General features: G+C 36.8%; 2 protein-coding genes across 2 annotated transcripts; one reads left to right on the top strand and one right to left on the bottom strand.

Moving 5' to 3' along the window:
• The first annotated feature begins 57,186 nt into the window (after window positions 1-57,186).
• Window positions 57,187-177,385, top strand: CCDC73 (coiled-coil domain containing 73). Its single transcript, XM_061201548.1, has 17 exons — window positions 57,187-57,258; window positions 90,815-90,886; window positions 100,873-100,944; window positions 102,599-102,634; window positions 103,573-103,647; window positions 117,328-117,366; window positions 123,064-123,199; window positions 123,725-123,804; window positions 136,489-136,620; window positions 137,141-137,200; window positions 138,591-138,692; window positions 153,633-153,746; window positions 158,110-158,244; window positions 165,945-166,131; window positions 167,214-168,719; window positions 171,795-171,928; window positions 176,768-177,385. The coding sequence occupies exons 1-17, from the start codon at window positions 57,250-57,252 to the stop codon at window positions 176,984-176,986; spliced, it is 3,108 nt and encodes a 1,035-aa protein (XP_061057531.1). The 5' UTR covers window positions 57,187-57,249; the 3' UTR covers window positions 176,987-177,385.
• An 11-nt stretch (window positions 177,386-177,396) lies between these two features.
• Window positions 177,397-193,683, bottom strand: EIF3M (eukaryotic translation initiation factor 3 subunit M). The gene is made up of 11 exons (XM_061201549.1): window positions 193,547-193,683; window positions 190,976-191,108; window positions 190,026-190,164; window positions 189,623-189,746; window positions 189,373-189,467; window positions 184,493-184,576; window positions 183,253-183,352; window positions 182,543-182,624; window positions 178,882-179,025; window positions 178,040-178,100; window positions 177,397-177,590 (listed from the first exon to the last, which is right to left on the bottom strand). The coding sequence occupies exons 1-11, from the start codon at window positions 193,586-193,588 to the stop codon at window positions 177,470-177,472; spliced, it is 1,125 nt and encodes a 374-aa protein (XP_061057532.1). The 5' UTR covers window positions 193,589-193,683; the 3' UTR covers window positions 177,397-177,469.
• Window positions 193,684-260,412: the final 66,729 nt, after the last annotated feature.

Genomic DNA, 260,412 nt, shown 5'->3' with positions numbered 1-260,412 from the left:
ATATTTACATTTATGCCAATTATATTAAGTTTGAAAGCATGCACAAACTAAATAGTGTATTGATTAGGGGAACATTCACATGTAGTAAAACTATAAAGAAAAGCAAAGAAATGGTAGAAAAGAAGTGACAGTTACTTCTGAGCATGGGAGAAAAGATGCAATCGAGAAGGGATAAAGAAGAAGTGGTATACAAATGGGGTGTGTGTGTGTGTGTACACACATACTGTTTATGTATGAAGTAGTATAATAAAATCTCAGAGGAGTTTTCATGAAGAAGGGTAGTGGAGAGAGGAATGGGTTAATTGGGAACCTGGGTTTGTGTAGGAGTATAAAATGGGGAAGGGAGGTATTGAAGAAAGTCTTCACTTCACAGTTTTGCCTAAGGTTGGCCTTTTCCAAGATAGGGATTCTACTTCTTTACACCTTAATGTCACAAAGAATTGGGAAAATGTACATTTTTAAAAATTATTTTGCATAAGAGATGACTACCCCTCAGGGCATAGGAACTGCAAACATTACATACATTAACAATGTGAAAAGTACAATAAAGGAATTTCCTTTTTTCCCCTTTAAATGGCTTGGTAAATTTGAAAGAGCCCTGGATTAAGAGTCAGAGAACCAAGTTTCTAGTTTTGCTCTGTCCTAATTAATTGTGTGACCTAGGGTAACTAATTTTGTCTCACTGAATCTCAGTTTCCTTAGCAAGATTATTTCTAAGGCTCAGCTTTAACTTCAGTCATTCTGTGAGTTAGAGAGCCTCTCAACCAAAAAGAAAGTAGGCATGTTCATCTTTTTAATTCATTAAAATTCATCATTTTAATAAAGATATATTCTATTAATTTGGAAAAGCAGAAGAGAGTATTAATTTTCCTCCCACAGTCTTAATGAAGAAATAAAGAAACTAATTTTCCATTACCATTCAAGGGGCAATCCACTCCTTCAGATTGTGAAATTAATGTAACAGATTCAACCAACTAAACGGTCTATGCATCTTTCTTCCCCTCTCCCATTCCAAGCCTGGGAACTATATTTTATATAAACAAAGTTTAAATAGTTAACTAAAAATGAATGCCGTTTTAAAACTTAAGTTTATATATAGCACTGTAGTTAGAGCAAAATACCTGCAGACAGTTTCCAGTATCTTTGACTTTATAACATTTATTATCTTCTGTGTCTGAAGCACAGCAGATATTATGATCTTTACTAATTATAATTTTCCTAATTAAAGTAACTTGTATCTATAATGTCTTATTTTCCTAAGGTGTTCAGTGTAGTTAGCAGATATTAAATCATTTATCTTTATAACATATCAGTGAAGCTAGTAGGAGAAGTATTGTTCTCATAATTTAGAGGAGAATATGAAAGGTCAATGATCATAGGTCATGATCATACAGTAATTTTTGTCATGAACATTAAGATTAGATCTCTCTCTCTCTCTCTCTCTCTCTATTTTCCTCCCCCACCCACTTCCTATTTAGGGGAAATTCCCTACCATGCACAACCCTAGTGGGATGCAGGGATCTGCCTTCCACTACTGAAACCAAAGGGCAGTGATATCCCCTCTCCCTGGCTTGGGGCAGCCAGAGTAAGGGCACATTATCCAGAATATAGGATTTGGACATTCTAGTTCAGGGCCTTGAATTTTTTTCTTTTTTTTAAATAATTTATTTATTTTTTGACTGCGTTGGGTCTTCGTTTTTGCGCGCGTACTTTCTCTAGTTGCGGCGAGCGGGGGCTGCTCTTTGTTGCGGTGCACGGGCTTCTCATTGCAGTGGCTTCTCTTGTTGTGGAGCACAGGCTCTAGGCACGCGGTCTGCAGTAGTTGTGGCACGAGGGCTCAGTAGTTGTGGTTCGTGGGCTCCAGAGCACAGGCTTAGTAGTTGTGGCACACAGGCTTAGTTGCTCTGCAGCATGTTGGATCTTCCCGGACCAGGGCTTGAACCCGTGTCCCCTGCATTGGCAGGTGGATTCTTAACTACTGAGCCACCAGGGAAGTCCCCTTGAATCTTTTCTTAATTTTTATTTTATATTAGAGTATAGTTGATTTACAATGTTGTGTTAGTTTCAGGTGTACAGCAAAGTGATTCAGTTATACATATATATATATATTTTTTTCAGATTCTTTTCCCATATAGGTTATTACAGAATACTGAGTAGAGTTCTCTGTGCTGTACAGTAGGCCCTTGTTGATTATCTATTTTACATATAATAGCGTATATATGTTAATCCCAACCTCCTAATTTATCCCTCCCTCCACCTTTCCCCTTTGGTAACCATAAATTTGTTTTCTTTTTTTTTTTCAGCATCTTTATTGGAGTATAATTGCTTTACAATGTTGTGTTAGTTTCTGCTGTATAACAAAGTGAATCAGCTATATGTATACATATATCTCCATATCCCTTCCCTCTGTGTCTCCCTCCCACCCTCCCTATCCCACCCCTCTGGGTGGTCACAAAACACCGAGCTGATATCCAAAAATTTGTTTTCTAAGTCTGTGAGTCTGTTTCTGCTTTGTAAATAAGTTCATTTGTATCATTTTTTTAGATTCCACATATAAATGATATCATCTGATATTTGTCATTCTCTGTCTGGCTTACTTCACTTAGTATGATACTCTCTAGGTCCATCCATGTTGCTGCAAATGGCATTATTTCATTCTTTTTTATAGCTGAGTAATATTGCATTGTATGTATGTACCACATCTTCCTTATCCATTCATCTATCGATGGACATTTAGGTTACTTCCATGTCCTGGCTATTGTAAATATTGCTGCAATGAACATTGGGGTACATGTACCTTTTCGAATTATGGTTTTCTCTGGATATATGCCCAGGAGTGGGATTGCAGGATCATAGGGTAGCTCTGCTTTTAGTTATTTAGAGAACCTCCTTACTGTTCTCCATAGTGGCTGTACCAATTTACAGTCCCACCAACAGTGTAGGAGGGTTCCCTTTTCTCCACACCTCCTCCAGCATTTATTATTTGTAGACTTTTTGATGATGGCCATTCTGACTGTTGTGAGGTGATACCTCATTTTAGTTTTGATTTGCATTTCTCTAATAATTAGCGATGTTGAGCATCTTTTCATGTACTTTTTGGTCAGGGCCTTGAATCTTGAGGGAGTAACGCACAGATGCAGAAACAATTAAGAATTACTTGTACATACTAGCAAAGACAGCCAGAACCTACAATGGTGTTATGTGTCTGCTGTCAATCGTGTCCTGTGGTGTGACCTCTCCCAGCGTCCTAGCCAGATGATTCCTCTGGTGTTATCTGGGTTCTGGTTCCTGATGATCAAGCTTCCTTGGCTTCTGTCCATTTTCTGAATCTCCTCCTCCAGGTTTCTCATTGATTTTGTGAGCTGCCCAATGCCCTTCCAAGAAATTCCTCTTCTGCTTATGTTAGTCAGAGTTGATTTCAATTACTTGCACACAAGAGCACAGATTCCCTTAATCCATCTGCTTTTGAAGGCATGATTTTTTTTTTTGGCTGCGCCGCGCAGCATGCAGGATCTTAGTTCCCCAACCAGGGGTCAAACCTGCAGTGGAAGCACAGAGTCTTAACCACTGGACAGCCGGGAAGTCCCAAAGGGATCATATTTTAATCACTAAGTTGTCCTGTATACTTAGGATAGTTAAGTTTCGCACTAAATTAAAAAAATTCTCTGCTATATTAGTTGAAGTCTAGCTGCAAAATCATAAGCCTTTGCATATAGCCTTTAGGATAATGTCAACCACGTATTTTTTATTGGACCTAATCAATAAAGTTATAATGGAATTATAGATTGAAAATATTTCCATTATATTGAGCAAGGAAAAGCAAGATACAAAGCAGAATGTATAAAATATTCTCAATTTTATACACATATTGGTGAATAGAAAAAAGTACTAGAAGAATAGGTAATAAAAACACTCAGACTTCCCTGGTGGCTCAGTGGTTGAGAATCTGCCTGCCAATGCAGGGGACACGGGTTCGAGCCCTGGTCTGGGAGGATCCCACATGCCGCGGAGCAACTAGGCCCGTGAACCACAACTACTGAGCCTGCGCGTCTGGAGCCTGTACTCCGCAACAAGAGAGGCCGCTACAGTGAGAGGCCCGTGCACCGCGATGAAGAGTGGCCCCCGCTCACCACAACTAGAGAAAGCCCTCGCACAGAAACGAAGACCCAACACAGCCAAAAATAAATAAATAAATAAATAAATAAAATAAAATAAGGTACCGCTTACTCTACAAAAAAAAAAAAAAAAAAAAGAATCCACCTGCCAATGCAGGGGACGTGGGTTCAATCCCTGGTCTGGGAAGATCCCACATGCCACGGAGAAAGTAAGCCCGTGCGCCACAACTACTGAGCCCATGTGCCGCAACTACCGAAGCTCACGTGCCTAGAGCACGTGCCCCGCAACAAGAGAAGCCACCACAATGAGAAACCCGCACACCACAGCGAAGAGCAGCCCCAGCTCGCCGCAACTAGGGAAAGCCTGCGTGCAGCAACGAAGACCCAAAAACAGAAAAGAACCCCCAAAACCCCCAAAACACTAAGTGTAGTGGGAATATAAGTGATTTCTTTGTGCTTTATTTTGACATTAAAAAAATTGACATGTATTATTTCATAATTAAGAAAAACCCATAATAACTTAAATTTCTGGGTTTTTTAAAGTGGAAATTTACTGTTAAAAGAAACATTTCCACAGACTATTTACTGATTTAGTAGGCTTTTAGTCAACGATTCATGAATCAGTCAGCATTCAAACTAACAGATAGAGAGGAGCTCTGAATAACTGCACAAGATGAGAGATTTTTATAGACTAAAGTGAGGAGAACAAGGAAGTTATACTGGGCATTTGCTGGTTGATTAAAGCAAAGTTACTTTCCTAATATGGAGCAAAAGAGCATCTTGGAGCAGGTCGGGTAACTTGTGCTGAGCAGGCAAGTACTGATTGGTTGACCTAGGACTTCCTTTCTTGGGAGAGCCAAGCATAGAAACATAGTGAAGTTTTGTTTTGCTGACATGGGGCTTAGCATGAGCGACTCCAGCTTGGGCCTCATCTGGTTACTTTATACCATTACAAAAATAGAAAAAACTAGATATCATTTTGCAAACATAGAAAGAAAATTAGTCATAATTTGGCTTCAACAATTACCAACACATGGCCTTTCTTGTTTCATCTGATATATGCTTTACTCCCACTAATGCTAAATTATCAGCTCAGAAAGATTTTTTTCATTTAATTGATTATTCCTTCTTTTGCATATGTTACTCTCCCTTTTAGGAATTCTTAATCAACATCTGTTTCTTTCACTTCTTTAAACCTTATTCTCGTATTTTTCTTTCCTTTATCCTTTATCTCTTTATTTTGGTTAAATTTCTAAGTTTGCCTCCTGCTTTACTAATTCGGCTTCTAACTTTGTTGTGTACTGTCTTCAGTGCAATTTTAAATCCAATCTTTTCTATTCTCAAAGTGTTTCATTTTTATGAATGCTTATTTTGTTCTCATAAACAATCAATTCTTCGATCATATTGAGAAAAAGAATCAGAAAATTTTCTAGACTTTTCTTGCTTTTGTATTAAATTTATTTTAGAGGGATCCATTCCTCTGATCATTCTAGATCAGGGGTGGTCAAACTACAGCTCTCAGGTGCCTGTTTTTGAAAACAGTTTTATTGTAATACAGCCTCGCCCCTCTATTTACATAGTGTCTAGGGCTGCTGTTGCATTATAAAGGCTACAATAGCTGCTTTCCTGCTACAATACCACTCTGTCTAGTTGCCACAGACTGTATGGCCTGCAGAAGCTAAGATATTTACTATCTGGCCCTTTATAGAAAACGTTTGTTGACCATTTTCCTAGGTGGTATCTTACTTTTGAATTGCAGAGTATTTTCATAATTCCAGAGATTTTTCTTTATTTGCCTATCAACAAGAATTATGAACAAAGGGTTAGTACCAGAATCAAAAGGGGGCCCTTTCAAATTTTGCCTGCCTGGGACCCACATTAGACCTACCAAATCGGAATTCTCTGTTGTGCCAACCTTCTTTCTCTCACTACCCTGGCTCCACTGTCAAGAAGATGCTCTGACCGTCTGCTTTTATGACCAGCTGTGTAATTTGTACCTGGGGAGGCTAACTTCCTGGACGTAGTCTACTTGGAAGACTAGCTTTTTTCTCCATGCTTTTTCCAGTTTATCCACTATGTTAATACAAACCAATAGGAATCAAAGTGTTATTTTAAGCTGCTTTGGCTTGACATAAACAGCTATAATAAGTAACCAAAATAAACTTGCATTTTTAACCTCCTTTAACTGGTTTCTTACTCAGAGTATAGATTATACACACATACGCATGTTAACTGACACAGGGCAATGTTAGTTAAACACCATTATTATCTCAGGTCAGATTAGTTTGCTACTTCAGAACCAGAAAAGAGGACTTTCCAAAAGGAGTCTTAGACCCTGAGTAGGAAAAAATGAACCATAGATTTGGTATTAGTGTTAGCTTATTTGTGATTTCTGGAAAAATCTTTGAATTTTCTGTCCTCTGGTTATTCAAGCTTCAGAATTGTAGTTGGAATTGAGACTTTTATCTCCTTCCACCTCTAAAATTCTTTACTATAACAATACTTGAGTATAGTCCTGGAGCCTGTACTAGTGCTAAGCTCCAACGAGTCTGCATAGAGGAGCCCTGGTTCATCAGAGGGCCGGCTAGGAGGCAGGGGAAAGGCATAATGATGTAGAAAATAATTGAAAAGTAATACCATGGTTTTTCCCAAGACCGGTCCAGATCTCTCTTACTTGGTCTTGTGAAATTGTTTTTAACTGACTTAATAGGGATGTTTCAAGCCACATTTGGCCAGAATATAAATTTATTAGATAAATCTGATCTTCAGAAAATTATCTCAAGTTGGCCTTGTGTTTTATATCTTTATTTAACTTAGATCCACATTTTGGATACAGTTTTTTACTGAACTCTGTGAATAAAGGAGCCCAACAAGCAGTGTCTTTTATAGCAGTATAAGTTTTAAGAGCTCTTTCATCCTTTCCCTACTTATGTGGAATTCCTGTTAATGTCAGCGGGATTTACTATGATTGAAATGAAGGGAGTCTGTGTCCTTGAGAAGTTTGTAAGCAGTCTTTAGATATATAAATGATATTACATACTTATGAACAACATATAAAAGTTTACATAGCATTAACATGAACAGAATAAAATAAGATAAAGCTATGTCTGTATTAGCAATTGAAGAGAATTGGAGAGGAAATTGAATTAATTATCTGGGTAATTGCCTTGTTTTTTCACTTTAAGTTTGGGACAGAGTATTGGGAGAGGCTCACTACTCAGGTTGAGTGATGAAGTGCCTTCTTTCAGATATAAGGTTCTGTATATTTGCGTTAGTAAATCAAGGACTGCAAGGATAGAACCCCTTTCTTCCAGATGAATTTTTTTTTTCTTTCTTCTCTGTTCTCTTAAGATGGTTTGTCTCTGCATCCATTCCTTTATCCCAAAGTTTGAGTCAGGGAAAAATAGGTGGGTGTTTTATCTATATTCTACAACTAATTTTGGAGGAAGAAGGGGGTGGAGGTTGAACATTCCATTATACATTCTGGCATAAGTGGGTCTCTCTTTTTTTTTTTTAATAGATTTATTTAATTAATTAATTTATTTATTTTTTGGCTGTGTTGGGTCTTCGTTGCGGTGCGAGGGCTTCTCATTGCGATGGCGTCTCTCATTGCAGAGCACAGGCTCTAGGTGCGCAGGCTTCAGTAGTTGTGGCATGCGGGCTTCAGTAGTTGTGGCATGCGGGCTTCAGTATTTGTGGCATGCAGGCTTCAGTAGTTGTGGCTCATGGGCTCTAGAGCGCAGGCTCAGTAGTTGTGGCACACGGGCTTAGCTGCTCCGAGGCATGTGGGATCTTCCCAGACCAGGGCTCGAACCCATGTCCCCTGCATTGGCAGGCGGATTCTTAACCACTGCGCCACCAGGGAAGCCCCAAGTGGGTCTCTTTTTTATCTCAATGTAAATACTCAGTGAAGAATATCCCAGCTTCATTCATCAAAGGTATACAGACAGGGCTTAAGTAAACCTTTGTTTTGAGGTTATGGACTAAATCTTTATCTAGTAAAAAAGAAAGAGAGGAAAGAAGAGTGTGGAAGGCTCAGAGCAGCCCATCCACACTATTTTAGAAAAATACTTGGCCTGGTGAACAGAGGAATAGTTCGGTATTTGAAGCCCTAGGCAAAATCCATCAGTAAGTCCTAAAACTTGGAGTAAAGGAATAAGAGACAGGAAAAGACAAGAATACTGTTACTCTGAAGTCTTTACCTTGATTAGGAGAATAATGCCAGCAATGGCATAATACAAGTAAAGGGGTCAGAAAGAGGATCTGGTTGAGGGGGCAAATAAGATAAATTTTATAAACTTGCTGGATTTGCCTCATTGCTTTTCATTAAGATTTGGATTGGAAGTTAAAAGAAAAACCCAGTATATTAAGAAAAAAAATAAAAGTCTTAGGAAGAATATGTTTAATGCAAATTTTCTGATATGAGGATTTTTTTTTTTTTTTTTGCTGCGGGGCTTGCGGGATCTTAGTTCCCCTAGTTTCTCCAACCAGGGGTTGAACCCGGGCCCTCGGCAGTGAAAGGGCAGAGTCCTAATCACTGGACTGCCAGGGAATTCCCAAGGAATTTTTGATTTGTTCTCCTGTGTAGTATACATACAGCATAAGGTTAAATAAAGTCAAGTAATCATAAGCTCCAAAAAAAAAAAAAACCCACCAAATCATAAGCTCACAATAAAACCTCTCCCGTAGTATATGTAGTACATATAGTAAATGTTTTGTAGTTGATTAATCTATTGTCCTGATATTGACACCTAAAATTCAATGGCTAATTGACATGTTACATTGTTATATATGTCAAATTGAAAAGCCAGAGTGAAGACCCAATATGTACCGCAAATTTTAGAGAGATTTCGACTACAATTTGTGACACTACCAACATGAAATTCTTTAAGTTATATGCAAATTTGACTTTAAATTTAAGTATATATCCATAAGTATTTATTAAATGTGTATCATGTGCTGAGCACTGCGCTGAGGCTGCAGATACAAAGATGAATAAGACACAATCCTTTCCTACAAACATGGAAACAAATAACTATGATGAAGTGTGATAAACGCTGACTAACAAGTTACAAGCACTTGTTTTCACTATAGCATTTTGATATAAGCTATAGAAACCTGTTCATTTACTTTGTGCATATAACATTTTTCTTTGATGTACATATTATCTCCTGTTATTCTCCTAGGGAGTCATTGTGCTTATTCATGACGAACTCTTAAGTAGCTCCAGGCCTATTAATACAGGATGTGAAAACTGTGATTATAGAGAACCTAGTTTGGGAGACATGTAAATATGCTCACGCGCTTTACGACACCAGGTAAAAATGACATACTTTCATTCTCTGACAATTATGGTTAAGGTTGGATTAAGACATTCTGAAGCCTTAATCTGTGTCAAGTGTAAAAGTGATTCTACATTATAATAAAGATTCACAATCTATTTATAAAAGAACGCACACTTTGTAGTGAAGAAAGCTTTTACTTTGCATATATGTAAAGTTACATCAGATTAGTTGAGAGGAGGAAATGAGGACAGAGAGCTAAAAGGGAAAAAAGAGAGAGCACAGAAGAAAGAGGAAGAACTTCCCATCAACTGGGCTTGGACTTAGATGCCTGATAGCCACTTAATCAATTAATACTTATTCATTCATTAATTCACTTAATTAATACTTATTGAGTCCTTAAAAATAACAGGCATAATAACAATAGTAATACATAATAGTGATAATAATAATAATAACAGTTATCAGGTATGAAGTGCTTACTACTTACCAGGCACAGTACTGGGCCCTTTATGCACCTTACCTACCATAGTTATATCTTATAGGTGGATACTATCATTATTCCCATTTTACTGATGTGGATTTTGAGGCACAAAGAGATTGAATTACCTTGCCCAAGGTCATCAGCTAGTAAATGACAGTCAGAATTTGTATCAAGCCATCTGCTCTTAACCACTAGGAATGTGCCATCCACTGTGCTAGCCTTTGGGGATTTAAAAGTAAATATGACCAGATTCCCTGTCCTGAAGGAGTTCACAGTCTTACTGGAGAAAGAAAGTGCAAATAATTGCCCTGCAGTGTGATAAACACTACAATAAACATATGTAGAATCCAGTGATTATACAAAGGAGGGAATGGTTAATTCTGCTTAGATGGGAGTAAAGGGTTGATGAAATTTCAAAGAGGCAAACTGTGAGCGGGAATTTAAAGAATGAGAAGGTGATTTTTAGGCAGGCAGGGTAATAGTGAAAGTAGAAGGAGCAGCATATGTAAAAGTTAAGGGAACTTCAAGTTGGGGCGAGGTACTGGGGAGGGAGAGCCTGGAAAGGAGGACTCCAAGGATATGCCAGGCAAGTGGAAGAAGTGTATGGAATTCTAAACAGTTTTATTATGTTTATTAACTTTTAGATAAGGCATGTCTGTATTAGCAATTTATTCAAAGATAAGATAGCCATCCATTAAATAGAATTAATTATAAAATGTAACAATTTTGATAAAAACTTTAAAAAGTAAAAGACTTTCCCAACAGTTATTTTCACCTCGAGGGTATCACTTTCACTTTGGGGATATCACTTCTGGGTGATATCCATTGTACACACAGACATTTCAAAAAACAAAGTTCCATCTTATTATACTGTATTAAAATACCTCTTAGATATTTTGACATAGATATCTGGAGCAGGTAGTTTCCATCTGGCTACCAGCATCAAAAGTCTGGTGTTCAGAGACAGAAAAAACAAGGTCGGCAACATAACTTACAGAATGAAGTCCTAAGGCTTCTGTTTGTGAGGTACGAGAGAGAAAATCTCAACTTGGGGAATGGTGTCTAGCTTGAGTCCTCACTTAGGTCCTCTGAGTTTTACAGGCCCTTTCATAAAGAATCTGGGGCTGGGGTCAAAGAATCCTAAAGCCCTCTTTAGGATTTTTCACTTTTAGTCTTTAGACTGACTCTTCCTTTCACCTCTTCCCCACACAATTGACTAATACCATGAATTAGATCTCTGACAGATACAGAGGGGCAGGTAGCACTGTTTCTAGTATGAGTCCATTAAATAATCATGTGATAATTATGTAATTAAGTATTACGGTAATCATATGATAGTTACATACAGTAAAAATGTTATGATTATAATAGAAAGGTGTTTATTCCCTCACAACAATTTCCCTATTATTTTCTGTGTAATCTTCAATTTTAGTGTACTATAATTTACTCAATCATTCTTTAATATGATATTTAGGTTATTTTCAATTGCATGCCATTATAGATAATGCTGCAATAAAGAACACTGTGTACATATTTTTTCCCACATGTTATTTCCTTAGTATAAGTTCCCAGGAGTGGGAGAAAAAAATAATATTTTCGTAGCTTTTCTGTGTATTACCATATTGCTTTCCAAAAAGGGTATGCCATTTATAAAGGTACCAAAGGTATGAGTGACCAATTTAATCACGTACTTCACTGGCATCAAGTGTTACAATTCAACAACAAAAATTGCTGATATGATAAGAGTAAAAAAAATCTCAAGTTTATTTTGACCTGCAACTCTTTGAGGAACTACAAGGATGGTCATTTCATGGGTTCTCTTATTGTATGTAAAAGAAAATTCCAATTTTAGCTTAAGGCAAGTCTACATAGTTATAACTTAAAAGAATAAGGTGTTAGAATTTACCAGGTTTTGTTAAACATTTTAATAATTTAAAAAATTCCATAAGTTTACACTTAAACTTGGCAAGTTACACTGTGCTAAAGTTTTCTCTTATCCTTCTCAGAATTCAAAGACATATTTGTAGTTTTAATCAGTGTACCCATTGCTGTGTTCTTTGAGATTACTTATATTTTTATGCACTGAAACAGTATACTTATTTTTTAAAGGTTATGAAGGGTTTGAATATATTAATATACTATGTAATTTTCTAAATATCCAACATTTCAGAATAATTATTTCAAAGTTTTCATTACTATAAATAGCACTGCTATGAACATCTTTGTACAATTGTTATTCTCCTTTCTCCTGTCTCCATTTGATTATTCCCCTTGGAATGTTATCTCAAGAATGGGATTACGGGGTCAAAGGATGTGCCTAATTTTAATTGTTATTTGTTGTTAACATAATGATGGGTTATTTTTAAGTGATTAACTACTCTTGTTTTAAAATAGACACTTCAATTGGAACCAAGGTGTTTTCCATTGAACCAGACATCTATCATGAATATTTTAGAAAAGGAGAAGTGGCAAAAAGTTCTGAAAACTACTTTAAATATTTCTTCTAGGGACAAGTTATATTTTATATTTACCAACCATTGGGACATATGCATAGAATTATAAGGGGATCAGAGGTCATTAAGTTCAATTCCTTAACCTCTGAACACCTTAGTTTCTTTTGTTTTTTTAGCATCTTTATTGGAGTTTAATTGTTTTACAGTGTTGTGTTAGTTTCTGCTGTATAGCAAAGTGAATCAGCTATATGCATACATATATCCCCATATTCCCTCCCTCTTACATCTCCCTCCCACCCTCCTTATCCCAGGTGGTTGCAAAGCACGGAGCTGATCTCCCTGTGCCATGCAGTTGCTTCCCACTAGCTATCTATTTTACATTTGGTAGTGTATATATGTCAATGCTACTCTCTTACTTCATCCCAGCTTATCCTTCCCCCCTCCCCGTGTCCTCAAGTCCATTCTCTATGTCTGTGTCTCTATTCTTGTCCTGCCCCTAGGTTCATCAGAACCATTTTATTTTTAGATTCTGTATACATGTGTTAGCATACGGTATTTGTTTTTCTCTTTCTGACTTACTTCACTCTGTATGACAGACTCTAGGTCCATCCACCTCACTACAAATAACTCAATTTCGTTTATTTTTTTATGGCCGAGTGATATTCCATTGTATATATGTGCCACATCTTCTTTATCCATTCATCTGTGGATGGACACTTAGGTTGCTTCCATGTCCTGGCTATTGTAAACAGTGCTGCAATGAACATTGTGGTACATGACTCTTTTTGAATTATGGTTTTCTCAGGGTATATACCCAGTAGTGGGATTGCTGGGTCATATGGTAGTTCTATTTTTAGTTTTTTAAGGAACCTCCATACTGTTCTCCATAGTGGCTGTACCAATTTACATTCCCATCAACAGTGCAGGAGGGTTCGCTTTTCTCCACACCCTCTCCAGCATTTATTGTTTGTAGATTTTTTGATGATGGCCATTCTGACCAGTGTGAGGTGGTTTTGATTTGCATTTCTCTAATGATTAGTGATGTTGAGCATCTTTTCATGTGTTTGTTGGCAATCTGTATATCTTCTTCGGAGCAATGTCTATTTAGGTCTTCTGCCCATTTTTGGATTGGGTTGTTTGTTTTTTTGATATTGAGCTGCATGAGCTGCTTGTATATTTTGGAGATTAATCCTTTGTCAGTTGCTTCATTTGCAAATATTTTCTCCCATTCTGAGGGTTGTCTTTTGGTCTTGTTTGTAGTTTCCTTTGTTGTGCAAAAGCTTTTAAGTTTCATTAGGTCCCATTTGTTTATTTTTGGTTCTATTTCCATTTCTCTAGGAGGTGGGTCAAAAAGGATCTTGCTGTGATTTATGTCATAGAGTGTTCTTCCTATGTTTTCCTCTTAAGAGTTTTATAGTGTCTGGCCTTACATTTAGGTCTTTAATCCATTTTGAGTTTATTTTTGTGTATGGTTGAACACCTTAGTTTCTTAATGTGCAAAAAGTATATAATAATAGTGCTGTTGTGGAGACTAAAACAAGATAATGCATGTAAAACACTTATCTCTTTGTATGACACATAGTAAATTATCAGTAAATATTAGTCATTATCAGAGTATAGCTGCTATAGTTAGCATATACCATATTGAAAGGTCATATTCTATCCATTCATTTGTCATACGTGCGAGGCATTTTTTGAGAATTTGGTGTGTAAAAGTGAACAAAGCTACACAGCAAAGGAAACCACTGACAAAATGAAAAGGCAACTTACTGAATGGGAGAAAAAATTTACAAATGATATGACTGATAAGGGGTTAACATTCCAAAGTACAACTCAACATTGAAAAAACAAACAATCCGATTAAAAAATGGACACAAGGGCTTCCCTGGTGGCGCAGTGGTTAAGAATCTGCCTGCCAATGCAGGGGACACCGGTTCGAGCCCTGGTCTGGGAAGATCCCACATGCCGCGGAGCAACTAAGCCCGTGAGCCACAACTACTGAGCCTGCGCGTCTGGAGCCTGTGCTCCGCAACGGGAGAGGCCGCGACAGTGAGAGGCCCGCGCACCGCGATGAAGAGTGGCCCCCGCTCGCAGCAACTGCAGAAAGCCCTTGCACAGAAACGAAGACCCAACACAGTCAAAAATAAATTAATTAATTAATTTAAAAAAAAAAAAAAAAAAAAAAGGACAGAAGACCTGAATAGACATTTTTCTAAAGAGGACATGCAGATGACTAACAGGCATATGAAAAGATGCTCAACATTGCTAATCATCAGGAAAATGCAAATCAAAACCACAATGAGATATCACCTCACATCTGTCAGAATGGCTATCATCAAAAAGAAGACAAATAACAAATGTTGATGAGGATGTGGAGAAAAGGGAACCCTCATACACTGTTGGTGGGAGTGTAAATTGGTGCAGCCACTTTGGAAAACAGTATGAAGGTTTCGCAGAAAACTAAAAACAGAACTACCATATAGAGTAATTCCACTCCGGGGTATATATCCACGAAAAACCAAAGCACTAGTTTGAACAGATACATGAATCCCAGTGTTCATAGCATTGTTATTTACAATTCTCAAGGTATGGAAGCATCCTAAATGTCCATCAATAGATGAATGGATAAAGAAGTTGTGGTATATATACACAATGGAATACTACTCACGCATAAAAAAGAATGAAATTTTGCCACTTGCAGCAACATGGATGGACTTGAAGGGTGTTATGCTTAGTGAAATAAGTCAGACAGAGAAAGACAAATACTGTATATCATTTATATATGGAATCTAAAAAATACAACAAACTACTGAATATAACAAAAAGAAACAGACTCACAGATATAGAGAACAAACTAGTGGTTACCACTGGGGAGAGGGAAGCGGGGAGAAGCAAGAGAGGGGTAAGGGATTAAGAGGTACAAACTATTATGTATAAAATAAATAAGATACAAGGATATATTGTAAAACACAGGGAATATAGCCAATATTTTATAATAACTATAAATGGAGTATAACCTTTAAAAATTGTGAATCACTATGTTGTACACCCGTAACATATAATATCATACGTCAACTATACTTCAGTTTAAAAAAAAAAAGACAAAAGAAAGTGAAAAAACTAGTCTCTGACTACATGGAGCTTATGTTTTAGGATATAGACAATAAACAAATATACCATGTTAGATGGTAATTGTGTTCTAGAGAATAAAGTGTTGGGGGGGAGAGGGTGGAATTCCCTGGCAGTCCAGCGCTTAGGACTCCACCTTTCACTGCAGTGGCCTGGGTTTCCTTGTGGGGGAACTAAGATCCTGCAAGCCAGCCGCATGGCTCCGCCAGCAAAACAAAACAAACTCAAGACCTTGCAGAAGCGCAAGAGGTACCATTTAGTACAGTCTATTGTGAAGTTTCATCTCAGGGGCACTGTTTATATAAAAAAGCAAGGGAGGGGGTAGTAGAATATGTGTATGTGTGTTACTGTTTTATTTAGGGTAGTCAGGGATAATATGGTGACATTTGGGCAAACACCTGAAGGAAGTGAGGGAGTTAAAAGAGAGTTCCAGATAGACTTTTACTTGCAAATATGGTTAAAATTTTGAGGACAGGGACCATTTCTTTCAGATTTTGGTAGCAGAGCAAAAACTATGTAGGAGGCCTGAAACATATTGCATTCTATATTAGTTAGGTGCCAGAATAGGTGTGATCATCAGTGTGATTAGATGTACAGTTTTTCTCTTTATTATTTCATTTAAAAAAAATCAGCGTTTAATTTTTTTTTTAAATGTTAATATTTAGTTTCTTTTTTTTTAAACGTTTCTTTAATTAATTTATTTATTTTATATTTATTTTTGGCTGTGTTGGGTCTTCGTTTCTGTGCAAGGGCTTTCTGCAGTTGCTGCGAGCGGGGGCCACTCTTCATCGCGGTGCGCGGGCCTCTCACTGTCGCGGCCTCTCCCGTTGCGGAGCACAGGCTCCAGACGCGCAGGCTCAGTAGTTGTGGCTCACGGGCTTAGTTGCTCCGCGGCATGTGGGATCTTCCCAGACCAGGGCTCGAACCGGTGTCCCCTGCATTGGCAGGCAGATTCTTAACCACTGCGCCACCAGGGAAGCCCTCAACGTTTAATTTTTTGCATGCATAACACTTTCATACGATTCAAACATAAAAATACAAAAAGATATTCAGTGAGGTCTCCCTCTCTCTCCTGTCCCCATTTGCAGTTCCTATTGCTCCTATTTTCTTTATCCTTCCAAAGTTTGTTTGTTTTTCCTACTTAGGAGGTCTCTTTGAAAACTTGAGATCATGTAGCCATGGCTGCCGCTCATCAATCTCCTGTACAGCTGGTTCTGTTGGATACTTGTCAGCTGTGAACCGTTCACTCTCAGAAACACACACTCTGAAGAATCCGAAGGATTTTTATTTTTAACATGGATATATAAACCAATACTGAAAGTAAACAGAGAAAAGCATCGAACATCCAGAGACAACTTTCCAGGAGCTTTATTGTGAAAAAAAAAAAAAAAACAAAAAAGCAAAAAACAAAAAAAACCACAATCATATTGCCCCAGGTGCTCAAGATTCCCCACCCAATCTCGACTAGGGTCCCAAAGGCCTGAAAACCGGAAGTGCCCTAGGGTTGGGAAAGGTGAACCGGAAGCGCTGGGGCAGCGGGGCTCCAGAGCTCTCTGGCTGAGGTAACTCAGAGCAGTCACTAGCTTGCGGGTGACCGTTTAGAAGCAGTCCAGATTGTTTTCATCCAGGGTCCGTTTAAGAGTTTGACCTGCATCTCTGGCTGCTCAGGGGCTGACTTGCCCCTTCGTCCCCTGACTGTGCGTTGGTGGCGTCTAAAATCTTCCACTCACCGGATCAGGGAGAGGCTGGCACCCTCGGACCTCCCCCTCTTTGGGCTTCTCGTGACTTTTCCTGAAAACGATGTCAAGGCTGCGGTTAGTAATGTGTGTCTCGTCTGTTCATCATAGGGAAGCGCAGACGCGTCCATCCTATACTTGTGCTTTAGGGTTGTTTTGTTTTTAAACCTCGCATTCGCGTTTTGAATAAATGTAATCATGTTGGTCATTCTTGTGAAAAATTTCGAATGAGTCTGGTGCTCAAAGTTTCTAACATTTCAGACTGTGACTGGTGAGTCTCGATTTTCTTTGGTGGATGTTACGTGGCGGAACGTTTGAAGTTTAGTGCAAAAATCCTTCTAGGGCTATGAGCAGTTACCGAAGTGTGTACATTCTCAAGGAAAGTTTCTTTTTTCTTTATTCTTAGGGTTATTTTATTCTGAAGTGCCTTGCACAAGCAAACTGGAATGGAATCTCCCTGGTTATGAAATGACTGACTTCATCCTGATAATGCTGAATTGTAGATTTAAATTACTCATGTTATTGTCTTAATCTGCCACTTAGCTTTGCTTTTGGACATAGTGATGACTCTCAAGGCGTTTATGGGAACCTTTATAATCAGTATAGTTCATTTAGGGGACTGCCCTGGCGGTCCAGTGGTTAAGACTCCGTGCTTAGAATGTAGAGGGGCATGGGTTCGATCCCTGGTCGGGGAATGAAGATCCTGCATGCCGCCTGGTGTGGCCAGAAAAAAAAAAAAGAGCAGTATAGTTCATTTAGAAAGAAAATGTGAATATTCCACTAACAATCTTCCCCTTAGATTAGTGAAATCCTTTAATTTTGATTGTTTGCTATTTTGTCTTGGTTGTGATAAATGTCTATGGCTGTTTTTGTTTTGTACCTTGAAGGAAAAGCCCTTGCTGAAATATTCCAACCTGAAAATCAGCAAATGCTATGTAGGTGGAATTTATTCTGCAGGCCTTCACAGTTTTCTTCGCTAGCCATTTCTTTAGCCAATTTGAGTGTTTATTATAACCTTCCCTGGTTTCAGGGTTGGTTTGGAGTAGTTAGTGAATTTTTAAAAATTATATTCCCCACTTGATGATTTATAAAGTGTGCTAATGTAACTTGAGAGAATATTTTAAATTTTATACTGCTTCATACCATATTACCAGGAACTAGTATCAGTTTTTAAGTTTTTTCAAATTAAAAAAATTTTTTAACATCTTTATTGGAGTATAATTACTTTACAGTGGTGTTTTAGTTTCTGCTTTATAACAAAGTGAACCAGCTATACCTATACATATACATATACTAGCATCAGTTTTTATATCATAGTGCCCACTGGGTGGCAGCATGGTGTTTTTCAGTTTCTTTAGCTTTGACTATGGATTTCATACTTCCTCTTGCTATAATAGTGATATTCTGACTGTAGTAGATACCTATCATATGCTGAATGCCAGGCACTGGACTAAGTACTTTATGCATATTATTTCATTTAATCCTCAAAAACAAATCCCAAACCCTCTGACATAAGTATTTCCATTATTCTTATATCATATGAGGAAGCTGTGGGAAAGAGATTAAATAATAATGCAAGGCTGATAAACTACAAGGCTGATAAACTACACAGCCAATAAGTGGTAGAGCCAGAATTGGAATACAGGTGTTTAACTGCTACTTCTTGCTAGTCAAATTAAAGTTATTGTTAAGTTTGACCAAATAGTGAAGAACCAACAGTTAAAATGAGAAATCTGGATATTCTGAAAGAGGTGAGAACTGAACATTGGTTTTATATAATGTGCCTCAAGACAGTTGGGGGTGCATGGTTTCCAAAAGGCAGTATTTCCTAAATTGTGTTCCAAGGAGCACCACCAGTCTTGGGAGATGCTTCAATAAAAAAAGGTTCCTGTGACCAGAAATGCTCTTGGAGATTCATTAAAGGCTCTCAAAAATCCTGCAGTAAAGGAACCTGTTTAACCCAACTTCTTTGGAACTGATAGCGTTCTTAAATTTTCTGATTATATCCCACATTAAAAATTACATTTTATATGCAGGCCAGTATAATCATATGTATATACACCTGAAATAAAATACTAAAATAAATACACATGAGGCAATACTTACCTTTAGTATGAGCAATATACTCTTATATTTTCTATTTTATTTTTTTCTAGTCTTTTTTAAAATGGTAAATATCTTTGTTGATATTTATTCTTTTATTAGTCCTGGTAATAGTTGAATGAACACAGTGTTTCTTGTTGGGAAATTATCCTATATAATCAATTCAGGCCACTGGCAAAGTAAGAACACAGGAACAATTTTATTGTTAGAATTCTCCAAAATACATTCTTTGGCACACATGTTCCCCAGAATATTAGTTGGCATTGTGAATTCTCAAAAAAGTGTTCCACAGTCAAGATAAACTTGGGAAATTTGGTTTAAAGTTAAACAGGTTCTACCTATGCTAATGGTATTGTTAATCTCTGAGATGGGGAGTTAGTATGCAGTGTTTCCCAGATTTATTTGACCATGAAGCCTATTTTTAGATCTTGTGGCTCTTGTGCCTGTTAGAATACACTTTGGGAAATGATCATATTGATAATTAGGGCAAAAATGTTTTTGTTGTAATGTATGCATTTCAGTTGAAAATTTTTATTGTAAATTATTCACCTAATTTTTGTAAGTCATTTATCCTATTTGCTAATATTGACATGGCAGAGAAATATGTCAGAAAGCCTTTTAGCTTCTTAGTTTTCTTCTGACCTATGGAAACTTTCTGTTAATAATAAGAAAAGTCTTTATGAAATTCTCTGGCACTGATTAATTTCATATAAACTAAAACTTTTATTTTCAGTTTAAATTCAATGAGCAGTAAATTTCCAGGTGTGTTAGAATCAACCGTATTAAGACATTTGGGCAATTTGTGTTTCATATTTGGAAACATTTGGAGTTTAGTTAAAGGTTATAAGTGTTTAAGAAATGTTTAAAGGATTTTCCTACATTTTATTTATAAGCTGGACAAAATCAGCGCTTATATATTTGATCCAGAGATCTCTGTTGTGTTGCTTTAGATTAGTTGAATTTATGGTACCATTAATAGTTTATTTCATGTTTGCTTCCATAATGATCCCTAGGGAGAGAATTTCCAATTCTCTCATTTCCTTCACACATCTCAGACCATTCAATTTTAGAATTTAGGTATTTCTAACTTTCTAAAATTTGTATATGAAATCCCTACTCCTTTTCTTAAATCAAGGAGAAATTTGTCAAAAATTTTACCAAATGTGAATAGAGAATGTTTTACTCATAATACTGTAAAACATTTTCTGTGAGAAACTCAGTGTTTTAGTAATTACACATAATTTATAGAAAATTTAAAGAAATACTTGTCAAGTGTTTCCACAGTGCATTTCCCACTGGAGCTTAAGAAACCTATAAACTAGGGACTTCCCTGGTGGAGCAGTGGTTAAGAATATGCCTGCTGATGCAGGGGACATGGGTTTGATCCTTGGTCTGGGGAGATCCCACATGCCGCGGAGCAACTAAGCCCGCGAGCCACAACTGCTGAGCCCGTGCACCACAGCTACTGACACCCACGCACCTAGAGCCCGTGCTCCTCAACAAGAGAAGCCACTGCAACGAGAAGCCCGCGCACTGCAACGAAGAGTAGCCCCTGCTCACCGCAGCTAGAGAAAGCTCATGCGCAACAAGCAAGACCCAATGCAGCCAAAAAATAAATAAATAAAAATTTAAAAAAATTAACTTAAAAAATAAAGAAACCTATAAACTAAAACAGTTAATGAAAAATAACTTTTATGGCAGCATTATCAGTTGATGTAATAAAGTACAAGATTACGTGAACTAGACAATAAGAACAGGGAGTATACACAATAAGGTACTAATCATATGATATGGGCAGCAAGTACAGTTCAGAAAAGGAGCAGTTGGTGTCAGATGGATTCATAAGAAAGTTTCATGGAGGATATGGAATTTGATCTGATTTTTAAATATGTTTAAACAGAAAAGGTAGAGGAAGGCATTCTGTATGAGAGAGCAGAATGTGTGAAGGTATTAATCAGTTCAAGCTCCTTAACATGGCATGAAAGATCCTCAAGATGTGCCTGCTTCTCAAGCCTCATCCCAATCATCTCCTAGCTTTACATGTTAGACTCTAATCTCCTTAAACTGTTTTTAGTTCCTTATATAAAATGATGTTTCATCCATCTGTCTTTGCTTATGCTGTTTTTCCCCTCTAAAATGCCCTTGCCTCATTTTCCACTTTGCTAATTTCTTAACTTTTAAGATTTTTAAGTCTCAGCCTAGAACTCACCTCCCTTAGGAAGTCTCTGACCTCAAGCCTTCCTTGATCTTCCCTTTCTGCTTTAGAAGCCCCTTCTTCCTGATACCATAATACTCTGTAGGAGAGATCTCTACCATTACACGTAACCACATTGTATTATAAGTATCTGTATATATCTGTATATTTCCACCAGAGTTAGTTCCTTGAGGACAAGGTCTCTATTTTTTTTTTAATCATTACATTTTGAATATAGAAGAGGCTCAACAAATGTTTGTTTAATGAATGAATTTTTTTTTGTTTCCTTTATTTATTTACATTAATATTTTCGGGCTTTAAGATTCTCCTTAGTTCTGGTATTTTGAAATTTAGTGAACAAGATCAGGTCTACAATGTTATAATGTCCTATTCCTCTCTGGAATCTCAAAAATCTTTGTATCTTGGCCCTTGATCTTATTCTTCACTCTAATTTCTAAGAAAGAAAGGAGTGTTGTTCCCTTTTTTTCTGAAGGCTAATCATTTTCCCAGACCTCACTTCTTCAAATCCCTCTCTTTTCATATTTAATCACATGATCTTTACTGGCTTTCTTCTATAAAATGTAAAATGTTTGAATTTCTTTTCTTCTGTCCCCTACTTTTCCTTGATCACTTATGACCTTAAACTACTACCTTATATCTCACTTAACATATCATTTTGTGAAAACTGCTCATCAACAACCTCCTACTTTCCAAATCAGTTTGTGTCAGTAAGAACTACCCTCCTATCCTTCAGCCAAATTTGATTTCCCCTTGCTCAGGGTGTATCTCAGAATCCTCCTCCATGAACTATTTCTTGAATTCCTCAATAGCCTAAATCTCTTCTCCGAAGGTTAATTAAATCAGAAATTTACTGCTAGAACTAGCACTAGACACCATCTGCTTCAATTTGCTATTGCACTTATAACTATTTGGGTATGAGACAGGATATTTACAAATTAACAATCAAATTAAAATTTAGTTTAGCATCCTTATTTTATAGGTGAACAAATGAGGCTTGGTCACTGTGTGCTTTGAACTCTGAACCCTTAGAGAACCCTTTTTTATCTATCATGTCTTTTTTATCATGCCTAGTGTTATCATGTCTGGGATTACACTTATTTGAATAAATGCTTTACATTTCTAGACTTTGAAGGTAAAGACCATTAACTCACATTTGTATCACTTGCAGTTTCTTGAACAGAGAGATGTACTGATATTTAATTATATCACTCTACTATATATAAGAAATCTAATTTTAAAAATCTATATGTGGGGCACTTTTTCCATTTTTTCTTCATTACATAATTGTTCTTCCCTAGGTCTTCCTAGTGTTACAGAATCTTTCTTAAGATACCTTATTATAAAATGCAGTCATCTTAATATATCTTAAGATATAAGCACAGTTACAAGAAACACTTTCAGTGCAAATGCAATGCAACACAACAAAAATTAATTGACTGCCTGACTTTAGTAAACTATTGTATGAGGCAGTATGGACCTGAGCGGGGAGGTGGTCACTCAGGCCCATGTTCAGTCATATGACCTGTACCTGTCAACTTTTGCCCCCTATCTGTTAAATATATGCTATGTCATTAAATGCTTTTAAATCTAAAAAAAAAAAAAAGAATGAGACTTGGCCACTAGTCTCACTGCTTAAAATGTAACAGCTAACACATAACTATTGCTAATACAAGATAGAATGTGAGTGCAAATTTAATCAGTGCCCGTTTGGCACTGTGCTACGTGGAATATAGAAAACCCTTTGGGGGCTTTCCTGGTGGCACAGTGGTAAAGAATCTGCCTGCCAATGCAGGGAACATGGGTTCGATCCCTGGTCCAGGAAGATCCTGCATGCCGCGGGGCAACTAAGCCCGTGCACCACAACTACTGAAGCCCGCATGCCTAGAGCCCGTGCTCCGCAACAAGAGAAGCCACTGCCATGAGAAGCCTAAGCGCCGCAATGAAGAGTAGCCCCCGCTTGCCGCAACTAAAGAAAGCCCGCGCGCAGCAACGAGGACCCAACACAGCCAAAAATAAATAAATTAATAATTAAAAAAAAAAAAAAACCTTTGGTTCTTCACTTTTAGAGGGGATACACTCTAGGAAATGTTTGTAATGTTTATCATACTGTTATAAACGGTCCTGATGGCGTTAAGGTGATTTTCCAATGAATCTTATAGCAATCCAAGATCAGATAATTAAATAGTGATTATATATGTTTAAATCCTGCTTTGGTAATTTTTTCTCAATGTTTTTCAATCTACACATACACCAGCTTGTGTGTGATTAATGAATACAATTTTTTACATAAGTGTTCACTTTTTGTGACATATGTCATCCATATTTTACACTCAAATATATTAATAATTACTTTTGAAGGAGACATGCTTATAAAACTGATTTAGCATTGAGTTCAAGTCATAAGAGTATTTCCAAGAATAAAAAGCAATATGAAAAACTACCTTTGGGCTATTTAAGAAAAAAAAAAAGGAAACTTGGAACTTAGAGCTCTTTAACAAAGAATTTTGGGGGAAAAATTCTTGAGAAGTTCTAGTAACTGAAAAATCAAATTTTTGTTGTATATGTAAAACTATTTTTGATGATTTTGTTTATACTCTGAATGTTTTAGCTAATGTCAAAGCCTACCAATTGTTATTATGTGAAATGATAGTGTGAAATTGATGCAGTTATAGTATAACTATAAGGACGTGACTCATGTATTTTATGTACACATTCATTCAACTGTAGTGACAAATGGCTTCATGCTGTGTGATTAAATGCATATTAGCGTTTGCCCTAGGCATTTGATTATTACCATCTTTACTTCATTACATTACCACACTGTATGGCCATATAATTTATAAGATAATACACACATCACTTTGTTGCTGATAGGAATTATTCTGTTTTATGGATGGTGTCCTTTAATTTTGCCTTTCATGGATTATAAAATTGGTTAATATCTGCTGAAGTGAATCACTGGAGAAGCAAATAAAGATGTTGGCCTCAGGTCACAGTGTCATTTGTGATACTGGCAAAATCTTACAGGCTCATTTATCCCTGTACATGATTGATAACGGCATGGGTTAAATGGAGAAAGCTTTGCTTCTATTAAAGGATCATCATGAATGAAGACCTCCCACTTAAAAGTCAGGCATGATGAGAAGACAAGAGACTATCTACAGGTCAAATTAAATAACTTAAATAATTTAAGTAGAATGACAGTGTAATTTGTCCATTTTGTGTTATTACTCTGACCCCTATCAGGACTATAGGCTAACTTACTTTCTTCTGTAGAGTATTTAAAATGTAATTTTTAATAAATACGTTCAAAGATAAAAAAGGCTTTAGAGCTCTTAAATTGTGGTAAAATATAGATTTTTTATTATGTGCTTCTGAAAAAAAATCTCTTTTTTAAAAAAAGCTGCAGTACTTGTAAAATTCTGAATTATATGGTGAATGCTGAGGTAATGCTTTAAGCATTTTATAATATTATATTGACTTTATTTAAACATATGTTAATAATGAAATATAAATAATATAAATGTCATAACTATGTTTTATAAGTATATTTATTATAAGTATAAATATTATAAATAATAAATTTATTATTATAAATTACTATAAATGAACTATTTACAAGAGTTTGTTAGTAACACTTTGATGCCAAACATTAAAAATAAAGATACAGTCAGCATTTTTTAATGACTGCTTTCCTATATGGAATCATTGTTTGAGTTTAACTATTCAAATTGTGGTTCAAAATAGGGAAGCCATATGCATTTTTGGATAATAAAAGCAGTATTGAAATGTGAGAGTGTTTTGATCTGTTAAGAGTAAAATACGGTAAAGCAACTGTACTCCAATAAAAAAAAAAATGAAAAAAGAGTAAAATGTGGATGAAATCTCAAATTAAATATTACCTGTCTCCTTTAACTGACCAGAAAGGTATGTTTTGTACATAAAAGCATTCTCATTTCTTGTTCATTGGCTATTGAACCCTTACTATATGCCAGGACTTTAATATATTACCTCATTTAATCCTCACATCCTGTGAAATAATTATCCCTGTTTATAGATGAGGAAACTGAAACTCAGAGGAGTCACACAGTAGGTAAGAGGAGACAGAATTTGAACCCACATCTGTTGGGGATTCTTAGAGGAATGTGCAAAGATGGATATGTCATTTTCAAAATACATAATAAAAATCTACATTTTATCACAGATCTTCAAAACTGTGCATTTCTCACTTTATCAAGCTGACTATATTCATATTGTGAAAACTTTTTCTGGACTCTCAGTAAAAAATACATTTCACATCATGATCCAGTATACATACATGTGTTTACATTTACATATAAGTAAAACAAAAGTTTTATGAAATTTCCCACATGTGAAGATTGCTGATATATTCTAATCTAATCTATTCTGTTCTTTTCTATTCTCTTTCATGATAAGAATTGCTGCTTGCAACTAAACTGATTTTATATCTCTGTAAGGATTCTCAACTGACGTAATTCTGTACCAACTTAAAACATACACAGTAAAGTTTTTTCCTTCATTATAGAAGTTATGTATACTCTTCGTAGAAAGCAGAATGAAGGGGAAAACATCACTCATACCTTGATAACTGAAAGACAACTGCAGTTAACATTTTGATGTATTTTCTTTCAATATTTTTTCCAATGGTATTTATATTAGTATTGTTTTAACTGTGATATTATGTAATTTTGAATCCAAATTTAAAAAATTTAGTGTTTACTTTTATCAAAGTTATGTGTGCATGTAATGGAAAGAATCAAAAATTTTTTACAAGGTTTGTTCAGAAAAACAGTAATCTCCCCTGCCATTTCCAACTCTCCAGAGCAACTACTTTAAACTATTTTAGCTGATTCTTTATACGTTTACTTCCACAGCTCTAAATAATATACTTATCACTACTATTTCTTCATTTTCCGGTTAGGCATTATTAAATGACTTTCCATAATGGAAGATGAGGATTTAACTTTCTTTCATCTTTTGCCCCAACCCTTCCCCCTTCACATACTATCCATACTCCCCATATAGTTACATCACGATCTTGATTATTTCTGTACTTAGAGTTATATTATTATGACTGCATAAATGCTTTTCACAGCTGAACCATTGTAGTATGCTATGATTATTTTTCCTTTCTTATACAACATTCTTCCCAACTCCATTGTCTTGTTTTTCCCCATTCCTTAATTTTTAATGTATTCATCACTAATTCCAAACTTTTCTCAGTTATATAAAATTGTTATTAATGACTTAAAAACAGTTGGTAAACTGTTAATTTCATCCTATTGAGGAGCTTTCTACCAAAGCTTACTATCTCCCTTCATTACTACTATCTCCCTAAAGTTTTAAAATTTGGATTCAAATTTACATAATATCATAGTTAAAACAATACTAATATAAATACCATCGGAAAAAATATTGAAAGAGAATACATCAAAATGTTAACTGCAGTTGTCTTTCAGTTATCAAGGTATGAGTGATGTTTTCCCCTTCATTCTGCTTTCTATGAAGAGTATACGTAACTTCTATAATGAAGCTATGCTGCTACTTCCCTTCACCATCCCTGGAGTTCCTTTCCTCTTTTTCTTTTGTATAGGATACCCTGTTTCCTGCATCCCATACCTTTCTCTTTCTCGGAGAAATCCTTAAGTAGCTACCTGAGAAAGGATACATGGAAGGAAATTGTTTTGGACACTGCATGTCAGAAAATATCTTTTACTTTCACACTTGGCATGGCTGGTGAAATTCCAATTTTGTAGTGATTTCCTGTTAATTTTGAAGGCTTAGCTTCTTTATTCTAGCTTTCATTGTAGTTTTTTTTTTTTTTTTTTTTTAATATTTATTTAGGGGCTTCCCTGGTGGCGCAGTGGTTGAGAATCTGCCTGCCAATGCAGGGGACACGGGTTCGAGCCCTGGTCTGGGAAGATCCCACATGCCGCGGAGCGACTAGGCCCGTGAGCCACAATTGCTGAGCCTGCGCGTCTGGAGCCTGTGCTCCGCAACAGGAGAGGCCGCAATAGTGAGAGGCCCGTGCACCACGATGAAGAGTGGCCCCCACTTGCTGCAACTAGAGAAAGCCCTCGCACAGAAACGAAGACCCAACACAGCCATAAATAAATAAAATAAATAAATAATTTAAAAAAGAAAAAGAAAAAAATTTATTTAGTCTGTGCTGGGTCTTAGTTGCGGCCCACGGGATCTTTAGTTGTGGCATGCAGGCTCATAGTGGCGGCATGCAGACTTCTTAGTTGTGGCATGCATGTGGGATCTAGTTCCCCGACCAGGGATCGAACCCCGGGCCCCCTGCATTGGGGGTGCGGAGTCTTACCCACTGGACCACCAGGGAAGTCCCTCATTGTAGATATTGAGGAATTCTAATGTAATTTTTCATCCTTTGTATGGAAAAAAATGTTTTCCCTTTCTGGAAGCTTATAGGATCTTTCCATTTTCTCCAGTGTTTTATTATTTCACCATGTTGTGTCTTGGTGCCAGCTCTTAATGAGCTCTTTGCAAACTCCTATTTTCTAGTTCTGAGAAAATTGATTTTGAAAATTTTTGATGATTTGATTTATTCTCCTCCAGTTTCTCTCTTTGCTTATTTTGGACTTCTAGGGTACAGTTGTTGGACCTTCTGAATTATCTAATCCTTTTTTCGCTTCAATTCTGTATTTCTTTGACTTTCTGCTCTTCTTTTTATAATATTTCTTCAGTTTTGTCTTCCAATCCTTCTACTGAAGTTTTCATTTCTACTATCTTAATTTTTAAAAGAACTGTTTCTTTCTGTGAATCTTCCTTTTACGTTAACATCTTCCTTTTTTTCCATAAATGCAGTGTATACTCTTATTTTTTAATAAGAATATTAATGATGTTTCTCTGCTTAATCTTTGCTTCCTCTAAATTGCTTTAAAATTTTTTCTATTAGATTTTGTCTGTCTTTGAAATTAGACACTTTCCCTCAAAGTCAGTTGGTCTTTAGCTCTCTGCTCTGTATTTAAGAATGGGGCACCAAAAAAGTGGATTGGAAGCTCTAGCTATATGGATAAGGCTTATTGACTGCGGTCTTCATTTTAGGGTAATCTGACCAGAACATTTTGTGAGGAAACTCCCAGTGTTTTTTCTCTTGGCCAGTCAGATCCTTGAAAACACACTTCCAGTCTCCTGCTTTGAGTGCTATCTGCCTGTCAGCAGGTGTGGGAGCCCTGTAGAGGAAGAAGGCTTGTGGGCCAGGGGTGTCTCAAAATTTGTTAGATAAACTTTTCAGAATAGTAGCCACTCCCCCCAGCCCCACCCCCACCCTTCTCAGCTGTGCCTGTTATCTCCTGTTTTAGAGACCCTGTTTTATCATCTTCAAAACAACTTCTAATTTGTCCAGGTAAGGGAAGAGTAGTCATTTGGCTACCCAGAAAGAGAGAGGGAATCTGTGGGTCTAGCCTCTTCTTAAATAGACTTTCAAGCAATTGTCCTGTTTTTGGCTTCACATTACCTTCACCTTTACTTTAGAAGCCCTTGGTATCACCAGACCATTTGTTTGCAAGGGTGGGGAAGGAGGGACCAGGGAAGGGGTTGGGGAAGTGGGGCAAGTGATGTAAATCAAATCGCTTCTTAGTTTTCCCTGTTACTGGCTTTGCTTTTTCAGGTCTTGCAAATATTATTACTCCCCTATCTGCCTGCCAAAAACCGAAATTTTGTTGGTTTTGTCTCATCTCTCATTCTCTTGGTCAAAGGTTTATGCCTTAAATCATGCACTGTCATTTATTGGTGCCAAACTAAATGCCTGTGTTCAACCCACTATCTTTAAGTGGAAGACTCTGAGTCCTGTTGTTGTTGTTGATATTTTAACAAAACATTATAACATAAATATTTTCTGTCACTATGAACTATACAAACACATTTTTGAGAGGCACTATAATGTAGTGGTTAGGAGAGTGAAGCCTAGAATCTAGTTACTGGGTTCATATCGTGGTTCCACCCCTTACTGTGTAACCTTGGGCAAGGTACTTAATCTCTTTTTGCCCTGTTTTTTTTTTTTTTTCATTTCTGAAATGGAAATACTAATAGTAAATAGCTCTTAAAGTTGTTTGGAGAACTAAATATAGTGTTAAATCTTGCATATAGTAAGTGCTCAATAAATTAAAAAAAAAATTTTTTTTTTAATTTATTTATTTTTTATTTTATTTATTTTTTTGGCTGCATTGGGTCTTCGTTGCTGCGTGTGGGCTTTCTCTAGTTGCGGCGAGTGGGGACTACTCTTCATTGTGGTGCATGGGCTTCTCATTGCGGTGGCTTCTCTTGTTGCGGAGCACGGGCTCTAGGCACGTGGGCTTCAGTAGTTGTGGCACGTGGGCTCAGTAGTTGTGGCTCGCGGGCTCTAGAGCGCAGGCTCAGTAGCTGTGGCACATGGGCTTAGTTGATCCGCGGCATGTGGGATCTTCCCGGACCAGGACTCGAACCCGTGTCCCCTGCATCGGCAGGCGGATTCTTAACCACTGCACCACCAGAGAAGTCCCTCAGTAAATATTAATTATTATATTTTCATTTTAAGTGGCTGCATATATTTCATCAGGTAGTGATAACTTAATTGACTAATTTCTTATTACTGGACGCTTAGGTTGTTTCCAATTTTTCTTTCTTGTTTTTATTAACAAATATTTAGTAGTAAACATATGTTAACATGAAATTTTTCCTGCATTTAGGATTTTTTCTTTTGAATAGATTCTTAGAAGTGGAGTCAGTGTCTATCTGTATAGTTTATGACTCTTGGGATATTTTTAATTGTTTTCCAAAGGATTGTTTCTGCTTACATTTCTACCAGAACTGTTTGAATGTTTGTTTTACTGTCCTTTTACCAGTACTAAGTATTATTTTTTTAAAAAACCTTTGCTAACTTGGTAGGTAAAAATGTGTCATTTTAACATACATTTTTTAGATTACTAGTATAACACTTTTCAAGAAGAAAAGCAGTCAGTTTTATCTTCTATTTTAGCTCATTTAGAGATGTGTGGTAAGCTATCATGGAAAGTTGTTTTATTGATCCACATATATTCTTCCTCTTTTTTTTTTTTTTTTTTTTTGGCCGCGCCATATGGCTTGTGGGATCTTAATTCCCAGACCAGGGATCGAACCCAGGCCCTCGGCAGTGAAAGCAGGGAGTCCTAACCACTGTACCGCCAGGGAATTCCCGCTTCGTCTTTCTTGATGACAGTACCTGACGTTTCCCTAAGTAGTCCTCTTCACTTTCTCGGGCATGTGATGTTTGTGAGAATTACCTGGATTGACTTCATCTCCAGCTGCAAAGGATGAGCTTGTTGAACTGTGTTTCCATTAATCCTGAGCTCAGTAATTGGTTCAGGGATGGAAAGGTAACCCAAGCAGGCCCAAATAGGTAACCTTAGGACTTTCATTGGGACACAGGCTCTCTTTTTTCTTGCTGAAAGAAGGAACAAGGAAGTGTCTAGCCTTGGTAGCTGCTTGCAGCCGTTTTGGCATTATGAAATGATAGCCTAAGGAGAATGTAGCCAACATCAAGGGAGCATAATCAAAAATTAAAAGAATAACAATCCAGGTGCTGGTCACATTGGTTGCCTGAAGCCAGATCTAATTCTAGTCTTTAAATCAGACAAGCCAATAAGTTTTCTTTTCTTTTTAAGCCAGTTTGAGTTGGGTTTTCTATATTTGCAGCTGAAGGTATCCCACTCACTGAGTTAGCAGTGATAGTTGGAACAGTGCTTCCTATTTTTTTACATCTCACATCATGGCACAATTGAAAAATGATATTGGTACAGTGCAGAGAGGCATGTGGACAAAGTTACTCCTGACCAATTGCAAACAGCCCTGGGTGTTTGGCTTTCCCAGGCTGTGCCTGCCTTTGCATGACTGAGAGGACTAATGAGTCTCAAACCTGTAACTTATTCGTAGTATACTGTCTTAGCACACCAGTTGGAAATCTCTGGGTTAGAACAAAATACTTATGAACTTAAGACCATGGGATTGATTCCCATAGCCTTTGCTTATTTTGCTCCTTCTATAACACTCTAACTCTGGTTATGAATTTAAAAAGTGTACCAAATGGGGAAACAATTAAATCTTCCTAATCATTTGCCCTGGTTCAGATTTTGGGAATATTTGCAAATTTGTGGGTACTTAGCATTAATTTTCTCTGATTCTTAATACAAAAGATAGAGTTGTCACCAAGTTTCTCATTTCTACTGTTGAGGCTTGAGTATAGTCCTCATAGTTTCATTTAGTCCTTTAAATCAGCATTTGGTAAACTAAAACAAGGAAACAAATCCTTTCCTAGATGGGATCTAAAATCTACATTTTCTATATATTTAAAAAAAATTCAATGACCAAATAAGTATCCCGTGCTTAGGTTAATTTGTATCTGTGTTTTTCCACACTTGAGTGGACTTGTTAAAACAGGATTGTTGGACCCCGTGCTCAGTTCTTGATTCATTGGATCTGACTTAAGCCCTAGAATTTGCATTTCTAGCAAGTCCTTAGGTGTTGCTGATATTGTTGGTCCAGGGACTACATTTTGAGAACCACTGATTTATTTCATTGCTTTTGTTGTTTGCTTAACACTATTGATTATTAAAGTTAACAGATAGGTAATATGATTTTCTACTTTAACATAAAGATACTGTTCTCAAATTTTGCAGATATTTGGCTAATGATTTAGAGCTTTGAGCATTTAGGACAAGCAGTGCTGTATGTAGCAAGAAGCAAATACCAGGTCACTAAATAAATGCAGTTTAAAGTGTATTTCTGATAAATGAATAATACTTGACATTGACTTCCCATATAAAATAGAAGGAGCATTCTGATGGAAATAATTTAGCCTTCTGTAGTAATAAAAATCACAAATAAAAATGTAGCAAGCTTCTTAAAGTGATCACTAAGTAAAATCACTTTTGGGATATGTTGGGATATAAGTAATAGATAATATCTATTTAAAGAAATACAGCTTTCTGATAAAATATTAATAATACTTAAACATTACCATTATTTTGTGTATTACTTTTAAAGGTGTCAATAGTATAGCAAGTGAAATCAGACATAGTTGTCAATTTTTCCTGTATTCTTTTCACAATTATTTATTATTAATTTAACTGGTTGGAGTTGTTAATTCATCTAAAAATATGTTTCAAGCCTTTAACAGTGCTGATCTTTTAAAATATGAGCCTGTTTTTTGGAGGTTAAACTTGAAATTTATTGTCAGATTAGGGAACTGAGTCTTTTCCCTCCAAGGTTACACAGTTGATAGAACAGTCAAGTTTTTACTCAAGTTTAGGCCTCTGACTTTTAGTGATTTTTTTTTTTTTAATATACCATACAGGAAATAATAGCCTACAAACCTCAGAGAAGCAATTTAAGGATCAAAGGAAAAATATAGGTGAAATTGCTCTGTAATATGTAAGAAGTTGTATAAAAACAAGCTATTCTAATTGCCTGTTAATTCATTGAGTACTTTGTACCTAGAAATGCTGAGGGGAGTAAATGAAAGCATGTAGAACAGTTCTTGCCTTTAAGAAACATCCAATTTGGAGAGGCAGTTGGAACACACATAGAACAACTGGTAAATTATCGTTAAACTTTGTAGTGCTGAATTTAACCACTCAATAGAAATTTAGAAAATGGAAGGGTCAGAGTGGTTTAGAGTGGTCAGGGAAGGATTCCTGGAGAAAAGAGGCCTTTAATCGGGCATAAAAGATGGATAGAATTTAAATGGGGGGGGAGTTGAAAAATTATTCTAGGTACTGAGGTGGTAATGAGCATGGATTAGGTAGGAGACAGTAAGGAAACTATAATAGAGGATGTCTTGGTCTTCTATTGGGACCTCTGTTTGGTGTAGAAGAAGATTAAATTTGAATCAGAGGATGAAACTAGAGAGTGGGGAAGCTTTGAAAACCAGGCAGATGCATTTGGACTTGACTTGTAGACAAGAGGAGCCCTCTTGAATTTGGAGATTGATGAGATTTAAGTGGTATTTTGAAAAATAATTCTGGAGAAAATATGCAGGATAAATTGAAGTGGGGGAGAAGATTAAATGAAGGGATAACAGGAAAATGTGATTATAATTCATGTCTGAGGTAATGAGAGTCTGACTAGATTGATAGCAGTAGGAGTAGTGATGCAGAATGAATCCAAGGGCCAATTAGAAGGAAGAACAAACAGGTCCATTTAGAGGTTAGATTTAGGGGATAGAGGGGAGTGAAAATGAGACTGAGAGAGGGGGGTGGGGATAGAGAGAGAGAGGGAGAGAGAAAGAGATCAAAGATTTTGTGAATGTTCATTGGAGATTTAAATAAAATATATCACATATTTTTAAAAGTTTAAAAGATTTGAGGGAGAAATGCAAATTTTGATTTGTTAAATCTGGAGTGAGAAAGTGCAGTGAGAACTTTTGAGATAACTGAAGATACATTGGGAATCATTCACAAGGTAGTCACAAGATAGAACTTTGGAACTGGAAGTAAATTTAGAGATAAAGTAAGAAAGTAGATTTAGAAAAGTCAAGCATGCTTGTTTGTCTGAAATCACATGACTACCTATTAACAGATTTGTTAATATCAACTGATTCAGGTCTGTTGCTCTTTGAATGATTATTTATGTGCCTAGGGCAGGGGTCACTAACTAAATACCTTTAAGGAGTAGGAAAGTGAGGTAAATTCATTGAATAGTTAACAAATATTTATTTAATCTCTGATATTACTTTATATCAGGCCCTGTCCTAGGTGCTGAAGACACAGCATGGCCGAGAGAGATGAGATTTTGCTCTCACAAAGCTCATTTTTTTTTTATAGTTAATTTTTTTTTAATAAATTTATTTATTTTTATTTATTTATTTTTGGCTGTGTTGGGTCTTCGTTTCTGTGCGAGGGCTTTCTCTGGTTGCGGCAAGTGGGGGCCACTCTTCATCGCGGTGCGCGGGCCTCTCACTATCACGGCCTCTCTTGTTGCGGAGCACAGGCTCCAGACGCGCAGGCTCAGTAATTGTGGCTCACGGGCCCAGTTGCTCCGCGGCATGTGGGATCTTCCCAGACCAGGGCTCGAACCCGTGTCCCCTTCATTGGCACTTGTATATGCATCTATTTTAGTGCTTTTCACACTGTTGGTTTCCATGTCTGTCTCTCCAACCAGCTTGTGAGCTCATATCCTGGGAAACTTGCATAGTGCTCTGCATGTGCTAGCATGTGCTCTGCATATGCTAACCTAATAAAAGTTTCTTTAATCAACTGCTCTGTGCACTTCATCATGTATTTTTTTGAGGACTAACATTGTTCAAGGTGTTCTATGCACAGCAGTTTCTCTAATTAAATAGGATGTGGGTTTTGCAATCCTGTTTGAGGCTTTTGGTTAAACATGATGGATTGACCACAAAAATTTATTTTTCTCATTCTCATTAAAATGCATAAAAGGAATATTAACTCAGACAAGAGAGAGCAAGAGATGATTCAGTAGCGTCTCTCAGAAAGCAAATAGAGGAGTGGTGACTGACTTAAAAGTTTGGAAGTATGCTTGGCACTTGGAAAAACCAAATGCTAAAGACAGGAATAAGGCTTGGGCATAAAAATGGAGACTTGTTGAAAATCTTGGTGTAGAATACTTGAACCTTCCCAGTCTCCTTCCCCACAGGAGATGGGAAATTTATGCTCTGAAAAAATTAAACCATGGCAGTTCTAGTCAGGAGTACACCAGACACAGTGGAGGACAGGGTTGAGGCATAGGACTGGAAATGAAAATTGAGTAAAAATCTGTCCACTGAATTGTGGAACCCCTACCTCCTGTCTATCACACTTCTATTACAGTGCACCGTCAGATAAAATCCTCTTCCTCTCCTCTTGCGTTCCAAGACAGAAGAATGGAGTTTTTCTCTGGAGAAAATAAAGTCCTGAGAGAAACGATGTCTACATATTGATGTTGGGGAGGTGGTCCCCTAAGGAAAAGACTGTCTTGCTACCCAATCGACCAGTATTGGAGGCTGTTAGTCAGTAAGCCCTCCCCAGAACTTCCATTCAGCTTTTTAGTATATTATTCCATTTAAAAAAATAATAGCTTTATTTAGATATAGTTTACATACCGTACAATTCATTCATTCAACGTGTACAATTCAGTGGTTTTTAGTATAGTCACAGAGTTGTGCAGCCGTTACTACAATCAATTTTAGAACATTTTTATCACCTGAAAAAGAAATCCCAAGCTCATTAGCAGTCTCTCTTTTTTAAATAATTAATTAATTAATTAAGTAATTTGGTTGCACCAGGTCTTAGTTGCAGCAGGTGGGCTCCTTAGTTGCAGCTCCCAGGCTCCTTTGTTGAGGCTTGTCAGCTCCTTAGTTGCGGCATGCGGCCTCCTTAGTTGTGGCATGCGAGCTCTTAGTTGCGGCATGCATGTGGGATCTAGTTCCCAGACCAGGGATTGGACCCAGGCCCCCTGCATTGGGAGTGCAGAGTCTTATCCACTGCGCCACCAGGGAAGTCCCAGCATTCTCTCTTTATTCCCCTCTAATTTTCCCAACCCCCAGCCCTAAGCAACCACCAGTCTACTTTCTGTCTGTGTGGGTTTACCTATTCTGGACATTTCACATAAATGGAATCATACAATATGTGGCCCTTTGTGACTGGCTTGTTTCCCTTAGTATAATGTTTTCAAGGTTCATCCGTATTGTAGCATGTATCAGTACTTCATTCTGTTTTATGCTGACTGACATTCCATTTTATGGATATGCCACATTTTATTTATCCATTCATCAGTTGGTGGACATTTGGGTTGTTTCCACTTTTTGACTATTATGAATAATGCTCTTATGAACATTCATGTACAATGTTCTCTTGAGTACCTAGAGGTAGAATTGCTGGGTCATGTGGTAACTCTATGTTTAAACCTTTAAGGAACTGTAAACTTTTTTTGTTATTCATAACAAGCCTCTTTTTTTTTTTTTTTTTTTTTATAACAAGCCTCTTTTAAGCACACCTAAGTTTATGTTAAGGAGGTAATTTTTGTTTTTAGCCTTATTTATTTATTTATTATTAAAGTATAGTTGATTTACAATGTTGTGTTAATTACTGCTGTACAGCAAAGTGATTCAGTTATACATATATATATTACTTTAAAAAATTCTTTTCCATTATGGTTTATCATAGGATATTGAATATAGTTCTCTGTGCTATACAGTAGGACCTTGTTGTTTATCCATTCTCTATATAAAAGCTTACATCTGCTAACCCCAACCTCCCACTCCATCCCTTCCCCAACCCCCTCCCCCTTGGCAACCACCAGTCTGTTTTCTGTATCCGTGACTCTGTTTCTTTTTCATAGATAGGTTTATTTGTGTCATATTTTAGATTCCACATGTAAGTGATATACAGTATTTGTCTTTCTCTTTCTGACTTACTTCACTTAGTATGATAATCTCTAGTTGCATCCATGTTGCTGCAAATGGCATTACTTCATTCATTTTTATGGCTGAGTCCTATTTCATTGCATATATGTACCACATCTTTATCCATTCATCTGTTGATGGACATTTAGGTTGTTTCCATGTCTTGACTATTGTGAATAGTGTTGCTATGAACATAAGGGTGCATATATCTTTCTGAATTATAGTTTTGTCTGGATATATGCCCAGGAGTGGGATTGCTAGATCATATGGTAATTCTATTTTTAGTTTTCTGTGGAACCTCCATACTGTTTTCCACAGTGGCTGTACCAACTTACATTCCCACCAACAGTGTGGGAGGGTTCCCTTTCCTCCACACCCTCTCCAGCATTTGTTATTTGTAGGATTTTTGATGATGGCCATTCTGACCAGTGTGAGGTGGTACTCACTGTAGTTTTGATTTGCATTTCTCTAATAATTAGCGATGTTGAGCATCTTTTCATGTGCCTGTTGGCCATAAGGAGATGATTTTTGGAAAGCCCCAAAGGATGGGAACTGGTTGCCAGGGGAACCAACCACATCATTAGAGGATTGGAACTTTCAGCCTCCCCACCCCTAACTAGACCTTGTGGTAGGGAAGAGGGGCTAGAGAATGACTTGGTCACTAATGGCCAATCAATCATGTCTATGTAATGAAGCCTCCATAAAATTCCCTGAACTATAGGGGTTTGGAGAGTTTCTGGATTGATGAACAAGGATGCATCTATGTGCTAAGAGGGTGACACACTCCAAACTCTATAGGGACAGATGCTCCTGTGCTTGGGACCCTTTTGGGTCTCTCCCTGTGTATCTCTTCATCTGGCTGTTCATTCACACCTTTTAATGTCCTTTGTAATAAACTGATAATCTAGTAAGTAAACTGTTTTTCCTGAGTTCTGTGAGCTGTTCTAGCAAATTAATCAAACCTGCAGAGGGGGGTCATGGAAACCTCTGATTTACATGATTTACAGCCAGTTGGTCGGAGGTACAGGTGACAACCCGGACTTGTGATTGGCATCTGAAGTGGTGGTGGGGGGCAGTCTTGTAGGACTGAGCCCTTAACCTGTGGGATCTGACTCTATCTCTAGGTAGATAGTGTCAGAATTGAGTTAAATTGTAGGATACCCAGCTAGTGTTGCAGAAATGCTTGGTGTGTGGAAAACCCCTACACATTTGGTGACCAGAAGTGTCAGAAGTGAAGTATTGTATATGAAGGAAAACAGTAGAGTTTTTCTTTATAGTCTCCATTCTGCTCCCTGGATGTGTTCCTCTAGTCTGTTGGTTTCTTCTTGGCTCTACCTCTGGATTCTTGGCTCAGTTCTTTGAAAGCCTTTTCATTTTCCATGAGAAATGGTCTCTGTTTGCAACTGAGTAACTGTTTCAGTCTTGTTTCCCACCTGTAGAACTTTGGTGGCCCAGAGGCTCCTTCACTTTGAGCTGTCTCAGTCCTTTTTAGTCCAAGCTGGCAGTGTTCCTACCAGTACTATTAAACAAACAAACAAAAAAACCAAAACCAAAACCAAAAAAACACACCAAAACCAAAAAACCCATAAACTAACTCAAAGCAAAAAACATAACACTTTCTGAGTTTCCTATGAATTTTTTCTCCAAAGCCACACCCATAATTCTTTTCAAGATGGATCTCTGTCTGCTTTGGACATATCAGGCTGCTCTGAGATAATGCCCTTGAGATTCTTATATAGTAACATTGCCTTGCGTTTTCTGAGGCATTAAAGGGTCTTGCTTTGATATTTATTTTGAGCTCTTTCTTACTGTGAAAATTTTTGTTGATTAGAGACTGGAAGTGTGAAATGGTTTTAATTTTCCAAGCCAGCACATCTTGGGCCCTTTATATTTCCTACAAATTTGACTTAATGAACCTAAACAATTCCTTCTTTAATTTGTCTGTCTTTACATACCTTTAATATTCAGCTAGGAAAAAAAAGACTAGTTGACACTTCCAACATTCTGCCTGGTAATCTCCTTAGTCAGATTCACATTTTAATTAGGTACATTTTTTATCTTCCAAGTTACCTTAGTACTTTGGCCAGTTATTTTGTGCCATCTTTACAGACTCTAGTAACACTTCCTCATGGCTCTTCCAGTTTCCATAGTCTTTTTGCCACTCTTCCAGCCTCTGCTTACCATGCAGTCACCGCATCAGTGCTACATATTTTAGGTTTTTGTATGGCATCATTTCATATCCAATATTCATTTCTGTATCAGTTACCTGTTGCAGAAAATAACAAACCACTCAAAACTTAGTGTCTAAAACAACAATAACTTATTATTTCTCATAACTTTGTGGATTGACTGGGATGTTTATCTGTTGACTTTATGTAAGCTGTTTCATACAAGTTTATTTAATTGATGGGTTTGCCTGGGGCTGAGTTCAGATAGAAAAGATAGAACTCCTGGGTCACTTTCTTTGTATGTTTTTTCACCCCAGATTGCTTAATAGCATGGTGATCTCTGGGGAGCATTCCAAGAGTTCAAAGGCAGAAACTACAAGACTTCTTGAAACCTAAACTCTGGTACTCAGACAGCGTCAATTCTCTCACATTCTATTGATCAAAGAATGTAATACAGCTAGCCTAGATTCAGAAGGGTTAAGAAATATATTCCATTTCTGGATGAGAGGAGCAAGAAAGCTCATACTGCAAAGAGGTGTGAATATTGAATGGGAGGAATTTGTGGCTGTTAAACATGTATGTAAGAATATACACAATATATAAATAATCACCAGATGAGAGAGGTTTTTATGTTCATAAAACAAAAACAGGATGCTATGAAAAAAATACAATTCTATAACACAAAAGAACTTTTGGACATTTAAAAAGTAAAAAAAATTCAACAGAATGATTGGAAGATAAAGGGGAGGAAATCTCTCAGAAAGTGGAACAAAAGTACAATAAGATAGAAATAGGAGAGAAAAGAAAATTAGATGATCAACATGTATGATCCAACATCCTACTAAAGGAGTTCCAGAAAGAGAACAAAGAATGCGGGGAGGATATTATTAAAGAAATAGTATAGGCATACTATTCTACAATGGAGGCCAAACTGTCAATTAAGTATGAGATTGGAATAGTGTAATTTTCAGACATTTTTATATTAAAAAAGTTTAGCTCCCATTCACCCTTCCATAGGAAATTACTGGGGGCTACTCTTTATCAAGACCAGGAAAAAACAAAAAAGAAGAAGGCATAGACCTTTTTCCAATCACATTTCCTGAGATCCTCACACCACACTGCTTCTTTATTCTTTATGCCACAAATACCTTGGCTTCAGGGAGGTGGATTCGAGATTTGTTCTCCCATTTCATCCCCTGCCTGTCTTGCGAATAAACCCTCTCTTTGCTGCAAACCTCTACATCTCAGCATTTTGGCTTGAGGGATGTCAGGCAGGGGCAACCTGGTTTGGTAACAGGTTCGGAGATCTCCTTGTCTTTTGGCTGCCCAAGACGAGCCTGGCAGGGAATCAGATCCAGAGAAGAGACTTGGTTGAATTGCAAAACTGCTGTGTGGCTGACAGGGTCTTGGTGCTCCGGCTGGATGTCAGGCCTGAGCCTCTGAGGTGGGAGAGCCGAGTTCAAGACATTGGACCACCAGAAACTTCCCGGCCCCATGTAATATCAGTCGGCGAGAGTTCTCCCAGAGATCTCTGTTTCAACGCTAAGACCCAGCTCCACTCAACGACCAGCAAGCTCCAGTGCTGGACACCCCACGCCAAACAACTAGCAAGACAGGAACACAACCCCACCCATTAGCAGAGAGGCTGCCTAAAATCATAATAAGTTCACAGACACCCCAAAACACATCACCAGACACAGTCCAGCCCACCAGAAAGACGAGATCCAGCCTCATACACCAGAACGCAGGCACCAGTACCCTCCACCAGGAAGCCTACACAATCCACTGAAACAACCTTACCCACTGGGAGAAGACACCAAAAACAACGGGAACTACAAACCTGCAGCCTGTGAAAAGGAGACCCCAAACACAGTAAGTTAAGCAAAATGAGAAGACAGAGAAACACACAGCAGATGAAGGAGCAAGGTAAAAACCCACCAGACCAAACAAATGAAGAGGAAATAGGCAGTCTACCTGAAAAAGAATTCAGAATAATGATAGTAAAGATGATCCAAAATCTTGGAAACAGAATGGAGAAAATACAAGAAACATTTAACAAGGACCTAGAAGAAATAAAGAGCAAACAAACAATGATGAACAACACAATAAATGAAAATAAAATTCTCTAGAAGGAATCAATAGCAGAACAGCTGAGGCAGAAGAACGGATAAGTGACCTGGAAGATAAAATAGTGGAAATAACTACCACAGAGCAGAATAAAGAAAAAAGAATGAAAAGAACTGAGGACAGTCTCAGAGACCTCTGGCACAACATTAAACACACCAACATTCGAATTATAGGGGTCCCAGAAGAAGAAGAGAAAAAGAAAGGGACTGAGAAAATATTTGAAGAGACTATAGATAAAAACTTCCCTAATATGGGAAAGGAAATAGTCAATCAAGCCCAGGAAGCACAGAGAGTCCCATACAGGATAAATCCAAGGAGGAACACGCCAAGACACATATTAATCAAACTATCAAAAATTAAATACAAAGAAAAGATATCAAAAGCAGCAAGGGAAGGACTTCTCTGGTGGCACAGTGGTTAAGAATCCACCTGCCAGTGCAGGGGGCACGAATTCGAGCCATGGTCCGGGAAGATCCCACATGCCACGGAGCATCTAAGCCCGTGCGCCACAACTACTGATCCTGCGCTCTAGAGTCCACGAGCCACAACTACTGAGCCCCTGCGTGCCTCAACTACTGAAGCCCACACGCCTAGAGCCCGTGCTCCACAACAAGAGAAGCCATCACAAGAGAAGCCACCGCAATGAGAAGCACGCGTACCGCAATGAAGAGTAGCCCTCACTTGCTGCAACTAGAGAAAGCCTGTGCTCAGCAACGAAGACCCAATGCAGCCAAAAAAAAAAAAGCAGCAAAGGAAAACAAATAACATACATGGGAATCCCCATAAGGTTAACAGCTGATCTTTCAGCAGAAACTCTGCAAGCCAGAAGGGAGTGGCAGGACATATTTAAAGTGATGAAGGGAAAAACCTACAACCAAGATTACTCTACCCAGCAAGGATCTCATTCAGATTCGACGGAGAAGTTAAAACTTTTACAGACAAGCAAAAGCTAAGAGAATTCAGCACCACCAAACCAGCTTTACAACAAATGCTAAAGGAACTTCTCTAGGCAGGAAACACAAGAGAAGGAAAAGACCTACAATAACAAACCCAAAACAATTCAGAAAATGGTAATAGGAACATAGATATCAATAATTACCTTAAATGTAATGGATTAAATGCTCCAACCAAAAGACATAGACTGGCTGAATGGATACAAAAACAAGACCCATATATCTGCTGTCTACAAGAGACCCACTTCAGACCTAGGGACCCATACAGACTGAAAGTGAGGGGATGCAAAAAGATATTCCATGCAAATGGATATCAAAAGAAAGCTGGAGTAGCAATTCTCATATCAGACAAAATGGACTTTAAAATAAAGACTACTACAAGAGACAAGGAAGGACACTACATAATGATCAAGAGACCAATCCAAGAAGAAGATATAGCAATTGTAAATATTTATGCACCCAACATAGGAGCACCTCAATACATAAGGCAAATGCTAACAGCCGTAAAAGGGGAAATCGACAGTAACACAACAATAGTAGGGGACTTTAACACCTCATTTTCACCAATGGACAGAACATCCAAAATGAAAATAAATAAGGAAACACAAGCTTTAAATGATACATTAAACAAGATGGACTTAATTGATATTTATAGGACACTCCATCCAAAAACAACAGAATACAATTTCTTCTCAAGTACTCATGGAGCATTCTCCAGGATAGATCATATCTTGGGTCACAAATCAAGCCTTGGTAAATTTAAGAAAATTGCAATCTTATCAAGTATCTTTTCTGACCACAACGCTATGAGACTAGATATGAATTACAGGAAAAAATCTGTAAAAAATATAAACACATGGAGGCTAAACAACACACTACTAAATAACCAAGAGATCACTGAAGAAATCAAAGAGGAAATCAAAAAATACCTAGAATCAAATGACAATGAAAACACGGTGACCCAAAATCTATGGGATGCAGCAAAAGCAGTTCTAAGAGGGAAGTTTATAGCAATACAATCCTACCTCAAGAAACAAGAAACATCTCAAATAAACAACCTAACCTTACACCTAAAGCAATTAGACAAAGAAGAACCCAAAAAACCCAAAGTTAGCATAAGGAAAGAAATCATAAAGATCAGATCAGAAATAAATGAAAAAGAAATGAAGGAAACAATAGCAAAGATCAATTAAACTAAAAGCTGGTTCGTTGAGAAGATAAACAAAATTGATAAACCATTAGCCAGACTCATCAAGAAAAAAAAGGAGAAGACTCAAATCAGTAGAATTAGAAATGAAAAAGGAGAAGGAACGACTGACACTGCAGAAATACAAAGGATCATGAGAGATTACTACAAGCAACTATATGCCAATAAAATGGACAACCTGGAAGAAATGGACAAATTCTTAGAAAAGCACAACCTTCTGAGACTGAACCAGGAAGAAACAGAAAATATGAACAGACCAATCACAAGCACTGAAATTGAAAGTGTGATTAAAAATCTTCCAACTAACAAAAGCCCAGGACCAGATGGCTTCACAGGTGAATTCTTTTTTTTTTTTTTTTCACACACACTGTATTTTATTTTTACAAGAGATAAATAGACTGACACCAAGCATTGTACATGGATGACCACAACAAAGGCAACAATGATTGCAATTACCAAACATGAAACACACTCATACTATGTCATAATATTGACAGGTGAATTCACAGGTGAATTCTGTCAAACATTTAGAGAAGAGCTAACACCTGTCCTTCTCAAACTCTTCCAAAATACAGCAGAGGGAGGAACACTCCCAAACTCATTCTACGAGGCCACCGTCACCCTGATTCCAAAACCAGTTAAAGATGTCACAAAAAAAGAAAACTACAGGCCAATATCACTGATGAACATAGATGCAAAAATCCTCAACAAAATACTAGCAAACAGAATCCAACAGCACATTAAAAGGCTCATACACCATGATCAAGTGGGGTTTATCCCATGAATACAAGGATTCTTCAATATATGCAAATCAATCAATGTGATACACCATATTAACAAATTGACAGATAAAAACCGTATGATCATCTTAATAGATGCAGAAAAAGCTTTCGACAAAATTCAACACCCATTTATGATAAAAACCCTCCAGAAAGTAGCATAGAGGGAACTTACCTCAACATAATAAAGGCCATATATGACAAACCCACAGCCAACATCGTTCTCAATGGTGAAAAACTGAAACCATTTCCTCTAAGATCAGGTACAAGACAAGGTTGCCCACTCTCACCGCTATTATTCAACACAGTTTTGGAAGTTTTAGCCACAGTAATCAGAGAAGTAACAGAAATAAAAGGAATCCAAATCAGAAAAGAAGAAGTAGAATTGTCACTGTTTGCAGATGACATGATACTATACATACAGAATCCTAAAGATGCTACCAGAAAACTACTAGAGCTAATCAATGAATTTGGTAAAGTAGCAGGATACAAAAGTAATGCACAGAAATCTCTTGCATTCCTATACACTAACGATGAAAAATCTGAAAGAGAAATTAAGGAAACACTCCATTTACCATTGCAACAAATAGAATAAAATACTTAGGAATAAACCTACCTAAGGAGACAAAAGACCTATATGCCGAAAACTATAAGACTCTGATGAAAGAAATGAAAGATGATACAAACAGATAGAGAGATATACCATGTTCTTGGATTGGAAGATTCAACATTGTGAAAATGACTATACTACCCAAAGCAATCTACAGATTCAGTGCAATCCCTGTCAAACTACCAATGGCATTTTTCACAGAACTAGAACAAAAAATTTCACAATTTGTATGGAAACACAAAAGACCCCAAATAGCCAAAGCAGTCTTGAGAAAGAAAAACAGAGCTGGAGGAATCAGTCTCCCTGACTTCAGACTATACTACAAAGCTACAGTAATCAAGACAATATGGTACTGTGACAAAAACAGAAATATAGATCAATGGAACAGGATAGAAAGCCCAGAGATAAACCCATGCACCTATGGTCACCGTATCTTTTTTTTTTAATTTATTTTTTTACTTATTATTTATTTTTGAATGCATTGGGTCTTGTTGCTGTGTGCGGGCTTTCTCTAGTTGCGGCGAACGGGGGCTACTCTTCATTGTGGTGCGCGGGCTTCTCATTGCGGTGGCCTCCCTTGTTATGGAGCATGGGCTCTAGGTGTGCGGGCTTTAGTAGTTCTGGCACACGGGCTCAGTAGTTGTGGCTGGTGGGCTCTAGAGTGCAGGCTTAGTTGCTCCGCGGCATGTGAGATCTTCCCGGACCAGGGCTCGAACCCGTGTCCCCTACATTGGCAGGCAGGTTCTTAACCACTGTGCCACCAGGGAAACCCTGGTCACCTTATCTTTGATAAAGGAGGCAAGAATATACAGTGGAGAAAAGACAGCCTCTTCAGTAAGTGGTGCTGGGAAAACTGGATAGCTACATGTAAAACAATGAAATTAGAACACTCCCTAACACCATACACAAAAATAAACTCAAAATGGATTAAAGACGTAAATGTAAGGCCAGACAGTATAAAACTCTAAAAGGAAAACATAGGAAGAACACTCTGGCATAAATCACAGCAAGATCCTTTTTGACCCACCTCCTAGAGAAGTGGAAATAAAAACAAAAATAAACAGGACCTAATGAAACTTAAAAGCTTTTGCACAGCAAAGGAAACCATTAACAAGACAAAAAGACAACCCTTAGAATGGGAGAAAATATTTGCAAATGAAGCAACTGACAAAGGATTAATCTCCAAAATTTACAAGCAGCTCATGCAGCTCAATATCAAAAAAACAAACAACCCAATCCAAAAATGGGCAGAAGACCTAAATAGACCTAAACATTTCTCCAAAGAAGATATACAGATTGCCAACAAACACATGAAAGGATGCTCAACATCACTAATCATTAGAGAAATGCAAATCAAAACTACAGTGAGGTATCACTTCACACCCGTCAGAATGGCCATCATCAAAAAATCTACAAACAATGAATGCTGAAGAGGGTGTGGAGAAAAGGGAACCCTCTTGCATTGTTGGTGGGAATGTAAATTGGTACAGCCACTATGGAGAACAGTATGGCGGTTCCTTAAAAAACTAAAAATAGAACTACCATATGACCCAGCAATCCCACTAGTTGGTATATACCCTGAGAAAACCATAATTCAAAAAGAGTCATGTACCACAATGGTCATTGCAGCTGTATTTACAATAGCCAGGACATGGAAGCAACCTAAGTGTCCATCGACAGATGAATGGATAAAGAAGCTGTGGCACATATATAATGGAATATTACTAAGCCATAAAAAGAAACAAAATTGAGTTATTTGTAGTGAGGTGGATGGATCTAGAGTCAGTCATACAGAGTGAAATAGGTCAGAAAGAGAAAAACAAATACTGTATGCTAACACATATACATGGAATCTAAAAAAAAAAAAGGTTCTGAAGAACGTAGGTGCAGGACAGGAATAAAGACGCAGATGTAGAGAATGGACTTGAGGACACGGGGAGGGGGAAGGGTAAGCTGGGAAGAAGTGAGAGACTGGCATTGACATATATACACTACCAAATTGAAAACAGATAGCTAGTGGGAAGCAGCCGCCTAACATAGGGAGATCAGCTCAGTGCCTTGTGACTACCTAGAGGGGTGGGATAGGGAGGGTGGGAGGGAGACGCACGAGGGAGGGGATATGGGGTTATATGTATACGTATAGCTGATTCACTTTGTTAAACAGCAGAAACTAACACAACATTGTAAAGCAATTATACTCCAATAAAGATGTTAAAAAATTAAAATTAAAATTAAAAGAAAAAAAAGAAGAAGGCATAGGAGACAGGAAACAGCAGTTCCAACATAAGAAAATGTCAGTGGAAAACTGGAAAACAATGGTTGGACATCTGAACCAGGCTAGGTTGGAGCAACAGAATGGAAGGATGTGGGAGAGTCGTGACTAGAATCATTTGATGTTTTTGAAAACATAGAAAAATTATTGACTGACATTTTTGGGAGCATTTGGAGAAAGTAAGTGGCAGGTACAAAGCAAAATAAGAAATGGAAAAAAGTCTCAACAGTTATTAAACTTGAGGACAACTCAAAAGGACATATAATAATATTTTACTTGGCTTGGCAGTAAACAATATTTACATAGTTTTAATAATTTAAACCAGTAGTTCTCAAAGGTTTGAGACCTTTTTATACTTCTAAAAATTATTAAAGACCTTAAAAAGAGCTTTTATTTATATGGGATACATCTTTTGCTCTTTTCTGTATGAGATGAGAAATTAAAACTGAGAAAAATTTAAAATGTTTATTCAAATAAAAATAACAAATCGAGAAATGGAAATAAAAACACAAATAAACAAATGGGACCTAATGAAACTTAAAAGCTTTTGCACAGCAAAGGAAACCATTAACAAGACCAAAAGACAACCCTCAGAATGGGAGAAAATATTTGCAAATGAAGCAACTGACAAAGGATTAATCTCCAAGATTTACAAGCAGCTCATGCAGCTCAATAACAAAAAAACAAACAACCCAATCCAAAAATGGGCAGAAGACCTAAATAGACATTTCTCCAAAGAAGAGATACAGATTGCCAACAGACACATGAAAGAATGCTCAACATCATTAATCATTAGAGAAATGCAAATCAAAACTACAATGAGGTATCATCTCACACCGGTCAGAATGGCCATCATCAAAAAATCTACAAACAATAAATGCTGGAGAGGGTGTGGAGAAAAGGGAACCCTCTTGCACTGTTGGTGGGAATGTAAATTGATACAGCCACTATGGAGAACAGTATGGAGGTTCCTTAAAAAACTAAAAATAGAACTACCGTACGACCCAGCAATCCCACTACTGGGCATATACCCTGAGAAAACCATAATTCAGAAAGAGTCATGTACCAAAATATTCATTGCAGCTCTGTTTACAATAGCCAGGACATGGAAGCAACCTAGGTGTCCATCATCGGATGAATGGATAAAGAAGATGTGGCACATATATACAATGGAATATTACTCAGCCATAAAAAGAAATGAAATGGAGGTGTTTGTAATGAGGTGGATGGAGTTAGAGTCTGTCATACAGAGTGAAGTAAGTCAGAAAGAGAAAAAGAAATACAGTATGCTAACACATATATATGGAATCTAAGGAAAAAAAAAAAAAAGGTCATGAAGAACCTAGTGGCAAGATGGGAAATAAAGACACAGACCTACTAGAGAATGGACTTGAGGATATGGGGAGGGGGAGGGGTGAGATGTGACAGGGTGAGAGAGTGTCATGGACATATATACACTACCAAATGTAAAATAGATAGCTAGTGGGAAGCAGCCGCATAGCACAGGGAGATCAACTCGGTGCTTTGTGACCACCTAGAGGGGTGGGATAGGGAGGGTGGGAGGGAGGGAGATGCAAGAGGGAAGAGATATGGGAACATATGTATATGTATAACTGATTCACTTTGTTATAAAGCAGAAGCTAACACACCATTGTAAAGCAATTATACTTCAATAAAGGTGTTTAAAAAAAAAATAACAAATCATGAAATTGTAACATGAAATAACATTTTTATAAAAAATAACATTTCCTTAAGCAAAAAAGTTTAGTGATTAAAAATGGCATTGTTTTCTATTTGCAAATCTTCATATCTGGTTTAAAAGGAAACAACTGGATTCTCATATCTGCTTCTGCATTCTTTTGCAGTATCATATTATGTAGCTTATGGAAAATTCCACTGTACACTAATGAGAAAATAAAAATAAAGAAGGCAAATAACACTGTAGTATTATAGTGAAAATATTTTTAACCTTGCAGACCCCCCTTCCCACAGTTTTAGAACTACTGATGTAAGGTGACCTTTGAGTCAATCAAAAACTGAAGATGGATGAAGGGAAAGTGGTGGTGATTGTGTGTGATGTAAGTGAGCTAAATCAATTACTATAACAGGACGTAAAAAGTACAGTAAAATGGGTATATCAAGAAATAGAGTTACATTATTTAGAAATATAAAGGTATATATCAGAAGAAACGGCCAAAATTATTGAAAGTAGCTGACTCTGGGAAGTGGGAATGGGGAAATGTAGGCCAGATGATCACTGTTTTCCAGTGTTTGCTTATCAGCTCTTTTCTTTTTAACCAAATGCAAATATTACTTTGGTTAAAATTAAAAATTAACGAAACAAAGCAAAGAAAGAAAATTAAATAAGACATGACCCTGCCCTTAGGGGTCATCTAATGTAAGAGTTGTCTTATATAACAATAATTACTTGTAAATATATGTAGATATACATAGTTATAATAGATTCTCAATGATATAGTAGCATGATAGATTAGAATTCCTTTGCAGCAGATAATATAAAATTTGACTGAAACTGCCTTAAACAAGAAGAACATTTATTATCTAACATTATGCAAGCGTAGAGGTTGAGTAGATTCCTGGTATGGTATAGTTGGTGCCTGAGCAGTGTTGTCAAGGACCAAGGTTCTTTCTTTATTACTACTCTGTCATCCTCACTGCTCTCAAGCTGACTTACCTTATGGTCAAATGTGGCTTCAGCAATTCCAGGTGTTAAGACTAGAGAAAACAATATCCAGCATAAGAAAAGGCTCATTTCTTCCTGTGACTCCTAGGAGCAAAGAGAGCTTTCTCAGAAGCCTCCCTTCAGAATACACTTTCCTTCTGAACTCTTTGGCCAAGATTGAGTTGCTTGCTATTTATAAATCAGTCAATGGCAGGAGTAATGGGATTATGTAATTGGTTTAGTTTAATCTTCTATGGTGAAGAAGATGTTTGGGAATTAGTTACTGTGACTCCAGATATAAGATGTATTTTAAGATAGTTACATATTATTATAGCTGCTCAGCAAAAGGAGAGAACCACTCTAATTAATGAGACCAAAATGACTTCTTGGGGGAAGAGACATTTTAGTGGAGCCTTGAAGTATGGTAAGATTTATATAGATCAAAGTGGGAGTAGGGATATATACAGAAGAAAGTAATTCCTAGGTCATAGGGGTGTCTGGTGTATTGCATAAATGGACACCATTTCTACCCTCTCTGTATATACACCCTTTGCAATGTGACTTTGCATAGCTGTACGTTAAGAAATGGAGTGTATTTTTTCACCTCTTGAATCTTGGCTGGCTTTGTGCTTTGCTTTGGCTAATGGAATATGACAGAAAAAATATTACACGATATATGAGCCTTGGCCTCAAGAAGCCTTGTATGCTCTGCTTTTTTCCTCTTGGAACCCAGTCCAGCCACTATAAAAACAAACTTAGACCACCTTAATAAATAATGATAGGTATGTGGCCCAATTGTTCTTGTACTCCAGCTGACAGTGATTCCCCTAAAGCAGGGTCATCTGACAGGCAGCTGATCACAAACTCATAAATAACCCTAGCAGAGAACAGAGAAACTACCTAGATGAGCCTAGCGCAAATTGCCAGTCCTCAGAATCTTGAGTTAAATAAATGTTTTGTTTCTTTTTAAAAATTGAGGTATGACTGACACGCAATGTTATATTAGTTTCAGGTGTACAACATAATGATTCAGTATTTGTTATGTATTGCAAAATGATCACCACAATAAGTCAACATCTGTCACCATACATAGAAATTATTTTCCTTGTGATAAAACTTTTAAGATTTACTCTCTTAGCAACTTTCAAATATACAATACAATATTATTAACTGTAGTCACCATGCTGTACATTACATGCCCATGACTTATTTATTTTAGAACTGGAAGTTTGTACCTTTTGATTACCTTCATCCAATTTCACCCCCACCCCCATATCTGGCAACCACTAATCTGTTCTTTGTATCTATGAGGTTTTTTATTTTTAGTTTTTGGGTTTTTTTTTTTTAGGTTCCACATATAAGTGAGATTGTACAGTATTTGTCTTTCTGTGTCTGACTTATTTCACTTAGCATAATGCCCTCAAGGTCCATCCATGTTGTTGCAAATGGCAAGATTTCCTTCTTTTTTTACTGTTGAATAATATTCCATTATATACATATGTATATACCACATCTTCTTTATCCATTCATCCATTAATGGACACTCAGGTTGTTACCATATGTTGGATAGTGTAAATAATGCTGCAGTGAACCTAGGGGTATATATATCTTTTCAAGTTAGTGTTTTCATTTTCTTTGGATAAATGTCCTGAAGTGCAATTGCTGGATAATATGGTTGTTTTATTTTTAATTTTTCGAGGAACCTCCCTACTGTTTTCCATAATGGCTGCACCAATTTACTTTCCCACCAACAGGGCACAACAGGGTTCACTTTTCTCCACATGTTCTTTCTTGTCTTTTTGATAATAGCCATTCTAACAGGTGTGGAGTGTTATCTCATTGTGGTTTCTATTTGCCTTACCCTGATGATTAGCGATGTTGAGCACATTTTCATGTACCTGTTGGCCATCTGTTTGTCTTCTTTGGAAAAATGTCTATTCAGAGCTTTTGCCTTTTTTAATTGGATTGTTTTCTTTTTTTGCTAGTGAATTGTATGAGTTCTTTATGTATTTTGGATATTAGCCCCTCATCAGATATATGATTTGCAAATATTTTCTCCCATTTGGTAGTTTGCCTTTTCATTTCTTGATTTTTTTTGTTTGTTTTTTTATTGTTGTTTTTGTTTTTGTTTTTGTTTGCTGTGCAGAAGCTTTTTAGTTTGATGTAGTCTCATGTGTTTATTTTTGCTTTTGGTGTCAACTCCAAAAAATCATCATCAAGACTGTTGTCAAGGAGCTTAACTCCTGTTTTCTTCAAGGAGTTTTATGGTTTCAGGTCTTTTGTTCAAGTCTTTAATCCATTTTGAGTGAATTTTTGTGTACAGTGTGAGTTAATGATCCAGTTTCATTCTTTTGCATGTGGCTGTCCAGTTTTCCCAACACCGTTTAACAAAGAGACTGTTCCTTTCCTATTGACTTTATTTCTTTAAACATACTAAGCATATATTTTTAAAAATATTTATTTATTTATTTTGGCTACGCTGGGTCTTAGGCATGCAGGATCTTACAGTACCCAGATACTTGGTCAAACACCTGTCTAGATATTGCTGTGAAGATAATTTTTAGATGAGATCAACATTTAAGTCAGTTGACTTTGAGTAAAGCAGATTACCCTTTATAATGTGGATGGACCTCATCTAATCAGTTGAAGGATGTAAGAGAAAAAGACTGAGGTTTCCCAAGGAAGAAGGAATTCTGCTTCCAGACTGCCTCTGGACTTGAGTTGCAATATTACCTCTTCACTGGGTCTCCAGCCTTTTGGCCTGCCCAAAAGATCTTAGACTTGCCAGACCCCACAATCACATGAGCCAATTCCTTAAAATAAATCTCTTTCTATATATACACATTCTGTTGGTTCTGTTTCTGTGAAGAACACTTACTAATATAATACCTATCAGAATGGCAAAAAAAAAATAGTGATAACACCAAATGCTGATGGGGCTTTGGAGAAACTGGATCACTTGTACAGAACCAAACGGAATGTAAAATGGTATGACCACTCTGAAAAATAGGCAGTTTCTTTTAAAATGGAAAATTGACTCAATATTTATTCAGCCCGGCAGGTGCACTCTTGGACACTTATCACTAAAAAATGAAAACATGTGTTCATGTTAGAAACTTGTACATGAATGTTCATAGCAGCTTTATTCATAAGAGCCAAAAACAGAATAACTCAGATGTCTTTCAATGAGTGCATAGTTAACAAACCATAGTATGTCCACACCATGGAATGTTGCTCAGCAATAGAAAGGAATGAACTATTGATACACACAACAACTTGGACAAATCTCAAAGTAATTATTATGAGTGAAAAGAATCCAATCTCAATGGGTTGCATGATATATGATTCCAATTTATAATATTCTTGAAATAACAAAATTAGAGAGATAGAGAAAAGATCAGTGTAGTGAGTATGGAGACAAAGAACCTGCATGAGGGAGCCTGTGTTAATGGTACAGTTCTGTATCTTGATTGTAGTGGTATAGCTATACAAATTATAAACTTGCACAGAATTATAAACACACAAAGACACATACACAAACTAGTGTATGTATAATTGGTAGGATCATTATAAGCTCTGTGAGTTGTACCAATGTCAAATACACAGTTTTATATTGTTCTATTATTATATAAGATGTTAACATAAGGAGAGGCTGAGTGAATGGTGCATAGGACTCCTTGTACATTTCTTTGCAACCACCTGTGAATCAATTATTAAAATGGAAAGTTAAAAAGAAGAGCTTCTTGCAGCCTGATTCATACATTTTCTGGGTTGAGAAAGACATTGAAATGCCTTGGTTTTTAGTAAAAGGCAGTTATCCCAGTCCTTCTTTTTTAACTTTCTTGGGTTTAAGGATTGCATTGCTGTTAATTAGTATTCACACCACCCTTACAAAATGCTTTATATAAAAGCAAAGTTTAGGAAGCACAGTATCCATCTCAGCCGTGGTATGAAGGGATTAGTGATGGGTCAAGCCTTGTCTGTAATATTAGGAACCCAGCCTTTGGGTGTTAAAGGGCAGAAAATTTGGTCTCAAGGGTACTAAGGTAACAGAAAAAGCCTCAGCCACAGAGAAATAGAATAGGATCATTGTTGCTGTTTTGTGTATGAAGATCAGAATAGCAGTGATGACAAAACTGTTATTCAGTGTTAAACCTGGAGGGTTATGGGATACAGGTTGTTATATTTTTATGGTAACTGTGCTTCTACTTGAAAAACCTAAGTAAGTTTTTTTTAGTTAAAACTGAGAATGGGCAGTCCATGTGGAGGCAGAGAATTTCGACACAGTTTTAGGTTCTGTGGTTTGGAGACAAAAGAGGAGCAAGTTTGGAGTGGGAATGGAGACAGTAGCATGAGCTCAAATGGGCAGCCAGGGCAGGAGTCCTCTCGAGACCATCCTGTCAGAGGGAAGGCTTGTGAGGCTTTGGGAAATAGGCCAAGGAGAATGGGGTAAAGTAGTAGTGTTTCTCTTCACTTATAGATTTTTATCCTGTAGGCAATAAGGGGCTAATCCAGATTGAGTAGAGAAATGAGACAAATGTGCTGTAGGAATTTCAATCAGCAGTATTTTATAGGAGAAATTAGAGTGGATGGAGAGTACCTATATGGCTGAAAACCAGTTTGTTTTGTTTTAATTTTATTTTTTGGCTGTGTGGCATGTGGGATCTTGGTTCCCCGACCAGGGATTGAACCTGGGCCCCCTGCATTGGAAGGTGGACTCTTGGCCACTGGACTGCCAGGGAAGTCCCCCAAAACCAGTTTTATTCAACAAAAAGTGTTGTATTGGGTTGGCCAAAAAGTACCGTAATAACATCGTACAGAAAACCCGAACGAACTTTGTGGCCAACCCAATAATTCAACAAAGTGGTGAGGGTCCTGACTCATATGGGAGTATAAGATAGAGACATGTACTTATGAAAATGATTCTGTACTCTAGTAAATCTTTTTCGGCGTGGGCTAATTTGTATCTCTTCCTAGTCATACTCTGCACGATCTGTATATAGTGCATCAAACTTAGAGGTGTGACCTTAAATTTAAATTTTGTTTAAAAAACCAGGAGGTCAATAAAATTTAAACTGCTTAACAACTATGTATACAAAGAAAAAAGATAGAGACATGTGAGAGGACTAACACAACTGAATCTTTAAAAAAAGGGCTGGAGTTTGAACTTGAGTACGTAGAAAAAAATGGTAACATCCATGGAAAAGAGTTAACTTGGGAAGAGAAGTTGTTTTGCTTTGCTGTGTGGGTTATGGTGGGAGGGGCATAAAATGGTGAGATTGAGGCACTGGACTAGCAGCCCTCCCACAGCTGGTTGAAGCTTGAGTTTTGACCATCCTATGACTGGCGGGCCACAGCTGACAGGAGTGGGGAGGGAGGGAGGGCCCAAAGGAGAGCTTTGGGAAATGATTACCTCTGGGGTGCAAAGAATGAAGCAAAGCAGGTTAAGTGAAAAATGGGATGTATAAGGGCCACAGCGAAGTTTAAATAAGTTCCAGTCTTAGTCCCAAAACCTTTAGACTCGACATATTTATGCCTACCACTTCCATTTAAAAGTTGGGGTATTGTCACATCTTAACACTGGACTGTTGTCATGACAATTAATTCGATTAATTAATTAATGCTCAGTAATTTGGAAGGGGTTTTTAAAAATATGGTGACTTTACAATATGAGCAGAGTTGTTTGGCTTTGGTATGTTTAGTCCCTGCTTATAAAAGACGGCAAGAGAGACTGTTCTGGACCACTGTGCTTAGAGACCCCTCATGCATAAGAAAGAAGCACTGTGTAAGCTCCATAATGAATGGGACCATTCCAGATGTGTGTGAGCCCTAGATCACGATGTCTAACATTGTAAAATACATAAACTAAAACACCGGCAGCTTTACCTTTAGCCTTCTCAAAGTCTTATCTGCTTCTGAATTCCCATGTCACTTCCCATGAGAGCATGTATGAATCTTTTTCTATTTTGGGTAATAACATTGGTTATAAATTTACTCCCTCTCCCCCTTCTTAATACTGTAGTTTACTAGTTTTTAGCACTTTCTCCTTTGGCCATGTCTGAAAGAAAGTCTGGGGAATTCCCTGGTGGTCCAGTGGTTGGGACTCCTTGCTTTCACTGTCGAGGGCCCGGGTTCGATCCCTGATCAGGGAACTAAGATCCTGCAAGCTGCACGGTGCAGCTGGAAAAAAAAAAAGTGTGACTGAGTCATCCTGTGAAGAAGATAATGGGAACTTCGGTTTACTCCAGGTTACACAGTCAAGATTTTAATTTCCAATTTCTATAAATTGTCTGTTATTATTTTTGCCAATGATACTTTTTGCTGCCAAGAACTATAGAATGATATAGAATAGTCTCATGAAAAACAGGTCAATTTCTTGAAAGATGTGTTTTTGATTTATTTTTTCCTTTTGGTTTTTAAGCAATTTGGATTATTTAATGTATGAATCGCTTCTTCCCTCAGGTAACTGTGAGAGATAAAAAACCAACTTCCCCTACAAAGTAACATAGATTCGAGGCAGATGTTATAAAGTTTAGGAAATACCCAGCAGCTCTAGAGGTTGGTATCTATCCTGTGTCCAGTTCGTCTTATGGTTTGCTTTTTGGACTTTATTTGTTTGGGGTTTCCTACTTGGTGCCTGGTCTGCCCTTCAAAGCTAACACTGCTTATGGGCAATGACAAACGGCCGAGTTCTACCCAGGTAACAGACATACCTTGTAAAGAAGGCCCTACCTTACAAGATTAGAGCCAAAGCCTTTCAATTCTGTGGAATGTTATTTTTAAGCTGGCTTTCACACTTAACTCCCGATATGTTAGTGGGTTAAAATGGGATTTTGTAAGTGATCCTGGCAGTTTCACTCCTAGTGTCCCAGCTTAGAGCTGGGTGCTGGAAACTTAGCATCTCCCTTAAGGGGCAGTAGCTTGACAGGCTTCGCTACACAGAGTGTTGGCATTGGGTAACCCTGCCTCACCTCAACCCCTGGTCCTGGAGCAGTGGCTTGATGGCCCCTTAAAGGCCATTTCTGCCCTGCAGTGGTCATAAAGGGAAGACTGATAACTAAGCTCAGGCAAAATGTCAAGACCTTTGGCTTTATCCTAAAAATGGAAACTAAAGATATTGGTAATGATTCTCTGTATAACATCTTGAGTCTGTTACACAACCAATTTAAGGAAATGTATTCCATTGTTATTTCATAGGAAATAAACTGCTGAGTTCCAGCTTCAAGGAAGAGCTAAATATTACATCATATGATATCTCTCTTGATTGAACTATTAAAGCATTGTATCAAAAAACAAGAAAATGTGACATTGTAAAGCCTTTGGAAATATAAGTTGTAAAACAGCAGATAAATTGAATTGCAAAAGAAAAAAAACCTTTTTATATTACAGGAAATAAATGTTAACATGGAGAATGATTTTAAGACTGAGTCAGCATCATCTGTCTTCACTCTTCAAAGTTCTTCAGAGACATTGTTGTCTATTCAGCTATTGGATTTCAAAACAAGTTTACTGGAAGCATTAGAAGAATTACGTATGAGAAGGGTAAGTTTCTTTTTAAAATGCTTTTTTAAATCAGAGAACTTGATTTTGTCCAATTTTTTGTCTTAAGGGGAAAAAAAAGAGACAATGAAATAACCTCTTACTTAGAAAGAAGAAATACAGCCCAGATAATGGAGTAAAAGAGAAAAGGTCAGATTTAGTCAACATCAGGAGATGGAAAAGAAGAAGTTATAAACTAAAGTGAAAAATAAAACAGAGATTTGGTAAGTCAGCTAGTACTGAGTGCCTTGGAATGCATAGATAGCATTACAGTTGGATACTATGGCTGATAAAAAAAAGAACTGCTCTTTCAGGAGGTTATAGTTTTGTTACGGCTGTAAGATGGGTGCCAGTGAAATGATTAAATATGAAACAAGTAACATGATTAAGTGACAGAATAAGTGTATGTAGTAAGTATTCTGAGTTCAAATAATAAAATATCCTTATTTTTGGAAGTGATAACCTTGAGATTTTTAGAAAGGAGATATCTAGTATAAAATTGTAAAAGATGTTTGGTTTTAGCAGGAGATCTGTATTGGACAAAAACCCTTAAAAGCATTTCATTTCTGAGATTCTATGGGTCTGAATTTGCAGAGTATGTTGTCAGCTCTCTATTAGATAGGTTGGAGTTGGTAAGATTCTGAAAAGAAGAAAACAAACTCTAAAACACTGTAATAATGATCTAGGGATGTGGTCACTAGGACTTATGTGTAGCTGAAGATAGAACAAAAGAGACAGAAAGGAGAATCAATAGAATTTGCTAACTTCCTGAAAATAAGGTATAAGTGAGAGAAAAAGAGGTCTGAAACAACATTTTTATTATATGAACCCTGTTCTAGGATTTAAAAATATTGAGATTTGTTGTCATAATAAGAAAATTTAATTACCACAATGTTCATCGTGTATAAAGCTACTTACTATCAGTATCACAAAACTCTATTATACAAAGAAGAAATCCCGCTAAAAAAAGGTATCTTAGATAAGCATTGAAAATAACTATTATAAAATTAGCTTAAGATGTTATCTTTTCTAAGTAAAGCAAGTTTAGGTAACTATGTAAAGCTTTATATTCTGTTTTATTATGTTTTAAACATTATATTTTTGTCTGTTTATATTTCTTGCTTGAAAAATAAGCTTCCCTTAAAAATCTTCTGAAAAATTTCAGGGTAACAATAGGAACAGTGTTTTTTAGTAATCAAATGCAGGAATGTATACTACGTTTTCTTAATATTTATTTATTTATTTTAGTTTTATTTTTGGCTGCATCGGGTCTTAGTTGCAGCATGAGGGATCTTTGTCATGGCATGCGGGATCTTTCGTTGTGGTGCATGGGCTCTTTGTTGCGGCGCTTGGACTTCTCCCTAGTTGTGGTGCACAGGCTCCAGAGTGCATGCGCTCTGTAGTTGTGGCACGCAGGGCTCTCTAGTTGTGGCTCGCGTGCTTAGTAGTTGCAGTGCATGGGCTTAGTTGCACTGTGGCATGTGGGATCTTAGTTCCCCGACCACGGATCAAACCCACGTCCCCTGCACTGGAAGGTGGATTCTTAACCACCGGACCACCAGGGAAGTCCCGAATGTATACTACTTTTAATAACATTCCCCACTGAAAGGAGAACTTTATTCTTAAAAAGGGGGAAATTCCTCCTTTCATTGGAAAATGACAGTTATGATTTTCACATTTACCATAATGGCAACACTTTATCCATATTGCTGGATTTTATTTTTCATCCATATTTTAATAGGAAAATTTCAAAAATGCATAATAGTTGAAAGAATTTCACAGTGAACACCCATATACCCACCAAGATAGGCAGAATAATGGCCACCCCAATGATGTCCACATTCTAACTCTCAAAACCTGTAAATATGTTACCTAACATGGCAAAAGGGGCTTTACAGATGTGATAAAGTTACATATTTTGAGATGGAGGGATTATGCTGAATTATTCAGATGGGCCTAATTTGTTCACAAGGGTTCTTATAAGAGGAAAGCAGGATAATCAGAATCAGAGCAAAAGATGTGATGACAGAAGTAGAGGGTGTGGTCAAAGAGAGATTTGAAGATGTTATACTGCTGGCTTTGAAGATGGAGGGTAGAAGCCACAAGTCAAAGTGTGCAGGTGGAAGCTGGAAGAGGCAAGGAGTTCCCCCATAGAGACTTCATGAAGGTGTACAGCTCAGCCAACACCTTGATTTTAGCTCAGTACGAACATTTTAGATTTCTTTCTTTTTTAATTTATTTTTTTATTGAAGTATAGTTGATTTACAATGTGTGTTAGGTTCAGGTGTACAGCAAAGTGATTCAGTTATAGGTGTGTGTATGTATATATATATGTGTATGTGTGTGAGTATATATGTACGTGTGTGTGTATATACATATATATATATATATATATATATATATATATATATATATATATATTCTTTTTCAGATTCTTTTCCCACATAGGTTATTACAAAATATTGAGTATAGTTCCCTGTGGTATACAGTAGGTCCTTGTTGGTTATCTATTTTATATACAGTAGTGTGTATATGTTACTCCCAAATTCCTAATTTATCCGTCCCCACTACCTTTCCCCTTTGGTAGCCATAAATTTGTTTTCTATGTCTGTGAGTCTGTTTCTGTTTTGTAAGTATGATTTTTTAAGATTCCACATGTAAGTGATATCATCTGATATTTGTCTTTCTCTGACTTACTTCACTTAGTATGATAATCTCTAGGTCCATCCATGTTGCTGCAAATGGCATTATTTCATTCTTTTTATGGCTGAGTAATATTCCATTGTGTATATATCTATATGTCGATATCTATATCACATCTTCTTTATCCATTCATCTGTTGATGGACATTTAAGTTGCTTCCATGTCTTGGCCATTGTAAATAGTGCAGCAATGAACATTGAGATGCATTTATCTTTTTGAATTATGGCTTTCTCCGGATATATGCCCAGGAGTGGGATTGCAGAATCATAGGGTAGCTCTATTTTTAGTTTTTTAAGGAACCTCCGTACTGTTCTCCATAGTGGCTGTAACAATTTACAGTCCTACCAACAGTGTAGGAGGATTTCCTTTTCTCCACACCCTCTCCAGCATTTATTATTTGTAGAATTTTTGATGATGGCTATTCTGACTGGTGTGAGGTGATACCTCATTGTAGTTTTTGATTTGCATTTCTCTAATAATTAGGGATGTTGAACATCTTTTCATGTGCCTTTTGGCCACCTGTATGTCTTCTCTGGAGAAATGTCTATTTAGATCTTCTACCCAGTTTTTGAATGGGTTTTTTTTTTGTTTTTTGATATTGAGCTGTATGAGCTGTTTATATATTTTGGAGATTAATCCCTTATCAGTTGCATCATTTGCAAACATTTTCTTCCCTTCTGTAGCTTGTTTTGTTTATGGATTTTTTTGTTGTGCAAAAGCTTTTAAGTTTAATTAGATCCCATTTGTTTATTTTTGTTTTTATTTCCTTTACTCTAGGAGACGGATCCAAAAAGATGTTGCTGCAATTTATGTCAAAGACTGTCCTGCCTATGTTTTCCTCTAGAAGTTTTCTAGTATCTGGTTTTACATTTAGATATTTAATCGATTTTGAGTTTATTTTTGTGTATGGTGTTAGGGAGTGTTCTAATTTCATTCTTTCACATGTAGCTGTCCAGTTTTCCCAGCACCACTTATTGAAGTGACTGTCTTTTTTCCATTGTATATTCTTCCTCCTTTGTTGTAGGTAAATTTACCATAGGTGCATGGGTTTACTTCTGGTCTTTCTATCCTGTTCCATTGATCTATATTTCTGGTTTTGTGCCAGTACCATACTGTTTTGATGACTATAGCTTTATAGTATAGTCTGAAGTCAGGGAGCCTATTTCCTCCAGCTCTGTTTTTCTTTCTCAAGATTGCTTTGGCTATTTGGGGTCTTTTGTGTTTCCATACAAATTAAAAATTTTTTTGTTCTATTTCTGTGAAAAATGTCGTCGGTAATTTGATAGGGATTGCATTGAATCTGTAGATTGCCTTGTGTAGTAAAGTCATTTTGACAATATCAGTTCTTCCAATCAAAGAACATGGTATATCTTCCCATCTGTGTCATCTTTGATTTCTTTCATCAGTGTCTTATAGTTTTCGGAGTACAGGTTTTTTGTCTCCTTGGGTTGGTTTTTTCCTAGGTATTTTATACTTTTAAAAAAATTTATTTTATTTCATTTATTTGGCTGCATTGGGTCTTAGTTGCGGCATGTGGGATCCTCATTGCAGCATGCGGGATCTTTTGTTGCGGTGCACAGGCTCTTTGTTGCGGTGCATGGTCTTCTCTCTAGTTGTGGCACGTGGGCTTAGTAGTTGTAGCACGTGGACTCTCTAGTTGTGGCGCAGGGATCAAACCTGTATCCCTTGCATTGGAAGGTGGATTCTTAACCACTGGACCACCAGGGAAGTCCCTGTATTTTATTCTTTTTGATGCTATGGTAAATGGGATTGTTTCCTCAATTTCCCTTTCTAACCTTTCGTTGTTAGTGTATAGAAATGCAGCAGATTTCTGTGTATTAATTTTGTACCCTGCAACTTTACCAAATTCATTGATGAGCTCTAGTAGTTTTCTGGTAGTCTTTAGGATTTTCTATGTATAGTATCATGTCATCTGCGAACAGTGGCAGTTTTACTTCTTTTTTCCAATTTGGATCCCTTTTATTTCTTTTTCTTCTTTGTTTGCTGTGGCTAGTACTTCCAAAACTATGTTGAATAAAAGTGGCGAGAGTGAACATCCTTGTCTTGTTACTGATCTTAGAGGAAATGCTTTCAGCTTTTCACCATTGAGTATGATGTTAGCTGTGGGTTTGTCATATATAGCCTTTATTATGTTTAGGTAGGTTCCCTCTATGCCCACTTTCTGGAGAGTTTTTAATCTTAAATGGATGTTGAATTTTGTCAAAAGCTTTTTCTGCATCTATTGAGATGATCATATGGTTTTTGTTCTTCAATTTGTTAATGTGGTGTATCACACTGATTGACTTGTGGATATTGAAAAATCCTTGCATCCCTGGGATAAATCCCACTTGATCATGGTGTATGATCCTTTTAATGTACTGTTGGCTTCGATTTGCTAGTATTTTGTTGAGGAGTTTTGCATCTATGTTCATCAGTGATATTGGCCTGTAATTTTCTTTTTTGTGTGGTAACTTTGTCTGATTTTGATATCAGGGTGATGGTGGCCTCATAGAATGAGTTTGGAAATGTTCCTTCCTCTGCAATTTTTTGGAATAGTTTCAGAAGGATAGGTGTTAACTCTTGTATAAATGTTTGGTAGAATTTGCCTGTGAGGCCATCTGGTTCTGGACTTTTGTTTGTTGGGAGTTTTTACATTACTGATTCAATTTCATTACTGGTAATTGGTCTGTTCATATTTTCTATTTCTTCCTGGTTCAGTCTTGGGAGATTGTACCTTTCCAAGAATTTGTCCATTTCTTCTAGGTTGTCCATTTTATTGGCATAGAGTTGCTTGTAGTAGTCTCTTAGGATGCTTTGTATTTCTGCGGTGTCTGTTGTAACTTCTCCTTTTTCATTTCTAATTTTATTGATTTGAGTCCTCTCCCTCTTTATTGTGATGAGTCTGGCTAATGGCTTATCAATTTTGTTTATCTTCTCAAAGAACCAGCTTTTAGTTTTATTGATCTTTGCTATTGTTTTCTTTGTTTCTATTTCATTTATTTCTGCCGTGATCTTTATGATTTCTTTCCTTCTGCTAACTTTGGGTTTTGTTTGTTCTTCTTTCTCTAGTTCCTTTAGGTGTAAGGTTAGATTGTTTATTTGAGACTTTTCTTGTTTCTTGAGGTAGGCTTGTATAGCTATAAACTTCCCTCTTAGAACCGCTTTTGCCGCATCCCATAGGTTTTGGATCGTCGTGTTTTCATTGTCATTTGTCTCTAGGTATTTTTTGATTTCCTCTTTGATTTCTTCAGTTATCTCTTGGTTATTTAGTAACGTATTGTTTAGCCTCAATGTGTTTGTGTTTTTTACGTTTTTCTCCCTGTAATTGATTTCTAATCTCATAGCGTTGTCAGAAGATGCTTGATATGATTTCAATTTTCTTAAATTTACTGAGGCTTGATTTGTGACCCAGGATGTGATCTATCCTGGAGAATGTTCCGTGCGCACTTGAGAAGAAAGTGTAATCTGCTGTTTTTGGATGGAATGTCCTATAAATATCAATTAAATCTATCTGGTCTATTGTGTCACTTAAAGCTTGTGTTTCCTTATTAATTTTCTGTTTGGATGATCTGTCCATTGGTGTAAGCGAGGTGTTAAAGTCCCCCACTATTATTGTGTTACTGTCGATTTCCTCTTTTAGAGCTGTTAGCAGTTGCCTTATGTATCGAGGTGCTCCTATGTTGGGTGCATATATATTTATAATTGTTATATCTTCTTGGATTGATCCCTTGATCATTATGTAGTGTCCTTCCTTGTCTCTTGTAACATTTTTTATTTTAAAGTCTATTTTATTTGATATGAGTATTGCTACTCCAGCTTTCTTTTGATTTCCATTTGCATGGAATATCTTTTTCCATCCCCTCACTTTCAGTTTGTATGTGTCCCTAGGTCTGAAGTGGGTCTCTTGTAGACAGCATATATATGGGTCTTGTTTTTGTATCCATTCAGCAAGCCTGTGTCTTTTGGTTGGAGCATTTAATCCATTCATGTTTAAGGTAATTATCGATATGTATGTTCCTATGACCATTTTCTGAATTGTTTTGGGTTTGTTTTTGTAGGTCCTTTTCTTCTCTTGTGTTTCCCACTTAGAGGAGTTCCTTTAGCATTTGTTGTAGAGCTGGTTTGGTGGTGCTGAATTCTCTTAGCTTTTGCTTGTCTGTAAAGCTTTTGATTTCTCCATCGAATCTGAATGAGATCCTTGCCGGGTAGAGTAACCTTGGTTGTAGGTTCTTCCCTTTCATCACTTTAAGTATATCATGCCAGTCCCTTGTGGCTTGTAGAGTTTCTGCTGATAAATCAGCTGTTATCCTAATGGAGTTCCCTTGTATGTTATTTGTCATTTTTCCCTTGCTGCTTTCAATAATTTTCTTTGTCTTTAATTTCTGCCAGTTTGATTACTGTGTGTCTCAGCGTGTTTCTCCTTGGGTTTATCCTGTATGGGACTCTCCGTGCTTCCTGGACTTGGGTGGCTATTTCCTTTCCCATGTTAGGGAAGTTTTCGACTATAATCTCTTCAAATATTTTCTCTGGTCCTTTCTCTCTCTCTTCTCCTTCTGGGACCCCTATAATGCGAATGTTGTTGCATTTAATGTTGTTCCAGAGGTTTCTTAGGCTGTCTTCATTTTTTTTCATTCTTTTTTCTTATTTTGTTCTGCAGCAGTGAATTCCACCATTCTGTCTTCCAGGTCACTTATCCGTTCTTCTGCCTCAGTTATTCTGCTATTGATTCCTTCTAGTGTAGTTTTCATTTCAGTTATTGTATTGTTCATCTCTGTTTGTTTGTTCTTTAATTCCTGTAGGTCTTTGTTTAACATTTCGTGCATCTTCTCGATCTTTGGCTCCATTCTTTTTCCGAGGTCCTGGATCATCCTCACTATCATTATTGTGAATTCTTTTTCTGGAAGGTTGCCTATCTCCACTTCATTTAGTTGTTTTTCTGGGGTTTTATCTTGTTCCTTCATCTGGTACATAGCCCTCTGCCTTTCGTCTTGTCTCCCTTTCTGTGAATGTGGTTTTTGTTCCACAGGCTGCAGGATTGTAGTTCTTCTTGCTTCTGCTGTCTGCCCTCTGGTGGATGAGGCTGTCTAAGAGGCTTGTGCAAGTTTCCTGATGGGAGCGACTGGTGGTGGGTAGAGCTGACTGTTTCTCTGGTGGGCAGAGCTCAGTAAAACTTTAATCTGCTTGACTGCTGATGGGTGGGGCTGGGTTCCCTCCCTGTTGGTTGTTTGGCCTGAGGCAACCCAACACTGGAGCCTACCTGGGTTCTTTGGTGGGGCTAATGGCAGACTCTGGGAGGGCTCACGCCAAGGAGTACTTCCCAGAACTTCTGCTGCCAGTGTCCTTGTCCCCACGGTGAGCCACAGCTGCCCCCCGCCTCTGCAGGAGATCCTCCAACACTAGCAGGTAGGTCTGGTTCAGTCTCCCCTGGGGTCACTGCTCCTTCCCCTGGGTCCCGATGGGCACACTACTTTGTGTGTGCCCTCCAAGAGTGGAGCCTCTGTTTCCCCCAGTCCTGTCGAAGTCCTGCAATCAAATCCCACTAGCCTTCAAAGTCTGATTCTCTAGGAATTCCTCCTCCTGTTGCCAGACCCTCAGGTTGGGAAGCCTGACGTGGGGCTCAGAACCTTCACTCCAGTGGGTGGACTTCTGTGGTATAAGTGTTCTCCAGTCTGTGAGTCACCCACCCAGCAGTTACAGGATTTGATTTTACTGTGATTGCGCCCCTCCTACCGTCTCACTGTGGCTTCTTCTTTGTCTTTGGATGTGGAGTATCTTTTTTGGTGAGTTCCAGTGTCTTCCTGTTGATGATTGTCCAGCAGCTAGTTGTGATTCTGGTGTTCTCACAAGAGGGAGTGAGAGCACGTCCTTCTACTCTGCCATCTTGGTTCAGGCCCCTTATGATCCTTTGTATTTCTGTGGTGTTGGATATAACTTCTCCTTTTTCATTTGTGTTTTTATTGATTTGGGCCCTCTCCCTTTCTTTCTTGATAAGTCTGGCTAAAGCTTTATTGGTTTTGTTTATCTTCTCAAAGAACCAGCTTTTAGTTTTATTGATCTTTGCTACTGTTTTCTTCATTTCTCTTTCATTTATTTCTGCTCTGATCTTTATGATTTCTTGCCTTCTACTAACTTTGGGTTTTGTTTGTTCTTCTTTCTGTAGTTCCTTAGGCATGAAGTTAGTTTGTTTGAGATTTTTCTTGTTTCCTGAGGCAAGCTTTTATTGCTATAAACTTTCCTCTTATAACTGCTTTTGCTGATTCCACAGTTTTTAGATCATTGTGTTTTCATTTTCATTTGTCTGTAGGTATTTTTTGATTTCCTCTTTGATTTCTTCAGCGATTCATTGGTTGTTTAGTAGCATATTGTTTATCCTCCACATGTTTGTGTTTTTTGCAGTTTTTTTCTTGTAGTTGATTTCTAGTCTCATAGAGTTTTGTTTGGAAAAGATGTTTGATATGATTTAAGTTTTCTTAAATTTACTGAGGCTTGTTTTGTGGCCTAGCATGTGATCTATCCTGGAGAATGTTCCATGTGCACTTGAAAAGAATGTGTATTCTGCTGCTTTTGGATGGAATGCCCTGTAGATATCAATTAAGTCCATCTGGTCTAATGTGTCATTTAAGGCCAGTGTTTCCTTATTGATTTTCTGCCTGAATGATCTGTCCATTGATGTAAGTGGGGTGTTAAAGTCCCCTACTGTTATTGTGTTGCCATTGATTCCTTCTTTTATGTCTGTTAATATTTGTCGTATCTACTGAGGTGCTTCTATTTTGGTGCATATATATTTACAATTGTTATATCTTCTTCTTTGATCCCTTGGTCATTATGTAGTGTCCTTCTTTGTCTCTTGTAACAGTCTTTATTTTAAAGCCTATTTTGTCTGATATAAGTATTGCTACTCTGTCTTTCTTTTGATTTCCATTTGCATGAGACATCTTTTTCCGTTCCCTCACTTTCAGTCTGTGTGTATGTTTAGATCTGAAGTGAGTCTGTTGTAGGAAGCATATATATGTGGGTCTTGTTTTTGTATCCATTCAGCCACTCCGTGTCTTTTGGTTGGAGCATTTAGTCCATTTGCATTTAAGGTAATCACCAATATGTATGTTCTTATTGCCATTTTGTTAATTGTTTTTATTTGGTTTTGTAAGCTTTTTTTCCCTTTCTTCTTTTCTTCTCTTCTCTTGTGATTTGATGACTATCTTTAGTGTTATTTTTGGATTTCTTTTTCTTTTCTTTTTTTTTTTAAAATAAATTTATTTATTTATTTATTTTTGGCTGTGTTGGGTCTTTGTTTCTGTGCGAGGGCTTTCTCTAGTTGTGGCAAGCGGGGGCCACTCTTCATCGTGGTGTGCGGGCCTTTCACTGTCGCAGCCTCTCTTGTTGTGGGGCACAGCCTCCAGATGCGCAGGCTCAGTAGTTGTGGCTCACGGGCTTAGCTGCTCCGTGGCATGTGGGATCTTCCCAGACCAGGGCTCGAACCGGTGTCCCCTGCATTGGCAGGCAGATTCTCAACCACTGCGCCACCAGGGAAGCCCCTCTTTTTCTTTTCTTGAGTGTATTTCTATTACAGATTTTTGGTTTGTGGTTACCATGAGGTTTTTGTATAGCAGTCTATATATATTCATGACTGTCTTATGTTGCTGATCTCTTAATTTCAAATGCATTTAAAAAACCCTGCGTTTGTACTCTCCTTCCCTCGTGATTACTGTTTTTGATATCCTATTTTTCATCTAACTGTTTTGTATATCCCTTAACTGCTTATTGTGGCTATAGATGATTTTACTAGTTTTATCTTTTAACCTCCCTACTAGCTTTGTGTGTGGATGATTTCCTACCTTTACTGTATGTTTGAGTTCACCGGTGAGCTTTTTCATTTCCTAATTTTCTTGTTTCCAGTTGTTTCTTGTTTCAGTTGTGACCTCTTCTTTTTTCTCCTAGAGAAGTTCCTTTAACATTTGTTGTAAAGGAGAAAATATTTGCAAATGATATGACTGATAAGGGGTTAATATCCAAAATATATAAATAGCTCATACAGCTCAACATCAAAAAAAAATCTGATTAAAAATGGGAAGGAGAACTGAATAGGCATTTTTCCAAAGAGGGTATGCAGAGAGCCAACAGGCACATGAAAAGATGATCAACATCACTAATCATCAGAGAAATGCAAATCCAAACCACAATGAAATATCACTTCACTCCTGTCAGAATGGCTATCATCAAATAGAACACAAATAACAAATGCTGGTGAGGGTGTGGAGAAAAGGGAACCCTGATATGCTGTTGGTGGGAATGTAAATTGGTGCAGCCACTGGAAAACAGTATGGAGGTTTCTCAAAGAACTAAATATAGAACTACCATATGACCCGGCAATTCCACTCCTTGGTATATATTTTAAAAAAACCTAAACACTAATTCAAACAGATACATGTACCCCAGTGTTCATAGCAGCATTAATTAGTTGCTGAGGTATGGAGGCAACCTAAGTGTCCATCAACAGACGAATGGATAAAGAAGATGTGGTATGTATGTGTGTGTGTGTGTGTGTGTGTATATATACATACACACATATATATACATACATATATACACAATGGAATACTACTCATCCATAAAAAAGAATGAAATTTTGCTATTTGCAGCAACATGGATGGACTTGGAAGGCATTATGCTAAATGAAATAAGTTAGAGAAAGTCAAATACTGTATGATACTTATATGTGGAATCTAAAAAAATACAACAAACTAGTGAATAAAACAAAAAAGAATCTGACTCACAGATATAGAGAGCAAACTAGTGGTTACTAGTGGGGAGAGGGAAGGGAGGAGGGATAATACAGGGGTAGATGAAAAAAAGGTTTACTATGAGATTATATGAAATCATGTGTGTGAAACTTTTGAGAATTGTAGTGCTATAGAATTTAAAGAATCTTTCATTCAGTATTAAAAAAAAAAAAACCCAAACGGAAAATCTTAAAAGCATCCAGAAGTGGAAAAACATCCATTTATTTTCAAAGGAACAGTAATGCTATTGATAGTGGGCTTCTCAATAATAATTATTCAGTCCAGAAGACAATGGGATGATACTTTAAAGTGCTTAAAAGAATAACTATCAACCTAGAATTCTATTCTCCCAAAAAATAGCCTCAAAAATGATGTCATGAATATTCAATGAATTTTTCTAAGTGAAAGAAGTAATATCTAAGTCTACAAACTATACAATGCATTTATATGACATTCTGGAAGAGACAAGACTATAGGGAAGGAAAACAAATCACTAGTTGCCAGGTATTGACAGATGGAATAGGGATTGTCTATAAATGGAATGCATAAGAGAATTTTTGGGAGTGATGTACTCTTCTGTATGGTATAGTGGTGGTGGAAACATTACTCCATGCTTCTGTCAAAACCCATAAAACTGTACACCACAAACAGTGAACTATACTGTATGCAACCTTTATAAAAATTCAACCAGGATGTCAGGAGAATTCCAGGATGGAATGCAGACTGTGAAAATGTATGTAACTGTTTCACCAATGTATGACATTACTTCAGTGAATGAAGTGGGTGGGAAAAGAAGCTGATTTAAGTCACTTTGGAGAGTATATGTTGACTTGATACTGTAAGGCTAAAGACAAAAAGCTTAAAAGTTTACATTAAACACTATCTCTAGTTGGTAAATTTGTTTCTCATGGGAGTAATACTGAAACTACTTTACATGTATTCTAGGGTTGAACAAATAAGCAAATTGTAGATTACGAGAGCTAGGAAGAATTTTTTTTTCTCTGTTGAAGGAAGAAGTTACAAATAAGCAAGGGGGGAAGACTAGAATGAGTTCTGTGGTGCTGGATTAAAGTTGAAGAGAACAGTATGAACTCATTTAATTATATACAGATAGAAAGATACAGAAATATAAACATGTGTACACATGGGTTAGAATACATACATGCATTTTCTAGCTCTGCTGAAAGGGCCTAGTGGCAGCAACACTCCAGCAGCAGGAACAGAGTGCCCAGATCTTGGTTCTGAAAGTCATTATCTAACAAAAGGAACCAGGACTCCTTGGAGAAGTGGCTTATTCTAGGGTTGGACATCTTGTAGTGCTGGAAGGTACTTAAAGAAGGTACTTAAAACAACAATGTCAAAAGAGTACAGAAGCCAACCTGGAAGAGCTCCCATGAACAGAGCTGGAAGAATTTGAGCAACAAAATAAATAATGATAGTATTGGATTGTAACCCAAAGAATAAAATAAATATATATTTTGCTACTAACATAAATAAATGATAAATAAATGGGGGAGATGGGAAAAATCTTTTTTTTTTTGAATTTTTGAATTTTATTTTATTTATTTTTTATACAGCAGGTTCTTATTAGTCATCCATTTTATACACATCAGTGTATACATGTCAATCCCAATCTCCCAATTCATCACACCACCACCACCCCCCCGGCCACTTTCCCCCCTTGGTGTCCATACATTTGTTCTCTACATCTGTGTCTCAATTTCTGCCCTGCAAACAGGTTCATCTGTACCATTTTTCTAGGTTCCACATATATGCGTTAATATATGATATTTGTTTTTCTCTTTCTGACTTACTTTACTCTGTATGACAGTCTCTAGATCCATCCACGTCTCTACAAATGACCCAATTTTGTTCCTTTTTATGGCTGAGTAATATTCCATTGTATATATGTACCACATCTTCTTTAGCCATTCGTCTGTTGATGGGCATTTAGGTTGCTTCCATGACCTGGCTATTGTAAATAGTGCTGCAATGAACATTGGGGTGCATGTGTCTTTTTGAATTATGGTTTTCTCAGGGTATATGCCCAGTAGTGGGATTGCTGGGCCATATGGTAATTCTGTTTTTGGTTTTTTAAGGAACCTCCATACTGTTCTCCATAGTGGCTGTATCAATTTACATTCCCACCAACAGTGCAAGAGGGTTCCCTTTTCTCCTCACCCTCTCCAGCATTTGTTGTTTGTAGATTTTCTGATGATGCCCATTCTAACTGGTGTGAGGTGATACCTCATTGTAGTTTTGATTTGCATTTCTCTAATAATTAGTGATGTTGAGCAGCTTTTCATGTGCTTCTTGGCCATCTGTATGTCTTCTTTGGAGAAATGTCTATTTAGGTCTTCTGCCCATTTTTGGACTGGGTTCTTTGTTTTTTTAATATTGAGCTGCATGAGCTGTTTATATATTTTGGAGATTAATCCTTTGTCTGTTGATTCGTTTGCAAATATTTTCTCCCATTCTGAGGGTTGTCCTTTTGTCTTGTGTATGGTTTCCTTTGCTGTGCAAAAGCTTTTAAGTTTCATTAGGTCCCATTTGTTTATTTTTGGTATTTTTTCCATTACCCTAGGAGGCGGATCAAAAACGATCTTGCTGTGATTTATGTCAAAGAGTGTTCTTCCTATGTTTTCCTCTAAGAGTTTTATAGTGTCTGGTCTTACATTTAGGTCTTTAATCCATTTTGAGTTTATTTTTGTGTATGGTGTTAGGGAGTGTTCTAATTTCATTCTTTTACATGTAGCTGTCCAGTTCTCCCAGCACCACTTATTGAAGAGACTGTCTTTTCTCCATTGTATATCCTTGCCTCCTTTGTCATAGATTAGTTGACCATAGGTTCGTGGGTTTATCTCTGGGCTTTCTATCTTGTTCCATTGATCTATATTTCTGTTTTTGTGCCAGTACCATATTGTCTTGATTACTGTAGCTTTGTAGTATAGTTTGAAGTCAGGGAGTCTGATTCCTCCAGCTCTGTTTTTTTCCCTCAAGACTGCTTTGGCTATTCGGGGTCTTTGTTGTCTCCATACAAATTTTACGATTTTTTTCTTCTAATTCTGTAAAAAGTGCCATTGGTAATTTGATAGGGATTGCATTGAATCTGTAGATTGCTTTGGATAGTATAGTCATTTTCACAATATTGAGTCTTCCAATCCAACAACACGGTATATCTCTCCATCTGTTGGTATCATCTTTAATTTCTTTCATCAGTATCTTGTAGTTTTCTACATACAGGTCTTTTGTCTCCTTAGGTAGGTTTATTCCTAGGTATTTTCTTCTTTTTGCTGCAGTGGTAAATGGGAGTGTTTCCTTAATTTCTCTTTCAGATTTTTCATCATTAGTATATAGGAATGCAAGAGATTTCTGTGCATTAGTTTTGTATCCTGCAACTTTACCAAATTCATTGATTAGCTCTAGTAGTTTTCTGGTGGCATCTTTAGGATTCTGTATGTATAGTATCATGTCATCTGCAAACAATGACAGTTTTACTTCTTCTTTTCCGATTTCTATTCCTTTTATTTCTTTTTCTTCTCTGACTGCCGTGGCTAGGACTTCCAAAACTATGTTGAATAATAGTGTTGAGAGTGGACATCCTTGTCTTGTTCCTGATCTTAGAGGAAATGCTTTCAGTTTTTCACCATTGAGAATGATGTTTGCTGTGGGTTTGTCATAATATGGCCTTTATTATGTTGAGGTAGGTTCCCTCTATGCCCACTTTCTGGAGAGTTTTTATCCTAAATGGGTGTTGAATTTTGTCAAAAGCTTTTTCTGCAGCTATTGAGATGATCATATGGTTTTTATTCTTCAATTTGTTAATATGGTGTATCACATTGATTGATTTGCGTATATTGAAGAATCCTTGCATCCCTGGGATAAATCCCACTTGATCTTGGTGTATGATCCTTTTAATATGTTGTAGGATTCTGTTTGCTAGTATTTTGTTGAGGATTTTTGCATGTATATTCATCAGTGGTATTGGTCTGTAATTTTCTTTTTTTGTGGTATCTTTGTCTGGTTTTGGTATCAGGGTGATGGTGGCCTCATAGGATGAGTTTGGGAGTGTTCCTTCCTCTGCAATTTTTTGGAAGAGTTTGAGAAGGATGGGTGTTAGGTCTTCTCTAAATGTTTGATAGAATTCACCTGTGAAGCCATCTGGTCCTGGACTTTTTGTTTGTTGGAAGATTTTTAATCACAGTTTCAATTTCATTACTTGTGATTGGTCTGTTCGTATTTTCTATTTCTTCCTGGTTCAGTCTTGGAAGGTTATACCTTTCTAAGAATTTGTCCATTTCTTCCAGGTTGTCCATTTTATTGGCATAGAGTTGCCTGTAGTAGTCTCCTAGGAGGCTTTGTATTTCTGCGGTGTCTGTTGTAACTTCTCCTTTTTCATTTCTAATTTTATTGATTTGAGTCCTCTCCCTCTTTATTGTGATGAGTCTGGCTAATGGCTTATCAATTTTGTTTATCTTCTCAAAGAACCAGCTTTTAGTTTTATTGATCTTTGCTATTGTTTTCTTTGTTTCTATTTCATTTATTTCTGCCGTGATCTTTATGATTTCTTTCCTTCTGCTAACTTTGGGTTTTGTTTGTTCTTCTTTCTCTAGTTCCTTTAGGTGTAAGGTTAGATTGTTTATTTGAGATTTTTCTTGTTTCTTGAGGTAGGCTTGTATAGCTATAAACTTCCCTCTTACAACTGCTTTTGCCGCATCCCATAGGTTTTGGATCGTCGTGTTTTCATTGTCATTTGTCTCTAGGTATTTTTTGATTTCCTCTTTGATTTCTTCAGTTATCTCTTGGTTATTTGGTAACATATTGTTTAGCCTACATGTGTTTGTGTTTTTTACGTCTTTTTCCCTGTAATTGATTTCTAATCTCATAACATTGTGGTCAGAAAAGATGCTTGATAAGATTTCAATTTTCTTAAATTTACTGAGGCTTGATTTCTGACCCAAGATGTGATCTATCCTGGAGAATGTTCCGTGTGCACTTGGGAAGAAAGTGTAATCTGCTGTTTTTGGATGGAATGTCCTATAAATATCAATTAAATCTATCTGGTCTATTGTGTCACTTAAAGCTTGTGTTTCCTTATTAATTTTCTGTTTGGATGATCTGTCCATTGGTGTAAGCGAGGCGTTAAAGTCCCCCACTATTATTGTGTTACTGTCGATTTCCTCTTTTAGAGCTGTTAGCAGTTGCCTTATGTATCGAGATGCTCCTATGTTGGGTGCATATATATTTATAATTGTTATATCTTCTTCTTGGATTGATCCCTTGATCATTATGTAGTGTCCTTCCTTGTCTCTTGTAATAGTCTTTATTTTAAAGTCTATTTTATCTGATATGAGTATTGCTACTCCAGCTTTCTTTTGATTTCCATTTGCATGGAATATCTTTTTTTTTTTTTTTTTTTTTTTTAAACATCTTTATTGAAGTATAATTGCTTTACAATGGTGTGCTAGCTTCTGCTTTACAACAAAGTGAATCAGTTACACATATACATATGTTGCCATATCTCTTCCCTCTTGCATCTCCCTCCCTCCCACCCTCCCTATCCCACCCCTCTAGGTGGTCACAAAGCACCGAGCTGATCTCCCTGTGCTATGCGGCTGCTTCCCACTAGTTATCTATTTTACATTTGGTAGTGTATATATGTCCATGACACTCTCTCACCCTGTCACATCTCACCCCTCCCCCTCCCCATATCCTCAAGTCCATTCTCTAGTAGGTCTGTGTCTTTATTCCCATCTTGCCACTAGGTTCTTCATGACCTCTTTTTTTTTTTTTTTTTTTTCCCCTTAGATTCCATATATATGTGTTAGCATATTGTATTTGTTTTTCTCTTTCTGACTTACTTCACTCTGTATGACAGACTCTAACTCCATCCACCTCATTACAAACACCTCCATTTCATTTCTTTTTATGGCTGAGTAATATTCCATTGTATATATGTGCCACATCTTCTTTATCCATTCATCCGATGATGGACACCTAGGTTGCTTCCATGTCCTGGCTATTGTAAACAGAGCTGCAATGAATATTTTGGTACATGACTCTTTCTGAATTATGGTTTTCTCAGGGAATATGCCCAGTAGTGGGATTGCTGGGTCATATGGTAGTTCTATTTTTAGTTTTTTAAGGAACCTCCATACTGTTCTCCATAGTGGCTGTATCAATTTACATTCCCACCAACAGTGCAAGAGTGTTCCCTTTTCTCCACACCCTCTCCAGCATTTATTGTTTCTAGATTTTTTGATGATGGCCATTCTGACCGGTGTGAGATGATACCTCATTGTAGTTTTGATTTGCATTTCTCTAATGATTAATGATGTTGAGCATTCTTTCATGTGTCTGTTGGCAATCTGTATCTCTTCTTTGGAGAAATGTCTATTTAGGTCTTCTGCCCATTTTTGGATTGGGTTGTTTGTTTTTTTGTTATTGAGCTGCATGAGCTGCTTGTAAATCTTGGAGATTAATCCTTTGTCCATTGCTTCATTTGCAAATATTTTCTCCCATTCTGAGGGTTGTCTTTTGGTCTTGTTTATGGTTTCCTTTGCTGTGCAAAAGCTTTTAAGTTTCATTAGGTCCCATTTGTTTATTTGTGTTTTTATTTCCATTTCTCTAGGACCTGGGTCAAAAAGGATCTTGCTGTGACTTATGTCATACAGTGTTCTGCCTATGTTTTCCTCTAAGAGTTTGATAGTGTCTGGCCTTACACTTAGGTCTTTAATCCATTTTGAGTTTACTTTTGTGTATGGTGTTAGGGAGTGTTCTAATTTCATACTTTTACATGTACCTGTCCAATTTTCCCAGCACCACTTATTGAAGAGGCTGTCTTTTCTCCACTGTATATGCTTGCCTCCTTTATCAAAGATAAGGTGACCATATGTGCGTGGGCTTATCTCTGGGCTTTCTATCCTGTTCCATTGATCTATATTTCTGTTTTTGTGCCAGTACCAAACTGTCTTGATTACTGTAGCTTTGTAATATAGTCTGAAGTCAGGGAGCCTGATTCCTCCAGCTCCATTTTTCGTTCTCAAGATTGCTTTGGCTATTCGGGGTCTTTTGTGTTTCCATACAAATTGTGAAATTTTTTGTTCTAGTTCTGTGAAAAATGCCAGTGGTAGTTTGATAGGGATTGCATTGAATCTGTAGATTGCTTTGGGTAGCAGAGTCATTTTCACAATGTTGATTCTTCCAATCCAAGAACATGGTATATCTCTCCATCTATTTGTATCATCTTTAATTTCTTTCATCAGTGTCCTATAATTTTCTGCATACAGGTCTTTTGTCTCCTTAGGTAGGTTTATTCCTAGGTATTTTATTCTTTTTGTTGCAATGGTAAACGGGAGTGTTTTCTTAATTTCACTTTCAGATTTTTCATCATTAGTATACAGGAATGCAAGAGATTTCTGTGCATTAATTTTGTATCCTGCTACTTTACCAAATTCATTGATTAGCTCTAGTAGTTTTCTGGTAGCATCTTTTGGATTCTCTATGTATAGTATCATGTCATCTGCAAACAGTGACAGCTTTACTTCTTCTTTTCCGATTTGGATTCCTTTTATTTCTTTTTCGTCTCTGATAGCTGTGGCTAACACTTCCAAAACTATGTTGAATAATAGTGGTGAGAGTGGGCAACCTTGTCTTGTTCCTGATCTTAGTGGAAATGGTTTCAGTTTTTCACCATTGAGGACAATGTTGGCTGTGGGTTTGTCATATACGGCCTTTATTATGTTGAGGAAAGTTCCCTCTATGCCTACTTTCTGCAGGACTTTTATCATAAATGGGTGTTGAATTTTGTCGAAAGCTTTCTCTGCATCTATTGAGATGATCATATGGTTTTTCTCCTTCAATTTGTTAATATGATGTATTACGTTGATTGATTTGCGTATATTGAAGAATCCTTGCATTCCTGGAATAAACCCCACTTGATCATGGTGTATGATCCTTTTAATGTGCTGTTGGATTCTGTTTGCTAGTATTTTGTTGAGGATTTTTGCATCTATGTTCATCAGTGATATTGGTCTGTAGTTTTCTTTCTTTGTGACATCTTTGCCTGGTTTTGGTATCAGGGTGATGGTGGCCTCGTAGAATGAGTTGGGGAGTGTTCCTCCCTCTGCAATATTTTGGAAGAGTTTGAGAAGGATAGGTGTTAGCTCTTCTCTAAATGTTTGATAGAATTCGCCTGTGAAGCCATCTGGTCCTGGGCTTTTGTGTGTTGGAAGATTTTTAATCACAGTTTCAATTTCAGTGCTTGTGATTGGTCTGTTCATATTTTCTATTTCTTCCTGGTTCAGTCTCGGCAGGTTGTGCATTTCTAAGAATCTGTCCATTTCTTCCAGGTTGTCCATTTTATTAGCATAGAGTTGCTTGTAGTAATCTCTTATGATCGTTTGTATTTCTGCAGTGTCAGTGGTTACTTCTCCTTTTTCATTTCTAATTCTATTAATTTGAGTCTTCTCCTTTTTTCTCTTGATGAGTCTGGCTAATGGTTTATCAATTTTGTTTATCTTCTCAAAGAACCAGCTTTTAGTTTCATTGATTTTTGCTATTGTTTCCTTCATTTCTTTTTCATTTATTTCTGATCTGATCTTTATGATTTCTTTCCTTCTGCTAGCTTTGGGGTTTTTTTGTTCTTCTTTCTCTAATTGCTTTAGGTGCAAGGTTAGGTTGTTTATTCGAGATGTTTCCTGTTTCTTGATGTAGGCTTGTATTGCTATAAACTTCCCTCTTAGAACTGCTTTTGCTGCATCCCATAGGTTTTGGATCGTCGTGTCTCCATTGTCATTTGTTTCTAGGTATTTTTTGATTTCCCCTTTGATTTCTTCAGTGATCACTTCGTTATTAAGTAGTGTATTGTGTAGCCTCCATGTGTTTGTATTTTTTACAGATCTTTTCCTGTAATTGATATCTAGTCTGATAGCGTTGTTGTCGGAAAAGATACTTGATACGATTTCAATTTTTTAAAATTTACCAAGGCTTGATTTGTGACCCAAGATATGATCTATCCTGGAGAATGTTCCATGAGCACTTGAGAAAAATGTGTATTCTGTTGTTTTTGGGTGGAATGTCCTATAAATATCAATTAAGTCCATCTTGTTTAATATATCATTTAAAGCTTGTGTTTCCTTATTTATTTTCATTTTGGATGATCTGTCCATTGGTGAAAGTGGGGTGTTAAAGTCCCCTACTATGATTGTGTTACTGTCGATTTCCCCTTTTATGGCTGTTAGTATTTGCCTTATGTATTGAGGTGCTCCTATGTTGGGTGCATAAATATTTACAATTGTTATACCTTCCTCTTGGATTGATCCCTTGATCATTATATAGTGTCCGTCTTTGTCTCTTGTAATTGTCTTTATTTTAAAGTCTATTTTGTCTGATATGAGAATTGCTACTCCAGCTTTCTTTTGATTTCCATTTGCATGGAATATCTTTTTCCATCCCCTCACTTTCAGTCTGTATGTGTCTCTAGGTCTGAAGTGGGTCTCTTGTAGACAGCATATATATGGGTCTTGTTTTTGTATCCATTCAGCCAGTCTGTGTCTTTTGGTGGGAGCATTTAATCCATTTACATTTAAGGTAATTATCGATATGTATGTTCCTATTCCCATTTTCTTAAATGTTTTGGGTTTGTTATTGTAGGTCTTTTCCTTCTCTTGTGTTTCTTGCCTAGAGAAGTTCCTTTAGCATTTGTTGTAAAGCTGGTTTGGTGGTGCTGAACTCTCTCAGCTTTTGCTTGTCTGTAAAGGTTTTAATTTCTCCATCAAATCTGAATGAGATCCTTGCTGGGTAGAGTAATCTTGGTTGTAGGTTTTTCTCCTTCATCACTTTAAGTATATCCTGCCACTCCCTTCTGGCTTGCAGCGTTTCTGCTGAAAGATCAGCTGTTAACCTTATGGGGATGCCCTTGTGTGTTATCTGTTGTTTTTCCCTTGCTGCTTTTAATATGTTTTCTTTATATTTAATTTTTGATAGTTTGATTAATATGTGTCTTGGTGTGTTTCTCCTTGGATTTATCGTGTATGGGACTCTCTGTGCTTCCAGGACTTGATTAACTATTTCCTTTCCCATATTAGGGAAGTTTTCAACTATAATCTCTTCAAATATTTTCTCAGTCCCTTTCTTTTTCTCTTCTTCTTCTGGGACCCCTATAATTCGGATGTTGGTGCGTTTAATGTTGTCCCAGAGGTCTCTGAGACTGTCCTCAGTTCTTTTCATTCTTTTTTCTTTATTCTGGTCTGCAGTAGTTATTTCCACCATTTTATCTTCCAGGTCACTTATCCGTTCTTCTGCCTCAGTTATTCTGCTATTGATCCCATCTAGAGTATTTTTAATTTCATTTATTGTGCTTGTCATCGTTTCTTGGTTCCTCTTTAGTTCTTCTACGTCCTTGTTAAATGTTTCTTGCATTTTGTCTATTCTATTTCCAAGACTTTGGATCATCCTTACTATCATTATTCTGAATTCTTTTTCAGGTAGACTACCTATTTCCTCTTCATTTGTTAGGTCTGGTGTGTTTTGACCCTGCTCCTTCATCTGCTGTGTGTTTTTCTGTCTTCTCATTTTGCTTATCTTACTGTGTTTGGGGTCTCCTTTTCACAGGCTGCAGGTTCGTAGTTCCCGTTGTTTTTGGTATCTGTCCCCAGTGGCTAAGGTTGGTTCAGTGGGTTGTATAGGTTTCCTGGTGGAGGGAACTAGTGCCTGTGTTCTGGTGGATGAGGCTGGATGTTGTCTTTCTGGTGGGTTTGTCCACGTCTGGTGGTGTGTTTTGGGGTGTCTGTGGCCTTATTATGATTTTAGGCAGCCTCTCTGTTAATGGATGGGGCTGTGTTCCTCTCTTGCTAGTTGTTTGGCATAGGGTGTCCAGCACTGTAGCTTGCTGGTCGTTGAGTGAAGCTGGGTCTTGATGTTGAGATGGAGATCTGTGAGAGATTTTCGCCGTTTGGTATTACGTGGAGCTGGGAGGTCTCTTGTGGACCAGTGTCCTGAAGTTGGCTCTCCCACCTCAGAGGCACAGCCCTGATGCCTGGCTGGAGCACCAAGAGCCTTTCATCCACACGGCTCAGAATAAAAGGGAGAAAAAATGGAAAGAAAGAAAAAAAGAGGATAAAATAAAATAAAATAAAGCAATTATAATAAAAAATAAGAAAAAAAATTATTAAGAGTAAATTTATTAAGAAAAAAAATTTTTTTTAATTTTTAAAAATAGATTTATTAATTTTTTATACTAAAAATAAGAAAAAAATTATTTAGAAAAAATTTATTAAGAAAAAAAATTTTTTAATTTTTTAAAATAAAAAATATGAAAAAACTTATTAAAAATTTTTTTAAAAATAGAAAATAAGGAAAAAATTATTAAGAAAACATTTATTAGGGAAAAAAAAAATTTTTAAGCCAAAAAAAAAAAAAACGGACGGACCTAACCCTAGGACTAACGGTGAGAGCAAAGCTATACAGACAAAATCTCACCCAGAAGCATACACATCTACACTCACAAAAAAAAGGAAAAGGGGAAAAGTTAATATATCCTGCTCCCAAAGTCCATCTCCTAAATTTGGGATGATTCGTTGTCTATTCAGGTATTCAACAGATGCAGGCACATCAAGTTGTTTGTGGAGCTTTAATCCGCTGCTTCTGAGGCTGCTGGGAGAGATTTCCCTTTCTCTTCTTTGTTCGTACAGCTCCCGGGGTTCAGCTTTGGATTTGGACCCGCCTCTGCATGTAGGTCCCCTGAGGGCGTCTGTTCCCCGCCCAGACAGAACGGGGTTAAAGGAGCAGCTGATTCGGGGGCTCTGGCTCAGTCAGGCCGGGGGGAGGGAGCGGTACGGAGGAGGCGGGGCGAGCCTGCGGCGGCAGAAGCCGGCGTGACGTTGCAGCAGCCTGAGGCGCGCCGTGCGCTCTCCCTGGGAAGTTGTCCCCGGATTACGGGAGCCTGGCCGTGGCGGGCTGCACAGGCTCCCGGGAGGGGCGGTGTGGAGAATGACCTGTGCTCGCCCACAGGCTGTTTGGTGGCAGCAGCAGCAGCCTTAGCGTCTCATGCCCGTCTCTGGGGTCCGCGCTGATAGCCGCGGCTCGCGCCCGTCTCTGGAGTTCGTTTAAGTGGCGCTCTGAATCCCCTCTCCTTGCACGCCGCGAAACAAAGAGGCAAGAAAAAGTCTCCCGCCTCTTCGGCAGCTGCAGACTTTTTCTCGTGCACCCTCCCGGCTAGTTGTGGTGCGCTAGACCCTTCAGGCTGTGTTCACGCAGCCAACCCCAGTCCTCTCCCTGGGATCCGACCGAAGCCCGCGCCTCAGCTCCCAGCCCCCGCCCGCCCCGGCGGGTGAGCAGACAAGCCTCTCGGGCTGGTGAGTGCTGCTCGGCGCCGAGCCTCTGTGCGGGAATCTCTCCGTTTTTCCCTCTGCGTCCCTGTTGCTGTGGGATCCGCGCTGATAGCCGCGGCTCGCGCCCGTCTCTGGAGCTCGTTTAGGCGGCGCTCTGAATCCCCTCTCCTTGCGCGCCGCGAAACAAAGAGGCAAGAAAAATTCTTTTGCCTCTTTGGCAGCTGCAGTCTTTTTCCCGGACTCCCTCCCGGCTAGCACCGAAGCCCGAGCCCCAGCTCCCAGGCCCCGCCCGCCCCGGCGGCTGAGCAGACAAGCCTCTTGGGCTGGTGAGTGCTGGTCGGCACCGCTCCTCTGTGCAGGAATCTCCGCTTTGCCCTCCGCACCAATGTGGCTGCGCTCTCCTCCGTGGCTCCGAAGCTTCCCCCCTCTGCTACCCGCAGTCTCTGCCCACGAAGGGGCTCCTAGTGTGTGGAAGCCTTTCCTCCTTCACAGCTCCCTCCCACTGGTGCAGGTCCCGTCCCTATTCTTTTGTCTCTGTTATTTCTTTTTTCTTTTGCCCTACCCAAGTACGTGGGGATTTTCTTGCCTTTTGGGAGGTCTGACGTCTTCTGCCAGCGTTCAGTGGGTGTTCTGTAGGAGCAGTTCCACGTGTAGGTGTATTTCTCATGTATCTGTGGGGAGGAAGGTGATCTCCGCGTCTTACTCCTCCGCCATCTTGCCCCTCCCTCCCATGGAATATCTTTTTCCATCCCCTCACTTTCAGTGTGTATGTGTCCCTAGGTCTGAAGTGGGTCTCTTGTAGACAACATATATATGGGTCTTGTTTGCCTATCCATTCAGCAAGCCTGTGTCTTTTGGTTGGAGCATTTAATCCATTCACGTTTAAGGTAATTATCGATATGTATGTTCCTATGACCAATTTCTTGATTGTTTTGGGTTTGTTTTTGTAGGTCCTTTTCTTCTCTTGTGTTTCCCACTTAGAGAAGTTCCTTTAGCATTTGTTGTAGATCTGGTTTGGTGGTGCTGAATTCTCTTAGCTTTTGCTTGTCTGTAAAGCTTTTGATCTCTCCATCGAATCTGAATGAGATCCTTGCCGGGTAGAGTAACCTTGGTTGTAGGTTCTTCCCTGTCATCACTTTAAGTATATCATGCCAGTCCCTTGTGGCTTGTAGAGTTTCTGCTGATAAATCAGCTGTTATCCTAATGGAGTTCCCTTGTATGTTATTTGTCATTTTTCCCTTGCTGCTTTCAATAATTTTCTTTGTCTTTAATTTCTGCCAATTTGATTACTATGTGTCTCAGCGTGTTTCTCCTTGGGTTATCCTGTATGGGACTCTCTGCGCTTCCTGGACTTGGGTGGCTATTTCCTTTCCCATGTTAGGGAAGTTTTTGACTGTAATCTTCAAATATTTTCTCGGGTTCTTTCTCTCTCTCTTCTCCTTCTGGGACCCCTATAATGCAAATTTTGTTGCGTTTAATGTTGTCCCAGAGGTCTTTTAGGCTGTCTTCATTTCTTTTAATTCTTTTTTCTTTATTCTGTTCTGCAGCAGTGAATTCCACCATTCTGTCTTCCAGGTCACTTATCCGTTCTTTTTTTTTTTTTTTTTTAATAAGTTTATTTATTTTATTTTTGGCTGCGTTGGGTCTTCGTTGCTGCACGCGGGCTTTCTCTAGTTGCGGTGAGCGGTGGCTACTCTTCGTTGCAGTGTGCAGGCTTCTCATTGCGGTGGCTTCTCTTGTTGTGGAGCACGGGCTCTAGGCACGCGGGCTCAGTAGTTGTGTCGCACGGGCTCAGTTGCTCCATGGCATGTGGGGGTCTTCCCAGACCAGGGCATGAATCTGTGTCCCCTGCATTGGCAGGCGGATTCTTAACCACTGCACCACCAGGGAAGTCCCCACTTATCCATTTTTCTGCCTCAGTTATTCTGCTATTGATTCCATCTAGTATAATTTTCATTTTAGTTATTGTATTGTTCATCTCTGTTTGTTTGTTCTTTAATTCTTCTAGGTCTTTGTTAAACATTTCTTGCATCTTCTCGATCTTTGCTTCCATTCTTTTTCCGAGGTCTTGGATCATCTTCCCTATCATCGTTCTGAATTCTTTTTCTGGAAGGGTGCCTATCTCCACTTCATTTAGTTGTTTTTCTGGGGTTTTATCTTGTTCCTTCATCTGGTACATAGCCCTCTGCCTTTCATCTTGTCTCCCTTTCTGTGAATGTGGTTTTTGTTCCACAGGCTGCAGGATTGTAGTTCTTCTTGCTTCTGCTGTCTGCCCTCTGGTGGATGAGGCTGTCTAAGAGGCTTGTGCAAGTTTCCTGATGGGAGCGACTGGTGGTGGGTAGAGCTGGCTGTTTTTCGGGAAAAATCTTTAATTCCATTTAATAAATGTAGGAGGAAGCAGAGAAATAGAAACCACCCTTAGAACATCACAGTAATAATTCCTGCAGGGAAGATCCACTGATGAATGCTAAAATTAGTGGATGAAACTTTAAGGAGAAACAGAATAGTTGCATAGTCACACAATATCTTCCCCAAATTATTTAGTAAGTTACTGTGGTGGTTTTATACATGTTTACATATTGTTTGATACTCCTCCCTCTAGGAAGTAGAGCTTAATTTCCCTTGCCTTGATTGTGGACTAAGTTCTAACAGATAGAAAATATAAGGGAAAAATAGTTAAGTTTACTGTGGAGAAACCTGGCAGATACCACCTTAACTAAGTGATTAAGGTTAAGATCCCCAGAAAGAATTTGTGTGGTATCAATAATTCATGTGAATATCAAGTACTCATGATATGATGTGATGAGAAGGGAACTTTACCTCTGTGGTATTCTTCCCCGAAACCTAGTGTAATCATGAGAAAATATCAGACAAACCCCATATGTGGAATATTCTGCAAGATATCTCAACAATGCTTGTCAAAAATATCAAGGTCATGAAAAACAAGAAGGCTGAGAAACTCTCACAGATTGGAGGAGTCTAAGGAGACATGATTAAATGTAACATGGTATCCCATATTGTATTCTGGAACAGATATTGGTGGAAAAACTAGTGAAATATATAAACTTTGTAGTCTAATCAATAATATTGTTACAATGTTACTTTCTTAACTTTGATAAGTGTATCCTACTTATGTAAGATTTTAACATTAGGGAATCTGGGTAAAGGGTATACAAGAACTCTACTATCTTTACACAAGTCTTCTGTAAATCTAAAATTATTTCAAAATAAAAAGTTTGTAAAAAGAAATTAGGACTTTGAAACAGTGAAAATTCAAGAAATACTATAGTACAAATTAATGTGATTCTTTTTTTATTTTTGAGAGATATTAAACAAGCAAAACTATATTTGGTCATTCACTTAATGTTTCCTGAGCACTTACTGTGACAGGTTTTAGAGATTGTAATACCATGTAATAATAAAGGAGTGCAGAATATACTGTGAGAGTGTGGCTAAGGAAATGCCTAACTTTACTAAGGGGAGTGAGGGAAGCTTCATGGAAGAAGTAACTCATGCAGAGATATTATGAATGAGTAGGAATTTTGGATCAGTCTTTCTAAGGGTTTATCAATTATGTTAGTCTTTTCAAGGAATTAAATTTTGACTTTGATGATTCTCTTGCATATTTGTTTTATGTTTTATTACTATCTGCTCTTATCCTTATTATTTCCTTACTTTAATTTGTTGTTTTTTTGTCTTGAACTTTTGAAGATGGTATTTAGTTGATTAATTTTAACCTTTTTTTCTTTTCTAATATACAGTATTTAAGGCTCTAAACTTTTCTCTTAGCATGCCTTTAGCTGGCTTCTACAAATTTATGTAGATTTTATCTTCATTAATCATTCAGTTCAGATTACTTTCTAATTTTCATTGTAATTTATTCTTTGACCCATGCGTTATTTAGACGTGTACTACTTCATTTATAAATATTTGGGAGTTTTATTTTCCTTTTTATTAACTTTTAAAAATTGATTTTTAGCATAATTTTACTATGTTAGATTATAAGCTCTATATAATTTCAATCACTTAATATTTTTGGAGCTTTTCTTTCTAGCCAAGCATATAATCAAGTTTGGTAAATATTTCAACATAGATGAACTTGAAAATAATATGTATTTCTTGGGTACAGTATACTATGACTGTGAATTTGGTCAACTTTGTCAGTCTTGTTCAAATCTTCTATATAATTATTGATTTTTTGTCTATATTTTCCTTCTTTTTCTTTTTCTGTCCATGTTTCAGTCTGGTTATTTCTTTTTTTCTTTCAGTTAATGAATTTTCTCTTCAGTTTACCTAATCTGATGATTAAGTCAATCTATTGAGTTCTTAATTTCACTTCTTAAATTTTCAGTCCTAATATTTTCATTTGGTTCTACTTTTATAACTTTCATTCCTCTGCTAAAATTGATTTTGTCATATAATTTCTTGAGCATATTAGTTTCATCTATTTCAAGTCTGTGTCTATAAATGCCAATATCTGGACCCCTTGTAGATCCATTTCTATTGTCTCTTTTTTTCTCTTCATTTTTGGCCTTTTGACCTTTTGGCGGGGCGCCGCTAAAACAAAACAAAACAAAAAAACCCACAATGATTTGCTAGGGAAATTGTGAAGGAAACTGGGTAATTAATGGTATAATATGTGGTAAATAACATTAAGCAGCATTTTAATGCCCCATAAAATTAGTTATGCTATGAGTGAAATCATACCCCTTTGTAATTATAATGATTTGTAGAATCTGTATCTTTATACTGCATGGAAAACTGATAAAATGAGTGTTATCCACATTGCTGAAAGATAATATTATAATATGCTTCTACTATATTAGGATTTTGATTTAACTTCATGCTTTTTATTAAAAATTATTATTTACATTTCATTTGAACTTTTCATTTTTATTCATTCTTCAAGCAGCTTTCAAAAGTTATTAATAAAAATTCTTATTAAATTGTCAATGAGAAAATATATATTAAATTTGGTAAGAAAATCCCATCTGTAACTTCAATAAAGTATACAAGATAGAACCTTGAAAGTGTTTATTTTTTATTAGCTGCCTTAGGACTACAAGGATTTAAGTGTTTTTATAAAAACAATAAAAGAGGAGTAATTTGATGGTTTATTTACTCTTTATAACCTTTAGAAAGTGTCATGCTTTTTTTGAAGTACTTGCTTCAGGCTGTAGTTTTACAGGATGGGCTGTGTATTGGTCAGGCCTCTTCAATTCTTGACCCTGAACAGATTTAGGGACATAGTACATACACCAGGCACTTGTCCAAGCAGCCAAAACTGTTACTGGGTACTTTTATTCTCCTTTTCAAACTCATAATCCACCTCCTACAAAATTGCCCAATTCAGTTCCTCATGCTGTCTAATACAATACTAATCTCTCTTTCCGAGAGTTTCTTGGTTTGATTATCTACAAACTATCCAAGGTAAATATCTCTAATATGCATGGCATAGCCTAAAAGTTCACATTTAAAAAAATCTCTTTCCTAATTCGTATTTAAACTACTGTTTTCATGTAAGTCAACTTAATCTATTAAAAAGACTTCTCAAATAGAAAAATATTAATATTAGAATATCCATAACAATTTAAAAGTTTTTTTTGCCTTTCCTTTCAACAAATATTTCTTATTTTGAAGTGTTCGACCAAATAATCAGAATATACTTGTATATTTAAAATAGGTAGTGTGATTTTGAATGGTTTTCTAACTTTTATGGGATATGAAGATTAAATTCTGAAGTTTTTGAAGGAAAGGAGTATATTATAGCAATTCATACTGTCCTATACCATCCACAGTTTCTTAAAGGTGATATAATGGGATGTTTAAGAAACTCTGGAGACAGATCATCTAGGTTCAAATACTTGCTCTGCTGTTTACCTGCTATATGACTTTAGGCAAGTTATTTATCCTCTGGCTGATAACCCGGTTTCCTCACTTATACAATGGCAGTAACAAGAATACAAGTAATGCATAAAATTATACCTAAATTAAATTAATATATAAAAAGTGCTTAGAACAGTATCTAAATCATAGTAAGATCTGAGAATCCCCTGTAGGCACTAAAAGAGAAGTGTAGGGCTTCCCTGGTGGTGCAGTGGTTAAGAATCCGCCTGCCAATGCAGGGGACATGGGTTCGAGCCCTGGTCCCGGAAGATCCCATGTGCCGCAGAGCAACTAAGCCTGTGCGCCACAACTACTGAGCCTGTGCTCTAGAGTCCACGAGCCACAGCTACTGAAGCCCGTGCGCCACAACTGCTGAAGCCCGCACACCTAGAGCCAGTGCTCCGCAACAAGAGAAGCCACTGTGATGAGAAGCCCACGCACCACAACGAAGAGTAACCCCCACTCACCACAACTAGAGATAGCCCACGTGCAGAATCAAAGACCCAATGCAGCCAAAAATAAAATAAATTAAACAAAATAAAAAATAAAAGAGAAGTGTATAACCAGGCCCACATGAAGAAAGCTGTATCTTGTATATTTTCAATCCACCTGCTTTGGGAAGATATGCATGTTATATGTTCTACACACCTCCCCCCAAAAATGTGTATACACTTATTTCTTTTTTCAATGTTTTGACTATAGGTACATATTACTCTGAGAGCTTCTGTTCTCTCCTCACTTTATTTATCACATAGCATACCTTGTTCGTATACATTCTGTCCCTTATTCCATGCTGGAAGAACCTTGACTGTGTCTTAGGGTTCAACCCTCACCAATATGAGTTAGGTAAATCCTGACTGTCCTAACCACTCACGAAGGTTCAGTGCATTTCACCAGCCAGCAACTGGTTTAGGAGTGGGCATATGACCTAGTTATGGCCAATGAGATATTAGAAGATATGATTAGGAAACTTCTGGGAAAAGTTTTGTTATCCTTTTAATAAGAGATTACACTTTTTCTACTGTAGGATAATGTCCTTTCCGTCCTTGATGCCTAAAATTAAAGTGGCCAAGGGTTGAAAAGCTTAAGGAAAATCACTTGGATAATGGCAAAATGGAAAGATGGGCAGAATTATAGTCCTTGATGATATTGTTGAGCCACTGAAATAAATTCTAGAAGGACTCTGCCTTTGGACTTGTCATGTGAGACAGTAAGTCCCATAAGCCTTTGTGAGTCGGGGTTTGTTGTTGCTACTTGCTGCTGAAAGCGTTTTCACTGAGACAGCTTTCATGAAAGCCTCTTTGAATACCATAGCATAAGTGTGTGTATGTGTGTGTGTAATAAAGCAAAGAACATGTGAGAGAGTCATAGGAAAATATTTCATAACAAAATGTATTTTATCTGTTAACATCCACTCTTTGATTTCTCCCAGTTTGTTATGAAAATTGTCAAACATACAGCAAAACTAACAGAATTTGACAGTGAACACTCATACACCATTAACATTTTACTGTACTTGTTTTATCACGTCTATCCATCTACTTATCCCTCCTTCAACTTTATTTTTGATGATTTCAGAGTAAATTGCAGGCATCAGTGCACTTCCTAAATACTTTAGAATGCATATCATTCAGAATTCTACGGTGAAATTATGTGGCCTGTACATTTCTTTTTTTGGAGCTTTTAAATTTATGACTATAGGGCTTTTGAAGATTGTTATTTATCTTCTTGGTTGAGGTCTGATAGTTTGTGGTTTTAGAAGAATTGGTCTGTTTCTGTAAGTTGTCAAATTTATGAACATAAACTTGTTTGTAGCATTCCCTTAACTTTTTAATGGCTTTAGGACTTTTGTACATGGTTCTTTTAGCACTTTGAGCATATTTAAAATTATTGATTTAAAGTCTTTGTCTAGGTCTGTTGTATGCACTTGCTCAGGGACAGTTCCTATTAAATTGTTTTTTTTCCTGTGTATGGATCACACTTTTTTTTAAATATATAATTATTTTATTTATTTATTTTTGGCTGCGTTGGGTCTTCGTTGCTGCACGTGGGCTTTCTCTAGTTGCAGTGCACGGGCTTCTCGCTGCTGTGGCTTCTCTTGTCGCGGAGCACGGGCTCTAGGCACGCGGGCTTCAGTAGTTGTGGCACGTGGGCTCTAGAGCGCAGGCTCAGTAGTTGTGGTGCACGAGTTTAGTTGCTCTGTGGCATGTGGGATCTTCCCCGACCAGGGCTTGAATCCGTGTCCCCTGCATTGGCAGGCGGATTCTTAACCACTGCGCCAACAGGGAAGCACTGGATCACACTTTTCTGTTTACTTGCATGCCTTGTAAATATTTTTTGAGAAATGGACATGAACGTTTTGAATATGTGACAACTCTGGAAATAAGATTCCTCCCTCTTCTCAGGGTTGCTTCTTGTTTTTGTCATTATTTGTTTGTGTAGTGACTTTTCTGAAATAATTAAGTCTTCAGTTTTTGTCATGTGCTCTTAGCTTAGTGATCATCTAGTGCTTTGTTTGACATAGATTTCCTTAAGTACCTGGAACCAAAACAAACAAACAAAAAAACTCTCAGTCTTTGCAGAAGAGCTGTGTGTGTGTGTGTTGGGGTATGCCTTCAACACTCAACCAGGCAGCTTTCAAGTCTACCTATTGGAAGTTTCCGACAGAAGCTTCAGATTTCTCTAGTGATACCTTGTGTTTATTGTGTGGGCTAATTCAAGAGTATTACAATATTTTAAATGAAATCAGAGGGTTTTTCTAAATAACTGCTTCTTGCTTGGCTTTGGGCTTCCCCCCCTTGACTTTGGGTCTTCCTTTTGTGCTGCTTCCCAGAGAGAGTCTATCCTTGCAGCTCTCCCAGTTATGTCTCACTGTTTTTTTACTTGACACTTGTTAGTTGGGTGGTGGCGGCAGGTGGGGAATAGGAGCATTCTCTGATGTTTCTTTTAAGCCTCAGTTTTTGGTGAACCCAAGTCTCAAGGTGAGGCCGCCACAAGAATTCTGATCCCTCTTTCGTATTTAATGGTGGGCCTAGCATGTATTCCTTCCCCTCCCCAAAGATAGAGCTGTTCTATTTTTCTTGTCTTCTCCTCTCATCTGCAGTGGGTTTCCATAAGTGCTCTCATGGGCTAGATTCTATTGCCCTTCCCCCTGTAGATTAAGGCTTTTGTTCCTTAGAGGAGATAAGAAAGACAGGTCTGTCTAGGTAGAGTTTTCAGTGGTATCTGCTGGTCCCTTTTCCCCGCTGCAGAGGATTTCCACTAGTGTCCTTAGATATAGTTTTTGTTGTGCTATCCCCTGCACATTAAGGTTTTTGGTCTGTAGGAGATTTAGGGAAGAAGGCTTGTGACTGCCCTTCTCCTCCCCAGCCAGTACCACAGGGGAAAAGCTGTCTCAGATTCTTCCCATCCTTCCCTGTAACCACCTGGTGGGTTTCATGGAAGAAAAACCTGTTAGAAGGTATAAACCTCCTTACTTCTAAAAGATATAAACCTCCTTATTTCTGGGGCCCTCAGGAGATTCATGTTCTTACACCAGCCCATGTTCTGCCTTTAGAAATTTATTAAGGACTTTTAGCTGAGTTTTTTAATCAGTACTCAATGGCTTATGTCCCAGGTAAGCAAATGCTGTGGTTCTGTTCTCCCTGCAGTAACCCGTTTCTCTATCCAGATTTTGGATTACTTGGTTGATCTGGGACCTCAGTTCCCTGATGGATTTGGCTATTTAATTTGCAAATTTTCCAGCCCTTTTTCTTGTTGTAAGTGTGGGAGGATGCTCTTTTTATCTCTCTAGAAAGAGCTGAAACTGGAAATTTTCAAGTCCTAATTTTCCTAGTATTTTTCTTCTTTTTGACTTAGGAAGCAGGAGCTCAGTATGAAGAGCAGATTGGTAAAATTATTATGGAGACGCAAGAACTTAAATGGCAAAAGGTGAGTATTTTCCCCCCTCTAATTAACATTTTATTTTATGTATTTTAATCCTTAATTGTGAAGTTAATTTTTAAATTTCCTAAACATATTTGGGGAATTGTGCATCATTTTAGAGAGTCTCAAGAAAATTCCAACTAAAAGTGTTAAGAACATTTAGGCTTCCAGAAAACTGAGAATAACTTTTTTTTTTTTTTACAATGTTGTGTTAGTTTCTTCTGTGAGAATAACCATTTTTCCCCAGGCTTTCTGATAAGAAAATAGACAAGGATAACTCTGAAAACTACTATGAATTATTTCATATCTGAGAAACATATTGTGTGTTATAGAGGAGTCAAAATATTTTTTAAGAAGTGAAACTTCAGAATAGTACTGTATTTTCCTAGGCTGTTGTTGTATACTATAACCAAATCTTTAAAAAAATAGTATCATATCTGATTCTCTTTTGATCCTTATCCATATAGAGGCACTTTTGATAGGGCCTCTCTTGCCTTTCCACCAAAGTAATCTTTTCTTTTTTTTAATATTTATTTATTTGGCTGCACCAGGTCTTTGTCATGGCACGTGGGATCTTTGTTGACATGCAAGATCTTTTAGTTGCGGGTTGCGGGCTCTTAGTTGCAGCATGTGGGATCTAGTTCCCTGACCAGGGATTGAACCTGGGCCCCCTGTATTGGGAGTGTGGAGTCTTAACCACTGGACCACCAGGGAAGTCCCCCACCAAAGTAATCTTAACAGCTAAAAATTGAAAGCTTAATTAAGATGACCCTTCTTCTCAGTATTTGGCAATATTGAAACAGGAACTTGGAGATAACATGTCAGAAATAGAATTCAAATGACAGAGGATAGGCCAACAATGGGAATTTTGAGGCCAGAGAGATCCACAAGGTTGTGTAGAAATGGGAGTGAAACCAGAGTTGGGTTACATATGAGGGACAGGTCAAATAAAGAGACCTGTTTGTGGAGAGAAAAAACAGGTAAACACCAAATACAATCTAAAGCTCCAAGCAGACATACAGTCAGAATGTAAAGTCAGAATGTAAAGTCATATCTTGTTTTGAATAGAGAGAGTCAACAGTAGAAAATTATCAGAATCCTTAAGTTAATCAGTAAGTTTAATACAATCCAATTTAAAATACCAAGTGTGTGTTTGGTGTACTTAAGCTGATTCTAAGGTTTATGTGGAAATAAACTTACAAGAGTGGCTGGGAAAGTTTTGAAAAGGAATCTAGTCACACTAGATTCTTAAATATATTATAAAGCTATAATAGTTAAAATAGCTTGGTAGTATACATGAACAGATAGACTATAATAGAGTCCAGAAATAGATCCAAATACATAAGATAATTTAGTGAATGATAAAGGTGACATTTCTGATCAGTGGGGAAAAGTAGATTATTCAAGAAATGATATTAGAACTGGGTATACCATCTGAAGAAAAATAAAACCAGATTCCTACCTTACTTTTCAAAGTTGTAGAAAAATAGAACTTTCATATATTTCTTATTGGCAATGTAAATTAAAAGTATCTTAAGTTCCCCCAAACACCTAAATCCCATAACCTTCTATATAACCCAATTCTAACTTGTTCCTTTTGAGATACTACTAAGACTCTGTCAAGGTAGTGTCCTCACTTACTGCAATGAATTCCAATAAGCATGGTTTTGCTTTATTAACAGGTTGTTTGGTGGTGTTTTGATTGAGTTCATTTTTGTATATGGTGTTAGGTAAGGGTTCAGCTTCATTCTTTTGCTTGTGTATATCCAGTTTTCCCAGAACCTTTGGTTGAAAAGACTGTTCTTTCCCCATTGAATGATCTTGACACCCTTGACCATGTGTGTGAGGGTTTATTTCTGAGCTCTTTATTCTATTCCATTGGTCCATGTGTCTTTCTTTATGCCAGTACAACACTATTTTGATTCCTGGAGCTTTCCAGTAAGTTTTGAAATTAGGAAGTGTGAGTCCCCCAGCTTTGATCTTCTTTTTCAAGATTATTTGGCTATTTTGGGTTCCTTGAGATTCCATATGAATTTTAGGATGGGTTTTTCTATTTCTGCAAAAAATATTATTGGGATTTTGATAGAGATTACATTGAATCTGTAGATAACTTTGGATAGTATTATCTTACAAATATGAAGTTTTCTAATCCCAGAGCAAAAGATATGTTTGTATTTTTTATTTTTAATTTAATTTCTTTTGGCAGTGTTTTGTAGTTTTCGCTTATAAGTCTTTCATCTCCTTGGTTAAGTTAATTTCTATGTATTTTATTCTTTTTAGTGCTATTGTAAATGTAATTGTTTTCTTCATTTCATTTTTGGGTAGTTCATTGTTAGTGTATAGAAATGCAATTGATTTTTGTGTGACTTTGTATCGTACTACTTTGCTGAATTCATTTATTCAGGTTTTTTGTGGAATCTTTAGGGTTTTCTACATATAAGATCATATCATCTGCAAACAGATAATTCTTTTTCTTTTCCAAATTGGATTTCTTTTTCTTGCTTCATTGCTTTAACCAGTGCTTCCAGTACTATGTTGAATAGAAGTTGTGAAAGTGGGCATCCTTGCCTTGTTCCTGATCTTAGAGGAAAAGCTTTCAGTCCTTTACCATTGAATATTATGTTCACTGTGGGGTTTTCAAATATGGCTTTTATTATGTTGAGGTAGTTTCCTTCTATTCCTAGTTTGTTGAATTTTTTTTTTTACCATGAAAGTGTATTGAATTTTGTCGGATCCTTTTTATTGCATAAGTTGAGATGATTGTGTGCTTTTTTGTCTTCATTCTGTTAATGTGGTGTATTACGTTGACTGATTTTTTTGTATGTTGAACTCTCTTATCCCAGGGATAAATCCTACTTGGTCATGGTGTATGATCCTTTTAATATGCTTCTGAATTCGGTTTGCTAGTATTTTTTTGAGAATTTTTGCATCAATGTTCATCAGGGGTACTGGTCTGTAGTATTCTTGATGTGTCTTCATCTGGCTTTGGTATCAAGGTAATATTGGCATCAAGCATGAGTTAGGAAGTGTTCCTTCCTATTCAACTCTTTGGAAAAGTTTGAGGAGGATTGCTGTTAGTTCTTTAAATGTTTGGTAGAATTCACCAGTGAAGCCATCAGGTTCAGGGCTTTTCTGTATTGGGAGATTTTGATTATGGATTCAGTCTCCTATAGTCTATTAAAATTTTCTATTTCTTCATAATTTGGTCTTCGTAGGTTTTGCATTTCTAGGAATTCTCCATTTCATCTAGGTTACCCAATTTGTTAGCATGCAATTGTTCATAGTACTCTCATCATACTTATTATTTCTGCAGAATCAGTAGTAATGTCCCCACTTTCATTTCTGATTTTAGTAATTTGAGTCTTCTCTGTTTTTCTTAGTCCATCTGGGTAAAGGTTTATCAATTTTGTTATCTTTTCAAAGAACCAATTTTTAATTTCACTGATTTTCTCTATTGTTTTTCTGTTCTGTTAAAGGGAGGGAGGATCTCTCCCATTCTTTTCTTTTCTTTTTTTAAAATTTATTTATTTATTTATTTTTGGCTGAATTGGGTCTTCGTTGCTGTGCGTGGGCTTTCTCTAGTTGCAGCGAGCGGGGGCTACTCTTTCTTGCAGTGTGAGGGCTTCTCATTGTGGTGTCTTCTCTTATTGTGGAGCACGGGCTCTAGGCATGCGGCCTTCAATAGTTGTAGCATGTGGGCTCAGTAGTTGTGGCTCGCAGGCTCTAGAGCACAGGCTCAGTAGTTGTGGCACATGGGCCTAGTTGCTCCACAACATGTGGGATCTTCCCAGACCAGGGATCAAACCTGTGTTGGCAGGCGGATTCTTAACCACTGTGCCACCAGGGGAGCCCTGCTTCATATATTCTGATGGTCTGTCATTTGGTTCATAAATGCTTATAATTGTTATATCTTCTTCCTTATTGAACGTTTTATGGATATATAATATCTTTCTTTGTCTAATGTAACTTCCTAAAATTTAAAGGCCATTTTTAATTTTGTTTTTTTTTTTTTGTTCTTTTGGTTATTATTTTAATGGAATATCTTTTTCCGTTTTTCTACTTTCAACCTGTTTGTGTCTTTAGATCTAAAGTGAGTCTCTTGTAGACAGCATAAAGTTGGATCATGTTTTTTCTCCATTCTTCCAATTTTTGTCTTTAGGTGAGAGAGTTAAAATATACATTTAAAGTAATTACTGATAAGGAGCAACTGACTTGTGTCATTTTGCTATTTGTTTTCCATGTGTCTGATAGTTTTTTGTCCCTCATTTCCTGCATTACCATCATCTTTTGTGTTTAGTTGATTTTTTTGTAGTGAGATGTTTAAATTCCTTTCTCATTTCCTTTTGTGTATATTCTCTAGCTATTTCCTTTATGGTTACCATGGGGATTACAGTTAGCATCTATCATTATAGCACTCTAATTTGAATTTGTATCAGCTTAATGTCAATAACATACAAGAACTCTATTCCTTTATAACTCCATCTACACCCCTTTCAGTTGTTGATATTATAAAATTACATCTTTATATATTGTGTGCTCAAGAGAATAAACTAGTAGTTTTAAAAATGCATTAGTCTCTGAATTATGTAGAAAGCAAATATGGAGTTACAAACCAAAGGTACAGTAATACTAGCTTTTAGCCTAATAATTGTCTTTTTTTTAAAAGTATTAGTTTCTTTAAAAAGAAATAAAAACTGCTGTTAGAGTAATACTAGCTTTTATAAATTGCTCATGTATTTACCTTTACTGAGATTTTTATTTCTTCATATGGCTTTGAGTTACTCTCTCATGTCCTTTCAGTTCAACCTGTAGGACTCATATCATTTCTTGCAGGGCAGGTCTAATGGTAATGAACTCTCTCAGCTTATGTTTATCTGTATTTTAGATCATGTAGAGGAAAGGCAACTTATGTGAGATGGTGATAAGACCATGAAGTATATTTCCTGAGTCCTTGGAGTACTTTGCCAGGTTTGTCTGAAGTAAGAAAATGTCCAAGATTGGGGCACAAGTAGCCAGTTTCATGTGGTAACCTCTAATAGGTGTGTATGGTAGAAGCCAGTGAAGTGTAGGAGAGTGTGGACTTAAGTCATGAGAGTTAGACATAACCTTCTTGGTCATGGAAGTTCAAGAGTGTCAGATTTAAGGTGCCATTAACTCTCTCTACTTTTCCTCAAGATTGGGGATGATTGGGGCAATGAAATATCTAAATAAATGACAAGGCTTTGCAGAGTTCTCTAAAAACAGGTCCAGAAAAATGAGTGCCTCTGTTACTGGAGATCCTCATATTGGGAACACAAAATCAAGTAATTTTTTTCCTACTCTCATTAATTATAGCTCTCTCTCAAGAAAAAGTTTTAATCCATCCAGAGAAGTAGCAAGCAATGATCAGAACATATTCAGAACCCACTGTAGGGGTTTATTTTAGGAAGTCCATTTGGACATGTTCAGTGGGGTCCTGAAGCTTGGATTTACAAGGATAACAGTTTTACTAGGATTGTGAGGGAGACAGATGAGATTTGCACCAGAGACATCCTCAAAAATCTTAGTAAAATTTCCCCACCAATGCTAATTGAATATCGTTTTCAATATGTCCTTGCTCTGATGGGTAATTCCTTGTAAAATATGTTTGCAGAGTTTCGTCAAGGTTCTCTGGTGCCACCAAGTGTCTGTCCTGAAAGTGCCAGGGATTCTCTTGTAGTTTACAACCATGTATTCTTTTCAGATTCTGGAGCCAGTTGTGGGCATTCCAAAATAAGATTTTTTAATCTCCAGAAAGATTTAGCTTTTTAGAGTATAATGGGGCCAGGACCTGATTGAGGGCTGCCTGTGTGTCATAAAGATAAACCTAGGATATTTCTTTTAGGCTTTGTTATCCCTTAATAGTGTGGCTTCATGATAGCCACCTCCTTAGGAAGCATTAGAGTACTTAAAACTGTTGTTCATTTTTACACTGGGATTCCTATTAAGGTTGGAAACTCTCATTGTTTCTACAGTATTACAAAATCATGGACTACTCCAAAAGGTATATCTGATATTAGTTTTATGTTAACTCTCTTATCTCTTGACAATTGGCACGCTCTGCTGAGAGGGTAAGTACTGTCATCAGGACTGGTTTTACCTCTGGTAAGGAGTCATGTTTTAGGGGTCAGTTGAGACTGTTCCAGTATATCTTGCCTGATAGTTCCCATTTCAGTTATAAAAAATGATATATCAACAAATAATATTAAACCTAGATTTTCTAGTAGGAGTTTCTAATAAATCCATTTGAAGCATAGTCATTGTTTGGACAGAGGTTAGATCTCATGGAATTCCCCTTCTTTGGGTAATGGGAAAAGTGTAGCAATCTTTAAAGTATAACACTGAGTTGAAATGTGTGACGGAGAAAATAATAAAAAGTTCATAGGATGTAAGCCTGCTTGCCAAGAAGTGTGTTTTCAGTAGCATCCAGGATTGTACAGCATACAGAACCATCAAATTTAAACAAGATCCTTAAACCAAGTCAGTAGAGGCCTCTACTAGTTTGGCTGCTGCTTATTACTATCCTTAGATAAGGAGTAGGATTTTCCCCTCACTGGGTTGAGGGGAAGATTGTAGTAAGCAATTGGGCCCTGATGATACCTGTGGTGTTCTGTTAGAGTATTAAGGACTTGTCTACATTGCTCAGATACAAATAGATAGAAAGCTTTATGACAATTTGGAGGACCCCAATTGTGGGGGTGCGAGGGGGGCTGTTGAGAGTTATTTTTAAATCACAAAATTCTTGTCCGTGTTTAAGTTCCTAAGGGAAAGGTTCCATTGTTGAGGACTTAAATTATATAGAAATGTGTCAATTTCAGAGATGTTTGGAACCCATTGTCTACAGTAGCCAGTGAAATCTAGACAACTTTTTAATTTTCTCTTAGTAAACAGCCTTGGAAAGTATTGAAGGGCTCATAATTTATCAGGAATAATAGATTTACCCCCTTGGGATAAATTATACCCTAAATAATGCACTTTATTCTTATGAAATACTAAACTTTTTTTGGAATTCTCATGTCCTTTCTGAGCTAAAACAGTACGTAGATAAATGGAGTCAGTCTTAGAGCTCTCTTCATCTTTAGAACATAACGAAAGCTTGCCCACATATTGTATAAGTGTAGAGTTTACAGGGAGGTTTAAGGTCCCTAAGTTCCTCAGTAAACCACTGAGGCATAACTGTCCAGGTAAATTGTTGACTCTCCCAGGACAGAACAAACAGGTAAAACTATTTTGATCTAAAGGGACGCCATAGAAAGCAGAACACAGATAAATATATAGTAGTAAAGTATGTAGAGTCAGGTGGCATTGAAGATAAAATAGTATCTGGGCTCAATGAATTGGGGAAATTGATATTTTATTTATGGCCTTAAGGTCTTAAACAAATCTTCACCCATTGGGTTTTTGACTGGGGAACAAGTCAAAATTTTAAAACTGGTATAGGTATGATTGATTCATCCTTTCTTTATTAGGCTTTAGGACAATTGACTTTAGTTCTTCTTCGTTTCTGGTTTTAGAGGTATTGTATAAAGTTAAGTAGAGGTTTAGATGGGTCAATCTGAACCCTGCTGCCAATATCAGTTAAGACATTTTGCCCACAAAGAGTCCACTTCATGGAGATCTTTAATTTGGTTCCATGGTACACACAGGTACCTAAGTCAATATCCAAATAAGCTATGATCTGATTGTGAATAGAATCCCGAGGAATCTTAAAAAAAAAAAAAAAAAACTCCTCCAAAAAAACAGGAGTTTAATTTTTCAATTCTATTTGCATAGTAGACTCCAATGTCTTAAGTTAATGGGTGTGGCGTCATAAAGGAGAAAATAATATTCCTCACTTGAGAATCCAAGGATAACGGTTATAGGCTAAAACGGGGCGAGTATCTTTGAATTACTAGAGATATGCCCTATTTGAGTAGCTCATTGACCCTGAGGGAAAGGTTATGTGATGTTGCCAGAGTTTCTGGTATGAATAAAATTTCAAGGTTTCTTTTAATATTTAGAGAAATTGCTCTTTGTAAGTTTGAGGAATAAATGGGAAGTTGGGTGCGTGTCAGAGCAGTGACATTGATTTGCCCACCTGATATTTTTTCCCTTCATTTTCTTAGCTAGTTCAGGATGTTTTTTTCCCCCAGTGTCTTTTCTGCTTATAATAAGTATCTACAGGTGTCTTTACCATGAGACTCACTCCTCTCATGCTTGATGACTGGAGTGGGAGTATTAAATTGTTTTATCTGTAAGGGTACCAGTTTATTCTTCTTTTGTTCTAAGGCTTTTTGAAGATCTGAATTTGGAGATCTAGTAATGGGGCTATTTCCCATTCCAGTTTTTGTTGCATATTAAATCTCCTATTTCTAGATTTACGGCTGTTCACAAAAAACGGGGAGAGAGCTGGAGTTCATATTTACTTCAGAATCTGCTCCTCAAAGAATTTATCCCTGAAGTGTCCTATAAATTTATTCTTTCCTTGTTTGCAGGAGTAGAGTCTAATATATTTTCATAAGAAAACTGGGCAATATCCTCTGAAAAATTTTGTCCAATATCTACAGCTTTTCTAAATGTCTGGTTTCTGGAGAATTCCCTGACAGTCCAGTGGTTAGGACTCGGTGCTTTCACTGCCAGGGCCCAGGTTCATTCCCTGGTCAGGGAACTAAGATCCTGCAAGCTGCGTGGCATGGCCAAAAATTTAAAAATTAAAAAAAAAAAATGTCTGTTTTCCTATGCAGTTTGGGATTTCCTAAGTCATTCTTGGGATCTTCTCACTTTGCCTTTTCTATTCTTTTTTTTTTTTTTTTTTGCCTCTGATCATATGAACCAATTGATACAGACCTTGGAACTGGCAGTATTATTTTTCAAAATTAGTTATGGGAATTCAAATATTTTAAAGTAATTGCTAACTTCAGGAAAAATAAAAGTTGTATAAGAATAGAAATATAATCATGGGACTTCCCTGGTGGCACAGTGGTTAAGAATCCGCCTGCCAATGCAGGGGACACAGGTTCAAACCTGGGTCCAGGAAGAGTAGCCCCCGCTCGCCGCAACTAGAGAAAGCCCACGCGCAGCAACAAAGACCCAATGCAGCCAAAAATAAATAAATAAATAAATAAATAAATTTTTAAAAAAGAAATGTAATCATGATATACCATATGGCTTAGCATTGAATAAAAATTGCAGTTATAAGAGTATAAATACTGACTATTGATTTAAGCCACAATTTTTATATAATTCTGTTGGAAGAATAAACGGAGGACATGTAGGATTATGTTTGTACAAGAAAGCTATCATATAGGAGGTCAGTAGATAAGTTTTTTAAATTGATAAATCAGTGTATATTTAGAATCATGGAGTAAAATAACAGAAGCATTTGAAAGTGGTTGCCAGTTTTAGCTCTAATTTTTTAAATTATGAGAATTATTTGATAAAGATAGAAGAAAAAATTCATCTTGAATCTAAAGGACAGGACACACAACTTCTACCAAAAAAAGGTGGAGGGGAAAGAAATGGAATTGTATACATGGATTTTTTTTCAAAAATGCCCTGTGGTAGTTTTGGTTTTGTAAAAAATTATTTCAGTGAATTTAAAGAATCATATGTTACCATGTAAACATTTGTGCTTAGATAATAAAATTGGTATTTTGGAAACTGTAATAAGACTGTAGTCTGCTTGTATACTAGACTTAATTTTAATAACTTTTGATGAAACATATTTTCTTGAAGAAAACTTTAAAGTAAGCTATATTCAGAGTTTAAAATTTTAGAGAGCAATATGTTTTATCATGAAGAAGCAACTGGAAGCAAAATTATTGTATGCTGAGTCCATGACAGATAAAAAAATCATAAAATTGTCATAAGTTGCATTTTAAGAGCATAAAATAATATGTGCAATGAATATGTTTAACTTTAATTTGTGAACCCAATTAAAATTTAAAACTGAAAGTGGCTAGAATCTGTTTTAACTTTTCATGATTTTAAAATAGGAAACTCTTCAGAATCAAAAGGAAACATTAACAAAGCAACACAAAGAAGCAATGGCAGTTTTTAAAAAGCAGGTAATTTCATAAGGATAGACAAACATTACAGTTTTAAATATTGCAGTTTTCCCACTTCTCATGAATATTATGACAGGTTGTTCTCCATACTCACTGAAGACAAAAAGGTTATTATTGGAAGCAGGAAATAAGGTTATTTTGAATCACAACTGATAATAATATAATGTAGTAGAATGATTTAGTTAAGGAAAGAAATTAGGAATACTATTTTCTTGGAGATGTGTTTTTATTGGTCCTAAATGAAATATGTTAGTGATATGTGTGTTCTTGCTCTTTCTCTCCCTTCTCCCTTTTCTGTCTTTAATTAGCATATCCTAGGAGCTTACCTTTTCCACATTACTCCTTTACCCAAGCTAACATTATAACACTGGTGAAAAGCTGAAATGCAAGTAGGGAGATGTAAAGGATGAAGAGATGTGATTATCATGCACCTCCATAAATATCAACTACTAACAACTAAGAAAGATCAGTAGAAGAATTGAAAAAAAAATATTTTAAAGAAATGAAGAACAACTCCTTCTGTTATTTTGAATTCTATAGCTCTTCTTTACTACCTCACATTTCTCTTCAGTCCCTAATTATAAAATGTAAGTGTAAGAAATGTGCCTATGGAAAATGTACTCTGGAAGTGCTTTTCCTTATAGCCATGCCAACATCACCATTTTTTTTTTCCTTTTTCCTTCCCCCTTTTTTGTTTTTATCTACATACAAGTGTGTGTGTTTAGAGAGAAATGCATAAAAAGAAATAAACCTATATAACCTAATCACTAGTGGGTTAAGGTTATTGGTAATTTACACTGTAGTGTGGATTTGTTTAAGCAGATGATAAACTTCCTTATAGTCTGAAATTGGCTTTACCTAAGTTATGGGAGTTTTAATTGAAGGGTAAGGAAGCAGAAACCAAATGTACAACATAGTATTCTTTAGGAGAGAGCAGTTCTATGTCTCTGTTACCACAAGGGACTCTGGGCAAGAAAGAATATCCAGGTAATTGAAGGGTAGATAAGAAAGTGCTATTGGGTTCTTTTTTTTTTTTTTTTTTTTTAATTTCTTTTCTTTCTCTTTAAAAAAAGGATTCTTGAATGTAAGTGAGGAATATGGAAAATGAGATGGAGAAATTCCAAAGAAAAATTTTATTTCTTGACAACTTTGCCTAGTATCCTTGTGTTGCTTGGAATATTTAATTAGTTTCCTTTGGCAAGTTCACCTTAGTTTTTCTGTTTTAAAATGTCATTATTTATTTATTAGACTAACACATGCATTTTTAAAAAATTTCAGAAAATACTGTCAGTGCAAATACAAATGATATCAACTTCATAAAAGTATACATTCAGAAAATGTTATATGTTATTGTTTATGAGTAGATGGCAAAATATTGAAACATTTAAAAAAAGCTGGAGGGAAAAACTGAACTTTCAAGGATGATTGGTGCTCTGATTGTGAGATTAAATTGTTCATTTTCTTTGGTGACTATCTTTTTTCCCCCTTTTATACCTTTTATTGTTTATTTTCTCAGTGTAAAAGTAGCATAATCACATTGTACTAAGTTCAAACAATATAGACATGTAAAACATTTCTGTAGTCTCACTGACCAGTGTAAATCACTGGTAACATTTCACTTACCTGAATTTTAATTTTTAAAATTCTTTATCAGTTGCAAATGAAGATGTGTGCCTTGGAAGAAGAAAAGGTATATATTAATTTTTTAATAATTTGAAACATAATTTAAATGCATTTAATTATCAGTTGTTCACCATAATGGAAAGGAGCATTGGTAATAAACAAATGGAGACTGTTAATTTCTTAAAATTTTAGAAACAGAAAGGACCTAAAGGAATCATGTTACTCGAGCTCTTATCATTTTACAGTTGAGAGTACTGAGGCCTAGTAAGATATAAATGACTTACTGAAGCTCCCATTTTGAAGTGGCAAAGCTGGGACTAGAACCTAGATTTCTTCAGCCCCTAAATTAATGCTCTTTCCACTATACTGCAGTGTTTCTATTAAGTATAATATATTTTTAGTGCCTTTTCAATGAAATTACCTTCTTTAAAAAACAGTAAGATGACTTGCATCTGCATGCAGACCAACAGGAAAAGAGTATACAACTCTGAACAATGCTAGAAATTCATCTGGCATTAAATGTTTTCTCTAACTATTCAATAGTTCATACATGTTTTTATTATATCAAAGGACATGTCATTTATAATATTAAAACTTAAGAGTTATTTTTAGCAAAAGACTTTCTTTTAAAATTTTTCTCATATCCTTATATTTATAAAACAAATGTACTTGTGTCTTATTGATTAGAATATATTTATTCTAGCCATATGAATTAAATACTTAATTATATAGTATCCATAAGTTCTCAGGAATGCTCTACTGATAAAATGATTTATTGTTATAATGAGATTTTCCATTTCATGATATTTGTAACCTTGTATAGACCTTATTGTAATTTTATGATATCTTGAATTCATTAGATATATAAGTTGTAGTACAGATACATGTTTAAATTCTGTGAAGTATTAGGTTTCAAGTAGAGATTTTGGTTCTTGAACTCTTGTTTTCCCTGTTAATAATGTCACTTACATTGGGAAGTACTGAAATATAGTTTTTTACTTGAAGGGAAAATATCAACTTGCTACAGAAATAAAAGAAAAAGAAATAGAAGGATTGAAGGAAACATTAAAGGCATTACAGGTAAAGTAACTTAGTATTGCTTGAAAAGTAATTTGGTATTTTAGCATTGTATCAGTAAAATGCTGTAAACATGTAGTGTAGCAAAGTGAAGCTGAAAAAAATTCATATATCATATATAATTTAGTACTTTTTCCTGAGAGCCTTGGATTTCAAATTAGTAGGATTTTTGCTTTATCTTTTATTTTAAAAGGAAATGTTAACATAACTTTCATTATTTCTCACAGTAATATAATTAGATATATGTTATTTTTAGCACTTTATAGATGACAAAAGCAAGTTAGGCCTATATATTATAACTGATTTATCCATGGTCCTTAAAAATTAACATAAAATAGCATTTATTGTTATTATTATTTGCTAAGTACTATGCTTATTTTCTACAAATACAAAGATGAAGGAAACACTTTGCCTTTAAGTCATTCAGTCTCATACAGAGGTATGAGGTATACAACAGAATACAGAGGTATACAACAGATGATGAATCATTCAATACATATTTATGAAGGTCTACTATGTGCCAAACCCTGCTCTAAGCACTGGGAATACAGCTGTGAGTAAAAGGGTCAAAAACCTCTGCCCTTGTGGAGTTTACATTCTAATGGGGAAGACAAACAATAAAAGGAGATAAAAAGTAAAATAGAGGTTGTTGGGGAAAAAGATATTCACATGATTTCAGAGTATCACCCTATAGATAATATTAATTACAAAGAGCAAAGTAATTTTTTTACAGTGGAAGGATCTTGATGGTTACTACCTGAGTCAGGTAATTCACACTGTAGTGTGGATTTGTTTAAGCAGTTGACAAGCTTTCTTCCTTTAGTCTGATTACAGTAGTACAAGGATTCCTTTTCTCCACATCTTTACCAGCACTTCTTATCTCTTGTCTTTTTGATCACAGCCATTCTGATAGGTGTGAGGTAATCTCATTGTGAGTTTGATTTGCATTTCCCTGATTATTAGTGATGTTGAGCATGTTTTCATATACCTGTTGGTCATTTGTATGTCTTTCTTTGAGAAATGTCTGTTTAGGTCCTCAGCTCATTTTTTAATTGGGTTATTTGGGGTTTTCTGCTATTGAGTGTGTATATGACTTCCTGCTACATTTTGGATATTAACTCCTACTCAGATACATGGTTTGCAAATGTTTCTTCCATTGTGTAGGTTGCCTTTTCACTCAGTTGATTATTTCCTTTGCTGTGTAGAAGCTTTTTAGTTTCATGCAGTCCCACTTGTCTATTTTTCCTTTTGTTGCCTGTGCTTTTGGTGTCATGTCTAAAAAAATCATTGCCTAATGTTGAGAAGCTCTTTCCCTAAATTTCCTTCTAGTAGTTTTATGGTTTCAGGAGTTATGTTTAAGTCTTTAATCCATTTTGAGTTGATTTTTGTTTATGGTATGAAATTTTGTATATTGCATGAGGTAAGGGTCCAGTTTCATTGTTCTGCATTTGGATATCCAGTTTTTCCAACACCATTTATTGAACACTGTCCTTTCTCCATTATGTGTTCCTGGTGTCCTTGTCAAAGATCAGTTGGCTACAGATATGTGGATTTATTTCTGGGCTCTCTATTCTGTTCCATTGGTCGATATGTCTCATGTTGGTTTTGGTTTTGCTTTCGTTTTGTTTCTTGTCAGTACCATGCTGCTTTGGTTACTGTAGCTTTGAAATATATTTTGGAATCAGGAAGTATGATGTCTTCAGTTTTGTTCATCTTGCTCAGATTGCTCTGGCCGTTCAGGGTCTTTCGTGATTCTATATAAATTTTAGGATTGTTTCTTCTATTTCTGTAGAGACTGGCATTGTGATTTTGATAGGGATTGCACTGAATCTGTAGATCACTTTGGGTAATACAGACATTTAAACAATATTTAATTTTCCATCCATGAACAGAGAGTCCTTTACATTTATCTATGTCTTTTAAATTTCTTTTATCAATGTTTTATAATATTCAGTGTACAGACCTTAACCACTCTGCTTAAATTTGTTCCTAAATATTTTATTCATTTTGTTGCTATTATGATTATTTTCTTAATTTTCTTTTCAAATAGTTTGTTGTTTGTGTATAGAAATGTGGCTGAGTTTTGTATGCTGATTTTGTATCTTCAATTTTACTGAATTCATTTATTAGTTCTAACAGTTTTTTTGTTGTCTTTAAGGTTTTCTATATGTATGATTATGTTACCTTCAAATAGAGATAATCTTATTCCTTTGTGATTTGGATGCCTTTTATTTCTTTTTCTTTTCTCATTGCTCTGGCTAGGACTTCCAGTACTCTGTTGAATAGAAGTAGTGAGAATAGGCACTCTTGCCTTATACTGGTTTGATTATGATGATCACTGTGGGTTTTTTATAAATGGCCTTTATTGTGCTGAGGTAAGTTTCTTATATACCTATTTTGTTGAGAGTTTTTATCATGAACGGATGTTGAATTTTGTCAAATGCTTTTTCTACATCTATTGAGACGAACATGTGGTTTTTTTTCTTTCATTCTATTAGTGTGGTGTATCACATTGATTTATTTGCATATGTTGGACCATCCTTTTAACCCAGGGATTAAATCTCACTTGGTAATGGTGTATGATCCTTTTAATATGCTCTTGAATTTTGTTTGCTAGAATTTTATTGAAGATTTTTGCATCTATGTTCATCATAGATACTGGCCTGTAGTTTTCTTTTCTTGTAGTGTCTTTTTCTGGTTTTGTTGTCAGAATGATGATAGTCTCATAAAATGAGTTTGGAAATGTTCCCTGTTCAGTGTTTGGGGAGAATTTAAGAAGGATTTGTATGAAATCTTCTTCAAATGTTTGGTAGAGTTCTTCCATGAAGCCATCTAGTCCTGGGCTTTTCTTTGTTGGGAGGTTTTAAATTATCAATTCAATATCCTCATTTGCTATTGGTATGTTCAGTTTTTCTAGTTCATCGATCTTCAGTTTTGGTAGGTTGTATGTTTCTAGGAATTTATCCATTTCTTCTAATGGGAGAATTTGTTGGCATATAATTGTTCATAATAGTCTCTTATGATCCTTTTTATTTCTGAGGCATCCATTGTAATGTCTCCTTTTCATTTCTAATTTTGTTTATTTGACTCTTCTGTCTTTTTCTTAGTCTAGATAACAGTTTGTCAATTTTGCTTATTCTTCCAAAAAACCAACTCTTAATTTCGTTGGTTTTTTTCAATTGTTTTTCTATTTGCTATTTGATTTATTTCTGTTCCAATCTGTATTATTTTCTTCCTTCTGCTGATTTTGGCCTAGTTCTTCTTTTTCTAGTTGTTTGAGATGTAAAGTTAAGTTGTTTATTTGAGGGTTTTTTTTTTTAATGTAGGTGTTTATCATTATGAAATCTCCCGTTAGTATTGCTTTTGGTGCATCCCATAAGTATTGATATGTTGTGTTATTGTTTTTGTTTTGTCTTGAGATACTTTTAAAATTCTCCTTTTTTTTTTAATATAACGAATGTTCAAGAGTATGTTGTTTAGTTTCCATGTATTTGTGAATTTTCCTGTTTTCTTACTGTTAATGATTTCTAATTTTATTCCACTGTGATCAGAAAAGATGCTTGCAATGATTTTGATCTTCTCAAATTTAAGACTTTTTTGATGACCTATCACATAAAAGTTGACTTTTCTGTGATACACCATATGATAGACATATGATCTATCCTGGAGAATGTTCCATGTGTGCCTGAGAAGAATGTGTATTCTTCTTCTATTGAGTGAAAAGTTCTGTATATGTCTGTTAGGTCCATTTAACCTATAATGATGTTCACATCAACTGTTTCTTTACTGATTTTCTGTCTGGATATTCTATCCATTATGGAAAGTGAGGTATTGGAGTCTCCTACTATCACTGTAGTTCTGTCAATTTCTCCCTTCAGATCTGTTGATGTTTGCTTTGTATATTTAAGTGCTCTGATGTTGGGTACATATATACTTATTATATCTTCCCGTTGAATTGACTCTTTAGCATTATAGAATGACCTTCTTTGTCTCTAAAGACAGTTTTGACTTAAAGTCTATTTTATCTGATATAAGTTTAGCCACCCCTGCTTTCTTTTGGTTACTCTTTGGTATTCTGTTTCATCCTTTTACTTTCAGTCTACGTGTGTCCTTAAATCTACAGTGAGTCTCTTACAGATGTATCACTGGATTAAAAAAAAATTTGTTCAGCCACTCTGTGCCTTTTTATTGGAGAGTTTAATCCATTTACATTTAAGTAATTAGTGATAGGTGTGGAATTACTGTTGTCATTCTGTTGATTGTCTTCTGTTTTAGTTGTGTTGTACATCTCTTCCTCTCTTGTCTTCTTTTCTTATTTGATGTTTTTTATAGTGATTTTTAAAATTCTTCTCCCTTTATCTTTTGATGGTGTTTCATAAATCTTATGGCCTTTCTTCACCCTCTTTCATTCTTTTTTCTTTTCACTGGATAATTTAAAATGATCTGTCTTTGAGTTCACTGGTTTATTTCTTTTGTTCCATTGAGTGTGCTGTTGAAGCTATTACATTTTTCATTTCATTCATTGTGTTCTTCAGCTCTAGAATTTTTTTGGTTCTTTCCTTATGACTTCTATCTCTTTATTGAACTTCTCATTTTATTCATTTAATATTTTCCTGATTTTTTGAGTTATCTATCCGTGTTGTCTTGTAGTTTGCTGAGCTTCTTTAAAACAGTTATTTTGAATTCTTTGTCAGGTAGTTCATAGATCTCCAGTTCTTTGGGGACAGTTACTGGAAATTTGTAATATTCCTTTGATGGTGTCATGTTTCCTTGATTTTTTGTGTTCCTTTGTTGGTGTTTGTGCATTGAAGGAGCAGTGACCTCTTTCAGAGTTTTTGGACTAGCTCTGGTGGGTATAAACCTTGACCTACTGGTGGATGTGAGGATGCTGGCTGGGTGGCATATGTCGTGGTGCCAGGTGTAGTGCTGGGTCTAGCAGCTTTGGCTTGGTTGGGGAGCAGTAATGCTTCTGGTTCCAAGAAAGGGCACAGTGGCCTGGGCTCCAGGAAGCTCCATCAGCTCAGGTAGGTGTAGACATTAGCAAAGACTGTAAGTGTCCTTGGAGGTGAAAGCTGCTGGTGTCCATGGTAGTGATGAGGGCTGTTGAGGTCCTTGGTGGTGAAGGCTGCTGGTGTCTTCCTGCTCTCCTTTTCTCCCATTTTGGGGGAGTTGTTGCTGAGGACATTTCTTTTGGCGCCAAGCTGTGTGAACCTAGAGGATGGAATGACACAGGTGAAATGCTTCCTATACTTTTCTATTCAGACATCCTTGTTTTTTTGTGCTCTACTGGGTTGCCGCAGCTTCTTAATTGTACTCCAGAGCTCTTCCAGAACTATTTTCATTTGTAGGTACTTGTTAAATCATGTGGGGGGGGGGTGGGAAGGCTGGGACCTCCTGGTCTACCATCTTTCTGATGTCACTCCCATGAATTCTTTATATTTCTCTGAAATAAGCCCTTTTTGTTTGTGTTCTGGGCTTCAGATTGTTTCTTCAGTTTGTCATTTGTATTTTGATTTTGTTTGTTTGGCTTTTTGTTTAACATTTGCTATAAATTATTTATTTTTCTTTTACGGCTTTTGGAGTTTGTCATGGTTAGAAAGGCATTCACAACTACAAAGTTATAAAAAGGATTTGCCAATGTTTTCTTTTATTACATCTAAGTACTCAAATTTTACATTAGATCTTTGATCATTTGAAGTTTATCTTTGTAACACAGTATGAGATATGGATCTAAGTCTATATTTTTTCAGGTTGTTATTCAGTTGTCTTAACACTATTTAGATTCTCCTCATTTGAGATATTAAGCAATTTTTATTTTGGATTTCATTTGTTACTTTGATGTAACAAAGTGAATAAAAATTAAGTACAACAAAATGTCAATGAGTTCCAAGAAGAATGTTTTTAATAAAAAGAAGGGCATGGATTCCATGCCTCAGATTGGATGAATTAGAGGCTGGAAGATATTAGTGTTATAGTAAAGAATCCTTATATCTTGTTTCTTCAACAACAACAGCAACAAAGCAGTAAGTGATTAGAAACTCCAGAGAAAACAGATTACCATATAACTAAGGCATAAAGTAAATTAAAATTTGGGATGGTTTTGAGCAATTGATGGGTTAAAACAAGAGAAGATATTTAGGTCCTGACCCTAGTAAAATCATCCTTCCTGTAGCGCATTGGACCTATACGAAGGAAATGTGGTATTAACACCCTGTTGGGCTTTGCATTAAACAATATCTATATTGATTGTAATAACATAAACACTGTTGACTTCCAGTTTTTATAATTAACCTGTAAGCAAAGCATGGGAGACTTAATTATGGTTACAGAACAAAACTTAAATGTTACTAACCTTGTGGATGAAAAAGTAAAGGTGCAGTGAGATGAAGTTGATGGTGATATCCAGAAATATTCTTTAAAGTTGATGGAAAAGAAATAGAGGTTTAAGGCTACTATTTAAAGTTTATGTAGTTATACAGTTTAGTGATTCTTATCATACCTCAGATATCCAGTTTAAAATGACCCCAGTAGGTAAACATTTTTTTTTATTATTTAAATTAAAAAGTTGTTCTTATAATTGAGTACACTGCAATTACCATTATAGCTGTTATAAAAGACTCTAATATGGTTTCTTACAGTATCTTGAACTAAGCATAACTTACCCCTTATTTCTGAATAAATCTTGAAAAAGTGTTACTTTTTTTCTACTAAAATGTTGTCAATAAAGAAATATGCCAATTTTGTTATAAGTGCTTTGTTATTTTAGCACTTTTTCTTAAATTGTTTCATTTGATACCACTCATGCATGTTTAATTTAATTATCTGGATAATGTAATGAGTATTTTCAAATCAAAAGAAATTTCTTCATATGGCTGACCCTCTGTGCAAGAGCTGTAAGGATTTGTTTTGCCTTGTTCAGCCTGTGACATAGTACAGGTGATGTATATGTTACTTTATGGCTGGCTGAACATGATATATGAACAGTGTAGAGCAATGAAGATACTTCTGGTGTTTCCCCTCCAAGTTAAAGAAAAAAACTTCCTCTTTAATTATGGATCTGATATAAATCCATTAGGCAAAGAAAGTTCACAGCCTCTTAACCATCATGTAGCAACCTCCCTCCCTCCTTTACTTAGGTTGCTACTTTTTTCCATTCATGAGGTTGTGCCTACCATGTGCAGGAATAAGAAATCAGATAATGCCTTTTCTTGAAAAGCTCATAGCCAAGCCACTCTACCTACTGAATTCTAAAATAAAACAAATAGACACAAAACCACGACACACCAAAAACTGAATTATTTTTCCTTTAATGGATTCTTTGAATGTGTTTAACTTCTATTTAAAATGGTACCTTGTTACTTGATTTTAAAGGGATTAGTTAGGGCTTCCCTGGTGGCGCAGTGGTTAAGAATCTGCCTGCCAGTGCAGGGGACACGGGTTTGTGCCCTGGTCCGGGAAGATCCCACATGCCGTGGAGCAACTAAGCCCGTGCGTCACAACTACTGAGCTTGCGCTCTAGAGCCTGCGAGCCACAACTGCTGAAGCTCGCACGCCTAGAGCCCGTGCTCTGCAACAAGAGAAGCCACCACAATGAGAAGCCCGCACACCACAAGGAAGAGTAGCCCCCACTCACCACAACTAGAGAAAGCCCGCGTGCAGCAGCAAAGACCCAACGCAGCCAAAAATAATAAATAAATTTTAAAATATATATATATTAAAAAATAATAATAAAGGGATTAGTTAGAGCAGGGCAACCTGCTTATATCTAAGTTACCTGACAAATTAAACTTTGTTTATGTAAACAGTATGCCTAAGGGCTAAATTTTGCTGAGTGTCCTGTAGATTTTAAATAAATTATTCCTGCATATTAAAGACTTACTATTATACATGATCCTGTGGTAAGACTCTTTGTCTTCTTGAACCTCGATTTTCCTTTAGGTAAAATGAGGAAATTGAAATACATCAGCATTTCCCAAACAAGACCATTTTGTGAAGCAATAACGTATCATATTCTCTATTCTACTTCACTTAATTTTAAACTTACTGAATTTTTAAATTAAGACATTAATTCCTCTCACAGAACTGAAGGCATATTTAATACATAATGTGTTATTTCTACTACTGAATCTTTATCTTATTAGGCCTTACCTAACCACAGTGATAAAAGGGAACTAAATTCCTGGAGCTTTGACTGTGCACATTTATCCATAAGGAATTCTTAGATATTTGGAAATTTTGTAGTTTGGAGAATCATAAACTTACAGAGATGTTAGAAATACATTACAGAGAACTATTTTCCTGGATGATTTAAAAGTAATACGCCAGGGACTTCCCTTGTGGTCCAGTGGCTAAGACTCTGTGCTCCCAATGTAGGAGGCCCGGGTTTGATCCCTCGTCAGGGAACTAGATCCCACATGCCGCAACTAAGACTTCACATCCTGCAACTAAAAGATCCCACATGCTGCAGTGAAGATCCCGCATGCCACAACTAAGACCCGACGCAGCCAAATAAACAAATAAATATTTTTTTAAAAATAAAATAAAATAAAAGTAATATGCCAATCTGATGCCCTGTCACCCCAAATACTGTAATATCTCTCCTATAATCAAGGGCATTCTCCTACAAAACCATAACACAACCATAAAATCAGGAAGTTAACACTGATATATAATTGTAAATTAATTCTCATGCCCCATTCAGGTTTCACCAATTGTCCTAGCAAAAGGATCCAGTTTAGAATCTTATGTTGCATTTAGTTGTCATGTCTCTTTGATCTCTTTCAGTCTGGAATAGTTCCCCAGTCTTTGTATGATTTTAATGCCTTTGAAACTCTTGAAGATCACAGACCAGTTATTTTGTAGAATGTCCCTCAATTTCTGTTTGGTTTTTTTTTTTTTAATTTTTATTTATTTATTTATGGCTGTGTTGGGTCTTCGTTTCTGTGCGAGGGCTTTCTCTAGTTGTGGCAAGCGGGGGCCACTCTTCATCGCGGTGCGCGGGCCTCTCACTATCGCGGCCTCTCTTGTTGCGGAGCACAGGCTCCAGACGCGCAGGCTCAGTAATTGTAGCTCACGGGCCCAGTTGCTCCGCGGCATGTGGGATCTTCCCAGACCAGGGCTCGAACCCGTGTGCCCTGTATTGGCAGGCAGATTCTCACCCACTGCGCCACCAGGGAGGCCCTGGTTTTTTTTTTTAATTGAAGTATAGTTGATTTACATTGTTGTGCCAATCTCCCTCAGTTTCTGTTTGGATATTTCCTCATGAATAGAGATAGTTTATGCATTTTGGGCAAGAATATTACAGAAATAAGGCCTTATTCCTATAATTGAATTCTATCAGATAGCTGATGATTTCAGTTTGTCTTATTATTGGTGATGTTCACTTTGAACATTTGATTCAGGTGGTATCTGACAAGTTTCTCCACTGGAAAGTTACTCTTTTCCCCTTTCTAATCAGAGTATTTTATAGGCAGGTACTTTGAATAGAAATGTTCTGTTTCTCTCCAAACATTTAATATATTCATTTATTTATATCAGTTTAGAATCGTAGTTTCGTATTTTATTCAATGGATGAAAATCTGTGACTATCATTATTTATTTTGATCCTCACATTATCATTAGTTTGGCCAGTAGGAGTCCATTCAGGCTGATTTTTTAGTCTTTTGGACATGACTTTATCATTCTTTCAGCATTTTCCTGCTCTCAGGTAAAAACAAAATGTTCCAGGATCACCTTGTAGTTTACGTAACCTTGCCCTGGAATACAGCATTTCTCCACATTGCCCTGGTTCCTTTTGGTGAAAAATGGAATGTAGACACCCAGATCTGGGCACTGTTATACTCACTACTATTGGGGTGTCATTGGTCTCAGACCTTCTTAGTAGACAGAGCTAGGGAATCTATGTATGTTTTTATATACACACAAATATATAAACACACATTTATAATTATGTTTGTTTCTCTATCAATCTATATATGTCAAAAGCCATGAATTCACATTACTTCCATTTCCAATCCAAAACCATAAGGTTAATTTTAATTTATTTCCCTTCCATATTTATATATTTCTTTTCTGTTACAGTAAGAAATATGACTTTCTTTATTCTTAATATATTTACTTATTTGATAAATTACCCTGTATGTGACCAGGCCACCATTCTGCTACTCCTTCCTAATGTGGATGCCCTCTTCTCCCTGCTTCAACTCTGATACCTGGGTTGCCCTTTCTCAGCACTGCCTACTAAGCACCTTACTCAGCTTTTGACTCCCCATTCAGGCCTGATACCCTGTTCTGGAATGCTGCCACCACTACCCCTTCACCTCTTCCCCACCTAATGAACTTGGGACTGAATTGTTCAGGAAGGGGAGGGGTTAAATATTTTTAGCACAGTATTTAAAGGACTTTATTCCCAAGTAACATAAATCCAGTTAATTTAATGGGAAAATAGATTTGCTCTAAACAAATGTACTTTACAGTCAACTTTTCATAAAATTTTCCAAAAAGTGAAGGATAGCTATAACTAGGAAAACATTTGTACTTTATCTTTCAAATTGCTTTCTGTTGTTAATACACTAATGAGTGTTAGTATAGTTTTGTTCCAGTATTAGAAAGCTGCCTGTATCTGGTATTATAAACCAGTTTTATGTGATTTCAGAATGAATAATCATTATATAGAACATCTATAAAAAGATTTCATGTCAATCTAGTTATATTACTTTCAAATTTGACTTATTTGACATAGGAATGCAGCTACATGGTAGTTTTTTAAGTTGGAAAGTGCTCTAGAGGTGTTGATAAAATAGAGCTGTGACTCATGGTTCAGAAAGAATAAAATGCAGAGATATTAATGTTTGAAGAACAGCGACCTGAAAGAATTTGGTAAATTTGCTCTATGTTTATCAGTTTTATCTTTGGCTAATGGTAGCTGTATTAGTGGAGGTTCACCAGCAAAACAGAACCTGTTACAGAGAGAAAAAGAAAGAAAGAGGTTGATTGATTGATTATGAGGAATTGGCTCACACAATCACACAATTATGGAGACAGAGAAGTGCCATGATCTGTTGTCTGCAAGCTGGAGATTCTGGAAAGCTGGAGGTATAATTCCAGTCTGAGTCCCAAGACCAGTCTTTTTTTTTTTCCTCTTATTTTTCTAGATGACCTCTACCTTTTTACTTTGCTTTTGTCTGTATGCCTTAAAAATACTCTGATCTCATCCAGTCTCATTTCTTTAAAATGGGGTCTACATGCACAGGGCTTCCAAATGTATATCTCCAGCCCCAACTCCAGCCTGGATTGACTATTGGATGTCTAAAAGACATCTCAGACTTGACGTGTCCAAAACTAAGTTCCTAAAATCTCACCCTGAAAGCTAACTAACTTATTTGTCTTTTCTGTTTTTGTTAATTACAACTCCCTTCTTCCTGTTGCAGATTTTTTTCAGCTTTTCCCTCAGAGTATATCCAGAATCTGACCACTTCTCACTACGTCTACTACTAACACCCTAGTCCTCTTTCATCATCCTCTTTCATCTCAATTGCAGTAGTTTATTAAGTGTTCTTCCTGCTTCCACTTCTGTTCTCCTTCAGTTTTAATATAACGGTCAGAGTGATCCTTTCAAGGAGTAAGTCAGTCTCTGTCACATTTGTACTTGGGACTCTTCAGTGGCTTCCTGTCTCATTCAGAGTAAATCATTATCATGCACCACAAGACCTACAGTGATTTGGCCCTACCTCCTCTCCTACTCTTCTGTGAACTCATCTTTTGCTGTTCTTCCCCTTGCTTACTAAATCTTCCAGCCACATTGGCTTCTTTGCTGTTCTTTGAACACACAAGACATTTTCCCACCTTAGGGGCTTTGCACTTGCTGGAATACTCTTCCTTACTTTCTGTTGAGTCTTTACTCAAAAGTTGCCCTCTCAGAAAGGACTTTCCTGGCCATCCTATGTAATCCCCTTCCCTGATTTATTATTTTTCCTTAGCACTTATCAATATCTAATAGAACTATATATTTTAACTTATTTATATTGCTAATTATCTACATTCCCCAGAATTTAAGCTGAACAGGATTTTTTGGTCCAATACTATACCCCCAATGTCTACATTAGTGCTTTACTTATAGTAAGCATTCAATATTTGTTGAAGAAATGAATCACACATAACTCATTCCACCAAAATGAAATAAAATTATTAGTTTGTGTTTAAATGTAGACATGTATGTGGGCCTGCATCTGTACTCTCAACCCCAATCCTGTAAGTAGGAGGGGTGAGCCTGCTTCCAGCATTGACCTTCCTTCACCCCATAGAGGTACTAGTGGGTAGGCAGCACGCCTCTCCGTGACAGATGGAATGCCAAATCCTCACTTACCTTTGGGATGTTTGTGTACTAACTGGGTCCAGGTGAGGACCGATCACCCCAGAGGTCCAGAGTCTCATCTCTCTTGTCTCCTCTTCCTTAGGGGTATAAGCTGCTTCCTGATGTTATTAATATCTTGGTTACCTCAGGATTTCCCCCTCCATCCTTTATTGTTCCTTCAGCCTTCCAACACCTGTGTGGCCATCCCCTGAATTAAATCCCCTCCATTTAAAATAAAAAAAAAAAAAAATTATTAGTTTGTTCAAGGCAACATGCTAAAAATTTATTTCACAGGAAATGTGAAGTAATTTTAAGAACTTTTGCTTAAATTTTAGCAAATATTAGGTGAGTTTAAGTAAATAAGCACTCATACATGGCTAGTTGGAGTTTAACTTGGTCCACCATTCTGGAGGACTGTGTGTGTAATAACAATTGTTAAGTCTATAAAAATGAACAAATCTTAGGAGTCCTGCTTCTTGGAATTTATTCTGCTAAAATGAATAACTACAGAGTTTTCTTGGTACAGCATGTTTATTTCAGAATTCTTTCATAGAACTGAAAACTTGGTAAATCTACAAAAATGAGAGTGATTTGATAAACTATGGTATAAAGTTAAACAGTGGAATACTGTGTAGCCATTAAAAACTTGCGTTGTAGATTAATTTGTAATATAAAAGTGTTTGCTATATATTAAGTAAAAATAGGTTACAAAATAATACATGTATTATTATTCTACCCCCTACTGACTCTCTTTTAAAGTATAAATACATAGAAAAATATCTGGAAGTACCATGGAATTAATGATTGTTATTTCTGGGTTGTGAGATGGTTTGTTTAAGACAATGTTTTTCCCCTATGCTTATCTATTTTATCAAAATTTTTTCAACGAAGAGCTAATATTAAGTAGCAAAATCTCCTAGGGTTTTCTTGCTGTCCTTCTTGCTTTATTTTTCTTCATAGTAGTTGTCACTCTTTAACTTCTGTACTTTTTACTTATATTTTATTGTCTGTCTACCACCACCCCCACTAGACAGAAAGCTTGTTATGGGCAGGGACTTTGTTTTGTTCATTGTTGTATCCCAGGATCCTAGGAAAATGGCTGGCATATAGTAGGTGCTCCATAAATATGTGTTGAATAAATAAATAAATGTATTGTTTTTGTTATAGGGAATAAAGTTATGGTAAGTAACATTTTGAAAAAGTGTCACTGGAAAAAAGTGCATATAAGAGACACGTCACATTATATAACATACAAGTTTAATATCAGAAGGAATTTATAACAAATAACTAAAAAGTTTTCATGAGATTTTTTTCCCCTTATTTTTTTCAAGGTTTCTAAATATTCTTTACAGAAGAAAGTGAGTGAAATGGTAAGGAAATTTCAAAATATACACTCACCCCAGATTAGTACATAATGTGCCCAGTATTTTTGTCAATATTAATGTGACATTTATTGTAAAAAAAAAAGTTGAAACTGGATATTAATATCCCCTTTAAAGGACTGAATTACAATTTCAGATATAGCTTAAATGAATTTATTTCACAAATTTATTTCCAGATAGTGTTTACATGTTATAAAATAAATTTAACACAGTTCCCAAATTATTGGTAGAGGTCTTATATGAAAATTGAACAACAAAGAAGTGAAAACAACAGAATTCTGAAACCCCTTACTTTAATGATATCTTTTCTAGGTATTTGTGTAAACACGTAGTTATTACTTTTAGCCTGAAAAATTGAAATAATACGAAGTAGCATTTGAATACTACACTTGGTATATGATACTCATCCTTTATCATTCAACAAGTGTTAATTTGTTGTGCATTCCTCTTCTGTAGTATATTAAAATTAATATTTACATTTTTACAGCATAACATTTTATGAAATATTTACTTTGATATTCTATCTTTCTATCCCTGTTTGATTCAGAAGAATTTTTTTCTCTGTATTTTTGATTGAGCAAAATTCTCCCATATCCACTTATATCTTCAGAGGGCTTCTTGGGAGGGTTTATGCTATTTCGTTCTTCCTTCTTTGGAGCAGACTGTAAGGCAAGTAAAAATAATTTTTGAGTAAGGTTTATGTATTATATCTATGAGAAGTAAGAAATGAGAGATCATTCCTTATGACGTTAAATACAAAAATATAAAGTAAGTACTTTGCTTCTTGAAATGTTTTGGTGTGTTAGAAAATAAAAGAGCCATAGAAAGATTGCTAAGCTTGATTGAATAAAAGATGTGAAAATTCTGTCACTGTTCAACTGGAAAGACTACAGATAATATTGTCAGACTATTTTAAACTATGATTTTAATTAAGGAGCTGAAAAACTAGATTCTGGTTTAGCTTTAAGTACCATGACATTTGTACTGAAAGTCATCTTCAACGCTACAGTGGTTTTACACAAAATATAGTGAAATTGAATAATGTACCCTCTGACCTGGGAGATAAGGCTACAAGTTAAAGATCAAAGGCAACATAAAATGTGTTTTATTTTATTCCACTTTAAAATTTCATCAAACAGATATTTATAATCTTAAAAAAACATGGAAACATGCAATATACTTTTGATAGTTTTTGGTCACTTTTGAGCATTTTGTTAATGTGAATTTAAGACTCTTAAGAACCTACTAAAATTTGAATTATAGTTATATTTTTTCTGACAGTTCAAAGCATTAAATAAATCACTTTGCATTAAAATAATTTTATATATTGATAGATACACAATATTTCATGCCAATTTTGGCAGAACATTATGTATATTTTAGATGATGGATTTAAAAGTTAAAAATAAACCTTTTTCTAAACATTCTTACATTATTCTTTTTACATTATTCTTATATAATTCAGGTGACCTTTTCTTTATTCAAAGTACTAAACAGTATTCAGTAATCCAGTTAATTTTATTCAAATCAACACATTATCCTTTTATATTGATATATTATTTGACTATGTGCAAGACATGAAACAAGATGGTCACTGTGCCAAGGCAGGACTTTGGGGAGCAATTGATAAGTGTCCCAAAAGAAATAATTTTAAAAATAGTATTAAGACACTTATAAAGAAGTTCATGATTTCCTGTAGGCAAGCTCTTAACTATTAGTAAATTTCTGTCTTGTGGGAATTCAATAAGGTGATTTTCATGTAGAGGTGGTATGTCTCTAGATACATTAACACAATTATGAGTGGAAAGATTCATCTATCTCTAAAAGTACCCAAATCTTCTCTTGAACAAATGATCACATTGATCATTACCAATAAAACGAATGCAACTAAATATGATAAAAATAAACTATAGAACATCAAATTAATTGATTTGGTCATTGATGAAAATCTTTCCTGCTGTGTTCCCATAATTACTGTATAGGTGACTATGTTGTGTAACTGAGTTGCCAATAGAGCTTAACGAACAAAATAAAAATTTATCCAACCATCTCTTAGTTATAGTTTATTTCTTTTTTGTATATCACTTTCCTCTAAAGAAAAGACTTATAAGAAGGATTTATTTTGTCTTTATTAAATTAAAACAATTTTTCAGTATTGAAGGTTTTGATGAGATTTGGAATTACCACATATTTTCTTTCAGAGTAGAATATTTTTAGACTAAAGACTTGTCTGGAAGTAATCTTCATGATTATAATAATTATATACATCTGTACACATAAAATATGTAACTTTAGTTTTTTTAAGTAGTATATACCTAATGTTGTGACTAAAAAGGTGAAAGTATCAATATCCTAAGAAAGATGCCATGGGTTTTTAAAAAGTGAGTTTTATAACCCATTGATTTATTTTGGGTTTATATTGAAGAAATTAAAAGGTAAGTTGCAAAAATAGAAATGAGGAATATATGAAGTTTGTTTTGGGGTTTTGAATCTTTTCCTCTACAATTTACTTATAACAAACTAATTATTTTAAGGGAAATTAATTTTATCTCCAAAAGTTTTCAAATCAGTCTCTATAAGGAAATAAGAAATGAGGGAAATGAGCAGCTATGGCTTTTATTAGTAAGTATAGTTCTAAAAAGTTGGGTGTAAATGTTATTTTTAAATTATTCCTATTTTAAATGCCTTAAGAGGCTTTTAAGTAAACTTTTAGACCACACACACACACACACACACACACACACACACACACTTGTAATTATGCATGTGCTGTCTTTCTCTAATCTTGATTTTCAAAGATTAAAATTGTTTAAAATGAGGTACATATGTATTTGGAAAGCAGGCAATCCTGATATTATTTTCTTGTTGACAGTCTTTGCATTTAGTAGTAAAAGTGTATGAAAGACAAAATAACTTGACCCAATTCAGAGAGGTAAAAAGAACAAAAACACTACATATTTAGCCATTTCTTAGTCATTGCAATAAAATAATCTTTATTATGCTATAGTATGTAATGTTAAAGTTATAATAACACCATCAATTTAGTTGTATTATTCTTTATAATGTTCTTAGCTTTCTCAGGCAGGTGTTACCAATCTGCTTTTTGTTGTTGCTTCCCAAAGAATTTAAACTATTTGCTGACAGTCATGCAGTTAGTGGCAAGCTGCCCTCTTCATCTCATTATCAAAACTAAATCAGGGCAGCCAAGTAGGTTCATATGTGAACAGTTGCATATAGGCCTGTATGAGCTAATGAGCTATAGGTTCCCATTGTGATTTAAACGTCTTTATAGCATTTATCATGGCCATTGAATAGACTAATGTATTTGAAAATCAGAATTGTGTCATGCAAACAAATGAAACTGCATTTTAATTCAACTTTGGTTTCAAGCAAAGGATGTTGGGATAGAGTATGTTACAAACTAATCTAATGTGTACAGAGCTCTATGTATGTAGAGAATACATATGAACTCACTTTGATCTTTGCTGCATTTTTACTTACCGGGATTAGTTAACCTTTGCAGGCATTGACAGTATTAATGTGTATTAATATGTAGTGGATGGTATTCTCATAAAGGCTATCTAAAAATTGATTTGACTTGAAAAATTGAAAGAATTCCTTGAATTGAAAAAAATGCCTTTAGACCAATTTTTAGTGAAATTGTATTGGGTTTCTACACATCTCCTGAAAGGAGTATAATTCTCTAGAGAATTAAGTGGTATTTTAGAGGAACAGAATATGGGTCATTATTGTTCATTGTTTAGTTATTGATAATAGTGACTACCCAGGTAAGCATAAGATCTCAGGGGTAAGTGCACTTGTCAACTTGTTTGAATTTATAACTGCTGCATGCTTAATTCAAATGACTAAGTAGTGAATTTGAAAAGCCCATAGAAGTGCATGAGAAAAATTTAACTCATCTTTCATAACCATTGCCAGTGTACTTATCACTTTGCTTAAAATTGTTTAAAAAAATCTTTGAAAAAGTTAAGATTTTCACCAGATTTGCCAAGTTAATATAGTTAGGTACAACTTAAATTATGTGTTGTGTTCCTTATTAATATTAGAGAGGGCTATTCTTAGTCCAAATAAAACTTAATTAGGCTATTGAAGGCACTTTTATCATTTAAGGAATAGTAATAACAAAACATTATATTGTACTTGCTATGTGACAGGCTCTGTTCTTAGTGCTCTGTAGGCATTAATTTGTCTTATCTTCACAACAACCCTATGAGGGAGATACTGTTATAATCTCTATTTTAAAGACAGGGTAGATAATTTTCCCGAGGTCACACAGCAACTAAATTACAGAGGCAAGATTTAAACACAGGCAGAATAGCTTTTGACCACTCTACTATACTGCCTGTACTTTGGTGTTAAGCAGTACAAAATGGCTCTGGTTAACTTATGCAAAAGGAAATTTAGTGGAGACACTTGCAATCAATCAGAGAGTCAAGAATGGTTTTGAAAATGAACAGGGACTAGGTTAATTCCAGGGTTTGAGAAGCAGGATGTAGGAACCCAGGACAAAGGAGGTCTCATATCAGTCTGGATAGGATCACCACTGAACTTCTTTAGCTTTATAATCTCTTTTGCTCAAGATTCAAATTCCAAGAATGTAGAAGTCAATTGGTTTATTTGGAGTAATATGCCCTATACTTGACTAGGGGAGAATAGGACCCCTGAATTTGGTCTACTAGATTGTAATGAAGAAGTATTTCAAGGAAATACTTGAAACTGTGTTGCTTTTGGGTAAGAGAAATAGAGGCTGTCCAGGCAAATCTAACAAATTGCCACTGTCAGAACTCTATGAGACAACAGTTCATTCAGAAAGTAATTACTGAGTGCCTATTGATGGGCCTACACTGTTCTTTGTTTATCATCTCTCAGTAGAAACTGAAGTGTGTGGCAGAAATGAATGAAAGTTGTGAAATCAATCAATGATTCTGCTAATGCCGAAATAAAAACTTTCGAAGAGTGTTATTGATTCTGTTAACATAATATTTCTTTTAAAAATTTTAAGTCATTTTTCTAAGTATGGTAAAACAATCTCCTTTAGCTGAAAGCAGTGAAGGCCCATATTATATATAGGGTCCAATTTTTACCAACTGTAAAATTTTTACCAACTCCTAGCTTAAGTAAACTTTCTGCTATACTATATTGTCTCCCTATCACTGATAGATATTGTTCTCATTGTTCCAGTTTTTAATGCAGTGAGAAGGTGCTATATTCATTAATATTAATCTCAGAAAATTTATCTGAGTTTTGATAATGCACATTATGATTATGCCAGCATTTAGAGAAAAAAATTATTTCCTAAATTATCAGGAGTATTGCTTTAATAATATTCCCCTCACTTTGCTTAGTGCTGTACTGGACTAATTAACTTTTCGGTAAATAAAGCAACCAATTGATTTTGAAAAAGAAATTATAAACAAGGAAAATATAACCTTAAGAGACTATTTTGTTACAGGAAAAAAAAAATGCTTTAATTTTACCTAGATTTAGAACCTAATATTTCCTCCCTAAGGTGTACTCAGAGAGTACTTTTTCATGACATACTTATGTTAATAACAAGTTATTAAAAACAATAAATTGTTATGTATGTTTAATAAATATGTGTGTGTATATATATGTATGTATGTGTTATATATATATAACATTTAAAATAACTCTTCAAAATAGGAACAAAAAGTCCAGTTACATTTTCTGGCTAAAGAAGATCATCAGAAGCAACTGAATGAAATTGAGAAATACTATGCTACAATAACAGGTCAATTTGGATTGGTAAAACAGAATCATGAAAAGTTAGAACAAAATGGTAGGTGCTATCTTATTTAAACTTAACATATTTAAGAGGAAATGTTTGCTGTGACAAAGTGGGAGAGTGGCATGGACATATATACACTACCAAACGTAAAATAGATAGCTAGTGGGAAGCAACCACATAGCACAGGAAGATCAGCTCGGTGCTTTATGACCACCTAGAGGGGTGGGATGGGGGGGGTGGGAGGGAGGGAGATGCAAGAGGGAAGAGATATGGGAACATATGTATATGTATAACTGATTCACTTTGTTATAAAGCAGAAACTAACACACCATTGTAAAGCAATTATACTCCAATTAAAAAAAAAAAAAAGAGGAAATGTTTAAATGGACTTATTTATAATCAATAAATTGAACTTATCTGATACTGGTAATAGTAAATGGCAGTTTAATTAATATTATTAAATTCAGTAATAATTATATATATTGCATTGAGGCTATTTTCCTTGTCCATGTTAGTAATATTTCCTTAAAATGTACAATGAATATAATGTTTTCCTAAGTGTCTTTCATGTTACAGTACAGGAAGCAATACAGTTAAACAAAAGACTTTCAGCTTTAAATAAAAAACAAGAATCTGAAATATGCAGTTTAAAGAAGGTATGATTGATATAGTTTATTGTATTATATAAAACTAATTAGTTTTATGAAATAATACCAGAAAAGTTGGGTGGGTTTTTTTTGTATAAAGATAAATGAAATGTTTTAAATACAGATTTATAAACTTTGAGTTATGATTTCAATAAATGCAATGAATGAATTTGTTCTAACCCATTCAAAATATTGTTTCTTTGACTTGTGACCAGTGGCATGCATTTTTATGGTGATATGAATAACCAATAAGCATTCACTATATGTTAATCTCATTAGCACCATTCATTCATTCATTCAACTTTTGAGTGGCTCTGTGTGCCAGGTACTATATGGCACTTAGGGTGCAGGTATGAAGAAAATGAAACATGTTCCTGCTTTTCTGAGTTATAGTCCAATGGAGGAGTTACATATAAAACCGTCACACAGATCAAATAATTTAAAACTGTTATAAGTGATATGAAGAAAAAGTAGAGGATGTGATGACATTATCATAGGTGATTTCATTACATTGGGGGTAAAGTGGTGGGGGAGGGAAGAGGATGATGTTTCAGGCAAGGGAACAGCAAAAGCCTTGAGACAGGAGAGAGTTTAGTATATTTGAGGAACAAGAAAAAGTCTGGTATGGCTGGAGCATTTTGAGTGAAGGAGTGCATTGGATATTTATTGGTAGCTTACTGAGCATCAACATCCCCTTTCTCCTTCCTAAACTTATCCAGATTTTTGTTTTGATGCCTCCAGCTTTAGAGAGGAGCCCTAAATTGGCAGAAGGCCATAAACATATTTCATTACTGTAGCCACAGTCTTTGGCTCAGGAGTGGATAAATGACCTTACCCAGTGGTTATAAACCAGGAAGAATGTAACTCCTACTGGGGCTGGCAGTCATCCTACAATCATGAGAAGCTAAAAAGGAGGAACTTGAAATGTGGATGCCAAATTGCTGTGATATAAAGAAACCTGTTCTTTGATGACATTTTTGAGTTCCTGAATGGACCAACCCTGCACTTGCCCTACCTCTAGACTTTTCAGTTATGTGAGCCAATAAATCCCCATTATTATTTAAGCCAGTTTCCTTAGGGCCAGTTTAATTTTCCATTATTTGCAACTAAAAATATCCCCACTGATAGCAGGGGAGAACGGTATGAGAGCAAGGTGAAGTAGGCAAAGCCTTGTTCTTTCTACAGAGAATGACTTACTTCCTTTTCCTAATCTTTTCAAAGCCCCAACTGAAATAATACCACTTTGGACCACCTCCTTATCCCTGAGAGAATTAAGTACCTGTCTTTACTGACACTGAATAAATGCTTTGAAACAACATTTACTGAGTGTCACTTAAATATCTTTGATTTTCTAAAGTTTGAATATGATATGCCTGGGTTTAATTTTTTTAGTCACTTTTTCTTCTTGATGTTCTCTGAGCTTCTTGGATTGTGGTTTGGTGTCTGACATTAATTTGGGGAAAGTCTCAGTCATCAGTGCTTCAAATATTGCTTCTTTTTCTTTCTTTCTTCTCCTTCTGGTACTCCCATCATGTATATGTTACAATTTGCATATGTTACATTAGCTGACCCGCAGGTGATGGATAGTCTCTTATGCTTTTTTCAGTCTTTACTCTTTGTTTTCAGTTTTGGAATTTCTATTGTCATATTCTCAAGCTCAAAGATTATTTACTCAGCCTTGTCCAGTCTACTACTGAGACCATTCTTCGTTTCTATTGCAGTGTTTTTGATCTGAAGCATTTCATTTTTATTCTTTTTTAGAATTTCCATCTCTCCATTTACATTATCCATCTGTTCTCCCATGTTTTGTCTGTTTTTTCCATTAAAGCTTTTAGCATATTAATCATAGTTTTAAAAAATTTCGGGTCTGATAGTTTTAATATTCCTGCCATATCTGACTCTGGTTCTGAGGCTTGTTCAGTCCTTTCAAACTGTGTCTTTTGCCTTTTAGTATGCCTTGTAATTTATTTGTTGGAAGGCAGACATGATATACTGGGTGAAAGAAACTGCAGTCAATAGGCGTATAGTAATGTAGTGGTAAGGTAGGGGGATGGGTGTCCGATGATTAGATGAGCCTGTTGCCCCTGGACTGTGAATTTCACCAGTGCTTCTCAGTCCCTGCCCACCCACTCCGTGCGGCACAAGGATGGTTGGAGGGGGCTAGAGTTGGGTATTAACCTTCCCTCAGGTAGTTTAAACTCAGGTCAAATAGTTTCTCCTGAGGGCAGGACTTGTTGATAAGAAAAAAATGAGTTGGTGTATTTCAAAAGTTGGTGTATTACTTTTTCTCTCCTTTTCCTCCTGCTTTTAGCAGGAGGGAATTTTCTCTGATATTCACTATGAGAGGACCCGGAGGTAAAATTTCACAAAAGTTTGACCCCCATGACTGTGTCCCGCTGAATTTTTTAACTCTGAATTGTCCACTCTGAGCCTCTGGGAATTAGTCAATTACAGTTCAGTTTTTCCTACCCTGGCATTGGTTCCTGTGGAGGTTTCTGTTTCTGATTCTCTGTATTTACCTGTCCATCTCTCCAATTTTTGAGGCAGCAATTTGCCTTATGACCTCATTTGTCTAGCAGATGTAAGAGGAGTTGTTGATTTTCAGTTTGTTCAGCTTTTTACTTGTGGTAGGATCAAGTGGAAACTTCTAACTAAGCTCATTACATGCTGGACCAGAAACCAGAAGACCCTGTGTTTTTATATTTAACTATAATTTTACAAAAATTAAAAATTTATTAAGACAACTTATTATTTACAGAGACACAGGCTTAAGTTTTGAAGAGGAGTGTTTGTGCTACCAGATGAATGACATATACTTTAATATATAATTCAAGAAATCAGGAAATTTTACTACTTTATCTTTTAGTACCATTTCAAGGAAAGCAGGACCACGTGGGCTAAAGATTGACGTGACTTCTAAATGCTAAGCCAGAGTTCAAAGACCATTAATATTTGTAACTCTGTTATATCTAGGTCTTGTTCTTATAACTGCCAATGAATTGGTTTCATATTCCTTGGACTCTCTCCTTATACCTGAGGGATCAGAAAGTAAGAGCATAGGGGTGGCCCAGTACAGAATATTAGAATGGTAATAAGTGTATGACCCCAGCCCTTAAAAGTCTTCTGTCTATCTAGCAAACTACCTAAGAGGACAGTTTTTTAAAAAATATTTATTTATTTATTTATTTGGCTGCATCGGGTCTTAGTTGCAGTGTGCGGGATCTTTGTTGTGGCATGTGGGATCTTCCGTTGTGACGTGTGGGCTCTTTGTTGCGATGCACGGGCTTCTCTCTAATTGGCGTGCAGGCTCTCTAGTTGTGGTGCGCGGGCTCTAGAGCGTGCGGGCTTAGTTGCCCCCTGGCATGTGGGATCTTAGTTCCCTGACCAGGGATCGAACCCGCGTCCCCTGCATTGGAAGGTGGATTCTTAACCAGTGGACCACCAGGGAAGTCCCAAGAGGACAATTTATATGTAAAGAATATTTCTTTTCAGTCACATTTAAGAATGTTAAAGATGGCTCTTACAATATAAGGAGAAAAAGCTGTAATTTGAAAATTTTGTCTGTCATTGCAAATCAGAATTGTTAAATGGACCATTCATTTTTATCAATATAAACTTTGAAAGCAAATATAAATAAATGATACTGACTGAGTAGTTGTGAATCAGCACATTTTCAGTGATATCTCTTTGGTTTATTTTTTGTTTAATATTGTTATCAATGTCTTAAGTGGTTAGATCATTAATTTGATGATTATATTAAAATAGTCATATGTGCCTTTATTCAGTTAGTTTTTGCATTATTATGAAAATATTATACCTCATAAATTTCTCTATTAAATTATGTATTTTTTTCATTAAATAAGGACAAATGTTGCATTGTGACGTAATAGACTGTTGTATTTCTAATGTATAGTTTAAGACTGACCTGTAGTTGGAGATGAGACTCATGAAAATCCATGGAGCGTTTCCCTTGCTGGATTTTTGTGAAAGGATTAAAGAATGTCTCTGTACACAAGTGGAATAGTGTTGCTCATGAGCACACTTGCCCCCTTTTCACAGGTCTTGCAGCCTTGGCCAGGGCTGCCTAAATGTACTGAGGTGTCATGTGATGGTGGCCTCTGTCTCTATAGAAAGCATTAAGTCAGTAATCATGCTGCTAAATAGTTCTTGGAAGAGAGATTGTACAGAAGGGTAAGGTGAGAGAATGTTATTACCTTTGAGAGTTCCAAGTTCGAGAAGCCGAAAGGGTAAGAATTTACAAATATATTTTAACAGATAGTTTTTAATGTTTCAGACATTCTAGGTACAATAATTTTGTAGTTTTTAGTGTAGCCTTAATTTTTAACTTTAAGAAAAGTGTTTTCTGTTTTGATTTTCTTTTTCAGAGGCTAATCAAGCCTAGTAACATTGTTTTCCATTACTCATTTAACACTTTTAATCATTAATTTTTCCAAAGATAACTTTTATTTTTCTTTTATGCTGTTCTATGATTATGTCCAGGACAGTTAAGTTACTGGTTTGTGATAAGATGGAATTCTTTTTTTTTCCTCTTTTTCCTTTTGTGGAGCAAAGTTAAACAGACCAAACTTACTTGTTAGATAAAACTAAGTATTACAGTTCTGAATGCTGGGTTCACCATTATGGCAATCATGAAGAATTCCTGATACTATCTGTGAGCAGCATTCATAACCTCTGCTGTTTGTCTGAGTAAACGTCAGAGGACTCAAGGAGATAGTGATATTTAACAGACTACCTCATACCAGAAGAGGAGGGGTAAAGGAGAAAAGGGCTTGATATTTATGACTCTAGGAACTATAAGTTGTAATTTAATGAGATCAAAGCATGTGCTGCATGCTTATTTGCTGCACTAACAGCTTTGAATAAAATGGTTAGAAAACAGACAATGTACTAAAAGTTCAGGATATTTAAAAGCTATAAGAGCTATAAAATCAAAAACATATTTTCAGTCGAAAATCATTTTGTGAAGGTCTCTGCTTTTAACTTAATATGCCCTTAAGATTACATAATTAATATATAAGAGAAAAAGAAAGACATAAGAAATGATTAGTTTTTACTTTTGTCAGCCACATACTGGGTTTTTGCCCCTTGCCACTCCCTTCCCACTTCCCTGTTGTTTCATAACAGTTATTGTAATAGGAATTGATGTATTTTAGAGTATCTTCTATAAAACTTAGCTGATTACAACAGCTCCATGCTTTCAGTTGTGGAAAAATGTATTGACAGAAAGACATAAGACATTTGTTGCACTTTGTAACCTAGACAGAAGATAAACTTTTAGAAAACCAATCCTTTTTTTTAATTCAGAGAATTGTAAGCTACTTTAAGTTTTAGCCATACACCTCAGTTTAATTATATTTTTATCAATAGGACATTGTATCTTAGGAGTGAATCTAGAACAGATTACTAATTTAAAACAAGCCATCTAACTAATTTCTAAGTTGTTTACTTTATACAGGTGTATCTTGCTCCAGGAAAACCCAATATAAAAAAATTTGAAATTCAGAAAAATTGTTGCAAGTTTTCTTTTAAAAATTACCAGTTTAGTGCATAAAAAAGCAGCTTGAAAGCAAGGTTTTAGAACACCATGTGCAAAGCAAAGAAAGATGTACATTATTTTAAACCTAATATCATTGGTGTCTTTTAAAAAAATCAGTTTAGCATAAAAGATTTTTTTATTACTCAGATGGTGTTTGACTAAATAACAAGTAACAACATAAATATTAGTCAAACATCCTGAAAATCTGAGTTGAGATTAAAACTTTGAGGTACTCTAACAGATATTTTTCCTTTGAACTAATCTCCTAAATTTTTAAAAACTTAAATTAATTGCTGAAATGACTGTCTTTATTCTTGTATCCTTCAGTGTGCATAGTCAATTTAACTATCATCCTGTTTTTGAATGTTTATCCAGGGTGGATATAATAAGATCAATAAATTCTTTTATTCAGAAAGTTTGTTGAGTCAATGACCATATGGCTTATGAACTAGAATGTTTTATTATATTGTCTTATGTCTGTAATTGTTGTTTTCTAGAATATTCTTGGATCTGAATTTGTAATGCAGAATTAACCCATTTTAATCTCACAAATTTAGGGCTGTTGATTAAGACAGTCAAGGTTCTAGCCCCAAAATATGCTGTTCTTTTAAAGTTAGCATAATGTTAGTGACTCACCACCTACTAAGGTTTATTTTTTTATTATCGGTAAGAAAATTGTAGTGGTCTGTTCACATTTAAATGAGGAGCATCTGTTGTAACATGGTGGTCTACAGGGTTGTGGTTGTTACCTTGATCAGAGGAAGCCATCTGGTTCAGTCAGTGATTAAACCCCCAGCACTGTACTTTCCTATATGCTATACAATATATTTAGCACTATACTACGCCTACCACTTTCTATACAATTTTACAAATTGACTATGAACTATCGTGTCATTAACAATAGTCTTATTTGGCTGACATTGACTGCTGTCACCAAGTATTTTTATTGCCATTTGCTTTATCCTGAATAAATCAACTTTGATTTCATCAAATCTTATTTTAGGCAAAGGTGTCACATTTTTTTAATATCATGTTCATCACTCTTTTCTTCTTATGTTCATTAAAATTTTTAGTTCTTCTTAGATCCCTGACTGTATTAAGGTGCTATGGGATAAGTATGAAACGTGGTTCTTTTCCTTGAGGAGTTCATAGTCTACAAAAAAACTCATATTGTAATCAGTTATGAAATAATGAATCTTAATTCTTTAAATAAAGAATACTTAGTTATTCATAACACCATTACGACTTCAGACCACTTTATTCTAAAAGTAGAGAAAATAATCATAGAATCCCTTGAATTCACCTTAGTAGTAATAACAGGTAACAATGCCTAGAACATAGTAGATGCTCAACAAATACTTGTTGCATAGATTATTACATGCCAGGCACTTTGTTAGTTTTTTAAAAAATTATATCTCCATTTTACAGATGAGGAACTTGAGGCAGAATGCATTTAAGTAAGTTACCTAAAGTTACACAACAAGGAAAATAGAGTGAGGTTTGGAACCCAAACAAATTTGGCTCCAGAACCTGTGATCTTAACCATTCTACTGGTAACAGTAACAGTATAAGCAATTCATCCACATAAGTTTCTTCTCTGCTTCATTCACCATTAGAAAACATATGTTTATTAAAAGGGGAAGTTGCTAATATTCATCCTCCTAAACTACTAGGTCCCCATAGACCTTGACTCTGCGTATCTAGACTAGTATTTCCATTACCTTGAAACTCATCATTAAATACTGCTTCCTTTGGGCTCTGTCATTCAGCCCTTCTCCTTCTCCAACCAGAGCATCCTTTTCTATCACCTGTACCATTTACACACCCCACTCTGTTCTTAGATTGACCTCTAGTCTTTTAGTCTCCATTACTTCACCCAGTCCATTGGCCTATTCCTGCCTACACATAATTCCCTGCATAATATTTCTCATTTATTCTGTTTATTTTAACTCATACTTTACCTTTTTTCTCTAAAACTAAACCTTTCAACTATAGTCATCTGAAGGAGGTACATGACTTAGATCATACTAGTGTTGCTTTTCTCCTTATATTCTCATTTGCAATATGAATTTAATGATATCTGCCTTTCCTGTTTTATATATGTGTAACAAATATAAAATAATATGTGGAAAAGCACTTCAGAAAGTTTAACATGCATAGAAATTTATGGGATTATTGTTACTTGCAAGTGAAATTAGGTTAAAATTAAGGCAAATTTTGATGGTGCAGTTTTTCTGCACCATAACTATAGGTGGGTTATATGCATAGGCTTTCAAGACAACTAAAACATTGCCTCATCTGATAAATTTTTTATCAGATAGGAAAGTCTGAAATTTCTTCCAACTCATTAATTGCTTTTTCCCCCTTCATGCTTGAATTATATTCTATTTCTACAATGACTAGTTCTCTGCCAACTATTTGTCTTCTTCAGATCTTCTCTAAATTTCATGGAATCATAAGGATCATCTGATCTACTGGTTTTTATCTTTCTTTGAGTTGTAGAACCTTCTGTTAAAGATGTGGAAGCTCAGTATTAAAACAAAGTAGAGCTACTTGTGCTTGAAGGGAGAGTTTTAGGAACACTGGAGCCATGCAAGTTGGCTCTTTCTTCTCTATCAGCAGCTGTGGAGGGGCTCCATGGAACCTCTAGGACGTCTCAGAGCACAATTTAAAAACCGTTAACTGGATCCAACAGTTAGTTGAATTATTCAAAGTCAAGCATCTTGTAAAAAAAGTCTCCATTTATCCTCACTTTGTACTGTATACTATTTGTAGTCAGTAATATTCTAAACAACCTATAAATTTTATAATGTTAGTTGAAATTCTTCATGTAGTGGATATTGTGATAATTCCTCAACATCTAGTGCACCTCCTATGATCAGTCTGTCTCTAAGCCAATTAATATCATCTCCATTCCTTATGCCAGTATTTGGTTCAGGAATGAGCACGTGATCTAATTCTGGCTAGCAGGAGGTGGTTCAAAGAAAAATTTTCTTACTCTTTAGTAAGAGTTCCAGGAAGAGACAGTTGCTGTGGAATATCTAAATTACCTCTTGCTACAGAATATATTTCATTATTATTTAATGGTTTAAGTATGGTTTTCTGATAGTTATAACCAAAGCATCCTAACTTATACTGACAATTCATGCTTTTCATTACAGAATATTGTATTTTGTACAAAATGATGTTTAAAATATAAAATGTATTAATTTTGAACATCTGTGTGATAGTTCACTTTTTAAGGGTCTTTGGGTACAAATAAATTCCTCCGGTTCCCAGATTATCTTTTTTTTTTCTGATTCCTCCAAAGCTGTATCATAACGTCTCTTTCTTTTCTTCATATTTTTTTTCAATTAGCTCATCCTCCTTAATTCCATCATTCACTTCATATAGATGACTTCATATCTATATTTCTAGCCTCACATTTCTTTTAATCTCCAGTTCTGTATTTTCAACTGCCTGCAGGTCATCGCCTTTTATGACTTACTGTAACTTCAGGGTCACCCATTGGATTGATTCTTTATTCTCCCCATCCTTCCTCCTCCCCCTGCCAAAAAAAAAAAAAAATATCATACAACTCTCCTTTCAAAGGAAACCATCTTGCTGCCTATGAAGGTGATCCATCACTGATACCTTGAAACTTTATTTGAGGAAATTCATCATATGTAACCTTTTATAATTTGAAAAATAATGAATGAACGATTTTTTTTAGAACAGTAACAGCCTATGGCTTAGGCTTAGTGATTTGTGCTTTTTGGCTTTCTTAGGAGTCAATCTCAGAATATTGTCCCTCTCTTATTTCTTGTCTTTAATAGATTTTTTCATCTATTTCATCAGTGAAGCAGATTTTTCATTTTCTTTCCATTTTCATGCATCTCTGTTTCACATTTCATGGTCTCTTATTTCTTCTAGCTTCATCTAAATGCTTTGAAATCATCTTTTTTCCTTCATTTCCTTTGTCTATTCAATTATATCTTCCTTTAGAATGTATTATATTTTTCATTATCCATTTCTCAATGGTATAGACATTCATCATCTCATGCCTGGATTAATAAAATAGCCTCGTAGCCAGTGTTCTATTCTCCAGTTTTTATTCACTCTTTTTGCTAGACTAACTTTACTAAGTTACTAGTTTAATATTATTGCTTCTACGTGCCTGACACATGCTAGATACTTAGCATATGTAGAAGGAATGATAAATTGAATAGTTCTCCTTTGTCTACCAAATCAAGTCCAAAACTTTTTTTTCCCAGCTTTATTGGGATATAATTGACATATAACACTGTTTAAGCTTAAGGTGTACAACATGTTGATTTAGTCCCAAACTTTTTTAATTGGCTTTCCAGAACTTCCATGGTCTGGTCCCATTTTACATCTTCAACATTGTTTCCTACTACTTCCTAATAAGCATCTTCCATTCTGTTTAATCCAAAATTTTTGTTGCCATTATCATAATTCTTAATTTTCCCTATCTTTTTACCTTTTCTCTCCTCCATATTCCCTGCCCCAACTTGAAATGCCTTCTCTCAACTTACTTGTATTAAACAGGATTGAGGCAGGAAACAGATGGCACATTGGCATGGGAAATTGAGAAAAGTTTGATGAAAGAGCTATTTACAGAGTTGTAGGCAGAGTTAAGGGAAACCAACAAGGGATAGAAGCTAGACCTGATGGTGGCAAGGGAAGGAAGCAGATACTGGAACCTGGAGGGAGCTATAGGTAAAGCTGTAGAAGAAAGCTACAGTTCAGAAGCTGTGACCTTTGGTAAAGGTACAGAGCTATTGCCAATTTGTTGTCATGTAGGGAGGGAGCTGGGGAAACACCTCCATCTTTCTCTCTTCCCAGCATACTGATTTACTGATGCCTCCCAGAGATTGAACCCCACAAGCCAGAGGGAAGGGAGCTTGCTTGCTATATCCACAGATGCCACACAGGCCACAGAGAAAGTGGAGGGTGAATCAGGAGCGACAAATGAAGGATATCCAGTATACTACTCATTCTTCAACGCCTACCTCCTTCATTCAAACTTCTTTCATTATTCAGTACATGCTGATTGTTCTCTTTGTACATTATTTTGTCTGCCTGCTTTTCTGAGAATAAAGTCGGATCTCTTAACCCACGTGGTTACTTTAGCAGTCATTTTATGTAGTGCACATATCTAAAGGGAATATGTGAACTAAGACCAATGAATCCATTCTCCTGGATTTTGGACTAGGGGTTAAAAGGTAATCAATCAGGCAAGTTTCCTTCTAGGTGGCTGAGGTTATAACATGTAGAACTCTGGAGGTATTGACAGCCCTGTTTTCTGCCGTTCCTTTTTCAGCTTCCTTGATACCACATTCTCTTGATTTTCTTCCTGCCTCAGTTGACTGTATTTCTCAGCCTTCTGTATTAGCAGCTTCTTTAATCCATGAATCTTGGAGTTCTTTAAGACTCAGTCATTTGTCATCATCTTTCCTCTAACTAATAACTAAGTGACTGCACCTGTTTCCATAGCTTTACATACTATTTAAAAACTGATACATGAGAAATGTGTGTTTATTTTAGAAAAAAAGAGAAAACACCTAACAGCAAAATGAAGAAAATAAAAATTTCCTGTAATCTCACCACACTAATGAACCAACTTCGGTTCTTAAATACAACCTTTTAAAAATTGAAGTATATTAATCAAGATTCTTAATTGTAAGATGATTTTTTTCAGCAAAGGAATTTGGATGTTGGTCATCTCAGACTTGGAAAATTGTCAGAAACAAGAGAAGGTATATAACCAACTTCCACTACTAAGTTGTTGTACACTGCAGCTTGTACCATCACTGTTGACCATAGTAGATACTGCTACTGCTACAGCAGTATCACTGTTGTCCATGGAAGGTTGAAGTTACTAGCACAGCCCCTGCTATCTACCAACAGAAAGGTTTGCAGCAGTTCTTGTTCTTGTGTTACTAGTTCCTGATCCAATATCCAAGACAGGTGCTTCTGATTAGCAGAGCCTGGTGTCATGCTTATAAAGCTAGTATTTGACATTTCTGGCTTCTCTAGTGGGCCTTCAAAATTCAAAGGGAGTTCAGGTGCTGTGTAACCAGGAATGTGAAAATCACATCCTTGAGTATTTAATATAGTCTATACACAGAACAGCAGTACAATGAAGTACACACCATTCAGAAGTTGGTGTTTCGGGATTTAAATGTGTTTGGATGTATCTGTTAAACTCAGTGGACATAAAACTTCACAGTGAAGACTTCTTTTGTATCCCCTTCAAGTCTATCCTCTACAATGATGCCAGAGTTATTTTTCTAAAATGCAAATCTTGTTATGTCATTCTCTTATTCAAAATCCTTCAGTGGTTAATTCCTCATTGTCTATAGGATAAAATTAAAACTCTTTAGCTTGGCCTACAAATCTTTCAATATTTGAATTTTGCCAAATTTCTAGTCACAACTACCAGTACTCTACTCCTCCCCCTTACCCATAACATATTAGCTCCAACCATATCATACTAGTTCTGTTTCCCTGAAAAATATGCTCTTTCATGTTTCTGTACCTTTCTGAATCTTTTTGCCTGGAATATCTACTCATTTTTTTGTCCTCTTCAAAAATTTATCTTTAGAGACTCAGTTCAAATACCACTTTCCTGTGTAATGCCTTCTTGATGCCCTCAACCAAACTGTTTCATTCTTTATACTTCTATACATTCCTTCCTGTATTGTAGCACTCATCACGTTATAATTATTTCTTACATAAATTTTTCTTATTAGCTGCTAATAACTTGGGAATTGATAATCTTTTATATCATGTTTTTATCTTAAAAGATTTTTGTTGAATAAGTCATCAGTGAAAACACCCTGCTTCTGGTTGGTTAGTTCATTTAGTTAGTGTATTCTTTTTAAGAACAAAGATCATGCATTCTATCTTTGTGTCATTGCGTTTGCCTATTCCGTAACTACAAATAGCATTGGCTAATTATCTTGCAAGGAAACTAGGGAAAAAGGACCTTGATGGGCAAGTAGTAGTATCTTAATATATGAAATATAGTAAATTATAGTGATAGGTTTAAAATGAACTTTAAAACTGTCAGAAAAGTGCCTTGCTTTGATGAAACATGTGTACTGAATTCTCTGTTTGATGTTTATGTTAAGGAACTTAAAAAAGTAACCTCAGACTTGATAAAGACCAAGGTCACATGTCAACAACATAAGATGGGAGAAGAAAACATCAATTTAACAATTAAAGAACAAAAATTTCAAGAACTTCAAGAAAGACTCAAAATGGTATTTAATTAAATATGTTCATGTTTATAAAATGAACATTTTTGTAAAATTTATGAAAATTTATGAGATATATAAACAAGAGGATTATAATACAAAAACGTTCCTTCTTTGTAGGGTTAATATACATAGTAAAAAAGATTTTACGAATTTTTAAAAAATTGCTAGATAATTTTTGGCATTATCAACAAAACTTTAGGATAATAAAATTTAGCTATAACCACTTTATTTTCACTTTAATATGGTATCAGGTAATCTTCTGGTGTAATGGTATCCTCAGGAAAGCTTTTGGAGATGAGAAATTCTGTAGTTTCTAACACTAATGTTTATAAGTTTGCACCAGCCTGTACTGGGTATCTAACACCATCTTCAGTTCACTAGAGTCACTGCTTCAACAGTAAACAAACATTGGTTCTCTGGAGTAGTAATAGGTCATCACACTCCCAAATTTGTTAAGCACTGGATTGAATGTATAATTTGCTGAATTTTGTATCATAACTTTAAAATTATTCACATTTTTTAGGAATTGGAATTAAATAAGAAGATTAATGAAGAGATTACCCATATTCAAGAAGAAAAACAGGCAAGCAATCATAAGATAATTTGGAAGCCAGTAAATATTTTAAAAACCAAATACAATGTGGGAAATAAACTAAGTTAAGTAACAAATGGAATCATGCCTAGGTCAATTCCTAGCACATAGTAAGCACTCAGTTGGTGTGTATTGAATGGATACATGTGTACCTTTTTTAACCAGGTCTCACCTATACTCCCATTAAAAAATAAATCAGAGGAGAAATGGGGAGATGTTCATCAAAAGGTACAAACTTCCAGTTGTAAGATGAGTTAGTTCTGGGGATGAAATGTATAGCATGATGACTTTAGTTAACAATACTGTATCATATATTTGAGAGTTGCTAAGAGAGTAGATTTTTTTTTTTATGAGACTCCGAAGACATATTATTTTAAAAGCATTTATTTAGTTAGTTGAGGTGTAGTCGATTTACAATGTTATATTAGTTTCAAGTGTACAACACAGTGATTCAAAATTGTTATAGATTATACTCCATTTAAAGTTATTATAAAATATTGACTATATTCCCTGTGCTGTACAATATATCCTTGTAGCTTATTTATTTTATATGGAGAGTCTTAAATGTTCTCACCACATACAAAAAACTTGGTGATTATGTGTGGTGATAGAGATTTTAACCTTATTGTGTTAATTATATTACAATAAATATGTGTATCAAATCATCACGTTGTACACCATAAGCTTACACGTTATATGGCAATTGTATCTCAATAAAGCTGGAAAAAAGATTACATTAAAATATTTTATAAATAAATAAAAAGAATAAAAATAAATTAGTTTTTTTCCTTAGTTTGGACCACTAGCATATAATTATTGAAATGTATGTATGCTTAGAGCATGCATTTACAGGACATTATACTCTCATTTGCATTTATTTGATACTTATACTTATTCTATTCTAAAAAAAGATATGTGAAAGAAAATTTCTCCTGCTTCTTTTTTTTCTCTTCTGCTTTTCCTCTGTTTGATTCTGAATGCATGCCATGCCATCCTAGCCCACCAGCAGTGATATATTTTAGTAGTGGTAATATTTACCATTTGGGGGGAAAACCAACAAAAGTTTTAGTTTTGAATTCTTTACATTTTTCATTAGTGTCACAGAATTCGTGGTCCATTTCAAAAACTTTGTTAATTATTTGAGGAACTCTTAGAAATAATACTTTGTAAGAAATCATGTAATACAAATTATGTTAAATATTAAATTAATAAAATATGCCATTAGTTTATTTCAGTATATTGTTTATTATGGCATTGAAATTAAACTGTAAAGATAATAAGTTAAGAAACTAGAAAATATATTTTTAAGAATGAGTTTAGAAACATACCTACTGCCTTAAAACTTTTTCAATTAATATGTCATATTTATACTTTTTTATAGGGCATCATCATTTCTTTCCAACAATTGCAGGAGTTACTTCAGCAACAGACTCAAGCTAATACTAAAATGGAAGAAGAATTGAAGGTGCTAAAAGAAAATAATCAGGATATATATACATATCCTGATTTTATATATATATATTAGTATATTTTCATCTAATGAGTTTTACCTGTTTAGTTGCATTCGTCTGTCCAACTTTATCTGAGATCATTTTGAATTTTAAGGGTAAAATATTGGCCTCCTTCATCAGCTTGTTATCAGTGTCCAAAGTAATGAGCATTTATTTTATTTTATTTATTTATTTTTCCCCAGCATTTTTTTAAAAAGTATTTATTTATTTATTTATGGATGTGTTGGGTCTTCGTTTCTGTGCAAGGGCTTTCTCTAGTTGTGGCAAGCGGGGGCTACTCTTCGTTGCGGTGTGTGGGCTCCTCATTGCGGTGGCTTCTCTTGTTGTGGAGCACGGGCTCTAGGTGCGTGGGTTTCAGTAGTTGTGGCACGTGGGCTCAGTAGTTGTGGCTCGCGGGCTCTAGAGCGCAGGCTCAGTAGTTGTGGCGCACAGGCTTAGTTGCTCCACAGCATGTGGGATCTTCCCGGACCAGGGCTCAAACCCATGTCCCCTGCATCAGCAGGCAGATTCTTAACCACTGCACCACCAGGGAAGCCCCTTTTTAAATTTTTATATTTGAATATATGTTTTATAAATTAAGTCTGATGAGAAAATGGAGCATGCACTGGGGCTTGAAGCCTCAGCTCCGGCGTTCTCCTGCCTCCTACTGCCTACTAGGAACCATTCTTGGCTGCTGACTCTTCTACCCTTTGGTGCCCTCGGCCCGGCACAGCCTTAGCCTCCCTGCTCCTGTCTTGCCACTGCTGTGAGTCGACTGGGTCACATTGGTGGGTAGAGGCCTGTGTTCTCTTGTTGCCCTTTAACACAGGTGGAGGCCTAGATGTAGCAGGGAGGATCTGAGCTGAATACATGTGCCCTGCAGCACCCTCTGTCCCAGGTTGGCAATGCCCCAGCACATTAGGTAGGTGCCTTGGCAGGGAGTGAGTCCCCAGTCCAGGTACTGAGTTGCATCCCTGCCTGGCAGTTGCAATCCTTTAGAGGTTACCCACCTGCCATAGGTTGGGGCAGAGGACCCATGGGATGGAGAGACTGACTTCACCAACTTCAGCCAGGACATAATACATGGGTCTAGCAGCTTGCAGGAGGTAGAACCCAGTGCTGAGTCGTGTGGTGAGGCCCTTAGGCATCTGTGAGGGTCTGCCTTTGGCCTGTGAATATCCCAGGGGACCATAACATTAAGTAGAAAATAAAAAGCACCATGGTAGGTGGATAGGAAGAAAAAAAGAGAGGGGGAGAGAGAGAAAGAGAGAGGGAGGGAGGAACCACGAAGAAAAGAAAAAGTTTTGTATCTAAATGTCTTTAATTTCTGGCACCCGGCCCCAGAAATTATGCTGAGTCTATCATCATTGAATGAAACCAAACTTAACCTGAGCAATGAAACACTTATCTTCTTACCATTGATTTTCTATAACTAGTCATGTAAAGAGAGGTTTGCCTTCCTCTTTTGCCCGCCCCCCCCAGTACTAGGGAGAGGGAAAAGGTATGCTAGAGCCAAATCTCTCCCGTCTTTTAATGCTTTCACCTACTCCAATAAAAGATTAGCTTAAAAAAATTTCTCTTAAAGTCCAGTTATCAGGAAGTATCTCCCCCTTCACCTCTTCTACCCACCCTATAGATGCATAACTGGGACTGTTTCCTCTAAGGTGTTGAACCTTCTCTCAAGAAACATATGATATAATTTATCCAAATTATTGATGAGTAGCAGTTATCAGGATTGTCTGATAACTTTCTATCCATTTAAAGGAGTTGATGCATAGATTTTTAGGATGATCAAAATGTTAGAGATTAACCAGTCCAACCATTTCATTTTGTGATGAAATAGAGATCCACTAAATGTAAGCAGTGTAGTTCAAGGCCCTATAATTAGTGGCAAAACCAGAATTAAATATTTGTCTTGATTCTACTTCAGCACTATTTCTACAACATTACATTGTTAAGATATTTTTTCCTAGATCTGTGAGAACTGCCATTCTTGTTACATCAGTTATACAAAGACTACAACTTTCAAATTGCCCTTCATTGGCTCTAAATCCAATGTTTATGTATTGTTGAATTCTACAGGGCCTACAGTAGTCATAAATATATGTAGTCATGTGTTTCTTTGAGTTAATGATGAAGGTAACTATGGTCCAGGATCTTTTAACTATAACTGCCAGTATTTTAGATAATCCAAATGCCTCTCTCTTTTACTAGCCCCATTATTGCCTGAGCCTTGATAGTACATGGAGAAACTAGATTTCATATAGTAAAATTTCAAACAAAGTATTGGCAAGAACAGGATAGCATTGTCAGCTTTTTAACAGATAAGGGCATTAAAAAATAAACAATACCATCTATCATCACTTTCATTTTATAAAAGATAACGTTTTAACACCAAAAGTATATTAAGGATGTAATATCAGATAAAGGACAGTCCTTTACAAGAGAACACATTTGATGACTTTATATTGACATTTTTTGCCATGGACTAGTGAGATTTTTGTCATGGATCAGTACTTGTTTACGGACCGGTGTTGGAGAACCGCTGATATATAGTATAACAAAATATTAATGTTGAACTGTTGCTGAGGATTATGCTGCATAGATACCTCAAGTGTTTTCCCGAGGAGCATTCTAATTCCACCTGTACTAAAAGGGATCATTACTCTTCATAATGGCCTACTGTTTTTCAGTGCTCTGCAGTCATGCTATCATCTGTCTTATTTTTTTTTAAGTACAATTTGGAGCATAGAGACCTAAATTCTCATGATAGAGAATATTTGCTACTATGATTTAATCATAGTTTAGTCCAGATAAAAGTATAGTTATGCTGCTATTATCATAGTGTTAGGAAAAATAATTTATTTATTTAGTTTGCTCCTATAGTCATAGTGTTAACATAGTATTAACCAGAATAATTTACTTAATTTTTGGTATATTAAAGCATTAACAGGTGGTTTTATTTTGATTTTCCACAATATACATTTTTTCAGAGAGGGTTTTCAGGCTTGTTAATCCAGATGCAAATAATAGCGAATAACTTCCTGGTAGACTGTAAATTCCATAAAAAGAGTAACATTTTCACTAATAAAAGCCCAAAAGAGTATCTGCCACATAGTAGGAGCTCATTAAATCTTATTAAATTAACGAATGATTAGCAATGAGTAAATTCAGACTCTTTGCAAGTTCAGATATTGCTAGGTCAGGGCTTCTGGTTAAACATATCGGATTGAACCTATACATTCCCGTCTATTTCCTTCTGAAACTGCAATAAATGACATTAATAAATCCACAAGGATGAGGAAATAGGGAGAAGAAACAATAAAAATTAAGTTTTAAAAGTGGGAACCATATGGAAAATTAGTAATTTACTTAGCAAATGAGAGAAAGTAGAAACCCAAGCTGAAGATACAGAAATAATCAGGAATTGCAAGCATCATGTGCCTCTAGAAGGTGCACAACTGAAGCCAAAAACTAGAAGGTCTATATAGGAAGCTGTTGCATATCCAGATTCTTTCCCCTACCCTGCACAAATAGGCACTCCCTGTCTTCTGTTTGGCAGAAGATTGGAGAATTACGTTGGAGAGTTTGAGGAGCAACTGAGGTTGGGGAGATTCAGTAGAGTGCTAGAGGCAACTGGTACCAGGGAGAGCTAGTTGTTAGAGCTGTTGTCATTTTGTAAGCTGGTTTAAATGAGTGGTAGCTTGAGTTGACCATGGTGGGGTTTTTAACACTAATGAAATTGACAAGTGCTGCAAATCAGGCTTTTTTTTTTTTTTTTTTGAGACCCAATTTACCAGCACAGTACTAAGAGTATCATATTGAAAACAGTTTGGGAAGTCTAAATACTGAATTCTGAAGCCTCCCAGCCTAGTCCTTAAGAGGACAGTTAACCTTGTAACATCCAGGCAGCAGAATGGAAGATTCCATTATGGGGCAACTAACCTGCTCAAGAGAAGAGACTATAGCTGCTGCAGTTAAGCTCTCCCGATGAAACAGCTCAGCCAGATCAGTGCACAGTGAAGCCCACCACTATAGTGACAAAACTTTGTAGCTGACAAAGCTTTCAGCCAGCTTTTTAATATTTCATTGTTAAATATGAACAAGCAGTTAAGGATCACTGGATATTTGAAGAAAGTCTCCAATGTGAAAAACAAAACAAACAGGATAATGAAAAAAAACTTGGAGAAGCTAAGAAAATATACTCAGTTAAGAGAAATGTATTTATTAATCCACAAAACAGTAATTGAGTCTAGAAAAAGAAACATTCCTAGAATAAAAGAGAACCCTTAAAATAAATATATTAGTAGACATGAAAAAGTACAATGGAAAGGTTGGAAGATAATATCGAGATGATCTGAGAAAGTAGAACCAAAAGACAAGAAGATGGAAAACAGGAAAGGAAGAAAATGAGGGGTCAGTTCAAGAGGTCTGGTGAGTTTCAGAGAGAACAGAGAAGATGGAAGGAGAGCAAATGACCAAAGAAATAATGCAAGAAAGTAACCCATAACTGAAGGATCTGAGTTTGTTTTGCCTAACACCAATGCATATCATTATGAAATTTCATACTACACTTAAAGAGAAGATTATAAAACTCTCGGTGGGAGAAAAAAAAGTAGGTCACATAGGAAGGATCCAAAATGAGAATGGCAACATAATGACTTCAGACTTTTCATTGGCAGCACTGGAGGTAGAAGATAATAGAACCATGCCTTCAAAGGTTCCAAAGCAGAATTGTATGGTATTTAGCCAAAGAAGTTGTTAAGTATTGGTAAAATAAACATATTTTCAGACAAGCAGCGTCTCAAAAAATGTACCATATCTGCCTCCTTTATCAAGAAGTAGTAGAAAGGTTGCTTTATCAAGACAAGGGAGTAAACCAAGAGGAAATCATGGGATCTAGGAAACAGGAGACCCATCACAGAAGAAAAAAGGAAATTTTCAGAGATTACCTGATCAGTGTAGCAGAATGAAAGAGCAATTGGTCCAAATTCTAAGGGAAGGATGGAATGTCTCCAAAACATGGAAACTGAGAGAAAACCTGGCAGTTTCTTTTAGATGGGGGTATAGGTAGGAACAGGAAATGACTGATATATATTAATATGATATACTTTTTAAGAACATAATGCTCTTGGTCATTTATTATTACTAGGATAGAGTCTGTGGTATACTCTCCCATGTCTCCTCTAAACTTTGATTTGTCCATCTTAAAATACAGTGTTATTAATATAAATACTATAAATATTTATTACAATGTTAAAGTACTAAGCATCTATTAAATACATACCGTTGTAAATATTCAGAGACTGCCCTGTTATTATAATATGTACCTATAAATTAAGATGAAATCATGACTTCTATAAAAATATTTGCATTGTCCTAAAGTAGAGGCAGTCAAAATAGGTATTCATTGAGTGCTCTCAAAGTTCATAGTTCTTTATGAGCTAGAGGAGAATCTTCATGTTAAAATTGCAAAATGCTTTTTTTAGATGTTTCCATAACTTTGCATAATTATGTCCTTGCATATTGATAATCTGTATAGTAATTGAGAACTCTAAATAGATGGAATACTATGAAGCCTTTATTTTATTTTATTTATTTATCTATTTATATATTTTTTTGATTTTATTACTTATCTTTATTTGAACAGAAATCTTAAATCTTCAGATCACAAGTCCACTGTCTACTATAGTTTTCTCTAGCTTAGAGACTCTCCTTGGTGCTTTGACGTTGTGGGTGCAGCCTTCACGGGTGTGGTGAATCCATGGCTTAACCCCAGCTGCTTTCACTCGTAACTGCGTGGTTAGCAAGACCTTATATGGCCCCATCCTGTCCACTGCACAGCCAACTGATGGTCATGTCCTTGCTCTTTCCAGCTTTTGAGGAGGATGAGGTCTTTGGGTTGAATAGGGTCCAGGGGTACTTCAGGTGGATAGGCAGACCTATTGGAAGCACACTTATAAACAGAGGTTGGTATAGTGGCTATAATTTTGACATAATTAGCAGTAGTAGGTCCTTTTAAAACATCACTGGATTCTCCTGCCTGGGTAGACACCTGGAAAAGCCTGCCACACAAAATTTCAAAGGGGCTTAATTTAAGCTTGCTTCTGGAATCCACTCTAATCCATAGCAGGGCAACTGGCAAGGCCTTATCCCAAGTGAAGTTAGTCTTGACATACTTTAGCATTGCTCTTTTTTTAAATGTATGATTCATCTTTGCTCTTTTTTTAAATGCATGATTCATTTTCTCACCTTTTCCTGTTGATTGTGGTCTCAGGATGAATGTAGTTTCTAATCAATACACAATGCTTTAGACACTTGTTGGGTTATGCTAGAGACAGCAGCTGGTCCATTGTCACTTTGAAGGGTGTTAGACGATCCAAATTAGGCAGTGATTTCCATAAGGAGGGCTTTAACTACTTCAGAGATTTTTTTCTGTCCAGGTGGGATATGCTTTCACCCATCCCGAAAAACATCCAAACACTAACACGGATTTAAAATTTCCTGGGGCTCGGGGAATTTGAGTAGTCTATTTGCCACTCCTCAGTGGGGCAAGTTCCTCTATGTTGAGTTCCCATTTGAGGGGACCTATCATGCAATTCTGAGTGACTTGCTGGATGGCCTTTTGCAGAATAGGCCCCATTATTATTATTTTTTTAACATCTTTATTGGAGTATAATTGCTTTACAATAGTTTGTTAGTTTCTGCTGTATAACAAAGTGAATCAGCTATACATATACATATATCCTCATATCTCCTCCCTCTTGCATCTGCCTCCCACCCTCCCTATCGCACCCCTCTAGGTGGTCACAAAGCACCGAGCTGATCTCCCTGTGCTATGCAGCTACTTCCCACTAGCTATCTATTTTACATTTGGTAGTGTATATATGTCCGTGCCACTCTCTCACTTCGTCCCAGCTTACCCTTCCCCCTCCCCATGTCCTCAAGTCCATTCTCTACATCTGCGTCTTTATTCCTGTCCTGCCCCTAGGTTCTTCAGAGCCACTTTTTTTTTTTTAGATTCCATATATATGTGTTAGCATACAGTATTTGTTTTTCTCTTTCTGACTCACTTCACCCTTTATGACAGAATCTAGGTCCATCCACCTCACTACAAATAACTCAGTTCCGTTTCTTTTTATGGCTGAGTAATATTCCATTGTATATATGTGCCATTTCTTCTTTGTCCATTCATCTTTCGATGGATGCTTAGGTTACTTCCTCATTCTGGTTATTGTAAATAGAACTGCAGTGAACATTGTGGTACATAACTCTTTATGAATTATGGTTTTCTCAGGGTATATGCCCAGTAGTGGGATTGCTGGGTCATATGGTAGTTCTATTTTTAGTTTTTTAAGGAACCTCCATACTGTTCTCCATAGTAGCTGTATCAATTTACATTCCCACCAACAGTTCCAGAGGGTTCCCTTTTTTCCACATCCTCTCCAGCATTTATTGTTTGTAGATTTTTTGATGATGGCCATTCTGACTGGTGTGAGGTGAGCCCTCATTGTAGTTTTGATTTGCATTTCTCTAATGATTAGTGATGTTGAGCATCTTTTCATGTGTTTGTTGGCAATCTGTATATCTTCTTTGGAGAAATGTCTATTTAGGTCTTCTGCCCATTTTTGGATTGGGTTGTTTGTTTTTTTGATATTGAGCTGCATGAGCTGCTTGTAAATTTTGGAGATTAATCCTTTGTCAGTTGCTTCATTTGCAAATATTTTCTCCCATTCTGAGGGCTGTCTTTTCGTCTTGTTTATGCTTTCCTTTGCTGTACAAAAGCTTTTACGTTTCATTAGGTCCCATCTGTTTATTTTTGTTTTTATTTCCATTTCTCTTGGAGGTGGGTCAAAAAGGATGATTTATGTCATAGAGTTTTCTGCCTGTGTTTTCCTCTAAGAGTTTTATAGTGTCTGGCCTTACATTTAGGTCTTTAATCCATTTTGAGTTTATTTTTGTGTATGGTGTTAGGGAGTGTTCTAATTTCATTCTTTTACATGTAACTGTCCAGTGTTCCCAGCACCACGTACTGAAGAGGCTGTCTTTTCTCCATTGTATATTCTTGCCTCCTTTATCAAAGTTAAGGTGACCATATATGCGTGGGTTTATCTCTGGACTTTCTATCCTGTTCCATTGATCTATATTCTGTTTTGTGCCAGTACCATACTGTCTTGGTTACTGTAGCTTTGTAGTATAGTCTGAAGTCAGGGAGCCTGATTCCTCCAGCTCCGTTTTTCTTTCTCAAGATTGCTTTGGCTACCCGGGGTCTTTTGTGTTTCCATACAAATAATGAAATTTTTTGTTCTAGTTCTGTGAAAAATGCCATTGGTAGTTTGATAGGGATTGCATTGAATCTGTAGATTGCTTTGGGTAGTATAGTCATTTTCACAATGTTGATTCTTCCAATCCAAGAACATGGTATATTTCTCCATCTGTTTGTATCATCTTTAATTTCTTTCATCAGTGTCTTATAGTTTTCTGCATACAGGTCTTTTGTCTCCTTAGGTAGGTTTATTCCTAGGTATTTTATTCTTTTTGTTGCAGTGGTAAATGAGAGTGTTTCCTTAATTTCTCTTTCAGATTTTTCATCATTAGTGTATAGGAATGCAAGAGATTTCTGTGCATTAATTTTGTATCCTGCTACTTTACCAAATTCATTGATTAGCTCTAGTAGTTTTTTGGTAGCATCTTTAGGATTCTCTACGTATAGTATCATGTCATTTGCAAATAGTGACAGCTTTACTTCTTTCTGATTTGGATTCCTTTTATTTCTTTTTCTTCTCTGATTACTGTGGCTAAACTTCCAAAACTATGTTGAATAATAGTGGTGAGAGTGGGCAACCTTGTCTTGTGCCTGATCTTAGAGGAAATGGTTTCAGTTTTTCACCATTGAGAACGATGTTGGCTGTGGGTTTGTCATATATGGCCTTTATTATGTTGAGGTAAGTTCCGTCTATGCCTACTTTCTGGAGGGATTTTATCATAAATGGGTGTTGAATTTTGTCAAAAGCTTTTTCTGCATCTATTAAGATGGTCATATGGTTTTTATCCATCAATTTGTTAATATGGTGTATCACATTGATTGATTTGCATATATTGAAGAATCCTTGTATTCATGGGATAAACCCCACTTGATCATGGTGTATGAGCCTTTTAATGTGCTGTTGGATTCTGCTTGCTAGTATTTTGTTGAGGATTTTTGCATCTATGTTCATCAGTGATATTGGCCTGTAGTTTTCTTTTTTTGTGACATCTTTTTCTGGTTTTGCTATCAAGGTGATGGTGGCCTCATAGAATGAGTTTGGGAGTGTTCCTCCCTCTGCTGTATTTTGGAAGAGTTTGAGAAGGGTAGGTGTTAGCTCTTCTCTAAATGTTTGATAGAATTCACTTGTGAAAGCATCTGTTCCTGAGCTTTTGTTTGTTGGAAGATTTTTAATTACAGTCTCAATTTCAGTGCTTGCGATTGGTCTGTTTATATTTTCTATTTCTTCCTGATTCAGTCTCGGGAAGTTGTGCTTTTCTAAGAATTTGTCCATTTCTTCCAGGTTGTCCATTTTATTGGCATAGAGTTGCTTGTAGTAATCTCTCATGATCCTTTGTATTTCTGCAGTGTCAGTTGTTACTTCTCCTTTTTCGTTTCTAATTCTATTGATTTGAGTCTTCTCCCTCTTTTTCTTGATGAGTCTGGCTAATGGTTTATCAATTTTGTTTATCTTCTCAAAGAACCAGCTTTTAGTTTTATTGATCTTTGCTATCGTTTCCTTCATTTCTTTTTCATTTATTTCTGATCTGATCTTTATGATTTCTTTCCTTCTGCTAACTTTGGGTTTTTTGGGTTCTTCTTTGTCTAATTGCTTTAGGTGTAAGGTTGGTTGTTTATTTGAGATGTTTCTTGTTTCTTGAGGTAGGATTGTATTGCTATCAACTTCCCTCTTAGAACTGCTTTTTCTGCATCCCATAGGTTTTGGGTCATCATGTTTTCATTGTCATTTGTTTCTAGGTATTTTTTTATTTCCTCTTTGATTTCTTCAGTGATCTCTTGGTTATTTAGTAGTGTGTTGTTTAGCCTCCATGTGTTTATATTTTTTACAGATTTTTTCCTGTAATTCATGTCTAGTCTCATAGCATTGTGATCAGAAAAGATACTTGATACGATTTCAATTTTCTTAAATTTACCAAGGCTTGATTTGTGACCCAAGATATGATCTATTCTGGAGAATGTTCCATGAGCACTTGAGAAGAAAGTGTATTCTGTTGTTTTTGGATGGAGTGTCCTATAAATATCAATTAAGTCCATCTTGTTTAATGTATCATTTAAAGCTTGTGTTTCCTTATTTATTTTCATTTTGGATGATCTGTCCATTGGTGAAAATGAGGTGTTAAAGTCCCCTACTATTGTTGTGTTACTGTCGATTTACCCTTTTATGGCTGTTAGCATATGCCTTATGTATTGAGGTGCTCCTATGTTGGGTGCATAAATATTTACAATTGCTATATCTTCTTCTTGGATTGATCCCTTGATCATTAAGTAGTGTCCTTCCTTGTCTCTTGTAATAGTCTTTATTTTAAAGTCCATTTTGTCTGATATGAGAATTGCTACTCCAGCTTTCTTTTGATTTCCATTTGCATGGAATATCTTTTTGCATCCCCTCACTTTCAGTCTGTATGGGTCCCTAGGTGTGAAGTGGGTCTCTTGTAGACAGCAGATATATGGGTCTTGTTTTTGTATCCATTCAGCCAGGCTATGTCTTTTGGTGGGAGCATTTAATCCATTTACATTTAAGGTAATTATTGACATGTATGTTCCTGTTACCGTTTTCTGAATTGTTTTGGGTTTGTTATTGTAGGTCTTTTCCTTCTCTTGTGTTTCCTGCCTAGAGAAGTTCCTTTAGCATTTGTTGTAAAGCTGGTTTGGTGGTGCTGAATTCTCTTAGCTTTTGCTTGTCTGTAAAAGTTTTAATTTCTTCATCTAATCTGAATGAGATCCTTGCTGGGTACAGTAATCTTGGTTGTAGGTTTTTCCCTTCATCACTTTACATATGTCCTGCCACTCCCTTCTGGCTTGCAGAGTTTCTGCTGAAAGATCAGCTGTTAACCTTATGGGGATTCCCTTGTATGTTATTTGTTGCTTTTCCCTTGCTGCTTTTAATATTTTTTCTTTGTATTTAATTTTTGATAGTTTGATTAATATGTGTCTTGGCGTGTTTCTCCTTGGATTTATCCTGTATGGGACTTTCTGCACTTCCTGGACTTGATTGACTATTTCCTTTCCCATATTAGGGAAGTTTTCAACTATAGTCTCTTCAAATATTGTCTCAGCCCCTTTTTTTTTCTCTTCTTCTTCTGGGACCTCTATAATTTGAATGTTGGTGCATTTAATGTTGTCCCAGAGGTCTCTGAGACTGTCCTCAATTCTTTCATTCTTTTTTCTTTATTCTGCTCTGCGGTAGTTATTCCCACTATTTTATCTTCCAGGTCACTTATCTGTTCTTCTGCCTCAGTTATTCTGCTATTGATTCCTTCTAGAGAGTTTTTAATTTCATTTATTGTGTCGTTCATCATTGTTTGTTTGCTCTTTCGTTCTTCTAGGTCCTTGTTAAACTTTTCCTGTATTTTCTCCATTCTGTTTCCAAGATTTTGGATCATCTTTACTATCATTACTCTGAATTCTTTTTCATGTAGACTGCCTATTTCCTCTTCATTTGTTTGGTCTGGTGGGTGTTTACCTTGCTCCTTCATCTGCCGTGTATTTCTTTGTCTTCTTATTTTGCTTAACTTACTGTGTTTGGGGTCTCCATTTCACAGGCTGCAGGTTCATAGTTCCCATTGTTTTTGGTGTCTGCCTCCAGTGGGTATGGTTCGTTCAGTGGGTTGTGTAGGCTTCCCTGTGGAGGGTACTGATGCCTGTGTTCTGGTAGATGAAGCTGGATCTTGTCTTTCTGGTTGGCAGGACCACATCCGATGGTGTGTTTCAGGGTGTCTGTGAATTTTGATTTTATGCAGCCTCTCTGTAGCTTGCTGGTCCTTGAGTGGAGCTGGGTCTTAGCGTTGAGATGGAGATCTCTGGGAGAGTTTTCGCTATTTGATATTATGTGGGGCTGGGAGGTCTCTGGTGGACCAATGTCCTGAACTTGGCTCTCCCACCTCAGAGACTCAGACCTGACACCCAGCTGGAGCACCAAGACCCTGTCAGCCACAGGGCTCAGAAGAAAAGTGAGGAAAAAAAGAAAGAAAGAAAAAGAAAATAATAATAAAATTAAGTTATTAAAATAAAAAATAAAAAAACATTAAAAATTAAAAAATTAAAAAGAAAGAAAGAAAGAAGAGAGCAACCAAACCAAAACAGAAATCCACCAATGATAACAAGAGCTAGAAACTATACTAAAAAAAAAAAAAAAAAAATGAAAGAAAAACGGTCAGACAGAGCCCTAGGACGAATGGTAAAAGCAAAGCTCTACAGACAAAATCACACAAAGAAGCATACACGTACACACTTAAAAAAGAGAAAAAGGAAAAAAAGAAAAAAAATATATATATATAAAAGGAAGAGAGCAACCATATCAATTAACAAATCTACCAATGATAATAAGCTCTAAGTACTAAGCTAAGGTAAACATAAACCAGAAACAAATTAGATGCAGAAAGCAAACCCCAAGTCTACAGTTCCTCCCAATGTCCACTGATTCAATTTTGGGATGATTCATTGTCAATTCAGGTATTCCACAGATGCAGGGCACATCAGGTTGATTGTGGAGATTTTATCCGCTGCTCCTGAGGCTGCTGGGAGAGATTTCCCTTTCTCTTCTTTGTTTGCACAGCTCCTGGGGTTCAGCTTTGGATTTGGCCCCGCCTCTGCGTGTAGGTTGCCTGAGGGCGTCTGTTCCCAGCCCAGACAGGACGGGGTTAAAGTAGCAGCTGATTAGGGGGCTGTGGGTCCCTCAGGCCAGAGGGAGGGAGGGGTACGGAATTACGGGTGAGCCTGCGGCGGCAGAGGCTGGCGTGACGTTGCACCAGCCTGAGGCACGCCATGCGTTCTCCCGGGGAAGATGTCCCTGGATCACAGGACCCTGGCAGTGGCGGGCTGCACAGGCTCCCGGGAGGGGGGGTGTGGATAGTGACCTGTGCTTGCACACAGGCTTCTTGGTAGCTGCAGCAGCAGTCTTATTGTTTCATGCCAGTCTCTGGTGTCTGTGCTGATAGCCGCGGCTCGCGCCCGTCTCTGGAGCTCATTTAGGTGGTGCTCTGAATCCCCTCTCCTCGCGCACCCCAAAACAATGGTCTCTTGTCTCTTCGGCAGCTCTGGACTCTTTCCCGGATTCCCTCCCAGCTAGCTGTGGCGCACTAGCCCCCTTCAGGTTGTGTTCACGCAGCCAACCCCTGTCCTCTCCCTGGGATCTGACCTCCAAAGCCCGAGCCTCAGCTCCCAGCCGCCACCTGCCCCAGCGGGTGAGCAGACAAGCCTCTCGGGCTGGTGAGTGCACTGATCCTCTGTGCGGGAATCTCTCCACTTTGCCCTCTGCACCCCTGTTGCTGCGCTCCCCTCCGTGGCTCTGAAGCTTCTTCCCCCCTCCGCCACCACTCCCCCGCCCCGCCCCGTCTCTGCCAGTGAAGGGGCTTCCTAGTGTGTGGAAACTTTTCCTCCTTCACAGCTCCCTCCCAGAGGTGCACGTTCCGTCCCTATTCTTTAGTCTCTGTTTTTTCTTTTTCCTTTTGCCCTACCCAGGTACGTGGGGAGTTTCTTGCCTTTTGGGGAAGTCTGAGGTCTTCTGCCAGCATTCAGTAGGTGTTCTGTAGGATCTGTTCTGTAGGTGTATTTTTGATGTATTTGTAGGGAGGAAGGTGATCTCCACGTCTTATTCCTCTGCCATCTTGAAAGTCCCCTAGGCCTATGAAGCCTTTAAAATGAGATAGATCTATATATAATGATATGGAAATTAAGCAAGATACATTATTCATATTTTTAGAAAAGCAGATTGCAGAACAACATGGTATGTATTATGTGGTTTCATCTCTATTTAAAAAGATATATTTTATGTACTTGTATGCTTATAATTTCTGGAAGGATACACAAGAAACTACTAGAGTGGTTACCTCTGGGGAGGAGAGCTGGAAAAACAGTAGAGGAAAACTTTGCCTTTTCTTTCTATCCTTTGTGTGGCTTGGATGTTTACCCTGAATGTACTTAGCTTTAATAACGATAAACAAATGAACATAAAAATTTCAGATATATTAGACATGTAGGGAGAGTTCTTACTATTTGTCCTTTTACAGAAGTTTACTTGGATTATCAGCAGACACTGAAGAAACCTAATATTGGTGACACTGATTTAATCGCTTTTAAACCCTTGTCTTAGAAAACAGTAGTATTTTTACCCTTTAAAGGTTTTTTGGGAACAGGAGAGGGGAGTGTGGTGGTGATTATATAATATGTTAATTTATGAAGTAATAAGTTAATATAGTAAATATTGAAGTTCTACTAAAAAAGTGTTAATTTGAAATTAAAAATTTAAATTGTATTTAAGAGTTTTCTAGCCAATTAATTTCTGAAATAAACAGATGTGGAAAATGCATTCTGTGGTAGATAAAAATTTTTAGTAGGGTTAGGCTGGATTGTGCTACATTTCATATTTTTCAGTGCTGTAGTTTATATTACTTTTTCAGTACATTAAAACTTATGCAGTGAAACTGAATAATGGCAATGTTTTTATACCCTTTTATAGCCATTTCTTTTTCATAACCTCCCCCTATTTCCTGTTAACTAAACTATAAGCACCTTTCTGTTAATTTATGAAAATTATTGTTGAGGTAGCACATTATCACTGATCTGTATGGCACTTTCAGCATGTTAGAAGCAAAGGTCCAAGCAACATAAAACACATAAAAATTCATTAATGTGGTATTGATTATTTTTTGGATAATTAATTTTATTGCAGACCCTTGAAAGAGATAATGAACTGCAAAGGGAGAAGGTGAAAGAAAATGAAGAAAAGTTCCTTAGTCTTCAAAACAAGCATGACAAAGCACTAGAAACTTGGAAAAAACATGTAGGTTTATTAAATAGTAAAATATTAAAATATTTTAAGTAGTAGACATTTAAAATAAATATTAAATGCTAAGAAAATATTGCAAAAATAATATAGGAATAAAGTCAGGCACATTGTCTTCTTGCACTAATATTTCCAAGAAGTGAATGTTTTTAAAGCTAAATTTAATAAAATTTTCTGTAATGCTTTCGTGCATGAAAAACCATATATATATGTGTGTATTTATGTATATTTTGTATGACTTTTTGTATGTGACAAATAAAAATTAATTTTCCTTTTCACAAAACCATTGATAGTGTTTTAGTAAATGATTATAATAAAGAATTATATAGGTCTTATTGTTAGCTGATCTCTTTAGCTTTCCACAGCAGTTTTGTTGACTTGTATTAAAGCCATGTTTAGAACATATATACAGTAGTTGGGTTCTGTAGTATTAACATTTTATCATGAGAATTGTTATGTTATAAACATGACTATTTCCTTAAAGCACAACTCTTTATTTTACATTAAATTTTAATTTCAGTGAAGTAGATAATAAAAGTGTAAAGTGATGTAAATTAAAGTTGTGAAATATAAGGTTCACTTTTAAGACTGGTGAACCCCCAAATCGATTACTCTACTTTATTATCTATTTTTATTGCCTTCAATTCTTTTAAAAGAACTAAAAAAAATAAAAGGTAATTATTTAAGAGTTTATGAAAGCTATATTTTGGGTAAGTAAGATTATATTTTAAGCTATTATACTAATTATATAATTCTAATACTATACTAATATATTTTATAATAATATATATCTGCATACTATTCTGTAGATGATTTTGTTTGATATAAATTGTTACATAAGTAATTCTTGATTTTTTGATCCATTTGCAGCTAACATGTTCTCTTAATCTGTATTTTGAAGAGATCAAATCTTCACTGATGAATTTGATAAGCATTACCTAATTCTCAAAAAATATTTTGTAATTAATTGTATCAGAATACTATAAAATGCTTAATGGCCCCTAAAGAGGTAAAGTTTGTCATTAAGCAACAAGCATAGTAATTTTCATTTTAGCTTCAGCTAATCTACCTTGCATCCCAACACTTCCTTCTCATTTCTAAGGCTTAAAAGATCATGGAAATAGTACTGTTAGGATAAGGAAAACTATGAAGTAAAAAGAGAATATAAACTTGAATATGCCAACCACACCAAAAATAATTAGTTGAGATAAGAGAAAATTAAGCATTTATTTTTCCTAATGATATTTCAAGTATGTCCCTCCCCCAAGAAAAAAGAGTCAATTGAATTAAGAAAATAAGCATTCAGCTTCACTGGTGAGGCCGCAGTCTATAATTTGGATAAAATTGGTTTTGTCTTAGGATTTTTAGCATCTACAATCATTTCACTTCCATATGATTTAATACTAAACAGAACATAGGTAAATTTCTAAAAAGCTGCTCTGTTTCTATAGGAGTTTTCTTGAATGGGAGGTCAGATCTACTCTTTAATTGTATTTCTATCTCGATATAAGTTTTTCACCATTCTTGAGTGAAGGACAATTATAGTGTTGCTACTGAGATCGGATCAAGACGGGTTTTTAAAAATCATTAAAAGATACTGACAAAAATAAGATGAAATCATATATACTGCTGTTTAAAAAAATAAACAGTGAAAACACTGTACAAATTAAACAGTGAATATTACTAGATAATATATTTAAAACTCATTGAAATGTCTTAAAGAACATGTTATGTGTATCTGTTTTTATTTGGCTAGTTATACAGCCAATGGTTGCATATAGATAAAAAGATAATAAATAGGGATGTTTAGAAATTATTTAGGGAAAGGGGGAATCACAAAAGGAATTCAATTCACAACATATGTTGAGCATCTGTTATGTGTTAGGCACTATTCTAGGAGCTGGATTTTCAAAGATGCCTAAAATACAAAGATTATTAAAGAGCTCACACTCTCAAAAGACAGGTAATTATTAAGTTAACCACAATAGTGTTGAGTGTTTTTAGTAGTGTTAACATTAGTATTAACAAATTACTGTGAAAGCACAAAATAAATCATATTGTTTAACTAGGTTGGAGAAAGTTTTAGAGAAAAGATGACACTAGAATTTGGTCTTGAAAGATGAATAGGGTTTCACCAAGCAGAAGGTGCCTGCTTCCTATACTTCGCATTCCACTCTGTTGGCATTCCATTTAAGAAAGGGAAAAATGATGGAGGCATGAAACTGCATTCTCAAGGATGATGAATAGTCTGATCTAGAACGTGACAGTGGAAATTAGGTTGAGATCACCTTCTGAAGAGTTCTTTACTAAGGAAGTTGAATTTTATTTTATAAGTAATGGGACGCCATTGAGATTTTTAAAGCAGAAAAGTGACATAGATCTGCATTTTAGAAAAATAACCCTTGCAACAGTATGGAGAATGGCGTTATGGAAAGAGATTAATAAGTAGAATGTTGCAAATAATCTAACCACGAGCCTATGAGGGTGTAAATTAGGGCAACAGTAGTGAGAACAGAGAAGAGGGATAGATACAGGAAGCATTTTGGAGGTAGAATTAGCAGGATTAGTGACATTTTATGTATAATGGATTTTAGAAGGAAAAGGAGTAAACTATGATTCTGAGATTAATATAATGAGCAGAATAATAATGTCACTAATTGACATAAGGAATGTGAAAGGAGAAGCACATTTGGTGGATGAAAATGAGTTTAATTTGGGAACTGATGAATTTATGGTGACTGCAGGACATCTGACTTGAAATGTATATCATGCATTTGGAAACATGAATCTAATCTTAGGAGAGAGGTTGGGAGATGGGATATAGATTTAAGACTTATTAGCATAAAGGTGAAATTTGAGGGTATGATAAGATCATCTGTGGAAGGAGTGGTAGACTTGAAGAGAAGGCTAAAGAAGAAAGAGCCTTGGGGAACACCAACATTTTACGAGTGGTTAGTGTGTGTATATTGGGGCAGGAGGGGAGAGGGAGCCTGATAAGAATGGTGAGAAAGGTAGAAGGATAAAGAGAGAGTAGTACCATGAAAATGAAGAAAGGAGGCTATTTCAAAGAATAAGTAGTCAGCATAGTCGAGCTACAGTGCTGTTAAATGGTGTGAAACTTGGAACAAGTCCTTTGGCTAATTTGCAGGTGATAGCTGAGAAAAATAATCAGTAGAACAATGAGGGCAGAAGTCGGTTGTTAAGGAGTGGTGAGAGATTAGAATTTGAAAGTAGCAAGAGTGGACTTTATTTTAAGAAGTAAGAGAGATAGAGTAATTGAGTCAAGGAGAAAAAAGTTAGGAACGTGACAAGAGCATATTTGTGGGCTGAAAACATGCTGGTATAGTGGGAAAGATTGAGACCAGGCAGGAGAGAAGAGATCTTTGCTAGAGCTAAGCTCTAAGGGAGACAGGAGTGACTTCCCTGACCATCTAATGGTTAAGACTTCGCCTTCCAATGCAGGGGTGCGGGTTCAGTATCTGGTCAGGGAGCTAAGATCCCACATGCCTTGCGGCCAAGAAAAACCAAAACATAAAACAGAAGCAATATTGTAACAAATTCAATAAAGACTTTAAAAATGGTCCACATCAAAAAAATTTTTAAAAAAGAGGGGGAGGGGGAGACAGGAGAGGATGGGGTAGAGAGCACTTGTGGAATTTCTGGTAGTTTAAAATTAAGAGACACTTCAGTAATATTTTATGACAAAAAGGTATTTTTCTCTTCAATGGAACTTACTTTGTCTTACATTTGAGGTTCCTATGAAGGAGAACCCCCCCAAGAAAAAGATTACGAAATTTTATAGCCAGTAAAAGCCCAGTGTGTAGATGTAAGTATTAGCCTGAAGAGTCAGTTTCTGTTGTACTGCTTAGTGCTCAGTATTCTTCATCTAACTGAGTTAAAATCTGTATATCTAATTTGCAACAAGAAAATAAAACTTTAAGAAAGCAATGAAGTGGTAACTTTCATAGAATTTTTATGATTAAAAATAAATTAATTTTTCATTTGTAACAAGAGGTAGTTTAATGTAGTACTTGAAAGCACAACCCCTAGACTTAGCCTTGGATTTGAATCTTGACTACCACTTTATATCTACCTGATCTTGGGCAAGTTACTTAACGTCTGTGAGCCTCACATTTCTCACCTGTAAATTGGAGACTAAAAATACCTCATAGGATTTTTATGACTACAAAATTATATTTATTAAGTACTCAGCACAATTCAATAAATGGTAGCTTTTAATATTAGTAATTACTTCGGGAATGTTTTCATTTTTTACTATGTCCAAAGACTTGTGTTAATAAAGTATTTTTATACAAAATAAATTTATATACGTGTTCATTTTGGTTAAATGTTATATTAGGTTGAAGAACTTAATGGAGAAATTAATGAGATTAAAAATGAGTTATCATCACTTAAAGAAACTCATACTAAGTTACAAGAACATTATGAAGAATTATGCGATCAGAAAAAGTTTGAGGAAGACAAGAAGTTTCAGGTAAAATTCAAGTATGTTGGGGGTATAAGCTCTTAAAGAAATTAGGACCATCACTGATGATTTTCTCCATGCTTCATATTTTCCGTTTCTCAACTTTTAAAAATTAGTGTAAGTGTATAGTCTGTAATACATTTTTAGTTAATTTTTATGTACAATATGACATAAGGATCAAGGGTCATTTTTTTGGACATGAATTTTCAGTTCTAGCACATACCTTTGTGGAATAGACAATTTTTTCTCCCATTGTGCCTTGGCACTTTCTTTGAAAATCAGTTAACCAAATAAATATATTTGGGTCTACTTCTGCACCCTCTATTATATTCCTTTGATTTTATGTCCCTCTTTAAGCCAATATAGCACTTTCTTTATTAGTGTAACTTTATAAGAAGTCTTAAAATGTGGTAGTATAGGTCCTTCAATTTTGTTGTTCTTTTCCAAAATTGTTTTGGCTATTCTAAGTCCTTTGCATTTCCATATAACTTTTGGAATCAGTTTGTCAGTTTCTAAAAGAAAAAGTCTCTGGGATTTGGACTTGGATTGTGTTGAATGTATAGATTAATTTGCAAAGAATTGACATCTTAACATATAATTCATGAACGTGGTATATATCTTTACATTTATTTAGATATTCTTTAATATCCTTCAGAAATGTTTTGTAGTTTTCATTGCATAGGTCTTGCAAGTATTTTGTTAAATTTGTCCCAGAATATTTCATGTTTTGGGCTCTTACTGGAAATAGTATTTTAAAAATTAATTTTTCTAATTGTTTCTTGCTAGTATATAGAATTAAAATTGATTTTTGTACATTGACCTTGTATGCTTTTCCCTTTTTTTTTTTCCTTTTACCTTTTTAATTAACTTATTATTGTAGTAGGTTTTTTTTGGTTGGACTTTGGACTTTTCTATGTATCTGATTATGTCATCTGAGAATTTAAGGCAGACAGATTTTACTTCTTTTTCTGCTCTGTATACATTTTATTTTTTCCTCAACTTATTGCCCTAGCTAGGACTCTTTAGTACAGTGTTAAATAAAAGTTGTCAGCGTTGACATGCTTGCCTTACTTCTCATCTTAGGTGGAGAGTATTAAAATCTTTCATCATTTCATATTATGTTAGCCATAGATTTTTTTGTATATGCTCTTTGTCAGGTTGAGGAAGTTTCCTTCTATTCCTAGTTCGCTGAGTTTTTATCATGAATGAATTTTTATCATGAGTGGGTATTAAAGTTTGTCAAATGCTTTTATGGTATCTATTGAGATCATATTTTTTTCTTTATTCTGTTAATGTGTCAGTATTAACCAATTAATTACATTAATTAATTTCTAAATTTACCTTACATCCCTGGGATATGTGTTATCCTTTTTATATATGGCTAGATTTGATTTGCTAATGCTATGTTAGGGGTTTTGAATTGATGAGGAATATTGATATGTAGGTTTTGTTTTTTCTTTGCATTCTTTTGGTCTGTTTTTTGTATCAGAGTAATACTGGCCACATAAATTGAGTTGGAATGTGTTCTTTCCTCCTGAAAGAGTATTGTGTAGAACTGGTGTTACTTACTAAATATTATATACAATTCATTGGTGAAGCTATCTAGGCTTTTTCTTTGTGGGAATATTTTAAATAACAAATTTAGTTTTTAAATTATTCATAGGGCTATTCAGAGTCTCAATTTCTTTTTATGTCAGTGTGCAGAAAATAGTTGACATAGCAGGCCTGTGAAAGGCCTCTGAAAGACCTGCTTGTAAGTTTGGCTCTTGACTGATACCTGGAAATTTGGATTTGGGGAGGGTTCCCACCACTTCCTAACAGACAGGAATGGCTCACTGGGCCTAAACTATTAAGTAGTTTACTTTGAACATCTGCTTTCTTTCTGGGAGTCAGGAGTTTTGGCACATGCTAGGCAGAGAGTGACCAGCAACCAAAAAACTTTGGGCACTGAGTCTCTAATGAGCTTTCTGGTAGACAACAATTTACATTTGTGATCACAATTCATTGCTGTGGGAATTAAGCATGTCCTATGTGACTCCACTAGAAGACTCTTGAAAGAGGTTTGTACATGGTTTCCTCCAGACTTCACCTCTTGTGCCTTTTCCCTTTGCTGATTTTGCTTTATATTCTTTGCGGTTATAAATCTTAGTCAGGAGTACAACTGTATATTGAGTCGTATGAGTCTTCATAGCAAATCGCCAAACCTGGGGGTGGACTTGGCGAACTCCAGCACAGTCCATTTTGCTAATTTTTCTCTTTCAAGGAACTTGTTCTTTTCATCTAACTTGTCAATATATTGGTTATTGGCCTTTTCTCTTTTCTAATATAAGCATTTAAAGCTATTAATTTTCCACTAAGCACTGCTTTAGCTTCATTCTACAGATTCTGATGTGTTGTTTTCATTCTTATTCAGTTGAACATATTTTAAAATTTCTCTTGTGAGCTCTTCCTTGACCCATGAATATGAGTTTGACCTATAACCATGCTGTTTAGTTTCCAAATATTTGAGAATTTTCCAAATATATTTCTGTTAATGACTTCAAATTTAAGTAAGACTTTTATCATTTTAAATATATTAAGACTTGTTTTTTTGCCAAGTATATTGTCTATCTTGGCAAATATTTCATGTACCCTTGAAAAGAATGTGTATTCTGTTGTTGATTGGTGGAATGTTTTATAAACGTCAGGTCAGTTTGGTTGATAATGTTGTTCAAATCTTCTCTATCCTTACTGATTTTTTTGTGTACTTGTTCTATCAATTAGTGGGAAATCTTTAATTATAACTGTGAATTTATATTTCTCTTTTCAGTTCTGTCAGTTTTTGCTTCATGTGTGTTTAAGCCCTGTTATTAGGTGTATACACAGTTATAATTATTATGACTTCCTGATTAATTGACCTTTTTATCATTATGAAATATCCATCCCTATCCTAGTAATATTATTTTGTCTGATATTAATATAGATGTTCCATCCTTTATGATTAGTGTTTGTTTTATATACTTTTTTCACCTTGCTTGTGTTTGAGGGGTAGACCTCACACAGCAAGACATTTTTGAGCTGAGTTGTTAAAAATAACTAAGAATTTTCCAGATAGAGATTTAAATTAGATGGAGTAAAGTGAGCAAAGAATCATAAAAGTGAAATACTGTTACTCAATATGTAAACTAGATGTTGGTTAGCAAGGCTGCAGTATAGGATGCTAGCAGTGCAGTAAGTAGCAGGATAAGAGGTTGAAAAGATAGGCAGAAGACCGACTGTAGAGGGCTATATAGTCCATTCATAGAAATTTGTTCTTGACACTACCATTTGGGGGCTTTTAAACAAGGAGTAAAGTGCTTAGATTACTTTTTTTGAAACATCATTTTGGTGATGATGTGGGTAGACAGTGGGACAAAACTAAAGGCATGGATTCCAACTTGGAGAATACTGCAATAGTCCAGTCCAGAGATATTGATTGTCATTTTAATATTCATAGCTATAACATAGCTTGAGAGCTATAAATAACAAGTAATTCCTACATCTGATTGATTATAGAAATGAATATAGACTTGCATTCATAAAAAATTGATCAGCATTCATTCACTTTCATACTGAAAATAACTTATTCAATCAGATTATAAATCATGTTTTTAGTTTAAGAAATGTAGACAATATAGACACTTTAAAATAAGAAAGTGAAGATCACCCATAACACCGCCATCCAGAAATAGTGATTGTTAAAATTATGGTATATGACTTCCAGAGTTTTTCTATGCGTGTGTTTGGATAGAAACAGACACACATAGGTATTCATATACATGCATTTTTTAAAAACTAAAATAAATCATACTTTCTCTGATGTTTTGTAGACCACTTTTATTTAGAAATTTCTTTTATTGTGGTAAAAAACATAAAATTTGCCATTTTTAAGTGATTAAACTTAAAATTACAATTCAGTTGTACTAATTATAATTCAGTGGCATTAATTACAACTACAGTGTTTTGCAATCATCACCACTATCTATTTCCAAAACTTGCATCATCCCAGACAGAAATTGTGTAACCATAAATCAGTAACTTCTGATTTTCCCCTCTCCCCAGGTAACCTCTAATCTACTTTCTGACTCTATGAATTTGTCTATTCTATATTTTTTATATAAATAGAATTGTACAATATTTGTCCTCTTTGTCTGGCTTATTTCATTTAGATGATGTTTTCGGAGTTCACCAATGTTGTAGCACTTGGTTCCTTTTTATGGCAGAATGATATTCCACTGTATGGATACACCACATTTTGTGTGTCCATTCTTCTATTTTGTTTTTTTTTAAATAAATTTATTTATTTTATTTATTTATTTTTGGCTGTGTTGGGTCTTCATTGCTACGTGCGGGCTGTCTCTAGTTACGGTGAGCAGGGGCTACTCTTTGTTGCGGTCCGCGGGCTTCTCATTGTGGTGTCTTCTCTTGTTGCGGAGCACAGGCTCTAGGCGCGCAGGCTTCAGTAGTTGTGGTGCGTGGGCTCAGTAGTTGTAGCTCGTGGGCTCTAGAGCACAGGCTCAGTAGTTGTGGCGCACAGGCTTAGTTGCTCCGTGGCATGTGGGATCTTCCCGGACCAGGGCTCAAACCCATGTCCCCTGCATTGGCAGGCAGATTCTTAACCACTGCACCACCAGGGAAGCCCCATTCTTCTGTTGATGGATGCTTGGGCTTTTACCTTTTGGCTGTTGTGCTGTTGTGAACATTGGCATACAACTATCTGTTTGAATCTGCTTTTAATTTTTGGAAGGTATATACTGAGGAGTGGCACCAAGTGATTCCCACCTTCTGGTGTTCATGTTCTTTTGTAATACCCTCCATTGAGTGTGAGTTGGATTTAGTAACTTGCTTCTAGTTAATAGACTATAGCAGAAGTGATGCAATGTTACAATACTTCTGAGATTAAGTTACAAGAAGACTGTGGTTTCTGTGAGAGCGTGGGTGAACACGCTCTCTGACTCTCAGTCTGTGTCTGTCTCTCCGCCTCTCTCTCTCTCTTTCTTTCTCTCTGAGCCATGTAAAGAAGTCCCAGCTATCCTGCCAGAGAGGCCACGTAGTGAAGAGGGGCTCTGGAGGTTGAAAGGCCACATAAAAGAGAACTGAGGCACTCCTCCACCCGACAGCCCCCACAGCTGCTAGCCATGGGAGTGAGCCTTCTTAGAAATAGAACCTCCAGCTCCAGTTAAAGTTTCAGACAACAGACAGCTTGACTAGACCGTCATGAGAGACCCGGGTCAGAACCATCAAGCCAAGCCATTCCTAAGTTCCTGACCCATCAGAACTATGGGATAATAAGTGTTTGCGGTTATAAACCACCAAATTTGAGGTATTTGTTATACAGCAATGTATAACTCTTAAAATGGTTGACCCCAGAACAACTCCGGGGTTAGGAGCACCAACCCTCGGAGCAGTCAAACATCTGTGTATAACTTATAGTTGGCCCTTCATATACACAGTTCCTCCGTATCGATGGTTCAGCATCCACAGATTCAACGAACTGCAGATGTGTAGTGCTGTAGTATTTACTATTGAAGAAAACCTGTGTATAATTGGACCTGTGCGGTTCAAAGCCATGGTTCAAGGGTCAACTCTATAAGTATCCTTCTAGGATTTCACAGTTAATAGGTACTGAAACAGGATTTGAACCTATACTTATCCAACTCCAAAACTCCTGGTAACCACCATACCATTTTTCTCCATCTCCTTTGCAAACTTCTCCTTTGCAAGTTTCCCTTCCCCTGCCTCTCCCTTGGGGATTTTCATTAGCATTTTATTCTTTATTCTCTTTCTTCTTAAAATATACTCTTAATCAGTCTTATCAACTTGTATGTCTTCAGCTGCCCTCTATCTGCCAGTGATTTTCAAATCTACATTTCCAGGTCAATTTTCTCGTATAAGTTCCAGTTCTATACATCTAAATGTTCATTAGACATCTCCCACCTTTTCGTCTTACTAACTCTTCAAACTCAAGAGATTTTTTTTTTTTAATTTTTTATTATTTTTTGGCTGTGTTGGGTCTTCGATGCTGCACGCAGGCTTTTCTCTAGTTACGGCGAGCAGGGGCTACTCCGCCTTGCAGTGTGCGGGCTTCTCATTGTGGTGGCTTCTCTTGTTGCAGAGCATGGGTCCTAGGGGCGCGGGCTTCAGTAATTGTGGCACCAGGGCTCAGTAGTTTGTGGCTCACAGGTTCTAGAGCGCAGGCTCAGTAGTTGTGGCGCACAGGCTCAGTTGCTCCGTGGCATGTGGGATCTTCCCGGACTAGGGATCGAACCCGTGTCCCCTCCATTGGCAGACAGATTCTTAACCACTGTGCCTCCAGGGAAGTCCCATCAAGAGATTTAAAATGAACTCGTGATATTTTTCTCTAAACCTCCTACTCCTGTTTTCTAGCTCAGTAAATAACACCCACTAGTCACCTAGGTACCTAATCCAAACTCTGCATATTAGTCTTGACTCTCCTCTCAGTTTTCATAGCCAGTCATTCAACAGTTGATATTAGCTTAATAAATAATTCATGAATCTATTCAGGCTTTTCATCTTTGCTGATATCATCTGGACTACTGTGGCATTCTTATGATGCATCTCTCTGCCTCATGTTGTTTCCCTTTAATTCAGTGTTTTTCAGACTTCTAAGTGCAGCCTATTAGTGGTACATGGAAATCAGTCTGGTGGTTTCGTGACTGGCATTCTTTTAAAAATGAAATAAAATAATGTAACATAGAAAACATTAGAATGTATCTCATTGAGTTGGTGTTACTTGGTATGCTCGTTGTGTTGTAAAACGTATTTATTTCTTATTGCAGGTTTTAAACAGTGAAGTTTGGAAAACATTACTCTAATCCATTCTTTATACTGCAGCCAGAATGGTCTTTCCAATCAGCTCATATTAATAACCTTGTCTAAATCCTTCAGTGACTTCTCATTGACTTCCTGGTAGAGTTGGAACTCCTTAGTATGCTATATTGGGCCCTTAGCGACCTAGACCTAGTTCAAGCCTCATTTCTCTCCATTCTTCTCCCAGCATCTAAGCTCAAGCTGAAGTAAATCCCAAGTAGTTCCACGAAGTAAAACTACATGAAAAGACTATAATTTTGTTTGCTTTTAATATCTGTGAATGCCATTTGTTCTCCCTGGAGTGCCTCCTTATCCCCATCTATATTAAAATTGCATGTCATTTCTTTTACTATCTTCCCCAGTGGACCATAAGTTTTTTGAGGATAGGGACTATATTTTGTTCATCATTGTATCCCAAAGCCTAGTGCAGTGCTTCCATGTAATATGTGCTTAGTATTTAGGGGGAATAAAAAGATGTTGAATTGATTCACTATTTTAAAGATACATAAAAATACCAAACACTCAAAACAATTTGCCTGCCATGACTACTTTGCTTTTAATAAATGAGTGGTTCTTAATATGTGGTATTATATAATAATGTGGAATGCATGTTTGAAAACATCTAAGGCTCTCCATTTTATTTAAATATGATAGACTATACAAAATGAACTTACAGTGATCTTGTTACAAAGAACAATATATTAAATTTAGTCAAAAAATCATTTGGCTTTCAAATAGAAATTGCTGGATGGTTGAACTGAAATATAGATTCCACTTTCATTAGCAAAGTTTGTTCAAATGTTTTATACTTTTTAACAATCTGCTTTTACATTAAAGGAATCTTTTCCATTTTACACTAGAACCTTCCAGAAGTAAATACTGAAATGTCAGTGGAAAAATCAGAAAACACCATCATACAGAAATATGATTCCAGGCAAGAAGTAAGGGAAGAAAATACTGAGAGTTGTTGTTTAGACACTGAATACAGAGAAAAGGAGGAAAAGAAAGAAGCCCCATTTATAGAAGAAATCATTATAGGTAATGAAGGTAACCTAAGGTTATATTGATATTTTCTAATTTTTATATTGATCATTTTAGGGGAATATCAATTACAGTCTTTGCTTTGAGGACCTAGTAGTATAATTGGAGAAATACTTTTCCATTTGTATGTGTCTTAACAAAAGTACTTGTATGTCTTTTGAGCTATTCTTCAATAGAGTCAATATTTGGGGGAAAAATACATTTTTGCTTTCCCTTCTCATCACTTATTCATTGGCTTTTTGCATTCTGGTTTCTGCCTTCACTGATTTGCCAAGAATGAGCTACCAATAACCTTTTGATGACCAGACTCCAGAGCACTTTTCTTAGTTCAAATGACCTTTCTGTAACCATTGAAAAATTGACTAATTCGTCCATATTGAAAAAGAGTGGTTTAAAGAAGGTAGTTTGAAGGTTGTTCAAACCTAGGCTGAACAACCACTTGGTGGAGATGTTGTAGAGAGAATGATTGGATTAAAAAGACCCTTCATGCCCTAAATTTGTAGTCCAGATTATTGTAACTGTACTGAAATTTTGAAATCTATGGTTAAAACCCAGACGAATAAAATTAATATCTTAAGTAGATATTCTATATATTTTGCCCAAAAGTATTCCAAATTTTAAAAATATTTACAAGGTAGCGAGTAAAAAAGTGATGATTATTAGTCTTGAAGAAACCAGCTAGCAATTTCTGCATCTAGGTAGTAAGAGAAATTACAGTATGACCGTTAGAGTAAATTAAGTTTTATCTAATCAGCTGTGTGTTTATATGGAATTGTACCGTATGCCCAAAAGGAAGCAACAGACTAGAGAAATAACCATTTTGTAATGCCCTCAACTTACTTTTTTAAACCAAAAATACTTTCGCTGTTATGAAATAAAAATTTAATGTGACTAGAGCCAAACATTTTAGCATGCTTATTAAAGGGAACTCAATATTTACATAAAATTGGTGTCATTATGTTTGTGTAATAGCTTGCCAGTGAAATATTTAAAGCTAAATATGTTTTTATAAAAATAGTTAACATGCATCTTATAAAAGCAGGCTTTTGTGTATAGCCCAAAAATTTACGGTGTTCTCATTATAACAGACTTGCAACTTTTTGAAAAAAGCCCCAAGAAGAAAATTAATACTATTGTACCTGAGAATGAAAATCAAAGTGAAATCTCCCTAAGCAAAACCCTCGGCATAGAAAAAGAATTAATTAGTCAAGGACAAACCTTGGATGTTACTGACTTTACAAAAGTGGTTACTACAGAAATACAAGACAAGGTGGACTTGGAAAAAGATAATGGGTGTACAGAATTTAAATCACCAAATATTTCTTTTTTAGTGGCAGATATATCAATAGAAAGAGAAAAGATACATCTAGAAAGAACTGAAGGATTAGATCATCACCATGCAGATGTACACCTGGGGGTTAAAAATAACAGAACATCATTTAACAGTATTTTAGATGAGACGGCTTGCAATACAGATCATAAAAAAGATGTTTCTGAAGATGAACCATTCAAACAACAATTCACATTGCTTCCAGGGACTCAAGAAAATGACACGGAGAAGGAAATTACAAATAGTTGCCAAACCAAAGCAGATTTGGATTCATCTCTAGATGTAAAAAGGAATCCTGTCCAGTGTCAGAAATATAGTTTACCGGATTCAAGTAATGTTATGTTAGATGATAAACAACGTAAAATAAGACAAATACAACTGTTAAATAAAAAAAGTGAATGTAGCATATTGCCATTTAAAGAAATTTCAGATTTTCAGCAAGTTGGTGATGATACTTCAGAGCACCCTGAACTAACTATTCCCTGTGATATAGCAATCAACCACCCCATTTCTTCTGCTATTTTCAGTGACAATTTGAACGTACTTTTAAAGAATTCAGATAAAACTGTTAATATTATGCCTATGTTGGTGACACCCAACTCAAGCCCTGCGAAAAGAACTATATATAGGAAAAATGTGAATGATATGCATAACAGTCAAGTTAAGAACTGTTTGGGGTATCTAGAAAACAATGTGACTGTTTCCCATCTTCAGATTAACAATGAAAATATAGATGCTTCACAAGCCAAAGATATGAAAACTGCTATTCATGTGAAAACTTCCACAGAAATACAGTTTTCCAGTAAAGGGAGTCAGATTGATGAGAATCAGATAACTGAAGTAAAAAAAAATGACCTCTTCCCTAATGAAAGACGGCATACATTGTTAAATAGTACAGAGAAAATAGAGTCATTAAATGACATTGTTTCAGGAAAAATTTACAGTGAAGGACAGCTGGAAAAATCATGTTCACTTCACATAAAGCCATCTGGAGATTTAGTAAACAGAAGTGGAAGGTCAGCCTTTGATCTTTCAACTTCAGATAAAAAAACTGAGAAAACTCTAGTATATGTGAATTTTTTAGACCCCAGTTCCTGGCCAAAAGTAAATCAAATTGAAAGTCAAACAGTGAGCACTTCAACATCTAGCATTCCTTTGTCGCTGAAGAAGAGACCAATAGGTCTATTAGAAAACAAAAAGATGGTTTCTTTGACACCTTGTAAAAATGTTGGTGTGGATGATGACAGGACGGATAGTGGACCAGGTAAGAAAATAAGGGTTATGTTTTAATTCCTTTAAAATTTGTATTTCTACTTCTTATTCTTGGTAAAAAATTTCCAGATTGTTTAAAATGAAAATTTATTTATAGTACTATATATGTATTTTTTTTGCCTAAACCTAAAAGACTCCCTATATGTATTGATATATATGTAAAAGTAGGAAAAGTTTTATTTAAATGGAAGTGGACTTATTTTCACCTAAATCTGAGCCAGTATTATCAACATGTACAGAGGTCAATTGCATTTTGGAAATTAAAAAAAAAAAAAAATCCTTTCATTATCAAAGAACTGAAAATAGCAAAAACAACCACAAGTCTGGGTCATTAATTTTAAATTAGGAACATCTACCTAATCCAAGTCTCTATTTTTACTTTTTAGAGCAAATGCAGTGAAGTTGTTGATACGGCTTCTGCCAGTGTTATGCTTACTCCTTTTCTTTCTATACTAACAAAAAACAAAAAACAAAAAACATACAAAAAAAAACAAACTTCCTTCTCTCAGAACTATGTTTTAGTTTCTCTCCTATGTTGTCACTTTCTTCTCCCAATTTTTTCCCTCTTTCCTTAATTTTTCTATTTTTATCTGTCCCTTCACCAGCACCACAAATCTAGCTTTGTTCTTTTATTTTGCAAGTAATAGTGAGGTGTAACATTAATAGCTTTCATATCATTGATATTTATCATTGTTTGAAACACTTTAAATTGAATCCCTTCATAATTATATGCCTGTAGTAATACATTCAAATATTAAATAGTTCAGATAGTAGAGACTGCTTTACTCTTTCAAACCACCACATGAAATAACAATGTGCAAGTTTTGCTTTAAAAATCCTCCAGGAAAAGGGAGCTCTCTTGCACTGTTGGTGGGAGTGTAAATTGATACAGCCACTATGGAGAACAGTATGGAGGTTCCTTAAAAAACTAAAAATAGAACTACCATACAACCCAGCAGTCCCACTACTGGGCATATACCCTGAGAAAACCATAATTCAAAAAGAGTCAAGTACCACAATGTTCATTGCAGCACTATTTACAATAGCCAGGACATGGAAGCAACCTAAGTGTCCATCGACAGATGAATGGATAAAGATGTGGCACATATATACAATGGAATATTACTCATCCATAAAAAGAAACGAAATTGTTATTTGTAGTGAGGTGGATGGACCTAGAGTCGGTCATACAGAGTGAAGTAAGTCAGAAAGAGAAAAACAAATACCATATGCTAACACATATATATGGAATCTAAAAAAAAAAAAAAAAAGTTCTGAAGAACCTAGGGGCAGGACAGGAATAAAGATGCAGAGGTAGATAATGGACTTGAGGACACGGGGAGGGGGAAGGGTAAGCTGGGACGAAGTGAGAGCGTGGCATGGACATATATACACTACCAAATGTAAAACAGATAGCTAGTGGGAAGCAGCCGCATAGCACAGGAAGATCAGCTCGGTGCTTTGTGTCCACCTAGAGGGGTGGGATAGGGAGGGTGGGAGGGAGACATAAGAGGGAGGGGATATGGGGATATATGTATACGTATAGCAGATACACTTTGTTATACAGCAGCAACTAACACAACAATGTAAAGCAATTATACTCCAATAAAAATGTTAAAAAAAAAAAACCAAAGTATAGGAAACTTGGGAAGTTATAACAAAAGAATCTTAAATGGATTGCAGTGTTCCAAAAACTTAGATCATTCTTAAAATAATCAGAAACAAAAGATTATAAAACAATTTTTTTTAATCCTCCAGAATTAAAAAAAAAAATTAGGGAGAGAGGTAAATGGATGAAATACGTGACTTAATATTGAAGTACTGAAGGTGGGTGATGAGTACATTGACGTTCATACTCTTCACTTTTGTGTATTTGAAAATTTTAATATTGAAGATATTTTAACATAGAGATATGCTACATAACATATATAGGTGCTGTATAAATGCTACTTAAAAATAACTACTGTTTAAGAAGTATGATCATGATAAAAATATGTTTATTTTGCTAATAGCAATCTCATAGTTAAAGTTGTTGAGGTTGTCGAAGACAGTCTTAGATTTTATGGGAACTTTGCCTGTTTAACAATATGCATTTAGACCCAGTGAAGAAATATGGATTACAAGGAAAGCTTTGCATGGCCTTCTGACTTAACAGGCTTCTTTTAAAAAGGAAATTGAGAAAATTTTAAAAAGAAAATGTGGGAATTAAAAGCAAAATAAGTATATCTTGTTTACTGGCATGAATGGAGAAGTAATATAGGGGAAAATAGAAAACACCAAAACACTGTAAAATCTCACTTCACAAACTGTAATTTTCCTAATATAATAAAATGTATTAAAGTTCAGATTCCATTAATTTTGTGTGTCAAATGCTGCGGTTAGTTTAATGCTGTTAGTCAATGGACTGGTCTAACATTTACCGTTTTCTCACAAGTCCTTTCTTCTAAATTAAATCTCAATGATATAAATTAGGCTGGAAGGAGAGATGACTAAAATTCTATAGAAATTCAACTTGTAAAATACTGAAACTTATAAAAGATACTCCTAAATATCTTTTAACCTTACAAGACATGTTTCTCTAAATCATTGTTATCTATTTATTAAAGCCCAATGACTCCCTACTAGACAGCCCTTTGTTGGATTTTTTATCATGGCCAATTTCTTTTTAAATATATTTTACAAATCTGACTTTCAGTTGGTTCAGACTTTTCCCTTTGAATTGGTAAGATGTTCACTATATAAATATATGTGCAGGCAGTGCAGTAACCAGGGGAATAAGGGTAACATTTTAAGGTATGTTATATTGCTTTAGAAGATATTTATACCATGTCACTAATTTTAATGTGAAATCAGCAGGTTTTAGAAAGTAGCAATAAAAAAATTGTTTTCTGAAATGAAATGCCTAATGTAAGAGCAAAGTCTATGGAAACGAGTGTTCAAAGTGAGAAGAAAATAGAAATTGTTACTTTTTAAATACAAAGCATAGGATCAGAGAAAAACAAGTTTAGTCACTAAAATGAGCGCCTGGAGAATAAAACTCAGTTGTCATTTCCTCTTTGTCAACCAGATACTACCAGCATTAACAGAGTTGCTGACATTTTGAATAACTCGAGTATCCATCCAGATCCCAGGGGAGAGCCCAGTGAAGAGAGGAATGCAATTGCAAAGACTTTTTGTGATTCTTCTTTTCCCACAGAACATGTAAGTCAATTAAAAATATTGCGGAGCAGACCTTAGTGAGCTAATTCTACAGATATGTGTAGAACTGTGTGCATCTGGCTGCTTTAAGACCTAACTGATCTTCAAAATAATATCAAGAGGGCAACATGGCACCATTTTTCACAATTAAGTTTGATGGAAAACAGCAGGAAAAAGTCACAGTGTATAAATCAAATAGATATAATCCAGCCTGTTTTGGGAAGGAGAGTGTGAGGTAGTGTATTATGTACTTATATATATATATATATTTTTTTTTAAACATCTTTATTGAAGTATAATTGCTTTACAATGGTGTGTTAGTTTCTGCTTTATTGTACTTATATTTTTTAGTCACCTAAGTTTAGGAATAGTGGCATTTGAGCATTTATTTTTTTATTTAAACTATTAAAAAAAAATAGTTCACTCATTTGAGCATTTAAAATTTTAATAAAAGATGCCTTAAATAATCTAATCAATAGAGTTCAGTTGTTTTTAATAGTGCTTAAGTTAATTTATATTATTTTGGGAAACTGACTATTGCAAAGGAAGAATTTGTCTATTTTATATTATTTCAATTAAAACACAGTATGTGAAAGGATCAAATATTCATAAGTATATCAAGTATGGATATAAATATTAAGCAAAGTATTTGTAGAGATTATATGGCTCCAAGAGTCCATTTGTCATATGAAAAGCAAGTAACTGACAGGGTTTTTTTTGGGAAAATTTGTAAGTTTTTTAACTTAGTGTGCAAAACTTTAGTGCAAAAAAGGCTGTATTAAAAAAAAAGGCTGTATTGTTCAAAGTCTAAAAAACAATTACAGGTGTAACTGCTAAAAGGTAACCTAAAAAGGTTAGGAAAAATGACAAAAAAAAAACAACTGCATAGTCACTGTATATTTTAAATTTTAGAGATGCACATTAAACAACTTTTCCTTTAGCACATCTAAAGTGAAAATTATAATACTAACACAGCCCTAACAAGTAATAGGTTCTAACAGTACATTTAATTTCCATTTTTAAATTGGAGAAACCTCAAGATAGCATAACTCTCCCTTTGGGAAAGTTGAAACTAAAATCAGGATCTACCTTTTCCACCTTTGCATAATTGAGCTCAAAAACAAATCGTTTCAGCTTGATGTTCAAGTGTACAATCTTTAAACTATGGTAACTAAAGCCCAGTGGGCCAGGCACTGGGAAATCTAAGTTCTGACCTTGGCTAATTGGATAAGTCATAGAATCAAAGCAAAAGCAAAAATAAGCTTGAGTATCAAAGCTAGACACCCATTCTAATTGGGTTGAATACTTAATACTTCTAATTGTCCTATTTTAAAACAGTTTAAGGGTATGATGGAACATTTCACATCTCCCTTTCAAGCCCATTTTTATAATAAACCCAATAGGGAAGTTCTTTGTATCTGATTCCTAATGCCTCTTCTGTTAATTAATGTTGTTAAGAATTTATATTTATAGAATTTAAAACTTTTTTGAAGAAATATTCCCGCAACAGTCCTACATCTTTAAGAACAGATGAGGAGGCAGTGACACAAATGTGAAGTAATTTTCCAAAGTCATTAGGAACACAGTCTGCCGTGGACGTTGACTAGGTATCTTGGCTCTTAGTTGCATGCTACATAACCTTCTCAATTTTCATAATATAAAAAATTTCTCACAAAATACTGGTGCATGTAAAACACTAAATGTCTGTTTAGCTAAGTGATTGTCACTAGGCATCAAGCACTATGCTATGTATCATTGTCCCAGCTGAACCTTGATTACCAATTAACATCTAATGTGGGACAAATTTAGAAGCAGATCAACTCTTGCCTGTCTACTGAAAATGCTTTGATCCCTGGATTAAACCAGGCCAATCTAGTCTCTTTATGATGCCTGTTTACTTGCTTACGTACACTTTTCTAAATCAGGGGCTGTTGAATGACAGCTGGCAGGCCAAATGCAGCCTACTGCTTTGCTTTAGTAAAATTTTACTAGAGCGCAGCCACACCCATTCTTTGCCTGTAGTTCTGTGGCTGCTTTTGTATTGCAATGACAGAATCAAGCAGTTGTGAGGAGACCACTTGGCCCACAAAGCCAAAAATATTTACTCTGGCTCTGTACAGAAAAAGTTTGCCAACTCCTGTTCCAAATGAAAAGTGAATTTTATGAAGACTTATAGCCAGAAAGGGAATATAAGTTCTTTACATTTTTCAACATATTTTTATGCATACTGTCCACGTCAATCCTGTAAAATTCTGGGTAGTTATCATGAGCTAATCCACTTTTCCCCTACAGATCCAGAGCAACATGAAGAGTGTTTTTTATTCTTAGAGCGGGGGTTAGGTTGGTAGCCTGCTGCAATCTTGATTATACCCAGGAATGAGGATGGGAGAGAGGGGCCAGAGTAAGCAAAGAAAGCCACTTATTTTACACAGCCAATGATATTAGGTTCATTTAAGTTAAATTTTAAAATGCAACCGCAGGCTTAAATAAAGAGGACTAGTACCAGGGTAGGGGAAGTTCTAGGCCAGAGTAGATCTTTTGAGTCAGGCAGAAAGAAGTTAGGAGGCAAGTGACTTTTATGAGAAGGAAAGGAAGGAGCAAAGATATGTGGGAGCATCCCTGTAACTAGAATTACTTCTGTAGGCTGCAAAACCTAAATTAAGCTAAATAGGACAAGTTTTGTTAAGTGTAAACTTTAAAATTACATCGTTTCTCTCTACAGCCAATCCTTCCTGCCCCTCCCACCAAGTAGGTAAAGGGAAACAAACTAAAGCAGATATGTATAAATGTCTCCTTCCTTTTTCAAGATTAAAAGTCAAAGAATCAGGATTTTGGAAAATTGGGTAATTTGTACTTGATATCCAATGCACCAGAACGCTTCTAGCATTTTGTTGGCAAAACAGGACCATTATGTCATACAGATCATCAATCATTTTACTCCAAAATCAGTAGCAACCTACATTTAGATTTGGTCTATTTCTCTGTAACTATTCTCAGTATTGCACGAAACTGACACACTGCCCACTGCACTTAGGAAGCAGGTTCTCAGTGTTGCATGGATGACTAACATTCATTTTGACCCTGTGAGCTACATGAAGTACGCTGAACACACATGCCAGACATTATGAGAAATATACATTTATGCGCATTTTTATCCATTATCAGTTACTCTTTACAGTAACAGCGTTTTGTAACTAAAAGAAGCTGATGAGAAAACTGAGGCCCACAAAAGTTAAACGACTTAAGGTCTCTTGGTGGTCCTGTGCTGATACTTTTGTTTTCATCTGTTATTTCATAGGAACATAGGCAATCAGACAAATATGAACCCAGCATTACCCTACGGATCAGAGGCTAAGACTCTGAGGGGACTGGTGGCTGACTAGAATTCTCAGGAACCAAATAGAGCAATCCGAAAGTTCCCTTTAGGGAACTGAGGTTAAATGTAAACAGTTAAACTCATTTTAAAAATTATTACTATATAATCTCACTTTGAAAACACAATGTTACAAATATGCCATTTTTATCAGATTGGAAAAGATTTTAATGTAAGGCAGTACTCAAAGATCTTCACAAAGATTTATGAACAAATGACATTCATTATAGCCTAATTTATAACAGTAAATGTTTTCCAACAACTTAAATGTCCAACAATATATTAAATTATGGAACATGGAATATGATGGAGCCATGCTCTTTCTAGAGGGAAATGTTAAAAATGTTTTTAACCCAACATAGAAAATGATATAAATATGATACAAACTTTTTTAAAGTGTATATACAGAGGAGTCCTGAATATTTACATCAAAATGTTTGATGGTGGCTGGAATCTTGGGAAATTTTAATCTAATTCTCATCCTATTCCATACCTCTAAAATATATTCCCTTTCAACAGAGGATTTTATCTGAGAATCTGAGAAGACCATAAAAGATTTTTTTCAAGAAATTAAATTTATTTTTTATAGGGATAAATTGGAAACAAATGTTAACAATAGCACAGTTAAATGATCACACATCCATAAGAAGTATTTTGCAGCCACTGATATTTGCTTATGAGAAATTTTAATGACCTAGGAAACGACTCACAGAGGGAAAAACCAAGATATAAAATTCTATAGAATGGTCAAATACGCTAATAGAAAGACTAATAGCAAACAAACAATACCAAAATGTTGACAGATCTCTCTGGATAGTGGATTACTAGTGATTTTTAGTTTCTTTACACTTTTCTCTATTTTCTAAATTTCCAGTAATTATTTTATAATCAGAAGAAACCTTAAAATGGAAAACTTATTTAACATGGTATTAGAAGTACGACCCAATGTGGTGCCTTGGAAACATGCCAGCTTCCAAATATCTCATTGCTCTTTCCTGTTTCTCCAACAATGGTGCTCTGAAGCCTAAGAGGAAACATGAAGTAAAAGGCAGTTTTTATATGGCAGTTTACTTCTGTTAGCATTTTAAATTTTCCCCTGGCTTTGATAAAGTTACAAAACATAGACATGTTTGGGAAGGGAAGGGGAGTAGAGGACAAAACAGATTTTTATCTGCATTGTTTTAAATATGTTTTCTTTCAATGTAAGCTTAAGACCTTTAAGGAAACGTTTGTGGTATTCCTGGAATACATTAGGGATCTTGAAGAGCTACTACATAAGCCTAGAGATTCACATTTTATAGTTTTTTGGTGCCAAAATTACTAAGGTAGTTGTTGAAAATTAGCCAAGAAAACGGTGGCTTTTATCACATACTCATAATTGCAGAGGCTTAAGGATTTTCTTGAAACTTGATGATTGTTTAGAAAATGAGTAAAAATTTCAGTGGTAAAACAAGTTTGGTATTTCCTAGGTGAAAACAAAGCCTCTGAAATCAACTCTGCCACAAAGCCATTTTCAGGCAATCAAGATTAAAACCACTACTGGTTTGGCTGCGTCTTCTACTGGTGAAGATGACTGGCAGAGCTTGGTAACAAATCAAATAAATGAAATTGAAAAGTTTCTAAGCTCCGAAAATGACAACCAACCTAAAAAAAGAAAAGCAGAAGAGATGGTAGGAAAAACTGATTAAAATAACGTTGATAAATGCTTTCAGTGGTGAACTGACTTGATTGAAATATTGATGTGGTTTAGACTAGAACACGACTGTTACATCTAAAACTTTATAGCTGTAGTCAGTTTTCCAACTTTTTCTGTGATGAAATTGTATTACTGTTAACGTATTCTCTCAGTACATGCTTCATTTAAGATAGCTAAGATTGCAAGGTTTGATGTTAGCATTCAGTTTCCCTTAATTAAATGTCTTTCCTCCATATACTCTTTCATCAAAGCTCTTGCTGCACATCCCAAAACCCTTCCTTACAGAATACAACTTATGTGTTATACAAAACAGACGTAGTGACCCTTTGTAATTTATTACTTTGTACGCTCTGAAGATTGTGATTTCTTTTAAATTTGAGACAATAACTATCCAGACTGTAGTCAGATTTCAGGCTATAATGTTTTACTATGATTTAGAGTTTCCAAAAAGAACAAAATTATATAGCATAAAAATTCAGGTATCTGAAAGACTCAAAAGGCTGTTTTTCACTTTGTTCAAGTTTTGTTTCCAGGCATTAAGTGTGTCATAGAGTTGTTGCCATTGTTGTTTTCCAAATGTCCGATGTGTGCTATGACTGGAAAAATTAAAAACAAAGTTATTACTCAACCTTTTATCCTCTGGTATTTTTTTTTACAATATTACACACTTGTATCTAGTTAAAAGCAAGGTTAAATATACATAGAAGACATAATGTAGAGTTGTAAGAATGATTAAAAGCTTATTTTTTAAAAAACCTTTATTTGCCATACTGATCCTAAACCATCTATTTTCCTGAACTACATAAACCAGACACGGAAGTCATTAATATTCTAGCCAGTACTGAGCCATTAAATGAAATGTGCTGGAAAATAGGACTCTTTCATTAAATAAGCTGATCACATTTAGTCTGAACTTTAATAAAATTATGATAAATAGCAACTATTTAACTACAGTCAACTGCTAACACCACCTTGGTTCTCTAAACATTTAAGTGAAATAGAATAAATTGTTCTACAAAATGCTGCAAAGTATTAAGTGTCTTACCTGACAACTACTTTTCTCTGGGTTTGATCAATTTTGCAGTAGACCATTTTAGTTCTTACCGCTGAAAAAAAGATGTTTTACATGACATGTTATATGGAATATTCCCAAGGAAAACAGCCTAAGGTATGAAACTGTGACCAAGTAAGCCATAATAAAACTTTACAGTTTTCCAACATTATTTTACAAACTGGCTCTTTGAATTTAATAACTAGCCCAGCAATGTGATGCAACCAAAAGGAAGGCCATGAATTTGTCCTCTGGTTGCTGCACCTATCTATATTAAATATCACATACGGTTTTTATTAAGAATTCTGGTGTTCTCTGAAATCACATGGGGGCGGGGGGGGGGGGAACGGGGCTAGTTTCTTAAGATATTATAATACATTTTATTAATCTTAAAAATCCTAATTAACAGTTAAACCACTTTATAATGTAATTATTGAGGAAGAAGGTACTATTTCTAGGCCAATCATAAAAAATTGGTAATGGTTAATATTTGCAGATCATTTACTATGTGCCAGGTACTGAGCTGAGTGCTTTACCTGCATTAATTCATTTAACCCTCACAACCACAAATTAATTCCTACATTCCTGTTTCACAGAGGAAGACCTAGGCTCTTCACCACTATGATATACTGCCTAAAGGCCTTTGTTCTACATGACTTCAAGGAATAGACACACACCAAAAACCACATAGCAATTTATATTTCCACTGAACTTTCACTCTGCTACAAATATAATCTGCTAATCTACTAAGCTCAGTTTCAAGATTAAAAATCTTATGTTTCATGGGGTAGGAAGGGAAATTCTAGGAAAAAACGAAAATGTTCCAATTGCCTTACCATCAATAACAAATGCTTCAACATCATCAGCTCCAACCTGAAGTTCTTGTTGCATTGTGTCAAAAGAAATTTCTTTATTTTCCACTGCCATTCCCATAAAAGTAAGTAGTCTCATTTTTGCCATATTCTGTTCATGTAGTAGGCCTGAGTAACACAGTAGTGAAGCCAGATGAGTATCCATACTAATTACAGTCCTGCATGATTACAACTCTCGTGTAAAATCGTGGAAGTCACTGTGTTTGGGTACTTATACAGAGTAATTTTCGCAAAGCTTCTTACATTTACAAACCATAAACTAACCCCATAATTAAATTATGGAGCCTTTAAAATTATTTTTCTATAACTACATTTCTTTATTGCTTCAGTGCCACAGGTGATAGATTCAAAGTTAAGAATAAGCTATAAAATGGTATCTCTAGGCCCTAAGTTTTATACATTTTACATTTTAAATATTTATTTATATATTTTAGGAGATAAGTATACAAAGTACATTTCGTAAGAACATTCTTATTTAATTGAATTAAACTTTTATTAATAGCCCTCCATTTAAACACAAGATTCCTTATCTACTTACTATTTGTTCTGTGTCCATGTTACTGGCAAACATGGAGTTTTAAAATATTTTAATATTTTATGAAAATATTCCATTTCCCTTTAGGCCACTTTGGACTTAATACTTAAAAATCAAAACTGTGAAAGTGTATTTAACATTTATAGGTTTAAAATGATTAGTACTAGATAAAATTAACAGTGATACCTGTTCTTTTTGAGGCAAAAGTAGAAAAACTGTACAAATAATCAAATTTTGCCTTATAATTTCTAATAAAACATTCTGCTACAATTATTCGGATCACAAACAACTGTTAAACCTTAAAGGAACAATGAATTACCCAGTCCCCATCCTTTCACTTTAAAAAAACAATAAAACTGAGGAGTAAAGAGATTAAGTGATTTACTTATTAGTAACAAGGTGGCAGTACTAGGCCTAGGAAATAAGTTCATTTATAAAACAAATAACTAGAAATACAAATACCTACAAATCCTGAATATCCAAATTACCTATTCCTAAATAGAAGCTGAATTATAACACACAAACATGCTATTTCTTAATTATAAAAACAAGTTTCTAAAGTTAATTTAGAAATACTTAACATGTTCCTTTTCTCTGAACTTTCAACTTCTGACTCAGCAAATGACCAATCACGTACCCTCTAGTAATTAAGAGCCTCAAGTTTGTACTGTTAAAAAAAGTTCTAAGCACTCCATAAATAAATTTGAAATTTATAACATTCAGAATATTAGCAGAAGACTAAGGAAGCCCATTAATATAGGACATAATTGTCTGTTAATTAGCTGTAATTATGATGCAGGCTTTCTATTTGGCAGAGATTCAACAAAAACATGATCACCATAACTCAAATGAATGAGGTACCCAAGTAAGTACTGCTAACCAGGTTTAATGGAAATCTACAAGCATCAAAAAATCAATTAGTGCACATTAACCCTAATTAACAAATGCAAATTAGATGCTGATTAACTTTCCGAAGCCAGAAGGTAGCAACTGGGTAACACCAGATTACATGTGGACATGTTAGGGCAATTCAGTTGACACAAGATAGTGCTACTGTTGGCCCAAGTTGTCAGTGTTGATAAAGTGTTCTGAGATAAACTGATGCCACCTGTGGAACCTAGACATTTGTAACCAGACTTTCAGCTGTAATAAATGTTTAATACATCTAAAAACCAAAAATAAACATTTAGTAAGATGTTTTCCCCAAAACATCTTTCACAAACAAATTTCCAATAAATGGTTGCTAATTTGCACAGATTGCGAGAAACAAGAGGCAAAATAGGGAATCTGATTTCTGGCTTGCACAGAAATTCTATTATGTTTTTTCTATTACAGAGAATACTAAAGATTTTTCTCAATATCTGGCAATATAAGAAAATTCCTTAACGTTACCAGTTCAATGGACATATTTTAGTCCTCTTTTAATATGATAAAATGATAGAAACTCCTAAAATTTTTAATGTATAATCTAAAATACTCTTGAAATTAGATTTGTTTTACTGCTACACCCTGTGCAGTGACAAGCTTACCGTAAATCAAAAAACTTAAGAGGAATGAAGATTGTTTCTAGAATGAATTATGTAAAACCATGATCTAACACATAGAAACCTGCATTTAAAAACATTTCAAACTGATGTTTAAAGTAAAAAAAGAACCAAACTTAAAGCCTTTAGGATTCTTGTTCTCAAAATCAAACTATTAAGCTAGTGAAGTCTGAGTTTAGACTTGTAGGAAGCTGTGCTTTGTTTCATGAAAGTAGAACATTACCTTCAAAGAGGAAGTCACAGTGTTCTGTGTCATATTTCAATTTTAAAGTTATAAAAAAATCTAATTTTATGGAAACATTTATTCATTACTGCTATGTCAAAACCTTAATGCAGTAATAAAAAAATGTGCATCATTGAGCAGTTTCTGCATTGTCACTGACCCCTGTCTTAAAATGCTGCAATATAGAAAACGTAATTTTAATGCATGCAATAGCTTATGAACCAGTGCTCCTTTGAAACAGTCAATTACACATCAATGGGGGAGTGTCAAAGTGTTAATTACTACTCCTTTTTCTTTGGTGCGTAAATAAAGAGGTTGCTGACATTAACATTCCATCACATAGCTTCATGCCATGAAACAAATTAACTGGGACAGAATGTGGTTTTCTGGGTCTAGTGCACCTGGCAAAGCATTCAACACAAACACACTTGCATCTACTTTATCTTGGTGTATTTCAAACGCCTTATTATGTTCAGAATAATTCAATCTTCCCAATTCCAATGGCTGCACAAAATTTACAGGTGACAGGACTTAATGATTACCAAATTGAGGACTAATAGTATAATCAAAGTAGATTATAAATGTATTCTTTATCTACACTTCAACCAACCAGGAAAACTAAATTCAATTTTAATATGGAAAATATAACTAGCCTCTAATGTGTTCTGATTATTGCCCAGTAGAAAAACAAAGCACCTTAGCTTCAGTTGACTTCACTCTCAAAAAACGGGTAGTTTTAGAACAATTTAAACCTGTTCAACTACAGATTTTCTAAGTTTTCCCTTTTTAATTTTAGCATGATAAAAACATGCTCCAGAAGGAAAATACTGAATATATACTATGCAGTTTGCTCTATGAGAATAAGATTCAATTCGGCAACATTTACTGAACTCTGTTGGTCTAGAAAGAAAACTCCAAGATAAAATCATAAACCTTAAACTTACTATGCTGTCTTCAACAAACCGTAGTTAGGAAAGCTTCTCCTATCACACAAAATCACAACTCCATTTCTAACTCCATCTACAGCTTCACGCAGATGTGCTTAGCAACACAGTATATATATACTTCTATAATTTGTTAATGGGGGGAGGGGGAGAACCAAGTATAAAAGACTATATTAGAAGGAAAAAAGCTATTTGCTACAAATGTGACTATGGCTTTTTAAAAGAAGTACCAAAAATGTAAATCACCGAGCATCTAAGGAATAAGATCTTTTACACCACTGGTTAGGGTAACCTACACATAAGGCTATGATCATATTTGCTGGATCTTTCATTCCTATCTCTCTCTCTACCCCTCCAAAGAAAAATCCCCAAAACTTACCAAGTGAATCAATGAAGTCCTTATTATTCTGATAAAACTTGACATATGATGCCAATTTAGCACTCACAAAAATGGTTAAAAGCTATACAGATAAACACAAAAAGACAAAGATACAATATTCAATATACAATTAAGATTTATACTCAAGATATTTTTAAGACATTGACTCCCAGCAACAAGACTCTACATTTCCTTCAAGCAGAAATTTCAATCTGTTTGATCAAATTACCATCTAAATTTGCTTTCATTAAAACTCACTTAGATGAAAGAATCAGTAAATACAGTGTCCTCTAAACGATCTACCCCAAAAGACGGTGGAAATGACATAGTACAAATAGAAATAATCCAAAATGTATTTATAATTGCACTTGAAAAGTACATTCATCTGTTTTTAAATATCAGATTTATCTTTCTAATTGGGGATAGTTGACACTATATACAAGAAGGAATTTGTATTCTCTAAGTTCATAATGGCCAGGCAAGTGAAATGAAGGAAAGGGAGGAAGAACAGGAGTGTGTTCGGTGGTTGGAGAAAAGCTACATGCTAGTCCTAAATTTCAGTCTGGTCCTGATACAAAAATGAATATAGTTCTTCTCTTTCTAGATTTCTCTAAGAGTCATGTTCATTAATACAAAGAAGTAGAGTTACGGTTCAGTATGTTAGATTTAGGAGAAAAGAATATTTTTAACATTAAGGATAAACTACTTACATCATGAATAAGCTCGCCTTCCAAAAACTTGACTGGTTTTAAAGTAAGAAGATGGTCAAAAAGAAATGCATTTGGGTCTTTCAATGCTCGCACAATACACCTTAATTAGAAAACAAAAACCCAAGCTCAGAGTCTTGAAATTCAGGTACTTTTCACTGCCTTTGCAGACTGCAAAATATATTCAATTAAGTAAAATACCTATGAGTTCAATATACACTGCATTAAAAAAGCTACAAAACTGGGCTTAAAACAGGCCAATAAATCTATCCGTGATGTGCATTTTAATAAAATTACTCGTAGAGGGACTTCCAGTGGTGGTCCAGTGGTTAAGAATCCACCTTCCAATGCAGGGGCTGCGGGTTTGATCCCTGGTTGGGGAACTAAGATCCCACATGCTACGGGGCAACTAAGCCTGTGCCCTCAACTAGAGAGCCCGTGTGCCGCAAACTACAGAGCCCACGTGCCACAACTAGAGAGAAGCCCGTGCGCCACAACGAAAGATCCCACATGCAGCAATGAAGATCCCACGTGCCGCAAATAAGACCCGATGCAGCCAAAATAAAATAAAATAAATAAAATTTAAAAAATAGTTAACTCGTAGACAAAAACACAGCTGGAGAGAAAGCACCACCAAAGTAATCAAAGAATAAAACAGCAGCAGTATTTTACTATTTATGCCAGACATTAAGGTAAGTGCTTTAACATGTATTACTTCATTTCATCCTCACAGCACCCTGAGAGACATATAGTATTATCATGCCCATTTTATCAACGATGGAATAACCCTATAAAGAAGTTATCATAATTTCCATTTCATAGATTTAAAAAACTGACTCTGTTCTTATTGCTACTAAATAGATCTAGGACTGTTTGAAGCAGTTATTCCCATTAGCAATGGGCTAATTTTTACAGAAAGCCACCAGCCTTTCCCCATCTACGTACCTTAATATTAAGATAAAATCAACCCAAGATTAGGTTCTACTACTCAGGTTGGGAACCCCCACTGCAGCAATACCCCAAACAGCAAACACCATGTGGCTATTTCACATGCATTCTTTGGTTTCTTTCAATACCAAATCTTGAATTTTGGTATCTACATTAGAATCCTCATGGCGCACATGGTATCAAATGGCTTTGGATCACTGGTAGATGCAAACATGACTTCAGCTATATGACTGAACGGAGTAGCTCACCTCTACCCTGCTGACAGCCATCATTGGAACACTGCGTTTAACGTTACCTGTGGGCATCAACTCGAGCCTGGGAAGCATTGTCCTCCGTGTAACTTCCTAGCAATTCCACCATGACTTTTGATGCAGCATCACTAAAAAGAAATACAGCTTTAGGAATTTCACAGTATCATTACTGCTATCCATTCATTCAAAAATATTTACTAAGTGCCAGGTACTGTGTTGATGATACATACAATGGTGACCCAGAGACACAGTCCTCCACTATGGAAAAAGTCATGGAACTTTCCTTCTAGTAGGAAAGAGAGACAACTAAGGAAAAATAACAACTAACAAGTTAAGTGCCATAAAGGAAATAAATGGTGATGTAATAGAGTAACAAGAGCAGAGACAGGAAAGAGGAGGCTACTTCATATAGAATGAGCAAGGAAAGTCTCTCTCTGAGGAAATGACATGTAAGCTGAGATCTAAAGGATGTAAAATAATTGGCCATGAAACGTACTAGAGGTAGAAGGTGGGGGCTGGATGAGTTTCCAGGCAGAGAGAAGACCAGGTATAAAAGCCCTAGGTGAGGGACTTCCCTGGTGGTACAGTGGTTGAGAATCCGCCTGCCAATGCAGGGGACACAGGTTCGAGCCCTGGTCCGGGAAGATCCCACATGCCGCGGAGCAACGAAGCCCATGTGCCACAACTACTGAGCCCGCGAGCCACAACTACTGAGCCCACGTGCCACAACTACTGAAGCCTGTGCACGTAGGGCCCGTGCTCCACGATGAGAAGCCACTGCAACGAGAAGCCCGTGCACCACAACGAAGAGTAGCCACCGCTCGCCACAACTAGAGAAAAGTCTGCGCGCAGCAACGAAAACCCAATGCAGCCAAAAATAAATAAATAAATAAACTTATTTTTTTAAAAAAAGCCCTAGGTGAGAAAAAGGTTTTGTGTCTGAGAAACTGTTAGGATAGTACAGCTGAAGTTGAGCCAACACCAGATATTTAAATAACTCCACTAATGATATCCTTCCAATTGAATCATCCTTAGAATTATGTAGATGATCAATTTTAACTGCAGTGAAAAGTACAAAATAATTAAATGCATTCTCTCAATCTGAACTCTTTGTAAATGTTTATCTTCACCCTTCATTTCTTCCTTTAAACTGATGAATCTTCAGCCAGTTACAGAAAGCTTAAGTTTGCTAAGTAGGAGAAACAGTTCCCCACCCCCTTTTTTCGTTTTCTAAAAGACCTTCTTTCCCCCCACATCTGGATTCAACCTGGGTAAAATCAGTAAGAGCTATACCATTTATTTTAAAAAGTTAAATGATATTCTAAAACTTCCCACAAAGCCAGGATTCAATTAAATTATCTTGTGCCACACTGCAAGCACAGGCACACTTTCCAGTTTTAGCAACCATAGTATACTTCAGTCTAATACATCTTATCAGTTAAAGAAATCTGAATTCACAAAGATCAGATAAAATGGTCCACTTAAAGTGCACAATATCTGACATATAATGAGGACTCAGAAGATATTACACAATTTGCACTCATCAACCACCAATATAAACAAAATCATGAAGGGGGCACCCATAAATGTAAGCATTCTTACTAAGAGGGCAAGGCAACTCTCAGAATTCTATTTAGAAGCAGAAACAAACAAACCAACAAAAAACCAAACAACAACAAAAAAACGACCATTTTCTGTGTACTAGACAAAAACCAAATCTTAAAATTTAAATCAGCAGCATGACAGAAATTTGAATAACCATCCTTCCCTAGTTCCTTAAGTGTAGGTAGCATTCATCAACTCAGGGCCCATCACTACCAACAATTGGGAATACAATGGTTGACAGACAAGGTTCCTAGCCTTCACTGAGCCTAAAACCTCATAAACCTTTTAACCAAGCGTGTGAAGTGCCATGATAAAAGTGGAGGGTGCTGTAAATATGGGAGGAGCATTTCAGGCAGAGGAAAGGAGTTGAGTGTAGTTCTAGACCAAGCATAGGCAAACTTTCCATGAAGCACCAGGCAGTAATTATTTTAGGCTTTGCAGGCCACCTGGTTTCTGCCGCAACTACTCAAGTCTAGGCAAAAGCAGCCATAGATGATACATAAATGGTAAGTATGGGTGCATTCCAATAAAATTTTATGGACACTGAAATTTGCATTTCATATAATGGTCACATTTCAAGAAATATCCTCCTTCTTTTGATTTTTTTTGGTCAACCACTTAAAAATGTAAATACCATTCTTAGCTTGTAGGCCATATAAAAACAGGTACCAGCCTCTGGTCCAGACTGGGAAAGAGCATGGTGCTTTTGCAGCTGACACAGGTTCACTATGTCTAGGGTATGATATACCAAGAGGAAGGGTATAAGGTCATGTGTATGTGAGAAAGAGGAGAGAGGGGGAGAGAAATGGAGGGAGGGAATATCCATATAAAGGAGACAAAGTTTTTGTGGTTTGTCACTGCACCATACAAAAACGGCAAGAGGATTATTATCACATTCACCAAGCCCATGCTACTGCAATAAACAGGAGCCCATGTCAGAAAGGACTTATATGCCAAACTAAGAATTCTGTACTGTATGCTAAAGAAAATGTAAACCTAAAGAATGATAGGCTGAAATTTTTGTTTCACAAAACTATTGTAGAGAGAATAAACAGAAGACCACTTCAACATGTCTTGCTTAGGAAAACAGAAACTAATTTAGAGGGGGAAAATGATAAATTCATTTTGGTCACATTGAGCTTGAGGCAACTATGGGCCACATCTAAGTAGAACCAGGTAGAAAACAGTTGGACATAAGGGTCTGAAGCTCAGAAGAGAAGCCCGGGTTGAATGCCTCTGGGAAGGGCATACACTCTAGTTCCATAAACCACCACTTCATATTGCCTTAAGTCACTGTTTCTTACAACCACTGCTTTTGCAACATGTTCATTTTTCAGAAATATTCATTTAGCACTTATATACTAAGTGCCTACTCGTGTCAGACACTGTTCTAGTAATGAACAAAAAGTTCCTACCCTTGGGAAACTTACATTCTAGAGGGGACTGACAGATAATAAACATAAAAATATAGTATGTCAGTTAGTAATAAGTGTAGTGGAGCCGATAATAAAATAGGGATGAGGGGAAAAAAAGCAATGCGAGGGTAGGGGAATACTGTTATTTTTACAGATAGTCAGAGAAGGCCTTTCTGATGAGGTAAAAATTGAGCAGATTCGAAGAAGGGAGGGAGCCACAAATGAGGTGTGAATGAAGCCAAGAATCTAGACAGGTGCCCCAAAAGCCAACTGAAGGAAGTGTTTCAAGAAGAAAACAGTGATCACCTGTGACAAATGCTGCAGATACTTCCTAATATGTTAACATTAGGGTATGTCTAGGAGAGCACAAGATGGGTAATGATGTCTTATCTCAATTTCTCTGAGAATTAGCTTTGTAATTCTTTAGACCATTACCTTAGCTATTTCCTTTTTACGCAGAAAAGACTGAGGATCTACTAAACGGCAATCAGAGAAATCATCCAATGAGTAGCCATCATCTCTGACAAGCACTAGCCATTCAAAGGGAAAACAGTAACACTCACCATTTTAAATTACTGTACCAGAAAAAAGTCTAACTTTTTAAAGATGAGCTTGAAAAAATGAAAAGGATAATGACAGGAATAAAATATCCAATATTTACTGAGTGCTTTCTCAATAATGAAACCACTAGTTTAAGAACTTCATGTGTACATTAGCTTATTTAATCTTTTCAACAACCTTATGAGGTAAGTACTACTACTATTTCCACTCTGAAGTTGGAAACTGAGGTACAGAGATTTATTTAGGGTCATATACAAGTAGGAAAGCCAAGGTTTGAAATCCCAGTAGTTTTATTCCACAGCCTGCACATTTATAGCATATATTAAAATATGGATTCTTTCTCCAATAGCTTTTATGCCCTCCCCATTTGAGACTGTCCGATATAAAACTACCTACTCTTAACAGTTACTGACAACTGGCTAGAATGCTGCCACAAGTGTGCTAGCATGTAACAGACAGTAGCCACTGATACAAAATGAAATAGGCTATTAATGCAAGATTCCCCGCTTAACTTCTTTTATAATAAAACGCTGCAACTTTCACAACAAAACTATAATTTCCTCTTGTGTTGTTAAATGTAAATGATCTGCAAAAACTTTACATTACTTTAACATAACAGAAACATTAATCTTATTGATCGTCTCTAATATATTAAACACCCTAGCACTGAAAGCAACTATAAAAATTGGGCAATAAAACTAAACTGAAGACTGATTACTCTTCCTAAAAGTTTTTAACCACTATGTGAAAAGAGAAATGGAAAAGCCAGGTCAAAATGGTAGGATTATCCTTCAACCCTAATTCTAAAAACTGGGCCAAATATATCATTTGGAAGCATCCATAAACTGGATGAAGAATAAATATTTTGGGCATGAAGTTTGCTGGGCGAATACAAGCCTTAGAAACTCAACACCTCGCAAAAGTGCAATTAAGGACCATTTAGTACAGTCTATTGCAAAGTTTCATCTCAGGGGCACTGTTTATATTAAGAGACTTTGACTATGGGAAACTCTGACTGATAGACCCTCACCACCATTAAACAAAAGTGATAGCACTACCCTGTACTAAGACATCAAAGCACCATTAAATAACTTAGTCTAATGTTACACACAGCTTTGGGATTAACAGTTGTACCATTTTTAGAACAAATGCAAGTTTTGCTTTTTAAAAAGTTTAAAGATGGGAAAGACTATTTTAAACTTTGCAGTTATCTTTAATTTAGTAGGTGAAATTTATAGCAACTCCTTAGAGAACGAAGTAGAGCAAAATCACTTATCCTACCTGTCCTTAAAAAAGTCTTATATTGCCATTATGTTTTAAGTCAGTACATTAATTCTGAATACCTTTTCTTACAATCCACAAGTGCCTCATAAAGTAGCCTTAAAAGGGTGTGTTTTTTCTCAGTGGTGAGGTTCCAGTCAGAAATCCATTTTCTAACCTACAACGGGATTGACAAAAGGAGAAAATTTAGTGACACAGTGAACATATTTTCACAATTTAAAAGATAACATTTAGAAGACATATTTGCTTCTTATTTGAGCTATAAAACTATACTTCTTATAAGCAGAACAAGTATTTCACATGAAAACTCACTTGATCCAGCTCAGTTGGAATATACTGGATGGCCCCACAAGATGCTGCCACTTTAATGAGGCTGCAATATACTGTATATCTTACAGGAGTATTCTTATCCATCCCATGGAAAAGGTTGCTTAGCCTGGTTAACAAACAAACAATAAAACAATGCTGGAGATCAGTAACTATGGTGACTAAATTGAGGTTATATGCTCTGACAACAAACTTGAAAGGGATACTATTAAGAACGTCACATTACATGGAGGGAAATGGTGCACAGGAAAGTGACTTGTCCAAAGACACACCACCAATAAAAGTCACAGGTGACAGTCAAGTTCTAGAATTCTTGCTTTTAACCATTAAATGACAGTAACATGAAGAGCCCCTTGAAAAACTGAGCCTCTTCCAGTTCTTAACTTACAACTGCAGTCTCAGAGATGGGCGTTCACCTTCCCGAAATTTGACCAGTTTCTCACACAGGCTTTCAATCAGAGCTTCTTGCTTATCTGGTTCCAGGATCAACAGGAGGGATACCACACTGTTCATCACACTTTCAACATCTACACATGTACGGATGACACAACAGTGATACTATAATATTTAATGTATCTTGTTAAACATGTATTTCCAGTGTTTTAATACACCAAAGACCATTAAACATAAAACACTTAAAAGGTTCCCTGGCTACTGTAAAGCAGTTCTAAAGAACACTTTTCCTTCAATGGTGTGCATTATACTAAAAAACATAGTACACATGAACTCAAACTAAACCAGCTCTGTTGTATAGTTATCATTCAGAAAGCAACTCACACATTTTATTAAAGAAGAAGGAAGTTACTACCCAAGATTTGGTTTTCAACCAGTAAAACAGAAGACTGATTTACATGTCTATGTAGTATACAGTTTCGATTTTTACTAGCAAGATGCTAATCGTACACCAAGTTTAATCTCAAACCTTAACTAGAGATTTTAGGACTCCCAATTTTCAAAATTTCCCATTTTATCTCAATAAATAGGGAATCAGCCAAATAATTAAATCAGCTTTTAGGTTACCTGAAATTGTATCCCATCTCATATTAATCTAAATCTTATGAAGAGTTTCATTTTTTCCTTCAGTTCATTCTGAAATTACCAGTATTTACCGAGTCCAATAACACTCAAAAAACATGTAAAAAAGATGTTTTATCAAAATAGGCTTATTTCATGAGTATAACAGATGAGAATAAACTGAAAGTGTGTGCAGATAAGATTAAAAACAACAGTGCTTAAGAGTTCTAAGGTCTAAAACAAAACAAATATAATTCACATGAAAGTTTTAAAAGTAGGTCCTCTATGATTAGTAAATAATATTACAAAAAATTAAAGACAAACCTTTATCATCTTCCTTCAGACATACATCACAGGCTTCAATAATTTGAGCTAAATCTACATGAAGTCCACCTTCTGAGTTCTCTTCTGAAATTTCAGCTCCTTTAGATTTCAAATAAGCTCGAAGCTCAGCAGCCTGTTGAATCAAATAGGGTTGCTATGTATCTATAAAACAAACTATGAATCACAAAACACAAGATCTCAAAACATTCTGACGTATTTTTAAAAAAATAAAATGTAAACACAGCACTTAATGATAACTTTTAATTATGTTAAAGTGCCTTTCCCCCAGCTCGCCCACCATCACAGCCCCACAGGTTTTCCTCAACAAGTGGCTACACAGACCCACTATGACCCACACTGATCACTGTCAAAGTTCTCTCATATCACCTATATATCCTGCTGGACTTCCAGTATACAGCAAAAACCTTTCTAATATAACCCAAAGCTTTTTTGGTTTTTTTTGGGGGGGGGAATGGGGGAAGGGAATAACTGATCTGATTTCTTTTAAAGAAGTTTTATTGATCTCAGGTCTACATAACACAATACTTTAAAAAGTTACAGACATCACCCTGGCAAGAGAGTAATCATTTGTTAATTAAATGTTTGAGGACCTATCTAAGATAAGCGCTGTGGGAGACACAAAGATAAAAAGGTGATGCCTTTGAATGTCGCCTTGAATAAAATGTTTCTATCAAATTGCATCTATGATGTAATTACTCTTTTAAAATGCATACCTGTATCAGAAAGCACTTTTGGACCTATAAAAACATAACTATAGTACTACATCCAGGTATTTAGATATTTTCTACTCTAATACATATATAACATTTAACAACTTATTCTTCTGAGGACTTGGTATTTATGGCAACCACACATGAATGCAAAGTGTTTAAGATAATAAAATGAAGAACTGAAATGGAGATGTAGGGATACCATTAGCAAATATGTAGGCATCACATTTCTAAACCCACAAATATATCTGGCTACCTAAGTGTATTAAACCTGTTGCTCTGATGGTGCTATCCTTTCAGATAACACAGTAACTTCACATGAGTTGGTATTATAAACAAGATTTCATAAAACAAACCTCACCATATCAGAGTGCACAAAAATATCACTGCATATTTCTCTATGAAGGAAACATGGTATGGTCCCCCCTACCCCCCCAAAGGCATCTGTTCAGTTTCTGTTTTGTACCCACAAAACAAACTATTCAATCAACAGTTTATTGTTTTCATCTGTCATCCTTACTGGCCACAGGTGGTTATGGAGTGGTAAAAGCAAAGAAAAGGAAACAAGGACTCTGAACGCCACTTAACTCTAATCAGAGAAAATGACCAAAGTTTAACTCCCGAAGCAGTCACCTATTTACCCAAAAGAAATGGCCAGTGTGAAACAAGAACATTAGCATAACCTAACTAGAAATGACACTTTAAAACTAATATAATCAATGACAAGAACTTCCTGCATCTACAAACCCTCTTCTATGTTAGAAAAAAAAACCAAACACTTTTTTTCAGTCACCTAATAGCCAGTTGCTGATAATGTGATTCCATTCCTACTCAGATAGGCTTTTTTTTCCTTCCACATCTTCTTTTCTAATTATGCTCAACTCGTTCCCTAGCCTTTTGTTCCCCCATTTTTCTTTCCCCTTCTTTCTTTGGTCTTCAGGACTGAAGGTCTGCATTTCTACCAAGGGAAAAAAAAAAAATCACATCTGCAAGTCTAAAAGTTATCTTACACTAGTATTGATATTTTCTATCGAAACCAAAATTTCCATGTTAGTGGAGTAGCAGAACAATACAAAATGACAACCCTTAACGACTTCACAGAATAGTTTTCAGTTCTGCAAAATTAGAGAAAATCATTTCAAGTTTAGTTTAACTCCCACCAACTAAAGTTTAACTTTTGTTATGGGGAAAATGAGAAGCATGAGCCATGCAAACCAAAGAGCAAACCCCAAACAGAAAATTTAAAAATATTAAGATTGTTCAAGTGTATGCCTCAAAGTATGAGGGTGGAATTGACGTTATGCTTTCAGGTTACAGAACTCTCACTCCTGCTCAAGTAAGAATATAAAATACGGCCTATGTATAAAATAGGCGTCACCTGTGCCCTTGTGGTCACATAATAATAAAGCCATTTTGATCTTTAGTACCAAATTATTTTTCCCTGAACTGCTTACGCCGTCTAAAGATTCGCCACCTCCCACTCCGGATGTGGCTGCATTTGGAGGACGGAAGCAGATACCCTTCTCAATGAGTCAAAAAGTACCGTGTCGACAGACAGAAGTGACTCCAGGCTGGAAGAGTCCCGACGCCGACCAGGAAGCTGGCCGTCAAGCCTCGGGCCCAGCACTGGGAGTGCTGGCTGGCGGGCAACCCCAGGCCTCCAGGAACGCGCGCTCCTGCCTCGCGGCCTCCCCACTCCGGGGTGTGGAGGACTGAACCGCGGCTCTCGGCTCCCGGGCGTCCCGCTCGCCCGGCCCCGGCCCGGCCGCGACTCGGCCCCTCACACTCCTGAGCCTCCCCTACACCCCACCCTGGCGGCATCAGCCGTCCGGGAGCACACCTGATCTTCCTCACTGATGTCGATGAACGCCGGGACGCTCATGGCGACGGCCGGAGCACTTCGGACACTCGGCTCGCAAACCACGCCGACCGGAAAAAGGAGCTGGGCCGCGCGGCGGCGCCTCACAACCGCTTCCGGGTCAGCCTGCGCGGGCCTTGCGGGGCGGGGTCACCAGGGCGGGCGAAGCCACGGAGACCAATCGCAGCGCGCGCTCTGGCTGGGGCGGGGCGGAGGCGGAGGCGGGATGAGCCCAAGGGGCCATCTTCCTGCGTGGTCTCTCGTCGCCTCTAACTCTGGTAGTTGGGGTGTGGTCTGTGTTCCGTATTATCGCCCCGCTTGCGCCTCACGGTGCCCACCTACCGTTTTGAAATTTTGGGGCGATGTTTTTTCGAGTTATAATTTAACCCACACTTCAGCCTTTATTGAGGGACTAGCTAGCAAGCAGGCAGTGCTCTCTACCCCGGGGATAGCAGTTTTCAAAATAAGCTCCCCCACGTGCAGCTTATATTCCATTGGGGGCACACAGAACACAAACAGTACAAAGTAATTAGAAACGCAGCCCTGAATGGCGTAGTGTTTTACAGCACAGACTCCAGAATCGAATTTCTTGGGATGGAATCCCTGCTGCACCATTTGATGGATGTGTGATTCGGGGCAGTTGCTTAACCGCTGCGTTCCAGGTTCCTCTGGAAAAATTAGATCAAGTACTTAACTCATGGTGTTGTTCTGAGGATTAAGTAAATTAATATATAAAGCAATTAAAACACGGTGAACTCTGGATGTATTAGCTGTTATTCAATAGTTATGTAACATGTTAATTAGCACCAGTAAAACAACAGAGAAAGGGGTGGTGTGTGTATGAGTGTGCGTGCATGCCATTTTAGATAGAGTGAGCAAAGAAAATGGCGCACATGTCATTGAGAAGTGAAGGAAATGAGGAAAGTACCAATGGAGAAATCTGCAGGAGAGCTTTTCATGCAGAAGACAGCAAGGAAAGGACTTGAGGCAGGTGCAAGGAAGTCTGTGGGCTGGATTTGAGGAGGAGAGGAATAGGAGATGAGATAGCTATGGCCAGATCATGGTCTTGTAGGCTATAATAAAAAATTTGGTTTTGACTTTAACAAGCCTCTAACAGGTTTTGAGCAGAGGAGTGAGGAGGTCAAACAACTTTTTTTGTAAAGGATCACTCTGGCAGGTGTGTTGCAAAATGATATAAGTTGAGCAAGGGCCCAAGTAGGGAAACTGGTTAGAAAGCTATTACAGAGACAGAGCAAGAGAAGATGGTGGAGTGGTGGTGAGAAATTGATTGAATTCTCGATGGTAAAACTGATAAGATTTACTGACAGGTCAGGTAAGGGGTGTGAGAGAAAGAGGAACTCAAGGGGACTCCAAAGTTTGGCCTGAATTCAAGCCAATGCCTTCTAACATTCTGGGGCAGACTATCTACTTGCAGTAATTGCAAGCTTGCTTCTTATTGGAAAAAGCAAGAAAAACAACATGGAGGCCTTGATACGCACCCAAGATGGTTATTGTTTAGGAAATTAGGGAAAATTAAGTTTAAAAAAAAAAGATGGGAAACTCAATAGTAAGAAAGAGAACAACCCAGTTTTAATGCAAATCAAAAACATGATAAGATACCACTGCACACTTACCACAAAAGCTAATTTAAAAAAAACAATATCAAGTCCTAATAAGGATGTGGAGCAACTGGAACTCTGATAAATTGCTGGTAGGAATGCAAAATGGTAATAGTAATCAAGATAGTGTGATATTGACATCAAGGTAGACAATTAGATCAAAGGAAGAGAAAAGAGAGCTCAGAAATAGACTTACACATGGTCAGTTGATTTTTGCCTAAGATACAAAGGCAGTTTAATCTTTTAAACAAATGGTGCTGGAACAATTGTATATTCATATTTGAGAAAAATGAAACTGAATCCGTACTTTTACCATATGGAAAAATGAACTTAAAATGAATCTTAGACCTAAATATAAAATCTAAAACTGTTAATTAAACTTTTAGGAGAAAACACGGACGAAAATTTTTGTGACCTTGGGTTTGTGACCAAAGATTTTTTAGATACATCTCTGAAGGACATGATCCATGAATGAAAAGAAATTGGCAAATTGGACTTCATCAAAATTAAGAACTTCTGCTCTCTGAAAGACACTTAAGAGAATGAAAAGACAAGCCACAGACTAGGAGAAAACATTGGCAAATTACACATCTTGGTATGGACTTGTATCCAGAATATATAAAGCACTTTCAAAACTCAATAAGAAGGGAATTCCCTGGTGGCCTAGTGGTTAGGATTCCAGTCTTTCACTACAGTGGCCCTGGGTTCAATCCCTGGTCCCCTGGTGGGGGAACTGAGATCCTGCAAGCCGCACAGCCCAGCCAAAAAAAAAAAAAAAAACCACCCACAGGTGAATGGATAAACAAATTGCTATATATTCACATTAATGGAATACTGCTGTGCAATAAAAAAAAGGATGAACTATCGATACATGTAACAATATGGATGAATCAAAATAATTTGTTGTGTGAAAGAAGCCAGACATACTGTATGATTCCACTTATATAAATCTCTAGAAAATACAAACTAATCTTAAGTGGCAGCACTATAGATTGTCATTGCCTGGATGAGGGGGACTAATATTCATTTAAAAATAATATCTCAGATCTAATTGGTTTTTAAATGAATCAAAAAATCTTAGCTCTATTTTGTTAAACAAAATAAGTGTTCTGTGGACTTTTTTTTTCCTTTTTAAAGGAGGCAAATCTCCCTTAGACAAGTGGTACAAGAAATATTGTCTATTCTTCTATGTATGGCATGTTCCATATGTTCCAAATGTTTCAGATAAAAAAGTTTGGAGCCAGTTGAAGAAATCTGGAGCCAGCTGAAATTTGAGCTAGCCAATTTCAACTTGATCCTGTGCCCGAAATAAAATACAGGCCAACTGGTGTGTTAAAGGCAATAAAATAAGAGTTGTCAATTATACTGCCACAATAGCAACCTGTTATTATTGTATCATATTCTTAGAGTTTCTTAAAAACATATCTAGGCACTTTCAAAAAATGAATTAGTACCAAGATGTTGAACAGGTCCCCTGTTTTCTAAAAGACAATATTCTCTAGCTGATTTTTTTAACCTGAAAAATACAACCAAATATTTATAGTTTTCCTTTACTGTTTATTTTGTCTGCTTTCCCTCTAGTAATATCTCCTTGTTCTTTCTGATTAAAAATTCTGGAAAACCTGGATTTAGCTATATTTTTAATTATCTTATGTGAAAGGACCATATTAATATATTCACCTGAAATTTTATCATTGGACAAAAACTACATTTTTTTGCAAGAAGAATGTGTTGCATGATATTGATATCCAAAATTTGTCTTCAAGTATATATCAAGTATCTCAAAACTATAGAATTATTCATCTGATAAATAAAAGTATATTTTTCTACTAAAATAGTACATGTAGTTGATTACCTAAATAGTAATGCTATATTTTAAAGGGTAACCCATTCGAAATGGGCATTATTTATAATACTTAATCATCGTCCTTTTACTGAATCAATATCCTGGGAGCTTTGAGAAGGCGGGAATGTGTTCATTATTTCATTCCTTTGCTTATGGAAGTGGCTGATACAAAGAAAGAGTAATAAATATTTGTTATATTAGTGAATGATATCATAAAAGTTAACTAACTAAATTGACATATATTTGATATGTCAGATATAAAGCAATGATATCCATCATTGCTTTAACTTTTAATTTTGAATGAAAACTAGATGATTACAACATTCTAGAAAGACATGGAAAAGAGTGGGGGAAAAAAGTGTGGCACAGACTGCTACTTGTCAGCCTGCTATCCATCTTCTTATTCCTTAGTAGCAAGTCCTCCCTGTAGTGTAGGTGTGGCAATGAACGCTTCCATGCAACTAAATTTATCAGCCTTATTATGGCTGGGGTAGCCAATGATATGTAAATGGAAATATTGGGAGGAGCTTCTGGGAAAGCTCTATAAAAGGAGCAGACCCAGCCTCTTTTGTCCTTTTCTCTTTCTCCTTGCTGCCTAAGAACACATGTACTTGATGGTGGGAGTTGCAGTAACCAAACTAAAACCAAGATGTGGCCTTAAAGGTAGAAGCCAAGATAATGGAAAGGAAAGATGGAAGAGCCTATATCCCTGATGACATCAGGAAGATGCAGTCAGTAACAGCCCATGACTGCCTGCCTCTAGACTTGTTTTACATAAGAAAAAAATAAACCTCCATCTCATTTAAGCTACCATTATATAGGATTTCTCTCATATACAACTGAATCTAATCCTGATTGACACAGAGAGAAAAGTTTGAAATCTAAAGTCATAATTTTGTAAATAAAAAGTTTATGTAAGTGTAAGTTAACAACTTTTTGTAATGTGTGTTTATGGTGGGAATCTTGTAATCTCTCTTAGTGCTGTTGTGGTATAACACTGAATTTACAAAGCAACCATCATCTTAGGGTCTCAGAGATTTATAACTAATAATTAAATTTTATACTAGTGATACAACATATGATTATAGTGACTTTGCAGGTGAAACAACTAATGTTTAAGCCAGTTAATTGGTGGCTTACTGAAATATATTGCACCTGAGCTGTAGATTCAGCAGTGGAACTAATACAGTGCTTTAAATCTCAAACACTTTGACCATTAGAAAACATTAATCTTCCCAATTAACTTCCCCAAATTCATAAGGTTAACTTCTTCACATGACATAGCCGATTATTGAAACATTCATAAATCTGTTGAATCCAAAGAAGACACATTCATCATTTATGTTTTTAAAATGATTTCAGAAAGACATGTCTATACCAGAGGGAAAATCTTACTGCACTAGTCAAGAGGCGTATCAACTGCAAACCATGTGAATGCAATAGTAGTTTTATGAGCTAATAATTTTTACATTTTTGGAAAAAACATGATTTTTAGCTCCTATATGAGCTGCACTAACCACAATCCTGTGAGGTATTATTATTTTTAAAATTTTATTGAAAGATGAAGCAACAGAGGCTCAGAGGAGTTAGGCAGCTTTGCCAGCCTGAGACACAGAGCATCAGTCAGCATGGATTCCTATCCAGGTCTGTCTCACTCGAAAGCTGCTGCTCTTGTCTCCTTTTTTGTTGCTTGGTAATGATTTCATTTTAAAAATAGAATATAAGAAGTCTTTACCTGATGTGGAATATGTGCTTTCAAAATAAACTTTTTATTGAAGTGTAACATGTTCAGAAAAATGCACCAATCATAACTGTATACTTTGATGAATTATCACAGTGAACATATACATGTAACTATCATCCAGGTCAGAAGAAGAGCATTCATTAGCCATTGAGGAAATGCAAATCGAAACCAAAACGAGATACCCTTTCACACCCACTAGAATGGCTACAATAAAAAAGATAGACAATAACAAGTGTTGATGAGGATGTAGAGAATTTGCGAACGCTCATACACTGATGATGGGAATGTAAAGTGGTACAGCCACTTTGGAAAACAGTCTGCAGTTTCTTAAAAGGCTAAACATAGAGTTATCGTATGATGCAGAATTTCCACTCCTAGGCATATATACAAGAGAATTGAAAATATATGTCCATGCAAAAACATATACACAAGTGTTCATAGCAGCATTATTCATAATAGCCAAAAACATTCATATTAGTCAAATGTCCATCAATTGATGAATGGATAAACAAAATGTGGTATATTTATACAATGGAATATTATTTGGCAATAAAAAGGAATGGAGGACTGATACATGCTGCAACATGAAAGAATCTTGAAAATATTATGTTAAGTGAAAGAGGCCAGAAGCAACACATATTGTATGATTCTGTTGGTGGTGTGCTGGGAGGGGAAGGGGTTGAAGGGGGAGAAGGGGGAATGATAACTAAAGGGTAAGAGGTTTCTTTAGGGAGTGATGAAAATGTTCCCAAATTGATTGTGGTGCTGGTTGCACAACTCTGTGAATATACTAAAAATGAATGAATTGTAGATTTTAAATGGGTGAAGTGTATGATATGTGAATTATACCAACAGAGCTGCTTTTAAAAAGAAATAAATAATATACAGGAGAGGCAGATGGGGGAAGAAGAAGCATCTTCATTGTTGATAGAGATAGATCATATGGTGTGGCTTTTGACCTGTTAACTAAATATGCTGGGTAAACCTCAACTCCAGAATGTGGAAGACTTATCCACCTAGCCTCCTGGATAGGAAGGCCTCCGATATGGTAAGACTTACACAGTGGAGGAGGATAGAACTCATGCTGTCTGTGGCCAAGAGGAGAAAAGGCAGTGATGGACTGGTTCCCCACTACACAAGGCCAGTAGGGAAAGAAACCTCCAGTTTCCAGCGCAAGGCTGCTCTCCACGGGGGGGTCCACTCCCTAGTGCAAAATGGTGGACCTGAAATACTCCTAGTTATTCTTCCCACAGGTACTGATCAGAGAAATCACTCACCTGCCCATTGGGCAGAGGGAGGTAAAGGTATGGAGAAACCACAAGTGTCAAAACGGACACTGTAGAGCTCTCTTCACCTGGAAGGAAACGTCAGAAATAGGGAGGCACTATTTTCCCCCAACTCTGAACAGCTTTTCTACCCTTTTGATTAACTTTTCGATTCAGACCCTCATCATTTCTTGTCTGGACTGTTGAAGTTGTCTCCTATATGTTCTCTTACCTTCACTTTCACTATCTGGCCATGAATTCTCTGAGATTGTACTCAGAGAATCTGCAGCACAGATACAGCTTAAAGGTATATTTATTTGTCCTACATAGCACTTAAATTTTTAAAAAATTAATTGCTGTGGCAGACATTGCTAGTAACGTATCCAATACATGTTTTCTCTTTTTACTGTACTAGCAGAACCCTTCTTTTGTTCAGTATGGCATCATGCCTACCTAAAGAATTGTGTTTCCCAGCCTCTTTTGCAGCTGGGGGTGAGGATGTGATATCTTTGGGCTGATAAAATGACAGGAAAGTTGTTACATGGGCTTTTTCAAAAGTTCTTTGAATGGAAGCATACTTAACTTCTGCCTTTCCGCTTCTTGCTACCTTGGTTGTAGACATGAAGCTGGAGGTGGAGCAGCCACTTTGCAACCACAAGGTAGCAAGCTGAGGATGAATTTCACTTGCTAAAAGGCTGGAGTAGAAAGCTAGAAGAACCTGGGTCCTGGTTCACTATGGAACCACCCTTTCAGCCCTGGGGAACTCTAGATTTCTAGCTTTGTGGGGAAAATTCACACCTTACTTGTCTAAGCCACTATACATCAGTGTTATTTAGTTACTTGGAGCCAATTTAACCAAGCAGATTTGGTACCAGAAGTAGAGTGCTTCCAACAAGAGAACCTAAAGTATGGTATTGACTTACGGAAAGAAGTAAGGATTTGACAATGAGGACCCAGACTTTTCAGGCTTAGAAACAGCATGAACCTTTTTAAGTGATGTCAAAACATTCTCCATGGAAAACTGTCTTCTTTTATTTCTTGGGACATAAACCATGATATTTTATGTTGTTGTTGGGGGAAAGAGTAGATATAATCCATGTTGACATATTCTGGTTACTCCTTGCCACTTTCAGCAAAGTCTCAAAAGATGGGGTGGATGGGCCCAGATGTGTGTCAGATGTGCACGTTACAGGAAAGTAACCCTGAGCTTAGGGAGCCCAAATAGTTTATAATGACTGTAAGCATGTTTGCCCTTTGTTCTGGAGGGAAACACTATCTCTATCTTCCAAGGCTGTTTTCTACACAAACACTCTTGAAAAGATAGTCTGAGACAAAGGGTGATCAGTGCCTCTGCATATAAGATATTAGAGAGACAAGAAACTCAAGGAAAATTGTCTCACAACAGTATGTTGTCAAAGAAATTCCAGACTTGTCTAGCAACAGCCTATAACTCTTCAACCCCTTAAGCCACCCCAGGTTCCTAAACTCACACTTATTAGAAGTAGACTGAGAGGGTCCTGTGAGGTCCCCAGGAAGGGCATCCTTTCTAAAGCCCTTATCCATGGCCTATTATCCACGAGGCCATGGATAATAATGGACCAGGAGGATTCCTCCAGAGGGCAGAACCAGATCTTATACCACCACCAAGGCACGGAGTCCTCCTCACTGCCAGAATACAGGGTTTGATATTTCCTATGGCTGCAACGTTTCCTATTCTCTTTCCTGAACTGAAGTTACTACTGCATTCCTGCTCCTTTTCTATTGTGTATTCAATACATAGGGGGCAGTTATCTTATCTTTTAGTGTTAAGGTCAGGGGACCCTGAGGTGTCATATCTGGACCTGCACATCATCCAGAGAGCTAAGATTCAGCTGGATACAGTACCTGGATGAGATTTTTTTTTAGATTGTCTCCCTTTGGGACAGAGAGAGAGTGTTCTTATTTGCATCAGGGACATTTGCACTATGATCAATAGGAGAATTTTATTGTGATTGTTCATGTGTTGTTATTAAGTTTAAAATAATGACATATTAATGTTGAACAGCTAAAGAAGTATGCTGTAGTGGACTTTCTCATATTTTTTGGCTACCTATCACTTTTTGGACATACTTGTTATGATTTCCTGCCTTCTAATTCCCATATCCCTTGAGGGGGAATCCAGAAGACAAATTCCTCCAAATTTGACCTTAGGCTCCATCGGTTAGATAGACCCACTTGAAACTAATATATGGCAATTGAAGAAGAAAGCTCCATGCATATCTGTTTGCTGGGCAAAGGTGGTGGTGGAGGTCTCTGGCTTTCAGGGGCAGCACTGGCAGCGGTGACTTCCTCTTATGTTCCCTGGGGCAGCAGCAGCTGCAGAAATGGTTCTGTTAGGCCAGGTGGGCCACGTGGTCTGGGGTGTTGTTTCAAAAATAGCCTCAAGCCTGTTAGTCCAGTTTGCCCAACACTTCTGTAAGCTGCCCCAGATATTCTTTCTTCTTCTTTTTACCTTTTTATTGAAACATAATATGCATACAGAAAAGGGCACAATAGTGAGGTGCTTTGTCTGTGGATCATTTAAAAAGATATATATCTCTCTAAAATATTATTATATATAATATAATATAATGATATATAATTATATAATATCAATATAAATATATTCATTAAAAAATTCAATAGTAACTGCACCAAATGCTTAAAACTTAACCATGAAAAGATTTTTTTCAGGGAGGACTATTTGATCACTGACATATTTAGAAGTAACTATATATATATATACACATATATAATATGTAGAGAACTATATATACATTATACACACACACTCACACACACACACGCACACACACAAGTCAAATCAGCACCATTTTATTTCCCATCCTTTAGTAAGCATTGTATTTTATAAAGAAGTTAATTTGGAGGACACCCAGTTATACAGTTAGGCCCTGACAACTGTGGGCTCAGTTACATGTATACATTTCAAGAGTACATCTTAAAGGCCTGAAACCTTTTGAGCTGGCTTCCAGCACAGATTATGGTTCTACAGACTTTTGCATTTACATAGGAGGTTTAGAATAAATGACTGGTAGTACAGTGGTTGTAAAAACAAAGAAACAGAACTTGAATTACTTCAGTTCTATCAGTCTATGTGAGTACTTGAAGTTTTAATTTGTGTTCAAAATATAAAACAGTGAAACAGAGATGAAACTGCAAGATGTAATATTTTTGTATGGTAAGTGTAAATTTTACTTCATACATAATATATTTTCTTGAATATGAACAATATATTTAAAATCAAAATTTCTTTTTTTAGATTGTTAATTATTTAAAAACATATATATGTGTGTGTGCATAGGTATATACATGTATATAAAATTTAAGTAAAGAAAGATTTCACTATCTACATTTCTTTTATGGCCACTATTATTTTAGTTTTATTTCATGACTATCATTGAAAATTATTTTGTCATGTAGGTGAGTAGGTGTTTAAAAACAAACATGCTAGGGACACCTCTGCACATATCATAAATGTATTCCTCAATAAATCTTCACAAATAAACATAACAATGTACCCAGAACCAAACTAAGAGACCACCATGAGAACCTCAAAATACCCTGTTGTGTTCCCCTCCAATCACAACACTCCTAACACAACAATCACAACAGAATAGTGGTAAACACTATTTAGATTTCAAACAGCATGGATTAGTTTTGCCTGTTTTTGTGTTAAATATAAATGGAATCACACAATATGTACTCTGGTTTCTCACTTCTTTTGCTCACTGTCATGTTTGTGAGATTTATCATTTGCTGCATGTAGTTGTAGATCGTTCATTCTCATTGTACACAGTATTCCACTGTGTAAAGGCATTATACTATATTATCCTTTCTATTGTTAATAGGCATTTGGGACATTTCCATTTCTTGTAAGATTCATAGCGCTCCTATGAATATCCTACTACATGTCTTTTGGGGAACATACCTTTTAGTTAGGTATGTATCTAGGGATGAGGTTGGAACACGAGCTATACATATGTTTGCCAAACAATTTTCTAAGTAGCTTTCCTAGGTTAAACATCTTTTTAATAAATGTATTTTCTGCTTTATCATCCAGAATCTGTTTCTGTTCTTTGTAACTAAGAACCTTACTGATATAGCCAGTATGTAAATACTGGGAGATTTTACATGAAAATATAGATGACCACTTTATTTTGAAAAAGTGAACAGTCTGACAGCACTGGGTTAAAATTCCTACTTGTCAATAATTGACTGAGGCTACACAATGACCACTCCCTTAGCCAGGGTTGTGCTCTTTGGTTTGCCTCAGTCCCCACTACTCCCGGATCATTCCATGCAGCCTACTTTAGTCATTTATTTTACATGCCTAGACCATGTAAGCATCTGGGATGAGGATCTTGCACAATACTACTAAAAACAAAATCTTTGTAAAAGCAAATCTGATTGTTGTCCTCTATTTAAAACTTTGAATGTCTCCCCATTGCTTATAATAGCAGTCTTCAAACTTAGGAATCTCCTAGAGAGCTTTGCAGACTCTTGGTCTTTCTGACCTCACTCATCATTCTTCTTGAGATTCTGAATCATTAGAGCCCAGGGATCTGCATTTTAATGAGGACCTTCTAAAACAGTCTGAGACAAGTGTTCCTTGGATCAAAATTTGAGAAACACTGGCCGATTGAATGAAATCCCAACTCTTTAACATAGCATATAAAGGGTCATGTACCTCACTGCCTACACACACACACACACACACACACACACACACAGCCCAGGTCCAGTCATACTGAATTGTTTGTACTTCCTTACTCACCAGCCTGTTTCATAGTCTCAAGCCTGTGCTTGTGCTTCTCCCTTTACCCTGAATGTCCACTGTCCACCGATGAACACACACTAACTTTCAAGACTCTGATCAAGCATCACCTCTCCTGGGAAGCCTTGTGTGGTGTGCACACTTCCCTCGCTCCGTCTCCCCAGAGGAATGAAGCACCCTCTTCTTTGTCTGCACTTTGTTTCCTGTGCATACTTCCATATTTGATCCCTACAACATTTCATTATACTCATATGTCTGCCTATCCCTATAGTCTATGAGCCCCTCAACAGCCATGGCCCTGGGTTACTGGTCTTTGTAGCAAGGGCCTAGCACAGTGCTTGATACTCATCAGATGGCTTAAAAACATTGAGCTGCTCAAAGAATAAAAATATTGCTCTCTTGAAATTAAGCCAAGTACCACAATTCATCTCTAACTAGATATACCTCTAGCTATGAAAGTTCTTTTCAAACTATAAAAGGGAAAAAGAAAGAGCTTAATAAAGGAAAACATATCAAATTTCTGCTGATCCAGAAGCTCCATGAATGAGCAGGATTAATATTTCAAGATACGCTCTCTAGGAGTTTCTTCTAAAGTCTCAGGAGATCAAGGTCTAATGCCCTGACTCCAGACTTTTCCTCTCTAAATTATTAACATCAGAATGAATCATTTCTGGCATTTTTCATTACAGAGAAAGGGTGTTCCGAAGCATAGTTGTTTTGGAGGTAAAAACAACCTAGTTACATTTGAATCTGAGGCAAAGACTTGGCGCTTTACACCCAGGAGCTCTGTTTCCCTCTTCTATATGGATATAAACAGATTTTACTTCCCTGGCCTTATATCCCACCCCCATATACACCCTAATATTAAGCTATAAAAATTCCTTGTAGTTTCTCAAATGCAAAGATTCTCCCCACCTCCTTCTGAACTCGGTGAACTTGTGCACGGCTGTCAAGTCTCTCTTTACATATTGCCCTCTGGATGGAGCCTAAGCCTTTCCTGTCGGGGCTGTTTCCATCTACACCCGGCCTGGCCCCGCTCCTTATCTGTGCCCTCATCTCCCCCAGCACATACCACTATCACTGCACTCAGCAATCCTGCTCGCATCATGGTGCTTTAGTTCCTTTCTCCTTCTCCTAGGCCGGAAGGACTGTATCTCATCTCTGTAGCCTCAGCGCCAGAATCGCAGTTGCTTAATTAATGCTTTCTGAACTTCCTGCACACTTATTGTGTGTCAGACACTGTCTGGGCACCTGGGACACACCAGCGAACAAAACCAGCAAAGGTCCATGCCCTTGTGGGGCTTACATTCCATCATAGAGAGACAGACAAGAAGACTTAATAAATAAGCAAATCAGATATATTAGAAGGTGATAAGTTCCACAGAGAAAAACAAGAAAAAAAATCCATCAGGATAAGAGGGAGTAACCAGGCAGGGGCCGGTGGTTTAGAAAGGAGTGGCCAACTCACCCAGCAGGCCGGAAGCCAGAAGCAAGACTGTAAGGGAAGTTTCACCTGACCTACACATAGGAGACTGAATAGGAATCTCTCAAGTTGGAAGGTGGTAGTGAGAGGTTTAAACCCAAAAGAGCATTCCAGGCAGAGGAAGCAGCGCGTGCAAAGGCCTGTGGTCTTGAGAGCCGCTGACGTGAATGGTGGGAGCTCAGCGTGGCTGGGGGAGGGTGCAGTGCCGGGCGGAAGCTGTGGAAGACGAAGCTGGTCAGGAGCATGGGGCCAGATGTGAAGGGACTTGTGTGCCCTGCTAAAGAGTTTGCACTTTACCCTGTAGACAGCCAGAGTCCTGTTGATGATTTTATGCAGGGAAATGTCATGTTTATATTTATTTTTAGGAAGATAATTCTGGCAGATGGGCTGGAGTGGTGAGGGACTGGGCAAGTCACTTAACCTCTCCCTTCCTCTATTTTACCATCTATCACATGAGACGAGCCATATCTGCTCTACTTACCTCATAGGATTTTGGTGAGAAATAAATGAGATAAGAGATGTAAAAACATTTTGAAAAGTAGATGGTACTGTAAAAATGCAAGCTGGTGCTGCTGTTATTTCAGCTGTGCTGCATTTGGGAATGTGATTTTAGAGAAGCCCAAGGAATCAAGGAGCGAAGCAGAGGGACGACCCCATTTCTGTCTTCCTAAAAGAATAAAACCCAATAATACTTTAATTTATTAAATGCCTATTTCGGCCCTCTGCTGTACAAAGAGCTAAGGGGATTTTATAGAAAATAGAGAAAACCAACCCTAGGGAGTTTATAGTCTAACTGGAGAGTTATAGTACCTCTAGAAAATGAAAACAAGTACATGAAAATATGATCCAATCCAAAAGGAAAATGCTGGAGGGGGACAGAAATAGAAGGAGTCTAGAGAGACTCCCTATGAGAAACGGAAGTCATGTAATTTGCTCTAATGAAGATGATGATTTTATAAATAACAAAATCTCTGTTATTCTACTCCCTCTGATGAGGCAGAAATGGGTAGAGGAACTAGGAAAACATTTCACCAAGTAGAAAATTTTATTTCATAATTGGTTGCATCATACAGATCATCTTTCCAAAAGCAATGCTAATAAATTATGACATTTTGACGTTTTCAAAATTATGAGTTACTTGATAACAAATTTGAGTAAACCTCATTACAGAAATATCTTGAGTCCACCTACCAACTGCTTTTCCCTTCTCAGGTATGTTTTGGGTAAAAACAGATTCTAGGCATATTAAGTTATTTCTCTAGGCTCCTTGAATGCAAGTCTCCTCCTTTGAATTATACCTTTCTATCTCCTGCTAGCCCATGTTGTTCCATAAATATATTACATTGACAATTTTATGTCCATCTGTATTTTCTTTTGTAGATGACGGTACAAGGTGTGTATCTTTGTATGACTGGCAGAATCCGTGGTCTTTTGGAGATATTGATAAAGGATGATGTAATAATTAGTTTAATAAGAGATATATTAGCTTCTCCCTAGCTTTTGTATAAACATTATTTCATTTATTAAACACCCTCTGAGTTGGTGAATTATCCTTTTACTCAAGGTTTTTAGTTAGGAATTATATAACCTTTAAGATACTACTTTGATAAAGCAAGCATTCAACTGAAATGGCATTCTCATTATGTGAGTTCTTAGTATGAACTTAGAATGTGCTATAGTTAGTTCTAAGTATGTGCTTAGCACATGGTCATCACCTCATTAAACCTATAATCTGATTAAGGAGACAAAATTTACACATAAGAAACAATTATCAGGGCTTCCCTGGTGGCACAGTTGTTGGGAATCCGCCTGCCAATGCAGGGGACACGGGTTCGAGCCCTGGTCCAGGAAGATCCCACATGCCGCGGAGCAACTAAGCCCGAGCGCCACAACTACTGAGCCCATGTGCCACAATTACTGGAGCCGGCACACCTACAGCCCGTGCTGTGCAACAAGAGAAGCCACTGCAATGAGAAGCCCGTGCACGGCAACGTAGAGTAGCCCCTGCTCACCACAACTAGAGAAAGCCTGTGTGCAGCAACGAAGACCCAACGCAGCCAAAAATTAAAAATAAATAAATAAAATAAAATAAAAAAGAATTATCAAAAATACACTATAGTATAAAATGTGCTAAATTATGAGGCATAAGCTAAAAGAGCTATGAGAGTGAATTAGCTTGGTTAGAAAAAATTTTTTAGTTTTGATGCTGATCTATCAACAAGTGCAACTGATAGTGAATATAAATATGACTGTTCCCCTTGCCAAGGGCCTGGTGCAATGGAAAGAGTGTGGCTTCGGCATCCAGCCAACCTGGGTCCTAATACAGGCTCTGATACCTTCTAGCCTTATGGCCTTGAGCAAATTATTTAGCCTCATCCATGAAATGCAGCTATTTTCTAAAAATTATTTTTTATTAAAAAAAAATATTTTTGGCCGTGCCACATGGCTTGCGGGACCTTAGTTCCTTGACCAGGGATTGAACCCCCGGCAGTGAAATGGCAGAGTCCTAACCACTGGACCTTCAGGGAATTCCTGAAAGGCAGCTATTAATAGTAGCGATCATGACTCTTGTAAATAAATAATGGCAATTTCTAGAAAGAAGAGTAATATGTCAGCATCTTTGTATTTAGTTCTGCCTCTTACCACCTTCCCCAAAATTAGCCAGTGTGGGGTATTTTCCTGAGAGCCCTCCTAAACAAGGAAAAGATAGTCATTTTCCTATTGAAATTTAGGATGATGTCTCCCCACAGAGAGTGTGTTGTAGGAAGTACAACTGGATAGGTAGGGTGGGATGGATTATGAAGAAGCTTGAAAGTCAGGCAGAGTTATTAAGGCTTGAGGAGAAAAGCAATAGGAGGCCACAGGTAGGTCTTGAGCAGGGGAGTGTCAAGATAAAAGTGATGGAACATGGAGAGGTTGGGGGAGATGGGCATGGAAGGGAAAAATCAGATATGAGATGTTTAAAAACACCATTTTGTCTTCTTATACTAAATGTAACACGTGCATTGCAGCAAGTCAGGAAGTATACAAAATCAAAAGAAGAAAATAATTATCAAAAGTCCTTCACCCTGAGATACTCATTGCTTATGTTTTGTCATATTTTTTTCTGAGTCCCTCCACATTCATTACCCCTAATAGATATTTGGGGAGAATTTTGAAATAAAGATGATATAAACCTTATATGTCACTCTTCTGGGAAGCCTTCTTGGATTTCCATGCAGGATTCATTCTCTGTGCTTATAATATTTTGTACATATGTAGCAGGAGCCCAAAATAATTTTAAACCAAATGAAATTAATGTAATTAATGTCAGTTGTTCTAGGAGTGCCGCAGAATTCTTCTTTAAAGGAGGATTTCTCTTTTATTTGTAAGTGAAACAACTTATAATGTGCCTTTTGAGTTATGCAAAGGGAAAAGCAAATCCTGCTTTGGGATAAAGCAGTTCAGGGTGAGGTGCTAAATTGCTTTACATAACAATGTAAAAGACAGTCTGGCTGTGATCAGGGAGTGTTTCTGTAGAAATTATTATTTAAACAGGGCTTTTACTTGGGGGGACAAGGGAGAGATTTTGGGGTGCTTGACTTGAGTGGGGCCTGAGAACAGGCCATCGAGGACTTCTGTCTTGAGGTTTATGAGCTGACTCCTGCAATCCAACAGTAGGCTGAGGGCTGAGCAGAGAGATGCCCTATAACTGACTTCCTGGAAAGGGGCGTCATTAATGAACTCTAGGTTCTAGCAATGCTTTCATAAACACTAGAGTATTTATCAGCAGTGCTTTGCAGAATTAAAGGAAGCAACTATAACAGCTAGAAGTGCTGTAGACTTATGGGAACATAGCAGCCTGAAGAAATGAATAAGACACTTAAGACGCATGGATAAAATCCTTATTACGTCAGGTACGTACTATTCTGAGACCTCTACGGATGTTAATTCCTTTAATCCCAGCAACAACCAACCTTATAGATGAGGAAACAGAGGCACAGAGAAGTTAAACAAATCAAAGATATCGAGGAAGTAGTGGAGACTCAAGTCTGTGCTATTAACCACTGAACTCTAGTCTCTTGCAAAGGGATCATGCATGCCATCTGCAGACACACAGGATGGTGGTTCAGGCAACATCCATTGAGACTCGGAGGGAAAGAGAACATACGAAAGCTGGACAACTTAGGAATTTCCATCAGAGCGTTTGCCAGATATTTTCATCCATGTACCTCTCCCACCCACCAGACTGATTTCTTTATGGACTGGAATGTGTTATATTTTCTCTGTATCCACAGTGCCAAGCACAGGGCCCAGCACATAAGCACACAGCAACCACCCAGAAATATTTACCCAAAAGAGCACATGGGACACATCAATGATGACTCCAAACTGTTGAGTCTGGTTTGCTGAGAGAAGGATGTTGCTACTGAGAGAGAGCTAACTCTTTAGTTGGAAGATCCTTACAGCCTAATAAGCATACTGTTATTTTGAACAATTTATATATTTTTCAGCTTTTCTTCCTAGAAAAGTCTGCATTAGGAAATGGGCTGAATTTTGCTTGCAGTTTTCTCTCCAATGCCAAGGTACAATAGGGCAGGAACCAATCTGAGATTTATAAACTAGAATATTATCAAGATATTTAAGAACAGGTAATAAGAGCAATCTATGAACTTGGTAGGATTTATAGCATGTTTAAGTCTTGTGTCTAGCCTTAATATATAACAAAACACAGTGGGACATTCAAGTAAAATTCATGTAGAATGCAAGGTGCATGGAATAGCTAGCTAGTGCCCCAGTGCCTGACCTTGAAACTTCTGTTCCTTACTAACAAGTCCACGGGGAATTTTGGACTACTAATGCACTGCAGCTAAAGACATTTCACTGTGTTTAGCTTAAAATAAAATGCCCTGAATAATCTGTGTTTAGTAGTATTGATATTATTGTTGTTGTTAGGTTTAAGCCAAGAGCAAAAGCAAGATTTTACCTCAAAACCAAAAGACAAATATGAAAAAATTCAAATACAGACAGAAATGGAGAGAATAGTATAATCAGTTCTTATGTACCTATCATCCACTTTCAACAGTTAGTAATTTGTGGCCAATCTTGTTTCATCCATTGGTCCTTACTCCATTCCAGATTAATTTGAAGCAAATTCCAAACATCCAAACACCATATCATTGTAGCTCTAAATGATAAACACTCCTTTCTTAAACTTACCACACCTAAAAAATTAACCATACTTCTTTAACATCATCAAATATCTAGTCAGAGTTCAAGTCTCCCTGATCGTCTTATTGTTAGATTTTTGTAGTTTGCTTGAATAAGGATACAGCTAGATTCTATACCTTGTGATTGATTGTAATGTCCACTGAGTCTCTGTTAATTTATAGGTTCCGCCTTCATCGCTTTTTTTTCTTGTAATTTTGGTTCTGAAGAGTACCTCACAGGTGGATTTTACAAATTGAACCTAAACAAGTATTTTTTTTTAGCATGTTCCTTTCTTGTTCGTATTTCCTGTGAATTGGTTATTAGCTCTAGAGTTTTGATTAGATTCATTTTAGCAAGATGTTTTATAAGTAGTGGTTCAGAGGTGTGTACTTCTATCAACAGGCATCTATACCTGGTTATTTTAATTTTTATGACACTAGCAGCCACGGATCATCATTGCCTAGATCCATTAATTCATTAGGAGTTGCACAATTCACTGATTCATTAGGGGTTACCTTGATTTTTCTAATTCTAGAATTCCCTAAATGTTTATCAGCTGAAATAATTCTATAAAGAGAAAATTGCTCTCGTCAACTACTTGATTTCCCTAGGATATAGTTCATATGAAAAAAGCAGGACAAATGCATGATTCTTTCCCTTTATTTACCAGATTTTAAAATAATAAACTGATTCCCCAGCATCCTCCAAAGGTGTCGAGGAATCAGTTCAAACTCATGGACTTATATATATTTGATATATTTCAATCCATTATGATTATTGGCCAGTGGGATCTTTTGCAAGTTGTCTCTTGACCTTCTAACTTTCACAGAGAGATGTTTCAGGCTCATATTGTAGATTCCTACCCTAGACCTGGAATCAGCTATTTATCCAGTCATTTAGAGGGAAAGGGCACTAAGAAACCACAATCTGAAGACTAGGGGGACTAAGACTTGTTTGAATTAAAAAAAATTCTAGATCCAAATATCAAAACCTGTCAATATTTAAAGCACCATTCATTTAGAGGGGCTCACAAGATTCCTGAAGATTTTTTTCCCATAGAGAGTTACTACTTAGATAAAGCACTGTGTTCTTGGAACATCCAAGTTTAAAATCTAGAAGGAAATAATAATACAATATAATTACTTCACACTTGGCGCCTATGGTAGGCTGAATGTGTGTTACCCCCATCCCGCCTCCAAAGATGTTACCTGATATGACAAAAGAAACTTCATACATTCTGTGATTAAATTAAAGATGTTGAGATGGGGAAATTACCCTGAATTATCCAAGTGGGTCTTAAATGTAATCCCAAGTGTCCTTGTAAGAGGGAAGCAGAGTGAGATTTGACTACAGAAGAGGAGAAGGTGATATGACAACAGAAGCAGAGATGGAAGTGATGTGACCACAAGCCAGGTAATGCCAGCAGCCACCGGAAGCTGGAAGAGGCAGATAATAGATTCTCCTATGGAGCCTCCAGAAAGAACTGGCCCTGCCGACACTGATTTTAGCCCCAGAAAACTTATTTTGGACTTTCGTCTTCCAGAATTGTAAGAGAATAAATGTCTGTGTTTTAAGCCATTAAATTTGTGGTAATTTATTAAAGCAACAGCAGAAAACTAATATAAAGACTTACTCTAAAATGAGAGATAGGAAGGAGGGTAATATATTTTGGAGTTTTTCTGCTTTTCTGCTCTCGTCTGCACCTTGGGCCTCGGGGTCCAGTGCAGAGACGGCTCCCCCTCCCAGCTCCCTTCCAGGGACAGGGCGATGCTGTCCTGCAAGAACCCCAGGGTCACCTGTCTGGTCTGCACCCAGTAGGTGTCTCTGTGGACCTCTCGGAGGTCCGGTCCACCCCATTTGTCCCCGGGCCTGTTCCGTCAGGCTGGAGGAGTCGCATTGTCTTCCGGGCCTCGTCCCCTGCTTTGTTCTCCCTCACGTCTCTGACCTGCTGCTCCGACCAAGCACTGAATGCTTTGGTGCTCCCCTCCCCCTGTTCTCAGGAACGAGCTGATAAACTCATTCACTCTCAGGTGTAAGTGTCTAATAATACCTTAAAAATGAGAAGAAAAAAAAAAAAAACAGAAAAGTTGTGCCTTAGGGGTCGTCTGGGATCTGTTGAGGGGCTCGTATTTAGATAAAAGAAAGTAAAAGGACTAGTTAACAGCGTAGTTATTAAACTTCACTTTCCACATCTGTTTTAGCATCTTGAACTTAGGCTCAAGCAGCAATGGAGGTGATTTGCAGGAGGGCTGATTGCAGGTAGCCACACCAGGTTTTAAGGAATGTGTGAAACTCACAGGAGCAGTTAGGTGCTGATGTGATGGGTTAGATGGGATTGGCAGCAGGATGGGAGGTGGGACAGCAAAGGCGCTCAGACCCACGGTTCTTGGTAATAACAATGACTGTTAGCAAGTAATAAAAGAGCTTTTCATCAACCATCAGCCATGGAATAATTCGAAACATATTTTTGTGAGGAAAGAAGAGGTAATGGGATTGTGCCGTAGTAGGAACTAGGGAGCTGAAAACGATCGCTTCTTTAATAGGAATTCAGAGGCTGGTGCTGCGACCTTATGGTCTGTGTGGTTTACACGAGAAAGTGGGAATCAGCCCCCTGACCGAATGCTTCGTAAACTCTTCCCTCTGACTTATGGTTTCTAAGACAGACACAGTACGTACTGGCTGCATTTTGCTTCATGCTTCAAAAGTTTAAATAAATAATCCTTCACTTCAATTCAGCAGCTATCAGGGAAAATGATATTGTTTTTACTCATCCTGCGAGGGGAGGCACTTCTGAAGTGCCCACGCTTTCAAGCAGAAAGAGAGCATTTCTGTCAATGAAGCGTGTAGTGAGTTCCAAGTCACCAGCCGAACTTTTTATCACAAAGGAAAGATGAATGCCCCCATCTAAATCTCAGAGGCCTGCTATTTTTCCTATATATGGTCAGCGGTTTCCATAGAATCAAGTATGAGAAAGGCTTTTGATAATGATGTTTTCTTCTCTTGGCTAACTGAAAGTTTTTGATATTTAGGTGAAAAAGTCAGAGTACTTTGTTGGATGGGTTGTGAAATTCACGAGGGAGCAGCAAATTCACACTGGTGTCGAGTAGCCTCACGGGGCCATGGCAAGGTTACTGTACTTAGGAAGAAGGGAAATGAATGTTCCTTTAAAATTCTGCAAAGTCCCTTTCATAAAAGTGTATCAATCCCCATTAAAAAACACAACTTGATAATTTTGACTTCCTTTGGCAAAATAACCGTGAGAGTTTGCTATGAATTGGACATCAAAGAACCAATATATTTAATGAGTAGTTTTCAACACTAAAGGCTCACTAGCTAGTATGTTTCACTATTACTATGCCCATGTTAAGAAAAAAAGAATCTCGATTCTAATGGACACGCCTCTCAAGCTTTAACATAGAGAATGTGCCCAAGACCTGTCTTATGAATAGGTAGACTAGTGATGTAAAGGCTTGTGGTCTAGAATATGCCTCATGGTGCCTAGAATGTTGTCATTAAAAATCCACTGCTTTCAGTGAAAAAGCCTTTTCTAGACTCTCTTCTCTGCAAATGCAAAGGATGCTATGTTAAGTCACACATTGTCAGATTACTTTTCTCTGGGAAAACAGGGAGGATGTTAGGAAGCCTTGGGAAATAGGGGTAAAGTGAAGTTGAAAGGTGGGGAAAGGGTGTTGAAAGGGGAGATGTAGGCTGAAAGGACAAGTTGCCTCCTCTTCACAATCTTTCATAGGATGCCCTGAATCTTCCCGTTATCTCAGGGGATGCAAACTCAAATGTCTATGGGGACTCTTAGCTCAGATATCTATGGGGCATCTTAAGTTACAAGGTAAGTTATGTAAGTAGTGAAGACCATGGGAAACTGGATAGCAGGTCTTGTCTAAAGAGGTCAACATCTTCTTAGCTGCAGTCCATTGTTGCCATGCACATTGTCAGGTGCAAGTATGGGCTCAGTCTTGCTAGATCTTCTGATTTTTCCAAAAATCTGGAAATCCAAATTTCTATATGCAATCCCCTGATTTTGAAATATAATCAACTACTTGCCCTGTTCTTAAAACACAGTGCAGACTAAGCAAATTGTGTCTGTAAGCTGAATTGAGCCTTGGGTCACCATTTCACATCTTTCACATTAGCTTAAGAACAAATTTTGCATTTTCAAGAATATGTTGGTTATTTATAAGAAAAGGCTGGGGTTCCCTTATATCTTCTATAGATAATGTCCCAGGTAAGAATGAAGAAGGAAAATAATCACTTAAAAAGGAAATCTTAAATGATACTTTTTAAAAAAAAGTTCTTTTGGCCTTTAATCTCACAGACTACTTATTTCCAAAGTTGCACCTTCAGACAGGTTGTTTCATACAATTGTAATAGAGTTGACTATTTTGCCACATTCTTCAGGAGGATCCCCCAGCCTCCTAAATGAGTTTTTAAAAATCATCATACATTACGGTTCACCTTTTGTGCTGTGAAATTCTACGGGTTTTGGCAAATGTATAGCATCAATTATCCACCATTACTATATCATACAGAATAGTTTCGCTACCCTAAAAAAATTGCCCTGTGCTTCACTGTTCAAATGATTTTTGGTCTAGTCACCATGAGTCAGACATAAGAAAGAGTATGGAGCTCAAGCTAAAACTATACTATTTTAAATACTAAAATTTTCTTTTTAGTTGCCATAAGGTATTGGTAGGGTTTAGTTGACTAACTTGCTATTTAAGCAGAAAGTGATTTAATATAGGATTCTAGGTTGGATCTCCAGAATTACTCCAAAAACACCACCAAAGAACTGACCTGCCAAGAGAGCTGCTACCTTTGCCACACTTGGGAAGGTGGGAATCAGGAGGACTCTTTTGGCTTCAATAAGACAGGTTTGGAGCTGCCTTCTAGAGATCAGGAAGTCCTGCAACTGCCCTTGCTCTTTACAAATTTAAAAGCTGTCCTTGCTAACTTGCTGCAGAAAATCCCAAGATCTTAAAAACTGTGATTGCCAACAGCTTCAGCCAAGGTAGTAGAAAACTAGCCCCCTCCTCACTTCTGCCTTCCAACTCTCACACAGTGCATCCAATGGACAGAACTAAGTTCGCATCCAGAAACCTAGTGTAGTAGGCTGAATGGTGGCTCCCCCAAAGATATGTCTACCCAGAACCTGAGGATATTACATTAGTTGGAAAAAAGGTCATTGCAGAAATAATTATGTCTTGGGATAAGATCATCCTGCACTATCTGGGTGGGCACTAAATCCAATGACAAATATCCTTGTAAGAGACAGGAGAAGACACAGAAAGAAGAGAAGGCCATGTGAAGATAAAGGCAGAGACTAAAGTGGAGTGATGCAGCCACAAACCAAGGAATGCCTGGAGCCATCAAAAGCTGGAAGAGGGATTCTGTCCCAGAGCCTCCAGAGAGAGCACAGCCCTGCCAAAACCTCGATTTTGGAATTCTGGCTTCCAGAAAATATATTTCCGTTGTTTTAAGCCATCCAATTTGTAGTAATATGTTAACGGCAACCCTAGGAAATAATATACCTAGCTTCAAGTGACTCTAGGAAGTGTCCTTCACTTCAGTTTTCCAGCCTCTGCCGTATAAGAACACTACTAGAAGAAGGCTGGATGGATGCTGAGTGCTAATCTACCATGTTTACCACTAGGAAACAGAAATTACATGGATCATGCTTCTTCTGAGCTTGTCTGCTCGGTGATAGGTAAATTCAAACCATCTTGTTTGCATTTGTAAATCCATGGATCCAGCCCTCATGTATATGCCCTTAATGCATTCACACCAACCAAACACACATAAAGTACACTGCCAATAGCATTGTCCTTCCTTTTCCTTTAAAAATGTTGCCTGTGTAAAGAATCTTGGGCCAAGTATAAATTGGATGAATTTATCTTGATTTATGAAGTATCAGGAGGTATCTTACTTTTGTAAAAAAAACCATCTTGGGTATAATTTATGTCCACTGCTGTATGCACAGTGGCCTTTGATGGCACATGACAAACAATATGCCTTACCAACTACAAATTGGCACTTACCATCTACCTCTACAAGGGTTAAATCATGAGCTGCTGTAGCTGCTGACGTTCAACACCCCCTGAAAGGAGTTCAGGGTGGAGACTGAGAATGAGGCACTCTGTGCTCTGGGGAAAACTGGCAGAACAAGTCTTCAGATAGTTAGAGATTTTCAGGAGAAGATTTTATGAGTCCAATTCTTCCATCTCCTCATATTTAGAAAAGCACTAAAATCCTTCATGGTGAAGTCTGCTCCTCGTGACCAGCATAACCTTCTGCAAAAAATATGTGCTTGATTTCATGTACTCCCCCTTCACCAAAATCACATATATATTAACCTTTCCCTGTAACCTCTTTGGAGCAGTTTCTCAGAGCTATCCGAAATGCTGTCTCCCAGGCTATAGTCCTCATTTTGCCCCAGATAAAACTTAACTCACAACTCTCACGTTGTACTTTTTTTTTCAGTCGACAGCCTCCTGGAGTTAAGTGTGAGGCATAAAATACCATACCATGGTATATTTTACATATACATTCTATTTAAGACATGCAAGAATATGTCATGTTTCTGGCATCATATGAGGTTGGTTAAATGGGGTTAACAGTCTTACAGAATAAAAGAATGATTTCTCAGGTTGTCCCAGGAAAATTGAATCTAAGTAAGCCATTACATAACAAACGATTATCTTATATGACAATTACTAGTGTTGAAGGTAAGATTCCTCCTATGTGAATTCTACCACCTCTTTGCTGGGAGATTGGACTGGTTGGTCCCTGTTAGATTCTGTGCAGGTGGAATTTCTAATTTGAAACTAGGTGGGGAGACCAGAACTAGGAGAGAGAGCAGAGTTTAGAATCTTGTGAAAATCCAAAGTTCGAAAAGCTAGAAGGGGAACGTGAAGGGTCTTCAAACAGACGGGGGAGTATCACATACTGAAATAAGGTGTGGAGGCTTCTGCTGTTTGTGCCTTCCTTTCAGGAAGAGCTCGGGCATGTGGCGAGTTAGGCAACTTAAAGGGCCAGAGTAGAAGAGACCCCTGGGAAAATGAACACTCCAGGGTAATAATAAGCATTCAATAAACATAGTCAGAAACTCACTGTAGTGATCTACATTTTCTCAGCCATATGGATAGTATACAGATAATAATAATCGATTTAGCATTAAAGATGCACAGTTCAGCCTCAAACTACAAATTAATGAAATTCGAAACCCTTATATGTTTAACAATAGCACAGAGTAGATAGCAGCTTTATGATGTGATGTGTTGGAATGATGGTTGGATGAATGGATGGGAAACTTCTATCTCCCAAAACATTCTTCCCATTTACCATTCTACCATTACAAATTCCTTCCTAGGGCCAGGGTATCACCACAAACAACCTCTTTTCATATGTAAATAAACCACGCTGAGTAATAACATATTAGTTTCACTAACAAAGGCCATTTCTATAGAGCTGTGCCATTTTCAAAGCATCATCTTGTAAATATTCCGTATCACTTTTCTAACATTTATGGGGAGAGATCAGGGAGGAAATAGGAGCTTTGATGGAGAGCTATGGGAGGACTAATTTGGGAGCAGAGGCCATGGTCAGAGGTGACGGCTAGAGTGGAGAGACGCATCAGAGGGCCCCAGGCATCGCGGGGGCACTCGGGGCCAGCAGGGGCCTGGGAAGGCCAGGAGAGGGAGCGCTGCCAAGGATAGCTGTGCTCCAGGTGACTTCACTACGTCAGCATCTTTACCCCCAGCTCAGAACGAGGAGCTTGCTGACATTCTCTTTGCTGCTCAGCTATACGACTTCGATCTACTCTCTCAGTGAGCTTAGCAGCCCCATGGCCCGGCTATTTCCAGAGGCAAAACCACCATATATTGATCTCTAGTGGCAAAAATCTGAGACACTTTATTTGTTGTGGAAGAATATGGTGGGGAGCTATTGAATGATAGCTACGACCCTGGGATTTAGTCACTTAATTCAAGAACTTTCCTTTACCAGTATATGCTTGGATATTTTGTGTGTATTATCTCAGTACTTTAGCACCACTGTCATACTCTCTAAATTCTAGTTATTGGCAGGCATTTTGGGGGCCTTTTTTTCAGTGGTCAAATAAAAAGCTCTATTTTTTAACATAATGTGAGCCTTAATAATGGATAAAACCATTAAAGTGGAGAAAAGACAAAAAAAGAAGAAAACTGTAATAACCATGAGAAGCAATTTTCGGTTTGGTGGGGGTTTTTTTGGTGCTGGGGCTTCAAATGAATTTCAAAGTAAACATTACTTTGGCTAGTTGATCAAATGGAGTGTGTGAGTTTACATATTGATTTGGTAGCGATGATAGTCTTGTTAGGGTCGGGGCTGAAGGGGTTGGGTCACATTCTTTCCATGACATTTTAATGAGCGGTTTAGGGAGTGTGGCTGGTGTGGTGATAGTAAGTGGGGACAAGTGGCAAAGATTAACTCACTGTTCATTTGCCCAAGTGCAGAATTTAATAACTCACTGTGGCTGGTACTGTCAACACAATGATAGAAAATATAAATTAGATCGTGCTCTATGATATCTTGTATGTAATAACTTCACCTGTTAAAGTATTTTTAAAGGTTTTTGATTGTTAATAATAATCCTTTCCCAATTTTTTCTGTAAGGATCATGTATTATTAACAGTATATTTATATTTTTGTTGAGCTATAATGCACATACCATAAAATTCATCCTTTTAAAATGTGCAGTTCAGTGGGGATTTTTTCCAAAGGGCTGTGCAATTATTATCCATATATAATTCCAGAACACTTTCATCAACCCCAAAAGAAACCCCATCCCCATTAGCAGTCAATCCCCAAGTGTTTTTATATTTAATTGACCTACAAATAAAAGGGTAGAAGAGGTTGTTCAAGGATACATCACCCATGAGAATCAGGTACTCAAGATGGACCCTTCAGACGTGTGAGGATGCCACTTTCTCTGATGAGCCATGTCGCCTGCTCTCGATTTTTTTGATTCTTGCCAAATTTTTTTTAACAGCATGCAAATCTCAGCTGCTCCCGGAGCAGAGAAGATCAATTTGGACAGTGAACAGTTAAAAGTGTCGGATAATGAGTGGTGTACAAAGTTTTATATATCATTTTACATCATTCCCTTTCAAAAACATCTTCCCTGGATTTTGATTTATTTTACTGGTTAATAATAATAAAACTTTAATAAGCTACTTACAAAGCCGTGGACAGGAGTTTGGAAACTGTAAGTAAAGGATCTAAAACAACATCTGGCCCAAAGCCACTAAACAAACAATGACTACTGTTACTAACAATGATGATTTGTGCCGTGTAATATTTAATTCATAGATATCAAACGACTTTGTAAACCACTCATTTTCTATTTTTCAGGGGAAATGAGTAAAATCCTAAAACATGAAAAAAACCTCACAATATGCTAACAGTATATCATTATTAATGAGAGCTACAATCTATTGTCATGTAGTTGACAGTGGATACAACATTTGCATGCCTTACAAAGCAGGTGGCATTAGAATACAATACCAGTAGTGAGTAATCTAAAAATAAGTAACTGAATTATTGCCAAATTATGTAATACAATTTTAGACAATTGATTCTGTACTTCTGAATATACTGTGAATAAGGAGATATAGCTTTTACTTCAAATACATCCTTCCATACACACACCAAGAAAAAAAGATAACATTTGTTTGAGTTTGCATTCTCTATGGTAGCCAGTAGTTAAATACTGATCTCTACCATTTCTAGAAGTATTTCATGGATTTGAGGGTGTAGCAGTTTTTAAAGATGGCCCCAAATTCTTTGACACTTCTCCCTTCAAGACACGTGGTCTATGTCCCTTCCTTTGAGTATGGGTAGGCTTATGACTACTCTGACCAAAAGAGTACAGAGAAGTGATGTTGTGTGACCTCCAAAACTGGGTCACAAAAGGCCATGCAGATTCTGCCTTGTTCACCGAGACACTGGCTCTTGTAAGAAGTCTGACCCCTCAAGCTGCCATGCTGGAGAAACCTCATGAAGTCATTCTGGTTGACAGTCCCAGCTGAGCCTCACCTTGCAGCCATCCCCGTCAAATCACCAGACATATAAGCAAAGCCGTCTTGGATCCTACAGATGAGCCTATCCACCAGCTGAATACCCCCAAGAGAATTCTGTTGACACCACATGGAACAGCCAAGCCTTCTCGAAATCCTGACCCACAAAATTATGAGACACAATAAGAAGAGCTGTTGTTCTAAGCCACTAGGTTTCAGGATAGCTTGTTATACAGCAATAATGTCTGCATCATCAGCTACACTGTTGATCCCTTGGATTGATTCTACTGGCTAAACTGATATTCCCTCCCTACCTCACAGCTCTAAATGTTCTCCAAAGAGCAACCTTCCCAGAAAGAGACAACTCTTTCATTTCTAGCTTGCTCTTCCCTCCCTTGCCCTGCCCCATTCTCCATCGTTTTGTTTCTGTTTACTTTGCTCTTGTTGAAGGCCTTTGAATTTATGTCTGATATGGGTTGTTTTGGTCTCTGAATAGTTCAAACAATATGCTCTAAGGCTTATAGTATGCAAATGCATTTGGAAATTTTACGAAAAGTTAATTTCTTGAAGGATTTAAAAATTCTTTCCACTTATATTTGTCCAATATAGCATAAATGTTCTTGAAATCTTTTCTTTCATTAAATTGGATATTCATCTACAAAGAGAAGTGGAAAACTGAGATCATCACTCTTGATCTCTACTCTTGAAAAATACAGAAAACAGAAAGAGAAAACTGGGATATCAGTTTTCCATGTTTCTAAATTACTATATCTCTTACTCATAAGAGAAAAGAAGGAAAAATCCACGAAACCCAGCCCACAACAATAGATTCTAAGCTAGACAATTCTTTTTTAAGCTTGGAGAAAATTTCAATTTATATCTTGGCTGAAGGTTTAAGAATTATCCATCTCTAGCCTTATATACAGTCTGAATGATATAGGAATGAGTTGGTATTGGAGAAAGAATTCTCCTGGATTAGTGGCTAAACCTTCAGGATATCTTGGGAACATACATGATGAATCCACATTTCGTCCCATCCTTCCTTGAGAACACAACTAGGCTTTGAGTAAATTTGTGTACATCTTATCAGAGGCGTAGCTGAGTATCTTTTTTCTTTTCTTTTAACAGTACAGCTGTGAGTTTCTGGATGATGGTTGATGAATGAAAGCAAAATTTATGTAAGTACAGGAGCTACCCAACTGAATGTGTGTGTGGGAGAGGGATCAAGGTTATTGGAAGAAAAAAGAGAAGGACAGAAAGAGCTAGTGTGAAAATGAATAAAATAATTTTCTCTTGACCCAAGACAAAGATTATGTTCAACATCATGGTTGCTTCTAATCAGCTAATGTTTGGTTTATTTTTATTCTCCTGGTTGCATTTCTTGAAGAAGGGCAATATATGTGGCTGTCAAAATTTTTAAAAATTTTCTGATAAGGATTTTGGGTCATTTCATAGAGTCTTCAGTGACCCCATAGGAACCTCACTGAAACTCCTAGGATATGGCATTTAAACTTGGAAGAGACCTTTGATATCATCTAGTCCTTGCTACTCAGTGTGGTCCAAGGGTCAGTAGCATTGGTATCACCTGGGGGTTTGTTAGACGTGCAGAATTTCTAGCGTCACAGGAGAACCACTAAGTCAAAGTTACATTTTAAACAGGACACCCAAGTGATTTACATGTATCTACATTAAAGCATGAGAGGCTTGGATGTAGTCCATCTCCTACCCTAGGTAGGAACCAAATAGAACGAATGTCAGTATATGCAGAGATGGTGAAATTATCATTATGATGACAGGTAAAGAGAGTTTAAAGTTCCATTGTCAAGTAGGAAAACAACATTATAAACCAAAACCAATCAGCCAGACAAAACCCACAACAAAATGGTGGGAAATCAAAGAAGATGAATGTAGAAACTTTAATGGGAAGAATTCAGAGTAGCGTCAAGATAACATCAAAACCAACAAACAGCTGGAGGTGGGGGTCAAGATATAGGACAGATTGGGAACCACTGGTCCAAGGGAGCAGAGTGACCTGGGCATGATTCTACACATTTAGTAAACAGGGGACAATTCTCTGATGATTTTCAAACAATCCTGGCTCTCTGGATTTGTTTGTGGAAGTTCCTAACCAGGAAGTCTACAAGAGAAGTCTTTAATAGTACTGAAGTATTTGTTTGTTTGTTTGTTTGTTTTAGCACAATTTTGTTTGAAACAAGTAAACCTTGTTTTGGGACTGTTGTAGCAGGTGTTTTTCTTAATCTTTCTCTTTTTTTTTTAAAAGGAGAACTGCTGAGTTCAGAGGAAATGAGCACTCTTTTATTTAAATTTCCTGAGATTAGAGGAAGAACATATTGCCAAACAATGCCTCTTCACTTCAAAACCTCTCCCCATAAATTATTTGAAGATATCTTATTAAAAGTCTGTAAAATTTCCTATTAAGAATGGTTGATTGCAGTCCAGATCATCATAGCTTTGGTGCTTTCCCTGAAATACCACAGCTGTCGGGAAGAAATATATTTTGAGACAAAAGGTTTTGTTTCCCCAGCAATAAATTATTTTAGTGATATCTCAAGATAGATAAAACTTTCACTTATGTTTGAGTGAAGGAAGATCCTACTGATAACTTGTTAAGAAATCTATAAAAAGAATATGAGAATGTAGATGTAGATAGCAAATTAAAATCAGACTTCCTTTAAGTTTAGCAAAGCAATTATTTGTAAAGCCAGTGAAGATTATTATTATGGATAATGAAATGATTTACTGGAATACGTGGAATGACATTCAATATGGCCACATCTCTGCACAACCTCAAGTTGGTATTTTCAACTTTAACCTTGGAGCCATTAAGGAAAAAAAAACTTACCTCTAGCAATATTTTATGTAAATTGCTAAACAAAAACCCTGCCTATGGTGATGTGGATCCTGAACGAGGTAGGAAATGCCTTGTTTGTAGCGCTGATGTAATAATCCATTGATTTCACTGTAGATGAGCTCTTTAAAACAAAGTTGCTCTCCCTAATACTTTTGGGTCACCCTCCATCCCCTGCTTCCTCCTATCCCTCAACAAGGAAGATCTTCCTTGCTATAGTCATAAGAAAATGTATTTTGTCCAAGACATTCATTTTCAGAGTTGCAAATATCCTTTTATCCACTGGAAGTAATGATGTACATTGAGCAAGTTGCTAAAGACTTCTAATTTTATTTATTTCCCATGAACCTTTTCAGGGAACACTGGGCTCATAAAACATTTTGTAGGCCAGCAGAACTTTTTGTTTTGTTATGTTTTGTTTTCAACTCTGGTGTAAAGCCAGTGAGAAAAATTTGTTACATCTTCACCATTTCCAGAGTGATGTTAATTAAGAAAGAGCCAGTCCATTTTTCATCTAGTCCCTGAAAGCAATTCTGCTGACTTCTGGCAAATGCAGATCTTTAATATTTAAGTGATGGATATTAACAGTGGATAGAGTTGGCGGGTTTGAGACTTCACATAGCTCAGTAATGATATAACTCACCAACTCTGATGATAACAGCAAACTGGTACAAAATGCTACTAAACACTCATAAAACAATAATAACTTTAAATGTGTGATAAAATAATCCTAATGTCCATTCATTTATTTTTGATTTAGAGATGATGAGTAAATTGTGTTAACATATATTTTTTTGAAATTAAAATCTGAGGGTCCTTTGTAATTTTTTAACATAAAAAAAAATACGTATCTCAAAAATACATACTTGCCCTCTCGTAGGGTACCTGAAATTAAAAAATGATACAACTCCCTGGGTACTAGAGTGAATATTATTAGCAGTTTTATATTTGAACGGCCTCATTTTGCCTCGAAGAAAGAATCTGCGCACAGTAAGTACATGCTGCCTTCTGCAGCCTGCAGTTGTTAAGAGAACATTAATCATTTTAACAAGGTCACAAGCAACAAAGGCCAATGAGGGTTCAAAGTTTACAGGTCCAGGCATTTATCAGGTAGAAATAAGCTACATTTCAATATTTTGTAAAATACCCTTTTATGAAAAAGCTATCAGTCATTGTATAACCTGGCAAAACGCTGGTTATTCCAGTGAACAAAATGAATGATGACAATGAATCAAGAACCCCTTTATGAGTTTACATTTTTGCAGGACCACCATGGCTTGAACACACATTTTCAGTTTCTATAAGGATGTGATTATGATGTGGGAATGGCTTCCTCCCTCCGGCAAAAGCAAGAGATATATCAAAATTGCCTCTGCTTATGGTAGGCAAGACTAGGATCAATTGGTTAAGGAAATCACAGAGCTGGTATCACCACATACCACGCAAATTATCATTTTCCACTGACTTTTGTGATACTTTAGATTATTTTTATGAGAGATGTATAAAACAGCATGCTTTGGTTTGTATTCTACCATTTGATGGTGTTTTAAAAATGAAGCTAGGTATGTTGCATTTCTGATCTAAGTTTTAGATTGGATATTTTCCCCATTTGTTGTTGATTTCACATACGCCTTTTCTCATTCATTTGAAATCTTGACTTTAGGGACTTCAAATCTTTCAAGTTCAGAGAAGAAACAAATGTTCCTCTTCCCAATGTGTGTGACCTTGCATTTAATCAGAGAACAGCCCTTTAGTATCTGAGTTTAGTTTTTTAGCAGCTTCATTGAGATATAATTCACATGCCATACAATTCACCCATTTAAGGTGTGCAATTCCATGGTTTTTAGTATATTCACAGAGTTGTGTAACCCTCACTGCAATCAGTTTTACAACAGTTCACCACTGCAAAAGGAAACTGTACTCACTAGCAGTCAATCCCTATTTTCTCCCAAACACCCCCAGCCCTAGGCAACCACTATTCTACTTTTTGTTTCTATAAATTGGACTATTCTGGATGTTTCATATAAATGGAATCATATAATATGTAGCAGTTTGTGACTGGCTTCTTTCACTCAGCATAACGTCTTCAAGGTTCATTCATGTCGTAGTATGTATTCGTACTTCATTCCTTTTCATGGTCAAATAATATTCCATTTTATGGATATACTACATTTTGTCTATTCATTCATCAGTTGACAGAAATTTGGGTTACTTCCACTTTTTGGCTATGGTGAATAATGCTGCTGTTAACATTTGTGTGCAAAGTTTTGTATGGACATGTGTTTCAATTTCTCTTAGGTATATACCAGGAATGGAATTTCTGGGTCATATGGTAACTCTGTGTTTAACATTTTGTGGAACTGTCAAACTGTTTTCCAAAATGGTTGCACCATTTTTGCATTCCTACAAGCAATGTATGAGAGTTCCAATATTGCCACATACTTTCTAAAACTTGTTATTACAGTCTTTTTGATTTTAGCCTGTCTGAGTTTAATTTGTACCATTGTTACAATGCCGGAATTAGACACTGAAAAAGTATTACATTAAAAAAGTATTTACTTAGTAGAAAAAATATTTAATTAAATAATAATACTAAAAAAGTGTTTAACAGAGATATAGCATTTAAATTTAGATAGTACTTTTAACTTTAAGAGAATTGTCATACCTTTCAGTATAATGTAAAGGATTAATACCCCACTTCTACAGTTATGTAACTACACACCCATCCTCATGAATCCCACCAGAACTCAGAAGTTTTCTGTAGTAGTCATAGGTAAGAGGCTACAGGATGGGCCAGATAATATGATTGGTAAATGGAAACATTATAAAGTGCTTCATACATGATATCACCCAGGCTGAGTCAATACGGTGTCAACATTTGTCAAAAATATAAGGTAAATTATTTTAAAAAATTAACTATAAGATGCTTAGATTCTAAGAAAGCATAATTTTCTTTGACTACACAATATTCCCTCATTGAAATGGATCATAATTCATTTAAACATTTCCTAATTTGGGGACGTGTAGGCAGTTTCTAAACTTCACTAAGATAAATAACGTTGCAATGGATAATATAGCAATTTCTCCCGTGCCAAATAAAGAGTTGATAGACTGAATTTCCTATTGCTGGCTTTGGCTTCATGGAGATCCAGTCTGAGATTATCTTGAGATTGTGTGAAGTTGATGCAAAGCAGACCGAACTTCACTTAGCAAAGGGCTCATCCGAAAGACCCCTACGAACCCACTAAACAGGGGCATTCCAAGAACTCAATTTATCTGTCTTAAAAGGTTAAGCTCTTGTGTTGACCTTGCCAAGATTCAGACCTGTGCTCCCAAGACGGCTACATGTTCTGAGACTGCTCTTGGCCCTGAGTAGCCATTCCCTTCAGTTATACCAGTGCAATTTCTTTATCCCCAAGACTGGAAGCCAAGGACTCTATGACCTAACAGAAATTTCTCTTCCCATTTGAGACTATGCAGTATAGATTTCTCTCTTTTTCCAAAGAAGTAGATTTTACTATGGTGGAAAGACTTTGAAAAAAATCACATGTGATACAGCAGAAAGAGTATGTTATACTTCAACACATAAGTCAAATACAAGAAGCATAATAAAGTGGAATGAGTATGGGATTAGCAGTCAGGAAAGCTTGAGTCAAGTCCTCATCCTGTCTCTTACTAGCTGTGTGACTTTAGATGAGTCACTAAACTTCTCTGAGCATCGGCTTCTTTTTGACAAAATCTGAGAGTTTGATTAGATGATTGCTGCAGACCTTTCTTACTTCCAAAGCTCTATGCTTTCCAAAACAAAAATGTTATTAGACTAACAAGCGCATAGAATTTTCTGAAGAGTGAATGATGCTGCTGGTGGTGTATGTGAGCCAATTCAAATCTGTATGATTGTTGTGGATATTACACCATATTATCTATTTAGTTCTTTACAGTTTATAAAATAGTTACATACATTTTGTGATTTGATCATTCCTCAGTTCTTTTTACTTGGAGAAACTAAGCAAGGTGCCTAAAGTCATACATCTACTCAAGGACAGAGCCCAGGGCTCCAACCCATGTCTTCTGTATCTAGAGTCCATGTTCTTTCCCCCCACATCAACTATTTTATAGTTCAGGCACATTGAGAAACCATTACAGGTGAATTTTAAGACCAGATTCTTATGTGCATGGGGAGGCGAACATTGGCTGTATATAGAATGTTCCATTGGTGAGCAAAGCTGATACCCTGTCTTAATCCAATCACTCTATCTGACTACCACCTTCTGTCCCTCAGTCTCATCATGGCCAAGTCCTTAAACACCATTTTTTCACTTCCCATTCACTCCTTGGGCACTGCAGTCTGACTTCTGCTCCCAAAACTTCTCTTCGGTAAGGTGGTCTGTGGTAGACCCAGCTCTGGGGTTGGGGGAGGGGGGCTCCCGGCTGACAGTAGTGCCACCTTCTCTAACAGCCCAAATACGCGGGAACAGGCCCACACTGGCCATTCTGCACGAGGTTATCATGCCCATGACAATGGCTGATCATTTAAGAGTAGATATCTGGGACATCCCTGGTGGCGTAGAGGTTAAGAATCCGCCTGCCAGTGCAGGGGGTCACAGGTTCAATCCCTGGTCCGGGAAGATCCCACATGCCACGGAGCAACTGAGCCTGTGCGCCACAACTACTGAGCCTGCATGCCACACCTACTGAAGACCACGTGCCTAGAGCCCGTGCTCCGCAACAAGAGAAGCCACTGCTGTGAGAAGCCCATGCACGGCAACGAAGAGTAGCCCCCGCTCGCCGCAACTAGAGAAAGCCCATGCGTAGCAACAAAGACCGAACGCGGCCAAAAATAAATAAATAAAAATAAATTTAAAAATTAAAAAAAAAAAAAGAGTGGATACCTGACCTGAGCTGGGCCAGTCTCCCAGAACTTTGAAACTTGAATAGAAATCCAGAGACCGGGAGTGATTGGAGCTGAGCTGGTGAATGGCAGCTCACTGGAGATAGAGGCCACCAGGTGCTCCAGCACAAGTCCCTGCAGCTGCCTTGATTCAACTCTTCCTCTGACTTTTTACATGACTACTTTTCTTGCTTAAACTGCTTTCTGAGGCTTCCCACCCAGAGACTCCTACCCAGCCCATTCATCAGTAATCCTTTTTCTCTTTAAATTCAATGGACACTTTTGTCAATTCCTTTTCTTGAAACTCACCATTGGTCTTCATGATACGCTCTCCCCATTCTCTTCCCCCTTCTTGAATGACACCTTCTTGGTGTCTTCAGGGGGTATTTCTTGGTGTTTTCAGGGGGTCCTCTCTACCTGCTCTACCCGCTAGGTTCCATCCTTAGATTCTGCTGCTCTGCTTATTCTAACTTTTCATCTGGGTGATCTGACTACTCCCATGGCTTCAGCTGCCCTCATGGGGCTCCACTCCAGCTGTCCTAAAACATTTTTCCCTTAAATATGTCATCTTCTCTCTCTAGTCTCCCAGCCTTGGCTCATGCCCTACAGGGGTTGCCACCAGCCCCCAGTCCATTTCCTCTGGATATCTCTTCTGCATCTTTTTGGATTCAGCATGGACATTATATCTCACAGCAGGGATCTTCCAATGTTTTTGCTTTCATAGGTACCAAATTCATTTCAAAAACCATGCACACCCTTGCACAATTTATGTTGACCATCAGAAAGTGTTATCATAAGTTTAGACGGTTGCAAATGAGGTAATTTCTGGTTTACTGGAAACATTGACATTTTAAAATAAAACTGGACTTTAAATACTTGAAATACTTCAGTGATTTGATGCCTTTCATCACCCTTTTAAAGAGTGGATGAGCCCGCTCTTTAACAGTTTGAAATTTTGTATCATTTCTCTTTCCCTTTGAATTTATATTTTCATTCTACTTCTCCCATAGAATTTCACCCTCATGTAAATTATTTTAATCTTGAAAGTCTTTTATTGATCACTCTCTCATAGCTCTTTGCCACAGAAATATGTAAATAAATTGAAATTTTTAAAAAATCCTATGATCACAAACCTTTAAAAGTTACATTTTCTTTTTTCTGGATCAAGTTTTCATTACAATTACACAGCACATGGCAGTACACAATTAAGCAAAAGATTATAAAATATATTACAAAATTTTAATAAATAATTATTAACCACAAAAGTAAATGATTAATGAGACAGGCGTTTATAAAAATTGATTTATATTATCCATGGATGGTTATTACTTATTACCCAAATGAGATAGCGTTTCTGCATCAATTCTGTTCTAATTTTCTTTTACATGTAGGCATTGCAAAACCTCAATCACAAACAGAATCAAAGTTTATTAGGGCAACGTCATTTGATTCTTTGAGCTCCCTCCAAAATGAGTGCTTAAAATAACATAATTATCTAGCATAAAAAATTATTTAAAATTTCTTTGGTTAACAACTATATTATATGCTCCCTTAATTTTGTAAAAGGATTTGTGCTTTAGCTATTAGAATAATTTGCTTTCTCAATTGCTGGGACATAAACCCAAAGTTTTTAGCAAAACTTATTGGATGACTATATTATATCCGTTACATTTTCACCTAGCTGTTATCTTATTTAACCCACTAAGTTCAGAAAGATTTGGGGTATATCAAAAAAATTTTTAATTTCAAAACTCCTTTGTTGATACTTTTTTTTTTGCTAAAGTTATTTTATATTGCCACATGCTTTAAATATATTTTTATCAAATCCTAGGAGCTTCTGATTATAAACATTCAACTTATGGAAAATGTCTAAAATACAACCTAATTGACATAAAGAGTCCTCGCTCTTAAGGTAGCTGCATTTGGTCTTTCTATGTGGAAAGAAATAAATTGTTTTATGGTCTATTTGGCTTCGGGTTATGTGAGTGTGTGTTTTATTTAATGACATCATAACTGACCAGGCTGTTCCGTTAATGTTCACATTTCTCTGGCTTTACAGCAAGCATCTTGTGTCCTGCTGGCATTTCTGAAGCACAATTATCGTCTGGAAATGGAGCAGAAGAATGAATTCATTTAATCTACAGACTCTTTTTAAAGTTACTTTCTTCATAAATGCTTATTATATGGTTTATTTGATTCATTAAAACTGGTTAAAGAAATTAAATTAGATGCAAGAATAGAATTATATTGATCATATGTTGATGGAATTAAGTTATATTGATTCCATGACAACCAGCCTCAAATAATCAGGATAGTTACAATGACTAGGTACTCAATAAATGTTTTGCTGAGTAAATGAATAATGAATGGGAAAAAATACCAAATAAATGTCCACATAGTTGCTTGAAATTTTCCAGTAAACTCTACCTACTTTTGAAATTTCTCCTGTTTCTAATTTTCTTAAAAATAAAATTAATATCAGCAACTTACATTTATTAAGTTTTTACCAGGTATCAGGCACTGTTCTAAGTGTTTTGCATGTATTAATTTAATTATCACAATGCTATGGGTTTGCTATAAAGATTAAAAGTGTATAAAGTTCTTACACAAACATGGAAATCTGTATCTAGTATTAAGAGATTTAATTGACATCTTTCTAAATTTAATTTAACTGAGAAATGACATTATTCCCCAATCCTCCAATAGTACAAGTTACATATTTCTACAATTGCTACAAAAGCCTCTGATTTTATTTTCTTTAATTTTTAATTTTTATTTATTTATTTTTGGCGGCTTGTGGGATATTAGTTCCCCAACCAGTGATTGAACCCGGGCCCTAGCAGTGAGAGCACTGAGCCCTAACTGCTGCCCTGCCAGGGAATTCCCAGAAGCCTCTGATTTATAAATAACCAATTCAAATCCTTCCAGAACCTGTGTTGATAAACTAAAGTCTGTTTGTGTGGCCTTTTCAAGTATTTACTTTTTTTTCTAACATAAATAGCATTCAACCAGGCACATTTAAACTGTCCAATTAAATCTACTTTGTCTGAAATAGTTGTTTTATACATCTGACCCTCTGAGTCTGCTCACAATGGCCATAGGTGCCATCATCCTCAACGTGCCTGGAGAAAATGTACACATTTGCAAATTATGGAAACTCTGGAAATTGGCTGTTGACTCTTCACAGTTTGCATTTGTTGATATGCATCTTTAAGACCTTGATTATCTTACATCTTGCATTGATGGACAGTTCTACCCACAGAATATTTATCAAGACCAGGCTCTTGGGCTATCACTAACTCCTGAGACATCTCCCAAGGGCATTTTACAGAGTAGGGGATTTTAGTTTCTCTCCTGAGCTGTTTTGGTTCTATTGGCATTGCCAAAGGGCAGTCCTGCATCCATTCAAGGTGTGAAATAGTATTCTTGAGTGCAAAGCATCAGCAGCATTCCCTTACTTATAAATTAGGGTGACCACTGTGTTGGTTTGCCTTGGACACTCTGAGTTTATGCCGTTTTCCCAGCCTCCCACCTAGCATTTTCACCAGGTGTTTCATTTGCTAATGGCAAATTTTTATTAATAGTGGAATGAAAAGTTGGGATGTTTTTGACAGACCTCCACTTCTTAAAAATTGAAATATAGTTGATGTACAATATCATGTTAGTTTCAGGTGTGCTACATAGTCATTTGACATCTGTGTGTACTGTGAAATGATCACCAAGCTAAGTCTAGTAACACTCTGTCCCCATACAAAGTTATTATAATATTATTGACCATATTCCCTATGCTGAACATCACATCTCTGTCATTTGTTTATATATAACTGGAGGTTTGCCCCCCTAAATCTGGTTCATCTATTTCCCCCCCACCCCTCCTCCATTCTGAAAACCATCTGTTTGTTCTCTGTATCTCTGAATCTGTTTTAGTTTTCTTTTCTTTGTTTTAGATTTCACACATAAGTGAGATCATGTGGTAACTGTCTTTCTCTTTCTGACTTACTTCATTTAGCATAATACTTTCTATTTTTTTTTTTTTGATGTGGACCATTTTTAAAGTCTTTATTGAATTTGTTACAATATTACTTCTGTTTTATGTTTTGTTTTTTTGGCCCTGAGGCATGTGGGATCTTAGCTCCCCAACCAGGGATCCAACCTGCACCCCCTGCATTGGAAGGCAAAGTCTTAACCACTGGATCGTCAGGGAAGTCCCGAGCATAATACTTTCTAGATCCATCCATGTTGTCACAAATGGCAAGATTTCATATCTTAGTAATATTCCATTGTATATGTGTATAAGTGTGTGTGTGTGTATATATATATGTATATATATATATATATATATATATATATATACCACATCTTCTTTATTGATTCATCTATCAATGGACTCTAGGTTGCTTTCAAATCTTGGTTATTGTAAATAATGCAGCAATGAACATTGGGGTGCATATATCTTTTTGAATTAGTGTTTTTGTTTTCTTTGGGTAAATACCCAGAAGTGAAATTGCTGGATCATATGGCAGTTCTATTTCTAATTTTTGAGGATCCTCCATACTGTTTTCCACAGTGGTTGCATCAATTTACATTCTCACCAACAGTGCAGGAGGGTTCCCTTTTCTCCACATCCTCACCAACACTTGTTATTTGTTGTCTTTTTGATGGTAGCCATTCTGACAGGTGTGAGGTAATAGCTCATTGCAGTTTTGATTTGCATTTCCCTGGCGATTAGTGATGTTGAGCATCTTTCTTTGTGTCTGTTGGCCATCTGTATGTCTTCTTTGGAAAAATATCTATTCGGTCCTCTGCCCATTTTTTAATTGGATTTTTGATGTGAGTTGTATGAGTTCTTTGCATATTTTGGATATTAACCCATAATCAGATACATCGTTTGCAAATATCTTCCCCCGTTCGGTAGGCTGCAGTTTCATTTTGTTTATCATTTCCTTCCCTGTGCAAAAGCTTTTTAGCTTGATGTAATCTCATTTGTTTATTTTTTGCCTTTTTTTTCCTTACCTGAGGATCCATATCCAAAAAAATATTGCTAAGATCAATGTCAAGGAGCGTACTGTCTGTTTTCTTCTAGGAGGTTTATGGTTTCAGGTCTTACGTTCAAGTCTTTAATCCATTTGGAGTTTATTTTTGTACATGGTGTGAGAAAGTAGTCCAGTTTGACTCTTTTGCATGTAGCTGGACAGACCTCCACTTTGAACAGCCAGCTTCTGTCATGGTCTCTACTGGATGTGAGACATATGTGTAATGAATAGAATTCTCACTTTAACACATGGTTCAGTGTGGAGACTAATTCTGCTCTCTTTACTGGACCTTTTCAAGGTGCAAAGCAATTAACACCCTCCTTTCAAGGACACTGTGCAGAGTGCTTGCCTATAAAAACCAGCATCCTTAGACAGGAGCAGCTAGTGACAGCTATTTCCTTCCATCTCCAGTGACGGCGGGAGAGACAGTCAACGATGCTGCTCCTGCTGGGCTCTTGGTACACTTGCCAGACCATCAGTGGGCTGAGTCAGAGAGAAATGGGGAGGTTATAGGTTAGGTGTACATGAAACATGTGCAGGAAATTCAGGCAGAGCAGTCCTACCAAAAATGCATGAAGTGGTTTTAGAAGTTTTACCATTTATTGCATGATGAAAATAGCATTTATTTTTTGGTAATGCTTTCTTAAAATGTTGCAATAAACCCTCTCAGCAGCTGCCTTAGACTGGGTTTCTGAGGAACAGACTCTGAAATGGAGGTTTATTCAGGAATGCTCTTGGGAACCCCACCTGTGAGGGAGTGCGGGAAGCAGGCTTGAGCAGAAGGAAAACTGACCTGTGATGCGGATGCACCAGAGGCCTCAGCTGATCCCATGGGAGTCCCAGAGCTGGGCGGCCCTGTCAGGGTTGTCCTGAAATGAGGCCAGGTCTTTATTTTTCACCGACACCTCCCACCCCCCTTACCAGTGACCAATTATAGGTTGGAAACTGCCCCTGGGGCAAGAACATGACATTGGATAAGGCAGCATGTTTCAGCCAAGGGCAATTCCTGGAGCTGGAATCAACTGTGAGCTGTCAACAGCCAACGTTCCCAGCAGCCGGGGAAACCTCGCCACAGTCCTGCAGGGGGAGTCTGGGCAGCACAGCTCGCGATATTCACTACAGCAGCAATGAGAAGGCAGGCAGGAAGGAAGGGAGGGAGGTTGGTTAGCTTTATAAAAATGACTGAGTTTTCATATTTCAAGAAAGTTGATCACCAAAGGTGCTGAGGTACTCTAACAAAGAAAGATAGTTCCCATCCCACCTCCCCTACCCCCAACAAATGCAAGTGTTCCAACTGGATATCCTTAGGGAAAAAAAATGAACCCCATTCCTTACCTCAAACCATACGTAAAAATTTATTTATAATCCCATAATGAAAACATCATAACTTAAATGTCAAAGCTAAGCAGTAAAACTTTTAGAAGAAAATATAGAAGAAACTCTGTGACTTTGGGAAAGTAAAGATTTCTTAGATAGGACACACACACAAAGAACAAATCATAAATGAAAAATTTGATCAATTTGATTTCATTAAAATTGAAAACTTCTGTTCTTCTAGCATCACCCGTAATCATAAACCACTGACTAGGAGGCAAGAGTCACAACACATATACATGATGAGGGACTTGTATCTAAAATATATAATGAGTGCTTACAACTCAATAATTAGACAAAAACCCAATTAAAAATGGACAAAAGATTTGAACAGAAATTTCACTAAAGCAGACATATGAATGGCCAACAAGCATATGAAAAAATAGTTCCACTTGACAGGAGCAGAGTGGGTATCCAAAGGACTAGAGTGGAAACTCATGAATATTCAACTATACTACTCCTTTACTAAAAAAAAATGTTTTGATCAACAAATAAATATTTCAAAAATATATATAATTTTAATTATTTTTACGCCCCTTTCACTCTCACATGGTGATCTGGATGATAAATTATGTGGTCACCTCACCTGTGAATGTAACCCAAACTTCCCTAGTTGGGTATCATGGTTCTCCACTCCCTTCTTTTTTTTGAATTGAGATATATATAGTTGCTGTACAATATTATATGTTACAGTTATACCACATAGTGATTCACAATTTTTAAAGGTTATACTCCATTTTTAGTTATTATAAAATATTGGCTTTATTCCTTGTGTTGTATACTATATCCTGGTAGATTATTTTATACATAATAGTTTGTATCTCTTAATCCCCTGTCCCTATCTTGCTTCTTCCCCCTTCCCTCTCCCCGCTGGTAACCACTAGTTTGTTCCCTGTATCTGTGACTTTCCTTTTTGTCATATTCACTAGTTTGTTTTATTTTTTAGATTCCACATATCAGTGATATCATACAGTATTTGTCTTCTCTGTCTGATTTATTTCACTTAGCATAATGCCTTCGAAGTCCATCCATGTTGTTGCAAATAGCAAAATTTCATTCTTTTTTATGGCTGAATAGTATTCCATTGTATTTATATACCACTTCTTTATCCATTCGTGTGTTGATGGACACTTAGTTTGCCATATCTTGGCAACTGTAAATAATGCTGCTATGAACATGGGCTGCATATATCCTTTCAAATTAGTGTTCTCTTTTTTTTTTTTTTCCAGATATATAACCAAGAGTGGAATTGCTGGGTCATATGGTAGTTCTAGTTTTCGTTTTTTGAGAAACTGTCACTTCCTTCTTTTTGATACACATTCTGCTCCTGTCAAATGAAACTATTCACTTTCCACATCCAGGTCTTGTATTTTTCTGCCTCTTCGCCTTGATTTCTGTTAATTCCCAATCCTCAACCCCATTCCCATTCCCACATAGCTGTTTCCTACACCCTTTTCCAAGGCCCCAGCTAACTCTTCTACAAAGCCCTTTTCACTAGCCAGATCTCTGTTCCCTAGTACTTTAATTCTTTTGGATGATTTATCACATTTTACATCTATATTTCTTTAAGCACATGTTTTATATCCTCTTCTTTCCTCCAAGTGCTTTAAGGCCAGAGGTAGTATCTTATTCATCTTTCTATCACCCATAGTTCCTAGCACAGTGTATGTACTCAGTAAACATTTGTTAAATAAATGAATCTGTGAAAGAAAGAACAAACAAACCAATGAATGAATGAATGAAGCCTCTGTTTAGCACAGGTGCTGAGCATGATATCGGCATGCATGGTGTAGTGAAACAGACTTATAAGGGTTTTTTTCCATTGAATTTGTGATCATTGGTAAAATTCACAAATCCATTTTAGGATAAGGTCTGTGCACACGAAGTAATTAAAAATCTTTCTTTTTCGCACTTCTGAGTTCTTGGGGTTTACTGGAATGCTTCTGACATCCTGCTACAAAACAAAGAGGGAAGTTCTGAAGTGTGGAAGTCCTTATTCAAAAGGTCCTTGGGCTTCCCTGGTGGCGCAGTGGTTGAGAATCTGCCTGCCAATGCAGGGGACACGGGTTCGAGCCCTGGTCTGGGAGGATCCCACATGCCGCAGAGCAACTAGGCCCGTGAGCCACAACTACTGAGCCTGCGCGTCTGGAGCCTGTGCTCCGCAACAAGAGAGGCCGCGATAGTGAGAGGCCCGCGCACCGCGATGAAGAGTGGCCCCCACTTGCCACAACTAGAGAAAGCCCTCGCGCAGAAACGAAGACCCAACACAGCCAAAAATAAATAAATTAATTAATAAAAAAAAAAAAAGAACCTCTGCTTTAAAAAAAAAAAGGTCCTGATGCATGGTTTGCCTGCCCCCAGGACGGCCTGTTCCAGCGGAGTCAGGACTCCAGCCAGCAGCTCAGATACTGATGTGATGCCCATTGTTTGCAGATTCTGCCCCCAGGCTTCTTCCGTGAGGAAGAGCCAGGATTTTATCTGATCCTTATTCAGGCTGCGCTATAGGGCACACCGACATCATGGTTCAGAATTCTTTTGTGTGTCCTCCATGATGCTTGGCACATTGCTTCACACATACTACATGCTTGCAGTTCAAAAAATAATAATACGGTAGTCTCTCCTTATCCACAGGGAATACATTCCAGCACCCCCAGTGGATGCCAGAAACTGCAGATAGTACTGAACCCTATATGTACCATGTTTTTTCCTATGTATACGTATCTATGATAAAGTTTAATTTATGAATTAGGCATAGTAAGAGATTAATAATAATAAAAAAATAGAACAGTTATAACAACATACTGTAAAACAGAATGTGGTCAGCCTCCGAATATTTTAATGCCTCTTTATCTGTTGAGAATGTAGAATCAATAAGAGCATGAGCATTTTTTTTAGCAGCTCAAACGATGCAAATGTATTATCTTAGAGTTCTGAAGTTCTACATAAGTTCACGTACGTGTCGGTACATGTCAGAAGTCTAATTTGACATGTGTCTCACCGGGCTAACATCAAGGTTTTGGCAGGACTGGGTTCCCTTCTGGAGGGTCCTTGTTTACTCAGGTTGTTGGTAGAATAGAGTTCCTTGCTGGGATCTCCGTTTTCTCACTGGCTGTCATCGGAGAACTGTTCCCAGCTTCCAGAGTCTGCCCACATAGCCACATGATTTGGCCCATGCCCCCTTTCTCTATCTTCAAAGAAGCATGGGCATTCTTAGCACATCAAAAACACTGGCAGGTTTGGAAGTTCGGAGTAATAAAAGCCAAATATATGCAATGAGTTTTTTTTTTTTTAATAAATTTATTTATTTATTTATTTATATTTTTATTTTTGGCTGTGTTGGGTCTTCGTTGCTGCGCACGGGTTTTCTCTAGCTGTGGCGAGCAGGGGCTACTCTTTGTAGTGGTGCGCGGGCTTCTCCTTGCGGTGGCTTCTCTTGTTGAGGAGCACGGGCTCTAAGTGCATGGGCTTCAGTAGTTGTGGCTCTTGGGCTCTAGAGCGCAGGCTCAGTAATTTTGGTGCGCGGGCTTAGTTGCTCCGAGGCATGTGGGATCTTCCCAGACCAGGGCTCGAACCCGTGTCCCCTGCATTGGCAGGCGGATTCTTAACCACTGTACCACCAGGGAAGTCCGCAATGAGTTCTTAAAACAGTGAGAACATGAAAGTATTAACTAAGGATAGGAATATTAAAGCATCTCACTAGATGCTTTATTTAAAAAGCCATTCTTACACCCACCATGAGAACTGACAAAAGTTCAGTTCATGATTTCAAGAGGTACTGGTAGATGACGTGGCATTCAACACTAGAAACCAAGACAGAGATCTAGAATTTAGGACAAAGGGATAACTCTTGAAAAGCCTCTGAATAAATGAGTAGAGACCCCTCAATCCATTCTCACTGACTCCATAAAAGACATGTAACTTCGTGATTTTTATCACAAAGTGCAGCCACACGTCTGGGGGAAGGCTGCTCCTGAGGCGGGGTGTACCTACTGGGTTTACAGACTCCCTGAAGGCCAGTGTGGCCCAGGTGACATGAACAAGGGGACAGTAGAAGGAGACTGTAGTCAACTGTAGAGCAGGGACAGTAAACTTGAAGGTTCAGGGAACGCGTTCTAGAGGAAGAGAAGATGCTGGGAGAAAAGTAAAAGCTAAAATTAGACGGAGGGCTTTGGTCACAGGCTAAATTTGAAGTCAAATCTGTATATTCAACGATCACTTTTGAGTACCTACTCCATAGCCTGGCAGGCGCTAGGTATAAATGGTAAATGAATAGTCTGAACGTTTAATGGGTTCTATGTGGCTCACAGATCCATCTTCCATGAAATACCCGAAAGGTTGTCAACCATTTTATAGATGAGACTAAAACTCAGACACCCTTTCAGGGGCTGAGAGGCCATCCTATAAGGCTGTATCAGCAAAAACCCGATTTAAACAGGGTCACCCCCTACTTGCCCTCACTAAAATGCCTACTTAGAAGGAGCCGCGAGGCCTGGTTTTGGATGCCCCAGACCTTTCTGGAGCTCTGGGGCTCTGTTTCCGGGCCCCAAGCCAGGGTGGAGCATGTGTGAGCTGCTGTGCTCAGCTCCCGGAGTTCAAGGGCAGGCCTGACTCTCTTCTCTAAGCTTGCTCAGATCTTCAGCCAGCTTACCCACTTAGGAAGTTCGCCTTGCCCTTGCGCAGAACAAACATTTACAAAAGATGGCGTGGAATTTTGCTCCAGTGTCATTTAGGAAGGCCAGCTTTTCCCAAGGCAAACCCTCGCGGCCGCAGAACAAAGAATTGGAGGCTGCATTTCCTCAGCAAGAAGGCCCATGGGGCTGGGCCCCTCCACTTGGGCCCCTCATTACATAGTTCAGGCTGTAAATGAGGTTGATGGTTTTCTTCCCCTTTCCCTTTTTTTCTCCCACAGAAAACAAGATTCACGGTGTTTTCCTTAATTTTACCTTCATTAATCTTATTAGGTTTCGGCAAAGCTTGTTCCATGAACGCCCCGACGGGGAATGTTTTCTTTACCAAAGTTCATGATTCTCCTATTCAAATCACTAATTTCCATGGTTTCACCTCAGTGCTTTAGTGCTCCTCAGGCCTTTCAGGAATGAGCTCAATTATCAACCCCGAGTGAATCTGAAACCTGATTCGGTCTTCTTATGATCTGATTAAAGGAATGGGGTTTTATAAATGTCACTAAAGAAATAGTCGAACCTAGACTGCTAGAGGCTGGCCAGGCAATAATTTCCCCCTGTGAACTTGTGGCTTATTAGCTTTCGAATATTTGAAGCAGATCAGTGGTCCGGTGGTCATTGTGTGTCTTAGGGGGTTAAGATTTTACCGTGAAAAACATTCCTTATAATATTTGGCATGCACATTCCAAAAAAAAAAAATCCTATTAAGAGACTGGCAGTTTTTAAATTAATTATTTGAGCTTGAACAATTCAAAAGCATCATCAAATTAAAACAAGGTAATTTGGCACAGAGGTTATTGCCCATCATGTCTTCTAATTACTTTTCTGTATTTTGAAAAAACAAAAACAAAACATTAAATGCTGAGATAATGAACTTTGGGGGCCGTGTTCCGCAGCAGTCCCCTTGGTGATGGAAAAACAGTGCTGACTTCCAAACAGACCCATCTGATCTTTCCCAGAAAGATCTGTTTGTAGGAAGTGGCAAGTCGAAGACCCAGTCTCCTTAGAACATCTTTACAGCACAATGGTCACAATTTGCACACATGGTTATGGAGCAAGGAGGATTTAAAAAAAAATAGACACAAGGGTGCTTTAAAAAAATTCAACTTTTTGTAGTATAATTTACATACAATTAAGTGCATCTATTTTAAGTGTGTAGTTTAATGAGTTTTGACAAATGCACACAGTTGTGTAACCACCAGTGCAATCAAGATAAAGCACAAAAAAAAAAAAAAAAAAGATAAAGCACATTTTCAACAGATCTCCCTGTGTCCCTCATGGTCCATGCCCCCCATCCATCCCACTTTCCAGGCCCAGGCAACCGCTGATCTGTTTTCTGCCACTATAGATTTGAATTTCATGTAAATGGAATCATAGAGTATATATTGTTTTGTGTCTGTCTTCTTTCATTCAGCAAAACATTAAAAAAAATCCATCCATGTTTCTATGTGTATACCTAGCTTGTTCTTTTTTATTGCTGAGCAGCATTTCATTGTATGGATGTACCAAAATTTGTTTTTCTTCTAGTTTTTTTCTATTTTAATAAAGCTGCTATGAACATTTGTGTATGAGTCTTTGTGTGGACACACCAAGTCTTTTTACAAGAATAACTATAAGAAATGTAAAAGGTTCATGTAAAGTCATAAGTTCAGTTGTCAAAGGGGAGAGGAAGGTAGTGTAAATGAGGGAAGCAGCGTAGGTATAAGCCAAAAGGAAGTGGTGGGGACTATAAAAATTTGCCTTAGGAATAGTTTTCAACTCCTGGTTTTTAGAAATAATGTTAAATATGAAACAGTAATGGATGAAAACTATAAAAAGAAAAAGTTTTATAGGTCAACTCATTCCTTTGGGTCAGGGAACAAAGCACTTTTTCCAGACTTTCCCCTTCCCACAGGCATCATGGCATAAGAATCAAGAACATAAAATTGGGGCTTAGACAGTCTTGGGTTTGAATTCTTGATCCGCACCCACTAGCTACTTACATACATTCAACAAATTCAATATTTGCCACATTTGCTTGATATTTTTCTCTCTTGCTCTCTGTAAACCTGAGTAAAGTTTAAGACTTACATACAATTCTTTTTGTCCTTACAATATATCCCATTAAAGAATACTATGCTCAAAAGTTACCTTGAAAAATTCTTTTCTCTGTGTGGTTATGATATCAATTTGATGTACAGTTAAGTTCTTTTATTTCTATTTTGCTTCAATTTTACGGCTTGTTTGTTTTTTCCATTTGATGTAAGTGTATTTTTAGAACATATAAAACATTTACAGTCTTCAAAAGTCCAGATGATATAAAATGTATCTTTCTTATATCTTCAGAGAAGTCTCACTCCCATCCCCAACCCCCTCCCCATAAATAAACATTTTAGTCCTATTGCAACTTATCCTTCTTGTAGTTCTTTTTAGAAAAATAAGCAAATACATGTATATATTCATATTCCCCTTCTTTCTCACATAAAAGGTAGTGTACTATAATGCAGTTCTGCATCTTGATTTTTTTTTTTCTCATTTAACAATATATCCTGGAGAGGTCTCTGTATTGGTTCATCGTTCTTTTTTATGGCTGTGAAACTTGCTGTTATGTGGTTGATCCAGCTATTCTCTTTTAATGGACATGTGGGCCATCTCTGATCTCTTGCCATGAAATAATGATATAGTGAATAACTATATTCATTCATGCATACGTTGTTTCATATTCATCTTGTCTTCAGAGCAGAGTCTTAGGAGTAAGACTGCTTGTCAAAGGGTAATTGCATGTATAATTTTGATAGATATGGCCAAGTTCTCCTCCATAGGAATATACCATTGTGCACCTTACCAGTAATGTGTGAGAAACCTGTTTCCCCACAGCCTCACAGAGTTATCAAGCTTTTAGGTTTCTGTCAGCTAATGGGTAAGAAATGGCATCTCATGCCGTGTTAGTTTACAGTTCTCTTATTACGAAAGAAGTTGAGCATCTTATAATATTTATTATTTGTTATTTGTATATCTGTTTCTATAAACTGTACGGTCATGTTTTATGCCCATTTTTCTATCAAGTTTTATACTTTTTCTTAAGAGCCCTTTGTATATCAGGGAAATTAGCCCTTATTATAAATAAAAGTTGCAAATATCCCCCCTCCACCATTTGTCTTTTGTTATTATTATTTATGTAATTTGCTTATGGTGCTATTTTGTTACTCAATAAAAAGTTTTTAATGCATTTAAATTTATTATTTTTTTCTTTTTATTGCTTCCAGCCTCTGAGTCATAGTTAGAAAGACTTTCCCCACTGCAGATTATAAAGGAATTCAACATGTTTCCTTTTAGTAATGTTCTGGTTTTATTTTTTACGTTTAGATCTTGGATCCATTTAGCATTTATTCTGGTAATACTGTAAGTTTTTAAACAAATTTCATTTGGCATTTGATTTTTTCTTTATTTAATAGTATTTTTAAGATTAATTAATCAAATGTTTTTATATTTTATCATAGGCATCTTTTCTGCTTTTAAAAGTATAGTAGGGCCTTCCCTGGTGGCGCAGTGGTTAAGAATCTGCCTGCCAATGCAGGGGACACGGGTTCGAGCCCTGCTCTGGGAAGATCCCACATGCTACGGAGCAACTAAGCACGTGCGCCACAACTACTGAGCCTGTGCTCTAGAGCCAGCAAGCCACAACTACTGAGCCCACGAGCCACAACTACTGAAGCCTGCGCGCCTAGAGCAGGCGCTCCGCAACAAGAGAAGCCACTGCAATGAGAAGCCCCCACACTGCAACGAAGACCCAATGCAGCCAAAAAAAAAAAAAAAGAAAAAAGTATAGTATACATTAATTGTAGACAGAATGAAAAGCAAGTATAAAGAAGCAGAGAAAAAATTTCAGTTTACATATGTGCATATTTTCATTTTTACAGTAATATTTTGTATTATTGTGACAATACTGCCAATACAATTTTGTATCCTCCTCTTTTTCACTTAACATTCTAGCATAAGCACTTTCCCATGGTCCTAAAAGCGATTCATAAACATGCATTTTAGTGCCTGCAAAATAGTCCATAATTTGGATATATTATTATGTACTTACCCATTTTCACCTTGTTGATACACTTTTTAGGTTACTCTTTCAATTGTATAACCAACTCTGTGATGAGTATGTCTACATTGTTCAATTTGGAAGACAGATTCCAGAAGAGGAATTGCTACGTGAAAACCAAAGCACCTTTTTTTAGAATCCTGATACACAGTGCTGAATGCTTTCTAGAAAAGTTATAGCAATTAACATTGCCATCAGCAATATATGATACTATCACTATATCTTAGTACAGCATTTTTGAGAAATATCTCTTCGACAAACTTTTCTTTTTTTAAATCACAGAAGAAGTAAAATTCTTAGTATGGAGCAGAAAAAAGAGTAAAATTCAAAATATCTTTGCATTGATCAGTAAATTTAGTTTTATCCTCCTTAAATCTTGTATAAGTCATTATAGTGATGTTTACATAATCAAAACACTACTAAAATGTCAGATGTATAATTTGCATCTAACTAATAAAAAATGTCTCATATTAATTCTTTTAGCAAGTTTTTATTGAGTGTATTCTATATACCAGGCACTGTCTGGGTCACATGAGATACACCAGTAAACAAAAGTCACCCCTTCACATATTTAAGTTACCTGGCCAAGCCCTGAAGCATCTGAGTTTGCTGCATCTTCTATACATTAGGCTGTCTTGCATTTCTTCTTTTGCAAATATGTTTACATTCATTTATCAAACACATATATGTTGATTGCTTATATTGTGCCAGACACTGTTCTGGGATCTCAAGATAAACCAGTAAACAAAAGAAAGACCCTCCCTCAAGGAACTTGTCTTCTAGTAGGGGAGCATGCAATAAACACTAAATGTAATAAATAAGCAAATTACGTAAGATATTAGAAGGTGGTAAGTATACAGGTAAATAGGGGAGCTGTCAGAAGCAGCAATGCACTATGTAGGTGAAGCATCCTAACCCCCAATCTCCTCCGCTATTACTTCCCATTAAGTTCTCTTTGAGGGCAAAAATATCTTTACATTTTTTTTACGTCTTTTTAAAACTTTTGTTTTTAACTAGTTTTAAGCTTACCAAAAAAGCTGCAAAAATAGTGCAGAGAGTTCCAAGATACCCTTCACCCAGCTTCCTCAAATGTTAACGTCTTACATAACCACAGCATAATTATCAAACCCAGGAAATTAACATCAATACAATTTGAATTTCACCATTCTTCCCCCCTTCCCCACCTCCCTGTGTTCTTTTTCTGTTCCAGGAACTTATCCAGCACCCTATATTGCATCTGGGTGTTATTTCTCCTTAGCCTCCTTTAGTCTGTAGCAATTTGTTAGGTTTTCTAAATCTTTTATGACCTTAACACTTTTGAGGAGTAACCCTCATTTTGTAGAATATCTCTAAATTTAGATTTCTGATGTTTTCTCGTGATGAGAGTGAGGTGATAAATTTTTGGCCAGAATGCTGGAAATGATGTGGTGTCCTTCTCAAACCAAGGGGATCATGATGTCAGTATATTTTATAACTGGTGATTTTAACTTTGATCATTTGGTTAAGGTGGTATCTGAAAAGTTTCTCCACTGAAGAGTGACCGTCTTTCCCTTTGTAGCTAATAAATATCTTGAGGAACATATTTTGGGACTTTGCATTTTCTCTCTTGTGTTTTCCCTGCCCCTGCCCTGCCACTTCTCCAAGGAGCCCTGGTTCCTTTTATTGGAGAATGATGTTTAGAAACCGAGATCTGGGCACTAGATGTGATCACTGAGACTGAGTACCACGGTTTCTAGGCCCTCTCAGCAGACAGGTAGGAAATTATTATATATATCTATAAACCATTCATATATACGCATCAATACCATCTATACCCATCTCTGTTTCTGTATGTATCTTTCTGTATGTTTTGATCGGTATATGTATGTACACATATATACATATACATATATATAATATTATGAGTTTATACTGATAGCTTGGATTTCAATTCAACACCACAAGGTTCATTTTAACCTTTCCCCTTTCCTTATTTACAACGTCTTTCACCAACAGTGAGAAATCAGGCTGTGATTATCTACAACCTATTTATTTATTTGTTCTAGTAAACATTTAATGAAACACGTGTTTACTAAATAGAATACAGTAGTTTACAGTAGTTCTCTTTGTCTTTGGCCTGACAATATTCAGTCGAGATACTGTTTTCCATGGTTACTTAACTCAGCTCTTTTCATCCCCCCTCCTTTAATGTAGTTACGTTATTCATTTGTAGTGTTTGTAATCTACTTTAAGTTCCCTCTATATCCTAGTTAGTTTTGTTTTATTTTTTAGGGCCTATAAAACAAGGTATATGAAATATTACTATGGTTTAAAAAGCAGGGCTATAGGAAAAGGTAAACTCAAAGACATTATTAATCTTTTAAAACTCAGTTCTAGGTACAGTGTTGGCAGTTCAATCAATATTTATTGAATAAAATTATTTATTTATTTATTTATTTATAATAGTGCAAAATGTTGATATTCTAAAAGCACAGTTACAATAGTATTTCAAACTAAAATGATGGCTTTGGAAAAACATGGCTGGGAAAGAAAAATTTAGAAGAAAAAAATATTAACAGAATCAAACTAAATCAGAGGGGAAAATGGCTTCAGATTCTCACTTTGGCTTTTCTGTCTTAATTCTGTAGCTTTTCAATTAAGCACTTCTAAGGAGTCTTACACAAATTTGAGAAATGCCAAATTTGACAAAGACTTCTCAAAAACTGAGTAACGCTCGTATCAGAGTTTACGTTAGCCAGAAAGCAGAGTTACCTGTAATACCATTTTCTAATATATATATATATATATATATAATTCTATTATTCTATAGAATCTGAGGAATCTACTTTCCATTTTCTGTGTCTCCTTGTAGAATTTAAAGAACTTTCAAACAAAAGAGCATATTTAATTACTAAACATTATGAATCTGCATGCTTCCTCTAAGTAAATGCCATAATAGGCCATGAATAATTTAAATTTCCAAATAATTTAAATTTCATTGTTCAAAGAAGGGGTGGGGTTGGAGGACTGGGGGAAGGTTTCATTTCTTTCTGTTATCAGCTTTTCTTTCTGTTATCACCTTCCATTGTCAATTTTTTTCTAGGTCCTGTTCAAAGAAAGTCAACATGGGGTTCTTCATTAAGTCTGTAAACATGTTTTCTTTTTTTAGAGTGGAGAGATGAGGAACTAGAACAAACTACAACGTATAATGTATAAATGGATTTCTGAGGAGAGTCTAAGTTAGATCCCTATCAGCTGGACTTTTCTTGAATATGTTCATCCTGGTTCCCATGTGTACGTTTTTGCAGGCAAACTATAGTGTTCACCAAAACAGAACCTTTTCCCCAGTTCCTCACTGATAGTCCTCCTGGGCCCTCATCCTCCCTCTTCCTGCCTAATCGCGCTCTCAGGAAAGAATCTGCATCAGTTTACTCCAACTTCCATGAATTAAAGTCCACAGGACAAGGGAAAGGAGAAGGAAACCAGCACTGGTGGGGGGTTTGGGGGGAGGCATATACCAGCCACTGTGCTGGGGTATATATATTTATATCTTAAGGCTCATGTCTAAAATGAAAACATGGAAGGGATTTGACCACCATGTTAAAAGAGTTTTAGTGAGAAAGTAAAAAAAATTTATTTTAACACATGGAGTTATCCCTTTTGTGAAAGCTGATCTACTCAATCCACTGCAAAGGTTGGAAACAGCATCTTCTTTAACTTCAGCTTGTCTCTTCCTTGTGCCCTGGCTAATCTTGTCCCTCATATACCAGACTCTGAAAAGCATTAGCTGAAGGTTAAATTGTTTTCACTGACAATCAGAAAAGATTCTGTTCTCTGAGAGAGTTCATTTCACAAATATTTATTGAGCTCCTGCTTCATAAATCTCATTTCCTGTGAAAGAGTGATTGAGAGAGGATGTACACGGAATAAACCATCACCCCTATTTCAGGAAGCTCACAGTCCAATGGTAAACATATTCACAGAGTGTGATAAGGGAATGTGTATGTGTGTCTATCAGAGTGGGTCTCCACGCCGCGTGACTTTTGCTTTCTAATCTCCATCAGGCTCCAGGAGTCTCACAAATCCCGTGTTCTGATTTCCCTTTAACCTGCCATTAACGTGGTCACTTTCTCTGGCTCTCACAATAATAAACACGGTGGGCCAGTGATAAATAACTCTATGAGGGCTGTTCTCTTTCCAGCTGGAAGAAGCCTCCTTATCCTTGTTAGTGCTCAGCGGGATTTAGGGGCTTAAGCTTGGTGTCAGAGCACCTTTTTCTCTCCCAAGATACACTACTTTTTCTTAGCTCTTATCTTGATTCACTCAGCTGTTTCTCTTTATTTATGCTCTTGCCCCAACACAGGGTAGATGTGAGGATGTGTTGGTCTCTTGTCCCAAACAGTTGAGATTCATCTAAACCATCCCTTTAGATGGTTCTGTCCCTGCCGATGATGCTGGGGATGAATTCAGAGCAAGGGAAGAGGACAGTCGGGTTGGCCACCACCATCATGAACTTCTACTCTTCCTTCCTGTCTCTCTGGAGTCCTGGGTATGGGGCAGGATTTGGCTTCATGTTCATTTTCTCAGGAATTACCTAGGACTTGATGAGAAAGGTGACTTCTAACTACTCTTGGACTCGCCTCAGCCAGTTTCATTAAAATGCCAGCTGTTCCGGGGCTTCCCTGGTGGTGCAGTGGTTGAGAATCTGCCTGCCAATGCAGGGGACATGGGTTCGAGCCCTGGTCTGGGAAGATCCCACATGCCGCGGAGTAACTAGGCCCGTGAGCCACAACTACTGAGCCTGTGCGTCTGGAGCCTGTGCTCCGCAGCAAGAGAGGCCGCAATATTGAGAGGCCCGCGCACCGCGATGAAGAGTGGCCCCCGCTTGCCTCAACTAGAGAAAGCCCTCGCACAGAAACAAAGACCCAACACAGCCAAAAAATAAATAAATAAATAAAAACTTAAAAAAATGCCAGCTGTTCCAACAGCTAAATGTCTTGGGTGTATCCTGTTTACTGTGATGTGTTTTCCTGAAGGGCCCTGCACTCCTGGCTGGTGAGGTTGAGGGCCGGGTCTCTCTGTACAGGGTAACCACAGAGTGGGCAAAATTTGCACAGCACACACGTTTCCTCATCCTCAGCTAGGGCCATGTGTGGGTAGTTACAGAGAGACCTCTGAGAGGGAGACAGTGTCTCTTGCTTCCAGCTTTCCTTTGCACACATCTCCAAACCTAGAAAAAAGCTGAAGACAGAGAATTTCCGAGGAATGGGAAACAGACCATAAATAGCCACAAATACTCTGGTTTTACTGAGAAATAAAAGTTATGAGTTCTTTGACTTGCTTCCTCATCCCAAAGGTTTTTGGAACCTAAAGACTTGGACCTCTTTGGATGAAACCTAAAAGATAGTCACCAGGAAGACAAAGCTGATATTTCTTTTACTTTGTTGAATGTCCCGCAGAACTTGGGTAAAGATCTCACAGTTTTGTCTAGAGTTTCTGAATAATGGCTGGGAAAGATGTCACAATACTTTGCACGGTGGGGGAAAGGAAAGCAATATTGGAGATGTAATATTTATCATATGTCTGTATGATTGCATGTGCTTGTATAAACACTTCAAAGGTATTTTTAAAGTATTTACAAGTCATGGGAGGATATTCACAGAATGATTGCCATTTGTTACCTTAGGATGGGGATAGCAAGTAGGGAGTAAAGAGGGCGGACGTAGGGAGACTATTAATTTTCTCCTTTATACACTTCAAATCTGTTCAAATTATTATAGTAAGTATATATTGCTTGTGCGCCCGAGGCTGTCTGAGAACGGGATTAAAGGAGAGCCTTGCTGATCAGGCAGGAGAGTGTTGAGCCTCACTGGGCCCCTCCGACAGAGCAGGGCTGCCCCTTGGGCTGTGCTGCCACAAGGAGGAGGTCCAGGCGGCTGTGGACCATGGGCCTGGGGGAGCCTGCACGTCTTCAGTCCTGACCTCCAGCAGATGGCATCGCAGACCCCGGGAGTGATCAATCAAGAGTCTGGCTAGACCTGTGGCTGGAGGGAGCATCTTGAAACCAAATGAGCTGATAAGCAGGGAGCACTTCAGCAAGGCCTAGAGTCTAACATCGTTCTTAATTGTAGCCAGCGCTGCGTGGGTGCTCAGGGGCCCAGAGAGCATGCTAGTGCTTTGCAAATCTCTCCTTCAATCTACCACCTGCCTATGAGTTGGTACTGCTATTGTTACCCATTTAATGGATGAGAAACAGAAGTTTAGAAAGCTATGTCATTTGTCTAAGTTCACTCAGCTTCCAACACAGTTCTATAGTGAAAATATAGTTAAAGTTGCAGAGTTATAGTATATTAATATGTGTGTGTGGTTATATGTTTATATATTTATAGTACATGCTACATAGTCTCCTAGTTTTCCCAGCACTTTCTCACACCTGGTTAATCCTCTTTAGTCTAAAGTCTCCTAAAAAAGCAACAAACATATTGAATTTATTTCAATCTCCCACAGGGTCTGACGTGTCACAGGCCCTCACTAAATAGTAGTTAGTTGTATTTATTTGTCGCACACAACACTGACAGGACTCAGCCCCAAATAGGTTGGCATAGAAGCTCCCCACATCAAGCAGGGGAAGCAGTCAGAAGCAGGTCAAGCCTTGGGGAGAGCCCCGGGAACGCTACTTTATGTGGAGAAAGTGTTCTAAATTCTTCAGCCCACTCTTTCCTCATATCTTTCTCCTCTTCCTCTTCCTTTCCTTATAAAAACATCTGAGTTTGTGTCCTGGGATAAGAGAAAAATGCGGGTCCTACCCAATTTAGTTCTTCCTCTACTGATCTGATTAGAATAAACAAGAGCCTCCTAGGACTTGTAAAAAAAAAAAATCCTTACTCAGATCTTGGATGAATTATTGCGGAGAGGTTTTAATTGGCTGTGGTTGGCTTCTGACCTCTTGTACAGATTGATTTATGAGGTGAATTTGCAATCAACTGTTGGAAAAATTGATAGCATGGTAGCAGATAGAAGTTGCTGTTTGAATAGAGCTTGGAAAATATTTATGCCATGCCAGCCCCCACTGCAAACACCCAATTTCATGTCTGAAGACAGCACTCCCTAGGAACACTGATGGACCCTAAGCTAGCCCTACATGTTCTGTTTATAAAATCAGATACGTGTTGCTATTTTCCAATCTGCAGGGGGGGAAATATTCAGTTAACATGTAGAATTATCTGTTTTATTTTTCCTGTAATTGTTCTTAAGCCTCCTACAAGATTTTACGTATAAAAGTTTCTCTTTCAACACAAAGGTGATTTGCTCTTTTCTTCCCCCACTATTTTAGTGTTTCAAATGGTTCTTCCGGAGACATGATTTCTATTTGTGAACCACTGTTCTAGGGATTTGGACAAGCCCTCAGACTGAAGGACTGCAGGTCCTCTTTCTTTTCATAAAGAAGCAAGTCAGATTTTGAGGGACGGTGTGAGGCAAAAGAGGCTGTGAGCACATGCAAAGTGGTACGATGACTCCACATCAACCTATGTACCTGGCCCTAGATCCCTTTAGAAAATGGGAGACCTGTGCTCAGTGAGATTTCTCTTCAGTTCACATTCCTTCTAGGATGCAGAACACAGTTCAGATCCAATGAGCCATTCTTAGAAAATGGTTTAGAAACAAGTGAAGCATTTCGTATGAATTCCTATAGCCTGTGTGTTACACTGATTTACACTGATTAACAGCCACCTACTATCTCGGCCCTGTCTTCTTTCTCCAACAAGCTTCTAAATGTTCCCCGCACTTTGTTAGGTACAGAGTCAGTGCCTAATAACTTAGTGTTAACTTTGTTCCTTTATTCCTTCATTCAGCAAGTCTTTATTGAGTACCTGCCATGAATAACCTCTGAGCAGGCATCAAGTATACAGTGGTGAGCAAAACAGATGTGGATCTTACCCTCACGGGGCATCACTTCTATGGGAAGGCGGACACTGAACAAGTGAAACACATAAATATGTCATTACAAATTATCATATGTCCTAAAAAAGAAAAAGAGTAGGATGCTGTGGGCAGAATAAAAGAGGAGGCCGACTTTACATTTTGTAGTCAAGGAAGGACTCCCTGAAGAGGTGACATTTAAGCTGAGACCTGAAGAAAGAAGCCAGCCAGGAGAAGAATGGGGACGGTCATTCCAAGCACAAGGGACAGCATGTGCAAAGGCCCTGCATAAGAGTAGGATTGAGCAGGTACAATCCAGGAGCTAAAAAGGGCCTGTGTGGGTCAAGCATAGTGAGCAATGCAGGGAGAAGGAGGATAGATGATCAGAAGACCAGAGTCATTTAAGGGCTGTACAACTTAAGAAGTCTGGACTTTGTTCCCTGAGCAATGGGAAGATGTGTAGATCCCTACTGTACCTCGCGAAGACACTGCATTGAACCTCTGGCTAAAATAGGCCTCTTGTCAGCCTTAGGTCAAATTAAACAAGGTCATGGCTTTACAGAAAGTTTAGTATATCTCTTTAGGTATTTTTTCAGTGCATACTATATGCTTTACATGTGTATTATACAATTGAGATAGTATTTGCTTGTGTTCACTTAATGTACCTTGATTTTTAATGACTTCATATTATTTCAATATGGATGTGCCATAATGGATCTAACCTAGTTCCTAGTACACATTTGAGTCTAATAACATAGTATCTATATGAATAACTTAATGATAAATAAGTTAAATAAGAATGTATAGAACTTACATATTAATCTTCGCACACATATTCCTGATTATTTCCTTGGGGAGAATTCTTAGAAATGAAATTGCTGGGCCAAAAGAATATGCTTACTTTTCTGATTGAATCAAAAGTGCCAGCCTGAAAACTATCAATTTACATGCCCACGCATGAAGTGTGAGAGTAGCCATTTCAACAGGGGTACTGTTTTCAAATGGTGTGTATTGGGCTGCAGAGGAAATGGGGAGTTACTCAGGTCCACTTGGATTGGAATCTTGGGTTTCAAGCTTTGTGTACTGCAGGTAAGTACACAAACCCTAACCTTAGTTTCTTCATCTGTAAAACAGGGGAGATAATAGTATTTGCCTCACAGGAGTGATGCAAAGATTCAGAGAAATCACGTTTGGAAAGCACTTAATGGAGTACCTACCCAGAGTAAGCATTTATTAGTGTTCTCTCTCTCTCTCTTTCTCTACACACACACACACACACACACACACACACAATGTTACATTATGTTGTGAATTTGGATACTCTTTTGAGCAAATGGAAAAAAGAAAATTCCTGTGTTTGTTATCACATCTTTTAGGCATTGAATAAAGTGTTTTTCTACTTTCTCCTGCCAAATAAGAGTGTAATTTCCATATTCAAAGGTCAAATTTCTCTACATGGATATTTCCTTTCCAAAGAGAAGAAAAGTCGCCTTTGACTAACACTGGATTTAGAGACTATCTGTTTTGCATTTGAATCTTTCATTATTTTCTTATATTATGAGGCAAAAAAATGTGGCTTGGAAGTAAGAGCCCCTAAAGACCTGGGTGGGAAGGCTGGCTCTTGCCACTCACAGGCAGTGTGGCCTTGGGCCAGTTGCTCATCCTCTCTGAGCCTCACTTCCCCCCACTGTAACATAAGGTAATGCCACCTCTCAGTGTTGTGAGGATTAAATGAGGTTAACACAGGCAGGGGCACTTAACCTCTGTTGTGTAGGAGATCAATAAATGTTGAATCCAAATCCCAGATCCAGCTCACAAGCAATGAATAGTGAGGATGTGAGCATGTGAAACTGCCTATATTCATGAGAAAAGACATCTGCTCTTGGGTTTAGCTCAGTCTTTTATTCCTACAATGATCAATTGCCTCTTCCCTTTCATATGCTGTCCTAAAAAATCACAGTGACCCTGACTTATAACCAAGATAAGAAAACACAAGTGATAAGGAAACTGATGAATCTCCTGACACACTGCAGGGTTATTTGAATGATTAAGTTGACCTGCCATCTTCCTCCTTTGTCAATCTAGAAAAACTCTGAAATGGCCAAGAGGTCCAAGGCAGCCAGTAGCCCAACAAACTGAAGAGTGGAAAGAGTGCCTGAGTTCATGGTCATCCTGAAAGGGTGTCAACAAGTAGAGAACCACTGTTTCTCTAAAGTTTACTGTGAAAAGGTCCATTCGTTCCCATTGAGAGTGACGGCCAAAACCAACTTGGGCATATACAGATTTTATTTGAGGTGGGAGGGTAGGAAAGGGCCCAGATAATCAGAAAAAGCTTGGGTGGATCGGGACTTTAAAAGTCATAACTCAAACTATGACTTTTTTTTTTGAGATTTTCTGATTCATTTTTTCATTCTCGTTACTCTGGAAAACTATTCCTCCCATCCCCATGAACAGGTACAAATCTCCAAATTCCAAGTTCCTAGGCTATTAGCTAGAGCATGGGCTTTGAGACCAATTTATACCTGCAGCCCAGGTTGCTCTACCCCTCCTGATGTTTTAACAGTCATCTTGAACCTCTCTCTCCATCTCCATTAGTGACAATTCCATTCTTTTATTTGCTGGAGCAGAAAACTTTGGGGTCCCTCTTGTCTCCTGGCTTTTTGTTTTGCTTTGTTTTTCTTATACCCCTGTCCAGTCTGCAGGGAAATCCTATTGGCTATACCTTTGAAATATATCCAAGCCAATTTGACCCTTTTAAATTAACTACTCTCGTTGCTACTCCTTGGCTATGACCATCTCTTTCCTGGTTATTACAATATCCCCTTCATTGCTCCCCCTTGTTTTATCCTGGTCATTTCAGTCTATTTCAAACACATCAGGAAGATGAGGCTGTTTTGGTGTACAAGTCAGATCATGTCAGAAGCCTCCAGCTACCTTCTGGGAATTCCCTGATGGTCCAGTGGTTAGGACTCAGAGTTTTCACTGCCAAGGGTAGGGGTTCAATCCCTGGTTGGGGAACTAACATCCAGCAAGCTGTGCAGTGCAGAGAGAGAGAGAGAAAAGAAGAAAGAAAGAAAGAAAGAAAGAAAAGAAAGAAAGAAAGAAAGAAAGAAAGAGAAAGAAAGAAAGAAAGAAAGAAAGAAAGGAAGGAAGGAAGGAAGGAAGGAAGGAAGGAAGGGAGAGAGAGAGAGAAAGAAAGGAAGAAAGAAAGAAAGGAAGGAAGAGAGAAAGAAAGAAAGAAAGAAAAAAAGAAAGAAAGAAAGGAAGGAAGGAAGAGAGAAAGAAAGAAAGAAAGGGAGGAAGGGAGGAAGGGAGAGAGAGAGAGAAAGAAAGAAAGGAAAGAAGGAAGGAAGGAAGAGAGAAAGAAAGAAAGGAAGAAAGAAAGAAAGAAAGGAAGAAAGAAAAAGAAAGGAAGGAAGGAAGAGAGAAAGAAAGGGAGGAAGGGAGGAAGGGAGAGAGAGAGAAAGAAAGAAAGGAAAGAAGGAAGGAAGAGAGAGAGAAAGAAAGAAAGAAAGAAAGAAGAAAGAAAAAAAGAAAGGAAGGAAGGAAGAGAGAGAGAAAGAAAGAAAGAAAGAAAGAAGAAAGAAAAAAAGAAAGGAAAGAAGGAAGGAAGAGAGAGAGAAAGAAAGAAAGAAAGAAAGAAAGAAGAAAGAAAAAAAGAGAAAGGAAGGAAGGAAGAGAGAAAGAAAGAAAGGGAGGAAGGGAGAGCGAGAGAAAGAAAGAAAGGAAAGAAGAAAGGAAGAGAGAGAGAGAGAGAAAGAAAGAAAGAAAGGAAGGAAGAAAGAAAGAAGGAAAGAAAGAAAGAAAAGAAACCTCCAGCTACCTTTCATCTCCCTAGAAGGTGCCGCTACTGGGGCTTTTTGAGACATAGGTGCTCTGCTCTGTCACCAGCTGGCTGCATTCCCTCCTGCTCCCCTCCTCCTTCACCTCACTTCCACCACCCTGGGTCTTGGCTGTTCCTCCAACACCATCGCAGGCACACTCCTGCCTCAAAGCCTCTGCCCTTGCCCTTCCCCCAGCCTGGAAGGTTCTCTCCCCAGATGCACACCTGTCTCGTACTTTCGGTTTCTTCATATCTTTGCTCAGTTGTCACCTTCTTAGTGACACCTTCCCTGACTGTCCTTTCCAAAATTAGACCCTCCCCATCCCAACCTCTCTTCCTCTTCCATTTTATTTTTTTTCCTATATAAGGCTTACTGCTGTCTAACACACTTTATGTTTTACTTGTCTATCTGGCTTATCATCTGTCTGCCCAGTGGACCGTGAGCTCCATGAGGGCAGGGATTTTGATCTGTTTTCTTCACTCTGGTGTCCCCAGTTCCTAGAACAGTGCCTGGCCTGTCAAGCTGCTCCATTAATATTTATTGAGTCAAATTAAATGTAGACCTGGATCTAAATCTGGACTCTCCCACTTAATAGCTGCATGCGTACGAGCAAGATACTTAATCTCTTTGAATGTGTGAAATATATGGGACCATGCTTGGCTTACAGTAATTTCAATAAATATTTACTTTCTTGCCTTCTCCCAATTTGAGTAATGGCAAAAAGCCATTTGAAATGCTAGAAGAGTGACAGCTAAGTACAAGGAAATTCTTCTCACTTTATTTCTCTTCTCTTCTTTACCCTTCATCCTCTTTTGATTCCTTGCTCTCATCCTTGTTCTTACTAAGTCTGCTGAAATAATGCACATGACATAGAAAGAATGGTGGAGGACCCCGTGCTACCAGTCCTAACTGTTAGACATCAGCCGAGTATACTGCTGATGGGAAAAGAGGCCAGGGATGAATATTGGAACCCAAAGCTGTTATAGAGGTGCAGTCTTCATAGCAAACTTGACAGTTTCTCTGTGCCATTCTGGAGAACACAGGAAAGATATTCAGAAGCTGGACAATATCCAAAAGAGGCATTTAAAATAAATCAGGTGATTAGGAGAAGGAATTGCTGTGTGAAACCTCCCTTTCTTCTCCCACCCCACCTCAACACCCCGCAAAATTGAGTGCGGAATGGTGAAAATGGAAAAGGAACAATAGCAAACCCTCACATCACACTTGCTCATGCCAGGCTCCGTGCTGTGCATGTGATATAGATTAACCTGTTCAACCCACAGCTATCCTAGAAGGTAGATACTATTATTATGCTCATTTTACAGATGAGGACATTGAGGCACAGAGAGGATAAGTAATTTCCCCAGGGTCATACAGTTGGTAAATGGCAGAGCTGAGATTCACTCTTAGCAGATGACGAACGCGAAGTAGGACTCAAGTCTCAAACAGTCATACTGATCACATGAATGTCGACTTGTTCATCAAACTCTAGACGTGCTTATGTGTCTGATAAGCTGTCACCCTGAATACTCTTTCTTGGCCAAGCGCTGTTCCGTGCTCTGCAGCCTGGTCACCATTTGGTCTAGCAGCCCAGGTGAGCATGAACTGACCCGAACAACATTTGCTTCTTCTTCTCTCTGTCCAAATCCTGTAAGAGTCCCATCATATCTTGGCTCCTCAGTGAGACTTTCCCTACTAACGCCATGTGGTGATTTATCTTTCTGCTCACTGGTCATCCACATGTTTTAGCCTATACCATCCATCTTTTCTTCTTTTTCTTTTTTTTTTATTTTAATTTTATTTATTTATTTTTGGCTGTGTTGGGTCTTCGTTTCTGTGCGAGGGCTTTCTCTAGTTGCGGCAAGCGGGGGCCACTCTTCATTGCGTTGCGTGGGCCTCTCACTGTCGCGGTCTCTCTTATTGCGGAGCACAGGCTCCAGACGCGCAGGCTCAGTAGTTGTGGCTCATGGGCCTAGTTGCTCCGCGGCATGTGGGATCTTCCCAGACCAGGGCTCGAACCCGTGTCCCCTGCATTGGCAGGCAGATTCTCAACCACTGCGCCACCAGGGAAGCCCTACCATCCATCTTGACATGTGGTGTAACTTTCCTTTAGCACTCTGTACAGTTGGTACTTTTTGCTGCCTATTTCCTGTCACATCTTTTCAAGAAGATGGCATGTCCTTCTAGCCAAGGACATGTGCTTCCTTTATGTTCCTTCTCTCCCTTCATGTGCTAGTATTTTCCCACCAAATTCTTGCTGACTTGAAGCTTTTATGACTAATCCATGAAGAGTGGGTTACTGAGGGAAATGTGATGCTGTGGTGACATCTACAGTGTGGTACTTATGAGTCTGGGTTTGGAGGTTTACAGGTGTTGATTCCCATCCTGGCTCTGCCAGCTCATGGTGGCCTGCTCATGTTACCTCCATAACATCTGTCTCCTCATCAGAAGATGAGGGCTGTAATGAAAGTTAGCCCAGAAAAATGTAACACATCCTTAGGAAGATGTCTGGCACAGAGCAAGTGCTCAGTGAACAGTAACTATTATTTTTCTTGTCTCTAAACTTTGAAGTTTATATCAAAGAGAACAATGACCTTCTGGAATATGTTCCCTGGTGAAACTGTCTGAGGCTTCCTGGACCATGAACCTGTCCCACTACAGCATTTCAAATGACCTTATGTTAAACTGGATTGTGGGGCCTTCATCCCCTTGAAACTATGGAATACTCGTTATTAGACATTCAGGACCAAGGATTCTAGGGAGAGGCTGTGAGATTGCATGGAAGGGATAAAGGGAAGGCTTTTGATTATTTCCTGATTGTTACTTTTCATCTGGCCTTCCTTTGCTTCTTTCCTCCCTCCCCCTCAAATTTTGAAGGCTTATTATGAAAATGAACTGAAAGATGAAGGAATTTTTCGATATACTTAGGTATATCATGTAGATATTTATAGATTCTTTCAAGTCTTCAACATTTAAAACTTGGGTTTACTGTTCTCAGTAGAACATCACTGGTTGATTCTTGTTGGCTCACCCTATGTTTATATAATATAGCTGCAACATGAGGCAAAACTTTCTATTAAAATGTTGACTCTTCATTTAACCTTTCAGATGTGGGTTCTTAGATGCCGAATTACAACTGCTAGAGCTGTAAGTTAACTTTTGACTAGAGAGTTCAAAGATCATCTCTGCTTATATTTTCTTTATTTCATTAATTCACAAATATTTATTGGGTTCCTGATACGTGTCAATTACAGAGATGGAAAAATCAGTAAGATATGGGCCCTTCCCTCAAGAAACTTACATCTACCTACAATATGATCTGCTGAATCATAATAATCTATTGTTATAGATTATCTTGATTTCCATGATGCATTTGAATACTGTTCTTATTTAGAAACACTGGGAAAGTTTTTATCTGCCAAAGGGGCATTTATGTGTGTGTGTGTGTGTGTGTGTGTGTGTGTGTGTGTGTATTTTCATTGCCCCCAGATAATTTTTTGGTGCTTTAGACAACCTTTTAAAAAAGTCCTCAAGTCCAACTTATGGTTTGGGAAGATATGTCTACTTAGATTTCCTATAATGTTTTGTATTACAGTATTATAGGCTAGATTATTAAAATTTCTTAGTTGTTTCCATAGTTTTGAAATGCAAAAGTCTTCGCATACCTCTTGAGTATTCTTTTATAAACTAATCCTTTTGTTCTCAGAAAATTTTTGTAGAATAGATAAATAGACCCATAGAAGAATTTAAAGACTCTTAGTCTCTCATGCAATTGAAAATATTTTATCCAGCTATGTTATTTATTATTTTATAAATTTTAATAATGTTTGTTTAATTGTTTCTTATTTGCTTTTCTAGGTGATACTTGTTATTTTCAATTAATGAAAATTAGTTATTTTCTAAACTTTATTTCTCTTATTTATGTTTTATGTTTTGTTGCATTGTATAGAACAAGGTTTCTCAAACTCAGCACTATTGATACTTTAGGCTGGAGAATTCTTTCTTGTGGGGGCTGTCCTGTGCATTGTAGGATGCTTAACAGAACCCCTGGCCTCTACCCACTAGATACCAATAGTTTTCCCAAAGTTGTGATGACCAAAAATGGCTCCAGACATTGTCAAATATACTCTGGGAAGCAAAATTACCACCAGCTGAGACCCACTGGTCTAGA

The sequence above is a fragment of the Eubalaena glacialis genome, chromosome 10, assembly GCF_028564815.1.
Source record: "Eubalaena glacialis isolate mEubGla1 chromosome 10, mEubGla1.1.hap2.+ XY, whole genome shotgun sequence".
NCBI lineage: Eukaryota > Metazoa > Chordata > Mammalia > Artiodactyla > Balaenidae > Eubalaena > Eubalaena glacialis.
The sequence above is the reverse complement of the archived record's forward strand: the minus strand, read 5'-3'. Positions and strand labels throughout refer to the sequence as shown.

Coding starts and splice junctions, on each gene's coding strand:
- CCDC73 (XM_061201548.1), top strand. Junction 103,648..117,327: donor AAACATTAAAGGCATTACAG/GTAAAGTAACTT, acceptor ATTTTTTTCAAG/GTTTCTAAATATTCTTTACA. Junction 123,805..136,488: donor AAATATGCAGTTTAAAGAAG/GTATGATTGATA, acceptor GTTTATGTTAAG/GAACTTAAAAAAGTAACCTC.
- EIF3M (XM_061201549.1), bottom strand. CDS start 193,588: ATGAGCGTCCCGGCGTTCATCGACATCAGTGAGGAAGATCAG. Junction 182,625..183,252: donor AAGGCGAGCTTATTCATGAT/GTAAGTAGTTTA, acceptor TTATCTGTATAG/CTTTTAACCATTTTTGTGAG. Junction 177,591..178,039: donor CAGAGAAAAGTAGTTGTCAG/GTAAGACACTTA, acceptor TAATTTTTCCAG/TCATAGCACACATCGGACAT.